At 38.6% G+C, this 242,389-nt stretch overlaps 3 protein-coding genes, 1 long non-coding RNA gene and 1 pseudogene across 8 annotated transcripts; 3 read left to right on the top strand and 2 right to left on the bottom strand.

Moving 5' to 3' along the window:
* Positions 1–12,998: 12,998 nt before the first annotated feature.
* On the bottom strand, positions 12,999–14,042 carry LOC131519986 (uncharacterized). Its single transcript, XR_009265898.1, has 2 exons — positions 13,744–14,042; positions 12,999–13,541 (listed from the first exon to the last, which is right to left on the bottom strand). It is a non-coding gene; the product is annotated as an uncharacterized LOC131519986 (long non-coding RNA).
* Positions 14,043–14,095: 53 nt separating this feature from the next.
* On the top strand, positions 14,096–68,745 carry BCL2L14 (BCL2 like 14). Of its 3 annotated transcripts, XM_058743651.1 has the most exons (7): positions 14,096–14,196; positions 16,096–16,150; positions 36,886–37,322; positions 41,797–41,970; positions 44,025–44,095; positions 46,196–46,462; positions 68,658–68,745. In XM_058743651.1, the coding sequence occupies exons 3-7, from the start codon at positions 36,893–36,895 to the stop codon at positions 68,715–68,717; spliced, it is 1,002 nt and encodes a 333-aa protein (XP_058599634.1). In that variant the 5' UTR covers positions 14,096–14,196; positions 16,096–16,150; positions 36,886–36,892; the 3' UTR covers positions 68,718–68,745. The 3 variants fall into 3 exon arrangements, with proteins under 3 accessions (XP_058599634.1, XP_058599633.1, XP_058599635.1); XM_058743650.1 differs by lacking the exons at positions 14,096–14,196; positions 16,096–16,150; positions 68,658–68,745 and adding exons at positions 17,719–17,827; positions 51,469–51,901; XM_058743652.1 differs by lacking the exons at positions 14,096–14,196; positions 16,096–16,150 and adding an exon at positions 28,450–28,667.
* LRP6 (LDL receptor related protein 6) lies at positions 60,322–242,043 on the bottom strand. Of its 3 annotated transcripts, XR_009265896.1 has the most exons (25): positions 241,732–242,043; positions 217,486–217,879; positions 167,496–167,693; positions 136,531–136,727; positions 134,638–134,769; positions 131,234–131,630; positions 129,911–130,082; positions 111,108–111,324; positions 110,059–110,348; positions 108,544–108,770; positions 106,399–106,583; positions 105,435–105,761; positions 96,296–96,498; positions 94,344–94,555; positions 93,214–93,404; positions 85,660–85,869; positions 82,775–82,900; positions 77,262–77,498; positions 76,667–76,777; positions 71,940–72,170; positions 70,556–70,692; positions 69,787–69,884; positions 67,391–67,725; positions 61,918–62,077; positions 61,158–61,181 (listed from the first exon to the last, which is right to left on the bottom strand). XR_009265896.1 is itself a non-coding variant. In XM_058743646.1 (24 exons), the coding sequence occupies exons 1-23, from the start codon at positions 241,784–241,786 to the stop codon at positions 67,431–67,433; spliced, it is 4,842 nt and encodes a 1,613-aa protein (XP_058599629.1). In that variant the 5' UTR covers positions 241,787–242,043; the 3' UTR covers positions 60,322–62,077; positions 67,391–67,430. The 3 variants fall into 3 exon arrangements, 2 of the variants coding, with proteins under 2 accessions (XP_058599629.1, XP_058599628.1); XM_058743646.1 differs by having other exon boundaries at positions 60,322–62,077; XM_058743645.1 differs by lacking the exons at positions 61,158–61,181; positions 61,918–62,077 and having other exon boundaries at positions 62,290–67,725.
* Positions 185,856–186,108, top strand: LOC131483715 (bublin coiled-coil protein-like; annotated as a pseudogene).
* On the top strand, positions 211,336–212,301 carry LOC131519984 (large ribosomal subunit protein mL42-like). Its single transcript, XM_058743653.1, is given in 3 exon segments — positions 211,336–211,417; positions 211,649–212,035; positions 212,038–212,301. Coding segments are annotated over 2 exon segments (426 nt in total). The 5' UTR covers positions 211,336–211,417; positions 211,649–211,725; the 3' UTR covers positions 212,154–212,301.
* Positions 242,044–242,389: the final 346 nt, after the last annotated feature.

The following is a 242,389-nucleotide window of genomic DNA, read 5'->3' as shown; positions in this document are numbered from 1 at the left end:
TTTTGTTTTGTTTTGTTTTGTTTTGCTTTGTTCTGGAGAATTTTTAACAACACCACAGAATGGAAACATCCTATACATCCTTCAGTAAGGTCCACCAGACCAGTGGATCCAGTGGCCACAGGAAAGATAACCTGAGCTACAAGCATAAACAAAAGACACCAGCAAGGTCATTGGTGCAGCAGGGAGCAAGGACTCATTGGCCTGTGCAGAACCCATTTAGCAGTGACGTTGCAAGCTGCTGATGCTCTCAATGTCTCCAGATCTCTGCCTGGCATTTGGGAGCAAGGTGGGCCTCCTTAAACTGAACAGGTCTCTGGTACAGAACATGGGAGGAGCCTGGACTTCCTTCTCCACCTGGGAGTAAAGAGGAGCCTCTCCTTTCCCTGCCAGGATGGTATCAGAACAGGCCCAGTGGAGAGTCATGATTTTCACCATCACCCAGAGCTGATAAAACCACGTTCACTACAGTGTCAGTGGAGAGTACGTAGGACCTCCAGGATCTGTGGACAACGGCAAAAGATCTAATACCCATGTCATCAGAGTCCCAGAAGGAGAGAAGAAAGAAGACAGAGATAAAACGAGGTATTATCACAGAAATAATGGTTGAAAGCTTCCTAAATTTGCCAAGACACATAAAACAAATTTGCCAAGAGACATTTGAGCAAACCTCCAACCAGAAAAACCCAAAGAAATGCGCCCCAAGACACGTCACAGCCAAACTCCTGAAAGCTGAAAATATGAGGAAAAATCTTGAAACCAGCCAGACAAAAACAAAGGCAAAACAATCAGAAGGGCAGATTTCTCACCAGGAACCATGGGTGCCAAAAGGACTTGGCAAAATATTTTTCCAGTGGTGGAAGAATAGAACTGTCAATCCAGAAATCTATGTACAGAAACGATATCCTTCCAGAATTAAGGAGGAATCAAGATATTCTCAGATGAAGGAAAACTAAGAAAATGTGTTACCGGTAGAACTGTCCTAAAAGAATGTTGGATGTTCTCCAAACAGAAAGGAAATGAGAGAAGGAAACTTGGAACATCAAGAAGCAAAGAGAGTACACAGTAAGCAAAAATATGTACAAATACAGTAAGCTTTCCTTCTTCTTTTGAGTTTTCATAATTATGTTTGATGGCTGAAGCAAAATTTATAACACTGATGTAGTTCTTAATGTACATAGAGGAAATATTTAAGACAATTACAAAAAAGGAAGGTAACTACATGTGAAGGGTTTCTATACTTCACTCAAACTGGTAAAATGATGCCAGTTGACTCTAATAAGTTATGCATATATAGTATAACACCTGCAGCAACCACTAAAAATGCTATACATTCAAAAACACCACTAATAAATCAAAATGGAAAAATGTTTAACTAAGCCAAAAGAAGGCAGAAAAAAGTAAGCAGAGAAACAAAAAGCAGAGAACAAGTGGAAAACAAAAAACAAAATACATTAAGCCATAACATGTCAATAATTACATTAAATACAACTGGTTTAAAGACACCAATTAAAAGACAGAAGTTGCAGATTGGATTTTAAAATATGACCTGCTCGGGGAACCTGCGTGGCTCAGTCAGTTAAGCAGCCGACTTCGGCTCAGGTCATGATCTCGCGGTCCATGAGTTCGAGCCCTGCGTCGGGTTCTATGCTGACAGCTCAGAGCCTGGAGCCTGTTTCAGATTCTGTGTCTCCCTCTCTCTGACCCTCCCCCATTCATGCTCTGTCTCTCTCTGTCTCAAAAATAAATAAACGTTAAAAAAATAAAATAAAATAAAATAAAATATGACCTGCTCAACTGTATTTGCTGTCTACAACAAATCTATTTTGAATAATGATATAGGCAGAGTGAAAGTAAAAGGATGGGGGAAATATATGTCACTGAAGCATTAATAAAAAGAAAGCAAGAGTGGCTATATTAATATCAGATAACGCAGACTTCAGAGAAGAGAAAATTACCAGAGACAGAAAGGTACTTTATACAATGTTAAAAGAGTTCATCCACTAAGAAGTCATAGTAATTCTGTGTATGTATGAAGCAACAGAGATGCAAAATATGTGAAGAAAAAACTGATAGGAGAAATAGACAAATCCACAATTGTGGTTGGAGATGCCAGCATCTCTAAATAATTGATATAACAACTAAAGCAAATATGAACAAGAGTGCTGAAGAACTCTCGCATACCATTAGCCAATAGGTCCTAATTGACATTTCTAGAACACCTGTCCCAACAACAGAATATACATTCTAATACACATTGAACACATACCAAATGCACTATATATTGGACCATAAAACAAACTTCAACAAATTCAAAGGAACTGAAAAAAAAATGGAACAAAGCTAAAAAGTTAATAACAGAAAGATATTAGGAAAATAGCTAAATACTTGGAAACTAAACAACACACTTCCAAATCATTTGTGGATCAAAGACATCTCAAGGGAAATCAAAAAGTACATTTAACTGGGTAAAAATGAAAATGTAACATATTAAAATTTGCGAGACACAGTAAAGCAGTGCTAAAAAAAAAAATGTATAGCACTAAACGCATACATCAGAAAAGAGGAAAAGTCTCAAATCAATAATCTAAGCTCCCACCTCAAGGACCTAGAAAAAAGAAAAAAGAAAACATACTCAAAGCAAGCAGAAGGAAGAAAATATAAAAATAAGGGCAAAAATCGGGAGGAGCCAAGATGGCAGAACAACATGGAAGTTTTTGTGTGTCTCGCATCCATGAAATACAGCCAGACCAACACTAAACCATCCTGCACACCTAGAAAACTGATCGGAGGATTAACACAACAATCTGCACAACCCGAACCACAGAATTCAGCAGGTACGTGGCACAGAGAGGTGAACTTGGGGAGTGAGAAGCCGTGGGAAGGGAGGTGTTTTGTGGGTGGAGAGAGGATGGAGGCAGGGCGGGGGGGGGTGGGTAAGAATACAAGAAAAGCACCCCTCCCCAAAAGCAGCTGGAGAGAAAGTGGAAAATTGGAAACAGCCGCAGGGACTAAACTAAAAGGAGAGAAAGGGGAAAGGAGACGGTTTAAATTCCATTAAGACTGTAAACAAGGGGAGCGCAAAGCCTGCAACTCCACAGCTCCATACCTGGAGGTGCTCTGGTGGGAAGGGCGAATCCCCAGGAACAGAGTGGGGTCCGGGAGGTTCTTGGGCCACACGGGGAAAAGCGGTTCCACTGCTGGAAGGACATTTGGTAGAGACTGTTGAAGCCACCTGGTCCCAGCAGACCCCGGAAGGTGGCCACATTCACTGGTACTGGGGCAAGGTCGTTGAGGGTGAAGCCTGGTGCCAGATGTGTGTTGTGATTTTCCATAATCCCTGAAAAGCTGCTGCTACACTATCTCGAGAACTTTTTCTGGGGCGGGCTGGCACCTGGCCGCAGTCTCGGGGCACCGGCAGCAGCAGGGTCCAGCAAGCGTTCCTGGGTGCAGCCGACATTCGGCCATTGCTCGGTGAGACCCTCCCACAGAGGGGCAGAACAGGTCAAAGCGACAGTCCTTCAGAAGCAAGGGGCCGGGGAAAACAGTCGCATCTGAGACAAAACTCAGGAGAAAGGTATTGCCTGGGGCTTTGTCACGCACAGTGAAGAAGCAGGGAGTGGACAAAAGCTGAAGACAGAGGATGGGTGCGCGACTGCTGATCAGAGAGAACAGAGTTCCCATACTAGAGACTGACGCCATTGTCACCGTTCCTGCGCATGCGCATACGCACCTACGCACTCTGCAACAATCCACCCCAGTAGGCTAGCAGCGCCATCTAGTGGAGAGCGGAGCCGTTACACTAAGCCCCGCCCAACTGGGCCAACCTCGCCCTTCAAAAACACAAGTCTCACCACCTGCTTAGTTTATGGACTATAAAGCACTTCATAGTCTGACTTCTAGGGGAAAATGAAGTAATTCCAGTCATATTTCAATCTGTTAGCAGGTCCATCTATTCAATTTTCTTTCTTTCTTTTTCTCTTTTTCACTTCTTTTCTTTTTCTTGAATACAGAAAGAGAAAAAAATCCATTTTTATTTTCAATTTTTATTAAAAATATTTTTCTTTAGTTTTTTTCTACTATATTCTTTACTTTTGTGTAAATTTTTTCAAATTCTACTTTACTCCCATCATCTCCTTTTAGTCTACTTCAGTGTATTAATTTTTGCAAATTCTCAAACGATTTCCTTTTTCCCACCTCTTTTTCTCTAATCTGTCAGGCCACTTTCAACACCCAGACCAAAACACACCTAGGATCTAGCATTATTTATTTGATGTGTGTGTGTGTGTGTGTGTGTGTGGGTGTGGGTGTTTAATTTTTTAATTTTAATTTTTTTTAATTTTAATTTTTCTACCTCATTAATTCCTTTTCTCCCTTCAAAATGACAAAATGAAGGAATTCACCCCAAAAGAAAGAGCACGAAGAAACGACAGCCAGGGACTTAACCAACACCGATACAAGCAAGATGTCTGAACCAGAATTTAGAATCACGATAATAAGAATACTAGGTGGAGTCGAAAATAGATTAGAATCCCTTTCTGCAGAGATGAAAGAAGTAAAAACTAGTCAAAATGAAATTTAAAATGCTATAACTGAGCTTCAATCACGGATGGATGCGGTGGTGGCAAGGATGGATGAGGCAGAACAGAGAATCAGTGATATAGAGGACAAATTATGGACAATAATGAAGCAGAAAAAAGAGGGAGATCAAGGCAAAAGAGCACGATTTAAGAATTAGAGAAATCAATGACTCATTAAAAAGGAACAACATCAGAAACATAGGGGTCCCAGAAGAGGAAGAGAGAAATAGGGGTAGAAGGGTTATGTGAGCAAATCATAGCAGAAAACTTTCCTAACCTGGGGAAAGACACAGACCTCAAAATCCAGGAAGCACAGAGGACCCCCATTAGATTCAACAAAAACCGACCATCAACAAGGCATATCATAGTCAGATTCACAAAATACTCAGGCAAGGAGAGACTCACGAAAACAGCAAGGGAAAAAAAGTCCCTAACCTACCAGGGAAGACAGATCAGGTATGCAGCAGACCTATCCACAGAAACTTGGCAGGCCAGAAAGGAGTGGCCGGATATATTCAGTGTGCTGAATCAGAAAAATATGCAGCCAAGAATTCTTTATCCAGCAAGGCTGTCACTCAAAATAGAAGGAGAGATAAAAAGTTTCCCAGACAAAAATTAAAGGAGTTTGTGACAACTAAACCAGCCCTGCAAGAAATTTTAAGGGGGGACTCTCTGAGGGGAGAAAAGATTATATATATTTATATACATAGCAACAAAGATTAGAAAGGACCAGAGAACACCACCAGAAACTTCAACTCTACAACCATCATAATGGCAATAAATTCATATCTTTCACTACTCACTCTAAACGTCAATGGACTCAATGTGCCAATCAAAAGACGTAGGGTAACAGAATGGATAAGAAAACAAGATCCATCTATATGCTGTTTACAAGAGACCCACTTTAGACCTAAAGACACCTTCAGATTGAAAATAAGGGGATGGAGAACCATCTATCATGCTAATGGTCAACAAAAAAAGCCAGAGTAGCCATACTTATATCAGACAATCTAGACTTTAAAATAAAGACTGTATCAAGAGAGGCAGAAGGGCATTATATCATAATCCAGGGGTCTACCCACCAAGAAGACCTAACAATTGTAAACATTTATGCGCCAGATGTGAAAGCGCTCAAATATATAAATCAATTAATCACAAACATAAAGAAACTCATCAATAGTAATACCATAATAGTAGGAGACTTCAACACCCCACTTACAACAATGGACAGATCATCTAATCAAAAAATCAATAAGGAAACAATGGCTTTGAATGACACACTGGACCAGATGGACTTAACAGATATATTCAGAACATTTCATCCCAAAGCAGCAGAATATACATTCTTCCCCAATGCACATGGAATGTTCTCCAGAATAGACCATATACTGGGACACAAATCAGCCCAAAGTAAGTACAAAAATATCGAGATCATACCGTGTATATTTTCAGACTACAACGCTATGAAACTCAAAATCAACCACAAGAGAAAATACGGAAAGGTAAATACTTGGAGACTGAAGAACATCCTACTAAAGAATGAATAGGCTAACCAAGAAGTTAAAGAGGAAATTAAAAAGTATCTGGAAGTCAATGAAAATGATAACACCACACCCAAAACCTCTGGGATGCAGCAAAGGCAGTCATAAGAGGAAAGTATATAGCTAGCCAGGCTTTCCTAAAGAAGGAAGATCTCAGATACACAACCTAACCTTACGCCAAAGAACAGCAAATAAAATCCAAAACCAGAAGAAGACAGGAAACAATAAAGATTAGAGTAGAAATTAATGCTATTGAAACAAAAACAAAAACAAAAACAAAAAACAGTAGAACAGACCAATGAAACCAGAAGCTAGTTCTTTGAAAGAATTAACAAAATTGATAAACCACTAGCCAGTTTGATCAAAAAGAAGAAGGAAAGGACCCAAATAAATAAAATCCAGAATGAAAGAGGAGAGATCACAACCAACACAGCAGAAATAAAAACAATAATAAGAGAATATTATGAGCAATTATACGCCAATAAAATGGGCAATCTGGAAGAAATGAACAAATTCCTAGAAACATATACACTACCAAAACTGAAACAGGAAGAAATAGAAAATTTGAACAGACCCATAACCAGTAAGGAAATCGAATTAGTAATCAAAAATCTGCCAAAAAACAAGAGTCCAGGGCCAGATGGCTTTCCAGGGGAATTCTACCAAACATTTAAGGAAGAGTTAACACCTATTCTCTTGAAGGAAAACTTCCAAACTCTAAGAAGCCAGCATTACCTTGATTCCAAAACCAGACAGAGACTCCACTAAAAAGGAGAACTGTAGACCAATTTCCCTGGTGAACATGGATGCAAAAATCCTCAACAAGATATTAGCCAACCAGATCCAACAATACATTAAAAAAATTATTCACCATGACCAAGTGGGATTTATACCTGGGATGCAGGGCTGGTTCAATATCCCCAAAACAATTAATGTGATTCATCACATCAATAAAAGAAAGGACAAGAACCATACGATCGTCTCAATAGATGCAGAGAAAACATTTGACAAAATACAACATCCTTTCTTGATAAAAACCCTCAAGAAAGTAGGGGTAAAAGGAGCATACCTCGAGATCATAAGAGCCATATATGAATGACCCAACACTAATATCCTCCTCAATGGGGAAAAACTGAGAGCTTTCCCCCTAAGGTCAGGAACAAGACAGGGATGTCCACTCTTGCCACTGTTATTCAACATAGTATTGGAAGTCTTAGCCTCTGCAATCAGACAACGCAAAGAAATAAAAGGCATCCAAATTGGCCAGGAGGAGGTCAAACTTTCACTCTTCGCAGATGACATGATACTCTATATGGAAAACCCAAAAGATTCCACCAAAAAACTACTAGAATTGAGTCATGAATTCAGCAAAATTGCAGGATGTAAAATCAATGCACAGAAATCAGTTGCATTCCTATACACCAATAGGAATGAAGCAACAGAAAGAGAAATTAAGGAATCGATCCCATTTACAGTTGCACCAAAAACTATAAAATACCTAGGAATAAATCTGACCAAAGAGGTGAAAAATCTAATCACTGAAAACTGTAGAAAGCTTATGAAAGAAATTGAAGAAGACACAAAAAAATGGAAAAAGATTCCATGCTCCTGGATAGGAAGAACAAATATTGTTAAAATGTCGATACTACCCAAAGCAATCTACATATTCAATGCAATCCCTATCAAAATAACACCAGCATTCTTCACAGAGCTAGAAGAAATAATCCTAAAATGTGTATGGAACCAGAAAAGACCTCGAATAGCCAAAGCAATCTTGAAAAGAAAACCAAAGCAGGAGGCATCACAATCCCAGACTTCAAGCTATACTACAAAGCTGTAATCATCAAGACAGTATGGTACTGGCACAAGAACAGACACTCAGATCAATGGAACAGAATAGAGAACCCAGAAATAGACCCACAAACGTATGGCCAACTAATCTTTGACAAAGCAGGAAAGAATATCCAATGGAATAAATACAGTCTCTTCAGCAAGTGGTGCTGGGAAAACTGGAGAGTGACATGCCAAAGAATGAACCTGGGCCACTTTCTGACACCAGACACAAAAATAAACTCAAAATGCATGAAAGACCTAAATGTAAGACAGGAAGCCATCAAAATCCTCGAGGAGAAAGCAGGAAAAAACCTCTTTGACCTTGGCCACAGCAACTTCTTACTCAACACGTCTCCAGAGGCAACAGAAACAAAAGCAAAAATGAACTACTGGGACCTCATCAAAATAAAAAGCTTCTGCACAGCAAAGGAAACAATCAGTAAAACTAAAAGGCAACCGACAGAATAGGAGAAGATATTTGCAAATGACATATCAGATAAAGGGTTAGTATCCAAAATCTATAAAGAACTTATCAAATCAACACACAAAAAAACAAATAATCCAGTGAAGAAATGGGCAAAAGACACGAATAGACACTTCTCCAAAGAAGCCATCCATATGGCCAACCTACACATGAAAAATGCTCCACATCACTCATCATCAGAGAAATACAAATCAAAACCACGATGAGATACCACCTTACACCCGTCAGAATGGCTAACATTAACGACTCAGGCAACAACAGATGTTGGCGAGGATGTGGAGAAAGAGGATATCTTTTGCATTGTTGGTGGGAATGCAAGCTGGTGGAGCCACTCTGGAAAACAGTGTGGATGGAGGTTCCTCAAAAAACTAAAAATAGAACTACCCTAAGACCCAGCAATTGCACTACTAGGCATATATCCAAGGGATACAGCTGTGCTGTTTCAAAGGGACACATGCACCCCAATATTTATAGCAGCACTATCAACATTAACCAAAGTATGGAAAGAACCCAAATGTCCATTGATGGATGAACGAATAAAGAAGATGTGGTGTATATATATACGATGGAGTATTACTCAGCGATCAAAAAGAATGAAATCTTGCCATTTGCAACTACGTTGATGGAACTGGAAGGTATTATGCTAAGTGAAATTAGTCAGAGAAAGACAAAAATCATATGACTTCACTCATATGAGGACTTTAAGAGACAAAACGGATGAACATAAGGGAAGGGAAACAAAAATAATATAAAAACAGGGAAGGGGACAAAACAGAAGAGACTCATAAATATGGAGAACAAACTGAGGGTTACAGGAGGGGTTGTGGGAGGGGGGACGGGCTAAATGGGTAAGGGGCACTAAGGAATCTACTCCTGAAATCATTGTTGCACTATATGCTAACTAATTTGGATGTAAATTTTAAAAAATAAAAAATTAAATTAAAAATAATAATAAGGACAAAAATCAATGAAATTTAAAACAATAGAGAAAATCAAGAGTTGGTTCTTTGAAAAGAAGAATGAAATTGACTAACTTCTAACAAGACTAACAAAGAAAAAGAGGGAGAAGACACAAATTACCAATATTGGGAATAAAATAGGAGATTCACTATAGCCCCTGTAGACATCAAAAGGATAATAAGATAATTCTAGAAACAATTCTACACTCATAAATTTAACAACTTTGATGAAATAGACCAATTCCTAAGCACACACACATACACACACACACACCACCACAACTCACTCAAAATGAAATAAGCCATGTGAATAACCACATAACTATAAGGAAGTTGAATTCATAATTTTAAAACTCAAAAGAAAGAAATCTCATGGGGGGCCTGGGTGGTTCAGTCGGTTAGCCATCTGACTCTGGGTTTTGGCTCAGGTCGTGATCTCACGGTTCATGGGTTCAAACCCCACATCAGGCTCCATGCTGATGGTGCAGAGCCTGCATGGGGTTCTATCTCTCTCCCTCTCTCTCTTCCCCCTCAGCATTCTCTCTCTCAAAATAAATAAATAAACTTAAAAGAAAGAAAGAAATCTCCAGGCCCAGATGGTTTCACTAGACAATTCTACTAAATGTTTGAAGAATTAATGCCAATTCTAAACAATCTCTTCAGAATATAGAAAAGGAAGAAATATTTCCCAATTTGCTTGATTTATACCAAAAACAGACAAAGGCAGAAAACCAGAAAACTACAGACCAATATCCCCCTTGATTATAGATATAAAATCCTTAAAATATATATATATTATCTAATAGAATTTAGCAACACATAAAAAGAATTATGCACCATGACCAAATGGGGTTTATTCCAGGGATGGAAGGCCATTTCAATATTCAAAAATTAATCAGTATAATATTAACAAGCTATTGAAGAAAAATTACATGATCGTATAAATTGATGCAGAAAAGACATTTGACAAATTTCAACATCTATTCATGGTAGAAATTTTCAGAAAAATATGAATAGAAGGGAAATTCCTCAATTTGGTAAGAACATCCACCAAAAGCTTACAGCAGCATTATACTTAATGGTGAAAGGCTGAATGCTTCCCCCACCCCAAGATCAGCAATAATACAAAGATATCCACTCATCACTCTTATTCAACATGGTGCTGGAAGTGTTAGCCTGTGCAATACGAAAAAAGAAAACAAAGCAAAAAGAAAAAAAAAAATCAAAAACTCCTAGTACTAAGTTCAGCAAAGATGCAAGATATAAGACAAGCATACAAAAACCAATTTTATGTCTGTATACTAGCAGTGGACATGTGGACACCAAAACTAGAAATATAATTTTCATATTTTATAAACATTTTATATTTATAACCATTTGCCAATCACCCCAAAAATAATGAAACACTTAGATGTAAATCTACCAAAACATACCCAGGACTTTTATGCTGAAATGCTGATCAAAGAGATTTTTTAAATCTGAATGGAGAGACATAGTGTGTTCATGGACTAGAAGATTCAATATAGATTAAATATAGATATGTAGATAAAGATAAATGAACATAAGTAGATAGTGATAAGATATAGCTAATATAGATCAAGATAGATAAACATAAACGGAATATAGAATATGGATAAGGATACATGTCAATTTTCCCTAAATCGATTTCAAGATACAATGCATGTCCTATCAAAATCATGGCAAGATTTTTTTATAGATATAGGCAGTTATTCTACAACTTAAATGGAAAGGCAAGGAACTAGAATAGCTAAAAAGAAGAAAAAGAGGTGCCTACGTGGCTCAGTTGGTTGAGCATCCAACTCTTGATTTCGGCTTGGGTCATGATCTCAGTGTCATGGGATCGAGCGGTGCATCGGGCTCCATGTTGAGTATAGAGCCTACTTAAGATTCTCTCTCTCTGCCCGTCTCCTCCACTTGTACTCTCTCTTTCTAAAAGAAAAAAAAAGAAGAAAAAAGTGGAAGGAATTAATCCATAGTAATCAAGATTGTATGGTATTGGTGGAGTGATAGACCCATAGATCAATAGAACACACTGGAGAAACCAAAAATAGATACACACAAATATGCCAAACTGATTTTTGACAATGTGCAAAAGCAACTCAGTGGAGAAAAGATAGCCTTTTCAGCAAATGGTGCTGGAGTAATTGTACAGCCATGATCAGAAAATGAACCTCAACCTAAATCTCACCCCTTATACAAAAATGAACTCAAAATGGATCACAAACTTAAATGTAAAATGTAAAACTGTAAAACATTTAGAAAAAGTAGGAGAAAATATTCAGGATCTAGAACTAGGCAGAGATCTTAGCCCTGGCACCCAAAACATGATCCATAAAAGGTAAAACTAATAAATTGGACTTCATCGAAATTTAAAACATTTGCTCTGTGGAAGACCTTGTGAAGATAACAAGACAAGGTACAGAGTAGGAGAGAAATATGTGAAAACCAGATGAGTATCTAGAATATATTAAGAACTCTCAAAATTCAACAGTAAAAAAAAGCAAACAATCCAGTTAGAACACAGACAAAACACGCAAAGAGACATTTCACCAGAGCAGATATACAGGTGACAAATAAGCACATGAAAAGATGTTCTTCATTATTAGCCACTTATTTTTCAGAAGTCTGCAAGGTTCAGCTAGTATAGACCAGGTGGCTCTGTTGATCTTGGCTGGCCTCCCTATGTGTGGGGTTTAGCTGATCAAGGCTGGGTCCCTCTGTGTCAGCTGGGACTCCATTCCATGTATCTCTCAGCCTCATCCGTGAAATACACACTGAAACCACTATAAGAAGTCATGACCTACCTACCAGAATGGCCAACATAAAAAGTAGCGACAATAAACACCAAATCCTGACAAAGATGCAGAGAAAATGGGTCACCAATACATTGCTGGTGGTAATGTAAAAGGGTAGGATTTGGCAGGGTCTTTTTTTTTTTTTAACTAATCATGCAACTGCCATTATGACCCAGAAATTGAGCACATGAGCATTTATCTGAGACATGAAGACTTACATTTACACAAAAATAGTACACCGATGTTTGTAGCAGCTTTATTCATGACAGCTCCAAACTAGAAACAACCCAGATGTCCTTCAATGGATGAATGGTTAAACAAATGTAGTACATCCATACGTTGGAACACTTTACTCAGCAGTAAAAGGTAATAAACTATTGACAGATGTGATAACATAGGTATATATCTCCAGTGAATTATGCAGTGAAAAAAAAAAGCCAATTCCAAATGGTTACATCCTATATGATTTCATTCATATAACATCCTTGAAATGACAAAATAATAGAAACAGACGATAGATTGGGGGTTTCCAGGGGTTACAGAGAGGGTGGGAGCAAGAGGGAAGGGAATGTAGTCATAAATAGCAACATGAGGGATCCTTATGCTGATGAAAGTATTTTGTATCTTGACTCTACCAATGTCACTATCCTGGTTATGATACTGTACTATAGTTTTGCATGATGTTACCATTGAGGAAAACTGGATAAAGGGTGCATGGGATCTTTTTTTTTTTTTTAATGGGATCTTTATTTCTTACAAGTGCATGTAAATCTACATGGATTTCAAAATTAAAAGTTTTATTTGTTTAATTAAATAAAACCACTTATTTTTCAGAAGTCTGCAAGGTTCAGCTGATATAGACCAAGTGGCTCTGTTGATCTTAGCTGGCCTCGCTCATGTGTGGGGTTTAGCTGATCAAGGCAGGATCCCTCTGGGTCAGCTGGGACTCCATTCCATGTATCTCTCAGCCTCATCAGGCAGGCCTGGACATGTCGTTATGGCTACTATGTAGTGTGTACAAGAAAGCAAGCTCTAATGGACAAAAGTCCCCCAAGCCTGGGCTTCAGTCCTTACTTTCATATTGTAAGGGTTGAAGCAAGGTACACAACTTAGCCCAGAATCGAAGGACAAGGCAGAGCATCCTAGTCTTGAAGGGAGGGCACAAAGTCATAGGCACACGGGCACAGGGGGCAATGAACAGCTGGGGCCATGAAGGGCTCCCCCACATCAGGCTGGATCTCCTCCAGGACTGAAACTAACTATTGCCACTCTTCCTTCTCATAGGCAGACCGTGGCTATTCTCTGTTGTTTCAAGCACCTTCCAACAGGGTCTGCCAAAGACATGTCACAGGGGAAGAGAATGTATATTGTCTATAACCGTCCTACTAGGAACCAATCTGCCTGTCATGTCCACAGCCACTTGCCTCCACCTTCCCCAGCCCTGACTCAAACTTTACTCCCTCTGTCGCCCCATCTGATTCTCTTCTCACCCCTTCCGTCCTCTGGAATCCCTGTGCCTTTCCTAGCACTCACCAGATTTTATTTTACCAGAATCCCTGTCCAAAGTCACTGAGATCAGTTCTTTTGGCCTCCATTCCCTCATCTTCAAAAGGTGGATTAATAGCAGTACCAACACCACTCTCCATCAGTGTTGACATGAGGATGAAACCATTTAAGTCACATAATGAGTTTACCCCGCCTGGTGCAGAGTAACCCCTCCCTAAATTGCAGTGGCTCTGTTTTCTTTTACTAAGGGTGCAAACTGTGGGCAGTTAAAGGAATCCCAGCATTCTTAGTTAGAACTCTGAAAATATTTCCCCATAGAAACACTGTTCTATTCCATGATTGTATTCTGTTCAACTATTATTACTCCTAATCATTCTGTGGTCCTGGCAGTCCAGCCTAATCCTGAAGGTTAGATGGGTTCTCCTGGACTGGCCTGGCAAAACTAACCACCATGAAGAACATTACAGCAAGGAAAAAAATGTGAGTTCTAAACAAGTCCTTTACACATGAACTTTTGAGAGGCGCCTGGGTTGAGCATCTGACTCTTGATTTTGGCTCAGGTCATAATCCCAGAGTCATCAGATGAAGCCCCACATCCGGCTTCACACAGAGCAGGGAGCCTGCTTGGGATTCTCTCTCTCTCTCTCTCTCTTTCTCTCTCTCTCTCTCTCCCTCTGCCCCTCCCCATGTTACATGCTCTCTAAATAAATAAATAAATAAATAAATAAACAAATAAATAATAAATAAAAATTTTAAAATAAAAAAAACAAATGAACTTTTGAAATAGAACCCACTCTTAAGTTTGATATTACCTAGAAATGAACGTTATGAAGGTAGATACTTTGGAGATTGCAAACGTATCAGGCTGATGAATGGTGGATATTCTACTGACCTGAACCATCTGAGCGAGAACCTTACGAACGAGGCTAGATGCCAGAGGAACTCAGGGCCATGGGTAGGAAGCCAAACTGTGTTGTAAAGAAAACTAGGTAGACCTTGGGGGAGAGGGGTCAATGGGAGATCATAATCAATACCTGGGTATGCAGCGGTTGGGGAGAAGTCTTAGACGGGAGTCCCCAAAATGGGGAAAACGGGATCCTGAGAGCAATACCAGAGGGGTGCCTACTTGACGGTGACAGGCCCATGAAAATGGAAAGGTTGTGGCTGGAAGCTTACAAAAGTCTACCTGGGACCCAGCCAGAAAAGTAATAGCTAGACCCATACTTTGAAAATGGAATGGAATGGCCAGAAGAAATAGAAAAACTATAGCTCCAAGGCTAAGAGCCTAGAAAAGATGGATTCGGGGCCTTTATGTGGAAATGCTCGAAAAGGTTTGAATATAACACTACACCCCGAGGCTAAGCTGAGAGGTTTCAGCACACAACTGTGAGACACTCAGGACTTTTCACCGTAGTAAAATTCAGCATGAAGTTGACCTTGCAGGTGCACAGGACAGAAATGAGCAGAACGGGGAAAGGTGAGGGAGGGGATATTACAAGCAACACAGGGAGTGGGGAAAGGGGCTGGCTTTTTGTGGAGGCACCGTCCCTTCTGCACACTGGACTGGTGAGAGCCAAGCTGAGACCCAGCTGTACCTGGACCCAGGTCTGCCGGACTCGGTCTCAAACCTGTTAGTGCACCCCTCATAATACTGTGTCTGTGACTACACGTGGACCCTAACATGGCACCAAGATCCTTATGATGTTGAAACACAGAGAACTAACAGGGAATCTCAGGGATGTATCCTATATTCCTGTCTTCCTCATCCCCGACGGTGGTCATGACGCTTCTGCTTGAACAATTTCACTGATGGAATCTCACTTCTCATGAGACACCCATCTCCTTATTCAAGGATTGTCATGGGGCACATGGGTGGCTCAGTCGGTTAAATGTCCAGCTCTTGGTTTCGGCTCAGCTCATGATCTCCTGTTTCATGAGATCGAGCCCCCTGCCGGGCTCTCTTGGGATTCCTGCTTGGGATTCTCTCTCTCCCTCTCTCTCTCTGCCCCTCCCCAGTGCATGCTCGCTCTCTCTCTCTCTCTCTCTCTCTCTCAAAATGAATAAACTTAAACTTAAAAAAATAAATAAATAAATAAAATCCTGTCCTGTGAAGGATTCTCTCCAACCAAACAGATCAGATCTGCCCCCTGGTGACTTCTACTGCTTGTCCTCGTTCTGTTCTCTGGAATGGAGCAGCTAAATCTAATCCTTCCTCCCCATGAGGCCCAGTTCCATTCTGCTAAATCTTCTCTCTTCTAGGATAAATGGTACACATTACACAACCTTAATAATCAAGTCAATGAGCGTTTCATGATGGCCTTGACGTAAGCAGAGCACAGTGCCCATGCGAAGTGAGTAAATTGTCTCTTTGTTCTTCAGGCAAACCGGGCGAAGACAGAAGCATGGATGGTGAACTCTAATACCAAGAAGACTGGTAAGTATTATAAAAAAATGTTCAGAGCTTGCCATGGTGTAGCTATGGGGAAAGTGTAGACCAGTTCACCTTGGGGAATCTGAAAAAAGACTTCTAAGAAGAGGTGGGAGTTGAGCTAGGGCTTGCAAGACTTTGACAAGCAGATGGAGGGAAGGAGGCAGGTGGGGAGTGAAACAAGCAGAGGACATGGGCTTGAGGACCTCGGCTCTCAACTTCCTACTTGACCTTGAGCATATTTTAAATGAGGGCCCTAAACTAAATGATCTCTAATGTCTGGTGCTAGAGACCCAATAGGGTGTGAGCTTGAGCATTCCAATTTAGGCAACAGTCCAAACCTGTGAAGCCCTGCCTATATCAAGGGAGTGGCATATGTGTTTGGGACAGGAGGTGGGGGGATAAGAGGAGGATAATCCATTCACTATTCTGCCTGTCACACTGATTCTGCACCCCTCACCATTCTGACCGTGTCATGTTGGGATACTGACAATGTCCTTCTTAGACTGGCAGTTACTATGAGCCAGACACCTTTGGAAGCATGACATATTTACTTTTACATCCCATGGACTCCTCACAGCAGCCCTATGAGATAAGTACAAGTTTTATTATTCCCATTTTACAGATGAGAAAACGGAGGCACAGAGAGATCAAATATCTTGCCCGAGTTCATTGAGCAAGGATTTGAACTCAGGTAGTCTAACTTCCTACCTTACTTCTTCAATAAAAAACAGAAGAGCAGGGCACCCGGGTGGCTCAGCCGGATGAGCATCCAACTCTTGATTTGGGCCCAGGTAAAGATCTCCCAGTTCGTGGGATCGAGCCCCGCACTGGGCTCTGCGCTGGCAGCGTGGAGCCTGCTTAGGATTCTCCCTCTCCCTCTCCCTCTCTCTCTCTCTCTCTCTCTCTCTCTCTCTCTCTCTGCCCTGCCCCCATTCGTGCTCTCTCTCTCAATAAATAAATAAACATTTGTTAAAAACACAAGGGCAGAACTGAGCACAGCTCTGTGGGCATGCTCTCCCTTACTAGGGTGAGAATACTGTTAAACTGTAGCTTCTTTTGCCCTCCCATTCACCCAGCCTAAGACATCAGCTTTCTTGGATGCCATGCCACATCAATTCATTCTGAGCTAGCAGTCACCTAAAGCCCCTAAAAGGCTTTTGACAGGAGCTGCTCTTAAACCAGGTCATTCGCATTCTGTTCGCATGCAGTGGATTAGTGAATCCCAGATGCTGGGTTGTTCATAAGCCTTTTAGATTCTCGGTAGTAGCTCCTGGTTTCACCCTACAATAATTCTGAAACATGATATGTTATCCAACGTTCCTGTTCCCAGCTTAGTAATAATATAACATGAACAGCTAATGGTTAGTGGAGGATTCATTAACTAAATGTGTTTCATGTAGTATCTTCTATAGTAGTTTTGTCTTTACACGATTTGTGATTGTTGTTGTTGTTACTATCGTTCTCATTTAAGGGAAAAGAAAATCAAGGCTAGTGAAGTTAAGAGACTTGCTCAACATCCAATCGGGAAGTGACAGACCCAAGGTCCATATCCAAGATTGTTCAATTCTGGGGCCAGAACTCATTCATATGCTTTCCCACCTCTTTGCATCATCTAGAAACTTGCCATTATCTAAGTCAATCACAAAAAATGTCAAACAGAATCAAGGACAGAACTCAGAGGTAAATTATATCCCTCTAGGCATATATGAATCAATTATTCAGGTAGTCATACATAGATTGAGGCATTTTTTTACATAATATTGAAAGGCCAGAGAAGTTTAGCGATCTGCCCAAGCTCAGACACTTAGGGAAGAAAGGAGATGAAAAAGAAAACGATCTTGGGGCACATGGGTGGCCCAGTAGGTTGAGTGTCTGACTCTTGATTTTGGCTGAGATCATGTTCTCGTGGTTCCTGGATTAGAGCCCTACGTGGGGCTCTGTGCTGACAGTGTGGAGCATGCTTGGGATTCTCTCTGTCTCTGTCTCCCTCTCTGTGCCCCTCCTCCACTCACTCTGTATCTCTCTCAAAAAATAAATAAGTAAGCTTTTTTTTATAAAAGGAAAACGACCCAGAGAGGTCAGGCCCTTCATTCCATCAGCACACGCTTCAAGTATAAATGAGTATAAACATATCCAGAAAGTTTTGCAATTACAACGTCATCGAGACTGCAATTCGCCAACTTGTTCACATGCGTCTCACGAGCATCTTTGTCAAAAACCGTGCTGGAGCAAACGTGCACTTCATCAAAGACACCCCCCTGCCCCGAGGGAGATGGGATGAGTCTGCCCTGATGGCCTCTCAGCGAACACGCAGAAGCCCCCATTCTAACAGCTCACAAATCATCCTTTTACTAATGCGGTGTAGGATTTGGCAGGGAATTACCACAGGTGAAGCTTTGGGAGGCATGCCAGCTCCCTGAAAACTACGCAAATCATCTCCAGGCATCAGGCTCCACTCAACACTGGCCCTGCGTCTCCCTGCCCTGTTGAACACACCTCTGTCATCTCCTCTTGACTGAAAACTTCAACTTGCCTCAGACTCTTCCAACTGAGACTGTTTTCCTTGGTAAGAGAAGAGAGAAGTCCAATTGAACCAGAGTGGTCTGCTCTTCTTTCTCCCTTCTGTTGTTGGAAATGAATCTTAAAAAAAAAAAAAATCCTTTCTTCTGTCATTAATATTTTCAAGAACCTCAGCAGAGACTGACCCTCACTCCAGGCCAGTTCCCCTCTTTTGTATTTGCTCTCTGTCCTAGCCACTGACAAAGACTCTCTTCTTGCCTGAACTTCATTCAGCCAGGCTCCTCTGAGCCCCGTTGAGGGCCCCATCCTTGGGTATGCTCTCCCAGAGTCCAGTTGTAGCAAGAATCCTTTCAGGTCAGTTTAGCCAGAATCTCCCACCCTTGATAGAAGATCCCCCTTGATACCTGACCAGATTCTTCCTTCCCCGCCATCCCCCAGGGAATGTCTGGCCGCCCTGACCTGCCTCCAGCAAGAACCCTATCAGGTTGGGTTAGCCAGATTCCCCCTTATTCGAGATTCTTCTTCTTGGCAATTTTCTATCCACTGACCCCTTCCATTAGGAAATCCCACTTTGCCTGTTGTTAAATTAAGAGCTAAGCCCAATGTCCCTGCCCTACTGCAGAACCTCAGTACCTAGTCCTGAATTTTGTCCACCTTATCATTTTAACAAGTGACAGAATAATTTTTTAACACCTCTTTTGGACACATTTTATATGTGTTCATCTTTTTTTTTTTTTTTTACTTTTTTTAAAATTTTTGATAGGCAGAGAGAGACAGAGCACAAGTAGGGGAGGGGCAGAGAGAGAGGGAGACACAGAATCCAAAGCAGGCTCCAGGCTCTGAGCTGTCAGCACAGAGCCCAACGCGGGGCTTGAAATCACGAACCGCAAGATCATGACCTGAGCCGAAGTCGGACGCCCAACTGACTGAGCCACCCAGGCGCCCCATTAATGTTAATTTGTTTCTAGAAAGAGAGAGAGAACAAGGAGGGCAAGAGAGAGCGGGAGACAGAGAATCCCAAGCAGGCTCTGCACTGTCAGCATAGAGCCCAATGTAGGGCTCAAACCTGATCTGTGAGATCATGAACTGAGCTGAAATCAAGAGTCGGTTGGTCGCTTAACTGACTGAGCCTCCCAGAAGCCCCTGTGTGTGTTTTTTTAAAGTGAGAGCTCATGTAAGGACTTCCTTTTGACCTCAAAATCAAATGTCTTCCCTTTGCTTCCTTCTCCAGATCATTCCCTTCTACTTACCCAATAAGAGGCAGAATCAGGATTCAGCTCCAAACTCTTTGCCTACACAGCCTGAGCCCTTATGGTACTATATTATTTGTAAATGAGTTATTAACTAAGCCATTAAAAACAACCAATACCAGAACCTTGAGACCTCTATCCCAATGCCTCTCAATCAATTAGACAATTAAAGAGGAATCTGAAAGGAACATGAAGTGCAGAGAATTAAGTGATTTTAACCAATGTTAGGAGATAATTTTTTCAAAGGTAAAATAAACAAAGCTGGGCCCTAGGTAAAGTGGTAAGGAGATTTTAAATAGTAATGTACTCCGCAATAGGAAAAGAGTCTACCGTGAACTGAACTAAGCTTGGATTTGCACAGGGTGAATGTGTATTTTAAAGGGAGAATGGAGGGGCGCCTGGGTGGCTCAGTCGGTTGAGCGTCCGACTTCAGCTCAGGTCACCATCTCACGGTCCGTGAGTTCGAGCCCCGGGTCGGGCTCTGGGCTGATGGCTCAGAGCCTGGAGCCTGCTTCCGATTCTGTGTCTCCCTCTCTCTCTGCCCCTCCCCCGTTCATGCTCTGTCTCTCTCTGTCTCAGAAATAAATAAATGTTAAAAAAAAAAAAAAAAGAAAAGAAAAAAAAATAAAGGGAGAATGGAGTAGAGACCCAGAGAGCAGAACAGAGTGAAAAATTACAAGAAAGGAGGTCTAGTCCATGTGAAACCATCTGGGTCTGTTAGGCTCCTGCCCTCCCACAGACACTGGCAGACAGGGGCCCGGGGCTCAGGTGCTGTCTCGAACAAACTAAGTTCTTTTGTGATCCTTGAGTTTTCTCGGGCAGGCAGTTTAAGGGGGCCTAGCTAAGGTCATTGTTGGGATGTGGCCATATGCTGTTGGCAATTATGTCAGTGTTTCACTCAAGTCTTTATAGGCCAAGGTTGAGGCCTAGTCAAAAAAAGGGCTCAGAGGAGCCTGGCTAGAATGTGGTCATAGAGAATCTTTCTTCAACTTCCACATAATACAAAAGAATATGTGTCAAATATTTTATTTACCTCATTAATGGATGGTGGGACTGGTATAATACTACAACCAGTTCAAAGGAGAACTTAAACTACCACGCATTTATAGTCAGTTGAGAAATGCCGGAACAGGGGCTCCTAGGTGGCTCAGTCAGTTAAGCGTCTGACTTTGGCTCATGTCCTGATCTCATGGTTCATGGGTTCAAGCCCCGCATCGGGCTCTGTGCTGACAGCTCAAAGCCTGGAACCTGCTTCGGATTCTGTGTCTCCCTTTCTCTGTCCCTCCCCACTCATGTTCTCTCCCTCTCTCTCTCTCAAAAATCAACATAAAAAAAATTTTTTTTTAATGCTGGAATAAATTGACAAATAGAGGCAAACTGGAAAAACAGGTCAATATCCACAGGACAATTAACAACCCCATTCCACAGGAGCCCATCTGCATTTTAATGGAAGGAACACTTTGTATTACTATCAGTCTCCTGTAAGTCAGCTTTTGTCTCTACAGAGTTGTAAAATAACCCCATCAGAAGCAAGCAAAGACGCACACATCTGTAAAATCAAATAATGTCCAAAGGTTCCAGCATTCCATTGAAAGGATATCCAATAATATCTTTTCATCCACTTCAAAACCTTCGTGTTTTCATCTACACCAATCTTCTTGTTCTGTATACCAAGCTCAACAGCAGTAAAAGTGAGTCCAGAAAATCAAAAAGATGATTGAAAAGCATCGATGATCAGGGATAGATCCACACAATAAGTATTAAGAAGACAGTCAATTTCGGTGGTTCGTTTCCTGAACTCTGAAGCCTGGTGGTCTAGGCTCCCTCAAAACCCAACATCGCCGCCACACTGGTCGTGTTATATTAGGCACTTTTTCTCAGTTTCCCTGTGCCCTCAAAATCCTCATCTGTAACATGGGTATAACAACAAGTACCTATTCCATAGCTGAGGGAATCATTGATAAAGTCTGGGTAAATTACAGATGTCATCCTTATGCCTGTGGGAGCCTGTGGCCATGAAAACCTGCCTCTCTTCAGCCTACAAGGCAATGTTTGGCTAGGCCAGATTTCTATCTTCATGATCACAAATTCTACACCAAGGTCAACATTAATTCTTTCTCCCAGGGTTCCCATTGCTTCTAGGAGACTAACCAGTTCCTGTCTGCCAAGTGCAAGAGTCAAGTGTAAGCAAAATTTATCACCATTGCCTCCTTTGACTTGAGCGATGACATCAGCACCAAGTATGAGGTTCTCCTTGTTTATCAGGAGTGTTTAGCAAAAGCCACGGTAGTGTAAACGTGCTGTCACAACTATACTCTGCTTCTGTGCCACTGTGATCCCTGTTCCAAAAGCACCATCCATCTTCCCTCTAGTCATAGCAAGACCCCCAAAACAGCACCTCAATTCTTTTGGTTTGTCTTCGCTCAGACATTCTAACCCCAACTTACAGGATCTCCTTGCAGGTGTACAGGAGGGAAAAAAAAACCCTTTCTTTGGCCTCCTGGGTACTTCCACTGGGAGCCTGTAAATTAGACAAAGGGAGATTCACAACAGAAAAACAAAGCCAAGTTTATTAACACATACAGCTTACATACACATGGGAGAAACTCAGTGATGAGTAACTCAAAAGGGTGGCTAGAACTTGGGGCTTACATAGCATCTTAACAGAACAACAGTACATCTACACAACTATAGCAAACAAAGAAGCAGTTGTTATCAGACCTGCAAGTACTTTCTGTGGCTATGCCCTGGGGCTCAGAGCAGAGGGAACAGGCACAAATTCTCATCTCTGAGTCTCACCCAGGAGAGTGAGTGCACACTTTACTATCTGCTGCCTGAGGGTCTTGCTTCTAATTAGCACACATCTAAGTGCGAACTGCAATCCTTCCTGGAGCCTGAAAGAGCTGGTGGGCAGTTCCCCAGCCTTCTCTCTCCTACCGGCTCCAACAGTAAAACCAAGTTGTTGGTATCTCCTTGGAAGGGTCTTGTCAACACATCTAGGGCCCCAACTTTTAAGGCTGCCGCCTGAGGGCTGGGCTGCCAAATCACCCGGCTCTGATAGCTAACACGGCTTGCCTCTGCCTTCTCCCTTTAGCCCACTCCAAATCACCAGTATCTCTCTCGAAGGAACTTGCACACATGGCTGGCACCCTAGCTTTTGCAGATGTCACCCAAGGACAGGCCCCCAGATCACTTGGTTCTGAAAGCCAACAGGCCTTGCACTCACAGATCCCATAGAACTATAGCCAACAGCCCACCTTCACAGACATATACTTAGGTCCAGTGTAGAGGGAGGCAGGCAAAAAAGCCCATCGCCCAGTTTCTACTGGAAGGGCCCTAATTATATACTTTCTCAGCTGCTGCCAGAGGGTTTGGCGTCCAATATAGATGCAAACTATGATTCTCCCCTTTGAGACACTGACAGGTTTTGGCACACCTTCAAGTTCTGGGAGCCACTAAGAACAGAGCATGGATAATCACAAAGGTTCGGGGGACAACCAATAGCCATTCTTTTTAAAAAAAATTTTTTTTTAATGTTTATTCGTTTTTGAAAGACAGAGAGAAACAGAGTACAGCAGGGGTGGGGCGGAGAGAGAGGGGGAGCACAGAATCAGAAGCAGGCTCCAGGCTCTGAGCTGTCAGCACAGAGCCCGACACGGGGCTCGAACCCACCAACCGTGAGATCATGACCTGAGCCGAAGTCGGACGCTCAACTGACTGAGCCACCCAGGTGCCCCAACCAATAGCCATTCTTAGAGAGATTGAGTCAGTACTCAAAAACCTCCCAGCAAAGATAATGAAGATGGCTTCTTTGGTAAATTGTACTAAACATTTAAAGAAGAATTAATACCAATCCTTCTCAGTCTCCCAAAAAAGAAAAGACAAGGAGACACTTCCAAACTCATTTTATAATACCAACATTACTCTAATACCAAAACCAGACAAGAACACTACAAGAAAAGAAGATTAAAGGCCAATATTCCTGATGAACATAGATGCAAAAACCCTCAAAAAAATATTAGCAAAACAAATTCAGCAATGCATTTAAAGAATCAATACACTATAACCAAGTAGGATTTCTTCCAGGGATGCCAGAATAGTTCAACATCCACAAATCAATGTGACGCACCAGATAACAAAATGAAAGATAAAAAGCATACAATCATCTCAGTAGATGAAGAGAAAACATTGGACAAAATTTGATTTCTTTCATGATGAAAACTCTCAACAGATTGGGTACATAAGGAACATGCCTCAACATTATAAAGGACAAATATGACAAACCCACAGCTAACATCATACTCAATGGTGAAAACTGAAAGCTTTTCCCCTAAGATCAGGAATAAGACAAGGATACCCACTCTAGCCACTTCTATTCAACATAATACTCAAAGTCCTAGCCAGAGCAATTAGGCAAGAAGAAGAAAAAAATCAAAGGTATCCAAATAAGAAAAGAAGAAGTAAAATTGCCCCTGTTTGTAGATGACATATTATAAGCCTAATACACACACACACACACACACACACACACGCACACTCACACACACAGCCCGTTAGAGGGGTACCTGGGTGGCTCAGTCAGTTGGATGTCTGACTCTTAATCTCAGCTCAGGTCTTGATCTCGTGGTTCGTGAGTTCGAGCCCCTTATGAGGCTCTGCTGACAGTGCAAAGCCCGCTTGGCGTTCTCTCTGCCTCTCTCTCTGCCCCTCCCTTTCTCACTTGCTCTCTCTCCCAAAATAAATAAACCTAAGCAAGGAAAAACCTGTTAGACCTAATAAAGGAATTCAATAAAGTTTCAGATACAAAACTCAATATACAAAAATCGGCTGCATTTCTACATACTAACATTAACTATTGAAAAAAGAAAATGAAAAAAAAACAATCCTATTTATAATATCCCATTTACAGTAGCACCAAAAATCATAAAATAGGCATGAATTTAACAAAGGAGACATATTTCATTCAGTTGCATGATTGAGATTGAAATAAGAATGAGAGTCAGAGCCCCAGAGGAGTATGTTATCCACTCTAAAATCTGTACATCTGGACTTTCAACTCTTATTTGATAGTCACTCTATACTCACAAAGATGGGCAAAAACCCCAAAGTTTTCCTGAGGATGAGCTATTTTTTTTCACTTTTATTTATTTAAAAAAATGTTTTAAGTTTATTTATTTTGAGAGACAGAGAGAGGAGGGTCAGAGAGAGAAGGAGAAAGAGAATCCCAGGCAGGCTCCGTGCTGTCAGCGTGGAGACCAATGTGGGGCTCGAACTCATGAGCCATGAGATCACGACCTGAGCCGAAACCAAGGGTTGCACTCTTAACCGACTGAGCCACCCAGGTGCCCATGATGATGAGCTTTTTATTCATACATCCAAACACTTAGGGATTTTTCCCTTAGACATATTTCCCACAATAATTTCAATAAATTCCAGAATCCAAGATTAATGCAAATTGAAAATAAAAATAACAATTTCAAAAATATCCATTGCCAATAATTCAACTCTTAGGACTCATTCCTCAGTAAACAATACAAAATATGGGCAAAGATACAGTTTGCCAAAAAATATGGGCAAACTATACTCTGCAACATTATTTATAACAGTGAACACATGAAAATAGACATCTTAAAAATGCCTGGTTGAATAATCTTAGTGCTTCCATTCACTGGACTTACACAGCCATTAAAAATTCTCTTTACAGGGAGCCTCGGTGGCTCAGTCAGTTAAGTGTCTGACTCTGGATTTGGCTTAGGTCACGATCTCATGGTTCGTGGGCTCGAGCACCACAACAGAGCCAGCTTGGGATTCTCTCTCTCTCCCTCCCTGCCCCTCCCCTGCTCGTGTTTTCTCTCTCTCTCTCACTCTCTCTCTCTCTCAAAATAAATAAATAAAACTTGAATATCCTATTTACAAAATACGTTTGTTGGTAGGGAGATAACTTTATGATAGACGTTAAGTGCAAAAAGCAAGTCATAGGGGTGCCTGGCTGGCTCAGTTGGTAGAGCATGGGGCTCTTGATCTCAGGGTCATGAATGAGGTCAAGCCCCACGGTGGGTGTGGAGCCGACTTAAAAAAAAAAAAAGCAAGCCGCAAAACTATGATAACGTCTTAACTATGTAAAACTATGTACATTGTGTTTGTTCAGGAATCCTTCTGGTTGAAAGAAACACTCAAATCAGCTGAGTTAAAAAAAAAAAAAGGGCGGGGGGAGGAGTCTCCCAGCCTCCAGGTGGCCAGTGGAGAGCTCTCAGTTATTGCTTATTGCTTCTCTCCTTATTTCTCCCCAGTTCTCTCCTGATTGCTTCCTTCCTCACTTTTTCTGCCTGCCAGCTTTTTCTCCTCTGCTGCACAGGACCCAAACACGACCTCCCAAATGAAACACCCAGTGGAGGTAGCTAGACTCTCTGTAACACAATTCCAAATTTCAGGCAGACGGAATTGAATTGGCCCAACTTGGGTCGTAGACCATCCACTTCTTGTCCGGTTGGATATGATTATTTAGGGTAGAGGTCATTTTGTCCAGCCGGCTGCAAGGGTGCCTTCGGAGAAGTGCGTAATTGGAAGCAGTGAGAAAGGGAAGGGCAGAGGGCCGGGCAGACGCTTGGGAGGTAGCTAGAGGTTATTAACATAGAGGGAAGGAAATAAGCCACATTTTTAATAACATTGATCACTGAATGACTGGATCATGATGGTCTTTATTTTATCTATGCTATTTTACACTTTACAAGTGTTCTACAACGCTGTGTTTTTTTAGAATCAGGAAAAATGTGGGTTGGGTTGGGTTTTTTTTTTCATATATAACAAGTTTTGAGTCCCATCCCTTTATGTGCTAGCTTGTTATGGGAGTTGCCAGGTTGAATGATTAATGGACGTTCTCTGTCCTCAATGAGCCTGCCTCCTTGTGCCAGTTGCCCCTTCCTTGTGTTTGTACTTAACCTTGCCAAGACCGTGTGGGATTCTAAGTCGTTTCTGAAGCCAGTGTCATTCAGTTATGTAACTCTGAACGCCAATAACAACTGTAGTCTGTACCATGTGACTTAGTTATTGGTGGTATGCAATTGTTGATTCTTGAACTGTTTCAAATGAATATTCTTAAAAAAAAAAAAGTCTAAGTTTTTTTTGTTTTTTTTTTTTAAAGAAAAACCATTCTAGGGGCTTCTGGGTGGCTCAGTTGTTTGAACGTCCAACTCTTGATTTTGGCTCAAGTCATGATCCCAGGGTCCTGGGATGGACCCCGGCATCACGCTGAGCATAGAGCCTGCTTGGGATTCTTTCTCTCTCTCTCTCTCTCTCTCTCTCTCTCTCTCTCTCCCTCTGTCCCACTTTCTGCGTGTATGTGCTCTCTCTCTCTCTCTCTCTCTCTCAAAAGAAAAAAAAAGAAAAAGAAAAGCCATTCTTAATATTTTAATACTCCTTAAGTTGGCTGACTAGCACACGTTATGTGCAATAAATATTAGTTTTCTGGTTAAAATTCACTTTGTCACCATAGAACTAACTTTCCCATAACCACCGTCCATTTGTTTCTCATGGACCTGTTTGCCTAACATCTAAACGGCCAATTCTTCCTTCACTTTTATGAAATTAGCCTTAATTCCTCTTTCCCCACCTCACACTTCCTTCACCTTCTTGTTTTACTGGCCAGCTCTCAAGGTTTCAAGATCACACATATGGCCATAAATGTCTCTTTCAGTTAAGAATCTGGATAGAATGTGAAATCATATTTAACTGTCTTCTTTCATATACATAGTGAATTCTATTTTTAAAATGTGAAAAAAAGGGGGGTCGGGGAGTGGCGTCTGGGTGGCTCAGTTGGTTAAGCATCAGGCTTTGGCTCAGGTCATGATCTCATGGTTCATGGGTTTGAGCCCTGCATCGGGCTCTGCATGGAGCCTGCTTTGGATCCTCTGCCCCACCCCCCCCTCTCTCTCTCTGTCTCTCTCTCTCTCTCTCTCTCTCTCTGCCCCCCTCTCTCTCTCTCTCTGTACTCATCTCTCAAAATAAATAAACGTTGAAAAACTAGTAATAAAATAAAATTGTGGGGGGAAATGAGTTTTTGTGGCTTCTATGGCTGGGGTTAGAGTCAGTCTTTAAAGCCTTGCCAGTGGTTCCATTTGAAATATAATCTTTGAGTCACAGAGGAGAAGTAACATGATACAGTGTGAGGCTAGGAGAGCCAGGGTACGGATCTCAGCTCAACTGGCAGGGACCATTAGCAAAATACAGCGTGTTTCCCTGAGCCTGTTTCCTCATCTGTAAAATGGGAATCATAACACCTGCTTCTCAGTGTCTTTAAGATTAAATGCGTTACAATAGCTGCCACGTACATATTAGGTGGTCAGTAAACATTTGTTAACCTGATGAAATGTAAAGAACTTGCAGAACTATCAGGAAAACACCCACCTAATTGCCCCAAAGGGCAGTGAGAGTTTTTGATAAAGGAGGTAGAACTACTTTTAGTCAAATTGCATGGGCAAAGGTCAACCCCTCCTTCAGTTAAAAAGCTGGGGGCAGGGCTTAACCAGGAAGTGTAGTCCTTCCGTAAGCCTCCCTTCAGCCTTACTAGTCCCAAACCTGAAGCAGCTACAGTCAGATGGGATCTTGGGTCACATGAGCCTCCCTAAATGAGAAGCCAAGAAGACTGGGTGAACGTTTCCTCTTAAGTTTTGTGGAGAGAGACTCAGGTACAGAAATACCTTGCTGCCTACCTGACCTGAAGCAGGAAAAACCACTGACAGCTGCGTTCCCAGGTAACACCAGGGGGCACCAGTGTTCCCAGGAGGACCCAGTCTGGGTTTTCAGTCCTGGGTTTGCTAAAGGAGGCAAATCCAACCAGGGGAGAGGTTTACTGGGTTTATTAAAAAGTTCTTAACATGTAAACTCGGAAGCCAAATGACAGCGAAGAATCTAGTTTGTTGGGGTTTCCAGAAAAAGGAGAGAGAAAGAAGTATTAGGTTTCTCTTTCATTTCTCCTTTGCTGTAGAAGGTTTGAAATAGCTCAGTTAAGCATATGTAACTGGCTGGATCATGTATAACACTATGCAGTCCTCTCTCATTGTAGGACAAGGTGTATGATGGAGTGACAGCCAGTCAGGGGCCAAGAGCTCACGGAGGTGCTGTCTCCTAGAGCAGGGAGGGGGCTGAGGACGGGAATCCCCGGGTTTGCGCCCAGGGTCCTGGGCACCTTGTGGGAACGCGGTCTAGCTCTGGCAGACCCTCACTGGCAAGGCCCAGGTAAAATGGGAAATCCCTCTCCCTCCCCTCTAGAAAGCTCCCTCCTGTCTGAGCCCACCCCCACCCCCTGCCCTGTTAGAGCCTCAGTCCTTTTGTATAACTGAAGTGCTCTAAGGCTCTGTCTCTCAGGTTCCCTTCTGTTGTGGGAAGTGAAGATATTTTTAGCTCATTTCACCATTAGGATTACAAAACGTGTCCTCCTCGGAGATGGCAAACAGGGGAGAGGCATGGAGGTATAAAGCTGTCTGGAGTTCAGGGAGGAAGGAAAAGACAGCCTCTGAAGGGCACAGGGGCCACAGGGTGCCGAAGGGAAGGCTCGAGGCAACCAGACAAAATTCAGCTGACAGGTCTGGGAACCCCCTGGGGGATGAGTGTCTGTGTACAGGCGCGCGTGGCACCCGGGCCTCATCTGTACATCCAGAGCTGGTGGAAGTGGGCTCGTGGGCTGAGCCCTCCACGGCCTTGGCCTTCGCACCGGGCAGACCCGCACGCGGCAAACTGAGCTCAATTCTGTCGGGCTCGCTTCGGCCACCAGTCACGGCAGCCTCCGTGCCGGAACCACGAGAGGCACGCGTGCTTGTCCGTTACCTGCCACGGGGAGGGAAGTGAAATCCAGCCTCAGCAGTGAATCCACCGCTAGAAATCCCCAGAAGTGTGTCTGTCTGGTGATGAGAGCTGAGGACCTTCCCGAAGTTTCGGACTTCCCAGCTGAACATACAGTGCCGCCCACACAGCCCTCTGGGCAGGGGCTCCCAAAGGGAGAAGGGACACCGGGGGACTTTGGCCATTTAGGAGGGGAGAGGGGAGGGAGGACCCGTAAGAGAGGGAAGAGAGGCCAACGCTCTCGGACCTTGCTTGCGAAAGTAGGTTTGCCGTGGTTTGTTATGGATAAGGAGAGTGGATATAGACCGAGGGTGGAGCAGCAGGGCTGAGGATCCTGAGTCACTGAGTTAGAATAAGCCTCACGGGTCTTACCGTGTAGCGGATCCCCCAGTCCAGGCTCTGAACCAGCCCGGGGTGGGGGGAGGGGGCACCCAGGCCTTCCTTCCGGCCACATGCAGAATATTTATGGTGTGAGTTTCCATAAATTCAAAAGTTGGGCTTTTCATACAGAGAAAGACAGATACCATATATTTTCTCTCTTATGTGGATCCTGAGAAACTTAACAGAAACCCATGGGGGAGGGGAAGGGAAAAAAAAAAAAAAAAAGAGGTTAGAGTGGGAGAGAGCCAAAGCATAAGAGACTCTTAAAAACTGAGAATAAACTGAGGGTTGATGGTGAGTGGGAGGGAGGGGAAAGTGGGTGATGGGTATTGAGGAGGGCACCTTTTGGGATGAGCACTGGGTGTTGTATGGAAACCAATTTGACAATAAATTTCATATATTGAAAACAAAAATAAAATAAATAAAAAGTTGGGCTTTTACTTTCCACAGGAATAGCTGAGAGCAGAAGGGACCCAACAGGTGATACGCTAACGCAATCCTGCTTTAAAACAAGCCTTAGCTATAAAGTTAACGGCTCTCCCTTCGTTTACAATGAGGATCAGTAGAGGGCAAGACCCTACGCTTGTCAAATGCATTTAACGTGTCTGAACTGACACTTTCATGTCTCCACTATTTTATTTTAGCCCAGTGCTTTGCAGGCGCTGGTCACAGCACCTACCCACTCCCCACCTCCCATATCCCCATATCCCCCCCCCCCCCACCGTAGGGCTGCCTCATCTGGGCCAATACCTGAGCTCTGTGATGCTTTCGGCTTCTCTCTCATTTTCAGACTTGCCCTTTGGCTGGGCCAAGGGCTCCATCCCTTTCTAGCTTGTAACACGACAAAAATCTCTTTCACGTGGAAAGACTGTGTGCTCCATCTTGACCTCAGTAATTTTCCCCTTTTCTGCTCTTGCTCCTGAGTCAGCATCTAGCAAACTCTTTTCGTAAAGAGGTCAGACCCCACTTCTCTCAATCAGTGCCACATACACACACACACACACACACACACACACACGCACACACACACATGCGTGCACATGCACACACACAATTTTAAAGTCGTCCCACTACGTTAGAAAGGTTTGGGGTTTTTTAACTTACGTGCAGGTTTCTTCAGAAGCATAGTATGGCTTGAGGAGAGGGCTCACTCTCCCACCCAGGACATAGTTCCCACAGGACCTGAGTGCCTTCCCTGCCCAGAGCCATCCTGAGCGGCCCAATTCAAAAGGAAGCTTCCATTTTAAAACCTGATCACTTCTCTCCGGACACAGTCCAGCTCTGGGCTGTTGCCTGAGCTCGCCTCCTGCCACACCAAGTGGGCTCTCCCAGTTCTGACCACCTATCCTGCTCTTGCCTCACTCTTTCTGGCTTATTCTCCTGCTCCTCTCAGGCTGCTCACTCTCTCCCTTGGTCCATCTCAGTCACTTACTTTTACCTCAGTTCTCAACATCTTACATGCATACGGTTGCCAGATTTGCATAAAAATGCATGACATCCAGGGGCGCCTGGGTGGCTCAGTTGGCCAAGTGTCCGACTTGGTCATGATCTCATGGTTTGTAGGTTCAAGCCCCGCGTCGGGCTCTGTGCTGACAGCCCAGAGCCTGGATCCTGCTTCGGATTCTGTGTTTCCCTCTCTCTCTGTTCCTCCTTCACTCATGCTCTGTCTCTCTCTCTCAAAAATAAATAAACATCAAAAAAAAATTTTTTAATGCGAGACGTCCAATTTAGTTTGCATTTCAGATAAACAACAAATACTTTGTTTTAAGTATAAGCATGTTCCATACAATATTTGGGACATATTTATACTAAAAAATATTTGCTTATCTGAACTTCAAATTTAATAGGATGTCCTGTATTTTATCTGGCAGTTCTATAATCATTTTTTATTCATTCATCAAATATTCATAGAGAACTTACATGTGTCAGGCATGGTGCTTGGTGCTGGGAAAGCCAGCCAGGTTCCAGTCTTCATATCTTACAGAATATATACTTTACACACACACACACATACACACACACACACACACACACACCATATACATATATATGTGTATAAAAGGGTGGCTTTTGTGCTAAGCCAAATATTTGTATGTCACTAGTTTTCTTAATTGCTGCATTTGATGAGGTTGCTTTTATAAACGCTAATATTTATTTACAAAATGGTAACCTATTAAAATAATATAATTGTAATAAAGAATAATGCCAATATTTCTTGCGCATTTATCATCTACCATGCACTATTTTAAGTGATTTACACACACTGATTCTTTGTATCCACATACAAACTTGACAAAGCGGGTTTGTTTGTTTCATTACTTTGGTTTTGTTTTTTGAGAGAGAGACCGTGAGAAGGGGAAGGGGCACAAAGAGAATCTTCTGTAAGCTCCGTGCCCAGTGCAGAGGTCGACTCCACTCCAGGCCTCACCTCATGACCACTGTGACATCATGACCCAAACTGAAATCCAGAGTCAGACACTCAACCAACTGAGCCACCCAGTCAGCCCCTAAGTAGGGTTTTTTTTTTAATCCCCATTTTGCAGATGGGAAAATGGAGGCATAAATAAATTAAGAAATGTGCCCAGTCACACAGCTCATAAGCAGAAGACCCAGCATGTGACCTAGGTTCTCTAAATCAAGAAGCCAGCATGTAAACTACTACTTTCTATGGACCACCACTTGTTTTAAGGATTTTCACTTTGTAATTTAGTCCTCCTACATGGTCAATGAGTTAGATAATATGAGTCATATTTTATAAATAGGAAAACAACACCTCAGAGAGGTTAGTGATTCGCTTCAGACCCTTTACCAATAAGTGAAAAAGCAGTTTTCCAATCTCTCTTCCTCACTGCAAATGCCGCACTCTCCCCATGCCATCTGAAACCCCCTTGGAGCTTAACTAAAGCAGCATTGCCCAAAGTGAGTTTCATAAATATTCTTTAATGAAAGACTTATCCAGGCACTTGTTCAAACACTTAAGTTCTATTCTAAATGCTTTACAAATATTAACTAATTCAATCTCCAAAACGGTATGAAATAGGTACTGTCATCACACCCATTTTAAACATGAGAAACTGAGGCATGGAGGCAAGTCACATGACTGCTAGTGGCAGAGCCAGGATTTGAACCCAGTCTGTCTTCAAATAGGAAAAAACATTCCACAAGCCATTGTCAAAGTGCCTTTTTGCTCCAGGCTTTATTGTAGGCACTGGGCATGGGGCTGAGACAAAAGAGCACACAGACATGCCTGCCCTCATGGGGTTTATATTCTGTTGAGGAGGAAAGAATACATCCAGACAAACTTGGGAAAGGATCCTACTTGGGGGGGTGGCTAACACCGTACCAGGAAGAGGCAAACAGTTGACCTTTGAGACCATGTGGCGGGGGAGGGCGGGAATATGGGGGGCGGGGGGAGGCAAAGGTGGAGAAGCAGCGGGAAGGAGCATGTGCGTTGTGGAGTTGTTGAAGTGACTCCAGACAGCAAAAGTTTCACTGTGGTGCATCACGTGACTGTGAAATTGGGAGATGGTGAGGGAAGAAAGATTGTCAAAGCCTGGAATAGGACAGGGATGTGAGGAAACATAAGGGAGGAGGAAGCATAGTGGTTCTGACCCCTACCTCATGCCACAGCTCTCAAGCTTTACTCATGTTCAGTTACCTGAGGCAGGTGTCTGGAGCTCAGAAGTCGTGGAAATATGCCTGTGTGTGTAGGAGGCAGTTCAGATCTAGCAAGTCTTCCTTGGCCACCCTGGGAAATCCATTTCTGTCCCCTCCATGTGCACCTTGATGTTCTGGCACAGCCCCCTGCAGCCCCTCCCAGCCTCGCTTCTGTCAGAACTCACCCAGACAGGGGCCATTGCTCTCTCAGGCCAAGGGGCCTTTCCTCAGATGAATGGCTTCTGTACCAGCCTCTCACAAATAAAAGAGAGGAAACAAAAGTGGAAAGAGGAAGCACTGGCAGGCAGGCAGGGGAGATATTTCAGCCACGACACCTCCTTCAAACAGTAGAACCTTCGGGAAAAGTTAGAGAATATTGGACAAGGCAACGAAGGACCAAAGAAATTAAGTAACTTGTCCAAGAACATTGCACGTTAGAAGCTGAGCCAGCCCCAACCATCAGCCTCCAGACAATTTATTTGTACCCTGTCTCACTGCCTCAAACCCTGTCTGTGGTTAGGGTCCCATTTCTTTGTGAGTTCGTCTCGCTAGAAGAGGAAATAGTGGAGAGAAAAGGAGGAATAGATAGGCGGGTGGATCCCATGAATATCACCACAGCTTACTTATTATCATCAGCTTCCATGCCTAAGTAGGACCATGGAGGGAAGGGAACATGGTTAAAAGCCACCTCAAGAACAGAGTCAGAGGGCCTGGGGGATAACAGTTGTACTAGACAAAAAAATTATAGCCACCATTTTTTAGTCAGATTCTGGTGGGACTTCTCATACATTATCTTATACCCTCACAATATCCCTGCAAGATGATTTCTTATTTTTTTTTTTTAATTTTTTTTTTCCAACGTTTTTTATTTTTGGGACAGAGAGAGACAGAGCATGAACGGAGGAGGGGCAGAGAGAGAGGGAGACACAGAATCGGAAACAGGCTCCAGGCTCCGAGCTGTCAGCACAGAGCCCAACGCGGGGCTCGAACTCACGGACCGCGAGATTGTGACCTGGCTGAAGTCGGCCGCTTAACCGACTGCGCCACCCAGGCGCCCCGATGATTTCTTATTTTTAATTTACTTACATGAAACTCAGGTTCAGAGAAGTGAAGTAACCTGTCCCAGGTCACACAGCTAGTCAGTTGGAAGGCCAGGAGTTAAGCTTAAATCTGCAGATTGTCAGAGTGAGAAGCCCGTGCTGTTTTCTAGTACAGCAGCTGCCTATGAAATTGTAATCCAGGGGCGCCTGGGTGGCTCAGTCGGTTAAGCGTCCGACTTCAGCTCAGGTCACGATCTCACACTCTGTGAGTTCGAGCCCCGCAACGGGCTCTGGGCTGATGGCTCAGAGCCTGGAGCCTGCTTCCGATTCTGTGTCTCCCTCTCTCTCTGCCCCTCCCCTGTTCATGCTCTGTCTCTCTCTGTCTCAAAAATAAATAAACGTTAAAAAAAAAAAAGAAAGAAAGAAATTGTAATCCAATGAGATGGGAGGACGGCACTTTCCAGCATCAGGAACAAAATGGAAAATGTAGTCCTTAACATCTAACAGAAGAAAACAGAGTATATTATTTGCAAAAAAAGAAATGGTTTCCTAGGGGCGCCTGGGAGGCTCAGTCTGTTAAGTGTCTGACTCTTGATTTCGGCTCACGTCATGATCTCACAGTTCGTGAGTTCGAGCCCCGTGTCAGGCTCCTTGCTCACAGTGCGGAGCCTGCTTGAGAGTCTCTCTTCCCCTCTCTCTCTCTGCCCCGCCCCCTGCTCATGCACAGGAGCACTCTCTCTCTCTCTCTGTCTCGAAAATAAACATTTTTTTAAAAATGAAATTATTTCCTAGCAGGAAACCAAAAAAGGTGATATTTCATGAAAGCTTTAATTGGAGAAAATCATTTTATTATACATGTCCAGTTATTCATTCAGAAATAAAGATGAAATCCTTCCATTCCATCATCTTAGTGCTCGGATTGATCTTCCCAAAACCTGCCAGTGACCATATCACTCTCCCACCAAAACTTTGAAAAGCTCTCTGCTGCCTCCATCAGTGCTCTTCAAAGCTGTAAAAATAGCAGGATTTTTTTCAAATGAGATATTTTTAAGTTTATTTATTGATTTATTTTGAGAGCGAGAGAGAGAGAGAGAGAGCACACGCTCATGCGAGAGTGCATGCTCTAGCGGGGAAGGGGCAGAGAGAGAAGGAGAGAATCCCAAGAAGGCTCCGAGGCAGGGCTCGAACTCACGAACCATGAGATCACGACCTGAGCCGAAACCAAGAGTCAGAAGCTTAACTGACTGAGCCACCCAGGCGCCCCCGGGTCTTACCTGGGATCCCAAGATGGCAGGAGGTAGAAGCAGACCTATGCGAGCCAGTGGAGACGGTAAAGGAAGAAGGAAGAGAGGATGGGAAGGGTCAGAGACCCCAGTTATTTCCCTCCTGAGTTAGCCTCCCCCTTTGCCCAACTACCCTCCCCAGGAAGTCCTTTGACTGCCTTCTGAGGTCTCAGGTCTCAGGCTCCTTTTGGGAAGTACTGACTGATCAGAGTGAGAAAACGCAGAGCATTTAGCCGCAGGTTCAAAGGCCCCCATAGTTGGCCCCACTGCCATTTCACTTACTGTCCCTCTATCCCTCAACCTCAGCTGCTCACAAAGCACCCACGTGTGTCTGTCACCCCTCTCGCCACTCTGCAAATACATCCTAAACTCCACCACGGTCTGCCCTCTGCCCACCCTGTTCTTAGCCCCCATACCCACCCACCCGCGTGAACCCTCTCTATGTGTCCTAGAGGCTTCGCTTGCCCTCTCTGGGCAGGTGTTCCCCACCCCCACGACCCCTCTCCCCGCACTGGCTACCTGCACCTCTGATCTGGCTCCTCGCCCACTCTCTTCGTGTGGAGCTGTCTCTGTGCCTTCTCTCTCCCTTGTCTCTGAGGCTGTGCTTTCAGAAAGAACCCTGCGTTTTCCGCGTCCGATGACTCCCTGCCTCTCTGCGTGGAAAGAACAGGTGCTCGAGGAATGTTTGCGGCACTCCACCCACCTCTCTGGACCTACAGAGAGTAGCGCGCCCACAGGTCAAAGGACACGTGTGGACTTTGTTGTTGTAGGGTCGCCATGTGCGCCACCAGTGCCTGGGACCTGGAGGAGATCCCCCTGGACGATGACGACCCAAACAGCTTAGAATTCAAAATCCTGGCGTTCTACACCAAACACCACGTCTTCAAGAACCCGCCGGCTGCCTCCTCCCCAAGGCCGCCGAGAACAAGAAGTTTGTCCCAGAGAGGACTGGGGAGTTGGCCAGCAAACGACTCGTGGACACAAGTGTCATGGGCTTGGAGAACTTCCCCATCCCCTGAGCAGGCCACAAACCTGGGCAAGAAAAAGTCGTCTTGGAGAGCACTCTTTGGAGTGGTAGAGAAGGAGGAAAATGAACAGAGCCTGCCTACGTTCCGCTTGGAGGGTCAGGCGATACCAGAGCCTCACAGTCCCAGTCATTCAAGGGCTAGGTCCCTTTCTAACATGGGACAGCACAGAGAGCATGAAGGTAGGATTGGGGGATTCTTCTCTCCCACAACAAGATCTTCCCCTTCTTTGTGTGTCTGGTGGTCCATCTCCTCCCAGCTGGTAATGTGGGCTGAGGGAGGGCACGCCATGGTGCCTCAGTTTCCCCACTTATTGATATTCAATAATAATTGCCCTGCTTTTCTCAAGACCGAGCAGGAAGTAAGAGAATGGCAGCAAAGGGTGACAGAACAGGTTTTCTGGCTCCACTGCCTATAAATAAGCTCGCTGCCCAAACTCCCGATCCTCTGTGCCAAGGAGCCCTACACAGGGGTTGAGACTGCCACACTTCTGGAGGTAAGTCGACTCACCTCCCTGGGCCTCTGTTTCCATCTGTACATTGGGGTGTCCCACCCTCCCTACCTCTTAGGGTGGATGGAAAGATCTGGTAGCTGCATGCAAAAATACTTTTCAAAGTATAAGGCCCTCTGGGGGGAGAAAACACACCACGAAGAAGCATTTTGACAAAACCTTCCCCTCAGTGGAACAAAATACATTTTGTCATTTGTCTCAGGACAATGGAACATTTTCACAAAGGGCCTTAGCATACAGTTACCCTCCATCAACAAGCTTCGGCATAAGTATCTTCTTCCCTTTCAGCAGTGCCCAGTGCCCGCTGCCCACATTTTAAAAGAAGCGCCCACTCCTGCTGGGCTTGATGGCTGGGGTAAATTGTCAATAATTAGTCAACAGGTGGCAGTAATGTCTCAATTTTAAAACGGTGTGACCGTCCCGGCTTACTTGGAGAATCAACCCCCGCTGGGTCGTCTTCTATCCCTCACGATAATCAAGGAAACATTTATTTCCCGCTGGACTTTAAAATTTTAGAACCAGAGAAGTTGGGGGTGAGGTTATCTGGGGAACTCCTCCTCTCTGCACCCCACCCCCCTGCCATGGGTACAACAAGCTCCCGCTGGGGATGGTAGCTGAGCTCTGGAGCATACAGAACCCTGTGGACGCACCTACATAGACTTTTCTGCTTGGCTGTCCCCTGGATTGTTCCGAGAGACAGAGGCACTTTTTACAGACCTTAATCCTCTGGTTTCCTGAGACAAATGATATTCTATATTTTGATAACACTGAAGTGTCATTTGACCTTTTTTATTTACTAAAATTCTAAGATCTTTGTATAGACATAGATAGCTCCAAAATAGTAGAAACGGTCACTTCCCAAGGAGGCCTTGCTGTAGACACTTAGACTCGGTGTATATTCCCTTCCAACACTTCTCTTGCCCGCTTTCTTATTTGATCAATTACGTGGGTGGTCTGTTGGTTTTTCATCGGATGTGACTCAAGAGAGTCTCATGTTCTACTTCTACTTTACCACGCATAAATCAGAGCTTAGCAGCTGGTGTCACCTGGGTTCTTTTAACTGAAGTTCACAATTTAGCTCTCGCTGCTGTTTCCAGGACCCGGACCCAGGCTTAAGTCAGAACTGTAAGGTTACGTCCCAAGATCAAAGTCTAGAAGCAAGAGGTCTTAGGAAGTAGAAAAATGGTGTCAGTGCCAATCTTAGAAACTACAAACCCAGGTTCTTTGACCCGTGAACCCTTGTTTGTCCACAGCTAGGATTCGCTAAATGTGGAATGATTCCTAGTCTGCCATCCCTAGGCTAGTAACTTCCAACCTCAAAGTCACCTTATATTCCAAAGTGGCTGCTGAGACTCCAGCCATCATCTCTCCATTTCAGGCAGGAAGAAGAGGAAGCAAGTGGTGGGAGGTGGGGCGGGGAACAAAAGGGTGTCTTTTTCTAGATAATTCAGTTCCGTTTTAGAGAGCTTTCTTGGAACTGCACTCAACTTTTCTTACATCTCACTGGCCACTCTTTAGTGTAAAGAAGGCTGGGAAATGTAGTCTGTGCAGCTAAGGAGGAAGAAAATGGATTCTGGGAAGGAAGTAGCAGTCTCAACCATAGGGAAACACCCTGCCCCTTCTCTTTAAAACAAATGCCTCCAGGGGGCGCCTGGGTGGCTCAGTTGGTTGAGCGGTTGAGCATCTCACTCTTGGTTTACTCATGGTCTCATGGCCTGAGTCGGGCTCCACACTGGCAGCATGGAGGCTGCTTGGGATCCTCTCTCTTTCCCTCTCTCTCTGCCCCTCCCCCACTGGTGCTGTCTCTGTCTCTCTCAAAATAAATAAATAAACTTTAAGATAAATAAATACATGCATCCACAAAACAAATGCCTCAGGCCAAAGGCTGGATGCCAAGTCCTCCGGCTGTGCTCTCTTGCTCTCCTTATAGTGACATCACCTCCCCCAAAAATAGACCCCAAAGGACGGGCAGCCGTTCTGTCCTCTCCCCACCCCCATCCAATTCCGCCTTGCCTATCGGATGAGATCGACTCCGACAAGAAGGGAATCTTTTTTTTTTTTCCTCAGAGTTTAAAATTTAGGTATTTATTTTAATTAATGGGAATCTTATTAAGTAGGACGCTTGTTGGGATGTGCACTGGGTATTGTATGTGAATGATCCATCACTAAATTCTACTCCCGAAACCAATACTACGCTATATGTCAGCTAACTAGAATTTAAATACAAACTTGGAAGAAAATAAAGAAATAAATAAAATGGGCATCTTAGCTAGAGCTGGTTCATCTGAGTCTAAATGTACTCGCTCATACTTTTCCCTGCACGAATGTCACCTGCCTCTCTCCCTCCGTGCCCACCAATTCATAGAAAGCAATGCACTGTAAGCAGGTGAGTCAGATTGGGTATTCCCAGGCCGCCAGCGGTCTCCTGATCGCCCTGCCACATGACGGGGGCTGGCGGATAAGGAGGGACAGCCTTTGGGGCCTCCGTCTGCCTCCTTCAAGTACAAGATGGGCACAGTGTGGCTTTCTGGTAGAAGAGCCATGCGCTGATCACCCCAGACAGGCCGCACGAGGTTACAGAGGGGGAAAAAAAATCCCCATCTTCTGCCGATACAAGGGAAGGCTCCCAGATACAAGAGGCTCTGGGATCCAGCCTCTTGCCATTTCCTTGTCAGGGGCCATGGTGGCCAGCGTTCAAGAGAGGAGGCTGGTTGGGCCACAATAAGGTGGAAAGTATATATTTGGTTTGGCTGTTAAAACGGGAAGGAAAAGCATCCATCCTTCTCTCCTTGACTCTCTAATACTTCTCTCTCAATTCACTCCTTATTATCTCTTTTTGAACCCTGTGAACCAAACATGAAAAATATGGCTTTTTAAGGAAACCATTATGCCTTTTTTTTTTTAAGGAAGGCATTGTGGACAAAGCATTAGTTCCCATGGTCTTCCAGTGATGCCCAGAGGGTGAAGGGGGAGCACTAAACTCCCATACTGTGGAGGAATCCAGGGACAGAGAGTTAGAAGTCACATTGGCAGCTCCGTAGGATGTCAAAGCATGGGACAGGATCCCTCCTGGGACCCAGGCTATGCCTCTCTTAGCCATCTTCATTTACAAAGCCCAGGAATTCCTCTGGGCACCCCAACCTTCTGGCCCAAACCCCACTGTGTTGCTTTCTTCAAGTGTCTGAATGGGATAGCGTTTTCCAAATATTACTTGGGCTCCGTAGGGCATCAAAGACAGAGCTGCACACATTTCTAAAACTTAAGAACTTAGCGACAAATCAACAATGAAAATTTTAGTCCCAAATAACTCAGCAATACCACCTGCTCCCCCCCACCCCCCATCCCTGACGAAAAGCAGAGCTGACTTGTCCCTTCACAGGCTAGGACCTTCAGGGGGCCTTTAATTCAGGGGGCTAGGATATTTAAACCTTCATGCCCCCACATGCTTTATTCTATAGTAATGTGTGCAAATACATACATCTTTTCCTGGATTATAAATTCTTGAAAGCCGTGGACTGCACTTTATGTCCCCCGGTGTACCTATCAGCGTTAATTGGATGTTTCCCATTAGACCGGGTGGAGAGAGAAGACGTGTCACTTTAAGAGCAAGGGGAGTTCAGTGTTGACTTGATAATGGGCTTGAGTAATGAATATGGTCTGAGAGCAGGGATATTTCTCTTTCCTCAGTGACCAACCCCCAAAGGCTTGTCAAACTCTTGAATGCCCTCCTCTGCACGTAGGGGCCAGCTCTCCCAAGATATAAAGAATGTCCCCCCCCCAGAAAAAAGAATAAAAATAAAAGCATAATGAGGATTCCCTCAAGCAAAGAACTAAGCACTTTCTTTTGTGTTTCTTCCCTTGCAAAGGGGAAAGGGGACCCTAATTTTGCAAGACTTCAAAAAGAGGGTGCAGAAGGGCAATTGTTTCAAGGTGGCAATCATTCCTCTGTGCGCTCCTCCCCCATCCCAGCCTCTGCCAGGCAACTGCCAGAGCTTTCTGAAGAATGGCCTCCCCCGCACACACTTCCCCGGGCAGCTTCCTCTCCCTCTAGGCTGGGCTTTTCATTTCGGGCGACCGTGCATACCGATGAGCTAGACCAAGTTCTTCTGGGAAGGGCCGCTCAGCACCATTTGGTCTCGTTTCAGCTGAGGACCCCCAAGTCGTTTCCATTGCCAACCGCGTTGCCGAAATTGTGCATTCCTGGCCCCCAGCCGACGAGGTCCACGGCCAGGCGGCAAGCCGCAAGTCCAAAGGCAGTTTTGTCCATCCGTTCATCCAGCGCCAGGGCTTCCAGCTTCCAGCGCCCAGTGGTAAGAAAGGTAAACCCCCTTCCACGTGCTTGGGTCGTCGGGCCGGGTGTCCGCCAGGCAGAGCTATGCATTCGTGGGTTCGGTCAGCGCAGGGCTCTGCAGTTAGGGGTGTCTGCTGCCCTGGGCCCAGGGCAGGACAGCAGGCTGCTGGAGGCCCCGACCTTTAGCTCTTGAGACCGGTCCAGGCAAGGGCAGTGCGCCAACAGACCGAAGCAACGTGCCAAGCTCAGTGCTAACTGCAAAGCCTCCTGCTGAGGGGGCGGGGGAGCACGAAGCGGCCGCTCAACCTTGTCCACCGAGGGAGATGAGCTATTGGATTTAATCCTGTGGGTGACGGCCGCGGGCCGGTTTGCTCCCGGGAATGCCCAGGTTGCGGAGGGAACACGGGCCCAGGGACTTACAACGTGGCCCTGTGAAACAGCAGGGCGTCGTCAGACACCAGGTCTGGCACACCACGTGTAGCAGAAGCGAGAACTAGTGACCAGAGGGGGGGGTCAGCTGTCACCAAAGCCACAGCCGTAGCGAGGACCAGGAGTTCCCAGCAGATGTGCAGGAATTCTGGAGTTGAACGGGAGCACAACCACGTGCCACAGGAAGAGAAGTTCAGTCCCACTTGCCATCACTGACGACTGTCTCTGCTCGTGGCCCTCTTTCCCCAAACTCCAGCCCAGGGGTGGGACGGAGGGGAGGCGGCCCCGGGATTGCAGTAGCCGAAGTACAAGGCGCAAGTGGCGGCGGCTGCCTGGCCTGCAAGCGGAGCGGTGATGTCGCCTGTCTCGTGCCGCATTGCTGGGACCGCAAACTACCCCTTCCGGGGCTGGAAGAGAAGAGGCCCCTCTGAGTGTGCTAAAAAGTGCCTCCACCTTATTGTGATCCCCTGTGTGTGGAGAGCTGCCCCTGAACCAGCCTCAGGCTGATGCTCGTCTCCTCTGTGCACGTGAGAAATGCCGGCCCTTGTTAGGGTGACTCCCAGAGAGAGGGGCTACAGGGGCAGATAAAAACTACCTACACACGGGCCACGGAGACCCGCGTGCTGGTGCCTCCCAGGTGATTTGAGGCTCAGACCTCCCACTTCCCTTGCCTTTCGCTAGACCTTCCTGGGAGGTGATGGGCTGGATTAATTTCCTGGCCTCTCCTTCCCTCTTATCTGGAACACACATGAGGACTCCATGACTTCAAAGATTGTGCCATCAATGAAAAGCACTCCTGTATTAGTAACTGGCGTTTCTCTGTTTGGATTCCGTTCCGTAGCCATGACCGTTTTCCTCATGTTGGGTGGTTAGCATGTTTTGAGATAAGAAAAATCATACTCCACGTCCCCCATTCCCACGTACATACCAACAGGAGCCGTCTCTCTCTCTACCTGCCATTTTAGCCTTTGGAGTGGGAGCACTCCATAAGTGTATTTACTTATACCTCACTTTGTTGTAAAGACAGCATGCAAAGTATACATGTTAGTAAATAAGATTAATCAAATAAATCAATTTGAAAGATAATGTAAAAAGAATGCACTAGCGGGGAAATAGAGGTGGGTTTAGGAATGAGCTTAATTCCCAAAATGCAAGCCAGGAAGACCGTACCCCCTCTTAGCCGGGGCCCATAAATTCGGCTCTGTACTTTCTAGCAGCACAAAGGGGGAATATGACCAATTGGAATTTATGGTGTCCATATGGGAAAAGCAACATCTGCTCAGGAGAATCCTACCAACGAAAAAGAAGGTTCTCCTAAACATCTTCAGAGACAGGACCATGGGTCGTGGAACCAATATCGTCAACAACATTCTTACAGTAAATAAAGTGATGCATTTCATGGTGAGAAGCGGGGCGCTGAGGGAAAAAAGAAGAAAGGAAAGGAGGGGTCTGTAGGAGAGGGCAGCTGGAGTGGTTTGTGCCCCATCAGTCGAAGGAAGGTAAGAGTTAAGTTGCTGAGAATTACAAAGCACATGTCTCCCTCAGTCCCTAACCAGGCTACAAGTATTGTCCCTGGGGGCAAAAAAAAAAAAAAAAAAAAAGTTAAGATGATTTTTCTTCTTAAAAGAAATAACTGGAATTTTCCCCCGACAGATGGAGAAGAGCAAATAATAGCCCAAATCGTTGAGCTGCTGAAATATTCAGGGGATCAGTTGGAAAGAGAGGTATGGAGCTTCTTGAACTAATGTGATTTCTTTTCTGTGCCCACGCACTGGGACAGAGAATGGAAGCGTACTGCAGATTGTATTCCTTTGCAAGTTCTGGTTTCCACTTAGTCCTAAATTTTATTTCCCTTGGAGTCCAAATTCTTCATGCTGGCAGCATCTCAAAAATGAATCACTTTGGAAAACATAAGTAAACCTTCTGGAGCCTCCCTGGAATTTTTGGAAATGAAAAATGTAACTTTGTTATTGCAAGAAAAGACACCAATAAATTAAAATTTGCTGAATAGAATTATGAATCTGGTTCCCCGTGTAACTGATCCTCGGGGAAGTTTAGACTCTTGCATTTGCCCTGCAGTCTGGATATCGATGTCCCACGCCTGCTCCAAGGCTGGAGTCCTTCCCAAAATCTCCCCCGAGAGTGGCTGGACTGTTCTCTGCTCAAGGTCTCTCTCAGCTATTTGGCCGGGGAGGCGGATTAGTGTTACTTGGAGAACTTTGGACTTACTTCCTGCCATTTAGAAGTCAAGACCCATCATTCCCGTCAGGAAAGTGTGAGAGTGTCTTCAGATACAGAGCTGGTGAGCAGGACCCCAGAATTCTGTGCCGTTACCCACAGACTGCTGAGTAGCCTCTGGGGTCTGTCAGTCAGGGACTGGCCTGTGGACCCCTTGCCTTGTCCTGCCAGTGGATGGAAGTCAGGCCCCATGCGGCTTGTGCAGGAGGGGAAACAACACTAAGTGGCCAGCCACTCTACCCCAGTCCCAACTTCTCAGTGGGTCCTCCCTCAATGCCTTTGTCAGCAGTGTGTGCAGAGGATGGTAACTGGGAGGGCATGTGAGCTTCAAGTCCACAAGTAGAGGATGAACTGGGGTGCAGAGAAAGAAAATAGAATATGGTACATGACTTGAGGGCACTCCTATGTTTCTCCAGAACTAACATCAATGGATAGGAGTTATGGGGCAATTGATTTTCTCCATTTTAGGAATGAACTTTCTAGCACTCAGGGCTGCCTTGTGACGGAATGAGCCTCCTGTCACCAGAAGAATGGCCAGTAGATGCCAATAACCAGCCAACAGTGCAGTCCTTGTACTGGGAGGGACCTATTCGAATCCTCGAGGACTCTTTACAGCTTGAAGACGCTGTGGCTCTCATGGCAACCTCCTTCCCAGCCTCCCTAAGAAGTGACTTGCATTAGGTCAGGGAGGCAAGGGGGACAGGAAGTGGTACGAAGCTGACCTTTGTGGCTCTAAAGAGAGACGCTTTCCTTTTCATCCCATAAATTACCACTTTAAAAGATCTCGCTTTGCTTGATGCACGCTCTTGATGATTTGGGGTGACGCTTTACGTTATTTATGCAGAAAACATGGTTGTTTCCCCAGTAGAGGACTCTGGTAGGAATACACAGAAGGTCTGACTTTGCTGTGTGGGTGTGAGTTCCTACTAGAGAGGGACAGTGACTCTGTCTAACCCTAACCCCTACCCCCCAACCCCATGGCTGCAGAGTGCCTGCAAAGCCCCTCATCTCTGAGACCACATGCAGGCTCATCTTGCACCTTCCTGAGATGCCAGAGGCAGGTGCAACCCAAAGGAGCAAAGAGAGAGGGGCCAGGGTACTCCATGGAAGTGTTTCTTTCTGGCATTTGATTCTTCGACCATTCTGGTAGAGTCCGGGCTTCTGGCTGCCCACTGGGGTTTTGAGTCTAGCTTCTTCAACTGGGTCGCTGATCAAAAGGGGTCCATTCTTGGTGTAGAGGACATTAGTCATTCTTGTTTCAGATTTATAAAACAGACAGGCCCCCGTGTCTCACAGAAGTTGGGGGGTGGGCTGGGCTCACATAAAGGACGCTGCTCCACCGAAATCTTTATATAGCATCTGATGCATCCCCCAGGATATCCCTTGTAGAAACAATGTTTGTTGAGAACCTGCTTAGCTTATCGTTCGTCAAAGATAGAATTTCCAAATAAACATTTAATCCTTGCTCACTAAGAAACTTCTTAGTTGGAGCCAAGGTTTTCCACTGGGTGTTTCAGGGGCCCACTGTGTGAGTCGGCTTCACGGGGCCAGGCTGCTGTACTAAATGCATATCCTCTTGTACACAGTTAAAGAAAGACAAGGCTTTAATGAACAGCTTCCAGGACCAGCTGTGCTACCCTGTTTTCAAGATCATCACAGACCAGTTCCTAAGGGGTGTGGACACCAGGGGAGAATCAGAGGTCAGAGCTCAGGGCTTTAAGGCTGCTCTTGCAATAGACGTCACGGCCAAGCTCACTGCTATCGACAATCACCCTATGAACAGGGTGCTGGGCTTTGGAACCAAGTACCTAAAAGACAACTTCTCGCCCTGGGTCCAGCAGCACGGTGGATGGGTAAGTGCATCCTATTTCAAAATGAACCTTCCCAGAATTCAGAGGAGACGGAATGGAAAGTTGTGGGGTTTTTCATTTTTTCGTTTTTTTTTTTTTTTGTTTGTTTGTTTTTAAGTGAAGGGAACACATCTTTGAGGCAGTTCTCATGGATTTAGAAGTTGAGTGGCAAGAGATATATCCCAGTGATGGGATCCTATTTTTAGTGATTATCTTAATCATCGATAAATATTTACTAGGCTCCCAAAGGGTACATGGGATATGTGTGTTGGACCAGGGGGGACTGGTCAGATATAACAGGAAATGAAGAGATGTCAAGATATAAAATGTTTAGATATAATTTCTGTTTTCACAAATTTTGTAAGCAACCGAAGTCTGGCAGTGAGACAAGGAGAGGCAAACACTTCCTTGTTCTCTTAGCTGCTGACAGGCAGAGAGAGACACAGCGTTCATGATATTTTGTCATTGCTGCTTGGACCCAGCCATTTTGACAGGGACATTTTGATACAAAGCAAAAAGCAAACCATTAAATTTGTATCGTTTTTTTTTTTGTTTTATTTTAAATGAAGTTTATTTTTTAAGCAATCTCTACACCCCACGTGGGGCTTGAACTCAACAATCCCAAGATCAAGAGTCACAAGGTCTCCCCACTGAGCCAGCCAGGTGCCCCAAATTTGTATGTTTTTTTAAATTTTTTTTTATTTTTTAAATTTATTTCCAAATTAGTTAGCATATAGTGCAACAATGATTTCAGGAGTAGACTCCTTAGTGCCCCTTACCCATTTAGCCCATCCGCCCTCCCACAACCCCTCCAGTAACCCTCTGTTTGTTCTCCATATTTAAGAGTCTCTTATGTTTTGTCCCCCTCCCTGTTTTTATATTATTTTTGTTTCCCTTCCCTTATGTTCATCTGTTTTGTCTCTTAAAGTTCTCATATGAGTGAAGTCGTATGATTTTTGTCTTTCTCTGACTAATTTCGCTTAGCATAATACCCTCCAGTTCCATCCATGTAGTTGCAAATGGCAAGATTTCATTCTTTTTGATTGCCGAGTAATACTCCATCGTACATATATACCACATCTTCTTTATCCATTCATCCAATGCCCATGGACATTTGGGCTCTTTCCATAATTTGGCTATTGTTGATATGTATCTGTTTTTAACTACCTGCTATCAGGCGAAACAGACATCTTCACCCCCATGCCTCAGACGCAACATCCCCCCCCTCCCCGCCAACCCCATCCTTTATCCTCATTCCTTGAGATTTCCTTAAAGCTGCCATACTCAGATGGCCTCCCAAGGTTAACCTTTCCAAAATGTGTAGCCCATAGCTTTAAATATCCATAGGCTCAGGGCACTTTATTTTGTCTGTTCAGATCCTTCTTGGGAGCACAGGCCTTTGTCCCACATTATCTTTAGTCCTCTTTCCACTAGAATGGAGCAAGGATAGTGGGTTTGAGTCTGCTCCACCATGGTCAGCATGGCCCTGAGGCCTCCACTCTTGGTCTCTTGGTTTCCAGAAGGAATGCAGAGCTGATCTTGCTAAGGGACTGAAGTGCCCGCTGTGGTCTTTAGTGGCTGCCTGTTAAGCTTACCTAGTCTTCTGTTCCTTTCTATTTTCCACATCTGCACCAGAAATGGTAGCCATAAGGGGCTGATCTGAACAACTGAGGCTCTTAAGTATTCTAAATTCAAGCTGCCTTAACTCATGCAAAGATGCCTCGACATTATTTTGGCTTTAACTGTTCTTTCTTCCAGGACCCCCTCAAGTCCCTCCTCTGTCCCCAAGCCTTTCCTGACCGCTCTAGCTTAAGGGCCTCACTAGCCTCTGACTTCTTACAACACTTCATATCTGCACTATAATTACATACAGGAAAGAATCCTGGTTATGGTTAATATATTTTTCCAAAATATATTTTTCAAAATATAATTTGGTCTTGTTAATATATTTTTCCAAAAAGATTGTAAGTATCAACTGGGTCCATGGGCCAGTTCTATTCAGTCTATAAATAGACTAAAAGTCTATGTAGTTGGTTAATGCAGCTGAAATGCCAACTGTGTTCTGTAAAAAAAAAAAAAAAAAAAAAAAAAGTCTACACCGAAAGCACAAACAACAAAAGAAAAAATAAATTGGATTACATCAAATTAAAATTTTTTCTGCTTCAGGGGCACCTGGCCGGCTCAGTCGGTGGAGCATGTGACTCTTGATCTTGGGGTTGTGAGTTTGAGTCCCACGTTGGGTGTAGAGAGTATTTAGCAAATAAATATCTTAAGAAAGACAAATTTAAAAAATAAGTAATTTTTTTCTGCTTCAAAGGACACTACCAAGAAAATGAAAAGACAACACACAGAATGAAACAAAATATGTCCAAATCATATATCTGAAAAAGAACTTGTATTCAGAATATGTAATCAATTCTTACAACTCAACAATAAAAAGACAAAAGCCAATTTTTTTTTTAATTTTTTTTTTCAACGTTTTTTATTTATTTTTGGGACAGAGAGAGACATAGCATGAACGGGGGAGGGGCAGAGAGAGAGGGAGACACAGAATCGGAAACAGGCTCCAGGCTCTGAGCCATCAGCCCAGAGCCCGACGCGGGGCTCGAACCCACGGACCGCGAGATCGTGACCTGGCTGAAGTCGGACACTTAACCGACTGCGCCACCCAGGCGCCCCGACAAAAGCCAATTTTGAATAGACATTTCTCCATAGAAGATATACAGATGGCCAGTAAGCAATGAAAAGATGCTTGCTTAACATCTTCATTTCAACATTAGGCACATGTGAATCAAAACCACAGTAAGATATCATTTCACATGCACTAGCATGGCTAAAATAAAAAAGACAGATGTTGGTGAGGATGTGGAGAAATGTGAACCCTCATCCACTGCTGGTTGAGTTCTAAATTTTCCCTTTTAGAAACAATTTGGCAATTCCCCCAAAATATTAAACATAGAGTCACCAATTCCACTCAGATATATACCCAAGAAAATTGATAACAAATGTTCACATAAAAACTTGTACATAAATGACCATAGCAGCATTCATTTTATGCATAATAGCCTGAAAGTGGAAACAACCCAAATGTTCATCAGTGATGAATGGTGAATAGCAAAACCAAAGGCAGTATGTCCATACAGTGGAATATTATTTAGGCATAAAAAGGAATGGAACAGATGGATGAACCTTGAAAACATTATGCTAAGTAAAAGTTAGACAAAAGGGTCATATACCATACGTTGTAAGATTCTATTTTCATGAAATGTCCAGAATAGGGGAATTCACAGAGACAGATTAGAGAAGAAGAGAGAGAGAATAGGGAGTGACTGCTAATGGATAAAGAGTTTCTTTTTGTGTGATGGAAATGTTCTAAAATCAGCCAAACGTGATGGTTGCACAATTCTGTGAATTTACTAAAAACCACTGAATTATATATTTTAAAAGGATGAACTCTGTGATATATTTCAACAAATCTGTTAATGAAAAAATGGTGGTTCTAATTCTAGCAAGCAAATTAAAAGACAAAAGAAAAAAGAATACATTTTTATTTACTTATTTTTAATTTGGCTGCTGGTGCTAGAGAGAAAAACAGTTTTAATTACAGAAGATTGATGGATTTTTGGTAGAAATAATAAAGGGAATTTTCAAAGCCTTCAGAATTTGATGGCATTGTTCCTTATCATTTGTAATTTATTAGTTTACTTTTCCAGGTCATCATAAATCCGAATTTTAAGTCTTGGCCACAGTTAGGTTTAATTTGGAGCATGTGGCTGGAAATTGGAAGAGGGAAGAAAAAGAATGAGAGAGAAAGGACTATAATTTTTCCAAGACTGATAGAGGAGTTGCAAAAAATAAAGAAGGAGGATGTTGATAAAAGAATATTTACGAGTTGATATGAGTTATGAAAATGTGAAGGAGATGTGGACACCTGTGCTCAGTCTCCAAGCACAAGAAAGAAAGATGACACTGGGTGGCAAGCTTCTAGGGACTTCCATTGGCTCTTGGTATTTTGGTGGCACTCCAGGGTGTCCTTATAGTGGTAGGGAAGGAGGAAAATGATTCCTATGCACCAGTTTTCCAGGGTTCCTAACTATCCCAGTGTTTCACATTTCCTGCAAGTACATCTATCTTCCCAACGAAATTGTAAACACAAGGGCAGATTTATGTATTTTATGCTTGTCTCTCAACACTCCCATTCTTTCTACATGCATCATAGATGTTCGGCCAATACTCTTAGCATAATCAATCAATCAATCAATCAATCAAATGAAAGAATAACAACTGTATCTAAAAAACATGTTAGGGGCATCTGGGTGGCTCAGTGGGTTAAGTGTCCAACTCTTGGTTTTGGCTCAGGTCATGATCTCACAGTTCATGGGTTCGACCCCAGAGTTGGGCACCATGCTTGGGATTCTATCTCTCTAGTTCTATCTCTATCTCTATCATCTCTATCTCTATCTCTATCTCTACCTCTACCTCTGCTCCTCCCCCACGTGCATACTCTCTCAAAAATAAACAAACTTAAAAAAAATAAAAATAAAAAGCATGCTAAACTAGCTCCCATGAGATTTTAATTCACCCATTGGCCATTTTTCCTCATTTAAAGGACTGTTCAAATAGTCACCCTGTGCTCCTACAACTTCACCCATTTCACAGAGCTTTGCAAAGAGCATAATCTTCAACTTTCCATAATCTTCAACTTTCCAATATCCTTTGAATTTTTTTTTAACTCTTTTGAATTTTAAATACAGCATCAAAGCCTTTCCCCATCTAGCCTATCAGCCCTGGGTGTGTAACCTAAGTCCTTCACATATGTTTTCCTTTCCTGAATATGATGAAAAAAGATGAATTGGTCATCTTTCCAAACCTCCCCCCAACCCTAACATAGTCTCTGAAACCCGGGTCATGCCTGGGACAAGAGAGCAGAGTTAACAGGTTTATGTTTTCAGTTCAACAGTGAATTAAACTTGGAATTTTGTGAATCTATTTCTCTTTTTCCCCTCTAGGAAAAAGTGCTTGGGATATCACATGAAGAAGTAGACTGAAAAATCAGAAGATTTGTAATCTGGAATACTCATTATCCAGCTAGGATCCTGTCTACATTGGTCTCAGCATAGACTATGGGAGAAAATTAACATGTACAAGGCAGAGGGAGCACTGAAGTTTTCAAAGTCATTGTTCCTGTGAATCCAGAGGCCTGAGGAGAGAGGCCTTGTCTGTCTTTAGCTCATAGAATGTAGTAGTGTGGCCAGTGACATCCATGTTTCCCAGGTTCTCCAATGAGTGTGGGAGGAAGTCTAGGAAGACAAGTGGTAATTTTCCTTTCAGATGTTCAGTACAGAGACAGTCACCTTGCCTCTGTTGGCCGCTTTGGGGAAATTTTGTTACAGATATTTGCTGATCTCATAAGGGCGAAATGATAAATTGTGCATGTGTTTACTCTTTGGTTTTCTAGTACCATTTGTTTTTAAACTACACTTGGGACGGCCTAATAATGACGTTGTTTCAAGCCTACTTTTAGGAAGATGTTGCTATTGATGTTGGTAGATGCAGTTCAAAGAGACTTGAGTTCACTGCTATATCCACTAGTTTGGGGATATATTATCATGTCTGCCTTTTGACTCACTTCCCTAGAAAAATGCTTTGGCAGTTTGAAAAACTTCCATTTGGCAGAAAATTATTACTTCTACCTCCCTCAGCAATCTCAGAGACCCCACCTCTATTTCTCAAGGACTCTGAAATTTTATTTTATTTTATTTTTTTGTGGTAGTGTAATGATTAGTAGCTGTTAAACATGTGGAAAGACCACTGTCAAGAGTATCTTACATGGGGCACCAAGGTGGCTCAGTCGGTTAAGCATCTGACTTTGGATGAGGTCATTATCTCACGGTTTGTGAGTTTGAGCCCCGCATGGAGCTCTGTGCTGACAGCTCAAAGCCCGGAGCCTGCTTCGGATGCTGTGTCTCCCTCTCTCTCTGCCTCTCCCCGCACTTGTGCTTTCTCTCTCTCTCTCAAAAATAAACATTAAAAAAAAATTTTAAAAAGAGTATCTTATGGTTAAAACAAGTAAAAAGTAATAGTACTAAGATTTCCACGAAGATCGAATGAGTTAATTTATAAAAAGTGCTTACAACAGTGCTTGGTATTTAGTGCTGAGTGCTCACTTATGTTTAATATGCGCTGCCCTCAGCTAAAACAAAATTTCTTCTCCTCCCAAAGCAGTCACTGATTGTTTTTCTGAAATTAGTGTTCAGAATGAGGTTTTATAGTAAGCGAAATATGTTTCACAATTGTTTAACAAACAATAATTATTGAAACAATAATTTTTAAAATACTATCAAATTATAGTCTTAAAAATGTCTAGATCTGTAGCACCCAGCATGTAGCCTGATGTAAAACAGGTGTTTAATAAACCTGTGATGAGCAAATAAATGAATGCGTTAATCAGACATACTTCCAGCTCCAAGGGAAAATTGGACCCGTCTAATATCACATCAAATATCACTACTCTACCCATCTTAACTAAAATGAGTTATTCTCCCAGATTTGGAAATGGCAAGAGTAAAAGTAAGCCTCCACAGCCAGAAGCACAGGCTAAATCACACTTCCGTGTGGTGTTACCACAGAACACGCATGCCCCAGTCTCCACCACTGAACCAGAAATTGTGTGCCATCACTGGCCCCACTGCTACTGAGAAATGATGCTGCTACCCCCACTCCCATCTCTCTTCCCCACCGGGAAGAATCTTCCCAATCTTGCCTGTCTCCAAGGTAAACTTCCAGGTGGATTACTTGGATTAGCTGACCCCAGATCATATGCCTGTGCTCCAGCTGTCAAGAGCTAGGAGAGTGGGCTTTCTACATTTTCAGTTCATTATGGGAGAAGGCTGTTTACCATATTTAAGTTACATAAGGTAGGGCATTCCCTAAGAGGAAGAGGGGGGCTCAAATAGGGGCCGTCCCCATTTATAGTGGCAAACATCCACTATACAAGTCTTTTTACCCCCACTCCTTCTGCTTACCGTGGCCACAAAAGCCAAAAGCATTTTGAGTGAGTTGCAATCAAATGGGGCCAAATTCTTCAACAACTCTTGTGACGTGGCTTTTGTGTAATTGTTTCATAGTTTTCTAACTTGTTCATTGGAAAGACTGTAAGAACTCTAAGGAGATAATTAATTAAAGGTATTCTTGTACTTTTTAATCCAAGTACAAAAAAAAGATAACTAACGTTAAACAGCGTTCAGAACGCAATTGTTTGGGGCTCCTTGTGGAATTAATCTACAAGAAACACAAATGATAGGGGCTGATGAGGGGAAGTCTATGTTTGATCTGTAAAGTGTGACAATCTGAGAAATCAACAGTGACTTGACAGTGGATGAAAGAGGAAGAATCAATGATTAGTAAACCCTGATACCACTGTTGATAAATGGTGGATGGTGGTTTTAGGTAATGCTGAATCAAACCTGGAGCTGTGGGAAAGGGTAAATAAAGAATGTAAATCAGGTAACTGTGGGAAAAAAAAATATTCCCTTTTGCTTCCTGCCCCCACACAGAAAGTCAGGAAAACATCCGAGATAAAGGAGTTTCTTCTTATGGATAGCGACAATGGGGATCACCTCTTCTCCCACTTTGATTCAACCATTCTACATTATGCATTTGCAACCTTGCACCTCTGGGCCTTTATAATGATATTTTTTCTCCACTTGGTCTGTCCTTGCCTCCTGGTCCCCTTTCCCCTTATTTCCACTAATTCAATGAACTCCAGCCCATCTTTCCAAATTCACTCCTTCATTTCTTCCAGGAAGCATTTGCTAACCCTCCCTTGGCTGCCAGAGGGCTACATTTGGATACCTTTCTTCATAGAGATGCTCCAGAGCACACTATTTATGGACATTATACTTAAGACATTATGCCATAAGAACTAATCTTTTGCATTGGATTATAAATGCTTCTGTTAACAAAAATGCTTTTGTAAACAAGTATTATGTCTAATTTAACTTTGTCTATCTAATGCCTGGCCTACTTTTAATATACAATTGCAAAATCATATACCCTAGCCTCACTGCTGTAACCGGTAAATCAATGAGATTGGAGTATGGCCCAAGATATGTGTAGTTTTAACAAACTCTCCAAATGTTCCAAATCATCTGCAGCTTCCAGCCAAGATGAAGTAATAGTGACTGAGTTTTAAACTCCTGCTTAAAACAACTGGAAAAAAAAAAAAAAAAAGACAAGCTATATGAAAGAATAGCTTTCCGTTTTCAAGACATTGTGCATCAGGCAATGAAGGACTAGTCCCTGAGAGATGAGAAATAAGGTGAGCGTCCAACTCTTGATTTTGGCTCAGGTCATGACCTCATGGTCATGAGATCGAGCTGAGCATCTCTCTCCCTCTCTTTGCCCTTTCCCAGATCACATGTGCACACACACTCTCCCAAAGAACTTAAAATTTTTTTTTAATTATAAAAAAGAAAGGAAATAAAGAGAAAGAAAGCAGAATGGTGTAAAAGTAGAAACCAAAAGATGGTTTGTGGGACAGATCAGTAACACCTCTAGCCTGATTGATCAGGAGAAAAGGCACAACTTACCAATAATAAACAGAGGGAACATCACTATAGGTCCTACAGATATTAAAAGGATAATAAGAGAATATCATATACCAAAAATTCAACAACTTAGATGAAATGGACAAATTTCTTAAAAGACACACTACCAAAGCTCACTCAAGAAAAATAGAATGTAGGTGCACCTGGGTGGCTCAGTCGGTTAAGCCTCTGACTCTTGATTTCAACTCAGGTCATGATCTTGCAGTTCATGAGATGGAGCATGGATAGCAGGGAGCCTGCTTGGGATTCTCTCTCTCTTCTCTCTCTGTCCCTCCTTCCCACTCGCATGTGCACTCACTCTCTCTCTCTCTCTCAAAAGAAATAAGTTAAAACATTTAAAAAACTAGAATGCAAACTTAACATTTCCAAAATGGAAAACATTTTAAGCAGTTCCTTTTTCTTTTCTTTTTTTTTGGGGGGGGGGAGTATAGGATTGCATCTCTTTCTCTTGCTTTTATTTTACTTATTGTCAAGTTAGCTAATATACAGTGTAGTCTTGGCTTCAGGAGTAGATTCCCATGATTCATCACTTACATAGAACATCCAGTGCTCATCCCAACAAGTGCCCTCCTCAATGTCCATCACCCATTTTCCCCGCCCCCCAACCCCCACCCCCATCAGCCCTCAGTTTGTTCTGTGTATTTAAGAGTCTCTTATGGTTTGCTTCCCTGTTTGTATCTTATTTTTCCTTCCCTTCCATAGTTTCTTTAAAAGTTAAACATCTACCAGATGACCCAACCATTTCATTCTTAGGAATTTATTCAAAAGAAATGAATTGGTCTAAAACTTGTACCAAATACAGTAACTATAGGGGCGCCTGGGTGGCTCAGTTAGTTAAGCATCCAACTTCAGCTCAGGTCATGATCTCGTAGTTTGTGAATTCGAGCCCCACGTCAGGCTCTGTGCTGATAGCTTGGAGCCTGGAGCCTACTTGGGATTCTGTGTCTCCCTCTCTCTCTGCCCCTTCCCTGCTTGCACTCTCTCTGTCTCTCAAAAAGAAATAAACGTTAAAAAAAAAAAACTAAAAAAAAAAAAAAAAAAAAAAGGAATTTATTCAAAAGAAATGAATTGGTTTAAAACTTGTACCAAATATAGTAACTATTGGGGTGCCTGGGTGGCTCAGTCAGTTAAGCCTCTGACTTCAGCTCAGGTCATGATCTCACAGTTCGTGAGTTCGAGCTCCACATCGGCTCTGTGCTGACAGCTTAGAGCCTGGAGCCTGCTTTGGATTCTGTGTCTCCCTCTCTCTCTGCTCCTCCCCGGCTCATGCTCTGTCTCTGTCTCTCTTTCAAAAATAAATAAAAACATTAAAAAAAATAAAGTACAAATATAGTAACTATATTTGTGAAAGCCCTAAATGGAAAACAACCCAAATGTTCATCAACAGATGAATGGATAAAGAAATTGTGGTATATCCATACAATGAGATACTATTCATATATATATGAATATATATAATATGTATATTATATATATATAAAGAATAAACTATCAGTATATGCTGTAACATGCATATGAATGAATCTCTAAGAAGCTCAACCAAAACCAAAAAAAAAATCATACACTACATATATACTTATATAAAATTATAGAAAATGCAATTAATTTATTGTGACAGAAAACAGGTCATTGGTTGCCTGGAACGGAGGGATGGAAAGAAGGAATTATAGAGGGGCATGAGCATTTTGGGGTGATAGAACTGTTGTTACCTTGTCTTACTATTTTGTGTGTATATAAAAACACAAAATTACTTACTGCATACTTCAAATACATGCTGCAGTTTATTGTATGTCAATTATACCTCAATAAAGCTGTCATAAATTTTCTTAAGACAACATGGCAACATTTCAGACAATCAAAGGCACAATTTATCATGATTAGATCAACACTGTAAGATATGCTGAAGGAAATTTCTTCAGCCAGAGGGAAAACTGTATTAGAAACCCAGATCTATAAAAAGGAATGAAGAGCACCAAAGAATAATATGAAGGTAAATAAAAATATTTTTCTCATCTTTAAATTTTAAAAAAGAAAATTGATTAAAGCAAAAACAATGTCTCATGACATAACATGCAGAACATGTATGACAACAAAACATAAAAGACTAGAAGGGAAAAATGAAAGAGACTGTTGTAAGGTTTCATATTATATGCAAAGTGGTGTATTACTCCATGTAGACTACAGCAAGTTAAAGATGCATACTGTAAATCGTACAGCGATGACTACGTATGAGCATAGCTAGTAAGCCAATAGTAGAAATAAAATGGAATCCTGAAAGATACTCTCTTCAAAAGATGGCCAGAGAAGAGTAAAAAGAAGGAATAGTTGGGACAAAGAGAAAATATCAAAATGGTAGACAAATCAAATCAGCAATAATTGCATTAAATGGAAATGGCTAAATACTGCCATTAAAATGCAGAAATAGTATTGATAAAAATGAAGACCAAACGACATATTTTATGTCTAAACATGAAAGAAAGAGAGGTTAAAAGTAAAAGAATAGAAAAATGAATGCATAACTAGTCAGAAAGCTGGAATGGGTATATTAATATCAAAGTGGACTTCAAGTCAAGGAATATGGAGGCAAAGAGGGACATTACATAACAATAAAAAGGTGAATTATTACGACAATAATCCTAAACTATGCAGAGCTCAAAGCAAAAATTGACAAAACTAAAAGGGGAAATAGACAAATCCACAATTAAAGTTGATTTCCACACTGTTCTCCCAGGAGAACTGAATAGAAAATCAGCAAAGATATAGAAGACTTGAACGACAGTATAAACCAAACTGACCTAATTGACCTTTACTGAACACTGTATGCAACTACAGCATACTATAGTTAAATAAGAAAAAATTCAACCAAGTAAGTTTTATCTTTTTTTTTTTCAACCAAGTACATTTAAAAAAAAAAATTTTTTTTTTTTTAATTTTTTTTTTTCAACGTTTTTTAATTTATTTTTGGGACAGAGAGAGACAGAGCATGAACGGGGGAGGGGCAGAGAGAGAGGGAGACACAGAATCGGAAACAGGCTCCAGGCTCCGAGCCATCAGCCCAGAGCCTGACGCGGGGCTCGAACTCACGGACCGCGAGATCGTGACCTGGCTGAAGTCGGACGCTTAACCGACTGCGCCACCCAGGCGCCCCAAAAAAAATTTTTTTTTTAACTTTTATTTATTTTTGAGACAGAGAGAGACAGAGCATGAACGGGGGAGGGGCAGAGAGAGAGAGGGAGACACAGAATCGGAAACAGGCTCCAGGCTCTGAGCCGTCAGCACAGAGCCCGACGCGGGGCTCAAACTCACGGACCGCGAGATCACGACCCGAGCTGAAGTCGGCCACTCAACCGACTGAGCCACCCAGGCGCCCCCCAAGTACATTTTAAAGATCTAATTGGCTTTACTGAACAATTCATGAATTGGCAGCATCCTCTGTACCGAGTAGAGGGGAGCTCCAAAGGGCTACAGAAAAGGAAAGGTTCTTAAAGGCAGGACAAGGAAGTCATAAACAGAAAAAAGGATTCTTTCGGGTGAAGTCCTTCCTTTGGGGAATGCAGAAGGCCCATGTGACATATTACCTTACTGGTGCTGACTAGAAAATTCCTGACAGGTTAAAACTACATTTCTGGGGGAGGTTGAAACTGCAATTAGGTTAAGCATTACACCCTGGTTTGTTGATGTGGCCTAGCATAAGTGACTCCATTTTGGACCTGTGATTTTCCTTTTTAATAGTACTCAAGGGGGCGCCTGGGTGGCGCAGTCGGTTGGGCGTCCGACTTCAGCCAGGTCACGATCTCACGGTCCGTGAGTTCGAGCCCGGCGTCAGGCTCTGGGCTGATGGCTCGGAGCCTGGAGCCTGTTTCCGATTCTGTGTCTCCCTCTCTCTCTGCCCCTCCCCCGTTCATGCTCTGTCTTTCTCTGTCCCAAAAATAAATTAAAAACGTTGAAAAAAAAAAAAATTAATAGTACTCAAGTGCCCATAAAACATGCACTGTGATAGACCGTAGTCTGGCTGGTAAAACAAGTCTCAATAAATTTTAAAGAGTTAAACTCATACAGAGGACCTATGATCATTATGGAATTAAATCTAAAAATAACAAAATGGTATCTGGAAAATCCCCAAATATTTAGAAATTAAACATACTTTTATGTAATCTAGGGTTCAAAGAAATTACAAGTGAAATTAGAAAGTGTTTTGAACTGAATGATAATGAAAACACCAAGATTTGTGGGATGCGGCTAAAGCATGCATAGAGAGAAACATACAGCTTTAAATATTTTTATCAGAAAAAAAATGTCTGAAATCAGTGACTTAAGCTTTTATCTTAAGCAACTAGCATATTTAATCCAAATAAGTTAAAGGAAGGAAATAATGAGCAGACAACAATGAAACAGAAAATGAACATACAACAGAGAGGAATTAGAACAAGAGCTGATTTTTTTAAAAATGTTATTATTTTTTAGAGAGAGAGTGCAAGCAGCAGAGGGGCAGAGGGAAAGGGAGGGAGGGAATCTTAAGCAGGCTCCATGCCCAGCACAGTCCAGTGATGCAGGGCTCAGTCTCATGAACCTTGAGTTCATGACCTGAGCCAAAATAAAGAGTGGGACGTTTTACCGACTGAGCCACCCAGGCGCTCCAGGGCTGATTTTTTTTTTTTTTTTTTTTTAAAGATCAAGAATATCAATGCACCTTCAGTTTGACTGACCAAGACACAAATTACCAATATCAGAAATGGAAACAGGCATTGAAAGGATAAGAGACGCTTTTATGCCAATAAGCTGACTACTTAAGAGGAAATGGACAAATTCCTTGAAAGACATAAATGACAAAAATTGACATAATAGAAAATATAAATAGCTCCAGATCTACATTGAGTTCTTAAAAGCCCTGTCATGAGAATCACAGCACTGTATAAAACTTGATTCCCTTAACCCTTCCCAAGTCCTTCCCAAGAACTTGGGAAAACTCTATCAGAGCCTTATGCCAACAAATACTGAGAGATTAAATGAGTTCAGGCATGCCTTGGCAGTTAATTAAAATGGAACAAAGATTAGAATCTCAATCTTAATTTAATGTCCTTTTCCCTCCACCCTCTGCCAACTGCCTCTGATCAAAATTTTGCACTGGAGTTTTTCATACTCAAACTGGATGTTTCCTGTCTAGCTTAGGTGTTAATTGGTTGGTTGATTACATTAAGGGGGAGACAGAGGGGATATTTAGTACTTGGTGCAACAGTAAATGCTGGACAAATCTTAGCAAAATAATCTTTTATTTTTAGTCTCTTAATTGGGAAAGATTGGCTTTATATGGTGATGAAAGCTGAAGTTACAAATGCAAATCTTGGGTGGAGAATTTTCGGGGTGGGGGGGGACAGGTGGTGGTGGGGTCGATGGTGTTATGAAGACGGCATGGTAGTACAAATAAATGGAACCAGAAATCAGAGCACATTGTAAGAAAGGAAAAGTATGTTCTAAGTTCTTGAGTTGGATCCCTGTAACATAAGAGATTAACAAGAGAAAAGCATACAAATGTCTTTTAAGTTTTAAGTGACACAGGAGCCCTCATAAAGAAATGAAAACCCAAAGAAATGGTTAAACCTGTGTTTTATGCTAGGTTTGATGAGAACCGCAAAGTCATGGAAAGATATGATAGAACAAAGAGTATGAGCTATGTGTAATAAATGGGGGCAAACTTAGCAAGGCCTGTTTGTCCCTTTCTCTTCTGAGATAAGGATGCCCCCTTACCTATGTGTACAGGGAGGGCACTTCTCACATTAGGGTTAATGACCGGCTTCAGGGAAAGGTCAGAGGGTTCTTCCTGCACATGCCATTTCTCGATTCCTTGAAATACTCACTATGCTAATGTGTCGCATTTTGGGGTATCATGTCCCGGACCCTGTCAACAGTAATTCATCCTTTAATCGACATTTGCAGAAATACTGCAACTGTACGCCAAGAATTAAAAGTAAGAAAGACTGTACGTGTTAACTTAGCAGAAAACTTACCTGGGTAGAGAAAAGTCCAAAACAACTTGCACTGTCCTTCCCACTCTTGAGCCTGCCTTTAACTCGGTTCTGTCTTTCCTTTCTTGGACTCCACTGGGAACAGCACAACTTTGTTTTCCAAAGAAAAGAATGGGAGGGGTCAGCAAAGAAGTCAAGGTAAGCTCACTTAGAGAAAGAGTCTCAGAGAGAAGACTTTACACTAACATTTGTTCCACTTAACCCCCTGATGTTTGAGCTTAACTAATGCCAAATAATAAAGCTTTCCTCTCTTCCTATCAAACCAGCAAACTTAGACCCAAGCAGGGATCTAGTAGCTGTGAGTTCTCACTGGTTTTTCCATTCACTCTCATGTTAAATGTTGTAGGGGAGAATAATAACTTTGTCTACCCTTCTGCTCTTAGCCGAGACCCTCGTAATAAGAAACAGATGAACAAAACAGACAGAAAATAACATGTATTAACTTACATATACACGGGAGATACCCAGGGAAAAATGAGAAACTCCCCTAGATGGCTTACAATTCAGGCTTAACTACCGTATGAATAGGAAAAGGGGAGGGAAGATGTAGGCCTCTTAGGGAAGAGTAAGTAGGAAGTGATTTTAGGAAAGATGAATGGGTCCTTAGAAGAATAGGTGGGAGGTGTGACAGTCGGGAAGAAGTTTGGCTATTTTTCCTAGTCTTCTCTCAAGGGATAAGAATCATTTTTCCCTGGTTGATCAAGCTCCCAGGGAGGGGATTTATGGTTTATGACAACTGTGTTCCTTTTGGAGGATCAGTCTTTAGACAGACAAGGGGAGCTCAGAGAAAGCCTCTATCTGTATTTGCTGTTTTTAAAGTGCCCACCTGAATCACAGTGGCGTATTTTGAAGGGGTATATTCTGCGGCTCCTTCGGTATCGTCGTATCATATTGGGCTTTGTGTCAGGAAGAGCCATGTTCATTTTTAAAGCTAATTTCGAGAGGGGGAGGTTCAGAGTCTACAGCAGGCTCCTTCCAGGAGTTTACTGAAAACAAGAGCAGGAAACACAAAATATTTCCCTTATTATCTGTTTCCAATCACAGGTATGGGCAGCACTGAACTATGCTCAAACCTCTCTTCCAAAGTTGTATTTTATTTGAAATACAAACAAGAAAAGTGGGTTTTGTTGCCTCTGAAATGCAAGTCACAGCAATGAACAATCGGCTATTTTAATTTCTTGCTGAAAAGAATTGACACTTTTATTTTCCACTGTTTTATTATAAAAATCAACATTTCATTTGTTACAACTCAGCTTATTGTAATAATCAAAAGGGGATTTATACAAGGTATTTTTATACAGTTTACAATTAAAGCACTTATTTTACAAAAAGGGGGAAGTGAATAGTGGACAAGGGCTGACCAAATGTTGGCCATTTAAATATAAATACATCCTTGCAAAGCACCATCGTACCAAAGTCCATGAACAAGAAACACCAGCTGACTTTAAGACAATAACAAAGATTAAAGCTTAAGAAAAAATTTAAAAACACAAAGGATAAACATCTGAAAGCAGCACCAGATCCTTCACTTGCAAATAAGGCTAGTCCAGCTTAAGCTCTTGGTATCCTCTTCTTTTTACATTTTCCTACTAACCCCAGATACTTAATTTCATGTAAAATTAGATTTATTCACTTTCTTTTCCTTTTAATATTTATATTTATGCATTGATAATCATACATATATGATATATATATATATCCCTGGCCTTCTTACATTTGTTTAAAAAAAATGGACAGTTAAGCATAAGCAAAAAGCACATTGTCTCTACATCTTTGGTGTAGACTTTTGGGTAAACCCTAGATAATGGTGGACATGTAAAAGTTTTCGTTAGATCTATACTCTGAGTACAGGAAATCATTGTTTATAGTTCTATCTGTAAAGTCACGAGGATTGTTTACAGCAATAAACTTAGCAGTAGCTTAAGGATGCTTTATGAAAAAGAAAAACCAAGTAAAATTACCTGGACTGAAGGAGGGTGAGGATCGTCAGTAAGACCGAAGAATCTACCTCCCCTTCTACTCAGGTGCAGGCTTATTAGTTTCATGAGATGCAGAATCAAGTCCAACAGAAATATCCTGAGTATATGGATTCACAATGCTCATAATTTAAAAACTATAAATGTAAAATGTTATCTCCTGAAACTGAAAATTTCAAAAGGCAAATTTTGAGACTAGTATAAAATGATGCCATCCCAGAAGTCAGAAACCACACATATGCTACCAGTACTTTCTAAAATCATCTGTTGTTTCTCTGGCTCATTTCAGGCTCGGGATAAAGAAAGGAATACCAAATAAAATTAAGTCTGAGTTTAAGAATTCTGAGAACATGTTTTAAACAACACTTGATTATAAACTTATGACTCAGTCCCTGTCTACACTTAGTGTATAGTCTCATTTGTGGATGCCCTAACATTTGTTAGCCAACTGATGATAGTCACATACTCAAATCCATACCCCAAATATACGATGTATGTCATTATACAGACTTAAAGCTTATTAAAAGCATGGCATATCTGGGGTATGAAAAGCCCAAGATTTTTGCTTCTGAATTTTGTTAGATGTGTAATGGTAACCAATATGAAGCTCTTACGGCGTGCAAATCAATGAAGTGGCAAGTTTTCCCTCAGCAAGAGAAAAAACAATTTTAAAAACTACATTTCTAGGAATCAAATCTAGGCACATGACTGACTAGACTAGCACAACTATCACAGAGGAGCCAACCTGCCTACAGTAAGCCTCTCTGGTACCAGAAGTAGTCTCTACTAGGATTACTGGTATAAGGTTACATAAACACACACAGACGCATTTAACAGGCTAGGTAGGTAAGCCATACCTACTAACTGTACTTGGAGTAGTCTTCATTAGTAGGCCTTTATGGCAAAACAAAAAGATTCTCCCCCAAATTAACTACCTAACACAGATGGTAGAGATTTTTGTGTATTATCAAAGTTGGAGTTGGCCTTCTACAAATTATTGACTTTAGAGTGTTTTAAAATGATGAACAAATATATAATCCTCAGTCAAGCTAAAATTTTACTGCTCAAAAGCTCTGCCCCCAAATTATTGGCCTATTAGATGAAAATGTACTGTAAAGTCTTCATTTCTAAATATATATCATCCCTTTAGAACAGATATTCTCAAGTGTCAGATACTTCTTGATATATCTCAAAGTACTGTTATATTAAAATTAAGATAGTTAAAATAACTAATGTTCTGCTGGACAGACATCTCACGTATGCTGCTATAGAAGAGGGGCAGCAAAGGTCAAAGGCGTAATAATATTTCACAAAAGAAAAATTAATACTGAGAAATTCTATCCCTTAGCTTTTTTTTTTTTTTCTTGTGAATATGCCATTATCTGATTTAAGCAGCAAAACCCCATGGGTCACTGTTCAGAAGACAAGGGTTCTGCAGGAGCCAAGTTCAAAGTTATAAAAGCACAGTTATAAAAGACCACCTCAATGAAGGTGAGCCTACTATAGCACATAAGCACAAAGTATACGATGCCAGAGTTCATTTCTCAGATAACTTTAATCACATCATTAACTAGACATGCTTTAAGACCGGTGTTCAAAATTAAATACTTAAGTATTTAAGGAAAATAATGACATTTTATTCATTTTACCCTCATGGATAGTGAATATAGCAATACATCAAATTCAAAACCTTTATCCACTTTCCCCCTGATTTGTGCTCATGTTTATTTTTTATCTTCAGTTCTTCCAATTAAACCTCTTGTTTAATACTAATCAAGATAGTTTGTTACTTAAGCTTAACTGTCCATGTAGCCCGAGGGCCAATCTTTCCCGATTTTTGACAATTCTCTCATTTAAAGGTACACCCCCCCACCCCAATATTAAGAATCCATCTCAACTACCCAAGAAAGAGGACCCTGAGATTAAGCGGAACTGCCTTCAAATAATTTCAAACAAATTGGCACACAAATCAGTATTTTGCAAGAAGAGGCCATTGCCATCGCAGTACAAGCACTTGAACTGAGATACAACAAGGCAATATTCTTCTTAATTCGTTATAGTGCAAGTTTCCACATGGGAAGCCCACCGGATAAAGATGCACATTAAAAAATGTAAACATATAGAATTCTTAAATTCTAATTGATACCCAGTTATTGCTAACCTTTCCATCTTCATTTAAGTGTCAGAGGCCCCCGTGTCACAGAATGCAACTCCAGTGTCCATTCTGTTAGACTGTGAGCACTTTGTTCCACCGACAGGAAGAGTTAATGCAAGACACTGATGGATCACCATTTATTTATATGCAAACTCAAGGGCACCTGATTCATAGAAGGTGCCCCTGACAATCTAAGCATTATTCTGAAACCACATTTTTTCTCATTAAAAAGTTTCCTCAGGTATTTTTAATTGCTTATAAAGTTACTTCACCCCTGCCAAAAGTCTGAATCTTTTCTTCCATGGTTTTCTCTTGGGCCCTGAAATCCAGAGAGGCCTCAGCAAGACAGAATTAAAAAAAAAAAAAAAAAAGAAATCATTCAAATAACTGACTGACCAACATCTGTTAAGGTAAAAATACATTAGTTTAAAAACACATTCAGTTTTAGCAGAGAAGTGCTGGAAAAATGTAAAAAGCAGGAAACTAACTTCTGGCAAGGTGGCAGAGCAGTGCTAGAATCATTCCACACGTCAGCCCTAAGAGCTGAAGAGGCAGCAGCCCCAGGACCACGCAGGTCAGGCAGGTGGCAGAAGAACCTTCCGTTACTCCCCTCCACCCAAGTTCTGACAGCTGAGAAGTCAACGGTTGGCCTTCTCGTTTAATCCACATTGTTAAATTTGTTAAATCATCTTAATCCATAACAGGATAAGAGAGAACACACAAAAATATATAAGAGGTGATTATAAGAATAATTTGTGGATAATTTGAAAACAATCTAACATTCACATTGGGTAACAGGAAGATATTAAAGTCACGTCACACATTAGAAGAGGTATGTATGTAGACATCACTCAGAAAAATTGGCCTAAAGAACGTGAAAATGTCACAAACAGTTAATAAAGGGAAAACCTAATGATAACAAAAAAATTCTCTTTTTAAATAGATTGTCTCTAACTGGAACATATTTAAATGTTTTACTAGAAAAAAATATATATATATAAATGATTTCATATTGTGGTATTATATGCTGAAAGTACTGCAAGGATATATGATTAATTTACAACAAAACATAATGGTTAAATTTGTAATTCTTAAACATTGCCTATATGTGTTGTGAAAAGATATTTTAATGAGCATTAAAACAATCTTGGAAGAGGAGCACTAATATGTCTAACCTTTGATCATTAAGCAAAAACATCAGTCAAACTGAAGAGCTAAGCCTACAGAGGAACAGAGCTAGTAGAAATATTAAAATGAAACCTTAATTTAGAAAATTCCATTTTATCAATCCTCAGATAAAAAAGCTTTGAATAAATCGTGATATCTTGGCAAAATGGCCTACAAAGCTGCTGGGGGAGGAAGCAAGGTAAAAACACCTAGAGAAAAAACGAATTCTTCTGACAGAGGCTGTGGGTTCTAAGGTAGGGACAGAAGACTTGCACACACAAAGAGCCCCACACCATCTGACTGGACAGCTCATCTCCTCCAATGGCAACACCCAGAAGGGATTTTTATAAAGACCTATTTTCCTCACTAAAATAATGGGATTCCTAGAGAAAATAAAGCCCTTTGTCCAAAGTTAGTTTTAATACCTTTTTTTCTTTTTCCTTTTGTGATTTCTTAAACTTATTGGCCCTCAAATGTTAGCTAACATGAAGGCTATTTGGCTACTTCCAAGTATCTATGGTTTGCTGCTCTGAGATGGACTTGAATTTTTCTTCTTCTTCTCCTTCTTTTCCTCCTCCTTCTTCTTCTTCTTCTTCTTCTTCTTCTTCTTCTTCTTCTTCTTCTTCTTCTTCTTCTTCCTCTTCTTCTCTTTCTCTCTCTCTTTTTTTTTGGTATTAATAAAGCCCAGACATTCCTGGTCAGTGATGCCTTTATTATTCCTGTTTCCTTTGTACTCAGTCACTTCACTGGGTTTAAGGCATGCTTTGTGTATTTAGTTTGCAAAAATAAAACTTTTAGTACAAATTTATTTTTTATACAAATTTTTATGGCACAAGCAGCAAATCTGCTGTTTTAAGAAAATATATAAATATCCTTTTCTTCTGTACAAATATCTCCAGTATTCCCTACCCCATTTATAATTTTTAACTGTACATGGTCTGCCTCATCTTTCTCCAATAGCTCCCTCCCCCCCTCCAGATCTCAACCAAATTTGTATTTACATTTTTGCGTTGGAGGCAGTCAGAGGAGGAGGGCCCCTCCTCAGGAGGAGTCTGTACAGGGGGAGGGTGGCGGTGGGTAGAGGTGATGAGAGTAGCTCCTCTCTGTGTATGGAGAGGGTGGGCAGCTTTCATAGTTCTCTTCTGCTGACAAGTATTGGCTTCGGGGCGTGGGAGGCGGGGGCACAGGCTCTGAGTCATAGTTCAAGTCACTAGTGTAGCCCTTGGCCGTTGCCACTGAGGTCATCCTCCGGCTGGGAGCATAGTCACTGTCACAGACATCTGTGCTGCAGGGTGTGGTAGGGGGTGCAAAGTGCCGGTAGCTATATGGCCTGTAGCTGGTAGGGGGAGAAGATCAAGAAGCAGACACTTAGTTTTATAGAAAAGCAGTTTCTTCTCTATCAGAATACAGAAGTATTAGATGTAAACTTCAGGTTGAAGATCATACACTACTACAATTAAAAAAAATTTTCTTGATGTTTCTTTATTTTTGAGAGACAGAGCACGAGCAACAGAGGGGGAGAGAGAGAGGGAGACACAGAACTCACAGCAGGCTCCAGGCTCTGCGCTGTCAAGCACAACCCGACGCAGGGCTCAAACCCAAGAACTGAGATCATGACCCAAACCGAAGTCGGACGTTTAACCAACTGAGACCTAATTTATTTCTTGTTGTTCTGCCTTTTCAAGTTCAGCAAGTTTGCAGCATGGCTAACTAATAAAAAAGGCATTGAAAAGAGATGAACACACTAGTGAAAGGAAGCGCTCATTTCAAAGTGCTAGCTCTCACTTCTACTTCTATCTGTAACTTCATGTAGCATTTACATTTGAAATATAGTAAAGCTGATCTTATTTCATATTTATCCCAATCAAGGTTTCTTTATATACTCCGTCACCAAAGTGACAAAAGAGGGGCAAGAGTACGTGCAAAGCTGAGGTAACAATCCACTAAACACCCAGTGCTACAGAGTGTGCCACAAGACCCCATCCCAACACAGAAACCATCTGCTAGCACCCAGGGTTGGTCTCAAAACAAACGGCTAAAGGTTACACGACCTGCTGAGCAGGTTCTCAAGCGGTTTTACTACCAATATTGACATGAGGTCATAGCACTTTTTAGGTTTTATCTTTCTGTCCAATCAGGTTTGAGCCTTGATGAACATTCTAGGCTCAACTAAAAGGCCAAACACTTCCATTTTCATGTTAAAAAAAAAAAAAAAAAAAAAGCTAGGAAAAAAGGAAAGAAAATCAACAAAATTCTTTTACATTCCAGTTCAGACAAGAATCTCAACAAATGATGAAAAGTGACTCAGAAGAAAGAAACTGGGCTTAATTTGAGACGTGGGAAATGGTCAAGTAAGAAATGTTTTTGATGCAATTATGTTCATTTTAATGAAACAATGTTTTATTCAATTTAAAGAAAAAACTTTTTAAAAATAAAAATTTGGGGTCTTTCATTTTGTTTTTTTCAGTTTTGAGGTTTCTGCTTTCTCTTTCGGCTTTTTAGAACAAACTAGTGGCAAGGAAAGCAATTTACAATAAAACACAAAAATATCAGCTCAGAATCAGGCCTTAATCTTATGTATATAAACTGAAATGGGAATTCTGAGTAAGATACTATCAACAGTTTCACTTGATTTCTACCTATCTGTACGGTTTTATCAGGGCAATTTGACTGGAAGTCTAGGAAACACTTATCTAGAAGATAATAGGCACTTGAGGGACACTGATAAACACAGCACTAGGTTTACACAGAGAGTATCAAGCCGCTGACTTTCTGCTGGCCTTTGAAACAAGATGGAAAGAGTAAGGTAAACACTAGTCCTTCTCCTGCTTAACATGCTCTACAGACACAAATCAGCACAAGGGGAAAATGTCCCCATTTTGTCTTACAAATAGATTTCATTTATTTTAGTGAGTTGTGATTTATTCCAGGCAACTTTATGAAGAATTTTTCATTCCAGATGGTGTAATACTGAAGCAAGGGCTGAACTTAAGCTTCTCCCAACTTCTCTCAAATTCTGTGCTCTTTGCACCCCTGCAATTTTACAGCTCTCACAACTCTTTGAACTCCAGTCCTATGCCAATATTCCATTCCTAGGCCACCAAACAAAGCTGACCTGAGCAGTAGCCTATTTTGTAATCAGTTATTTTGGTGGGTAACTTTTCCTTACAATACTGCCAAAGCAGTGTGGGGAGCTGACTCTACTTCATTATTATAAAGTCAACACTTGTGACTCTCTCTAAAAAAATGTGTAATGCCTGAAAAGAAAAGGATGTGCGGTAGGGACAACATCAGCATTATCAAGGCAAGATGCCTAATCTCTCTCATCATCTATTTATGTAGGGCTACATCAAACCCACTACTTCTTTCTTCTAATAAATACTTCCACTTATCTTACCTGTAGGACCTATGAGTGGAAGGACTATTTGAAGAATAACCAAATTCCATAGTGTAATGTGATCGCTCTGTGGCTGGGGATGGCGGAGGGTTCAAAATCTAAACGGAACAATAATTAAATTATTACAATAATTATTACAATAATAATAATGCCAGATAAAGACCATTAGACTTTCTTTACACTCTCTTCCTTCATCTGTTTGTATTCCTTTCCCTTACACAGTTAGCACAATCTTTCTTTCAAAGAACTGACCTCAAATAGTGCTTCAGGAGTGGGGCTCTCTACTCCTTAAGATACAATTTCATCATGGCTAAACAGTGCAAGGTAATAAGCAGAAAATCTATAATCTGTAAGTCACTGGTTTAAGTTCAGCACAATAGGGTTCTGATTTTTTTAAATTATAAACGTTTAGAGAAAAATCACTGACTTAGGAGAAATAACAGGCATGCTTCCTTTTTTGGGAGGTTACAGAATGAAGGTCATCCTAAGTCTCTCAGGAGATACTATTTAGTAGTTCTACTTTTACCCAAAATATGAAATTACTGTCTAGTGCCTTCAAATATGCTGGTTAATACACAGTAAACTTAAAGACTTTAAAATTCTTGCATGGTGGTGGCAAATCTTTCCTAGGAGCCTTATATGCCTAAATAGTATACTAAAAAACTTTCTAAGTTACCATCACTAAGCACTCACATTTAAAGAAGTTAAAAGTCTAGGATCCTATTTATCTTAGCATTCAAAGTGAAACAAAGGAAAACAGACTGCTTACTGCAGGGAAGTAAGTGCCTTTGGTGCTTGAAGAACTACTTGATGATGCTCCTGTGACATGAGCTCGGTCATAAGGGGGTCCACTGCTTCCCCCCATGATACTGAGGGAGCTGATCATTGATTTACCTCGAGACATTCCTAAAATGAAGGAGGATAAATACTGAAGATGATTAAGATCTATACAAATTATTTTTATGTATAAAATATTTCTATTTAATACTAGGATTACAAATACCAATAGCCAAATAGTTTGATTTTAAAACAATTTGTGCTCTCGTTTCCTAACAATAATTGAAAATGCTTAATGCAGAAGGGAAACGAATGTTCTCTAGAAGTGAACACTTCCACTGAGAGCTGGCCTAGAACAAGGCCAAGAATAGCTCCCATCCCTTCCCCCCAAGGATAGAAGCAGCACTCTTCAAAACAAGAAGTTTTCAACTTTAGAGGATTTGCAGAAGAAAAGGCCTATGGAGAGTGGAGGCTGTAAAGCAGGGTAGATTAAACAAGAGATTTGCTCAAAAGGAAACTAAATCCACTTTTAAGGGCATGAATACAAAGTATGGGAGATTTTTCATCTTTTTCATCTAATGTATGCAAATGTTGTTGGAATCACAACCACCAATGCCAGAATTCTATTTTTTCCCAAGTGACTTCCCATATTCCACTAACTGAAAATAGGTATAGCAAAATAAGGAATCATTATCATTAACAGTTTCAAAATCCTGTTTACTTAGAGTTACACCCAGAATAAGTTCTTATTTTCTGACAGCTTTTGCCTGGTAACTCCTTCTCCATATTCATTAAAATAATGGGGGGGGGGGTCTTTTCACTATAGGCACCAGAAAGCACTACAAGAAAGCTGTACTTTGCTAGAGCAATATCGTCTACTCAAGTACACAGAATTTCTGGCTACTTGGCTATGCCAAAACAAACCTGCTATCAACCCAGCTATTTCCAAATCTTTGTTTGCTGAAAAGGAATCCTAATCTATTTTTTTGCACCTTCAATTCCTGTCCTCAGTGGTCCTGAGGTCTCCTAATAGTGCACCTAAAGGACTTGTGGTTTATGACGCTTTACCAAATGTCTAGCTTTCACTTTCAGTAGAGTACATCCAGAAATACAGTATATGTAGTGCATGCAGTAAATGCAATCAGTGTATATAAATGTGTATGTATTTGCTTTATATTTTTTGGACAATTTCTACTAAGATCTAAGATCTTCTGTATAAAGAGTGCTAAAAGTAAAATATTTATTCTTATAATTTTTTAAACCCAAAGGAGTCTAGTTTGAAACAGACTCTAGGCAGTATCTTGTTTCTATAAAGGAAATTTGGCAATGTTGCCAGGACCCAAGACTTGATTCCCAATGGATCAGTCTTAGCTCACCTGGAAGAGATCCTGACAAAGAACTTGGGTGTGGCACATAACCAAGGGGCACAGAAGCTGGTCCATGAACTACATAGTCATTAGTCATGGTTTCCCCATCTCCCTTCATACGTGGACACAACATTCTCTGGCAGATGAAGTATATGGTTCCAGATACAAAAATGGTGACAATTACTCCAATAACTGAACCAACTGTATTGGTGGCCTGTGGAGCTGGTTCCTCAGTTGGATCTAAAATGAGAATGCAGTACAGTTATATAATGGAGAAACAACTGCAGACTCAAAATAGTTATTATGAATACATGTACACCATGCCCTATGGGTATATAAATACCATTAGAAATCAAAATGAACTATCCTTAAGCAAAGATAGAAATAAAACAATACACTGAGAAGTATATCTGCAAACTGATAACAAAGATGTAAGTGAATTATAGTTAATCATTAAGCTTTAATACAGAGACAGTTAAAATTTATCCTACTTTATTATTTTTTTTAATGTTTATTTTTGACAGAGAGAGAGAGAGAAAGAGAGAGAGAGACAGACAGACAGAGCATGAGCGGGGGAGGGGCAGAGAGAGAGGGAGACAACGGAATCCGAAGCAGGCTCCAGGTTCTGAGCTGACAGCACAGAGCCCGACATGGGGCTCGAACTCACAGACCACGAGATCATGACCTGAGCCGAAGTCAGACGCTCAACTGACTGAGCCACCCAGGCGCCCCATCCTACCTTATTTTTTAAAATTATTTATTTATTTAAGTAATCTCTACACCCAACATGGGGCTCGAACTCCTGACCCCGAGATCAAGAGTCGCATGCTCCTCCAACTGAGCCAGCCAGGCGCCTCATCCTACTTCATTTTGTATATCATAAAATAACAGGGTTATTTTGAAATTTCAGAGAAAATTTTAGGGCCAAAAGGGATGTACCTAGAAAAGTCGTCAAATGTTTTAACTGGAATAACAAAGAAGCCAACTCTGCACCAGCAAGGCACGAGCTCTGAGCCTGATTTTAGGTTTGAAAAGTGACATATAGGCCTGGTGAAGGGAGATGAGAAGCTAAAGATGAACATTAGCTCTCAGGCCCAATATGCTGGTACCTTCAGGGTAAGTCTAGTGAGGGCAAGAAACATAAGGTATCTGGTACCTGAGTGCGGGAGGACTTAGAAAGGTGAGAGCATGAGAGAACCAGAGGAAGACCCTGCCCGTGGCATTCACCTTCATCAGATCCCTGAGCTATCTAAGGCTTTAGAAGCAGGTGGCATCAATATTACAGGTAGAGGGAAATAGCAAAAGGCCTCATCAGATTTAGAGTATTACTCTTCTATTTAGAAGGAAATTCCTTCCATTCCGAATAGTCAGACTGTATCTCGCAACTGCAGATCTTTTAAAAAACCTTCCTTCTGCTTCATCTTACCTTAAATCTCCCACCCACAGAGTTAAATTCAGCCCCTAATAGATTAAATAAAAGAAAGGAAAGAAAATGATATCATTAAATTACAAAATATGCAGGGGCTGTCAGTTACATATTTTGTCTGTGGACCCTGGGGTACAGATCCTCCCCAGTCCTTGTGAGCAGCCATCTATCGTACTCCCTTCCAGTGCCTTGGCATTGCTTTCTAAGGCCAAGCGTCAAGACAGAATAGTTTATATTCACTATCTCCAATGCTTAGTCTCTGGGTCACATCCTGACTCACTGAAATCAGGCTCCTATCCTCATCGCCACAGTGAAACTAGTCTGGCAAAGGTCAGAGTTCTCCTATTTGCCATTTTCACTAACTCTTCATCTTACTGACCTCTCTAAACATTCAATGCTGCTGGCTCTATGTTTTCTTCTCAAAAATGTCTAAACAGTATCCTTCCAAGATACCACTCTCTTAATTTTACTGTCTCTGATTCTTCTTTTTTCTGTTTCCTTTTGTTGGCTTCCTTCTCTTCTGTTGCCTCTTAGGTGCAGGTGCTTGCCAGACTTCCTTCTATCTTCTACTATTTTCCTCTTCTACGTAACTCTCCCTGAGAGACTTCATCTACTGCTTCAGCTTTAATTATCTTTAACAGTAGAGGCCAAATCTCTCTCCTGAGCTACAGACCCATACAATTGACAACTTCCTGAATAGCTTCAATGGGATAAGCTCATCAGCAACTTTGAAGAGACCTGTCTACACTGCAGTCGTCTTCACCAATATCTGACATGTTTCCTAGATTCCAGGGGTAAAGCAGATCATAAATAAATGATGGCACCTGTGGCAAATCAAAAGCATTTAAATTAAACTTAAAATTTAAAAATTAATAAAAAAACTTGTATCAGGCAAACATTACATCTGAGCCAAGATATGGAATGGTCCTTCAGTTTTCAGTCCCTGCTACATACTCTAGTTAATGACTCCAGCCACTCGGTGAGATACCTATGAGTTAAGCTAAACTTATCAACTACATCCAAGTGGTTACAAAACGCTTTTTACTCTATTTCTGAGATAGCTCTGAACTCTATCCCTTCCTTTCCACCACCACTGCTCCTCTTGATTTAGATAATCATCTTCTGCCTAAACTACAATCGCCTAAGAATTTTTAAATTATAGGCTCCAAGTAATTAGATGGTGAAAAAAATTTAGTGGGTTACAACAAGCATTTTAAAACAGAAAACTTCAGAATACATTCTACATAATATAGGTATATACTATCGCATGACTCGTTTACATGTACACCCCCATCTTTGTACTCCTCTTGAGGTGATCCAAAAAGTGTGAAAGCAACCAATGTGTCATTTAGCTGCCTCTAATCTTATATTGGCAATGCATCTGCTTTTACAGCTTTCACAATTACATAGCCATGCTGGTCCTTCACTTAAGTTTGTCAATGGCTGTTATTCTGGATGCTCTCTGGGCTTTTTAGAAGAAAAGCAGAGTCTTCTATGATCTCACCCTTACTGTATGTTCTTTTGCTGATATCCCTCCTCAAGACATAGCCTACATTTTGGCATCCCATTTACATGTAGTTTCCCAGAGGTGCCTGTTTCACTCTGCTTTTGAATAGCATATTCTCTCTGCTTGGAATGCAATCTCTCCACTTATCTGTACAATTAACTCTATTCACTGATCAATACCCAATTTTAAGCACCATTTTTCTAAGATGTCTTCCTTGATGAACCCTGTTTTTATTCCTGAAGATCTGACCACTCACTCTGTTGTGCTACCACTCGTACAGATCTCTACAACAGCACGTTTAGTATCATTTACCACACTCCTTAATCAACAGTATCTACTATGAACCAAGCTATATATTTTATATACATTAAGTTATTTACTTTTCTCACAACCACCAGGCTAAACATTATCTTCATTTTAAAGATAAAGAAACTAAAGTCTGACAATAAATAATTTGCTGGTAAGAGGTGGAGCCAGAATTCAAATCCATCTCTACTTGGCTTTAAAATCGCTATTTTTATGGTGCCTGGGTGGCTCAGTCAGTTAAGCGTCTATTGGTTTTAGCTCAGGTCATGATCTCACAGTTTCATGAGTTCGAGCCCCGCATTGGGCTCTACGCTGGCAGTGCAGAGTCTGCTCGGGAGTCTCTCTCTCACCATTGTTCTCTGCCTCTCCCCCACTCACGCTATCTCTCTCTCAAAATAAGTAAACTAAAAAATAACAATAAAATAAAATCACTATTCTTACTACAACCTCAACCATAAGAGACTCTGAGAGAGGGAGAGAGAGAATCCCAAGCAGGCTCTGTGTTGCCAGTATAGAGCCTGACGTGGGGCTTGAACTCATGAAACTGTGAGATCATGACCTGAGCCAAGATCAAGAGTTGGATGTTTAACCGACTGAGCCACCCAGGCAACCTATGAGTAAAGAGCTTTTAAATGAATTTTACCTAAATTTCATTAAACCAGTTTGACAGGGTAGATCTGATTTATGCTGAATTCCACTCAGAACTAAGTTTATCAATTTGGGATATATTTTATGTCAGGGCATGGTCAATAGTTATGAACCCTGAAGAAACTATGGGTTATGTACCCTAGAGTCTTTAGGCCTAGGGGTATAAGATGGCCTAAGTATCTTCAGGCTACATTTTAAGGAAGCTATTAAAGTCACTGAGAAACTGGTAGAAATATGTCTAGAAAAAAATGAGAGATGATAAACATCAGAAATGATGTTCAGAAACTCTTAAGCTTATGCCACCAACTGATTTCTACATATCTAAATCATTTGAGAATTTCCTAACTCTAGTTGTGGCAAAATAATACTTATTCTTCTCTGATGCTTTCCTAAATGTTTCTGTGAAGAGCTTTGTGCATAAGAAAACCACTGTCTTTAAGGAATTATTACAAGCAAAACATAAAAGATCTTGGTACAAATAACTAGCTTAACATTAATGCTTATTTCTTAATAAGGAAATTCTAAGTGAAACACATCTTTTTTTTTTTTTTTTTTTTTAATTTTTTAACGTTTATTTATTTTTGAGACAGAGAGAGACAGAGCATGAATGGGGGAAGGACAGAGAGAGAGGGAGACACAGAATCAGAAGCAGGCTCCAGGCTCTGAGCCATCAGCCCAGAGCCCGACGCGGGGCTCGAACTCACGGACCGCGAGATCGTGACCTGAGCTGAAGTCGGACGCTTAACCGACTGAGCCACCCAGGCGCCCCGTGAAACACATCTTTAAAGAAAAAAAGTATTTTAAAAAGTCTCCCAGAAGCGTAATATATAAGATTTTAGTCCTACTTACAACAATCCAGTTCATCTGATTTGTCACTGCAATCCACATTATGATCACATTTCTTATGTTTTCCAATGCACTGACCATTGGAACAGCGGAATTGATCGATTAAACAAAGCACTGGGAAAAAAATGCAAACAATTTTCTTATTTTCACTATCATGTAAAGTGAAACTCTGCCAAGAGACAAAAAGCACTTTCTGGGTACAAATGAAAAACAAATTAGACTTTAAAATATAACTTAAAAATTATTCTCTAGAGATTTCCATTGGTAGAGAGAAAAAAGTGGAAAAAGAAATCCAGCAGGAAATTTCCTATTTTGCTCTACTCTGTAAAGAATTAAAGAATTCTATCTATGTGCATTTCTAGATACTAAAAAAGTTCTAGAGAATTTATTTGCTCATTTTTTACCACGTTAAAGGTTAGTAGTGCAAAGAGGAAAATGTGAAATTATTTTACATTGTAATAAATTAATCCACTACTTCAGAGCTCAATGGAAACAAGGACTACTTACCACTGAGCCAAAGCAATACTCTGAATTTCAAACAACTGAACATTAATGGGAAAAAAAGACTACACAGCCAGGCCCTAGGAAGTCTGGATACCTTCACAGTTCTTCTCATCTGACTTATCCTGGCAGTTTGCATCTCCGTTGCATCGGAGGGCACCATCGATACACTGCCCACTGGCACACTGGAACTGGGACTCCGAGCATACAGGGCAATTGAGCTCATCACTGTGGTCTTCACATTCAGTAAACCCATCACACCGCCAAGCCACAGGGATACAGTCAATTTCTCCGGTGAAACAAGTAAACTGCTGAGGAGAACATGTTGGGGGTTCTTCAAATGACCAAGGGGGAGGGGAGTGACAGAAACACAACAGTCACACAAAGGTACAAACACACCTAGTGAAGCTCATTTAATATTAACATGCGCAAAACACTTTTTAATAAATAAAGTTTGTAAACTATCCCTACTAATCAGAGAAGAAGTACAATTTTTACACTACCACATTTAGATTCACTAACTTGCAAAAACTATAAGGCAGAAGTTTTCTCAAATTTTATAACTCAAGTAGGATTATTTGCAATCCATTATAATCTGACACATAATTTAGGAATAATCACTATAATCACCAACCTTTAAATATTTTAAAGTTAGGGAAAGCACTTTGAGTTGTAAACTCAACCCAAAATGGAACACCATTTTAATTTTAATTTAAAAGAACTGACAAATAAACTACAGTTATTTACACTTGGGTATTTGGCAGGAAGTTTTTAAAAAATGAACCAGTGAGCCTGTTACTTCAAGGAAAATAATGGCAAAATCATAACACTGTACTTTTGAAGCATATTGTAACAATGGAGCTTTCAACCAGAAATTATAATTTTGGACAATCTGTATCTAACATGGTAAGTTTGACAGATTCCCAGTACTTAAAAGTTTTTTCTTTTTTAATGTTTATTTTTGCGAGAGAGAAAAAGAAGAGAGAGGAGAGCGTGGGGGAGGGGCAGAGAGAGAGGGAGACAGAGGATCCAAAGCAGGCTCCACACTGACAGCAGAGTGCCCGAAGCGGGGCTCAAATCCACAAGCTGTGAAATCATGACTGGAGCTGAAGTCAGACACTTAGCTGACTGAGCCACCCAGGTGTCCCTAAAGTTTTTTCTAATGAGACTGGTAGTGAGATAAACATGGGGTTTTTGATACTGAATAATGAAATTCATCAAAATCTGAAGATCTGGGAATTTTTGGTTGGAATTCTAATATTTCCAAATGACCACAGTGTAAGGTTACAAAATCAGGTCTGGGTAAAATATCCAATTAGAGGACAAAATAGATCAGTGGATTTTAATTTAAGAGAGTATGAAAAGTTCACATGGTTTCAAATTCCACATTGCAACTAAATCTACAGTAAACTACCACTGGTCAATACCTGGTGTAGAATTCAAGATATATGTATAATTATTTTAAAAGACTATTATTATAGTTTTCTATTTTCCAACTACATTTCAGGCTAAATTTCCTCATATATTTCAACCCAAACTACATATTACAACAGATTGAATGCAGAAGTAGACATGAGAATCTGGCCTAACATTAAAAGAGATATACAAAAATGTAAAAACAATGCCACATTTCTCACTAAAATTAAATTACTTTGCTTCAGAAAATATTGTTATAAATTTTAAAAAATAATTTTTAAATATTTATGTATTTGAGAGAGAGAGAGAGTGCACGGTCACAAGTGGGGGAGGAGCAGAGAGGAGAGACAGAATCCCAAGCAGGCTCCACACCATCAGCGAAAGCCCGATGCCAGGCTTGAACTCACAAACTGTGAGATGACCTTACCCAAGATCAAGAGTGGGGCAATCAACCAAGTCACCCAAGGGCTCCAATATAGTTATAATTTTCTTAACAGGTTTAACTTTAGAACATGTAAGCGCTTATTATTATTATTTTTAACAAATTTTTTTAAAGTTCTTGGTTTTAAATTCTACTACAGTAAATATAGATAAACATAACCCATGCAAACACAAGCTGTTTGGGGCCCTTTTAATTTTTAAAAATGTAAAAGTTGCTAAGGCCACTTTGAGAATTGCCATTCAAGCCCAATTTCCTTGTTTTGCAAATAAGGAAACAGGCTCAGAGAGACTAAGTGACTGCCCAAGGTCATATAGCTTCCTACACAAAGGGATAATTAAAAATAAAACATAGGACCAAAAGGACAGCCTCTCTAGTTTTAGCTCATTGCCTTTATATCCCAGGCTCCTGGACTTCATTTAAAACCTTCTCTCTTAGTAAATTCTCTAGATAATGTAACTTTGTTAATATCAGAAAACCTCTTATCTTTAAAGTAGAGAATACTGGGGCAGCGCCTGGGTGGCTCAGTCAGTTAAGGGCCTGACTCTTGGTTTTGGCTCAGGTCATGATCTCATGGCTTCATGGGTTTAAGCCCCACACTGGGCTCTGTGCTGGCAGCTGGGAGCCTGCTTGGGATTCCTTCTCTCCTCTCTCTCTGTCCCTCACCCACTCATGCTGTCTCTGTCTCTAAATAAATAGACAAACAGACAAAAAAACTTTAGAGAACACTGCAAATTACAGGTGAACATTTTACATGGGGAATTTGAAGTATTATTTATAGAGGGAATTTGAGCCTATTTTGTATCCAGCACTATACTAGATCATGTGGAGAATAAAAATAGGCAAAATAGGGTCCATGTCCTTAAAGAGCTTATAATTTAATCTGGGGCTAGGAAGAGAAAGAGACTAATGAATATAAAACAACATTACTCTGAACTGTATGTCAGGCAAACTGTGGTAACAAGAGTTACAATTCAGAGAAAGGGGGGCGGGGACAATAATGGCTAGTGAAGGTTTAAAGATCATGAGAAGACACTCCTTGAAAAATAAGACTTAGGACGGCATGCAAGAAGAGAACTACATCTTTGAAGTACCGCAAGTAAAGCCACAGAGGCAAAACAAAACAGAACAAAACAGAACATACAACAGTGGTCATCAAACTCTAAACAGCCAAACGAAAGTAAAGAGAGAAACGAAAGGAGACAGGTAAGATGAGCTCAAATGAAAACACATCTTGAGGGTCAGGAATTAAGATTCAGTGTTTCATTTACCTCCACTGTATAATCAATGTTAAATCACACACACACACACACACACACACACACACACACACACACACTTTCTTAAAGATTTTAAGTAATCCCTACACCCACCATGGGACCTAAATTCACAACCCTGCGATCAAGAGTCACACCAACTGAGCCAGCCAGGCGCCCCCGCAAAAAAAGTTGTATACAAACACTGACTACGGTTTTATTCTTAAGAACAGAAAAAATGAAAACAATTAAAATGTCGGGCGCCTGGGTGGCTTGGTCGGTTAAGCGTCCGACTTCGGCTCAGGTCATGATCTCACGGTCCGTGAGTTCGAGCCCCGCGTCGGGCTCTGTGCTGACGGCTCAGAGCCTGGAGCCTGTTTCAGATTCTGTGTCTCCCTCTCTCTCTGCCCCTCCCCTGTTCATGCTCTGTCTCTCTCTGTCTCAAAAATAAATAAACGTTAAAAAAAAATTAAAAAAAAAAAATGTCACTCAACATGAGAAAAAACTGTGGCATATTATCCATTGAAACACCACTCAGCAATAAGAAGAAAAAAACTACTGATACATTCCACTATATGGTTGAATCTCAAAAATAATCTCAAAAATATTAACCAAGAGAATCAGACACAAAAAGAATACATACATCGTTATTCCTTACATAAAATGCAAGAACAGACAAATCTAAATTATGGGGATAAAAATCAGAATAGTGCTTACTTCTGGAAGAGAACCAGCTGGAAAAGGGCTCCAGGGTACTTTTCTTAATGACACACTGTATATCTTGAGTGTTGGTAACCCATTTGTTAAAATGCTTTATTAATGTAATACATGCATTTAAAAATTTTAATACATACATTGAAAATAATCACAAAATATGACGAAAAAAATCAAAGTTCTTTTAAAAGACATTTTCTCTAAAGAAAAATTTCTTTAATGTTTATTTTTGAGAGAGAGGGAGACAGAGTGTGAGCAGGGGAGGGGCAAAGAGCGAGGGAGACACAGAATCCGAAGCAGGCTCCAGGCTCAGAGCTGTCAGCACAGAGCTTGAGGTGGGGCTTGAACCCATGAACCTTGAGGTCATGACCCGAGCCAAAGTTGGATGCTTAACCAACTGAGCCACCAAGGCGCCCCTAAAAGACATTTATTTTCTAAATCGAAGATGGTATATTTGACTCAATTTTATCTATGTTATCATTACATAAAGGTAAGCATTTCTAAGATTTGCCTTAGTAGAGTAATAATAATCTAGCACCTTGATATGGAAACATATCATTGCTCTTTTTTTTTATTGTGGTAAAATATATGTAACAAAGTTTACTATTTTAACCATTTTAAAGTACGTGGTTCAATGACATTAAGTACATTCACATTATTGTGCAACACTTGTTATTCTGAGGGAAGACACTTCAAGAACCAGAGCTTAACTTTTACTGTGTACATATTTGATCTCCCCAACTAAACTGTATGCTCTATCTCAAAGATATTCAAATCTCCTGTAGTCTGAGCAGAGTGCCTCACAGGTGCTACTAAATACATGGTTATTTACTTATTTTTTAAAGTAAAGTTAGAAGAATAAAATATTTTTATAACATCTTAACAACTTTTCTGAGTGTATAAACCAATCTTTGTTTACAGAAACATGTATTTAAGTAGTTGTTGTCATAGCAGAAAACACCATTAAAACTTTTTTTTCTACTTGAGCCAAATTTTGGCTACATTTTTACATGAGCTTATGGTCATAATGTTTAACAGCTGTATAAACTCAGTTATTTAACCTAATTTTCCTATCATTAGAAATTAGATTGCTTTCAGATTCCTGCCACTGTAGAGAAAGAACAGTCTTTTTCTTTCAGTTGAATTAATTTAGAATTATCCGCAAGAAGATTATTTCTGAATCAAGGGAATGAATATTACTATGGTATTTAATGTTACCACAATATGCTTTAACAAGGGAATGTACCAATTTGTTAATGCTCTCATGAATGACTGAACGAATTTCACTACAACATTATTGTAGTGATATCTTAAAAAAATTTTTTTGCTAGGTAAATAAGTAAAAACAATAGGGAACTACCAATAGATTTGAATAAAAGAATATTCTTTTCACTGGATACATTCCCAGCAATGATACCTAAACTTGGTAGAATCTAGAATTCAGTAGATGGAGATTATAGGAGGTAGAATTAATTCATTTCGTTACTCTCTGGGGTGAAAAAAGCTACTTTATTATTAGGAAATACAGTCATTCACAAGATGAGTTCCCCTCCCCTCAAAAGGGCACTTCCTCCTTAGTCCCAAGATTAGGTTACACTTACTACCTGTCATGATGGATTCACTCTCCGAATAACCCAGAAGGCTAGGATGACGCAGATGAATGGAATACAAGTGACTAATCAAGTTAGGAGAAAGAGCAATTTCACTGACAATTCACAGAATGCTAGACAGTCATGGAACATGTTAAGTGGCACTTGGCCTTGCACAAGAAAGTAATGTATTTACCTCCACATGATAGCTCATCCTGAAGCAGAACCAAGTGCATGGGGCAAGAGCACCTTGTAGTACCATCTCCTTTTACAAGACAAATATGTGAACAGCCACCATTATCCTGAGCACAAGGGTGCTGTCCTGAAAAAAAGAGAAAAGAAAAGAGAAAAAGGGAAAGGGAGGGAGGCAAGGAGGGAGGGAAGAGGAAAAGAGAGAAAGGAAAGTAAGGGAGGGAGGGAGGGAGGGAGGGAGGGAGGGAGGGAAGAAAGGAAGACAGTTCAGTCAAAATCTATTTATGAACTGCCAAGAAAACCAAATGTAAAATTACCTCAGATTTTAATTTCACTAGCAGTATAATTCCTCACCCTAATCCCTACAAAAAATTGCAAGAAAATGAGAGCAATTTTAAAATGCAAAATACGTGTATTTAACCACTGTCTTTAAATATTTGTATCTAAAATAAATTTGATTATTGAAACTAAAAACATTGTTAGGGAGAATGCAGAAACCTGGGTTTTTCTATTTAAAATATAAAAAGTCTTCTAAAGATTTTAACTCAGAAATTCTACCTTTATAAAAGATGATTTTACTTAAAAACTGTATTCTTTTAATGAAATATAGAAATAGTAAAATACAGAAAATTAGAGTTGTTATATTAAAGAAACGTAAGTTCACATGGATTGCAACCACTCAGAGACAATAAAAACTATTTGCTTGATCAACTGCAAAAGGTAACTTGCAATGTTACAAATGTTTAATTTCCTTATTTTTAGGTTAAATTAAACTAATACAAAGTTAAGCAACTTTTCAAAGTCTGTCTCACAAATTGTATTTAATAGAGTTGCTTTCAATTTTCTACTTAGCCTGTGTTAAAAGTAACTTGACATCTGTCATCAAGATACCAGCATCTAAAGTAGCCAACCATTTATCTTCTGCCTTCTCAGTAACACATCACCCCGCTTTCAGTGTGTGTTGATGAGACTGAAAGTCAGCTATCTATAAATGCGAAGATGTGCTATACTATATAGATGTCTCAAGAGAGACATCAGTCATACTGTGTACTAAAATGCACAACCTACATAGCACAAACTTTATTCCATGACACATTTGATAAAAATCTCACTCTCTTTAATGTTATTAGAAATTGGAAAAAAAGGGTTTTGCAATTATAAAACCATATTTAAATGTTGATTATAAAAAAAACATTCCCCCTAAAATTCTGAAAATCTCCATTGAGATTTTCTGCAACAAAATAATCATTTGTCAACTGAATAAACAGCTTAGAAATTATTGCCTTTTTTATTTATTTTAAAAAATTTTTTTTAATGTTTATTTATTTTTGAGAGAGAGACAGAATGCAAGTGGGTTAGGGGCAGAGAGAGAGGGAGACACAGAATCTGGGTTCCAGGCTCTGTCTGAGCTGTCAGCACAGAGCCTGACGCGGGGCTCGAACTCACAAGCTGGAGATCATGACCTGAGCGGAAGTCAGATGCTCAACTGACTGAGCCACCCAGGCGCCCCTATTGCCTTTTTTAAAAATGTTTATTTTTGAGAGAAAGCGTGAGTGGGGAAGGTGCAAAGAGACGGGGACAGAGGATCCAAAGTGGGCTCTGGCTAATAGCAGAGAGCCCGATGCAGGGCTTGAACTCACAAACTGTGAGATCATGACCTGAGCCAAAGTTGGACACTCAGCCGACTGAGCCACCCAGGCACCACGAAATCATTGCCTTATTTCTATTAAGTGTTCAGCATTAAGTCACATGTCATAACTTAGAATGACAACAATTCTAATTCTCAAATACCCTGAACTTCTAAAAGTTCAGGAACAGTGACAACATAATGAAGACCTGAACAAGCAAAGGTGCTCTCCTTCTGCTATTCTCCTCTCATACTCCAGTTTGATTTGAAAGCATTGTGCTGAGAAGTTAAGGAGTTTCAATAACTCTCTCTTTTAATATTTCATTTAACATTAGCATTCCTGGTACAATCACATAAAACCCAGAGTAGTGATTGCTATGAGGGGTCTTTTGATACTAATAAGAAATTAGGGCAAGATGATGAGCCATATTAAAAAGTTTCCAGTAGGATTAAAAAAAAAAAAAAAAAAAATTAGGGGCGCCTGGGTGGCGCAGTCGGTTAAGCATCCGACTTCAGTCAGGTCACGATCCCGCGGTCCGTGAGTTCGAGCCCCGCGTCGGGCTCTGGGCTGATGGCTCGGAGCCTGAAGCCTGTTTCCGATTCTGTGTCTCCCTCTCTCTCTGCCCCTCCCCCGTTCATGCTCTGTCTCTCTCTGTCCCAAAAATAAATAAAAAACGTTGAAAAAAAAAAATTAAAAAAAAAAAATTATGGGTAATTTTCTAAGCTGACAACTGAAAAATTTACGCAGGAGGAAAAAACAAACACTTGTTAATCACAGTCTTCTCTAAGTTTATTTCAAAAACTTCTGAAAATAATTTTTAGTTTGTTTCTGCTTCATAAGGTTATTCCAAGATAACTATATTCATCATTATATAATTTTTGTTTTAATTCAAACTATGGGGGCACAGGGAACAAAAGAAATACATACTTTATACCAGTATTCTTCAAGGGGCTTAAGGTGAGAAAGAAGGCATGCAAAGAAGAGTCTGCTGTATCTGGGGCAATTTTTGAAAATGAACAAAACCATTGCTTTCCCCACTCCTATTTTATTGGGAAATGATGTTTTAATTTGAATAAGTTCCCAGATGAGTTTGATGTAAGGTTTTAAAAACACAGAGTTTAAAAATTGGCAAAATTAAAAGTGCACAAAAATCTGTTAAAAAAAAAAAAAAAGGTAAGACACAGAAGAACATCTTAATTCCATCTTAATCTCTTACAACAAATATGAATCCTGCAATTAGCAGTATGTCATCAGCACTTACTATATTCCTGTAGGTTCAGCTCCTTTACTGCATGAATGTCACTAAGCTGGGCAATTCGAGCCTGGACTTTGGTTCTACCCTCTCGACCTGTCATGTCAATTTTTTCAATCATTTGCTGCTGCTTGTCAATCCAATATAGCCAGTTTTCAAACACAGTCAGTCCCACAGGCTGCAAGATATTGGAGTCTTCTAATACTATCCGGTTGGCACCTTGGAAAGGAGAACATTCAACAGCAATGATTCATGTGGTTCAAGTCATGCATTCAATAATTACTGACTGAATACCAGTTAGATTCTAAAAGTACTGAAAAGGAAAATATGGTAAGTAAGCTCTTTACCACAAGAATTAAAAATCATTCTGAGAAGATATATATATCAGAAAACAGATTAGACACTTAAGTACAAACAAAAGCAAGTAAGTGCCCAACACACAGTAAATACTTTAGTTCATAGAAACATGGACAAAAACTTAAGAGTAGTTTTCAAACATTTTTAAAAACCAAATTCTATTCTTCAAATTAAACTTTATGAAAAGGCTTAACATATAAAACAGATAAAAATGGTACTTCTCTGGATAAAGCAGAAAAAAACAAATCAAGAGCAACAAAACCCTGAAGAGCAGGATGCTTTTGATGGGGGCAAGGCATTCACAGAACAAAAAAGAATCCCTGGAAATTAAATATATGAAAGCTCGAAAAAAATCCAACAGGAGGGTTTGAAGATAAATTGGAAAAACTCTCTCAGATAAAGAGATGGAAAATAAGTGAGAAAAATACTCACAACATCTGAGGAAAAATCAAGATTCAACATCTGAGTAAAAGTTCCAGAATGAGAAAACAAATCATTAAAGAAACATTAAAAAAAAAAAAAAACCTTTCTAGAACTCAAGATGTAAGTTTCCAGGGGTGCCTGGGTGGCTCAGTCGGTTAAACATCCAACTTCAGATCAGGTCATGATCTCACAATTCGAGACCCGTGTCTGGCTCTGTGCTGACAGCTCACAGCCTGGAGCCTGAAGCCTGACTCGGATTCCATATCTCCCTCTCCCTCTGCCCCTCCCCTGCTAATGCTCTGTGTCTGTCTGTCTGTCTGTCTGTCTCTCTTTCAAAAATAAACATTAAAAACAAAAAAAAAGATGTTAAGTTTCCAGATACAAAGAACTCACCTAGTAACGAGTTCAATGAAAAGAAAGAAACAGAAGAGGGAAGACAGGGAGGGATCACACAAAGGCATATTATCATTAGATTCTAGAATATTTAGGAAAAAGAAAAGATGTTAAAAGTTTCTGGAGGGGAAAATAAAGGATCATATACAAATAGTTGGGAATCACAATGACATGAGATGGTTGAAGACAACAGAGTTCTTCTGCCTTCAAAATTGGGAGATAAAAATAGTTATGAAACATGAATTCTATACATATCCAAATTATCAATCAAATGTGAGGGGAAAAAATTCAGACAAATAAATGAAAAATTTTAACCTCCTATGAACCCCTTTCAAGAAATAATAGAGGATGCATTCTACCAAGAAAAAGAAATTAGCCAGAGACATGGAATCCAGTCAGGGTTCAGCACCAAGGAGAAAGGCAGGTGCATTCCCAGGATAACGGTAAAAGGAAGTTGGCCTAAAAAAGCAAGCAAATCCAGATTGGAGCAAGATGATAAAGAAATTCAAGAGGTATGCTTTCAATTAAAAAGAAAAAAGATGGATTGCTTGATCCATCTGTATGTACTGAAATAATATTTACATTAGACAAGATTAACTTCAGGGGGGAAAAAAAGCTACAGAAGGCAACACAGTTAAAGGTAATATTTTCATAGCCATAAATAACAATTAAGTATGAACTTAAAAATTACGATATAACTACCCTGGGAGGATAGGAGGAAAGTTCATATGAGTATTTTGGCCTTATATGGTTTAAGACAGCAAAATCTTTATCTTCTATTAAATAAGTCAACTTGTGATGTCTAAAATTGAAAAATGGAGAAATAGCAGCTTTAAGCAAGTTGTTTTAAAATAGATGCCTCAGAGTGGGAAGTGAGTATGTAGGAGAACAGTAGACTTATTTTCTGTTATAACTGAGTATAAGCATTTGATTTCCACAAATATTTACATGTATTACTTTGATGAGATTAAGTTAAAAATAAGAAGAAGAATGAATAAAAAGGATTAGTTGTGCAAGGATGGTTTCAAGTGGACCACTGAGAAAACAAGAGCTGTCAACAGTGTCACTGTAGAATCCCAGACGTGATAAGGACCTGATCTACTTTGATGGCAGTGATAAAAGGGGAAGTAAAACACTGGAACCAACAATGAAGGTACGCTTATTTATTCAACAAACTACGCATGTACTAAATGCAATCCAGTGTAAAAGGCTCTGTGGCAGGCTCAAAATATGAAGCAAAAAGAGATCCCATGATAAAAGTGTATGATTATCTGTGAATATACAAGCAAGGAAAAAATAAAACTACCAGTTTCACACTAACCTTTTTCAGAAAACAGAAAAAGAGGAAACGTTTTATGCGGTCAACATAACCTTGATGGCAAAATGCCAAGTACACTATAAGAAAGGAAAATTATAGGGTAATCATTCTCATGAACACAGATACAAACCCTTAAACAAAACATTAGCAAATCAAATCCAGCAATATATAAAAAGGAAAATGTTATCATGCCGAGTTTGATTTATTCTAGAAAACTAGGAACAGAAGGAACTTTCTTAATCTGATAAAAATGTTATCTACAGAAAACCTCAGCAAACATAATACCTAATCATGAAGTATTGAATGCGTTCCTCTAAATCAAGAAAAACAAAACAAAACAAACACCCAAGGATTCTATTGTTCTATTCAACATTGTATTGGAGGTACCAGTCGGTGTTATAAGGTAACAAGGAAAAAGTACTGCAAAAGAAGAAATGAAACTTTCATTATTTGTAGACAAATGGTTCTATGACATACAAAATCATAAAGAAACCACAAATAAATGAATTTAACAAGGTCCCTGGGAATAAGCTCAATATAGCAGGAATGGGAGAAAAAGAAACTATGTCTATATTCCAGCCATAATCAGAGATTAAAACATTAAAAATTTAGAATTACCACTAGCTTTACCACTAGCATTCAAAAGCTTCAAATACCAACGAATAACTCTAGTGAAGATGGGAAAGACCTCTACGAAGAAAACTATAAAACACTGAGGGAAATTAAAGTTCTAAAAAAATGGATGGATATACCATGTTCATAGTTTGGAAGACTAATATAAAAATAATTCTCTCTAAATTGACCTAAAAATTCAAAGCAAACCCAGTCAAAATTCCACTAGGTTTCTTTCATTCTTGGTGGAAACTCAGAGGTAGATTCTAGAATGTATATGGAAATGCAAAAAAAAAAAAAAAAAAAAGCAACAGCCATTGTGATGAAATACTAAGGACGAACATTGCCAAATAAATTTGTTTATAACATTATAACGATTAAGACAATAAAATACCACATAAGACAAAGTAACCAAGGGAACATCAGAAACAAACTCACAGAAATACAGTCACTTCATTTACAACAAAGGTGACATTAGAAAATAGTGGAGAAAGTATGGTCTTCTCTAAAACTGGTGTTAAATAGTAACATGAAAAAAAAATTTTTAACCCCTACCTCACCCCATGCCCAAAAATAAATTGCCAATGGATCATAGATCTAACTAAGAAAAGTTAAACAGAAAAATTTTAGGGAGTGCCTGGGTGGCTCAGTTGGTTGAGAGTCCGACTTCGGCTCAGGTCATGATCTCACAGTTCGTGGGTTCGAGCCCCGCGTTGGGCTCTGTGCTGACAGCTCAGAGCCTGGAGCCTGTTTCAGATTCTGTATTTCCCTCTCTCTCTGCCCCTCCCCTGCTCATGTTCTGTCTCTGTCTCTCAACAATAAACAAAAGTTAAAAAAAAAAATTTTTTTTTAATTTTTAGGAACAAAACCCATAAAATCCCTTTGTAATTTTGCAGTAGGCAAAGGTTTCTTAAACAGAACATAAAAAGTACTAATCATAAGGGGGAAAATTAGTAAACTGTACTGCACTAAAATTAAGAACTTTTTCATCTAAGGACACTGTTGGAAGAGTGAAAAGGTAAATCACAAATTGGAAGATTTATGCAACATATACCCTCCTCTATAGAGAAAAGTATAAAGATGTACTAAAAATTATCAAATAAGACCTAAACAAATGGAGGGATCCATCACAGTCATGGATGAAAAGACTGAATTTCTTTAATATGCCAATTCTCCTCCAATATATATGTAACTTGATAATGGATTAATAGTCTGAATAAAGAGTTTTTAAAAATCAGTGATAGGAAAAATATCAATAAATAGCAATTCACAGAAGAAAAAAAATGAATGACCAATAAATTAATATCAAACAGGGAAATGCGAATTTTGTTACTGAGATATACTTTTAAACTACTGCAATACTAAAAATTTAGAAGTCTAACAATACCAAATACTAGAGGGACAACTCACACACTTCTGGTGGGTATCTTAAATTGATATAATCATGTTGAAGAGCAATCTGGATATATCTATTCAAGGTGAATATATACATAGCACATTAAATAGCAATTCTACTACTAGGTTCAGGCCATTAGAGAAATGTTCAAATATGTGCACAAGAATATTCACTACAACATTGCTTTTAATGCTAAGAAACTGGAAATAGCAGTTGAGACAGCAAAATAGAGAAATTATAGAATGATTCATGTAATGAAATACTATTTAGCTTGAAAACAAATGACAGAGTTTTGGATCAACAGGGATCATCTCAAAACCACGATATGTCTGGAAAAAAGCAAGTTACAAAAGAATACACGATACTATTTATATTAAACTTAAAAAGTGAAACAAAAGTTCAAATATATGTGTAATGTGTATGTATGGCAAAAGACACACACACACACACACACACACACAGCAAAATATGCATGATGAAGAAAAACATCAAAAGTTACCTTAAGGAAAAGAGGGAGGAGAATAGAATTGGGGATGGATATGTAAGGGCTTCAAAATTCTCTCTGAAGTATTGTCTCAAGGACAAGAAATAGTTCAAAAGCAAAAATGGCCCAAAAAACTAAGATTTAACAAAGTTGGATGATAGGAACTCATACTTTCTGTATGCTAGAACCATTTCATAATTAAGGGTAGGGAAAAAAAAGGCATTAAAAAAATGGAAGTTAAATTAATAATGATAGTGTTTTTGGATTTTTTCTTTTCTAAACTGTCTTTAATGGACATGTGTTAATTTCATAACAAAAAAACCATGATAAATGTAGAGAAAAGGAAAGAAGGCTAATAAGACTAATAAGAGTTAAAACACTGACATAAATAACTATTATTCAAATTAGAGGTGGCATAAAAGATACAGGTGAATAGATGAGGGAAAGAATATTCCATGTGAGGTATGTGTATACATATGGATAAATGTGTGCATGACTGGAATCAGAAAAGGCATAATGGAAGGAGGCATTTGAACCTGAAAAGAGAATATTTTCTAGTTTAAGAAAGTTATAAATGTATTCAAACATATAAAATTCAAGTGATACAGAAATACTCTCAACATATTAGTATGCTAGCCTTCCAGACCTTCCTCAAGGTATATCTGCTTGCCTATTCCTTGAAGAAAATACAAACATACCCATGTGTTTCTTAATAGTATACCTACCTATTTGTATGTGTGTATAGGTACATGTGGGTATACACAGTTTAAATATTTTTAAAGAGCAATCTGCCAATTTAAATATTTTTAAAGAGCAATCTGCCATCAAATATAGTGTGGGCATGTACATACATATATAAAATTAATTTAACCTTAAACAAAAACATTGTCATGCAACTTAATTTCTAAAAATTATCCTTTGGGGCAGCTGGGTGGCTCAGTCAGTTAAGCGTCTGATTCTTGATTACAGCTCAGGTCATGATGTCATGGTTATGGGACTGAGTCCCACATCAGGTTCTATGCTGGGCATGGAACCTGCTTAGAATCCTCATTCTCCCTCTCCCTTTGTTCCTCCCCCGGTTCTCCCATGTACACGCATATATTCTCTCAAAAAAGAAAAAAGAAAATAAAAAATTATCCTTCTATGTCAGTGCACACAGATCTACCTCATTTCTTTTGGAATGACTGTTATATTGCATACACTTGATATATCAGAATGTATTTCTCTGTGACACATTATTATAAATAATGCTGAGCAAGTACCCTTGTACAAATGGGTCATTATTTCTGTAAAGAAAAAAACTATCTAAAAGGGAAATTCAGTGGTACCTGGGTGGCTCAGTTGGTTGAGCATCTGACTTCAGTTCAAGTCATGATCTCATGGGTTTGTGGGTTCAAGCCCCACATCAGGCTCTGGGCTGACAGCTCAGAGCCAGGAGCCTGCTTCAGATTGTGTCTCCCTCTCTCTTTGTCCCTCCCCTGCTCACGTGCACTCTCTCTCTCTCTCTCTCTCTAAAATGAATAATCAATAAAAAAAAGAAAAAAGAAATGCATTGGCAAACAGCCCTCCAGAAAGGTCTTACCAATTCCACTTATACCAAAGTGCACGAGAGCATGCCATTCTCTACCATTCTGGCCAACGTTGGGTATAATAAACCTTAACGTATTTTTGCCACTCTGATAGATATAAATAGTTTATTATTTTAATTTCATTTACTTGATCAGTAGTGAGGGCACACAGAATATTTGGACATCAGAAACTGGGGGGGGCGGGTAGGTGAAGTAACTATGATTGCAGACAGAGGTTTGAAGACAAATGAACACCAGCAAGTGATTTAATTTGGTTAAAATACCATGAATTAAGATCATTTGAGGTTGATGATGGCTTTGTGAAAGGCAAATACCAACTTAAGTATACAACTAGTGTTCTTTCTTCAGGTTATGAGATTATCCTGAAGATTTTTTTTAGTAGCAGTGACATGATCAGATACCATGCTTCAGAAAAGTAGTTTGGGAAAAATGCATAAACTTTCTGGGGGGTGGGAAGGAATCAGCAGGGAGGAGATTTCACTGGCTACAACTCAGGCCAGAGTTCAGATAAGAACATAAACTAGAGCACAAGAATTAGGAATGGAGAAGTGATACATCAGAAATGTATTATTTATAGAGTCCAAATCAAGAAAACGGGGAAAGTATTATATAATAGAGGGATCAATCACATACGTGGTTGAAGAAAAAGTGCTTCCCAACCAACCTGATACTAACCCTTTAGAAAGAAGAGGCGCCTGGGTGGCTCAGTCAGTTAAGCGTCTGACTTTGGTCAGTTCAAGCCCCGCGTTGGGCTCTGTGCCGACAGTTCAGAGCCTGGAGCCTGCTTCAGATTCTGTGTCTCCCTCTCTCTCTACCCCTCCCCAACTCATGCTCACTCGTGCTCTCTCAAAAAATGAATATTAAAAAAAAAATTAGAAAGAACTGTAAACAAATGTCCACAAAAATAATAAAATGGAAGAAAAATATAAATTCTATTAATGAATCGTCTCAATAACTGAAATTAAAATAAGGAATTACATTTCTTGGGTACCTGAGAGATCACTGCTTTCGATTCGACGGAGATCAGAATCTGCCCAAAAGAGCTTGCCCAATCTGCTATCAAGGGCTAATGCAATTGGTTTACTTAGGCCACTGAAAAAGAGGACCTCCCGTTCTGTTCCATCCAAAGCAGCCCGTTCAATTTTGGGAGACCTTTCCTGAAGATTGGTAAAATACATATACCTGAAGAGAAAGGAGGAAACAGTAAGTTTATCAAAGTAAGAAACCATACAAAATGAGACTATTCTTAAAGATATAAGGAGTAGAATATTTTAAAATCTTATTTTTAAATGTTGTAGAATGTGTTATTTTTAAGGCCATGGGATACTTTTATTACTTTTGATAACAGTAACACAGAGTATACAGAACTTCTTGGGGAGCTAATTTTCATGAATTAATAAAATGAAATGATAGACACAGGCACACCTATGCTTTTGGAATATTACAATACAGAAATAAAAGAACAGTGATCAGAGAGACCTGGACTCAAAATTATAAATTCCTTCTCCAATTAGTCTATTTCATAACTAAAAATAAGTCATATGAGTTATTTCTTATATTTAAATTCTGAAGTTCATCTCTTTCCAGTAACTCTTTTGAAGTAAGCTACTTCCCCTGCTGAATTCCTTATCATTCATTCAGATGCAAAAAAGTACTATTTTACCAAATGTAAAGCTCTGTATTGAATGACAGAAAACATTAGTTCTTGTCATAAAGGAACCTAAAGTCTAGGAGAAAATATAACACCAAAAACACAATTAAGTCTGAGGTAGAGTTCTAAGCATAACTAGAGAGACAGAGATACAGAGTGCTGGGTATTTGGGAAAGGGGAAAACCACGCCAGGCTGGGGTGGGCTAGCTCAAGGAAAACTTCACTGCAGTTCAGTCTTGGAGGTATGGGCAGAAATTAGAACTAAAGCAATAGTGACAAAGGAAAGAAATTCTAGGCAGGAAAGTCCGGGAAAGCAAAAATGCAAGAAAACGCAGGGGCAGGTAGATAGAGCATATCGAGTTTTTTCACTGAAGCACAGTACATTAAAGGTAAATAACTAATGAGCTGAAAAGGAAGGCTGATGAGGATCTCACATGCCAAGATATCTGAAAGCAACTTGAGTAGCATACCCTTTCTCTGGGTTTACCACAATGGCTCGAGGTCGGTCTTGCTCGCCTTTTAATACCACTCCAATTGATCTCCCATCTAATCTTGTTACGTTAATGACATTGGTGGCCTCACAAGTCCAGTAAATGTAGCGGCTATAAATATCAATGCTGAGGTCATAGGGTTGTATTTCCAGGTTCTGATTTGGAACTGAGCTCACAACCACAGTAAAACCCTAGGGAAAGAAAAAGACGCACACATAGAAAATTAGGCTCCAAGCCAGAGAGCCCTGAAGTGATCGCTCACAAAGCTTACACTTACATGGTACAAACTTGAGAAGGAACTCTCAAGTCTCACCAGACATTTCTTACTAACAGATTTTTTTTATGGGTAATGTGCTTCTTTTTCATCAGGCATTTTAAATGTTCCCTTTGGCTATTATGACATGTAGCAGAGGAGTGAGCTGAGGCCATATTAGTTGCTCTAGGAACCCGACAGTGCATTGATTCGAGTGGGAAGGTGGCAAGAGTCTCCTGTAAAGTGACTACAGCTGCAGCTAGAAACATCCCTACAAGTCCTCCAAAGCAGCGGTTCTCAACCAGGGGCATTTGGCACTGTGGGGAGACATTTCTGATTGCCACATCTATACGAGTACAACTAGCATCTAGTGGGTGGGGATGCTGTTAAACAGCTTACAATATACAGGTCATACCTCCACAACAAAGAATTATATACCCTAAAAATGTCAATAGTGCTGAAGGTGTGAACCGCTTACAGAGACAACAGCAATGAGGGCTAGAAACCACATCGACCAGTCATGTCCTTCTCCAATCCTCAAACCACCAAAAAAAAAAAAAAAAGTTTTTAACAAAGCAAAGCAATAGGGAGGTTCTGTTCTAATGTTCTATATGAATAAATTATATTTCATTTGCTTGGCAATGCTGAGATAATATATTCCTTAATGAGGCTATCTCATTTATCTGCTGTGTCCTTGACTGTATAATAACAGCTATAATTTCTATTATTTATCAGTCTGTTAGTCCTGGTCTATATAGTGTAAGGTGCATCTGTAATATACCACTATTGCTAGACCTCTCAATGATCCCTCAAAAGCCCCTAAATACATGATCACCTCACCCTTAGTGACATACCAAAACTTAATCCAATCTCCCTAAATTCTAATATATTCAAAATTCAACATCACTGCTATAAGGAAGACAAATAATTATTCATAGTAATTCCCAGTCTAAAACTGCTTGGCCACAGAAAGAAAGTAAAGTAGTATGGATAACTGTGATATAAACCATGACTGGTATGTAAGCATAGATAAGATATTGATAATATTTTTATTCCCTCCCCTCCCTAGTCACCAAATAATAGCCCCCCCCATCATTAAGTTAGTGATAACATATCCTTAGGTGTTTTTAATTTTACCAAGACTGTGTTATATGTTTCTTATCCTCTAAATGTTTTAAAAATAATTAATAATAATAGAACTGTTATTTACTGAGTCTATACATACTATGGAACAGATAATGGGCTATGTGCTTTACATTGTTTTCAGCTAAAAAGTTCCTAAGAATCTTAGTGAGTGACACAGATAGATCAAAACCAAGGTCTATTTAATTTCAAAGCTTCCAACACTCCATGTAAATGAAACCATAATGGAAAAAACTAAACAAACAGACATGAGTGGCAGTAACAAAGTCATTACCAACATACGAACTAAGTTTTCCTTATACAATTTTTATTCCAACAGCATTATCAAACAATTAGGATCTTTGATAATGATCAAAGATCATTAGGAGGAAAAAAAGCTGCTAGGTCCAGAATTTCACATTCTTCTCTCTCTCTGCACGTGCGCACACGCACACACACATACACGCACGCACACACTCAAGAATTAAGTAAAAGAGGATGGTTAGTCCAACTACATAGTAAAAAAAAACAGAATTTGAACCGAGCCCTGAATTACCTGGCTGCCATCTTCTTGTGCTTTTCGGATCATGTTTTGTCGTGAGTCAATCCAATAGAGTTGCTTGTCCAGTGGGTCATAGTCAATGGCCCGGACATTCCGAAGGCTGTGGATGGGAAGGATGATGTCAGGGCTCTGCTGTTCATCAATCACCATGCGGTTGATGGCACTCTTCTGACTGAAGAGTAGGAAAGTAGTTGGAGCTTAAAGAAAGAAAAGAGCAAATTTTAAACACAATTACTCTAAATCTTGTATCACTCAAAGATCTGATCAACCTGTTGTCTACATTTCATGCAAAACAGACACAGATGTTGAAGAGGTAAGACTGAGGACAAAACCGTCTGGAATGTCCCTAGAAACTCTCCTCAAGGTGACACTAATGAGCACTATGCTATCAAACCAGTTATGAATTTACCCAATGACATAGGGTATTATGTCATAACCCTAGCCTATTTTGTTCCATTTTGTCCACAGTGTCATAAAAGGAGACCTGATTTCAATAAAGCATTTGATAAAGATATTAAAATTCTCCTTGTGTGCCAAGTGAATAATCCTACTCTTCCATAAGCTATACTGCGGGTGGCAGGAAACCTGGGTTTCCATAGGTCAAAGCAGAAATTCCAAGAAAGGTTTTAGTATCAGCTCTCTCATTATCTACTCACTTGATCATAACTAAGTCACTGAACCTCTCTGGGTCAAAGTTTGCTCAACTCTAAAATAAGGTTACAGCTATTTTGTCCTGTTCATTGAGTTCCTGTAAGAATTTTACAACATATATGAAGATACTTCAAGAATTAAGGGTGCTGGGTGACTCAGTTGGTTAAGCCTCCTATTCTTGATTTTGGCTCAGGTCATGATTTCACAATTCGTGAGTTTGAGTCCCGCATCGAGCTCTGCACTGTGAGTGTGGAGCCCACTTGGGATTCTCTCAGGGCGCCTGGGTGGCTCAGTTGGTTGAGCGTCTGGCTTAGGCTCGGGTCATGATCTCAGTTCCCAGGTTCAAGCCCTACATCAGGCTCTGTGCTGACAGCTCAGGGCCTGGAGCCTGGCTTTGGATTCTGTGTGTCTCCCTCTCTCTCTGACCTTCCCCCACATTCGCTCTGGCTCTCTCAAAAATAAACAAACATTAAAAGAAATGTAAGGGGGGGCGCCTGCGTGGCTCAGTCAGTTGGGCTTCCGACTTCAGTTCAGGTCATGATCTCGCGGTTCATGAGTTTGAGTCCCACAGGGGGCTCTGTGCTGACAGCTCAGAGCCTGGAGCCTGCTCCAGATTCTGTGTCTCCCTCTCTGTCTGCCCCTTTCCTGCTCACATTCTGTCTGTTTCTCTCTCAAAAATAAATAAACATTGGGGAGCCTGGGTGGCTCAATCAGTTGAGTGCTTGATTTCAGCTCAGGTCATGATCTCACAGTTCGTGGGTTCGAGCCCCACATCGGGTTCTGTGCTGACAGCTCGGAGCCTGAAGGCTGCTTCAGATTCTGTGTCTGCCTCTCTCCTTGCCTTTTCCCTGTTCATGCTCTCTCTCTCTCTCAAAAATAAACATTAAAACAAAATAATAAAAATAAATTTTAAAAATAAACATTAAAAAATGTAATAATGCATTATTGTCAATTATACCTCAATAAAAAAGTGTAAAGTATTATATAAATGTAAAGTAAAAATAACTACTGTTCATTATATCAGTAGTAGCAGTAATAAAGTTAGTATTAATAGAAATTAAATCCTCATGGATTGCAGTTACAGGTTTTATTTTGCATTGTGTGGATGATAATTGCAAGGAAAGCCAGTAAAAATGTCTCTCTCTCTCTTGCTCTCTTACACACACATGCACACACAAAACTAGTAATAACAAATGCTTTATACTCATTATCTCTATCTTCACAAAAAATCTTGTATTTATATTTTTACCAAAAAAATATATTAATCTGATATTAAGTTGATGTCCTAAATTTATGAAATGGGGAAATGCAACAGAGACTAACCCTCGGGACTAAGACACTGATTACTATGCAGGAAAACATCTAGAAAACAACAGCATTTGGGGCGCCTGGGTGGCTCAGTTGGTTAAGTGTCCAACTCTTGATAACAGCATAATGGCTCAGGTCATGATCTCATGGTTGAGATCAAGCTCCACTTGGGATTCTCTCTCTCCCGCTCTCTCTGCCCCTCCCCTGCATATTCTCTCACAAAAAAAAAAAAAAAAGAAAGAAAAAGAAAAGTAAAGAAACAGCATTTCACAGTGCTACCAACAACTTCAAAGTCTACTAAGTATTTTGAAAATCTTCATTAAACCATATATAAAGGGGCGCCTGGGTGGCTCAGTCGGTTAAGCGGCCGATTGGGCTCAGGTCATGATTTCGCGGTCCGTGAGTTCGAGCCCCGCGTCGGGCTCTGTGCTGACAGCTCAGAGCTTGGAGCCTGTTTCAGATTCTGTGTCTCCCTCTCTCTGACCCTCCCCCGTTCATGCTCTGTCTTTCTCTGTCTCAAAAATAAATAAACGTTAAAAAAATTAAAAAAAAACAAACGTATATAAAAATTCCACAATTATACTCCAGTCTCTTGGTATTCAGTCATCACCTAAATCCAGTAGAATTTTGTGCTTTTCATGGACATAAACATAAATGGCCAATCTAGAAGTCCTTGCTTAGGAGGACCCAAGCCCCATTCTTCACGATTCCATCAAGTGTGGTTCCCTGGTTTACTTTACATTTATACCCAAAAGTACATTGGCTTAATTTGAGTTTCCCAAAGAAACTCATTGGTACTCATAAAGAAACCTGGTATTTACAACACTGAAATTCTTTTTTTTTTTTTTTTTTTTTAATGAAACATAGTTGACACACAATGCTACATTCACAACACTGAAATTCAGCTTTGTGTAAATTCTTCACCACCTAGAAGCCCATACCTGGCTTGGAAGATTTAGAAAGTCTCCCACTGGAACCCTCCATTATCTGGAGTCAACTCCATCACATACTGACTTAACAACTTTTAGCAATTTTAGTAGAACACATACACTAGGTAGTAAAAATATATGTCACAACAAGGTAGCTTTTTTTTTTTTAAGAATTATTTTTTGGCAGTACTGCTTTCTTGTAACTGAAGAAAAAAGGGGTGGGAGGGGGGCTCTAAACTCTTAAGTTTCTGACAGAATAATCACCACTTATACTAAGACATACAATGAAGCTTAGACTCCAGAGTTTTAGTTGCCAACTTTTCCTGCCTGGGAAACAATCAAGTATATATTTGGCCCCTACCATGTTTTACTGGGCACTTGCTTTTTTTTTGAGTCAAGTTTTAACCTTCAATTAGATTCTACAATTAGGTGTTTTAGAAACGTAGATTAAGACAAAGTCAAATATGGCTTCAAATAAATGCTTGTTTTGAAAAGTCTACATATGACATTAATGGAAGCTGATGTTGTCACTTATTTCAAGGAAGACTTGATTCTGTCATTCAGTGCTTAAAGTGATAAAGAATATGCAATTTTGTAAGCCCAAATCCAACCTAATTTATGTAACCTCTAACTCCCTCATCTCCTGCAGAATGGTACTTTGAGAAATTGTCATACAGACTGTCTGAGCTTTACATTGTCACAATGAAGACAGATGAGATGTTAAGTAGGAGGGAGGTTTTCAGCTCCTTTTGAAGGCACAATTGTTCACCTGCAGCTTAAAGGAAGGTCATGCTCTTGTGGAAGAACTTCATAAACTACAAGGCCAACAAGCCCATCACCTCTGACTGTGCCACTTGTGCCCTGTGCCAAGGGCATGAGTAGGGACCAAAGTCCAGTCCACACTTCATTAGCCAAGCCATGTACCTGTGTGGCTGCAAATGCTGAAAGGAAACCATTTTTTCCTGATTTGCACAAAGGTGCCATAGAGACCAACCACCTCAGTACTGAACAAGGGATTACACAATTTGGCTTCTTGTTTCCTCCCTGACTTGATCTCTTTATTCACTCTAATCCAGTGACACTGGCCCCCTCGGTGTTCCTCTAATATGCCAGACATGCTTCTTCCTAAGACCTCTGCATTTGCTGTCTCTTTTGCTTAATAGGTCTTCTCCCAGATATCCACATAACTCATTTCCTCACCTCCTTCCGTTCTTGACATAATGTCACCTTATCAGTAAGGAGTTCTCTGATCAGTGTATTTAACATTGCAATTCTCCTCCTCACCCTTTCTTGCTCTTAATATTTCTCCAAAACATTTATCTCCATCTAACCCATGATATAGTTTACTTATTTGGTTCACTATCTGTCCCACTGGAATATAATCTCCATGGGGGCAGAGACTGATGTCTATTTCATTCACTGCTACATTTTCCACTGGCTCAAATAATGCCCAGTATGTAGCAGACATTCAATATATATTCATTGGAAGAAGAAATGAATAAACACATGAAGAAACAAGCATTAGATCACAATAACTAAGGGGCAGCCCTGTAGCCACAATTTTGAAAGAAAATAAAATTATTTCAGATAATTGGGAAGGAAAACAAACAAACGTTTATTTAGGACCTCCAACATGTCACTCATCATTCTAGATATTAATCCCCAAAATTATCATCTCCATTTTTAGGTAAGCAAACTCAGAAAGGTTAAGTATTTTCCCAAGGTCACAAAGCTGATAAGTGGAAGAGTATATGTATCTTTCTAAGTCCTCCCCTGCTTCTTCATTCTTTTATTTTACAATGATTTCTTGAATCATTACTACTCACCAAGCATTGTTCTAGGCACCTAAGATCCATGAAAAAAACAAAACAAAACAAAAACACTGCTTCAGGGAGCTTATGTTCCAATAAACAGACAATAAAAGCAATTAACATAATTAAGAAGTTATAGTATATAAATATTAGAGTACATAAATTACATACGGTAACAAAGAATGATAAATGTTACAGGAAAAAGAAAAAGTACAGGTAAGGAGCACTGGCAATGCTAAATAGGGTGGAAGGATGATTTGCCATTTTAAAAGGGTAGATCAAGTCTCACTGTGTAGGTCACAATTAAGCAAAGACTCAGAGACGAAGTATATCCATGTAAATATTTGCAGGAAAAACATTCCAAAAGGTGATAAGCAGCACAATAATCCTGAGGTGGGAGTAACTGGCATATTTGAAAACAACGAGGCTAGGGTAGCTGTGTCATGAAGAGAGCAAGGGGAGAACAGTGAAAGCCACGGTGAAAACAGTGAAAGCCAGGAGAAGCAAAGGGGGAGGGATGCAAAGTGAGGGGTACGGATCATGTAGGAACTTGTAGCCCATTATAACAACTAGGTTTTTACTCTGTGTGAAATGGGGAGCCATTGTAAGGTTTTGAGAAGAGAAACAGCATGATCTGATTTAGCTTTTGAAACACAGGTCAAACATGAAAAGATGCTCAACATCATTCACCATCAGGGAAATACAAATCAAAACCACAAATGAGATACCACCTCACACCTGTCAGAATGGCTAAAATTAACAACACAAGAAACAACAGGTGTTGGCAAGGATGCAGAGAAAGGGGAACCCTCCCACACTGTTGGCAGGAATGCAAACTGGCACAGCCACTCTGGAAAACAGTATGGAGGTTCCTCAAAAGTTAAAAATAGAACTACTTTACGATCTAGCAATTGCACTATTAGCTATTTACCCAAAGGATACAAAAGTACAGATTCAAAGGGGCACACATGTCTCAATGGTTATAGCATTATATCAGCAACAGCCAAACTGTGGAAAGAGCCCAAATGTCCACTGACTGATGAATGGATAAAGAAGATGTAGTATATATACAATGGAATATTACTCAGCCATCAAAGAGAATGAAATCTTGCCATTTGCAACAATGTGGGTGGAGCTACAGTGTATTATGCTAAGCAAAATAAGTCAGTTAGAGAAAGACAAACATCATATGATTTCATCCATATGTGGAATTTAAGAAAGAAAACAGATGAACATATGGGAGTGGGGAATAAAAAGAAAAAAGAGAGGTAAACAAACCATATCTTCAAGATAAAGAACTGAGAATTGATAGAGGGATGTGGGTGGGGATTGGGCTAGATGGGTGATGGGTATTAGATAGGGCACTTGTTATGATGAACATTGGGTGTTATATGTAAGTGATGAATCACTGAATTCTACTCCTGAAACCACTATTGCACTGTGTGTTAACTAACTAGAATTTAAATAAAAATCTGAAAAATAAATAAATAAATAAATACATACATACATACATACATACATACATACATGAAACACAGGTCAAGGAGTAAATTGCCCACAATGTTGGAAAAGTATCTAAAGGCAAGCACTTTGTGATAAATTTCTCTCATAATCTGCCTTGGATTCTAATATATCTCTACACAAATATTAAATGGTACTAATTATAAAAAGAGGACACAACAGGGGCACCTGGGTGGCTCAGCTGGTTAAACACCTGATTCTTGAATGTGGCTCAAGTCATGATCTCAGTTTGTGGGTTTGAGCCCCACATCAGGCTCTCCTCTAGCAGCACAGAGCTGCTTTAGATTATCTCTCTGCCTCTCCTCCACTTGTACTCTCTCTCTCTCTCTCAAAAATAAGTAAACTTAAAAAAAAAAAAAAAGTACACAATAGAAAGCCACTTGAAGCACTGTTGATCTATCTCCAAAAGGCAGCCAAAGACAGATATGGGGACTCTCGGCACTGATTCCTCAGGCCTTCACTCAGCAACTAATATGCACAAATATAAGCAGTAAAAACAATAATGATCTCAAAGGGTCTTTCCATATTCCCCTTGGTTCCATTCTCCATTGGTCATTACTCCTATTTTTTTCCTTCCATTCAACGTCAAACTTCTTGAAAAAGACAACTACCCCTCTCTCCCTTTCTCCATTCACATTCTGACCAACTCTAATCTTTAACCATTATTTCCCTGCAACTAATCTCTTTAGGGTTACTAATCACCACCTTCTTCAAAAATCCAGTGGACATTATTTTAGGGTTCACCTAACTCAGCCCGTCAGCAGCATACAGCACAGTTCTCTGTTTTGGAATAATCTTGTTTCTGGTGCCACCATTCTCTCCTGTTTTTCCTTTTCCCTCTCTGGATGCTACTCTTCAGTGTCCACTGCAAGCTCTCCCTCCTCAGACAGAATTCCTTAGGTTACCAGACCCCTTCCTTTCTCTTTAACAGGAGCTGGCAAACTGCAGCCCACAGCTAGATCTTGCCCTGCTGTCTGTTTTAGAATAGTTTATTGGAATTCAGACACATTTTAAAAATGTCTTGTCCATGGCTTTCATGCTACAGTAGACAGAGTTGAACAGGTATGAGAAACTGTATGACTCACAAAGCCTAAATGTTTACTCCCTGGCCCTGTACAGAAAGTTTGCCAACTCTAGCTCCATACCCTCTCCCTAAGTAATCTTACCCATTTTAATACATGCTGGCAATTCCAAAATCTATTTATCTTCAACCTCATGTCTCCCCTCTTCTATCTATCTATTAAATGTATCTATGTCAATGTCCCATGGGGAAATCGATATAAACATGCCTAAAATTAAACTTCTCACTCTAGTCTTCTCATCTCCTACCTACTTAACTACTCAAACCAAAAATCTAAAAGTCACCCTTGCCTCCTCTCTCTTCTTCTTCCTCACGTACAACCTACTGTTCTGTTCATTCTAGCTTCAAAATATACCTTCAATCCATCAGCTTCTGTCACCACTGCCACGTCTCTTACCACATCAGTCTGCCTGACCTCCCTGCTACCACAACTCTCTTCAAATCCATTCTACACAATAATCAAATCATGTTATACCTTAATTTTCACAGCAACCTTACATGGTAGTTAATATTATTATTCCCATTTTACAAATGAGAAGTTTAAAGCTTAAAAAATTTATGGAACTTTAGTAAAACTCAAAACTATTCTGTGGCAAAGACTCCATGAAATCATTAAACTATAAACTTATATTCTTTCTTTTTCACAACTGAAGCCTTGTGTCACAACACACTGAATCCTTTCCTATGTGACTTCTTATACTTTCAGTCACAGAATAAAGTAATTTCAATAGTGAACTGAATAGTTAATAGCTATTATTATTATACACATCATTTAATATTTTATATTATTATGTTAAATTTAAACATTACGTTTATATATCATGTAGAATAATATATATTTTATACTTTTTATGTTTTATATATTTTTGTATATTACATTATGTCATATATGTGACTAACTGAATAATTAATAGCTAATCCAATATCCTATAGCAGTTTTGTTACCATCCACCCTAGTGAACCATATCCTACACTTCTCTGACATGAATTTACCCTTTCCAGTCGAATTCTCTATTTGTTTATCATATCTAGCAATTTGCTCTTGTCTATCCATCAAGACATGGGCCGTCACATATACTTGAGTCCTAAACCAGGTTTCCCCAAGCCAACAATGTTTGTTACATATTATGTTTTGATGTCATTAGCACAGTGTATGTGTGGTTAATGTGTATTTAATATGTAATATGTACTGCTAATATTTAAATATCAGCAGATATTACAGCCAAGAAAAATCTGGATGAATGGAGAAGATCTGGTAATCCACTGGAATTAAGTAGTGACCACCCACAATGCTCAGAGCATGTGCTCTTTAGTTCCCCAGATATTTACAATTATTTTATACCCGGATAAGTTTACATGAAAAATATGCATTTTCCACCTGGCCTCTTATTTGCTTAAATTTTTTATCTTTAGTCTATACTATGAACTTCAAAGGACAAGGAGGTTGTAGTTTGAAAATTTTCTTTGTTTTACTGCCTGTACTTTATAATAAATATAACACGAATAAGAAAAATATAAATTCTTAATAGCACGCATGTATGACAGTCTGTCTCACTGAAGCTATGCAATTGTGCACTAAATATTTAAATGCTCAAAAGTAAAAGACTTAATTTTTTCTGCAATACCAATTTTTCCATAACAGCAACTGGCTATCATCAAACAGTTAAGTTACAAAAACGTGCATTTTTCCATCTTTAGTCCTTCTCTTTTGTTAAATGATCAACTCTGAACTTCTACAACTTGTTAGCTCTAGAAAGAACATGAACTACAGTGTTTTCAAAATCCTGCTTTCTCCTCGAATTCTAGTTTGCACTGGGGGAGACACAGCTTACCACTACAAGTCCTGTTGTCGGCGTTAAGAGAGTAGTGGGCAGGGCATCCACAAACAAAACCCCCAACTGGCACAGCCAAGCAGAGGTGGGAGCAGTGCCCATTGCTGGAAGCACACTCATTCCACCCTGCCTGCCGAGAGGAGTGAAAGACGAGGATGTCCATCACATAATCCAAATGGCCCTGGATGATGGTGCGGTTTTGGCCACTGGTTTTGTTGGCACGTTCAATGCTGCGCCGGCTCCAGTCTGTCCAGTAGATGTAATCTTGGTACTGAGTTAAGCCAAAAGGATGAGGCAAGTCATCTGCTATAACTTCCCGGTTGAGTCCTGTTTTCAGAAAGGCAGTAGACGGGAAAAGCAGAGGCATGAAACATGTGAGAGTAGAAGAGCCTTATTGGCCAAAAGAAAGAACGTTGTAACATATAAAATATTACAGTTGTAAGCAATTTAAGATAGAACAATTTATTTAACAGCAATTTTAAAACCAGACCAGTCCTCTGAAATCAATCCATCTGCAGTCTGACCCCATGCCTCAAACTTATATTCTTGCTATAAATCACTGAGTTTGTTTAAACTCCAAGTGGTCTGTTTTGACTGCAGTTTTATTTTCTCTCCATAAGGGTCTGTAAGTTGAACTTTTAGTCTTCCTTCCATAAAAAGATGGAAATGCATATACTGTACTTTACTACTACAAAAAGTCACTTCAGGAACATCTAGGGAGTTACAAATTCCACTACAAGCCCAACAATAATGAAATTTCCACAAAATAAAGAGATGTGAATCCAAGAACCTGGCCCACTATTAATAATAATAAACAGGATACAATGTCAGAGCACCTAGACATTCATAGGAAGTTCTGTCAATAGTATCTAACCAATGGTAAACAGCAGTCACGGATTTTTGTATAGAAAGAATAACATACTATCTGTCTGGATTAAAAAAAAAAAAAAGAAGTACACCTTACCAAGCATATTTGAAGATTCTATTAAGTTGGTGTCCAGGTCTGTCCAATAAAGCCTCCTTTTAGCATAATCAATAGTTAGGCCATTTGCCCGTCCCACATTTGGAACTAACGTAGTACGTTCACTTCCATCCATGGCAGCTCTGTCTATCTTAGGTTTTCCACCCCATTCAGTCCAATACATAAATCTAAATTCAAAACAATAGATATGTAACAGGTCACTTTTGATTATTTGGGAAAAAGGATCATATTCATGCATGGTAACTAAATAAATTTAAAGAAAATATACATTAAATCAAGGAAATCGGTAAAGCAAAATCAAGGCTATCATTTTTTCAATTATTTTGGCACCCTCACCTAAATATTTTTTCTCATATCCTAAAAAGGAAGTGAGTCAGCTTTCTTTAGTCTTTCCAATGAATTTGTTCCATCCAAAACCCAGAAACTGGAAACAAACTAATGATATCCATACTGCAGCACTTGCATTTATGCAACTAATATTCAAGAAGATACCAAAAAATTAAAGTTCTGGGCTCAGAATCTGATTCACGTCTGCATAAAATAGTTTTGTATCTTTACATATTTCTGAACACAAGCAATTTGAGGTTTAAATTTTTAGACTTATTTTTCAACTTGTATAATCAACTCTCCCCAAAGACAAGTTGCAGGAGTATATCAAAGGTAAAAATTAATAGTCTTTAAATGGAACTAAAAAGCAAAGTTTGAAATGTTTTTGGTCGTGCAGTCCAAGGGAACATACTATGTGTGTATGAGCAGTGACTCACCCCTTACTGTGTCGGCTGGGCACTGAACACTACTGCTATAATCCCTGTAAAATTTTAGAATACTTTCTTGCTTTTATATTATTTTTCCAAGTTTTTCACATTAACCTCAGAGCAGCCCCACAGTATAGGCTGTTTATAGATGTAAAGAGGCCAAAGCAATAAAAGAAATGTGAATGATCTAATTTCTTCAACTCCATCACATGGCAGGGCTAGAACTAGAACCTAATCCCTAGCTAAGTACTTTTTCAACTAAACTAGTAAGGTGCTAGTTTTGAGACATTCTGAATACTGGAACTAGAAAAGCACTCCACATGCCAACTCTCATCAAATACCTGAGGACAGACATTTACTCATCAGTCTGTCAGCTGATGGTTGACTTGGTAGCAATGCATGAACGTGCTTTTCTGAAAATTAAAGTTAGTCTTGGGCTTTGTTTGCATTTGTACTTGTCAGCTGACAGGCACGTGCACACAAGAAGCAAAAACAACTGTGAGACAAATGTCACAGTTGCTAGCAGCCAAATAAACTGTGGAGTCCTTAGTCCCAATTATTAAATTTATCTGTGTGGTAACTAATGCTTAGAGTTAAGATCACTGTAATGCAACCACAACATGTCAGCACAGAGAAGCTATCTTTGCTCTGGCCTTCTAACGAGATGGAGACTAGGTAATAATGGAATTAATGTGATTTCAAGGATCTATTTTTAATTACAGGTATGGTAAATATGTTTGTATGTTCACACTGTTAACTTCTGCTTTTAAAAGTAGAATTATTCTTCAAATTTCAGATTTCTTAGCTGTTGGCTTTTTAAAACTTGCTACATCATGTAAGAGGATCACCTACCTTTGAAAAACGTCATGTTGTAAAGAAATGTTTTTTTAATCGAAAACAGTTTACCATCTCATATCAAAGTTTCTCTAAGCTTTTAACAATGATCAAACTAATTCCACTTTGAACTGATGAATATTCTAAAATGGAACTTTTTAAAATGCAGCTATTTCTTAGTACACGGCATTATTTCAGTGGGTTTTAGATCTGATTTAACTTCAGAGAGGGTAAAGCAAAATGCAAACGATACCTTTAAAAAGGCTGTTTATTAGCATACAATGGGATCGGTAATATTTAATTACTAGTCCATCTCACCAATCTTCCTTTACCTAATGTTAATAATGGCAAAAGTAAAATATAGCTAATAATTAGTTCTAAATCAGTGAAATCTCAACTAATGGGTTTTAAAATAAAGCCTACCTATGGTTTAGTTACCAGATTCCTAGTAAGCATTATTTAAGACATCAAAAATACAATCCATAATGAGGCTATGGGCAACACAGTTGCAAAGAATGCATACATAAAAGCTGTTTACCCTTCAGCAGGGTCCAGTGCAAGAGCTCTGGGACTATCTAGGTCTTTCCAAACCAAAACTTGTCGGTGCTGCCCATCCAACTTTGACACCTCAATTCGATTCGTTCCTGTGTCTGCCCAGTACAAGTTCTTCCCAAGCCAGTCTACTGCCATGCCTTCTGGATAATCTAAGCCAAATTCCACCACATGTTCCAGTGCACTGCCATTCATGAAGGCTCTGCTGATGGTCTGCAAGAATGAGATTAACAACAAAATCACATGGCTTAAGTATAAAACACTATCAAGAAAGAAGAGTTCTGGTTTTCGTTGGGTGCGAGGATCCAGAAGCATAGTTTCTTAATACAATTCATGTATTTTACAAGCACAGAAAAAGCCTGATGTCAATCTCTAATAAATGCAACTGTGACCTCAAGTTTTAGTATCAAGCCGAGGAGAAATTTTTGTAATTATTAAGGATCAAAAATTTACTCAAGTAAGACAGTGGAATGACTTTGCTTTTAAAATCTATTAGTAATCAAGTGAAAAAAATATGGCTAGAATGCTGTAGACTTGTAATTGGTAGTCAACTTCCTGAAGGCTCCTGAGAGTATGCCATGTCATTGTGTCAATCTGCAAAGATCTCAACAACCTTATACATCATAAAATGTACATAACCATTATCAGATTATTACCACTGAAGCTCTGAGTTCCCAAAATTTCAAGCCATTATTCAAGCCATTAATAATGGCTGCTACTTCTTGGCAAGTACTACCTTAAGTGTACACATGTTTACACATATTTTCTCATTTAATCCTCAAAATAGCCCTGCAAGATAGGCATTATCTCTGTTTTCAAGATGAGGAAAACTTAGAAGGCCATACAATACAAGCCAAAATATACTTATTTTACTTCATTTATTCATTCATTCAAGTTAAAGATTTTATTGAACACAATTAGAATCCAATTCTGGCTCCAATACCCCGTGATTTTTGCATATTAAACAAATTTTACACAAATTATATGAAATAGGCCCAAAACAATCTAGAAGAAGGAAAGATTATTCTCCAGATTTTCTGTTCAGGAGCTCCTCCCTCTTATTGACTTAGTAGTGCTTTTCAATATTTATTTTAGGAAAAAGAAAATAAAGGTATATTCTAACTCATAATTGGCATTTTCTACCTCAGCCAGACTACAGAATTGTGTTTAAAATAAGTCAAGTCTCTATAACTCATTTAGATGGGACTTCAACTGCTTACTCTTTAATTGCAGAAAATGTCACTCATTATCCTCAAATGGAATAAAGCAGAGGTAGATTATGTCTTGCAGATTTAGAACACTCAAGCAAAGTATCCTGTATTTTAAAAAAGCACTTAATTAAATACGGAATGGACCTTCTCCTTCCTTTAAAAAGTTAAGGGCTTTTGTTGAATTCTGCCTATTAAACAATAAGGGAGAGTGATCACAGCATGAAGACTCAAATTTTAGAACCTCTCCCTTTTAGTCTTTGGTTTTAACATTTCAATTCTTTTAAGCTAACCTTGAGTGATATATCGGTCCAGTAAATTCGGTTGTCTGTCACATCAAAATCCAAAGCAGAAGCTTCTTTGACACCAGTGAGAGGAATGGCCACGTTATTATTGTTAGTTTCCAGAGAAATTCGCCTGATATCTGCTCTCCGTGAAAACAAAAGGAAAGCCTCTGGGACAATGCAAGTCTTCATGTCACTGATGAGTTCAAAGCCAATGGGGCAGGCACAACGAAGGCCCTGAGGCCTATATAGGCAAAGATGGCTACATCCCCCATTTTCCTCTGCACAAGGGTTGGAACCTAAAAAATATGTTAATTATAAAAGGATACAGAAAGACACACACATTGACACAATCAACATATTTTCACTTTAAAATGACTAGGCATGTGGTTCACAAAGACCTATGATTCTATCTGCTCCAAAATATAGTTTCAATCCTAATGTCATAAATACCATGAAGATTAATAGGGAATAAAAAGCCAGGGGCAGTGATGCAGGCCTGTATTCCCACCTACTCAGGAGGCTGAGGCAGGGGGGAATGCTTGAGCCCAGGAGTTCTGCATTGTAGTGCATGCACTTTGCTAGGCCAGCACTCCACACTAAGTTAGCTTTAACGTGGTGCCCTCCCGGGCACGGGATACCACCAGACTACCTAAGGACTGTGCACTGGCCCAAGTCGGAAACGGGACAGGTCAAAACCCCCTGCTAATCAACTGGAAATAAAGGTATGCAAATACTTTCCTTTGTACCCACACAGTAAGCTTTAAAATAAGTTACATTATTCATACAATAGGACAGAATTCTTTTAATGAAGCAGGTGTGTGTGCATGTGTGTGTGTATATATTTAGCCCTTCAAGTAAAACTATGTAGCCAGAGTACTAAGCCAACATTCAAAAGGCCCATTTCTTGTTAAACAAAAAAAAAAAAAAAAGAATTAACAGATAATTTCTATATTCCCTCAAAACACCAAAAATTTACACTGCTGCTTGATAAACCACTATCTCTAACTTGTCTCATCCTTGGCGTCCATCTTTGAAGGAATTTTTTAATTACTTACCAATGATTCGATGAACATTTGTGGCCTTTAGGCCCATGAGATCAGGAAGTTGATCTATGATGATCTCCCTCTCTGCACTTCGTTTGTGTACTCTTTCGATGCTACGCCTCTGCCAGTCAGTCCAGTAAACATAGTCACCCAACAGAGTAAACCCAAATATGTGAGGAATTTTGTCTTCCACCAGTACTCGTCTCCCAGTGCCATCAATATTCATAACCTTCAAGTTTAAGTTTAAAGACAAGAGGAAAAGATGTGTACTTATTCTTCGAATGTATATAAAATGACAAATCCAACTGCCTGTTGTATTAAAACTGAAGAGTCATCTTAGTTATTTTTATTACAATGTTTTCACAAAATAACATGCTAATTTAACAAGAATGATTTAAAATACTCAATATAAGCTCATATTTTCCCTCTATTTCTCTATCTCTTATTACTCTTCCTTCTAAAAATTCTGGCAATATTAGCCTTAGTATGTATCTCTTTTATTAAGTGCCTTTTAAAAATTAAAAATACAGTATCATTACCTTAAATTTGCTTTTACATTTGTTTTTACATTATAATGTACCTTCATACACATTATTTTATTATATATTTTGTTTTATAACATACTTTATTTTTCCTGAGAGTTTTGTCTGTTTTACATTTATAAGGAAACAGAGATTCACAGAAGATCACATAGCTGAAAACAAAATGTCTTGTTTAGGACTCCTTCCGCTTATTATACTTTTTTATTTTATGGTTTTGTTTGAAGATTTTTTTGAAAGCCCAAGATAAGGGCTCTCAGAACATCTCTCAGTCTCTTAAGATTATAATTATAAATGTATCTGGAGTTTACAACACTCTCTGCAACTAAGTTTCCAGGAACTGGGATGTACCTACTGTCTCCAACTACCCCATTTAGCAACATTATTAAATTCATTCTGAAACTCTCATAAACTCAACAATTTCTGTACAAGTGGCAAAGGCATCTTTTCTGTCCCTGACATTCCAGCAACATGTACTCATCTTCTGTTCTGAAAGATGGAGTCAGTCTTCTAAAGCAAAAACTTGGAAGTCCCCAGCTGAAACCATTTCTACCATTAAGTGGCCTGTGTGCCAGGCAAACTGGACTTCAGAAATGTTATTCTGGTACTAAAATCATGTACATACATGCAAACAGTATCTTCCCTACCCTCCTACAAACAGTATTATGATTTATGCAAGAATTAATTTTTTTATCCATAAAATTAGTAGGAAATAGTACATATAAGTCAATACTGTGGTTGCCTAAATGGAATGACAACCAGATGTTATCTTTATATCTCCTCTCTAAAATTTAAAAACTCTTGCTGACCTTCCAAGAACAGCCAAACCTTGAAAACAAAGTACTTAAAAAATTGAGTGAGCAAAACTGTGCTATATCCTTGCATTTTCATGGGTAAATATCAATAAATATTTCATTTATATCTGACAGAAGAGATGATAACTAAATGTTTGTGTGTTCATATCAGATACAATAGGACTTCCATTAAGCCAACTGTTTAAATCTTTATTTAATCTTTGTTTAAAAAGAGTATTTTTAAAAACATAGTTTATTTCTTTTATATTTATTTTTGAGAGAGAGAGAGAGAGAGAGAGAGAGAGAGAGAGGCACAGAGTGCAAGCGGGGGAGGAGGACAGAGAGAGGGAGACACAGAATCTGAAGCAGGCTCCAGGCTCCGAGCTGCCGGCACAGAGCCTGATGCGGGGCTCGAATTCACGAACCATGAGATCATGACCTGAGCCGGAGTCGGATGCTCAACCAACTGATCCACCCAGGCGCCCCAAAAAACATAGTTTAAAAGAATACTATCCTAATTCCTACATTAAATATTGCTTAAAGTTAATAATTTCTCCTTAATTTGAGACATCACTCTTGACATTTTACATTCATATTTTCTTGCAACAGATCATTCCTGGATATGCTTTATGATGTTTGTATCTTAAGATTACTTTGGTGTTTAAGAGCAAAAGGACTAAGTAGAGAAAAAGGGTCCATAATTTGTTTACGTATCTAACTAGAATGTGACCTCTAGAAGAGCAGGAACCTAATTCATCCATTTACGTGCCTGCCACATCTACTGTTAAAGAGTCTGACAAAGAACTCAATAAATATTTGTTAAATAATTTTTAAAAAGAGATAGGTTTCCTAAGACAATCACTCAAGAAACCTTCCTAAAAATGGAAATGAAAATTTAACCATTATTATCCTCAGATTCTACAGTTTAGCCATTTGAATGAAATGTATTCTTGCCCAAATTTTAAATCCATGTAAAAAATTTAAATCCACGTAAGAAAAAAATGCACACTACTCCCTACTTTTGGAGAATGGATACATTCCTGAACCCTCCCTAAAAGCAGAGCTCCAAGAAAGAATTTCTGGCCCCCCTGTATTATTGGAAACTGTGATCGGAGAGAAAAATCTTTCCTTTATAAGATGTGTAACAGAAACATCTTTATTCTAGGTAGGGAAAGTTTATTTTTTAAAACTCTGTACTTTTATTTTACCTCCATCCAGAGGTACTCTCCTCCAGAGATTATCTCTTGACTCTAGCATCATCTTCTACCCTTTCATGAGAACTTCCTTTTAGTACTATTTCCTTCCTTCCCAAGGATCTTCGATATCTCCCTCTTCATAGGGTCCTTTTTTCTGCCTTTATCACAACACAATTTCTTCCAACTTAGAAAGACACTGTTTAACAGTTGAATGATTCTGTTTTTACTGCCATTCTTTGAATATGATCTGTAACAGCTGCCTCCATCTCTTAAGATTCATTCCCTTACTCTGCTGACTTCCAATCTCTGACTCAGATGAAATAAGTCTACTGAAAATGGTCAGTGACTACCTCCTTGCTTTCCTCAGTTCTTGTGATCTTTTGCCTTATTTATTTATTTATTTTTTAATTTGATACTCTTAACCACCCACTGAAACTATGCACTGGATTTTCATGGCACAGTATGACCTTTTCCCTTTTTCTATAGCCAGAAAGGCTTTTTATCTCTTCATTTTTACTGGTTCTCCCTTCCTTTTTCAGACCTGGTTGGATATTTTCCAAGGTTTCCTGAGTTCTCCTCTGCAAATCACCTTTTAAAGACCATCAAATCTTGCAGCTTCTGTTATCTTATGTAAAAATAAATACACAAAAAATAAATATGTAAAGTTCTAGTCTAAGGTCTCATCAGTTTCTACTGCAGTATTTCCAACTGCATCTCCTGGAAAATGTACCACTACGTCATCTAAAATGTCATATACTTAACAGTGAACTTATGTTCTCTTGTTAGGGGGAGTTCACCATCCAATCGAAGAGTTTCCAACACACAATGCCAAACAGTATGCACTGTACCACCCTAAAATACTACTTCCTCACAAGCTTATGGTATATTAAAATGTCTGACTTGATTTTCTTCCTAGTTTCAGTATGATCTTAAATCAATTACTCTGCATTATCTTACATTTAATAAACTAACACTAATTTTGCTGTACTATGCCCAAATACTGACCTTCCTGTTAAGATTTGTTTCCTCATCTAAAGGCACATACTAAATGCCTAGTATCGAACTTCTTCATAAAAATAAAATTTACGGGCACCTGGCTGGCTCAGTTGGTTAGCATCCAACTTCAGCTCAGGTCATGATTTCACGATGGTTCAGGGGTTTGTGAGTTCAACCAGTGTCAGGCTCGCTGCTGACAGCTCAGAGCCTGGAGCCCGTTTCAGATTCTGTGTCTCCCTCTCTCTCTGCCCCTCCACGGCTCATGCTTTCTCTCCCTCTCTCTCAAAAATAAATAAACATTAAAAAATGAAATGAAATGAAATAAAATTTAAATTTCTCCTCCAAAAACATTACAGGATCAACCAACTCTTTCTTTCAGTTGTGTTAGCCTACAACATTTCTGTTCATTCTAATAAGTGAACAACTTAAAAGATGGCTGCATAAGTATGAATTTGGATAACAGGCAAAAAATGGAACTGAAAATCACAGTGGGAAAAATAACAAAATCACAACTCCAAAAGATGCTTTTAGTTTACACAATTAAGCGTCTTCTATTTAGCGGTGACTCTTCATTCTGCTCTCTAAAAATCTCTCATGATTGGCAAACAATGTTCTGGCACAACTAGACAGACTTAGATTTCGAATATAAGTTCTATCACTCACTGGGTACCCTTAGGCAATTTCTCACCGTAAAACAGGAAGAGAACTTGTAACACTGAATTATTTAAGAATGAAATAAAATAATGTTAAATACGTAGCACAGTATCAGATGTGTAGATGCCCTGCAGATGTTGGTTCTTGCCTTTTAAAATTATTTCAATAAATACCTTAGTACCTCTTAGTAAATAGTTACATTTAAATGGCTGTAACTAATTGATTAAAATGTAGTGCTTCAAAATAAAAACTGATACATTAATATAAAAGAATATGTGGAAATTGAAGACCAAAACAACCACACTGTCTAGCAGAATAAAACAACAGAATAAAACAGAAGAATAAAAACAACAGAAATAAAACAGAAGAATAAAAACAATACAGACCTTTCTATATCCTAGCAACTAGTGGAAAACTACAGGGCTGCAGCCTTATTCCCATTTCCAACCCCCAATTTGTATTGTTTGCTTATGCCACTTAGATGTACATAACTAAAACAGCAGATAAAAAGGAGCGAACAGTTTGACAATTCGATCACAAATATTTTTGCTGCTGTACCGGACCCTTGCTCCACTCCCCCAGCCCCAAATCAAACATTAACAAACACATCTAATGAAGGCAAATCGCCATGAAAGACCTCATGAGGAATGCTAAGAAGTTTATTACAGGGCCTCTTGTAGCTAAGGGATTACAATTTAGTTGAGGAGGTAAACTGTATTTACATTAAAACCATACACATATACTCCTCTCTGGCCTATATCTTATCAAGAAGTATAGGAAATAGAGGAGCTCAAATCCATCTTGAAGAATTAGAAGAATTTTGACAAACAGAAAAAGTGTTTTTCAGAATAAAAGTAACACATGTTAAGACACAGTCAAGGGGCGCCTGGGTGGCGCAGTCGGTTAAGCGTCCGACTTCAGCCAGGTCACCATCTCGCGGTCCGTGAGTTCGAGCCCTGCGTCAGGCTCTGGGCCGATGGCTCAGAGCCTGGAGCCTGCTTCCGATTCTGTGTCTCCCTCTCTCTCTGCCCCTCCCCCGTTCATGCTCTGTCTCTCTCTGTCCCAAAAATAAATAAAAAACGTTGAAAAAAAAAAATTAAAAAAAAAAAAAAGACACAGTCAAGGATGCCTTGTGTGAGTGACTTTGAAACAAATGCTTTGAGGCAGAGAGAACACAAAAGGGACTCAAAGGAGACAACATTAGGCAGATAGATACCATCCTATGGCAGGGATGAGACTTCAGGATGAGACCTATAGAAAACAAGATACTTCTGAGGGCACTTTAAAGGAGAGTGATAGGACAAAATTCAGTTTGGGGAGGACCTCATTTACCTCTGTTACTGTGTTCAGATTGTGCTGAAAATAATCATCTTAAATACAGAATTAGGGTTAATAAAATATTTTCAATTACTGTGGGATGGTAATAGAGGTCCAAATCCCTTATCTGAGGCTTAGGGCCAGCCATATTTCAGACTTCAGATTTACTGTGAAATTGAGAAAGGTGAACACGACGCACATGGCATATCGCCTCTGCCTGGCTTCAGGGAGCACTTGGTTGCCAAACACATTAATATTTTTGCAGCAAAATACATATATATTCCCACAAAAAAGGATAAATAAAGACTACAGATAGTCTTACATTGCTTCAAGTCAGGTGTTCCACCAAATGAATTAACGGAAATAAGTTGGTTTTGAGAGCTTTTTCGATTTCAGAATTACACATAAGGGATTATAGATTAGAAATGCTTTGGTCTAGGCCCTTGTCCAAACTGGTGTTTGGATCAGTGTTAATGCTGCTTTAAGTGCAAGCCAGGGTCTCAGGAAGAAGAAAAAAGGAGCAAAGAACATATGTAAAATAAAAGGTTTTTAGCAACATCTGTCAGAACAACAACAACAAATGGTAATGAAGGTCTTGCAAAGATCTTTAGCACAGTGGCCAGGGACTCAAATACAGTTTTCCTAAAAGCCACAACTAAGGATTTTGTAGCTTTACCCACTAGAGCATTAGTCCCTTTTAGCTAATCCTTTTTCTTTCACTTTAAAAGCAAAAACCAGAAGTTCCCCGCCCCCAGGGGTAGAGGGGAAGGAGGTAAATAAAGTGCACATTAAAGCTAGATACATCACATCTATTTCCACCTAAACCATGTAATTAAGATGTGCTAAAGATTTTTAAACGAAATTTTAGAAGCACATTGTTTCCCTTAATTCCCTATGTTTCTTGTAGTTTTTATAAGAGGACTGGGTCTAGAATAATACTGCCCAAGAGAAACATTTAAGCCCCACAGGTGAATCATGCATTGTAATTTTAAATTTTCTAGTAGCCAGATTCTAAGAAGTAAAAAGAAACAGGTAAATTAACTTTAATACTGTATTTTATCTAATCCAATATATCCAAAATATTTTTATTTCAACACATAATCAAAACTTAAAAATTTATTACTGAGGGGCACCTGGGTGGCTCAGTTGGTTAAGCGTCTGACTTTGGCTCAGGTCATGATTTCATGGTTCCAACCTGTGTCAGGCAGGCTCTGTGCTGACAGTTCGAAGCCTGGAGCCTACTTCGAATTCGGGGTCTCCCTCTCTCTCTCCTTCTGCCCCTCCCCCACTCACATTCTGTCTCTCTCAGTAAAGGCTCAGTAAAGCCACAACAGTGAAATGTCTTCCATTTGGTCTTTAGTAAAGACTCAGTAAAGCCAGTAGGCTCAGTAAAGCCACAACAATGAAATGTCTTCCATTTGGTCTTTACTTCCTCTTCAGCTATACTATACTTAAATCCTAACATAGGTTAAAATTATTTCAAAAAATGATTTCTGATGAAAAAATTTAATAGAATTCTACTTTTTTTCCCCAGCTTTTATCACATTTCCAAGTCCACATTTCAAAGAACTAGCTGAGACTTGTGAGAGCAAGGACAAAGGCCTGATTCTTTGATTTCTTTTAGGTTATCCCAATATTTAAGTTTAATAAGATAATCCATATCTGCCATCTCCTTGGCTCTCCCACTAAGAGTATTCTAGATTGACCATGTACTAATAATAATGGTTAAAGATGGTGGTTCATGAGACTCTCTGCTTTATGTCTGATATTTTTCATAATTAAAAAATAAAGAAGGGAGGAAAGATAAGGTGCAAGTCCAAGCGTACTTGAATAATAATAATAATAATAATAACAATAGCTGTCATTAACAAATGCTGTTATCACTTTTGTTGCTGATATGATGTGGAAACCAATTATAAGAATCCCCTGAAGAGATTAAGGGATCAACAGCTTAAACAAAATCTGATTGTGAGACTTTACATCTAAAGAACCATATATTTCTCTTTATACAGAGTCCAATGATTACTTTCTGAAATCTGTTTCTTTGCATTACTTTTGCAGAGATGACACTTCCATTAGAAAATGACATCTCCCATGAGGCGCCTGGGTGGCTCAGTTGGTTAGGCAACCAACTTCGGCTCAGGTCATGATCTCACAGTTCATGAGTTCGAGCCCCGCATCGGGCTCTGTGCTGACGGCTCGGAGCCTGGAGCCTTCTTCAGATTCTGTGTCTTCCCCCCTCTCTCTACCCCTTCCCTTCTCACGCTCTGTATCTCTCTGTCTCGCAATAATAAATAAATGTTAAAAAAAAAAAAAAAGAAAGAAAATGACATCTCCCCTAAATACTGTGCTTTTTACCAGCTACACAATCTCTACTGGACAGAAGCAACACAGTGAAACAAGAACATACTGCTTCATCTCAAAGAAAATCACTATTATATTTCTCATACCCAACAAGTTACAGTTTGGGGCAGGTTACTAGGTTTGTAAATATGGTTTTAAGCTTCTTATGTTTAAAATAACAACACAAATCCTGGTTAAAGCTTGCTTGTACATTCTGAACCCAGAACAAATGAACCATTTTAAGTGATTCCAAAAGATTACCCTTATGCTTTCAAGGTGGAGCCAACACTAATTAAATCTGGCAACTCTTGACGGTGTGCTTCACTGTATTACCTCAGAGTGGTTTAATTCGTTACACTGAAATTGGGCTTCTGTCACTTCTAAAATCTACCTCCAAATCTGAACCAGAGTCTCTAGTGGTTTCAACTGCTTCAACCACATTGTGGTAGGGATTTAACTATTCTGAGGCATTCCCAAATATTACAAACCGCAATGAGAATATAGACTACAACAGGAAACAGATGTGGGTTAACCAGAATAGCTCCACAGAAAGGAGGTAATAGCAAACCTTCTGTAGGTATCACATCTGTTTTCTTGAGCAGTTTCAACAGCTTATTAAATGTCAAGACCGGATTACCCATAAATTGGGAACACAGCCAGTCTATTACCAAAGTTGTTGCTATGCAACTCCACTTGACTAGACACGTTCAAGAGATAGATGACAACAGGACAACCAGGTACCCATCATAAAATGAGCTAGAGTGGGAACATTATGACATCCTAAAAGAGAAATTTAAATTATGTTCACAATGAACCATTCCTCTTCTAATGTTCCAGCCAATGTCCAAAACAAGTAGTGAATTAAAATTTATATATAAAGAGACAATATACCTCATTGGAGGTTCACTGATAATAGGGTATAAAACAGAATTTCACAGAAGTGGTATTTAAAAAAAAAAAGGAATACATATCTGTGGAAGTAACAGTTCAATCATGCAGATGCTCACTGGGAGAAATGCTTTGAATCTAGTAGGGGAAGTAAAGAGATGTCATGTACCTGTGTAAGAGAGCGTAAGGGCAATTACAGTGTTGCATTAAAGCCTTTTAACCTAGTTTAAGATTTATGTCTCGGTAAATACAAGTGATTTAAAAAAAATTTTTTTTAACGTTTATTCATTTTTGAGAGACAGAGAACGAGTGGGGAAGGGGAAGAGAGAGGGAGACACAAAATCTGAAGCAGGCTCCAGGCTCCGAGCTGTCAGCACAGAGACTGACGCGGGGCTCGAACTCACGAACTGTGAGATCATGACCTGAGCCGAAGTCGGATGCTCAGGTGCCCCAATACAAGTGATTTTTAATGTGAAAAGAGAAAATATCATAGTTTCATTACATAATTTTATTTTTTCAAGGAGTCATGTTTAGAATATTAAACATTTGCAGTTAGTATGCTCTTACAGAGAGCTAAGAATTGCTACTGTGGCCAAAGCTTTTAAAGCCAAAATTACTCAGGAAAACTAAAAAATTGAAAACAGATTTTCAGTTGAAGGCATTATTATGATCAACACAATACCACCTTGGTCAATTCTATCAATTGCTTCATGAGACACTTTTAAGAGTCCCACTGTCCTAGGGCCTTCCAAAAACCCTAGCGCAGAAAACATTAGCATGTTAACAAGGGAAAACTGTTCTCTTTCCTCTCATTCTTTTCAAATACAACTAAAATAAATTCTATTTGGAGTCTGAGTAGAAATAATAATCAACACCTTATTATTGAAAGGCAAATTACTCCAGTATCAATGAGCATGCCTTATGTCCAGATATTGTTTTTTCATTTTATCTTAATTTTTTAAAGTTTCTTTTTTTAAGTAATCTTTACACCCAACATGGAGCTCGAACTCATGACCCCAAGATCAAGAGTTGCATGTTCTTCCAACTGAACCAGCCGGGCGCCCCCCAGATACTGGTTTTTAAATACTACCCTTCATTAAAAAGAACCATGGTTCTTTGGAATAACAGTTGATTCCAGGGCTGAGGCAAGAGAAATATAAGATAAAGCTGAATATCTGTTCTTCCAAAAAAGGCTTTAAAATTATAGGGGTTGCTTGAAAAATTAAAAATAGAATCACTATATGATCCAGCAATCCCACTTCTGGGTATATATCTAAAAGAACTAAAACAGGATCTCAGAGATGTTTGCAATCCATGTTCACTGCAGCGTTATTCATAATAGCCAAAAGGTTGAACCAACCTAAATATCCACTGATGGATGAATGGGTAAAGAAAATGTGGTGCATACATAAAATACTATTCAGCCTTTAAAAATAAGGGAGTCTTGTTATATGCTACAAAACAGATGAACTGTGAGGACATGATGCTAAGGGAAATAAGCCAGTAACAACAAGGCAATACTGTATTATTCCACTTATTCCACTAGATGATTCCACTTTGGGTATCAAAAGAAGTCAAACTCTTAGAGAAAGGCAAGTTAAAATGGTGGTTGCCAGGCCAGGGGGAGGGGGGAAAAGGAAGCTATTTGGAAGAATTTCAGTTCTGCAAAATGAAAAAGTTCTAGAGATCTTGTTGTACAACAGCGTGCATAAATAATTAACACTACTATACTCTCTGCTTAAAAATGGTTAAAATGGCAGATTTTATATTAAGCATTTTTGTTTTGTTTTGTTTTGTTTTTTACCACAATTTAAAAAGAAGAGAAGGACGCTCATGAAAAGGACACAGGAATCAGCTTGAAGGTGCTCCTAATGCCAATTCTGGGATTTTTGCAACAATTTAATGATAATAATGAAATATTACCTTATAATATTCCATAATTTTATAGAATAAAATACATATCCATGATTCCATACCAACATATATATATATATATATATATATATATATATATATATATATGAAAAATTGAATAAAGGGGAGAGAACAGCTCTTCCTTAGGGGAGAATTCCAATTAATAAATATAATAGGAATAATGGATATTGTATCAATGTTAATTTCCTGGTGTTGATAACTGTTCTAGGAGTAGGTAGAATCAAACTGGGTGAAAGATATATTATTCTTCTATATTTTCTGTAAGTTCTCAAATTATTTCAAAACGAACAGTCTCAAAGAGAAGCAACACAGCACAACACAAAAAGTACTGCATTAGGAAATCAGGAAATTGGAATTGCATTTCTTTCCTAAATAGAAAATTATATGACCTTGGGCAAATACAAGAAGCTAACTAAGCAAAAAGCACCAAAGAATGCTGAATTTTAGGAAGAGAAACCTGGGACAGAAAGAACAAATGTTTGTGTGAGCATTGTATCTAGAAAACATAGCTAATTTTATGAAAACTATAAACAGTTTCTTTATGCAAAAACAACTTTGCAAACCCATGAAACATTGTTTACTTACTACCTTTAGCCTAATGAAATCTACTGTGGCATAGAAGGGTTTTTTTCACATTTTAAGAATAACACAATAGCTAAAATATAAAAGCAACGTTATAAATCTCAACTGAATATAAAAGCCAAATCACTGTCAATCCAAAATAAAAAATAAATGAACAAAACAAAAAACTCTGGATAGGGGTGATATTAATTGCATAAAGCCTCTAATTTCATTCTTACTTACAAACTGTAGAAGACTGAAAGATTTCAGAAGCTCACAATTATAAACGAAATACTAAATAAATACCAGTCTACCGAAAATTTCACTACAACCAAAGAAATTCCTCTTCCTATTCTTTTTAAAGTTACTTATTTTGAGAGAAAGAGAGAGAGCATAGTGGGGGGAGGGGCAGAGAGAGACGGAGGGAAAGAATTCCAAGTCTGCACTGTTAGCATGGAGCCCAACGTTGGGCTTGATCTCACTAACTGTGAGATCATGACCTGAGTGAAATCAAGAGTCAGACGCTTAACTGATTGAGCCACCCAGGCACCCTGCCAAAGGAATTCTAATCCTTCTCTGAGATTTAGTTATTTCAGATCAAATCTAACAAAAAAAAATATATATATATATAGTGCAATGAATTAACAGTGTGGGAAATCTAGGAGTTCAACAAAAATAATTACAGGGCCTGCATTATAATATTCTTAGAAGGTCTAAAATTTTTTTTTAATTTATTTATTTTGAGAGAGTGTGAGCAAGCATATGCATGTGTGGGGGAGGGGAGGGGTAGACTCTCAAGCAGGTTCCTTGCTGTCAGCACAGAGCCAGACATGGGGCTTGATCTAATGACCCTAGGATAGTGACCTGAGCAAAAATCAAGAGTTGGATGCTCAACAGAGCCACCGAGGCGCACTGAAATTTTTAAATTGTAAACTACACTTAAAGTGCAAAAAATAACTGAAGGAGAAGCCTTTGTTCATTAGGGATAACTTTAGGAATAACTATTACACAGAATCATTAAATAGCTGGTAATAATTTTAAATTTAAATAAGAAGTTAAAATACTGGCCACTTTTAACTGCTCAAGGATTCATAAATTCCCTCCCAAGAAGTCCCAAAATTGTGCTCTTTGCCATTATCTGACTACCTACCCTTTCCAAACCTACTAAAAACAGTAAAAATAAGATCTCTGTGACCCTTGTAAAAGCATAATAGCTTCCACCTACAGAGAAATCTCTTCCTGAAAAATGTTTTACATGGACTCTGTTACATTTACATGTTTGGCAGTTTTCAAAAAATGGCTTTAAACATTCATTTAAACCTACCAAACATGTTAATAACGAGGTAGCTTATATATGGGTCAATACAAAATATAAACGGATATTGCAAGATATGGCTTTCAGTAAAGCTGAGTTACTAAAGGGGCGCTTGGGTGGCTCAGTCAGTTAAGCATCTGACTTTGGCTCAGGTCATGATCTTGTGGTTTGTGAGTTTGAGCCCCACGTCAGGTTCTGTGCTGACAGCTCACAGCCTGAAGCCTGCTTCATATTCTCTCTCTCTCTCTCTGTACCCGCCTCTCAAAAATATAAACATTAAAAAAATTAAAAAGAAAAGTGAGTTACTAAAGATTTAAACCCCCCAAATGCAAGTCTTCTTCAGTTAAGAGGGATTAAATGTATAGTAACTGAAGAAAAATTTAAAGAAAAAAGAAAATATTCTAGTCATCTGAATACAAACTTCCTTTAAGCAACTCTCCCAAGGCAAAATGTATTATCTGTCCTTAATCTAAAATAACATAGTTATCTTGTACAGTTAGTACAAAAAAACACCAGAAAATGTTGTAACAGGAAGAAACGTAAAGATCATCTGGTTCAAACAATCTTACTGGTCAAAATGCAAAGACCAGATTATTATCTGAATTATCTAAAGTCATCCAGTTAAATGGAAAATCAAACAAGAATTAAGGTCAGTACCCGATATTATAAAATGTTTCAATAAAGATCGAGAGATTACAACTTTTAACAATTAAACAGCATTCCAAATTGTAAAGAAGCTGATTTCTAAAGAAAATAGCATATTTAAAATCAGAACTCTTTCACTTCAGGAGTATAAAAACCAAAGGAACAAAAAAGGTAGACTGAAACTAAAAATATCTCCACACATATTAAATGGTTTTATACTAAAACATGAGAAGAAGAAGGGTAACAGAACATTTTAAAAATTATCCAAGAGCAAGTTCAAATGTGCTCACTAAAATAACAACATGCATCAGATTCTTCTAATTCACATAGATAAAACCATACTAACTCTTAAGTAAGGCAAAGCATCTTATTTGGTAAGGGTCTAGGGTTTGTGGTGGCATTTCAGGAAAGCATGTTTACACTCATCATCACGCAAGTTTCTCTCATTATATATGTGCAATAATTTTTTCAGAGCCAGATAAAGTAGAGTGCATAATGAGACAACAGAGCATATAATTAGATGATGTACTACTTTGGCTGCTGTAGATTATAACAAGTTAAATAATGTTGCTTGAATTGTACATCAAAAGGTAACTTTCAAATAGGAATTCAAAAATGTGTTATCGTAAGATACATCCCAAACAGATGGCAAGTGATATAAAAGGACAGCGCCATGTTTACAACTCAATGAATATAAGCCCCTAATCCAGGTATTCTGTTGAGCTAAGGGATCTAATGATGGTGTTTATCAATATCATTCTTCAGTTATTATATGTCAGCAACATGTGGAGAAAAAATATATATTAACATACATACAGTGGTGTAAAGTAGTAGAAAGGGGCAAACATTCAGGTGTTTAAGCTCATTATCTTGAATATTTCTCTGAAACTGAACAAAATCAATTTTAAGGAGCACTGAATGTTATAAACTGGCAAAGATTCAAAAGGTACTTGTAATCAAAAGAGCTTTATCTCAATGGCAGATGATCATATTATTATTTCTTAAGGAAGAAATTAATCTTTAAAACAAACAAGAAAAATCATCATAAATGGGCCCTTTTGTGTTATAACAGAGTGTCACAATACACAGGCTAAAGATGCCAAGGAAATTACTTTACAAAGAAATCTGAAAACTTGGAAAACAAATTCCCTTATTAGGATATTGACAAAATAGAGGAAGGTGTCATGAAGGGAAAATGTAGCCCTGCAATTTCAGGCTTAGAATATAAAATAGATCATTCACCAATTGCCAACTTTTCAGCACACATCCTATACAATAATACACTCTTTATTCAAAACTTCTTAATACTCCAAGTTCTAACAATCTCTGTTTCCCAAAGTTGTGCCAGGTATAATTAGATTTGGACAAAACTAACTACGGACATTCTCTAAAGCAAGGAAATTTATAATAAGAGACTGAAAACAAATCGAGATGACCTCCAAGTAGGTAAGAAATCTCTCTTTACCTATAACTAGTATGTATTGCTGCATCTGTCAGCAAAAGCTGAGAACTGAAAGAAGAAAAAATGAAGTAAAACACATATACTAAAAAAAAAAAATTATGAGAAAAATTGAACCAACGATGTCATTTTCAAAACAACCAGTGATTCAAAACACAGCGATTTACTCTGTCAATCAGTTAAGTTGTATGCAATGAGAAAAGCATCCTCAAAAAAAAAAAAAAAGCTAATGATAACATTCCTTTTTTATAATTTTTTTCCTCTATGCTTATTTTTGAGTGACAGACTGAACAAGTGGGGGAGGGGCAGAGAGAAGGAGACACAGAATCTGAAGCAGGCTCCAGGTTCAGGGTTGTCAGCATACAGCCTGACACAGGACTCCAACCCAAGAACCGCAAGATCATGACCTGAGCTAAGTCGGATGCTTAACCAACTGAGCCACCCAGGTGCCCCTAACTTTCTTAACTTTTGTATAATGGCAAAAAAATGCTTTAAACTTATAAATTATCAATGATAGGTCTTTGCTACTGAAAAGCAGTTTTCCAGGCCCTCAGTGCAACAGGTGTTTTTGGCAGTGAAACCTGACCAATCAAAATAAGAATGTTAAGACACAATGTGCTTCTGCCTACTGCAGGGTCTTATGAAATAGATACGAAGGCTTGTTTGATGACTGTCCTATCAGAATAATAGAAATTATCCCTTCTGATAATGCTTTCGTATATATTATAAGGAAGCCGCAGAACACTGTAATACTTGGGTGGGCACAGAGGTGGAGGGCGAGGGGGAGCTCAGTGCAGACAAGTAAACTAGAAGCTTGTTTCTAAAGGGTGATGAAATGATTTCAGCATAATGAATAAGAAGTATAAACAAGCACCAGCATTGTACCTTTCAAATAACACCTACAGGTAAGTGGTCAGTATCAGCTGACAAGTAGGGAAATCAGATATATCCTTACAGACACAGCCTTATCTTAAAGCATCAGCCAAAATTATGACTGTCTTTTAAAAAAATGTGACACCATTAGCAATTCCCCTTGTCCTATCCTTCTTTGCAGAAGCTGGTTATAAACCTTAGATAAACCTATTTGTTCTTTCTGCCAACTCTGCACAATAAAAATCAAATCTGAAACCTACAGCTTTCCAATATATCCAACACCTGGTTAATTCACCACTTACAAAAAAAAGGGAGAACCTGATCTAAGGAACCTCCACTGAAGGTGCAGATAGAGTAAGCAGATAAACATTCTGAACTCTTCCCATAAGACCCAATCAAAACACAAAAGTTTACTGTGTCTTACAATTGCTACATATAAATTTCCCAAGTATCAATCTTTTCTTTTCAAATGTACTATAAACACATATAGGGTAGTTTGATCCCAAGTAAATGCAATCTTCCAGAAGGCAACAGGGCTATACAACTGTTATTTAATATTTCCTTACACTTCCTGGAAAAAGCAGCTTTCATTCTTGGGCATGACAAAAAGCTGGGAAGCTTTCTTCCATTCTTTTTTTTTTTTTTTTTTAATGTTTATTTATTTTTGAGAGAGCAAGTACAAGTGGGGGACGGGCACAGGGAGAGGGGGAGAGGGGGGGAGGGAGAGAGAGAGAGGGAGAATCCCAAGCAGGCTCCGTGCTGTTGACGCAGAACCTGAAGTGGGGCTCAAACTCTAAAACCGTAAGATTATGACCTGAGCTGAAATGAAGAGTCGGATGCCCCACTGACTGAGCCACCAAGGCACCCCTCTTCCATGATTTCTTTTTAAACTGCAGTTGATACACAATGCTACGTTAGTTTCAGGTGACTGGAGGAGTCCTACTGGGAAGATTTCTTAATAGGATGGACTGGGAGGGAGCACTGCCACCTAGCCCAGAGCAGGATCGGTAGTTAGCATCACCAGCTACATAACAAAAGCAAACAACCTCCTTAGAAAAAGAAATACTTAAAAAATTATGTATTTTTCCAAAAGTTTTCAAGTTCACTATATTTAACCTACTATCAAGTAAAGTGAGATGAAAAGCTGGTTGTGGCAGTTGCCTAGTCTCAGAAAGAGAAACTAACAGTTTTTCTCCCCCAATTATGCAAGATTAATTTAGATGGAGAGCTGTGCTCTTTTCTTAGTATGCCATATACCAGAAATTTTACACATCATCATAAATTAAGAAGAGAATAACAAAACCTGCTCTCTTTATCTCCCAAATGTGTCTATGAAAAAAAAGTGACAAAAGCACCGATGCTCAATTAGAGAAACTTCATCAGAATCTCCAGGCAAAGAAAAAGGGGAGGTCTTTTTGTGTATAATCTAGTGGAGGTAGATGTACCATTAACCCCAAATAATCTGTCAAAAAGAGGACAGACAGCAAACCTGGAGGAAGAGAAAGGCAGGTTTTTAAGGACGCTACCACTCAAAGAAGAAGGGGAGAAAGAAAGAAGAAAGTGAGGAACAAATGACACCACTGTATACATATATACAGCTCAAGAAGACAGAACAGGCCAGAATGAATACTAATTTTACAATCTACTGTACTTACTGGAAGCCAAGAAAATAAATCCTATTTAATCAATATTACATACTGTTATATAATGTGATTCATTTGTATTCTCCAACCCTGTCACTCAGAACCTCCAAAAATTCTCACTTTTCTACCTAAATCCCTCCTAAACTATTAGTGATTTTGAATACATATCTGTATCTAAAGTACTTAAAGTGACCTGAAGTGTGGAAAATTCCCAGTAAGAAACAAATGTTTTATTTACAATCTAATCAGTCATAGTAACCTTAAAAAGATAATACCAAGTATAGAATTTTTAAATCCCTACAAAATAATAAATCAAGTGTTCTTCCCTACAAACATTCTTGTAGGACATAGGACCTTTTAACTATTTTTCTAAGAGTAGCAATACCTATACCCTCATGTACAGTCCATAGCTGATCAACAATATACATGTGTGAACTGCTTGGGAACGAGTATGCAGTTTGTACTCGAGCTGACCCAAGTGAAGCTAATAGCCTGTCTTAAAAAAAAAAAAAAAAATGAAATCATAACTTTGGTCTCATTAGCACTGCCTTCTAAGCTGTTAAAGATTCAAACCCTAACTTGGATTTAAGGAGGGGGGAGGCAGTGAACCACTAACAACAGGAAGAAAATTTATATAGTCAAGTCTATGCAAAATCTCCTATTAATGCAAACCAGCTGCAAGAATAAGAGATGCAGTTTGCAGTATTTGAGCCTTGTGGAACACTAATGGGTTCTTCTATTCCAAGTTTCCATTCTGAAAGGAAAGCCCTTTAATTCATTATTCCCTCAGAGTCCCTGGCCCTCCTAAGAATTACCTTTCTAAAATTCTACAGCCCAAATGATCTATCTGTTAGGAGATGATGTGCTGTGGCTCTGATGAGCCATTCCAAGCCATTCCTTATATGAGAAGTCACACATCCCCCCACAAAGAAATATCGTGAAAGAAACTGTTTTAAGAATGTGATCCATAAGACCTCTAGCACAGCCTAACTCAAAGTTGTGAAATTTAGAGTTCACATTCAACGTCAATGTACGTGCCATTTACAAAACACTGTGGTAAAATATTCACCACTGGTTATTTCGACCATAATTCTATTGTGACTGCTACAACTTAATTCTACCATTTAGTAAATATTTCCCCAAGCTTTGGTTAATTAATCTTTCTCCTACACAGCTCATAAATCAATTTAAAAACTATTTGCATGTAACCATCTTAACACTTAATATATGACACTACCTGCCCCCAACACCAGTAACAACAAAAAGAGGTTATATATACACAAATGGGCTGTTTTCCTGACAGGACTACCAGCTCTTCCAGTATACGTCTTATATAATATTTGATTCGTGCAGAAACTGTCCCTAGGAAATTCGAGCAGTGGCTTCATCCATAATGAGGGAAATCAGTCACGTAAGCTTTTAGGACTAGAAATAGAGGAATATCCACTTCTCATACCAGTATAGCTCATAGCTCAGATATCTATCAGAGTTCAGTGGAAGAAAATACATAATGCCTAGAATCCTGAAGGCTGAATAAAATTTCCATAAAAGATACCTCTGGCACCCCAGACAAGAGGCAAGAATATCTGCATCAAATTAACATCAACTCAAAAACCATTAGAAAACTGGTTTTAAAATGAAAAAGCGAGAAACAAACCTCAATTTTGTCTGTTTTGGCATCTCCCCAGTATATTTTGCCTTCATCATAATCCAAGGCTAAACCATTTGGCCAACCAAGAGAAGTGTTAACCAACACTACTCGGTCAGAACCATCCAGAGCTGCTCGCTCAATTTTCGGGATTTCTCCCCAGTCCGTCCAATACATGTACCTACAGAAGTACACAGAAAATGAGCTAAACACAGATAATAAACTGTAACTTTCAGATATCCTAAAGGTGAGGTCCACCCCTCATATTCCACTGGTATCAGTTAACACCACAGAAGGGAAAAAAATAGGACTTAAACACGCTCAAAAGTTATGTTTAAGACATAATAGCAGTGCATATGCTTGTAGGAAATTTTCAGATCAAACAGTGTTTTCTAGAACTGATAATGTCTTCCGATAATAAGATTTCATTTTTAGTTATGTTTTTCCAAAATATTTTGTGCTCCTTCCCATTAATAGTCATCTCTTTTTTCCAAACTTTTTATTTATTTAAGTAATCTCCACCCCACCAATGGGCTTGAATTCATGACCCGGAGGATCAAGAGTCACATGCTCTTCCAACGGAGCCAGCCACGCGCCCCAGTCATCTCTTCTTCTTGCTGGCTTGTCACCTCTGACACAAAAAGGCTATCCCAGTAGTAATATTCAGATGACAAACTGAATTCCTAAAATAACTAATTCTTTTTGTAGTGCTAAGTAACTGCTGTGGCTCCTGGGAGTTTAAGTAGCTCTAAGGCATTGATATACACTGAAGTGTAATACTTTGTCACCATGTTCACCCTCAGAGTGAGTTGCATAGTAACAAATAACATGGGTGAGTATACAGAAAGCTATGTTTCCCTGGGTTGTGGTCAGGGTGTTCTGTCTGACAAAAAAAAAAATTTTTTTTCAAGTCATTCATATATCTTGAGATATATAAAGTTAGATATATCCTTTACCATATCATTCTAGAAGTACTAAAAATGGGATGGAATTACATCTTCTAGAGGAAGAGAAAGAGTTCTGAAAACAATTTCTTTCCACATTTTTCATGGTCATGATGCAACCTCGGCAAAATCTGTAGCCAACACCCAAAGTCAGCAAGTACTGACTTAATTTATAAAGAAAAACTATTCAAATCATTCAAGGAAAAAAAACCTAAGAATTCTTTAATTTGAGATTTTATTCCAATCAGTATGTTCTAAAAATGAACAGCCACTAAAGAGCTGTTTATTGAAAACCAATATATATTTCATATTGTTTTTGTCAATGTTTTTAGAAACCTGTAGAAAACAGAAACACCAGGCAAAATTTTCTATCGGCAGAGCTTCTTACCCAACCATGGGATCTAACACAATAGCCCGGGGTTCCTCTAAGTCCTCTGAAATCAAGATCTTCCTCATGGTCCCATTGAGCCTTGTTACTTCTATCCGATCAGTGCCAGTGTCTGTCCAATAAAGATTTCGGGCAACCCAGTCAACAGCAATACCATCAGGATGCGCAATTTGAGCGGTGACCACAAACTGACTGCCAGATCCATCTATGAATGAGCGGCGTATGGCCCTCACTTCATCATCAGTCCAGTAGATATAGCCTTCCACAGGATCATAATCTATGGCAATGGCATGACGGATGTCTTCTAACTGTAAAACAATGTCTGTGAAATCTGGTGTATCCAAAGAAATGCGTCTCAAGTCTGTCCTTCGGGCTAAAAGCAGTAATTCGGTGGCACCTAGAACGACAAAGTGAAATAAACGAAGAAAAAAATTGAAACCCACAGGTAAAATTTAGTCATTCTAAATAAAGAATGCAGAACCTCTTCAAGAATTGAAAAGTAAAGGGGTACAAAAGGATACTCAGGGTCTATTTAGGGTGGAAATGGAAAGTAAACATAATGAACTAGGAATAGCTTGACTACAAGGCCAAGCTCTATAATGGCTCAGCTCTCCAAATCAAGTTTTGATTCCTTCTCTATTTTCATTCGTTATATAGGTCCTGAAATTAATAACAGTTACTTAAAAGGTATAATGAATAATGACTAAGAAGTTAAGTAGTTGAATATTAAAGGAGGAAGGAGACATAGGATATAGGTCCTTTGTTCAAGAAGTATGTTTAAAAAGGTAAATAAATCCAAGACAAAGGTCTTTTGTATCTGATGAGAATATTCTAAAAGTAGACTGTGATGGTTGTACAACTGTAAATTAGTTAAAAAGCCCAGTGAATTGCATACTTGAAGTGACTGAAGTTTATAGCATGCAAATTATATTTCAGTAAAGCTGTTTTAACAAAGAGAACTATAAGGCAATGCCTGACATAATTAAGAACAAAGAAGGCTATGGTGAAGGAAAGCAGCAGCAAAGAGAGGGAATCAGTTAACAAAACAGTGGTTAAGAGTAAGAGCTGTAGATCTGATAGAAACAGATTCAAGTTCCTATACAAACTTAGGCAAAACTTGATCTCCCTAAACCTAGTTTTCTTCATCTATCTCTCACAGGGTTGCTGTGAGGATTAAACAAGATCAATGAATGGGAGCCTGGATGGCTCAATCGGTTAAGTGGCCAACTTCAGTTCAGATCATAATCTCATCACAGTTTGTGATTTCAAGCCCCGCATTGGGCTCACTGCTGTCAGCACAGAGCCCGCTTCCTATCCTCTGTCCCCATCTCTCTCTACCTCTCCCCCCTGCTTGCACTCTCTCTTCTCAAAAATAAACAAACATTTTTTAAAAATAACGTCAATGTAAAATTCAGGAATGTACTGAACATGCACTGGATAAATATTAGCTAATATATTATCAGTAAAAAAGAACACTCATATTTTTATTTCACTGAGTTTTAAGTCAGATTTGCTTATGAAATGTTTTAAACACAAAATAATATTCAATAAAAACATAGCTGAGAATGAGAACATTAAATTCAATCTTTTTTTTGTTTTGATTTTTAATGTCCAAGTAAGGCACCAGCAAAAAGTCATCTAACTATAAAAGATAGTAAGCAAGTTGATATCTGAAAGACTGAAAAAAGATTCCCAAAGAAGTGAGTCTAAAAGAAAATACCGGTGGGGCGCCTAGAGGGCTCAGTCGGTTAAGCATCCAACTTCAGCTCAAGTCCTGATCTCACAGTTCATGAGTTTGAGTCCCATGTTGGGCTCTGTGCTGACAGCTCCGAGCCAGGAGCCTGCTTCGGATTCTGTGTCTCTCTCACTCTCTCTCTGCCCCTCACCGAGCTCATGCTCTGTCTCTTTCTCTCAAGAATATTAGGAAAAAAAAATTTTTTAAATAAAACACTGGTATTAAGTTTCACAGCAATCTGGAATTATAGTTGCAAAAAAAAATATATGAAGAGGAGTCAAGCTCTCAAGATCAACTTTTTGACTTGATAACTAATTATAAACTTCATCTTAGAGAAAACACAGCCCTCAATACCACAGCAGGCACCAAGCAGGCATAACTGTACCATTCACTGCCTCTGCTAACTACCAAAAAGAGCCAGCCCAAACTTTGCAAACAAAGAAGTCATAGAAAGTGAAGCTGTTAATTTGAGCAAGGTGATCAAAACAGAATAGTTAACTTAAAGCTACTACACGCCAAATGTACATCTAAAATTTTAAATACTAGTTAAACATGTACATTTACACTGCTGTGAGGGAGTAGACAGACCACTATTACTAAAATAAATCCTCTGTTTTAAAGTCAGGCTACATGTTTTAAACAAAAAAGCAACATTACAAAAACCTTTTGTTTTAAATTGAAACCAAATTATTGTTTGCCATGGAAACCGCCTGACAAGAGTCAGCCAGCTTCACCTTTGACTAGGAGGATAATTTATCAATGCCAAGTCATGACAAATATCCTGTACACCAACTCAATTCCATCTCTCTGACTCCCTGACCCCCTTGCCAGGAACACTCTAACCCAACTGAAATAAAGACTTCTGCTTTTCAGAGTTAGATAAAGAAGTCACTGCTAAATATAACAATTTTCTTACTAGGTCTTGCTGGTGGCTAGAAAACCAGATAGCTAGCCCTAGGGGTAAGAAAGAAGAATAACATTCTCATTAAGAAGAAAAAGAGAAAAACTGGTGTTCTCCCAAACCACAAGTCTCTTGAAATGTCCTAATTAAACATACTTCTCCAATGTGCCCTCTCTCTATAGGGGAAGTAAAGAGAGTAAGCAGAAGTAGCAGTGGTTAAGTACAGAAAGAGGTTGCTTGCTTTAAATAGTAGAAACTGGAATGTTTTTCTTCTTCTTCTGAAAGCACTTCTGTTGTTAAAAGGCAATTAAAAATAGCATCCAATAAACTTTTAGAAAATTTATCTACCCCATGACAGTCTTTATAGTTGGAAGTTTAGTAAATATTGTTTCTTTCACTGAGGTTCTTTATTTTCAAGTGCAACCTACTGTTAAAAACACACTTTTTAAGAAAAGTAATATTCATTTTCACAAAAATCGATTGTGATATCAATGGCTGACATCTCGTGAAAAATGAAATAGCACCTAATTTTTTTCAAAAATAGCACATTAAAAATTTAGTTGAAATACTAATTTATAAAATAGTATTAAAGAGATGCCCTCAAATACAAAACACCCTTGTTATATAACCAACTGTGAAGGCAGAGATTAAGTGACTACTCTCCCAAAACACTGTAATCTACAGAGCTTATTATAGAGAAATAAAATAAATCATACAGAATTCCAACTGCTATCTAAAATTTTTCCTTCTGGGAGACCACCTTCTTACCATCTTTGCAGGTTTTTCCGTTCTCCAGGAGTTTGACCCCGGTTGGGCAAGCACACTGATAGAAAGGCTTGACTGGAGACATCAAACACAAGTGGGAACAACCACCATTATCAATTCCACATGGATTTGTAGCTGTCAAATATAAATCACACTGATTAATACCAATGATTATGGATGCCCTCCCTCACACTAGGTACACAAAGGTTAACAACCATAACAAGAGCAACTGTGATAAACCAAATTATTACCAAATGTCATCCAGGTGGCTTGACTACCAAAACATCTGCAAGGAAGGAAATTAATCAATGAGAACTGACTTATCATTTTGTACCTTGAGAGGAATACACAAGAAATAAACAGGAGACCCCTGCCCTAAAAGAGCTTACAATCTAGTCTGTATGCCAAAATTAACAAACTAGGAAACAATATAAAACAATGAAATTATGTGCTATCTTATACATTATAGACTTTAAATATTACTGAACCAAATGGAAAATAAATCACTAAGGATTAAAGAAGAAAACTTTCATTGAAGATGTAGGACGCGACACGATCCTTGAAGAATAGGAAGGATAGACAGAAGAACATTTCAAATGTGGTAAAACTGTATGAATAAAAGCTTAGAGACTGTACACTGGGTGAGACATTAAGGCAAATAGTCTAACTGGATATTAAGGTTTCTGTTGACTAGTAAGAGCTAAACCTAAGTGAGCACAGAGAATGGGAACAAATTGTGGTGGAGGGTACTGAAAGCCAAGAAAAATAACTAGAATGTTGAAAAATCATACTGTGGAAATATTAACATGGAAAAGATAAACATAATAGACTAAAAGAGGGAAAACTGAGAAGCGGGGATTAATTAGCACACTTGTAGAAACTATGGAAAGGGATGGATTTAAATAATATTCATAGAAAAAAATCAACATAAAATGGAGACCAACAAAATATGAAAGATGAAAGCAGTAATAACCGCAAATTCTCAAACTAGTAAAACAAAAATCAAAAACAACCATTAAACAAAATCAAAAAACAAACAAAAAGGAAATTCTCTAAAATATGCTAAGCATGGGAAGAAAAATTCATACATTTTTACAAAAGGCCAACCCCTACATTTAAAAACATTCTTATGGACTCATGATCACCAGATTGCAATGTAACACATTCAATATTTGACTATCTCCCCCTAAACAGACAGAACTAATACAAAGCAATGCATAATCCAAAAAACCCTTCATTTTTGGCTTTGGAATACAATCTGAAATACACTCAGACAAATGCCAGACATTTATTTATATACAAGTGCCAAACACTTAACATTCTCATATTCCTTTTAAACCTAATTCTATCCCTCTCTTACAATAAATTGTTGCCAGCAGCCAAAGCTCAAGTCACTGCAAAGGTTGACCAAAAATAGAAGCAAAACTAAGAAAAAAGGAGGGGAGGTGGAGAGAGAGTGTGCATAGAAAAGCTTAAGCAGGTATTTTATTAGGCAACCTGAGGTAGTTAGATTCATTCACAGAGGTTTCTTTTTAAGAAAAGTTTGTTTTCAAACACACCCATCTGAACAAAATCAAACACACATTAGAGAGAAATAATATAAACAAGACACGCATTTGTGTATAAGCTTAGCTATCTCAGTTTCTTATTTTCTCTCTTCTCTACCACCATAATCCCAGACCCAAACAAAGGGCTGAGTTGGCCAACAGTGATAGATAACAAGCTACAAATGGTTTAGGCTGCTGCTTAACCTGAACTATATTTTGACATTTTTCCTATGTTTCATTCCTTTCCACTACCTTTGGATACGTCCTCTCTCCTCCTGCCCTCACTAAAGCCAGACATCTGAGTGCTAAAGCTATTCCAACTTGCAATTTAAAAATCAAGATCACTTACCATTTGGCTGCCTCTGTTGGCTGAAGGCATGTATATCCATGGGAGAGAAGATGTTAGAATGGATTTCACGCAGACCCTCGCCAGAATACTTGTTGCAAGCCAAAATGGAGTGTGTATTCCAGTCAGTCCAGTACAATGTGTCCTCAAATAATGTCAAGGCAAAAGGATGTGGAAGGGAACCTTTAACCACTGCCTGCCTATTAACAAGAACAGAAAAACTCAAACATTTCTAAAATTTCTTTTATCAAAATTTGATCTTGCCCATTAAAACAGTCTTACAGTCTGCAATAACACATACAAATCCCAAGTAACACATCTCTTAAGGTCAAATACACCTATGAAAAATAAGTCACACAGTAAATTTGAACGTATTTTCATGATGTCCAAAACCCCCAAGTACTTGGCAACAGGCCCCATGTTCACTACAAGCTAGCAGAGAGAAGCTCCCAGTATTAGCACTACTGTCAATTTCCACCTCTGGACTCACATCTTCCAGCCTTCCACAAAATTCATTAGGAGACAGGTGGCCAAAATTGTTGCAGCAAAAAGAAAAATCCCAGGGCTTACTCACAGTTGGCACTGTGAAATAGTTTTAAATCTGCAATAGGTTTTCCCCTTCTTGAGGTGTAAAAACAAAGAACCTGAGCCTGTTTCTTCTCCCATCATTTATGGTTTCGATAAACGAAAGTAAAAACATATACTTGAAAGGGCTTAAAAAGGTGTTCTGGTGGAGCTGTTTCTGCAAAACCCAGTCTAGCTCCAGCAAATGATCATTTCTGCTTGCTTTCTGCTATCTGGTTACTTGACCTCCACAAGTCAGGTAGCAAAAAGAACAAGTGCTGCCACAGGCATTGTGTTCATGAGACAAAGCAGACCCAAAAATCTCACAAGCCATCCATACTATACCAAAGTTAAAACAGACAGCTTGGTTAGTGCGCAACCACAGAACTTTGCAGTGTCATGGAGAATTATTAGTATACACTCCTGATTAGTAAATCACGTTCTGAGCCAAAATAATAATCAGAAAAAAAATTATTTGATGTTTACCTAATATCAAATATAATATTTTCATAAATAGTATGGGAGAGAGGAATGGAAAATATAAGCAACTGAAGAGAAATAAAGAGCATCACATATTTCTGGGAAGATAATCCAATTTTCAGGTCCTGGACATTACATGATGATCTCAAATACTGAGGAAGACTACCAGCATACTAAATTAAATTCAAGGGCAGTAAGATAATTTTTATCTAAGCAGAGTTAGTATCTGTTATTGCACATGGAATGGTCCTAGACTAAGGTGTTTTAAATTCAGGCTAGATTTTTAAAAAACTGAACACAAGATTAGCATGACTAGTTTACCAAACAAATTTCTATTTTAGAAACTCATCCCAATTCTGCCAGCCCACATCACCACAATTTTATCCTCCCATTTTTCTTTATTCCCTAGCAGATTACTTTTCCTTCTCATTTCCCCAAAAGAACTATCACAATGTCAACTTATGAGGTTGTTTCTTCCACTTTCTAAATGAATGGCTTTATTGAATTTACTAAAGTGATTATGTCATTTGTAAGAGTGATATCATAGTTTAAGTCCAAATTTAAATAGGTCTACATTATTTCACACTAAAATCAACCAAAAATTCAGTATGGTAAGACATTAAAAGAGCCCTGAGAAGCTGCCAAGAAAGACAAGCAACCCAACTGAAAAATGAGGAATAGTAAAAAAAAAAAAAAAAAAAAAAGAAAAAAAAGAAAAGAAAAAAAACAAACCCTAAATTACTTATCATTTCATTAACCATCTTAAAGAACTGCAAATTCCATAATCAGATCTTTGAAAAACTTTGGAAGGAAAAAAAGCCTTCTAAGTCGTGTATATCATTAAATAAAAAGTTAAAATTCACTCTTTGAAGTAAACATAGGAAAACAGACAGGAAAAATAAAAACCTTCCCTAAAAGATACACTAATTTTATATATTGGCTGAAAAGATTTATGTATCGGTCAGAAATAAGATAGACCTGAGTTCAATGTCCCTCTAACACTTAACTACTTACACCATTTCTGCAAGCTTTATTTTATCTGCAAATGAAAGATAATCTACCCTCACTGAGTTAAAGGTTAAATGATAATATGTGCAAAAGCATTTAGCATTATTCTTGGCCCTTTATAAACATTTCATAAATAATTCCTCAGTTGCAGGATATATTTTTCAACATTTTAACATTTCTGAGATGGGGTAACATTTTACAACTGAAGTTGCACATTTCCTGTATTAGTTTGTAAATAAAAAAGTTCTTAAAATCAATATCATATCAGAGTCAAGTAAATACTAGACTGCTTATTTATATTCCCAGGATCTCACTGTGCCCAAATTAGGTGGAATGATTAGACACTCAGTAAATACTTGATAAAATTAGATACCTTAAGTGATATATGTAATTAATAGAGCTGAACAGAAAGCAGAGTTAAGAAGGCTGGGGAAGAGCAGAGAGAGAGGAAGACACGGAATCCAAAACAGGCTCCAGGCTCTGAGCTGTTGGCACAGAGCCTGATACAGCACTTGAACTCACACCGTGAGATCATGAGCTGAGCCAAAGTCAGACCCTTAACAGACTGAGCCACCCAGGGGCTCCTCACTTATTCTTAACATATTTTTTGGTCATTCATTGATTCATCCAACCAACAGTGACTTGTTACTCAAAGTGGAGATAATACATAGTCTTCACCTTTAATCTCTCTGGTTGGGATTACTAAATAGGCCTACTTGGTTTCTCCCTGGAAATGTAAGTTTCTCCAAGGAGAAATTAATCATGGGTACCAAAAACAAACATGGCAGGCAAGATCAAAGCCCCATTCTTCAGCAGTAGGCCACAACAACAAGAGTTAAAAAATGGATCTCTACTATGAAGACCAAAGGAAAGAAACTGAGACCCCTGTTGATGTTTTGATTTAGTGCTGACAACCTCTGAGTGTCATCCCTTCCCTGTATCTGTCATTATCAGCAGTGTACTGATAGGACTCAACCCCACCAATACCCCCAAGTACATGAGCCCCTTGCTATCTCTTTCATATTCCATGTTTGGTGGGTTCCTCTTTTAAATTCTGCACCAACTGGACTTATCCTTTACAGAACACCTGCGCACTTGCATTCACTTTCTCTCTTTCTGGACCTCTTCCCAGAAAGTTGTCCTCTGCCCCTGTCTCAGAATTTCCCCCACCTGTGTGGGTAATAAATCTTTGTTTAGTCATACCAAAGTACTACTGTCATAAATTTTGACATGTGAACCTAACCTTGGAAGGGAGCTCCCATAGGGAAGTTGTTTTAACACTAAGAAGATGACAGCAGTAGGGGCACCTGGATGGTTAAGACATGAAAAGTATTAAGGGTTGAGCGTCCAACTCTTGATTCCAGCTCAGGTTATGATCTCATGGTTGTAGGATAGAGCCCCGTGTCAGGCTCCATGCTGAGTGTGGAGCCTGCTTAAGATTCTCTACCTCTCCCCGCTCCCCTGCTTGCATTTTCTCTCTTCTCTCTCTCAAATAATAACAATAAAAAAAGAATGTGACAGTACTGGTAGCAGCACAGGTTTTAAAAAATCTCCACAAGTCCTCCACATAAAAACAGAGAGAGCAACTCTAGGTAGCAAAACCGAAAATCCATTCACAAACAGAGCTAGGCAAAAAAAAAAAAAAAAAAAAAAAAAAAAAAAAATATATATATATATATATACACACACATATAATATATATAATATGATATGATATAATATAATATAATATAATATAATATAATATAATATAATATAATATAATATAATATAATATAATATATCACCAAAAACCTCAAAATACAAAAAGATGGAAAACTACCAAGAGCCATAAGATCTGATTGGCATCAGCACTTCTGCAGGAGGAATCATAAAGAAACAATAGGGCATTTGGGAGACCTAAAAACAAGTTAGGTAACAATGGAAAGCAGTGCAAACAAATCTGAGAAAGTCAGCTGACTAGGAAGGGTTCTGGCCACTCCAAGAATGAGGAAATACAATGAATCCACGGTTGGCACTAAAGGGGCTAGTGCACTTTAACCCACTATGAACTCTTAAAGCTGACCTTTCAGACAATGCTCCATACTGAAGATAAATTACTGGTAGTAGAATGAAAAATGGATGGAAAAATAAGACACAGAAAAAAGTGGGAGGAGGAAACAGAGCCAGGAAATCTCAGAAAGCAAGCTGCCATATTTTGAAACACACACAAGAGTTCTGTCAAGTTATAGAAGTTATGACGAACACTGCCTTCTTTGACAAGTTTAAGAAAAATAATTATACATGAAAATAAAATAATAAAGGTATTAAGGGCAAATCCCATTTTAAAAGCTAATATTCAAGGGGTGTCTGGGTGGCTCAGTCAGTTAAGCATCCAACTTCGGCTCAGGTCATGATCTCATGGTCCATGAGTTCAAGCCCCGCATCGGGCTCTGTGCTGACAGCTCAGAACCTGAAGCCTGCCTTGGATTCTGTGTCTCCCTCTCTTTCTGCCCCTCCCCTGCTCACAGTCTGTCTGTCTGTCTCTCTCTCTTTCAAAAATAAAAGAAACATTAAATATTTTTTTAAAAAGTTAATATTCAAAACAAAAAATAACATTCCTACAATTAAAATATGACAGAAATATATGGCTCTAGAATAAAATGTATCACCTATTGCAAAATAATACTTTCATACTAGCCATAAAAAAATAAAACAAAATTAAAAACTTCAAAACTGAGGTTACAGGATGAAAGAATTAGAAGTATAAGAATAAATCACTTCAGAAATGAAGTCTAAAGTAGAAATAACACAAGAATCAATAAAAAAAAATAAGGAAACAGAAACAGAAGGTGAAAAGGAGGAATTTTTTGTGATTTTTTTTTTCAGTTTTGAGAAATAATTGACATACATCACTATAAAGTTTAAAGCATACAACATGATGATCTGGTATGCATATATTGTGAAATGATTATAATAGATTCAACTAATATTCATCATGTAGAAACTTTTAAAAAGAAAAGAAAAAGTCTTTTCTCTATGTGATGAGAATTCATGGAATTTATTCTCAACAACTTTCCTGTATCATATAGCAGTGTTACGTATAGTCATTATGCTGTATATTACATCCCTAAGGGGGGATTTTTAAAAATCAAAAAGAAATAGCACAAAAAAAGTTTAAAAAGTAAAAGATATGGAACACAAAGGACATGGGAGAGAATAAAATTATATTGGAGCAGGACACCAAATGGGAACTTAAATCCTTAGGAAGCATGAAGGAGTACCAGAAACCGCAAATATGTGCGTTAATACAAAAGACTACAAATAATGCTTTCTCCTTTTTTCTTTTTAACCCTTTAAAACACGTAAGATCTCATTAAGCAAAAATTAGTATAACTTCATATTGGTTACAACAGAAATGTAACATAAATGACAATAGCAAAAAAGAGGGAGGAAATGGAGTTATACTAGAGTAAAACTTCTATACTTTACAGAAATTGACCCAGTATTATCATAAAGTATTTTTTGACAAAATGCAAAAAATGCACTAGAATAACACTAAAATTATTTTATTGTCCAAAATATAGTTTTAAAAAATCAGCAAAGGGATTAAAATGGCACTCCAGAAAATATCTACTTAAGGAGGCAAAAAAGAGCCAAAACTAAACAAAAAAGAAAGATATAAAAAAAAACATCAAAATGTCAGCTGTAAGCCCAACCATATCATTAATAACACTAAATGTGAATATATTAAACACTTCAATCAAAAGGCAAAAGGCTGCACCCTTTAAATAGATACAGTTTTTCCTTTTCAAAAAAATACCTCTATCTATATAGACAAAGATTGTTTGACTAGGTAAAACAAAACAAGATTCAACTATATGCTGTCTACAAAAGACGTACTTTGTATTGAGTTGAAAGTAAAACGTTACAGCAAACAGTAAATCCATTAAGAGAGATGGAGAGGCTCTATCAGATAATATATACTTTAAGACAAAAAGTATATAAGAGGTAAAGAAGAAGCACATTTTATAATGACAAAGGATCAAATTATCAGGAAGATACAACTATAAACATATACACATATAAAAACAGAGCCTCAAACAAATGAAGAAAAAACTGACAGCAATGGATAAATAGTTCAACATTAACAGTCCAAGATCTCAACATCCTACTCTTACGTTAATAAAGTTTAGAACCGCTAGGCAGAAATGGGGTACCTGGTAGGCTCAGTTGGAAGAGCATGCAACTTTGATCACAAGGTTGTAAGTTTGAGCCCAACGTTGAGAGTAGAGATTACTTAAAAATAAAATCTTAAAAAAAAAAAAAAAAGAAGAAGAAGAAGAAGAACTAGACAGGAAAACATTAAGGATATGGAAATCTGAACATTATTAACCAATTTAAACTAGCCTCTACAGAAAAGTCCCATCCAATAACAAGAGAATATACATTCTTCAAACTATGCAAGGAAGTTACTCTAGGAGAGACCACATACTAGGTCACAGAACAAGTCTCAATTCACTTTAAAAGACTGAATTATATGAAGTATATTCTCTGAGAACTACGGAATTCATTAATAAATCTACAACAATAATATATGAGAAGTCCACAAATGAGAATTTTCTAAATTCTTAATGTCTTCTCTATAAGCAATGGGCCCAAGAAGAAATCACAAGAAGTTCTTTTAAATGTTTTGAGATAAAAGGAAATGAAAATACAACATACAGAAACTTTGCAAAAAGAACTAGGGTTCTAAGTTACCCTAGAACTTCCTAGGGTAAATTCTATACATTTACCCCTTAGGTGCCTATATTAGAAAAGAAGCTAATTACAAATCAATAAACTAAGCTTCAAGCTTAAGAAACGAGAAAAAAAAGAGTAAACTAAATCCAAAGCTAGCATAAGAAAACAAAAAATATTAGGGTAGTGATCAATGGCATGTTAAAACACAAAAACAGTAGAGGAAGTCAAATTCAGTAAAACTAAATGTGAGTTCTATGAAAAGATTCACAAAATTGACTATCCTTTAGCTAGACTCAGACTGGCCTTCCAAAAAAGAGAAAAGACATAAATTGGGTAATTTGTGAATAAAATCATGTATACAAGAAGAACATCACAACTGACCTAACAGAAATTAAAAGGATTATAAGGAGATACAATGAATAACTTTATGCCAATGTAGACAACTCGGATAAAATGGAAATATTCCTGGAAAGAAACAAACAAAAGTGAATCAAGAAGAAATAAAAAAAAAAAAAAAAATCGGGGGCGCCTGGGTGGCGCAGTCGGTTAAGCGTCCGACTTCAGCCAGGTCACGATCTCGCGGTCCGTGAGTTCGAGCCCCGCATCAGGCTCTGGGCTGATGGCTCGGAGCCTGGAGCCTGTTTCCGATTCTGTGTCTCCCTCTCTCTCTGCCCCTCCCCCGTTCATGCTCTGTCTCTCTCTGTCCCAAAAAAAAATAAATAAATAAATAAATAAAAAAAAAAAAAAAAAAATCTAAAGACCCAATACAATTAAAGAAATTGACTTAACAACTGAAAATCTTCCCATAAAGAAATCCCCAGGCCCAGATGGCTTCACTGATGGCTTCTACAAAATAGGTACTGGAGAAATAATATCAATCTATCCCACACTCTTCCAGGAAACAGTGGAAGAGGGGACACTTCCTACCTCATTCCATGAGGTTAGTATTACACCAAGGCCAGACAAAGGCAGGATAAGAAAAATCAACTACAGACCAATACCTCTTATGAATAAAGACATAAAAATCCTTGGGGCGCCTGGGTGGCGCAGTCGGTTAAGCGTCCGACTTCAGCCAGGTCACGATCTCGCGGTCTGTGAGTTCGAGCCCCGCGTCGGGCTCTGGGCTGATGGCTCAGAGCCTGGAGCCTGCTTCCCATTCTGTGTCTCCCTCTCTCTCTGCCCCTCCCCCGTTCATGCTATGTCTCTCTCTGTCCCAAAAATAAATTAAAAACGTTGAAAAAAAAAAAAAAATTAAAAATCCTCAACAGATTGTCAGCAAACTGAATCTCTCAACATCTAAACAGGATTCTAAACCATAACCAAATGGGATTTACCCCAAGAACGCAAGACTGGTTTAACAACTAAAAACAATTAATGCAATTCATCATGTTCACAAATTAAAAAATAAAATCATATAATCATCTCCATAGACTGAATCTACTGCTAAAAGCACTGGTAGTATCTATTGCTAATACTAAACAGGATTGGACAAAATATAATACTCTGTCATGGTATAAATTGTGAAGAGACCAGGAATAAAAGGAAACTTCCACAAAAGGCGTCTACAAAAAAAACCTACTGCTATCATGCTCAATGGCAAAAAAAAAAAAAAAAAAGATAATAATAATAAATTATTTTCCCCCAAAGATCAGGAACAAACAAGGATGTCTTCTATTCAACACTGTAACAGAGGACCTAGTCAGTACAATCAAACAGGAATAGAGGACATCTAGATTGGAAAGGAAGAAGTAAAACTGTCATTGTTCACAGTACATGATTCTAAGGGTGGAAAATACTAAAGAATATTTTTTTAAAGACTCCCAGGCCTAATTAATTCAGTAAAGTTACAGTATATAAGGTCAATATATGGAAATAAACTGCATTTCTATATACTAGCAATGAAAAATACAGAAATCGATATGATTAGTATTTGACAAGAAAGCCGAGAATAGTCAGTAGAGAAAAAAACAGCCTCTTCAATAAATGATGCAGGGAAAATTAGACATTCACATGTAAAAGAATGAAACTAGACCCCTATCTTAATACCATTTACAAAAATTAACTCAAAATGGATTAAACCTAAGACCTGAAAAACATAAAACTCCTAGAAGAAAACAAACACAGGGAAAAAGCTCCTTGACATGCTTCTTGACAACAATTTTTTGGATAGGACACCCGAAGCACAAGCAACAAGATAAAAAATAAGCAAGTGGGACTTCATTAAACTAGAAAGCGCTACACAACAAAAGAAGTGCTTAACAAAATGATAAGGTAACCTACTGAGTGGAAGAAAATATTTGCAAATTGGCTACCATCAAAAAGACAAGAGATAACACATAGGGAATACAGTCAATGATACTGTGAAAGAATTGTATGGTGACAGATGGTAGCTACACTTGTGGCAAGCATAACATAAGGTATAAACTTGTCAAATCACTACGCTGTACACCTGAAACTGATGTGACATTGTGTGTCAACTGTACTTCAATTAAAAAAAAAAAGGAAGGAAGGAAGATTCATCCATTTCGAAAGGAAGCCAGGATGATGTCATATCAACTGCACTGTGGACACTACCTGCTTGTAACGTCTAGTGTGACTGTCTGACTCCCAACTAGACGGGAACCCTGGAGGGCAGTAATGTTGTCTGCTCTGTGCATTGGATTATGGTCATGGTTAATGCCTAAAAAGTTGCCTGAACCTAGTGGGGCTTCCTATGTATTTGATAAATGTCCCACGTGCTCACCCTCAAGGATCTCTGCTTTGGATTCACCCAGACAGGGACCCCCTAGACAGAATCTCAAATCTCATTTTCAGAAGGAAAAACAGCTTAGCCCCAGGCTAAGGGACTGTGAGGAATGTGGCAGAAGCTTCCTCATAAGGAGGAGGAAAATGATAAATCAGCTCAACCACAGGCCCTCCAGCAGACCTTTCCACAGGGCAAGGCACCCATTAAAAAGAGAAAAAAACACAAGACAGCAAATGCTGACAAGAATGTGCAGAAAAGGGAACCTGTGTGCACTGATAGTGGGAATGTAAATTGGTACGGCCACTACAGAAAACAGTAAGGAAGTTGCTCTAAAATTAAAAAGAGAACCATACAATCCAGCAATCCCACTTCTGAAGGAAATGAAATCACTATGTCCAAGAGATACTTGTATCTTCATGTTCACTAAAGCATCATTTAAAATAGCCAAGACACGGAAACAACCTAAGTGTCCATGGATAAATGAATGGATAAAGAAAATGTGGTGTGTGTATATATACAATGGAATACTATTCAGCCATAAAAAAGGGAAATCCAGTCACCTGCAACAACAGTAATATTATACTAAGTGCAATAAGTCAGAGAAAGACAGATATGGTCTCAGATGTGGCATCTTAAAAGAATACATAAATTGAAATTTATTAAATAATTCATTCAGAACACCACAAAAAATAACTGAATATTTCAGAATAAATTTGACATAAGAGTATAAGATGCCATACAGAAAATGTAGCACAAATTTAAATGTAAGTTAAAACAATAAAACTCATAGAAGAAAACACAGCCGTAAATCTTTGTGACTTTGGATTAGGCAATAATTTCTAAAGATATCAAGTACACTTGTAGCAAAAGAAAAACTAACACATTAAACTTTACAAAATTAAACACTTCTTTGCTTCATAACACACTGACAAGAAAATGAAAACAAAAACTACAGATGGACAGGAAATATTACTAAATCACATACCCAATGCAAAACGTGTTTCCAGAAAACTCTTACAATTCAGTGAGATAAATAATTTAAAAATGGGTAAACAACTTGAATAGTGTCTTAGACATAACTGGGCCTCACATGAAGAGAGCTGAACCACACTGTGTTCAAGAAGACTGTAGTCTAGTAGGCCAGACAGGAAGTACAGTTAATACTGTATCTGGAGTAGAAATGAGAGACACATTAAAGGGATCTAACTCAATTTATCAAAATCTAGTATTTAGTTCTATGCAAATTACTTGTTTTCTCCTGATTATAGAAGAAATACATGAATGTTCCCCATAAAAATTTGGAAAAGAAATATAAAGAGCATCTTTCTAGTCCTTTATTTTATGCATATGAACAATATGTACATCTCTATATACACATACAAGCAATTCCCAATCATCAAGGAATGGAACAACTGGTTTCTGTTTTTAAAATAGTTAAGGCCCAACTAACCAACAAGATTTAGAATTTACAATTTAGTAAAAATCCACTCACTCTAAATCATAGAGCCCCAAAGCACAGAAGGAAAAGAGCAGAGCCAAACCAAGAGATGATGGAGCCACCTGCACTAAGCCAAGAATAAAGAGTATTTATATTTAGCACCCTAGTTACTGAGCTTCTTCACTGGGCATATATACAGCAGGCCCCAAAGTCCTCGTTTCCCTGTAACAGTGGTGAACTTGCCTTGAGAAAATGGTTAATTTATTTTGAAATACTCCAACTCACCCTCTCCTCTGGATTTGTTTCCCCACAAAAGTGAGCTGTTGTAAATTTGAGGCATTTGCTGCATCATAATGACCTGTTTTCATTTAACAACATAAAGATTTTTATCATGTTATTAAACATTTCTTTCACATTATTTTTTTTTTAATTTTTTTTTTAATGTTTATTTATTTTTGAGACAGAGAGAGACAGAGCATGAACAGGGGAAGGTCAGAGAGAGAGAAAGACACAGAATCCGAAATAGGCTCCAGGCTCCGAGCTGTCAGCACAGAGCCCGACACGGGGCTCGAACTCACGGACCGCGAGATCATGACCTGAGCCGAAGTCGGACGCTTAACCGACTGAGCCACCCAGGCGCCCCTCACATTATTTTTGATGGCTATGTAACACTGCATTGAATGATGGTGCTATAATTTAAACACCCATATTGTTCAACATTCAACATTATATATTAAATAAGGGTTTTTTTACATTTGTTTATTTTGAGATAGAGGGAGGGAGGGAGAGCATGAGCAGGGCAGGGGCAGAAGAGAGGGAGGGAGAGAATCCCAAGCAGGCTCCAGGCTGTCACTGCAGAGCCCTACACGGGGCTCGATCCCACACACTGAGAGATTGCGACCTGAACCAAAATCAAGTCAGATGATGCTTAACCGACTGAGGCACCCACGAGCCTCTAAATAAGGTATTTTTAAACAGAAACATGCATTAAAAATAAAGATTATGAATCAGTTGATAAAATGTTTTGACCACAACCTGGCAGAAATCTAATTCTGTATTTCCCAAGAGCACTGGTTCTGTATTCACTATTTCAGTATTTGCAACAACTCTGTAGAATTAAGTACCATGAACAACAAGAATCCACTATAATTAACACTATGGAAAATACCTGCTCTCACTAGTAAAGAAAAAATACACTTAATACAAGTAAAATATATTTTAAAATTTCAAAGTGAATAACATTTTTTCTTAAACTTAATGTAAAAAATGATATGCGGACATACACTTTGTGACAGTGAAAATCAATAAAATCATTCCATTAAAAAAAAGATGGCCTTAAAATCTCTATGTACCTTGATATATAAATCCCATTTCTAATAATTAATTCTAAGATGTAATCAAAGATGCAAATTCATATAGGCTCTTCCTTATTGTAACAATTATTTGTAAAAGTAAAAAATTACAACTTGAGTGGTTCACAATAGGGCAGTATGCTTAAAAGATATTATTCAGGCACCTGGGTGGCTCAGTCAGTTAAGCTTCGGTTCAGGTCGTGATCTCACGGTCTGTGGGTTCAAGCCCTTCTTTGGGCTCTGTGCTGACAGCTCAGAGCCTGGAGCCTGCCTCAGATTCTGTGGTCTCCCTCTGTCTCTGCCCCTCCCCCACTCATACTGTTGCTTTCTCTCAAAAATAAACAAACATTAAAAAATACATTATTCAACATTCAGATTGTTTTACTTATATCTTCAATTTATATTTAATAGCATAACTGTTTGATCATGCTCTTTTCTTATATTCTACTTTTATTCTTTCCTTACACTCCTCTCTCCTTTCTCATGGACTTTGCCCACTAGATTGAATTTATATGCTTTTATGTCTCTAGGCTCTAGGGTTTGGGAATATATACAAACTGTTTTATTCAATTTTAATTACCTTTATGTTTTTTAAATCATATTTGATCTTATTTTAGATGATAACCAACTTCAAGAATAAGACAGTATCTACTGACACTGCCATATATTAAGGTAAGATGTTAATAGGGTTTTATTCCTGTGTGTCTTTCTTCTTCATCTGACCATCCCACTACCATGTCTCATTTTTTATCGATAACACCTGATATTTAGATGTTTATTATGTACTTTTTTATCTTCTATTTCAAAATATCTCATGGTTTCATTAAGTTTTAAAAGCACATTAACAGCAATTACTAGATTTAACTCCATGTTTAACTTCTTCACAAATATTTACTTATCTGACTTCCTCACTCAAGCTCTACATTTTAATTCTGAGGTATATCAAGTAACTTTTTCAGAAAGAGCAATATAGTGTATTTTGATTCCTTGCATATCTTGCATATTCCCTTGCATATTCTCTTGTATATCTTTCTGTTGCAGTAACACATAACAACTCCTGCATCAACCTCCAGATCCCAAATCTTTTCTTCCACTGTTTTCATCTCTGCTTCTCCAAATTGTGGGATAATTTCTCAAGGTTAAATTCCATTTCACTGATTTGATTTCTTTTTAGTCATCTGTCTAGATCCCCCATTGCTTAAACTGTTTTAAACAATCATGCTCTTTATCATCATTCTGTTTTTACTGATCTTAAATGTATTCTTTCACACTACCTACTCTATTTTCATGTATACTGACTGCGTCCTTTTGAACTCTGATAGTTTTTTCCTCCTCTATCTTAAAGGAAATTACAGGAAGACATTTGCTCTGATTCCTTAATATGGGTCATTCATTTGAACTGTAGTATCTTATGCGCCCTGTTATTTTTTTTTTTTTTTTTCCTATTTGCTTGTATTTCAGAGGGAGGTCTGTACTTAATTGGAAGTTGATGTCAATTCTGTTGCAGTCTACAAATTCCTAGTCCGGGCTTTCAGATCCAGAAGGGAGAAGATCCAGAAGGGAGAAGGCAATAAATTTTCAATTTGCAGCTTTAATTTGGAAATCAATTCACACTAGGTCGGGGGCAGGGGATTTGACACTAGCAATAATAGCATATTCATGTATTGTTTTTTTCAAATTTCTGGTAGCACCAAGAAGTCTGTTAATATAGTGAGACTGCTTATTCTCTGACACCACTGTGCTCATTCACAAGCCAGCTGTAACTACACCTCTGACCTTTGCCTAACATGCTCAATCATGTCAAGTATGGTTGCCATAACATATGGATCCTTCCATACCTGGTATATATTTCCCAAAAGTGCTAAAAGAATCCAGATGAGGCCTACCTTTTATCTCACCCCACACTTCCTCCTTCTCATCAACCTCACTCCAGCCACCATCTCTGGAGAGCCATGGTTATTATTACTTATTTGCATAAATCTCTGCAACTTGCTTCCTTGGGAAGCAGATTCTTCACAAGCTGAGTAAGTGATGAACTATGTCCATCTGCCTGGGTCTGAGGGGTTTCCTGAAACCCGGGCAAAAAACGATGGTTAATCACACAACAGCTCAGTCAGACTGAGACATCTTTCAATCTTGAACCCTGCAGAAACTCTTCAAGGTTTCTGTTATGTTATTATCTTTGCCTAAGTCTCTGACACTGATGCAAAATTCCCCTATGTTTATAGTTCATGGCTTTAATAATCATTAACTTGATAATGACTATAAATCTCTATCTTCCTCTGAGACTGCTCTGCTCAGCTGCAGGCTCATATATTCAGAGCTCTCCAGACTTCATAACCATGGTTTTCTCTAAGCAACCCAAACATGTCCAAAGCTGAACTCAGCTCTCTTCCCACATCTAAAAAAAGGAAAGAAACAAGTAAAGAAAGGAAAAACAATCTATTCTACATTTCTGAATCCATCTCAAATGAGCGGCACTTTCATCTAACTAGCCATTCAAAGCAGAAACAGGAGTCATCATAGACATCTTCAGAGAGCAACAGGTAGTTTATCAGGACTGGGCACAGTGTACAAGAGAGGAAATGGTGAGAACATTTGTCTAAAATGAGAGAAAGGAATTATATGGTTTAAGTCACAATGAAAAGAGTTTGTGCTTCACCTGAGAATAATGATGATTTACTGGGAGATTTAAGGAAGAGGACTAATTATAACTAATCTTCAAACCATTTTCTATACAACCATCAAATTGGGACTTCTAAAAGATAAATCCAGCTAGGTCAATCTGCTATTTGAAAATCTCCAAAGACTCCTACTACTTTTCAGGATAAAATCCAAATGCCTTATCTTAGAATGAATACTAGGCCCTACATGATCTGGCTCCTATCCATCCTCCTAGACTTGCCTCCAACCATTCCCCCACATTTCCTACTGCTGCTGAATAACACTGACAAAACAAAGTGTTCTTTAAAAACCTTAATTTAAAAACCTGACTCTAGGGGCGCCTGGGTCGGTTAGGTGTCTTGACTCTTGATTTCTGGTCAGGTCATGATCTCACATCTCCTGAGATCCAGCCCTATGTTGGGCTCTGCACTCACAGCATGGAGCCTGCTTAGGATATTCTCTCTCTCTCCCTCCCTCTCTCTCTCTCTCTCTCCCTCTCCCTCTCCCTCCCGCTCTTCCTCTCTCTCTCCCCCTCCCTCCACCCCTTCCCCACTTGAGCTCTCTCTCAAAATAAAGGAATAACCTTTAAAAAACAAAACAAACAACAACAAAAACCCTGATTCTGGTCATTAGGAATTATTTTCCACAGAGAGGGCTTTTATTATTTCCCCAAGATTTTAAAGTTTATTATTTTTCTTCAGTGTCTGTCAAGGCAGGTTAAAATAACATATTTACACCCTTGATACATGCTTTAAAGTCAGTTAAATGCACCTGCTTCTGAACTGTATTCTGTTCCACTGATCTCTATCCTTAGATTTAATACATTATTTTAATTACTCTAGCTTTATGGTAAATCTTGAAATCAACTTGAAAAATGTCATACATTTTTTTAAATCTTAAAAAAATCTGTTGAACTATTTTTTTTTTTTTTTTTTTTTTTTTTTTTTTTTTTTTTTTTTTTGGGACAGAGAGAGACAGAGCATGAACGGGGGAGGGGCAGAGAGAGAGGGAGACACAGAATCGGAAACAGGCTCCAGGCTCCGAGCCATCAGCCCAGAGCCCGACGCGGGGCTCGAGCTCACGGACCGTGAGATCGTGACCTGGCTGAAGTCGGACGCTTAACCGACTGCGCCACCCAGGCGCCCCATCTGTTGAACTATTTTAATGGGTCCTGGGCATAACCATACAAATCTTAGATTCAATTTGTCATTTATTTAAAAAGTGTACGTGCACATGTACACGCATGCACATACACACACACACACACACACACACACACACACACACTGTCTCAAAAACTCTTAGAATTTTTGTTGAGACTGTACTGAATCTATAGACTAGTTAAGGGAGAAATGCCACCTTAACAATACAGGTGACCCTTGAAAAAGGCAGGGGGTTAGGGGCACTGACCCCTAACACAGTGGAAAATCAACAAATAACTTCTGTCTCCTCAAAAACTTAACTACCAATAGCCTACCGTTTGTTGATCAAAAGCATTACTGATAACATAAGCAGCCCACTGACACATGTTTTGTATATGTTTTATACACTATATTCTTACAATAAAGCTAGAGAATGCTACTCAGAAAATATACATTTATTGTACTGTATTTATAAAAAATCTGCATACAAGTGGACCTGTGTAGCTCAAACTGATGTTGTTCAAGAGTCAACTGGATATTGATAATTTTTTTCTTAAAAACTAAATATTGCAATCTTCCCAAAGATAAATATTGCAGTCTTCTCACTGTTGCAACTGGAAATGAAAGAACTATGCGTTTTATATTTCACAACACATGTAACAGTAGGTAGTAAGAGCGCCTGGGTAGCTCAGTCAGTTAAGCATCTAACTTCAGTTCAGGTCATGATCTCACCATTGGCGAGTTCGAGCCCCATGTCAGGCTCTGTGCCGACAGCTCAGAGCCTGAAGCCTGCTTCGGATTCTGTGTCTCCCTCTCTCTCTGTCCCACCCCCGCTTGCCCTCTGTCTCTCAAAAATGAATAAACATAAAAAAATAAAATAAAAACAGTCTTACAGGTAATGTACTTTCTGCAGAGATAGTGCTTAGGAGGCATTATTAATGTATTTTAGGAAATGCATATGAGAGCTTTTGAGTTATCTATGTCCAAAAATAACTGATATACTTAAAACTATATTCCACAGCTTATATGAAGACTGCTTGAAATGAGATATACAAATATAGAATAACTAAGTGTATGCTATAAATCCCTGTTGTTTATTTTCTGTTAAGGAAGAGAAGCAATTAAGAATCTTTGAAGCTCATCATGGAAACTGCACTGCTCGTGTGGGTTTCCAGATCTGGAATCAACAATTATGTAGCTTTTCCCAGAACTGAATGGTAAGACTGTTTTTTACTTTTGTGTGAGATTTCTTTGTAGAATGTAATAGATCTAAGGTTATTATTCTCAACTGATAATCAATTAGCTTACTCCTTCTAAGACCAAAGTGCAATCCTTCAAGTGTTTGGATGGCTTTCTGACAAATGCACTGATGTTCGTCTCAAAAGGAACTCAGTGTGGAAGTTTAAGGAAAGATCCATTATCAGTAGAAGGGTGGCTAAAAAGTTCACGCCTTGCTAATGACTAATTCAAAGAAACATTTTCATAAAGAATACCACACAATTATTATTCTATAATAAATAATATCCACTGATACACTTTTACTGAACACCTAGTAAGTACTGGCTACTGTGGTCTGCTACATACTCTTATCAAAAGCAAATGATGATTAAAGGACGACCATTTAAGGGATGTAGAGTTTACGCCTTTCCTGGGTACTCCAAGGCCTATCTTTAGTTTAACTTCCAGAAGATTTCTATCTTGAATAACATTAGCTTACTCATTTGTAGAATTACCTCTACTGAATTATGTCCCCAATTTTAAACAGAGACCACCATGGGAAAGTAATATAAAATTAACATACACAAAAAATTGCAACTTTTTAATACACCACATCTCTTAGTGACTCCATGTGAAAATTTTCCTCTCAAATTTAATCTGATGAAAACATTCTCTTGCAAAGAACTCATAGGCTTCCCCCTTTCCAATATTGTGTACTGGTAATGAACTTTATCTGATGAGAAGCTTAAAGATAACTTGTTTTTAACCTTTTTATTATATTATAACACTGATACAGAAAAAACTACAGAAAATAAATGAATAATTTAATGTGTTATTATATGGTAAACACCCCATAACCTTCACCCAAATCAGGAAAGAAATTTGTCAACCACCTCAGAAGGTTCTTCATGGACCCTGTACCAACCCTTCCTTCTCCTCAAAAGTAACCATTAATCTGAGTTTACAGTAATCACCTCCTTACTTTTCTTTATAGTTTTATTAGCTAAGTGTGCATCCACAAAAAAAGTCTAGCCTTTACCACCTTTTTTTTTTTTTTTTCATTTACTAAGTCTGTTAAGTCATATTTTTTTAGAGCAGCTTTCGGTTCACAGCAAAATTGAGGGGAAGATACAGAAAATTTTCCATATACCTCCTACCTCCACACATGCACAGTCTTCGTCATCATCATCATCCCCCACCAGACTGGTACTTTTGTTATATTTGATGAATCTACACTAATGTATCATAATCACCCGAAGTCCATAGCTTACATTAGGGTTCACTCTTGGATGCTGTCCATTCTACAGGCTTGGACAAATCCATGAAATGTATCCATCATTATAGTATCATACAGAATTATTTTCACTACCTAAAAATCCTGTGCGCAGCCTATTCATCCCTCAACCCCCTTTTTAGTCTCTTTTAATCTACAAGTTCCATCATCATTCTTCACAGTTTATCTGTTGACGGACCTGAGTTATATTTGACCTTTATGTCCAGATCCACTGATGCATACTCATAGAGCAGTTCAGTTATGTTTCTCTGTCCCTGTTTTTCCTGCATATTTCCTGCAAATTCAAAGTTTGGTCAGATGCATGTCAAACTGACACCTTTGGCAAAATGAAAGATGGTGTACTTTTCTTCCATCGGCAAATAACGTCTGTTTTTTTCTTGGTTATGATGTCAGCAGCCATTGACCTTCACTGCCTACATCCAATTTCACTGGAAATTATAAAATGCTGATATGCTGATTTTATCATTTATTTTTCATATATTAGTGGGAATAGCTTTCTCGTATCTACTATTCTGTCAACTACTGGTAGCTTCAGTTAGGAAAGGGAAAATAAATTGCTTGATTCTTTCCCTTTATCACCGTTAGAAGTAATGAATTGGTTCCCTGTCATCCTCTCAAACTGACCACTTCCCTTCTACAATGTCATCATGAACTCAAGGATTTAAACATACTTGATGAGTTTCTTTCCATCTTTGACCTGAGAGGCACTTCTTAAGTTACTTCTCCAGGCTTACTAAAATGACCCCAGTAGTCTGTAATAGACTCTTTGCTATCTGGTACGTCATATGTTCCAGCTTATCTTGTACATTTCTTGCCATAGACATAAAATCAACCATTTCACCTGAAATGTGTGAATTCTTTTAAGGTGGAACAGTTTTCTAAGGTTATAACATAGTTATTTTATGTTTTTTCTCCCTATTCCTCTTTAGCAGTCATAGTTAGGAAACATACGTACTTCTGTGTATGTATCTGTGTAACATAAAATACCTACTGAGCTCGTGCCAATACTTCCAATTAAAATGCAGAATTATCAGTTTTCCTTCCTTAACCTCTAAAATATTACATTTATTTCACTTCTTCCACACTGAAAATCCTGCTTATCCAAGGGCAAAAGAATTAATATATCCAATGATTACTCAATCCAAAATTAAACAATCTCAAAAAAAAAAAAAACCCTCAGAATTGAGCATTAATGCCAATACACCAATGTAGTTACTATGAAGAGTTCAACAGAATTTCTGCATATAGTACCCTCTATTCTTGCTTCATTTTTTATAGTGGCACTTTAGCTATCTTATCTAAAATGTAATTGCTACATACTATAACCCTCTCAATTTCAATCCTCCTTTAGTTTTCATACTACAAATAATTATATAATTAATGCTCTTCACCAAACCTTTTTTAAAAATATCTCACTCATCATTTTGGTTGTCTAAAGCTGAGGCACTGGCACATTTTCAGGAATGACTCAGGGAAACAGTATTTCTTGACTTCCTGCATGTTGGTAATAGTGTATCTATAGCTTTATAAGAGAAAGCCAGTTATGATTAAAAAAAAAAAACAACTGCCTCACATTTTCTTACTCGAGTATCTTGAAATTATTATTCTATTTAATCCTGACATGAAGTGAAACTGTGAGAGAAAGTCTGATGCTAATTCAATTCTCTTTTCCTTTTAAATTATGTTAGAGATTGAGAGAGTTGTTTTTTTTTTTTTTCTCTATAGAGTAATTTTACCAGAATGTCTTGGTGGTGTTTGCTTTGACTATTATTCTCAGGTACATAAGTGTTCTCTTTCGATCTGTAGTTTCAAATCTTGTTTTAACTTTGCCTGAATTATAGTTTTTCTTATGTGGTCTATTCCCTCGCTTTGGTTATCTTCCTAAAAGGGTCTTTTGTCTCTGTTGTTTCTTCTTTGACTACCTTCAATATTTGTCACTCTCTCACACCTTTTTAAAATTTTTACATTTCACTTTGGTCTTTAAATGTTTCTTCTTTTTCAACTCCTACTTAAAGATCTTTTCTGTTTATTCAGTCTTATGTCCCTTCTACTTTAGCTATCTTTCGTCAAATATCTTTCTTCACTTATAATTTTTAGTTCTGTCATCTCATTTCTGAATTTTCTCATTTTAATTTATTTTGATCTTTGACATGTGACATTGGTGTCTCAATCTGTGCATTTCTAAATGGAGGTTTGATCAGTACTATTGACATATCTTTCTGGGGGAGTTTTCTATGTAAGGACATTATTCTTTTTCTCATCCTTTTTCTTCAGCTTTATTGAGGTATAACTGACATAAAATTGAAAAACATTTAAAGTGTACATAGTGATACGACATACACATAAAGTGTAAAATGATTTTCCACACCTAGTTAATTATCACATCTCATGCATTTTTGGTTTTGTTTGTCTTTCTTTTTGTTGGAGAGGGGGAAACATTTAGCAAATTTCAATTATATAGTACAATGTTATCAACTAAAAAGACAATGTTACATATTAAATACTCAGAACTTACTCATCTTCAATCTGAAAGTTTATATACCTTTTTACAAAACCTCTTCCTATTTACCTCACTCCTCATTCCCTGGTAACCACTTTTCTTCTCTTTGTTTCTATGAAATTAACTTAAAAAAAAAAAAAAAAAGATTCCACGTACATCTGATACCATGCAGTATTTGTCATTCTCTACCTGGCTCATTTCACTAAGCCTAATGGCCTCAAGGTCCACCCATGTCATCACAAACAGCAGGATGTCCTTCCTTCTCGTGGCTGAATGATACTGTATTGAATGTATATATACCACCACCTTCTTTATTCATTCACTGACAGACATAAACATTTCCAATGTACTGGGTATTATGAATAATGCTACTATGAACATGGGAATGCAGATATCTCAAGACCCTATTTTGATTTCCTTTGGACACACACCCCAAAGTGAGAATCCTGGATCACATGGTAATAATATTTTTAATTTTCTGAGGGGCCTCCATGCTGGCTGCACCAATATACAATCCCATCAACAGCGCAAAAGGGTTCCCTTTTCTTGACATTCCTGCCAACACTTATCTCAACTTTTTGATGGTAGAAATTCTAGTAAGCATGAGGTGATAACTAACTGTAGTTTTAATTTGCATTTCCCTGATTAGTTATGTTGAGCACCTTTTCACATGCCTGATGGCCATCTGCAAGTCCTCCTTGGAAAAATTAAGTTCCTTTGCCCTTTTTTTTTTTTTTAAGGTAGGCTTCATGTGACTCAGGGAGCCAATGCAGGGTGTGAACTCAGGACCCTGAGATCAAGATGTGAGCTGAGACCAAAAGTCAGATGCTTAACCGACTGAGCCACCCAAGTGCCCCATCTGTCCATTTCTTAATGAGATTTTTTACGATTCGGTTATGTATGTTTTTTATACATTCTGGATGTTAGCAACCTATCAAACATAAAATTTACAAATACTTTATCCCATTCTGCATGCTGCCTTTCATTTTGTTGATGGTTTCCTTTATTGTGCAGCTTTTTAGTTTGATGCAGTGCTACTTATTTTTGCTTTCATTATCTTGCTTCTGTTGACAAAACCAAAAAATCACTATCAATATTCATGTCAAGGAGCTTACCCCATGTTTTCTTCTAGGCATTTTATGGTTTCAGGTTTTAAATGTATGTCTTTAACCCATTTTGAGTTGATTTTTGTGCATAGTATAAAATACGGTCCAGTTTTATTGTTTTTTTTTTTTTTAGTTTATTTATTTTTTCGAGAAAGAACATGAGCACAAGTGGAGGAGGAGAGAGAGAAAGTGAGGGAAAGAGAGAGAATCCCAAGCAAGCTCTGCAATGATAGCACGGCTCGAACTCATGAACCGTGAGATCATGATCTGAGCTTAACCAACTGAACGACCCAGGCACCCCATCCAGTTTTATTCTTTTGTGCATCTGCTCAATTTTGCCAACATCATTATATGGACAAGACTATCCTTTCACTACGGTACATTCTTAGCTCTTTTGTCATAAATTAATTGATCATATATGCACTGGTTTATTTCTGGGCTCTCTAATCTGTTCCACTGATCTAGGTGCCTGTTTTTTTGCCACCACTATACTGTTTTCATTACTGTAGCTTTGGAATATAGTCTGAAATAAGGGAGCATGATGCCTCTAAGCTTTGTTCTTCATTCCCAAAACTGCATTGGTTATTAGGGGGCTTTTGTGGTGTCATCAAATGTTTATTCCATTTCTGTGAAAAATTTCACTGGAATTTTGATAGGAATTACACTGATTCTGGAGGTGGCTTTGGGTACTATGGCCATTTTAACAAACGAATTCTTCCAACCCATAAGAAAGGATCATCTTTACATTTATTTTTGTCTTTTTCAATTTCTTTCATCAGCATCTTATAGTATTCAAGGTACAGATCTTTCACTTCCTTGTTTAAATCTCTTACTGTGTGTTATATACATATATTTTTCATGCTATAGTAAATACAATTGTCTTCTTAGTTTCTCTTTCTGATAGGACTAGCATATAGAAATGCAACTGATTTTTGTATATTGATCTTGTATATTGCACCTTTACCGAATTTATTCATTCTAATAGTTTTTTGGTGGTTTTTAGGATTATCTATATATAACATCAGGTCTTATGCAAATAGAGACAATTTTACTTAATCCTTTCTTTTAAGGATGCTCTTTATTTCTTTTTCTTGCCTAACTGCACTGGCTAGGACCACCAGTACTAGGTTGAATAACAGCAACAGTGAGCACCCTTATCCTGTTTTCAGCTTCTCACTTTTTGAGTATAGTATTAGCTATGGGTTTATCATATATAGCCTTTATCATGTTAAGGTATGTTCCCTATATCCTCATTTTGTTGAGATTTAATCATGAATATTTAATTTTGCCACTGGAATATATACCACTTGATTACGATCTTTTTAATGTACTGTTGAATTTGGTTTGCTAGTATTTTGTTAAGAATTTATGCATTTAAAAAAAGGATTTATGCATCTATATTCATTTGGAATATTGGATGGTAATTTTTCTTTCTTGTAGGTCCCTTGTCTGATTTTAATATCAAGGTAATATAATAGCTATAAAATGGGAACGTACTCCCCCCCCCCCCTTCTATTCTGTAGAAGATTTTAAGAAGGGTTGGTATTAATTCTTCCTCAAGGGTGTGGTAGAGTTTACCAGTGAAGCAGTCTGGTCCTAGACTTTTGTTTTTTGAGAGGCTTTTGATTGCTAATTCAATCTCCTTGTAAGTATCGGATCCATTCAGATTTTCTATTTCTTCATGATTCAGGGTTTATTATTACTATTTTTTAAATGTTTATTCATTTCTGAGAGCTGTGACAACAGAGCCTGACACGGGGCTTGAACTCACGAACCCTGAGATCATGACCTGAGCCGACTGAGCCACCCAGGCACCCCTTAGCCACCCAGGCACCCCTTTCATGATTCAGTCTTGACAGACTGTATGTTTCTAGGAATTTTCCATTTCTTCTAGGTTGCTCAATTTGTTTGGTGTATACTTGTTCATAGTAGTCTCCTCTGATCCTTTGTATTTGTGTGGTATCAGTTGTAATGTCTACTCTCTCACTTCTGATTTTACTTCAGTCTTCTTTTTTCTTGTTAAGCCTAGCTAAAGGTTTGTCTATTTTGTTCCTCTCTTCAAAAAGAGCTCTTAATTTAATTAGATAGATCTTTTCTATTGCCTTTATTGTCTCTATTTCATGAATTTCCACTCTAATTCTTTGGTATTTCCTTCATTCCAGAAACTCTGGGCTTAGTTTGTTCTCTTTATCTAGTTCTTTGAAGAATAAATTTAGATTGAGCTTTCGTTCCTTCCTATAGGCAATTATCCCTATGAACTTCCCTCTTAAAACTGCTTTTGTTGTATCTCTTAAGTTTTGAGAGATGTTGCATTTGGATTTTTATTGGTCTCAGATACTTTTGATTTCTCCTTTGATTTCTTCCTTAACCCAGAGATTTTTCAGGAATATCTTGTTTCACCACAACATATCAGTAAATTTTCTAATTTTCTTTTTTTTTAATTGAGGAATAATTGACACACTTTATATTAGTTTCAGGTATGATATAAGCATTCAATATCTGTATATATTTCAAAATGATCACCACAATAAGTCTAGTTAATATCCATCACCATACATAGTTACAAAACATTCTTCTTGTAATAAGAACATTTAAGATTTTTTTTTTTAATATGAAATTTATTGTCAAATTGGTTTCCATACAAGAACATTTAAGATTTACTCTTGGGCACCTGGGTGGCTCAGCTGGTTAAGAATCCAACTCCTGATTTCAGCTCAGGTCATGATCTTACAATTTGTGAGATCGAGCCCCACGCTGGGGCAGAGCCCGCTTGGGATTCTCTCTCTCCCTCTCTCTGCCCTTCCCCTGCTCTCTCTCTCAAAATAAGTAAATAAACATTAAAAAAAAAAGATTTACTCTTAATAACTTTAAAGTATGCAATACAGTACCATTAACTATAGTCACCATGATGTACATTACATCCCCCTGACTTACTTACTTTATAACTAAAGTCTGTACCTTTTTCTTTTGACTCCCTTCATCCATTTTGCCCATGCCCCATCCCCTGTCTCTGGCAACCACCAATCTGTTCTCTGTATCTATGAGCTTGGTTTTGTTTTTTAGATTCTATACATAAGTGAGTTCATATAGTATTTGTCTTTCTCTAACTTCTTTCACATAGCATAATGAATGCCCTTAAGTTCCATCCATGTTCACTCTAATGGTAAGATTTCACTCTCCTTAAAACTGAGTAATATTCTTTTTTGGAATTTACCTCATTTTCTTCATCCATCAAAGGCCACTGAGGTTATTTCCATATCTTGGCTATTATAAATAACGCTTTAATGAACATGGGGTTGTATAAATATTTTTAAGCTAGTATTTCTATTTTCTTCAGATAAATACTCAGAAGTATAATTGCTGGATCACATGGTAGTTCTATTTTTAATTTCTTGACGAACTTTAATACTGTTTTCCACAGTGGCTGTCCCAGTTTACATTCCCACCAACGGGGCACAAGAGTTTCCTTTTCTCCACATCCTCGCCAACACTTGTATTTCTTGTCTTTTTCATAACAGCCATTCTAATAGGTATGAGATGATAATTCTCCAGTTTTCTTCTTGTAACTGATTTCTAGTTTCATACCACTGTAGTCAGCAAAATGCCTGATATGATTTTAACCTTCTTAAATTTATTAACACTTGTCTGTGGACTAACATAAGATCTATTTTGGAGAATGTTCCATATGCACTTGAGAAAAATGTGTGTTCTGGTGCTACTGGATGGAATGTTTCTAAATGTCTCTTAAGTCCACCTGGTCTCACAGGTAATTTTAGTCCTGTTGATTTTCTGCCTCAATGACCTTTAAAGCTAAAGTGAGTCTCTTGTAGGCAGAATATAGTGAGTCTTGTGTTTTTATCCATTCAGCCACTCTATGAGTTTTCATTAAAGAATTTAGTCCATTTCTATATAAAGTAATAACTGATAGGCATGGACTTAATATTGCCATTTAGTTCATTGTTTTCTGGCTGTTTGGTATTTCATTTGTTCTTTTCTTGCTCTCTTTGTGATTTGATATTCTATAGTGGTATGCTTAGATTCCTACTAATCTTTTCTGTGTATACAATAGATTTTTGCTGTTGGCTACCAGGAAACTTATGTAGGACATCTATCCCAGCAGGGCTCAGCACAGAGGAAATAGTCAGAATCCCCCATGTCCCAATCTCTCCCTATAGGAAGTCTATTTCCCCGAAAGAAACCTGAAGTAAGGTTTCTAATTTAGCAGATATCCAGGGGCTGACAACAATCATCCCAGGAGACCAGGGAGTTCTACAGACACCACCTCCACCTTTTCTCTCTAGCCCAATCCAAATCTCCAGTATCTCCACACAATCAGCTTACAGACACATCTGAAGCCCCAGCTTTTACAGATGCCACCCAAGAGATGGGACTCTGGATCACCTGTCTCTGAAAACTAATGGGGTTTACATTTATAAGTTGCACAGGGCTGTAGCAATGTAGTAGTTCTTAATGGGTATATATACCTGTGTACCCAGGCTGTATATCTGGGTCCAATGCTGTGGAAACAGGCAAAAATGTCCATCTCTAAGTCTCTCCCTGTAAGGCCCCTAACTATATACTTTCCCAGTTATTTCCTGGGTGATCTAGCTTCCAATCAGCCTGCAGGTGCTGATTGTGATCCTTCCCTTTGGAACACCTGATAAATCTGGGCACACTCTCAACTACTGGGAGCCACTAAGATTAAAGAAGTCAGTTTGGGGGGTGTCTGGGTGGCTCAGTTGGTTAAACATCCAACTCTTAATCTGGGCTCAGGTCATGATCTTGCAGTTCGTGAATTCAAGCCCCACATCAGGGTCTGTGCTGATGGTGTGGACCCTGCTTGGGATTCTGTCTCTCCTTCTCTCTGTCCCTCCACCACTTGTGTTCTCATTCTCTCTCTCTGTCTGTCTCTCTCTCTCAAAATAAATAAATAAACAACAAAATTAAAAAAAAAAAAAAGAAGAAGAAGAAGAAGAAGGCACTTTGGGCAATCACCCAAGTATGAGAGACAACCAAGAATTCACATCAGGCTGGTTGATAAGGTTGATGTCCTACAGAATACCAGTCCATCAAGACTAGGAGGGGTGGTGTTTTGGGTTTTTTTTAAAAATTTTTTTAACGTTTATTTATTTTTGAGAGACAGAGAACAAACAGGGGAGGAACAGAGAGAGACACACAGAATCTGAAGCAGGCTCCAGGCTCTGAGCTGTCAGCACAGAGCCTGACGCGGGGCTCGAACCCACGAACTGTGAGATCATGACCCTAGCTGAAGTCAGTTGCTCAACCGACTGAGCCACCCAGGCACCCCGTTTTTTTTTTTTTTTTTAATCTAACGTGTAGAAACCAACACAGAGTTGGGGCGCCTGGGTGGCTCAGTCGGTTAAGCGTCTGACTTCAGCTCAGGTCACGATCTCACAGTCCGTGAGTTCGAGCCCCATGTCGGGCTCTGGGCTGATGGCTCAGAGCCTGGAGCCTGCTTCCGATTCTGTGTCTCCCTCTCTCTCTGCCCCTGCCCCGTTCATGCTCTGTCTCAAAAATAAATAAAACATTAAAAAAAATTAAAAAAAAAAAAAAGAAAGAAACCAACACAGAGTAAAGAAAAATGAACAAACAGAAGAATATGTTCCAAACAAAAGAGCAAGAAAAAACTCCAGAAACAGACCTTAGTGAAACAAAGGTAAGTGATTTACTTGATAAAGAGTTCAAAATAACAGTCATAAACATGTTCACCAAGGTCAGAACAATGCATGAATAAAGTGAGAATTTTAACAAAGAGAGAAAATGTAGGAAAGCACCAATAAAAATTACAGAGCAAAGAATACAATAACTGAACTGAAAAATTTGAGAGAAGAGTTCAACAGCAGACTAGATCAAGCAGAAGAAAATATCAGCAAATTCAAAGACAGGGCAGTAGAATTCATCCAAAGAAACAGAAAGAAAAAACAATAAAAGTGAAGACAGTTTAAGGGACTTCTTTAAATTTACTTTTTTTTATTTTGAGAGAGAGAGCACACACAGGGGAGAGGAAGAGAGACTCCCAAGCAGGTTCCATGCTGTCAACACAGAGCCCAACACAGGGCTCAATCCCACAAACCATGAGATCACGACCTGAGCCGACATCAAGTGTCAGACGTTTAGTCGACTAAGTCACCCAAGTGTCCCAGATAGTTTATGGGAATTTTAGGAGATCAGCAAGTAGACCACTACTCACATGATAATGGCCCCAGAAGGAGAGGATGAAGACAAAGGGTCAGGAAGTTTACTGAGAGAAAATGCCTGAAAACTGCCCTAACCTGGGGAAAGAAACAGACATCCAGATACAAGAAGCCCAGAAAGTTTCAAAAAAGATGAATCCAAAAAAACCTACTCCAAGATATATTTTAATTAAATTGTCAAATGTTAAAGACACAAAGAGTATCTTAAAAACAACAGGAGAAAAAGAACTTGTTTCACACAAGGGAATCCTTGTAAGACCATCAGCATATTTTTCAGCAGAAACTTTGGAAGCCAGGAGAGGATGGCAAAATATATTAAAAGTGCTGAGAAGCGGGGGAACTGCCAACCAAGAATACTCTACCTGGCAAAGCTGTCTGAATGGAAGGAGAAATAAAGAATTTTCTAGAAAAGGAAAAGCAGAAGGAGTTTATCACCACTAGATCAGCCTTACAAGAAATGTTAAGAGGACTTCCTCCAAGCTGAAACAAAAAGAGCGCTAATTAGTAACAAGAAAACATGCAAGTATAAATCTCATTGGTAAAAAGGTAAGTATATGGTTTAATTCAGAATTCTCTAATTTTGTAATATTGGTGGGTAAATCACTTATAAATCTAGTATGAAGGTTAAAAAATAAAAGTAGTACAAGTAACTATAATGTGTTAATGGATACATAAGGTAAAAAGATGCAAATTGTTACAGAAACATTAAATGTGGGAGGGAGAGTAAAACCTATAAAGCTAAGATGCATTCAAAGCTGTTATTAGCTTAAAATACTGTTATAAATGTCAGATATTCTTTATAATAATTTTAAATGGGATTTTATCTTGATATTATTGTGTTTCTCATGTTAATGGAAAATTAGTTTTCCTGAATTTTTAGAAGATGGCGTTCATGGGGCGCCTGGGTGGCGCAGTCGGTTAAGCGTCCGACTTCAGCCAGGTCACGATCTCGCGGTCCGTGAGTTCGAGCCCCGCGTCAGGCTCTGGGCTGATGGCTCGGAGCCTGGAGCCTGCTTCCGATTCTGTGTCTCCCTCTCTCTCTGCCCCTCCCCCGTTCATGCTCTGTCTCTCTCTGTCCCAAAAATAAGTAAAAAACGTTGAAAAAAAAAAATTAAAAAAAAAAAAAAAAAAAAGAAGATGGCGTTCAAGGTAGTTTTTCCAGTTTTATAGAACTGACTCTTCTATTGTTTTCCTGTAATGTTAAACAATATGGCAGCTTCCTTTCTGAGACCTCCCAGCTGTTCCTCTGCCAATTCTTATCTGAACTTTCTCTTTTCTTCCTCTTCTGACCCTCTAACTTTCCCTAATCTGCTCATTTGATGCTACTATTGTATTTTGTTTCCACTCAGTGCGCTACATCCTGTACTGGTAGAGAACTCTAGAAGTTCTGTTTCAAGAATTCTCAGGAGCCAGACTGCTCTATCCTCTTCTGTCTTTACCATGAACACACTGTATTTGGCTGATACTGGAGTGGGCAACTCCCGCCACTGTCTCATTTCAGCTGCTGCTCTTAATATAGTCCAGCAAATTGTCTACTAAATAGTTGAAGCTATTTTGGAGGTCTTCTGTTTTCAAGTTCTATGCAATACCCCATTCAACTTTCTCTTGTGGCTGCTAGTGGTCTGCTCTTACCTGCTTTGATTTCTGGATGCCTGAGGTTAGTTTTATGGTACGCTTCTGAGTTTGCTATCTAGTTTCATTAGTTTTTGTACGAATATTCTGAGAAAGTCAAAAAAACTATGACATGACCAGATTTACTTCCTAGCATCTCTCTCAAAGAGAAATTTGAAGTACAAACAAAGCAATTATGTTTTTATATTCATCACATACTTCTTACTTTCCTTCATTTATTTCCAATTGTTTTTAAACCATCTTGTTATAAGTCGTTTCATTCTTTTTTAAAACAAGGCAAGAAAATACTCCAACTCCATAGTTACAAAAACTTTACTTTAATAAATTATTTAAATCTTTCATGATTTTCAATACTTCTAAATGCTTCCTGATTCATGGTTCAGATAACTTACAAATGTTTACACTTGGAAAAATTCCTTCAACTATCTAAGGTTCTCTGTTTCTGTTGAGAATGAGACCACTAGAAAACAAAATAATCATTCAAACACAAGAACATAAATAGAAAGTGTCAGTAAAATTCTGAACATGATCTGACAAGAAATTCCATGTTTGTGTATTATAACTAAATTAGCTCAGAGTGAAAGAAAGAAAGAAAGAAAGAAAGAAAGAAAGAAAGAAAGAAAGAAAGAAAGAAAGAAAGAAAGAAAGAAAAAAGAAAAGAAAAAAAATACAGTCTATAAGTTCTAAGTCCTATCAAGATAGATGAAATGTAGTTACCTTTTGTCAAGAGCAAACTAAAAGAGCAAAGAAGACTTCCTCTTTGACACTTGGCCAAAAATACATAAATTTATTCATAATAAAATTAGGCCTTTATAATTCACTTATGATATCAAAACACCATGATGTTTACTTAAAGCTTAAAAATAAACTTAATAAGGCAATCTTACCGATTTGTTCCATCCAGATTTGATTTGTGGATGAAATTGAGTTTTGCATCTGCCCAATAAAGCTTCTGTTCCTCATAATCCAAAGTCAGTCCATTTGGCCAGTAAATTTCAGTGTTTATTATAATGAAGCGACTTGAACCATCCATTCCAGCACGTTCTATCTTTGGTACTTCTCCCCAGTCTGTCCAGTACATGAACCTAAAAACCATATACACAAACCCATGACATAAGCAAGGTAATACCCAAATAATTTTTAACTATCACTATTAGATAAAGAAAGCTCCCTCAAGAACACTAAAACTAAAACCCCTGGGTATTATCAAAATTTTAACAATTTACCTTTTTGTCACCACCATGGTAATAACTGATTCAGATAAGCACCATCAAGCATCCAAAAACTGTGATCAAAGTTTACTAAGAAAAAGGGTATTCACACTCTCAATGTATCTCCCCACAGGTTACTTATTGATGACAAAGGGGAAAATAGTAACTTTAGAGAAAATAAACTTGGTGGATACTACCTTAACCACATCACCTAAGTTAACATCATCAATGAGAGAGAACAAACTGGTGTCACATATGTGATGCACTGGAAAGGATATGCTATCTTTCATGCAGATTCTCTTGAATAGTATCTGCCAAAAAATGCATAACCTGAACACAATTATGAAAAAGTGGAGAAAATTGAGAAACTTCTAGAAAACAAATGGCCTTTGAAAATATCAATGTCATGAAAGTCAAAGAAAGGCTGAGAAACTAATCTAGATTAGATTAGAGCAGAATAAATCTAATCTACATTAGAACAGAATAAAGAGACATGGTAACTACATAAAGGGCATGGTTCTAGACCGAGCAGCTGGGGAAAATGCTATGAAAACATTATTAGGAAACCTGGGAAAATCTAAGGGACTATCAAATTACCTAACAGAAATGTACTGATGTTAATTTCCTAAATACGATCCTTGTACTGTGGTTAGAGTATATAGGAGTTCATTGTACCATTTTTGCTTCTATTCTACAAGTTTGAAGCTTTTTCCAAAATTAAAAAAAAAAAAAACAGAAATCTATTATTAATAGTCTCATTTCGGGGGGGGGAGAAAATTTTCCTTGTTAAAGGTAAAATTCTTGGGGCGCCTGGGTGGCGCAGTCGGTTAAGCGTCCGACTTCAGCCAGGTCACGATCTCGCGGTCCGTGAGTTCGAGCCCCGCGTCAGGCTCTGGGCTGATGGCTCGGAGCCTGGAGCCTGTTTCCGATTCTGTGTCTCCCTCTCTCTCTGCCCCTCCCCCGTTCATGCTCTGTCTCTCTCTGTCCCAAAAATAAATAAAAAATGTTGAAAAAAAAATTAAAAAAAAAAAAAAAAAAAGGTAAAATTCTTAATGTGTTATATTTCAATTAAAAGCATATTTTTTTAAGTTAATGAAGGTGCTCTGAATTAGATATGAGATACCCAAATAAACATGTTCAAACACAATAGAAATTCAGGCATAAATTTTACTCAAAAATAATGTTGGAATGGTAATACTAAAATTATTCCACTTGTACAAATAGGTATTTCATATAAACTGTTTACTCAGGGGAATTAGGGGAAGAGAATATCAGGTAGCTAGATACAAGATATTGTGCTGATGGTTTTACATACATTATCTCACTTAGGCCTTATAGTAGTGTTATGAAATATATTTGTCCATCACTGTATTTCAGACAACTCAGAAGAGTTAGCATATTACTTAAAGTCACACAGCTAATAAATGCAGAACAGAAATTGAAACCTACATCCCCCAGATTGCAAAGCCAACACTTATGCCTTTGATTTGTAAGGAATAGAGAAGGCAGTGTCCCCTAAAATGAGGATAATGATTGGATATTGTCCAGAATGAGGAGAATGATCAGATTCATACAAGATAAAACTACACAAAAAAAGCAAGCCAGACAATTTTAGACCATCTTAAAATTTTCTGGGTTTTATTCTAAGAGCAAATAACAACACCTGAAGACTTAAGATTGAAAGTGATATGACTGGCTTTGTGAGGTTTGGAGGAGTGGAGCAGCCAAGAAGGAGGAGAGTGGCTGCAGTATAGAAAAAGACTGCAGGAAAACAAGAAAAAAAACGAATACAAAGAGGCCAGAGCTCCCAAAATGGCTCTGTGAGAAACTCAGCAAATCCTCTCCTCTAAAACCAAAAAAGAAAAGAAAAAAAAGGACAGTCAAAAGTAATTAGAGTCTGTGAAAACTGACCAAAGGATAAACAACAAAATGAGAAGCATTTATTCAGGAATATCTACTAAATCTCAGGAGGAAGTGTGACATTTCAGCCAGAAGTTATGTGCACCCCATTCACCCTGCTAAGTGTGTGGCACACCTTAGAAGACACGGCAGACCTTAAAACTTGGCAGCTACCTGGCCCTGCAAGAGAATGCTGACTTTATTTGAAGCAAGTAATGGAAAAACCTATGCCCAGGAATGTTGTTAAAAACAAGAGTGCTCTCCATGGCAAACAATCAGAGAGGGCTATTATCCCAAGCAATACTGGTCCAAAAATATAAATGTAATGTAGGTAAATTTTACTTTAATTTTTTTAATGGATGCAAGACTTTACTAGATACAGGAATGCTCAATATCATCAATCATCAGGGAAATGCAAATTAAACCATAGTAAGATATCACTCCACGCCCACTAAAATGGCTAACACTTAAAAGACTAACAATACTAGGGCACCTGGATGGCTCAACTGGTTGAGTGTCCGACTCTTGATTTTGGCTCAGGTCATGATCTGAGAGTTGTGGGATCAGGTTACTCAGTGTGGAGCCCACCTGAGATTCTCTCTCTCTCTCTGCCCCTCTCCCTCATTTGCGCTCTCTCTATATATAAAATAACATAAATAATTAAAAAAATTAAAGACTAACAATACTAAGTGTTGGTAACAATGGAGCAAGTGGAACTCTCATACACCACTAGTATAATCACTTTGGAAAACACTTTGTCAGTTTCTTATAAAGTTAAATATACATCTAACTCTATGAACCAGCAACTCTACCTTTAGGTATTTATCCAAGAGAAATAAAAACATATCCACAAATAACCCAGTTAAGAAATGGACAGACAACATGAATAGAGACACTCTTCCAAAGAAGACATCCAGATAGCTACCAGACACATGAAAAAATGCTCAAGGATATACACTCAAGGATATACAAATCAAAACCACAATGAGATACCACCTCACATCTGTCAGAATGGCTAAAATTAACAACACAAGAAACAACAGGTGTTGGGGAGAATGCAGAGAAAGGGGAACCCTCTGACACTATTGGTGGGAATGCAAACTGATGGAGCCACTCTGGAGAATAGTATAGAGGTTTCTCGAGAAACTAAAAATAGAACTACCCAACAATCCAGCAACTGCACTATTAGGTGTTTACCCAAAGGATACAAAAATACTGATTCAAAGGGATACATGCAACCCCAAGTTTATAGCAGCATTATCAACAATAGCCAAACTATAGAGAGCGCCCAATTTCCATCAACTGATGAACAGATAAAGATGTGGCGTGCGCGCGCGCGCGCGCACACACACACACACACACACACACACACTGGAATATTACTCAGCCATCAAAAAGAATGAAATCTTGCCAATTGCAATGATGTGGATGGAGCTAGAAAATATTATGCTAAGTGAAATAAGTCATTCAGAGAAAGACAAATACTATATGATTTCACTGATATGTAGAATTTAAGAAACAAAACAGACGAACATATGGGAAGGCGGGAGGAGAAAAGAGAGGGAAACAAACCACAAAAGACTCTTAACGACAGAGGCCAAACTGAGGGTTACTGGAGGGGAGGTGAATGGGGGATGGGCTAAATGGGTGATGGACATTAAGAAGGGCACATGTTGGGATGAGCACTGGGTGTTGTATGTAAGTGATGAGTCACTGAATTCTACTCCTGAAACCAATGTGCACTGTATGTTAACTAACTAAAATATAAATTTAAAGAAAAAAAAGGGAAAAAAACCACATCTACACAACAATTGTACATGCTAGTTCACAGAAACGTTACTCATAATAGCTAAAATCTAGAAACAACACAAATATCCATTACTAGGATGATATAAAATTCTGGTATATTCATGCAATGAAATACTACTTAGCAATACAAAAAAAACCACATTCATTCAAAAAAAGGATGAATTTTTAAATTTAGGATGAACAAAAGAAGCCAGACACAAAAGAGTACCTACTTCATGACTCTATTCTATGAAGTTCCAGATTCGCAAAACCAATCTACAGTGATAGAAATCAGTAATTACTAGGTAGAAGCAGAGATTGACTTGAAAGGGGCTCAGGCAGCTTTCTGGAGTGATGTGATGAAAAACTTAGGGGGAGGAAAGGTAAGCATATACATTTATCAAAACATCAAGCTACAAATGTAAAAATATGTGTATTTCTGCATATAAATTATATCTCAATAAAGCTGCTTAAAGTACAAATACGATGGGGCCTCTGGGTGGCGCAGTCAGTTGAGCCAGGTCATGATCTCACAGTTGGTGAGTTCCAGCCCCACAGAAGGAGACTCTGTGTCCCCTTCTCTCTCTACCCCTCCCCAACTTGTGCTCTGTCTCTGTGTGTGTCTCTCTCTCAAAGATAAACATTAAAAAAAAGAAAAAAATGTTAAAACTAATTCAAAAGTACCTTTTCTATAGAAGCCTTTCCTAGTTTGCCCAGAGTTACTCCCTCCTAGGTGCTCCCTCAGTATATTTCACTGTGCTGTAGCACTTATCCTAGTTTGTATATAAACTATGAAGAATTTATATGGACTGATCATAAGTGATTTTGCACACTATCAAGATGTATATAGCAGTAAGTGGTGTTGTCTATTTTGTACAATAAAATTTAGACAGCTCTACAAATTGTTATTAACCTAAATAAGCATTAAACTTATTTGATAAATAAGAATTCAGTGTCTACTTTATGGTGAAATAAAAACCTGTTAATACGAGGGGAATCCAACATGGTGGAGAAGTAGGGGGACCTGAAGTTCCCTTGTCCCTCAAACACAGCAGTGTTGAGGCCAAAGGGCTTTGAATTCTAACAGTCCAGGCTGCAGTGACAGACGGCTGCAGGGGCCCACGGGGACAACCTGGTGGGCCATAGGTGCGTAACTGAGAACTGGGGAGATAAAACAAGCAGCATAGGCATAGAGGGGAGGGATCCCCTTCTGCAGAGAGACAAAGGGAAGAGAAAGAAAGGATGTGGAAGTGTAGGACTATATTTGGACAAGAGAAAAACCACTGACTGGGATCGGAAAAAAACAGAAAAAGATCCAATTTCTAACTGCAGGGCTTTCTCCACACGGGCCGGCTGCCCTGTTCACGCACCTGGGGAGGAAGGAAGCCAGCCCCAGGATCGGTAACTAGTTCAGAGGCATAGAGGGAGAAAGCAATCCCCTCCTTCGAGTGCTATGGGAAGAAGATATATAACCGTTCAAAAAACAAAGACTGCCTGCACCCAAGCCAGAGGCCATTTATGGGCAGGGCAGAAGGCACTTCCCTGAAACCTGGCACGTGGACTGGGACCCTTTAAGAGGTTTGAATCCCAATCCGGAGGCAAGGGAGGCAAGGGAGGCAAGGGAGGCAAGGGAGGCAAAGGAAGCAAAGGAGTCAGGGGAGCAGGACAAACCGCCTCGCTAGCACCCGCACAGCGCTGTGAGGAGGTCATCCATTGGTGGGGCAGAGTGGTTCTCTGCCGGCATTGGGAGCGTGGAGCGGGACCCCTGAAGACATCTGGGTTTGAACCCCACACAAGCCCCAGGGAGGCATAGGAGACTGTGGAGGGAAGGGAAAAAGAAAAAACAAAAAACAGCCCACTAATGGCCTGAACAGAGTGGTTTAGGGTACCTGGTCTGGGATGCCGCCATTTTTCTCCACATCACCAACAAGGTGGGGCTTCAGGGAATGGACAGCGGCCCACAGTGGAGGGGGGACCCACCTATACCAAACCACGCCCCTCCACACCTGGTAACTGCACATCTACCTGCGACTGACACTAACCAACCAGAGAGCCTCTCCTCCAGACCAGCGCTGCCAGTGGATCCAAGGCACCCAGAGGTTTTGCATCTTCTGATTTAATTCTTGGTCAATTCTTATTTTATGTGTACACACACACACACACACACGTGTGTGTGTATATTTTTTTTTTCCTTCCCTTTCTCTTTCTTTTTTCCCTCTTCTAGTCTGGTTAGTCTGATTGTTGGTTTGTTTAAGAAGACATATTTAATATATTCTCTTTACACCTGTTCTGTATCTCCTTCTTTATTTTCCTCTCCCTCTCTCTGGATTAAACTGCATAGTTTCTCTGCCCAATCAATTTTCTTTTATTTTTCCCCAGTCCTGTCATTTCTCTCTTTGTATGGGTTAAGGATTCTTCTACCACTACCACCACCACCGCCACCCCCCGCTTTTCTTTTTTTTTTTTTTTAATTTTTTCTTCCAAGGTTACTTCAATGAACAAATCAAAGCACACCTGGTGGAGGGTCCAAAACAATCACTATGAGTAGGGAGATACAGCAACCAGAATCACAACAACAGAGAGCACACAACACACTCCAAAAAACACTTCCTGAAGGGCCAGGCCCCAGACAGTGTATGACCCCTTTTTGATACAGTACTGCTCACAGGTGCAGGACACATAACAAGTTTTTAAAACACATAAAGGACAGAAAACTAGTCAAAATGATGAAATGGAAGAATTCTCCTCAAAAGAAATTCCAGGAAGAAATGACAGCTAAAGAATTGATGAAAATAGATATAAACAATATAAGTGAACAAGAATTTAGAATAATAGTCATAAGATTAATCTCTGGGCTTGGGAAAAAGCATAGAAGACAGCAGAGAATCTATTGCTGCAGAGATCAAGGAACTAAAAAGTAGTCATGATGAATTAAAAAATACTGTAAATGAGGTGCAAAATAAACTGGAGGCAGTAGCAGCGAGGACTGAAGAGGCAGAGAAGAGAATAAGTGAAATAGAAGATAAAATTATGGAAAAAGATGAAGCTGAGAAAAAGAGAGATAAAATTCTAGACCACGAGGGGAGAATTAGAGAACTAAGTGATTCAATGAAATGAAATAATACCCATATAACAGGAGTTCCAGAAGAAGACAGAGAGAAAGGGGCGGAAAGTGTACTTGAACTGGCAAATTCTGAAAGCAGCTAGGGACACATGGGCCTTAACCTACAAGGGTAGATGCATCAAGGGTAGTAGCAGACCTATCTACTAAAATTTGGCAGGTCAGGAGGGAGTGGCAGGAAATATTCAATGTGCTGAATAGGAAAAATATGCAGCCAAGAATCCTTTATCCAGCAAGGCTGTCATTCAGAATAGGAGAGATAAAGGTTTTCCCAAACAAAAACTGAAGGAGTTCATCACCACTAAACCAGCCGTATAAGAGATCCTAAAGGGGACTCCGTGAGTGGAATGTTGCAAAGACTACAAAGGACCAGGGACATTACCACAAGCATGAAACCTACAGATAACACAATGACACTAAATCCCTATCTTTCAATAAAAATGCTAAATGTAAATGGACTAAATGCTCCAATCTAAAGACACAGGGTATCAGAATGGATTAAAAAAACAACAACAAAAACCATCCATCTACTTGCTGTCTTACAAGAGACCCATTTTAGACTTGAGGACACCTTCAGATTGAAGTGAGGGGATGGAGAACCACCTATCATGCAAGTCAAAAGAAAGCTGGAGTAGCCATACTTTTTTCAGACAAACTAGATTTTTTTTTTTTTTTTTTTTTTTATTTTTGGGACAGAGAGAGACAGAGCATGAACGGGGGAGGGGCAGAGAGAGAGGGAGACACAGAATCGGAAACAGGCTCCAGGCTCCGAGCCATCAGCCCAGAGCCTGACGCGGGGCTCGAACTCACGGACCGCGAGATCGTGACCTGGCTGAAGTCGGACGCTTAACCGACTGCGCCACCCAGGCGCCCCCAGACAAACTAGATTTTAAACTAAAGGCTGTAACAAGAGATGAAGAAGGGCATTATATCATAATTACAGGGTCTATCCATCAAGAAGAGCTAACAATTATCCATCAAGAAGAGCTATGCACCGAATTCAGAAGCATCCAAATATATATAACAATAACATAAGCAATCTTATTGGTAAGAATGTGGTAATTGCAGGGACTTTAATACTCCACTTACAACAATGGACAGATCATCTAGACAGAATATCAATAAAGAAACAGTGGCCCTGAATGATACACTGGACCAGATGGACTTGACAGATATATTCAGAACTTTTCATCCAAAAGCAGAATACACATTTTCTCTACTGCACATGGAACATTCTCCAAGATAGAGCACATACTGGGTCACAAAACAGCCCTCAATAAATATAAAAGAAATGAGATCATACCATGCACATTTTCAAATCACAATGCTATGAAACCTGAAATCAACCACAGGAAAAAGTTTGGAAAACCTCCAAATGAATAGAGGTTAAAGAACATCCTACTAAAGAATGGAAGGGTCAACCAGGCAATTAAAGAGAAAATTTAAAAATATATGGAAACGAATGAAAACACAAAAGTCCAAACCCTTTGGGATGCAGCAAAGGCAGTCCTAAGAGGAAAATACATTGCAATCCAGGCCTATCTCAAGAAACAAGAAAAATCCCAAATACAAAATCTAATAGCACACCTAAAGGAACAAGAAGCAGAACAGCTCAGAAACCTTAAGGCCAAGAGAAGAAGAGAAATAATAAAGACCAGAGCAGAAATCAACAATAAAGACTCAAAAAAAAAAAAAAAACAAAAACAAAAACAAAAACAAAAAACACCAGACCAGATCAATGAATCTAAGAGCTGGTTTTTTGAAATCATAAAATTGATAAATCCCTAGTCAGACTTCTCAAAAAGAAAAGAGAAAGGACCCAAATAGATAAAATCACAAATGAAATTGGACTTATCACAGCAAACCCCTCAGAAATACAATTATCAGAGAATACTATGAAAAATTATATGTCAGAAAAATGGACAAATTCCTAGACACCCACACACTACCAAAACTCAAACAGGAAGAAATAGAAAATTTGAATAGACCCATGACTAACTAGTGAAGAAATTGAATCAGTAATCAAAAATCTCCCAACAAGTAAGAGTTCTGGGCCAGATGGCTTACCAGGGGAATTCTACCAGACATTAATACCTTTCCTTCTCAAGCTGTTCCAAAAAAACAGAAACGGAAGGAAAACTTCCGGACTCATTCTCTGAAGGCAGCATTACCTTGATTCCCAAATCAGACAGAGACCCCACTAAAAAGGAGAATTACAGGCCAATATCCCTGATGAACATGGATGTAAAAATTCTCAACAAGATACTAGCAAATCGAATGCAACGGTATATAAAAAGAATTATTCACCATGATCAAGTGGGATTCATTCCTGGGCTGCAGGGCTGTTTCAATATTTGCAAATCAATCAATGTGATACATCACATTAATAAAATAAAGAATAAGGACCATTTCATCCTGTCAATAGATGCAGAAAAAGCATTTGACAAAATATAGTACCCTCTCTCAATAAAAACCCTCAAGAAAGTAGGGATAAAAAGAACATACCTAACATCATAAAAGCCATATATGAAAGTCCGACAGCTAGTATCATCCTCAAAGGGGAAAAACTGAGAGCTTTCACCCTGAGATCAGGAACACGACAGGGATGTCCACTCTCACTACTGTTGTTTAACATAGTGTTGGAAGTCCTAGCCTCAGTAATCAGACAACAAAATGAAATAAAAGGCATCCAAATTGGCAAAGAAGTAGTCAAACTTTCACTTTTCGCAGATGACATGATACCCTACATGGAAAACCCAAAAGACTCCACCAAAATCTGCTAGAACTGATACAAGAATTCAGCAAAGTCACAGGATACAAAATCAATATACAGAAATCAGTTGCATTTCTATACATCAATAATGAAGCACCAGAAAGAGAAATCAAGACATTGGTCCCATTTACAACTGGGCCAAGAACCAGAAAATATCTAAGAATAAACCTAGCCAAAGATGTATGCTGAAAACTACAGAAAACTTATGAACGAAATTGAAGAAGACACAAAGAAATGGAAAAACGTTCCATGCTCATGGACTGGAAGAATATTGTTAAAATGTCAATACTACCCAAAGCAATCTACACATTCAGTGTAATCCCAATCAAAATAGCACCAGCATTCTTCTCAAAGCTAGAATAAACAATCCTAAAATTTGTATGGAACCAGAAAAGACCCCGAATAGTCAAAGTAATATTGAAAAAGAAAACCAAAGCAGGAGGCATCATGATCCCGGACTTTAGCCTCTACTACAAAGCTGTAATCATGAAGACGATATGGTACTGGCACAAAAACACATACATAGACCAATGGAATAGAACAGAGAACCCAGAATCGTACCTACAAATGCATGGCCAACTAATCTTTGACAAAGCAGGAAAGAGTATTCAATGGAAAAAAGTCTCTTTAGCAAACGGTGCTGGGAGAACTGGACAGCAACATGTAGAAAAATGAAATTAGACCACTTTCTTACACTATACACAAAAATAAACTCAAAATGGATGAAAGACCTAAATATGACACAGGAAACCATCAAAACCCTAGAGGAGAAAACAGGCAACAACCTCTTTGACCTCACCCTCAGTGATTTCTTGCTCAACATATCTCCAGAGGCAATGGAATTAAAAGCAAAAATGAATTTCGGAACCTCATCAAGTAAAAAGTTTCTGCACTGCAAAGGAAACATTCAACAAAACTAAAAGGCAACTGACAGAATGGGAGAAGATATTTGCAAATGAAATATCGGATAAGAGTTAGTATCCAAAATCTAATAAAGAACTTACCAAACTCAACACCCAAAAAACAAATAATCCAGTGAAGAAATGGGCAGAAGACATGAATAGACGCTTCTCCAAAGAAGACATCCAGATGGCCAACAGACACATGAAAAGCTGCTCAACATCATTTACCATCAGGGAAATACAAATCCAAACCACACTGAGATACCACCTCACACCAATCAGAGTGGCTACAATTAACAATTCAGGAAACAACAGATGCTGGCAAGGATGTGTAGAAACAGGAACCCTCCTGCACTGTTGATGGGAATTCAAACTGGTATAGCCACTCTGGAAAACAGTGTGGAGGTTCCTCAAAAAAATTAAAAAGAGACCTACCCTATGACCCAGGAATAGCACTGCTAGGAATTTATCCAAAGGATTCAGGAGTGCTGATGCATAAGGGCACAGGTACCCCAATGTTTTTAGCAGCACTTTGAACAATAGCCAAATTATGGAAAGAGCCTAAATGTCCATCAACTGATGAACGGATAAAGAAGATGTGGTTTATATATACAATAGAATACTACTTAGCAATGAGAAAGAATGAAATCCTGCCATTTGTAGCAACGTGGATGGAACTGGAGGGTATTATGCCAAGTGAAATAAGTCAGTCACAGAAAGACAGATATCGTATGTTCTCACTCATATGTGGAACTTGAGAAACCTACCAGAAGACCATGGGGGAAAGGAAGGGGAAAAAAATTGTTACAAACAGAGAGGGAGGGAGGCAAACCGTAAGAGACTCTTAAATACACAGAACGAACTGAGGGTTGGTGGGGCGGCGGGGGGAGGGGTGTGGAGAGGGGAAAATGGGTGATGGGCATTGAGGAGGGCACTTGTTGGGATGAGCACTGGGTGTTGTATGGAAGCTCCCAAAACTAAGAGCACACTGTACACACTGTATGCTAGCCAACTTGATAACAAATTATATTTTTTAAAAAGTTGTTAATAAATTAGCTCAATTAGGATTTTAGTAATAAAATTATTTGTATGCCACTGCTTATCAAAGCTAATAGATAATTCTCACACTATTTAATAGTAAAAAATACTATTTTTTTACTTCAATAGTCATGTTACTTCAAGGTTAAAAGCTTCAAATACAAGTGAAAATGAGACATTTGTCAAGATGAAAATTTGATAAAAATTTAGAAGTAAATCTTGCCAATACCTTCATTTGTTCAAATATTTAAAATGTAAAGTAATAAATTTCATCTATAAATACTAAAATTTCCCTATGTTACCTGATTAACATTTAAGTTAAAAACTCACTACAAGTTTAATATAGAAAGAGAAAGAGCCACAGGAAGTAGAAAAACACAGAAGTATTTTAAAAATTACCAAGATATTATTCAATTTTTAAAAATGTACTAAGCACCTATTAGGAGCTAAGCATCATCCTTGACATAAATACAAAAATAAGCAAGGCAAAACAACTGTTCCTATGAAACCTGCATCTAGGCAAGGAGTGATAAACGTAGCAGGAGATGTATGAACAGGGTCCTAAGAGAGTACAAGGAAGTGATACTTAATCAAGCTAGTAAATGTTAACAGTTGTCAATAAAAGCTTACCAGAGGAACAGTACTTTTATTTAGGCAGTTCTCAAAATGAGAAACAGCATTCCAGGAAGACACAGCATATGCAAAAGACATCAGAAGTCATGACACATTCAATAAAGAGCAAGATCAGTAGAGCTGCAGAATGTAGTGGATTGAGGGGAACACCTGCCAACAAAAGAAATCCCACAGAAAGGACCTATTCTGATGTGCAAAGAAGCTTGAACTGCATGACCTATAGGTGATGCAAAGGTATTTTAGACTCTAAACAGAAAATTAAAGCAGTAAGATTATCGTTTTAATCACTGGTGATAAGGTGAAGAAATTCAAGAAAGAAAAGCAAAGCACAAAACTTCTGAAATATTCCAAATGAGAACTGATGAAAACAAAAAGTGGAAAGATGGAACAATGTGGGAGAAGAAAGATAAATGATAGAGCAGGATGGCTCTCAAGAGCTGGCAAATGTGAATGAGTCCACATTGGTGTCATTCAACAAAACGGAATAGAGACAGAGTTTAGGGGGCAGCATGATGACTTCAGAGAAGGATGAAATGAGCATCTTTATCTCATTGTTTTTCCTTCTACAACCATGGAACCACTCAACAGAGTAAAAGAAAAATTAGTGCAAAAATTAGGAGAGTTGGGCAGAAAAGGTAAATAAAATAAAAAGGGTCTTACTTAGTAAAATAAAAAGTTGGGCTATAGGAACAGGGCAAAAGAAGCTGCAATAAAAAGCTGCATATGAAACCAAACCAGCCCCAAAGTGTAGGAGTCATGCCACATTCTAAGAACATAATGTGACATATAGAAGGTGAAATTTTACAACCAGTGAAAAAAATTTTGACTACTCTAATGAAAGTGAAAAAAAAAAGTATCATGCGAAATTCATACACTCTTCCTCTTCCTGACCCCTGCACCAGTTCCATCTTACTTTGGTTAGTAAATTAGGCTTTTAAGTGAAGTGGAGGTTGGAGAATTCAAGGATACGTTTCCTGATAGAACTACAAAGAAAAAAAAGAACTGTGAAGAAGTCGGCTATAATTCCATGCTTCCCCTCTACTTGACTGTGTTTGTATCACATTTTAACAATAAGTGGTGATTGACAAAAGACAGTGAAAGCATTCATTTTAGAGTTTTTTTTTTTTAAAGAGAATGTACAGTAACCATATGAAAAAGATTCTACTATTGAGGGACAAGAAGGAACATGGGGATGGCTCTATTAAATAGACTCTTTGCTGTGATAATATTCATCATAATGGAATTCTACATATATAAACTGGTTATCCTGGAGAAAATTAGGTTGCTAAGAATGATCCTTAAACAGTCTAGTTGACTAATTTCAAAAAGTTGGACATAATATAAAGAATTAATTTAATTCAGAAATAATACTAATATACCACTCTAAGAAGATAAAGTTTATAAACCTGGAAATAAATAACATACTAAATCCATTTAATTCCCTATTATCAAACAAAATGCTAACTATAGTACAGGCATACCTTGTTAAATTGCGTTTCACAGATACTATGTTTTTTTGTTTTGTTTTGTTTTTACAAATTGAAGGTTTGTGACAACACTTTACCAAGAAAGTCCATCAGAACCATTTTCCAACAGCACTTTCTCACGTCATGTCTCCGTCACACTTTAGTAATTCTCCCAATATTCCAACTTTTCATCACTATTATATTTGTTACGGTGATCTGTGATCATCACTCACTTTGTAAGCTCAAATAATGGTATGCATTTTTAGCAGTATTTTTTAATTAAGGTATATACATTGTTTAGACATAATGCTATTGCACACTTAACAGACTACAGTATACAATAATAGACTACAGTATAGTGTAAATATAACTTTTATATGTACTGGCAAACCTAAAAGTTCACTTGACTCACTTCACTGTGATATTCACTTTATGGCCGTAGTATGGAACCAAACCCCCAATATCTCCAAGTTATGCATTTTCCCAAATTGCTATTGTCTACAATCCTTTCTGAAGAAATCATAGGTGATGCATTTTGAGGTCCTTTAAATATAATAGAGGATAGGGGCGCCTGGGTGGCGCAGTCGGTTAAGCGTCCGACTTCGGCCAGGTCACGATCTCACGGTCCGTGAGTTCGAGCCCCGCGTCGGGCTCTGGGCTGATGGCTCGGAGCCTGGAGCCTGTTTCCGATTCTGTGTCTCCCTCTCTCTCTGCCCCTCCCCCGTTCATGCTCTGTCTCTCTCTGTCCCAAAAATAAAATAAAAAACGTTGAAAAAAAAATTTTTTTTAAATTAAAAAATAATAATAATAAATATAATAGAGGATATACTGTCTAGAATGTCTCTCTCCTCCTTCTATACTGTCATAAATATCCTGATTCTTCAGAAGAGTTCAAATGTCACCATTAGTGATATTTGGTGAAGAATTTCATGACTCCCTCAAGCACACTCTCCCTGTACATTTCAATATCCCCTGTACATCAAATACATAAAATATTAGGGCTCTTCACACATTTCCCACCCCTCTATATTCCAGGTCCTTGCCTTACTTATTACTGTAACCCCTATCACAAAACAATCTAATATAATGGCAAGAGTATGTACAGTCAGCACTCAAATGCTTAATAATGGTTTGCATTCACCTGCTCTTGGGACATTGTGTATGTGTGTATTACAGAAACCATAACCTTAAAAAATAAAGGCAGAATTTTATTTTAACAAATATAATTATTCTTCTACTATGTTCCAGTTACAAGCTGTTTGCTATTCCTTGAATGTGCACCAGCATGAAAGAGTCTGGCACACAGTGTTCCTACTGACTAAAAACTATTACCCATTTCCATACCTTGTCCCTCTGGAAAACAACTGCTCAGCTAGAAAAGGTCAATCTGAAGTAGCCCCCAAAATAAAACTGAATACTCTCTCCTTTGTTCCCCTACTGTACAGATTGATATAGAAATACGTGTAACACTTTACTGCAACAATATCTCCACTAAATTTAAAACTGGTTTATACCTAATAAACCCATATAATTAGTCTACTCAAGACACATTTTGCTACAAGGTCACATTAGAGGGTATACTAGAATATCCCATCGCTCAAAACCAGAAGTTATACAGAGATAGTTTCGTGGACTTTTTTTTTAATGGCTTGGTGGAGAGAATTTATGTTTTCAAGGTAAAATTACTTCAGTCACGCCTTTAATTACTATCGATTACAGGAATCCCAAAATTAGTTTTTGAGGAGAATCTTGCCTTTACCCTTGAATATTTCCTCAGTTCACCTCTCCAGCTTACCTTACCTGCTTTTACAAAATTGCACTTTGCCCTGATGCAACAGGGATAAATGCCAAAGAAATCTATGACCTGTGGGTATTATAATGGTATTGTTCATTACATTATATAGCAGCTTTCTTATGAGGACTAATGGGGGTAAAAATCGGTTTCATTATTAGGAGTCAAGATGACTTCTCAGAGAACGACATCTACCTAAAGAACATTAACTCTTATAATTGGTATTTTCTTTTTTAGATTGGCTTAGATTTTTCCTGGGGCCCATTCCAGTTACAAAACTTATAGTTCTATTAACTCTCTTCTTCCTTTATGTCCACCATCATACCTCATTCACTCTTTCAACATTAAAAAGGGGGGAAAGTAGAACCAATACTCAAATCATGGCAAAGATAGCCACAAATCCTATGATCATTCACTTACAAAATGTCTGCCATGGATACCTGGCATCTGAGGGGGCCATCTAGTATCTACCTTCCTATGCTTAAAGAATCTTCCACTTTATGAGACAGAATCACTTGAAACTAAAGAAACTGAAAGCAGCAGCTATTTGCTTTCCGAACCTCCCTTGCAAGTGGGACAGGTGCATAAGATTTGGGTTTTGCCAGTCAGACAAACCAAGAAAAGGAGGAAGAGGAGACAGAGAAGAAGGAAGCAACAGCAGAGCAGCACAGCAAGGACCACGAGCAATCCATGCTGGTGAGGTTGGGGGCAATAGCAAAAGAAAATTAAATCCAGTTTGAATTAATTCAGCCTTCTTTAATCCACTTTTGCAAAAAGAACTAGCAGCAATTTTAGGAATATCTGTTGCCTCATGTCAGTGAGAGTACAAATAGTGACAAATATGCTACCTAACATCCAGTGCTATCACTGGATCACATCTGTGGTATGATTTGTAGCATTGTTCCTGGCTACAGATTCGAAGGCTGGTTCTCCTACCATTTAGGAAATAACTCAATATTATTAGGAGTAACCCAATAACCTCTTTAAAAATACTTTTTCTGTTTAAATCACAGGGACTTCTGTTACTTAAAATGATGGGGATGCCTGGGTGGCTCAGTCGGTTGAGTGTCCAACTCTTGCTTTTGGCTCAGGTGATGATCCCAGGGTCGTGGGATTGAGCCCTGCGTCCAGTTTCACACTGGGCATGGAGCCTGCTTTAGATTCTCTCTCCCGTTGCCCCTCTCCACCACTCGCTTGCTCTCTAAAAATAAAAATAAACTGTGAACATGAACATCAATTTTTAGATCCAAATACCACCCAAAAGCATCACTTTAAAGTTTAGACGGTCACTTCAACTCTTCTCCCAACAAGGCCTCATATAACTACCCCCATTCCCAACATGTTACAAATGGCGTGTTTTCAAAAGTCTCACAGCTCTTCCTTCAATCTACCGGGACTCCTCTCATAAGGGCCAATGTCAACATCCATGAGAATGACTGGCAGAGAACCACCAGGGAAATCACATCCTGAACCTTCCATCTGTGGTCTTACCTAAAACAGTATCTTGATGAAAACTGATAGAAAGAGAACAATCTGTGACAGAAAAGCCAACTTAACATTAAAACTTGTGGGGCGCCTGGGTGGCTCAGTTGGTTGGGCGTCCGACTTCAGCTCAGGTCATGATCTCGAGGTCTGTGAGTTCGAGCCCCGCATCAGGCTCCGTGCTGACAGCTCAGAGCCTGGAGCCTGTTTCAGATTCTGTGTCTCCCTCTCTCTCTCTCTGACCCTCCCCTGTTCATGCTCTGTCTCTGTCTCAAAAATAAATAAACGTTAAAAAAAATTTTTTTTAATATATAAATAAAACTTGATATTTATGTCACCATAAACAATGAAACAATGAACTGTTAAAGGAAGAAAACTCAGCTAAACTGTCTGATTTATTCACACTTTCGTAACTTCAAAACCCAATCATCAGTCCTAGAATTGTAAATATAGCAATTATGCTATGGTCTGAAAGTCTGTCCCCCTTAAAACTCGTATGTTGCAATCTCAACTCTCAATGTGATGGTATTAGGAGGTAGGGCTTCTGGGGGTAAATAGTCACTAGGGTAGAGCCCTCATAAATAGGATTACTGCCCTTACTAATACGGCCCAAGAAAGCTCCCCTGTCTCTTCTACTTTGTGAGGTTTCAGTGAAAAACAGCCATCTAGAAAGCAGGCCCTCAGCAGACACCAAATCTGCCAGCACCTTGATCTTGGATCTTCCAACCTCCAGAACTGAGGGAAATAAATTTCTGCTATTTTTAAGTCACCAGTAATGGTATTTTGTTATAGAAGCCTGAACAGGCTAATACAAGTTTTCTTTAACATAGTGTTTCTTAGACTGTGCTCCCTCCTCCACACATATACACACACACTAATGATGATGACGATGCCACCATCACCACCACCAGGATGAAATACCAAAAGCATAAATTTTCAATCCCAGCAGCATTTGGGAATGACTTACTTCAGAAACTCTTAAAAATATCAGGAAAAGAAAAAAAGAAACTCTTAAAAATATCAGTAACTTCAGCTCTTCCATCAGAGATTCTGATTAAATTGGTCTGGGTTGGGACCCAAGCATCAATATTGTCTAAAAGCACCTTGACCTTTCACCCAACACAGCATTCCATCATAGCACAATGTCAGGCCCCAACAGGGACCTGGGCATGCCGATGGAGGCAGGCACAAAAGGCAAGGATGATGGCTTCTGGGAAGCAGAACATGCTGCCATCAACTCCATGATGGACCAGATCAACTCCTGTCTGGACCACTTAGGAGGAGAAAAATGACCCCCTCCATGCCTGCCTCCAGAAGCTGCTTGAGTCCACCCAGCAGATATGCCTTGCATTCCAGCAGCAGCTCAGGAAGGTCCCTAACAATGCCAGTTCCTAGGCTCTGGGAGCCACCAACCAGCTACAACCCTGCCTCCCTGGGTTATGTTCTGGCCTGGGCACTCACCACCTGGGTTAGATACCTTCTCATGGGCTGGCCTGCGAGTCCCCTGGTGAGTCTGCCTGCCTGGGCCATCCTTCTGGTACTCCCCTTGGCATGCCTGGGCCAGCCCCCACCACCCAGCATCCTCTCCTGGGGTCAGGTGTGGACTTGCAAACCACCCACCTTGCCTGTCTGCCTAATTCCAGAGCACTCCCCACTCTGCCCAGGCCTTGAGCATCCACATTAAATACTCTCCAGCAAAAAATAAATAAAAATAAAAGATCCTCAAGGAATTCTAATTCACTTAGGGCTCAAAACTAGTGAAGAAGAATCCGACTTTCTGAAGCATCTGTTTGTCCTTAGCACTCTGTTCTTTTACAGTGGTATTAATGTATTTAACTCACTAACCAGTTGGCCCTAAATATTAGTTAATAATTACCTCTTAAAGCTATGGAAGATCATATTAGGAAGCAAAGCACCAAATAAATTACTTCCCACACAACAGTCTTCCATATTTTCCTCAAAAATTTTATAACTTGAGAAGTAGAATTTTTAGATTTCACAATTACTGCTTAAATTTTACTGAGTATAAATATCCAAAGATCTGTGAAGATAAAAATAGACTGTCAACAGAGTGGCCAAAATGAAGAAATCAGGAGACTATAGATGCTGGAGAGGATGTGGAGAAACAGGAACCCTCTTGCACTGTTGGTGGGAATGCAAATTGGTGCAGCCGCTCTGGAAAGCAGTGTGGAGGTTCCTCAGAAAATTAAAAATAGACCTACCCTATGACCCAGCAATAGCACTGCTGGGAATTTATCCAAGGGATACAGGAGTACTGATGCATAGGGGTACTTGTACCCCAATGTTTATAGCAGCACTCTCAACAATAGCCAAATTATGGAAAGAGCCTAAATGTCCATCAACTGATGAATGGATAAAGAAATTGTGGTTTATATACACAATGGAATACTACGTGGCAATGAGAAAAAATGAAATATGGCCTTTTGTAGCAACGTGGATGGAACTGGAGAGTGTGATGCTAAGTGAAATAAGCCATACAGAGAAAGACAGATACCATATGGTTTCACTCTTATGTGGATCCTGAGAAACGTAACAGAAACCCATGGGGGAGGGGAAGGGAAAAAAAAAAAAAAAAAAGAGGTTAGAGTGGGAGAGAGCCAAAGCATAAGAGACTGTTAAAAACTGAGAACAAACTGAGGGTTGATGGGGGGTGGGAGGGAGGGCAGGGTGGGTGATGGGTATTGAGGAGGGCACCTTTTGGGATGAGCACTGGGTGTTGTATGGAAACCAATTTGACAGTAAATTTCATATATTAAAAAATAAAAAATAAAAAAAATAGACTGTCAAACTTCTATTACAAATTTTCAAGCTTTTAGTATCCAATTCTTTACATATATAAATATTTAGTGGTAACCCTCAGTGATGTTTTAGTTTGCTTCTTCACTCATTATACACACCAGAGTCTCATTTTACTTATAAGATATGAACAAATGAATATAATTAAATATCCTTTAAACGCTTGTATTCTCAGTTTAGAAAATTCTGCAAAAGTGGTAAAAGAGGCATTATGTTAACTTACCTACAAATTTTCATAAAAATATACACAATATAAATAGTGCAGTCACTTTGACACTGTATTACTTTGACACTGGATGACTTACATCAACCATTAGCTATTCTTAATAAAGTGTGAAAAGATCACAAAACTAATGCTTTCTTGTTGTTGTTTTTATTTTAGAGAGAGACAAACAGCGAGCACACGCGCGAGAGAGGGGCAAAGGGAGAGAGGTACACAGTCCTAACTAGGCTCCATGCTCAGCTCAGAGCCCAACACATGGCTCAATCCCATAACACAACCTGGGACACAACCTGAACCAAAATCAGGAATCAGACACTTAACTGACTGAACCACTCCGGTGCCCCACAAAACTAATGTTTTTTAAAATAATCATAAATTTTTTGTTTTGTCCTTCAAGTAGGTCCAGTCAAATAGGAGAAGTCATCGTGGCTTTAAGAAAACTGCATTACTCGAAACCAATTAATAATGCTGAGATTTCACCTGGGAAAACTGGTATACTTCCAAATGTTTAAACACTCCTGAAAATAAAAAGCCATCACTTTTTACTCTTTTTCAAATCCACATAAATCAACAGAGAAAAGTCTGCAATCTTAATCAGACACCCACAGTAGACCTACTGTTTGTGGGGGGGAAAGGGGGGAGCATTAAGATTCTTCGACAAAACTATAGACTCCATTTTTTTCTGAGACTCCAAAACTCAGAATGAAATAGTAGCTAGAAAATCTCCAGTCTTCTGATAATGGTGCTAATTTTAGAGCTACCTGGATACTAACTAGGACCAAAAAGCAAGAATCAGTTACTTCCAACTTCACCCTGGAATCAAACAAGTCAAAGAAAAAACTTCAAGGTAATCACAGAAAAAAACAAAAGAGAAACAGTCATTTAATACTCACTTTTTAAAACATCAGAAACACGTATTTTAAATAGGATGACTTCACAACGATTTAGTTACCAGAAGAATATAAAGCAACAGGTAAGATATTAATTTGCTATTAAGTTCTATATAAATACTACTTAAAAAAACCGAAGAGTACATTTCAGTAGGCATTTAAAAAAAATTTTTTTTAATGTTTTATTTATTTTTGAGACAGAGAGAGACAGAGCATGAACGGGGGAGGGTCAGAGAGAGAGGGAGACACAGAATCTGAAGCAGGCTCCAGGCTCTGAGCTGTCAGCACAGAGCCCGATGCGGGGCTTGAACTCATGGACCATGAGATCATGACCTGAGCCGAAGTAGGACGCTTAACCGACTGAGCCACCCAGGCGCCCCTCAGTAGGCATTTCAATAGGCATTCATTAATCTACCAGAGATGGAAAGCAGGTAGAAAAGAAGAAGGACAAAATCATTTGAAAGCTACAGAATAAACTTTTTCCTTAAATTGAAATAACGGACAAAAAGAAAATGGGACCAGACTAGGAATTAATTTCTAATCTAACTCTCAAAATTTATCAAATTGAAAATCTAGTGTATATTTTTAAAACTCATGGTGGAGAGGGGGGTTCTCTTTAGAGTCTCACACTACTTCACAACCCCAAAAACAATTAAAGAATTAAGTATGATGTATGGTGCAAGCAAGGAGGCAACCAGTATGGACAGCAATCTGTACTGGTAATAGTCTATTGATTAGCTTGTATATATAGTAGGCATACCATAATTATTATGTTATTCTTTTTACCTCAATTTTAAAAATAATGTCTTGTGGGCTGGAAACAATGCAGGAGAACTTAAACTCATGATAATGACATATATAAGACAAAGGGATAATAAGCAGAGATAAAGTATACTAAGGATTTCATAAGTATACATGTCAAAAAAAATCCTAGAATTTTAAGAATTCTCAAAAAAATAAAATTTTTAAAATTCTCAAAAGACTGCAAATTTGCAGATGGAAAAAACTGAATGACAAAATATAATCGATATGAAAGACAAGAAAGAAGAGAAAAGAAATGGGCAGAACAAATAGAAAACTCAAAATAAAATGTCAGCTATGAATCCAAATACATGAGCAACCACAATAAGCACAAGTTGTAAAAGGACTTTAAAAAGCTTCAGTAGATGGTGCCTGGGTGGCTCAGTCAGACTTCAGCTCAGGCCATGGTCTCACGGCTCATGAATTCGAGTCCCACATCAAGCTCTGTGCTGACAGCCCAGAGCCTGGAGCCTGCTTTGGATTCTGTGGTCTCCCTCTCTCTCTGTCCCTGACCCCACACTTGTGTTCTGTCTCTCTCAAAAATAAATAAAAGCAGGGGCGCCTGGGTGGCGCAGTCGGTTAAGCGTCCGACTTCAGCCAGGTCACGATCTCGCAGTCCGTGAGTTCGAGCCCCGCGTCAGGCTCTGGGCTGATGGCTCGGAGCCTGGAGCCTGTTTCCGATTCTGTGTCTCCCTCTCTCTCTGCCCCTCCCCCGTTCATGCTATGTCTCTCTCTGTCCCAAAAATAAATAAAAAACGTTGAAAAAAAAAATTTTTTTTAAATAAATAAATAAATAAATAAATAAATAAATAAATAAAAGCATTTTTAAAAAAATTTTTTAAAAAAGCTTCAGTAGAAGACAAACTTTAACAATGGATTTAAAATCAACCCAAAAACTGCAACTATATGCTACTTAAAAAAGAAACACCTAGAAAATATAAACACACAAAAAGTAAAAAGATGGAACACTATATAAATGAGGCAAAAACTTACCAGAGAAAAGTGGATATGGCAAGCAATACCTACCAAAACTCTGGGGCAAAATGCATTAGCAGCAACTAAGTCAATAAATAATGGTATAAGTACATTAGGAAGAAAAGTCTTTATCTTACCTCTATTTCAAAACACTGCTTCAATGCACATAAAGCAAAATAGGCATATCTATAGAAAGAAACTGTCAAATTAATCACCAAGCGAAATATTTTTAACACACTTCTCTCAGCAATAAATCAGAGACTTAAAAATCAGGAATCAGAAGATTTCAACAGAACAAATTTGATTGAATGAACACATCTAGAACACTGTACTCAAAAAACACAGAATATACAATCTTCTTAAGCACACATAGAATATTTTTATTTTTTTTAAAGATTTAAAAAAAATTTTTTAGTAAGCTCTACACCCAACATAGAGCTCAAACTCACAAACTCAAGACCAAGAGTCATGCCCCACATGGAATTTTTTTAAAGTTTACTTATTTGAGAGAGAAGGAGAGACAGAGAATGGGAGCACGTGTGCTTAGGGGAGGGGCATAGAGAGAAGGATAGAGAAATCTGAACTGGCTCACCACTGTCAGTGCAGAATCCTACACAGGCTCGATCCCAAGAACTGTGAGATCATGACCTGAGCCAATGCTCAGATGCTCAAATGACGGAGCGACCCAGGCGCCCCAATATTTTCTAGATATAACCACACACTGGACCATAATGCAAACCTTAAGTACAGGACTACCATACATGCCACACAGTAATTGTAATTAATTAACCTAGAAAGATTAACTAGGAAAAATCCATATCTGTTTCGAAATTAAGAATCACATTTCTAAAAAAACACAGTTCAAAGAAACCTCAATGGAAATTGTAAATTTCCGTTATTAGATTATTCCATTATTACTAAATATTAGATGCAAATAATGAAACTTTGAGGTACAGGTAAAAATAGTACTAAGGATGTTTAAATTATAAAAGCTAAAAGGACGAGAAGAGCTAATCCAAAGAAAGTATAAGAAAAATAAAGGGAGAAGAAATCCCTAAAGTAAAAAAATAAAATAAAAAAAGTACCACAGATTTTCCAAAAGTATAGGAACAACATGAGCTTACAAAACTACATCAAGTCAAGTTTTTAGAAACCTGAATAAGCTACAACTATTAATAAAATCAAGAGAGTAAATTCATGTTTCCCAGGTGGGAGAAAAAAGCCCATACATCTACTGGTAAATTCTCTAAAATTTTCAAAGACCAAATAATTCTAATCTTAAGACAAAAATTATTGCAATGTACTGGAAAAGAAAACATTCCAGAATAGCAGAATAAACAGTTTTCTCAAGTACATACAGAATATTCACAAGAATATGGGCTATGCAACAAAGAATTGAAATCATACATGGTATGTTCTCTGGCCACAAGAAAATTAGAGTAGAATATATAAGGAAAGATATCTACAAAATCCTAAAAATTTGGAAATTAACCAATACACTTCTAAACACATAACTGCAGTCGATGATTAACCTTTTCCTTACAGAGGGCTGGCCTTTGCCCTCAGCCAGTGTAAGGTAATCTCTAAACCCTTGAATTGTCTTTACTAAGAGTGCCTTTTTGTTGATCTGAGGCCATAAGCCACCTCAGATAATCTAGGCTAACAATGTGTAGGGGCTTTGGGCCACTCAGTGTAAGCCCAACCTCTGGGGGGGCTAGAGACTATAGTCAGCAAAGCAGGAAGTCATCATGTCTACATGACCAAACCCTAATAAAACACACACCAAGTCTCATCTGACTTCCCTATTTGGCATCACTCTACATGTTGGCACACATTGCTGGGAGAAGTAAGCGCTGTCCACACACCTAACACTACTGGGAGAAGACAACTGAAGGTCTGCACTTGGAACTCTCCTGGACCCTGTCCTATGCACCTCTTTCCCTGGCTGATTTTTACTTGTACTAAAATAAACCATCACCAGCATATAATAACTTTCAGTGAATTCTGGAAGTCCTAGTGAATTACTGAACCTACAGGTAGTCATGACAACCCTCAATCTGCAACTGGGTCAAAAGTGCGAGTGGTTTTAGGGAAGGGGGGATAAGCAAAATAGGTGACACGGATTAAGAGTTATAAACTTACGGTTATGAATAAGTCACAGGCATGAAAAGTCCAGCATAAGGAATATAAACAATAATACTGTAATAACTTTTTATGTTGACAGATGGTAACTACACTTATCACAGTGAGCATTTCATAATGTATATGTAATTGTTGAATCACTATGCTGTACATTTGAAACTAATATAATGTTTTATGTCAACCATACTTTAATTAAAAAAAATAAAATCTATCAGCTAAATTTAAAGGCTTTAGAAGGGTGCCTGGGTGGCTCAGTCAGTTTCAGCTTGGGTCATGATCTCACAGTTCACGGGATTAAGTCCCTCATCAGTCTCTGTGCTTGTCAGAAACTTAAGATTCTCTCTCCTATCTCTCTGCCCTTCCCCCACTCACACACATACACACCCAGGCTCTCTCTTAGGCTCTCAAAACAAATAAATACATAAATAAATAAACAAACATTAAAAATAAATAAAAGCTTTGGAAAGAACTGTACTTTTAAATAAATGGAATGTTATTTTTTTTAATTCTGTCTAAAAAGCCTAGTAGTTTATGTTTTACTAGCCATACCCTGACTTATATGCCAACCCAGGTAGAGCCTAGGTTGGTGACTTTACCCAGGGATTAACCAGCCCTGAGAATGGGGGCCATGTGCTCCCTAGACTGGGAAACACCACCCTCCAATAGAAGCAGCATATGGCAAAGCTCAGAATCCACTGTATTTATACTTAAAACCTTCCTTCCATATCTCTAGAATGATGCTTGCAAACAACCTATGAAAGTGCCATATTCTCTGAATTCCGCAAAGCGGCTCTGAATAATAAAGCTGATTTGACAGTGTTTAAAACACACACACACAAATACACATACAAGATACCACTGCATACATGTAAGAATGGCTTAAAGGAAACTGACAATATCAAGTACTAGTGAGGATGCAAAGCAACTGGAACTCTCATACACGGCTAGTGGAAATGAAAAATGGCACAGCCACTTTGGCAAATTTTCAGTTTCTTATAACGTTAATTATAGTTACCACAGAACACAGCAATCTGACTCCTAGGTATTTACCCAAGAGAAATAAAAACTTAGGCTCATACATAATACGAATAGTTAAAGCAGCTTTATTTGTGACTGCCAAAACTAGAAACAACCCAAATATTCTTGAACTAATTAGTGGATAAACAAACTGTAAAGCATCCATACAATCTTACTCAGCCACAACAACAAAAACTACTGATACACACAGCAACACAGATAAATCTCAAATGCATTATTCAGCCTCAAAGAAGCCAATCTCAAAGGCTACATACTGCATGATTCCATTTATATGACATTCTGGAATAGACAAAACTATAGGAACAGAAAACAAGTCAGTAACTGCAAGGAGCTGAGAGTGGGGGGCAAGAAGTACAAAAACACACAAGGAAATTTTGGGGGGGTAGAACACTTCCATATCTCAATTGTGGTGCTGGTATCGACAAAGATTCTCTGACTAACCTCTATCTAGGTTCCATTGAGTCCTTTCTCAGCTAGGCTTCAACCTTGGTCTACAAAGACTTGAACAGAATACTAACATAGCTTCTAATAGCTCAAGGCTGCATCCCTAAGATGACCCTAGTCCCTCATAAAGTGCCTGCCTGAGAAAACTCACTGCTGCCAAAAGAATTTACTGTTTGTTCCAGCCAACACCTGAACATAGGGCCCCTGTCTGCCAGTCTCTGTGGGAGGGCAGGAGCCTTGGATAAGTGCCAGTTAACCAACCCAGATGGTTTCACACAGACCAATTTCCCCTTCCAGTTTTTTTGTAATTTATCACTCCCCTGACTCTACTGAACCCTTGCTCACCCCCTCCCTACTCCTTCATTCTCCCTTTAAAACACTGAGTTACCCATGTTCAAATCAAAGTAGAATTCCATTTACACTGCACTCTATTCCACACTGCAATAATATATTACTGATTAAAATCTGAACTTACCCTTTTAACTAGGGTCCAGCTTTGTTCATCTTTGACAACACAGAATTGTATGCATTTGTCAAAATTTGCAATATCATATACTAAAAAAAAGGTACATTTTACTTTATGTAAAATTATACCTCAATTACAATAAGCAAAAAAATGAAAGCAACAAGTTTCTGAACCATCAGCTTCTGAACCATAATTCACTTCATTAATTATGTCAGAGAAAAATCATATGATCTGAAATGCAGAAAAGCTACAAACAAACACCAATTCTAGAATTTTTGCTTGTATCAACAACTGAATGCATACATCCTTTTTCTCTAAAGCAAAAATGGCAAACTAGACGAGGGTTTCAAATCTAGCCCATGCTTTGTTTTTGTATGGCCCTATAAGCTAAGAATGGTTTTTACATTTTTAAAGGTTGTTAAAAAAAAAAAAAAAGAAAGAAAGAAAAAAAGAAAAAGAAAAAAGAACATGCAACAGAGACTATATGTGGCCCACAAAGACTAAAATGTTTACACTCTGAATGTTTCTAGAAAACTTGGACCACCCTTTGCTCTAAAGCCTTACAACTCAAAATATAGACCATGTAGCAACAGCCTCAGAAAATCTGAAGCTCCATCCGAAAGTACTAAATCAGAACATGCATTGTAACAGAGTAAAACCAAAGTATTACCTTTCCATAGAGATGGGTCTTTGGAATATCAGAATATACACAGTAAATATATAATAACGTAAGTAGTATATACAACTCTAGAAAACACTAAGCAATATTTCTAGTATAAAACTACATCAAACCAGATAAAGCATCAATTAAATCTCAGTGATATTGTGACTGTATGTATTTTCCCAACTCAAAATTATAGTTGATACAATGCAACACTAAGATAAAATATTTTAAATCATTCTCCCAGAAAATGTGGTAATAAGCATGCATAATAAAAAATTACAAAGATGCTCCAAGGTTTCTAAGAAATATCTCCCTAATTATTTCACTCAAGCCCTTCATTTCATCAAAAGAAAAAATAGGACTTGAATTTTCCCAAGACTTCATATGGCATACTACAGTCATTTATCTCAGCCTCAGAATGACTTGAAAATGGTCATTCTACAAGTCTTGCCACAAACTGTTTAACTGAAAATTAGGTACAAGTATTAGCGACACTGAAACTCTGTTGCTGTGTTTCCTCCTGGGAATGAATGAAAGAGAGAGAGAAGAAAGAAGCATACCACATATATTTAACAGTACTTTAAATAAAATTACAAATAGTGCAAAATGCAATCATTACTCTACAATTATGGGTTATGTATTTGTTTGTATCAATACAAAGCTCCCTCATATCCAAAGTCATTCAACAATATGATTGCTAATACACAGGTTTGGATTTAGGACTCTCCCACATTCTTTCTGTGAGGTCTAACAAATCCTACAATGCTTTTGAAAGCCAATGTTGAAAATATTAACTATAATATACTTTTCTACTAGTTCTACCTTAAATATAAAAAACTGTGCATTAATTCCAGGGCTGAGATTTTTTACGTTTGATTGCTTTGAGGTTAATGAACTAAACCGACTTAAAATGTACACTGTGTATTAAGTTAAACATGAGCTCATACTGAGGTCTTCAATTCTAATTCACTACCGCAAGGATCATCCTTCCCCTTGTTTATTTGTACCTTCCCATCCCAAGTAAGAAACTTGGTTCCTACCTCGTATGATCTATTTTACTTAACTGCTTAATTCTAGCATGCAATCACAGCTATGGGAAGCAACACTGACAACTGGAGTGCACTGCTTATGTGCAGTTCCTTTCGCCTTTAGTCTTTCAGGTTCCATGCATTTCCAAAGTTAATTAAGTCAGCACCTTTCCTCCCCAACTCTGTCAGTGAGATTCTTTCATAATTTCTAACAGAATTAGAATCTTCTGTCTCAATCTGCAATCTACCTAAGGTCTTCCAACCTTCTAAATGATTTTTTTTAATTTGCATACATTAAGGTTCACTTTCTGAGTTAAAGTTCTATGGGTTTTGACAAATGCACAGTGTGCTTTTTTATGATGCTTCTCATCTTTTATAAACATAAAACATCTTACAATTTTACCACTCATTCTACAGGCAAACACACACATTTCCAAAGTCATCTTCAATTCTACTAAACAGGATACAGAGTTTTCATGTTTGTAGTCTTATCTCCATGCACATACCACTCTTTCCACAATCTCTGAGGAGACTCATTTCAGAAAACTTTGCTTTCAGATTACTAACAGTTGTCTGCTCATGATTAGGCTTAAAAGAAAAATTGTTACAGTATATAAGAAAACAGATTTCATCTTATTTTACAACCAAGTTTTAAGAGTTTTACTCACACCTCTATCATTAATAAATTAATGAAAGCATATAAAGACAGTTATGAACTCATTTTGCTGATTTCACTTCCACTTTGGTCCTCCCATATACAAACTGATATGAGGCAGATTTGCTTATCTCAGTCTCACTGTAAAGATTTTTACACAAAGTCAGTCTAGTCTAAACAGTATCTGCTTACTATAGATTAAGTTTATTTTAATAAATAACAATATTATTAAATCCAATACCAATGATTCCGGGAATTTGACTGAGAATATAAATAAGATTCAACAGCACATAGGTTCTAGCCCCTAAAGCCTGCCCCAAACCAGATAAAGACCTCTGAATATTCCTAGAACTCATCTACCAAAACTAAAATTCCAGACTATACTGTGTAAGATCCTCTTGGTTAATAAATATCATATTATTATTTTCCCATGAGTCATGTATTCATATTTTCAATGCAAAAAAAAAAGCAAAGCTCTAGGTTCCAACTTAAGTCCAGTGTGAAAGTAGCTCAGAAGTCATCACTCCATTCTAATGACCAGCAAAAACCTGAACAAACTGAAAAATCAACAATTCTTAGATCCATCAGAGAGGCAGGGTCACATAGCAAATTGGTGCCCTCAAAACTGGAGAAAAGCAAATCCAGAATATCACAACTTACAAGAGCAGAAACCCATAAACAGAAACCTCCAGGAGAATCAGTAGTAGGGTAGGAAACCTAAACTGTATTTGACTTGTAAGAGCCTTAGCTTAGACAAATCTGAAAGTTAAAATTTCTAAAGGGAGTCAGTCATGAGGGGGCCCTCACACTTCGGAAAGTTTTACCTCCAGGAACTCTACCAGGGCCTCACAGTGAAGATCAAAGAAATATCACCTCATGCTCCCAGGGAGGAAGGATAAACTAACCAACACATTGTATTCTTCTTAGCAAGGCTTGCCCTAGAGGGACACAAATTTACCAGAGCCTAAACTATTGGGGTTTTATCAGAGCCTAACCCACCTAAGGGAAGGGAATTACCGAACTCCAGCATCCTGTAGCCACCTTGACCCACCTAATGAGGAAAAAAACTAAGAAGCATTTGTCACGCTCACAGCTCAGGAGCACAGGCTCACTAAAAAACTGGGCCCTCGCCTGGGTGGCTCAGTCAGTTGAGTGTCCAACTTTGGTTCAGGACATGATCTCATGGTTTGTGGGTTTGAGGCCTGCGTCAGGCTCTGTGCTGATAGCTCAGAGCCTGGAGCCTGCTAAGGATTCTTTGTCTCCCTCTCTTGCTGCTCCTCCCCTGCTCATGCTCTCTCTTGGTCTCAAAAATAAATACAACATTCAAAAAAAAAAAAAAAAAAAAAAAAAAAACAGGACCCTAATCGCAATCCCTATCAAACTAACACCAACATTCTTCACAGAGCTAGAACAAATAATCCTAAAACTTATATGGAACCAGACCCCGAATAGCCAAAGCAATCTTGAAAAAGAAAACCAAAGTTGGAGGCATCACAATCCCAGACTTCAAGCTGTATTACAAAGCTGTAATCATCAAGACAGTATGGTACTGGCATAAAAACAGACACTCAGATCAATGGAACAGAAGAGAGAACCCAGAATTGTACCCACAAATGTATGGCCAACTAATCTTTGACAAAGCAGGTAAGAATATCCAATGGAATAAAGACAGTCTCTTCAGCAAGTGGTGCTGGGAAAACTGGACAGTGACATGCAGAAGAATGAACCTGGACCACTCTCTTAAACCATACAGAAAAATAAACTCAAAATGGATGAAAAGATCTAAACAAAAGACAAAAAGCCATCAATATCCTCGAGGAGAAAGCAGGCAAAAACCTCTTTGATCTTGGCCACAGCAACTTCTTACTCAACACGTCTCCAGAGGCAACGGAAACAAAAGCAAAAATGAACTACTGGGACCTCATCAAAATAAAACGTTTCTGCACAGTGAAAGAAACAATCAGCAAAACTAAAAGGCAACCAATGGAATGGGAGAAGATATTTGCAAATGACATATCAGATAAAGGGTTAGTATCCAAAATCTATAAAGAACTTATCAAACTCAACACCCAGAAAACAAAGAATCCAATGAAGAAATGGGCAAAAGACACGAACAGACACTTCTCCAAAGAAGACATCCAGATGGCCAACTGACACAAGAAAAAATGCTCAACATCACTCATCATCAGGGAAATACAAATCAAAACCACAATGAGATACCACCTCACTCCTGTCAGAATGGCTAACATTAACAACTCAAACAACAACAGATGTTGGCGAGGATGAGGAGAAAGAGGATCTCTTTTGCACTGCTGGTGGGAATGCAAACTGGGGCAGCCACTCTGGAAAACAGTATGGAGGTTCCTCAAAAAATTAAAAAGAGAACTACTCTATGACCCAGCAATTGCACTACTAGGTATTTATCCAAGGGATAATACACGTGTACGATTTTAAAGGGGCACATGTACCCCCAATTTATAGTAGCACTATCAACAATAGCCAAAGTATGGTAAGAGCCCAAATGTCCATCGATGGATGAATGGATAAAGAAGATGTGGTATATATACACAACAGAGTATTACTTGGCAATCAAAAAGAATGAAATCTTGCCATTTGCAATTACATGGATGGAACTAGAGGGTATTATGCTAGGCAAAATTAGTCAGAGAAAGACAAATATCATGACTTCACTCATATGAGGAATTTAAGATACAAAACAGATGAACATAAGGGAAGGGAAGCAAAAATAATATAAAAACAGGGAGGGGACAAAACATCTCTCTTAAATATAGAGAACAGAGGGTTGCTGGAGGGACTGTGGGAGGGAGGATGGGCTAAATGGGTAAGGGGCATTAAGGAATTTACTCCTGAAATCATTGTTGCACTATATGCCAACTAACCTGGATGTAAACTTAAAAAAAAAACAAAACAACAAAACTTGGCCCCAGTGAAAGAATTATAGAATGCTTCTCCTCTCCCAAAACACATTACTCAACACATTACTGAAGGCCAATTTACTGCAATTCCTTTTACCTAGTATATTATAGCTGGCTTTCAACGAAAAATTATAAGGCATATTAAAAAGAAAATTATTTTGAAAAGACAAGGCAAGCAAGCATCAGAAACAGACTCAGATATGGCAGGCATGTTGGAATTATCAGACTACAAATTTAAACAATCATAATTAATATCCCAAGGACTCTAATGGAAAAGATAGGCAACATGTAAGAACAGATCGGTAATATGACCCAAGAGATGGAGGAAATTCTAAGAATCAAAAAAAAAAAAAAAAACAAAAAGATGGAGATCAAAAACACTGTAACAGAAATGAATGCCTTTAATGGAATCAATAGTAGACAGGACACAGCTAAGGAAAGAATCTGAGCTTACAGATATGTCCACAGAAACAGCCAAAGAGAAAAACGACTGGGGGGGGGGGGGGGCGGGTGTCAAAACAGAACAGAATATCCAAGGACCGGGGGACAACTACAAAAGATATAACATAAAGATACACATATGCATGATGAGAATACCAGAAGGAAAAGAAAAAGGAATATGTGAGGCAATAATGACTCAGAATTTCTCCAAATTAATGTCAGACACCAAACCACAGATCCAAGAAGCTCACAGAACAGCAAAGCAGCATAAATACATTAAAAAAAAACCTACACCTAAGCAAATCATATTTAAACCCCAGAAATTCAAAGACATAGAAAAAATCTTGGGAAAACAAAATCCAGAAGAAAAAAACACACCTCAGATACAGAGGAGCAAAGATAAGAATGACATCTAACTTTTCCTCAGAAACCATGCAAGCAAGAAAAGACTGGATTGAAATATTTGAAGTATTTAGAGAGGTGAAAGGTCCAGGGAAACCTACCAACCTAGAATTCTGTACCCTGCAAAATTATTATTCAAAAGTGAAAAAAGACTTTCTCAAACAAAACTTGAGGGAATTTTTGCCTGTAGACCTGCCTTGCAAGAAGTTCTGAAAAGAGAAGAAAATGATATAAATAAGAAACTCAGATCTACATTAAAGAAAGGAAGAGCATTAGAGAAGGAATAAATGAATAGAAAATAAAAGCTTTTATTACAGAAGGGAGGAATTAGAAATATTTTGTCCCAGCGGAGAGGGCAGGGGGTGGTGCTGGTGGCTCAGTCGGTTAGGCATCCAACTTTGGCCTAGGTTATGATCTTGCGGTTCTGGGTTTGAGCCCCACATCAGGCTCTGTGCTGGCAGCTCAGAGCCTGAAGCCTGCTTCAGTCTCTCTCTGTCCCTCCTCCGTTCACGCTCTCAGTGTCTCTCTCAAAATAAGTAAATAAGCATTTTTTAAAAAAGAACGAAAGAAAGATTTTGTCACACTCAATTTTGCTGTGAACCTAAAACTTCTCTTTAAAAAAGTCTACAAAATGGGGCACCTGGGTGGCTCAGTCAGTTAAACGCCTGACTTCAGCTCTGGTCATGATCTCATGTTTCGTGAGTTTGAGCCCCATGTCAGGCTCTGTGCTGACAGCTCAGAGCCTGGAGCCTGCTTCGGATTCTGGGTCTCCCTCTCTCTCTCTCTCTCTCTCAAAAACAAATAAACATTAAAAAAATTTTATAAGGGGCGCCTGGGTGGCTCAGTCGGTTGAACGTTCGGCTTCAGCTCAGGTCATTCGTGATCTCGTGGTTTGCGAGTTTGAGCCCCGCGTCAGGCTCTGTGCTGACAGCTCGGAGCCTGGAGCCTGCTTTGGATTCTGTGTCTCCCTCTCTCTCTGCCCCTCCCTTGCTTGCACTCAGTCTCTATCTCTCTCAAAAATAAACATTAAAAAAATTTTTAATTTATTAAAAAAATAATAAGTCTACAAAAAAACAGGTGGGATGTATTATGCTAAGTGAAATAAGTCAGTGAGAGAAAGACAAATATGATTTCACTCCTACGTGGAATTTAAGAAACACAACAGATGAACACAGGGGAAGGGAAGAAAAAATAAGATAAAAACAGAGAGGAAGGCAAACCATAAGAGACTCTTAAATACAGAGAACTGAGGGCTGCTGGGTTGGGAGGATGGGCTAAATGGGTGATGGGCATTAAAGAGGGCACTTACTTGTTCGGATGAGCACTGGGTGTTATATTTAAGTGATGAATCACTAAATTCTACTCCTGAAACATACAGTTAACTATATGTTAACTCACTTGATTTTAAATAAAAATTTAAAAATAAAAATAAATTTTAAAAAATGTGGAACACCTGGGTGGCTCAGTCAGTTCAGCATCTGACTCCTGGTTTTGACTCAGGTCATGATCTCACAGTTCATGAGTTCGAGCCCCGCAGCAGGCTCTGCACTGGCGGTGTGGAGACTGCTTGGGATTCTTTCACTCTCCCTCTCTACCCCTCCCCTGCTCATGTGTACACACTCTCTTTCTCTCTCTCACTCTCTCAAAATAAGTAAACTTAAAAAAAAAAAAAAAAAGACAAAGCCCTTTTGCTTCAGTTTGCTGTTCTATAAAGCTTAGTACTCATTTGTATTGGTAAGATTGGTACCAAACCTTCAATTGGTACCTTTTCCCAAAGGCAGCTAAATTATGTATCCACAGGAAAGAATAAGAAACAGAGCCTGAGGGGCGCCTGGGTGGCTCAGTCGGTTAAGCGTCTGACTTCGGCTCAGGTCACGATCTCGCGGTCCGTGAGTTCGAGCCCCACGTCGGGCTCTGGGCTGATGGCTCAGAGCCTGAGCCTGCTTCTGATTCTGTGTTCCCCTCTCTCTCTGCCCCTCCCCCGTTCATGCTGTGTCTCTCTCTGTCTCAAAAATAAATAAACGTTAAAAAAAAAAAAAAAAAAAAAAGAAACAGAGCCTGAAAGAAATTAATGTTATTCTTAAAATGCAACAAGTGGGTGTCTCTAGTAATGGAATGACCTGACAGCAGAATGAGGCTCTGTGCTTGGGTCCTCTCCACAGCAGTCACATTGTATTTTTCCCTAGGCTTCAGGCTCAGAATGTGCTTTATGCAACTTTGTCCCTCTCCAAGGAGCACAGTAAAACGGCAACAGGTCCTAGAGAGTCAGGAGAGAAGCATTTATGGCACTCAGGGATGCGTCAATGAAGCTGATCCAAAAGGAGTGGAAGCTATTGAGCCCTGCTCAGAGGACACTATAAAGGGATGTGATGTTGGAGAACTATGGCAGCTGATCACACAGATAGTTCCATTTTGTAAACCCAAACTCATCCATCATTCAGCATGAGGGGAAAAGAACAACCCTAACAGAGGAAAGAAAACATCTCATGGGATTTGTCCTCCAAAATCAGATAAAGTATCTCCTGTATCCAAAGTAGATACAGAAGACTTACTCTGTTAAACTGGGTTATGATTATCTGAGGACTTTATTTGAGCCAGGTGAGGAGACAAAGCTGAGTTACAGTAATGAATACCAATTTACATCCCTTAGTACAAGTGTAGTACAAGATAAGAGTACCATGCTCTGTTCTCAAATATGTATAATCCAGACATGGTACAAAGATACAATATCTCTATAAACTTAACAGACACCTAGGTATTAAAAGAAATTAAAGGTCCATTCTATGTATCAGAAAGACTATGTAAACTAGAAAAATCCCAAGTTTATAAAAGAGCTTTAAAAATTCTCAGTAAACTTTACCTTTAGAGTTTTTCACATTAATTTATTAAATACAGATAATTTAAAAACAAAATTGGATCCTTTAGGGACTTTTGTTTGTCATATTTCAAAATAATTCTGACTTCAAAATTTCCAGAAACAGCTAGGGTAGAGTTGCCAATAGAAAGCATCATGGGGGCAATGAATGTCAAATAAGTCATCAAGAGTTACATCTGCATTGGAAAGGTAAGTGAAGGCCATTTCCAGAACTAAATATACAGCATATGGGCACCTGGGTGGCTCAGTCAGTTGAGAGACCAACTGTTGATTTTGGATCAGGTCATGATCCCAAGGCTGTAGGATCAAGTCCTGTGTCAGGCTCCACGCTGAGTGTGGAGCACCTGCTAAAAGCCTGAGTGTCAGTCACACTAAGGTGTCAGACTTCATAAAGAGCAATCTTTGGGTGCTGGTACTTTTATGACAAAGTTAACCTTTAAAGGGGGTTGGGCACCAGCCAATAAGAGAAAGGTGTAAACTTTTTAAAGATCTATCAGTTAGGGGCGCCTGGGTGGCGCAGTCGGTTAAGCGTCCGACTTCAGCCAGGTCACGATCTCGCGGTCCGTGAGTTCGAGCCCCGCGTCAGGCTCTGGGCTGATGGCTCGGAGCCTGGAGCCTGTTTCCGATTCTGTGTCTCCCTCTCTCTCTGCCCCTCCCCCGTTCATGCTCTGTCTCTCTCTGTCTCAAAAATAAATAAAAAATGTTGAAAAAAAAAAAAAAAAGATTAAAAAAAAAAAGATCTATCAGTTAAATAAAAACAGACTGCAGCCGAATAGAGATTTTAGGATGCAGGGAAAAAAAGATTTCTGAGGAAAAAAATATTCTCTATATTCTCTGTTAGAATATGATTTAAATATTTTGTTATTAGAATGAGGAATATCTGACACTGAGGCTTGACACCTCCCTCTTAAACCACCTGCTTAAAAATAAGACTACAAGGTAAACTCCTTGACTACATCACTGTATCTTTCCAAAAATAATTGGGGTACACATATTAAAAAGTAGGTTTGGTTTAGCTTAGTTTTTTTGTTTGGGGAGTTAACCTAGCTTAGAAACTCTATGATTACCTGAATGTACTCAACAATAAAGTGTCTAAATTCAACTAGCTGTGTAATATATTCTGCAAAAGTTTTTTATCCGCATCATATTGAAAAGCCAATTTTAGTATCCTTAGGATGCAAGACTGTTTGATAAATGTTGCCTGTGGCTTCTCACAGGCCAGGCTACAGGCTCATATAGAAAAAATCTTCAGCAACAATTATTACTAACTCTCAATTATGTGGTCTATTTGGCCCCTAATTTATTTTGGCTTCAATGGGTTCTGTTTTGGCTTTGACTTAAGAGAAGATAAACATTCTTACTTGATACTGAAGAATTAAACATATACGGTTACAGCGCCAGTTTGCAATAGTATTCACATCTGCTATTCATCAAAAATCATGAACCAGTACCAGGTTGTTAAATGCTATTCACTAGTTTCCATACAAATGTAATTTTATTGTTGTATCTGGCCTGATATCCACTGCAATACTTTCTGGAAAATAAATTTTAAATGAAGTGAAGGGTTGAAGACAGGCTTTATTTTAATTAGGAAGTAATTACAGTAAGTAAAGAAACTGTTAAGTTTTTAAAACATCAAAATTTCTTATGCCAGGAAGTAAAAATACCTCAATTGACAATCAGACTAGGTATCAACCATTTTATACAAATTTACTACAATCCAAAGCATAATAATGTCTACAATTTAGGTAAGGATAAAATAATAAATTTTCCAAAATGTTCACAAACCCTAGTCTAGTATGTTCTCCATTCTGAATCCAGTTTCCCCTAACAAAAATATCCAGAAGCGCTCAGTTTCAATAAACCTAAACTGGTTTAGGTTTTGTACCCTTTACAAGATGTAATTACACACAAAGGTGGCTAATAAAGAGAACATTTAGAATTGAGTCATAAAAACTAAATGAACCAAATCTATACTTGATCATAAATCATTTTGTGATTCTTGAAGTTACCTATTTAATCCTACCTATAATTAAAAGTCATTAATACACATATTAGTAAGTATGAATAATGCTTATCTTGCATATATATCCACAATAAGAAAAGGCAATATTAAAAACATGAAAGTTAGAATTTCTATTTCTGATAATTTAATAATAAAATAAGCAGAAAACCCTCCTTTTACAAAACCTCTAGAACCACTTTTATTTGATTTATACATTGCCATGGTCTGAATGCTTGTGTCCCCTCAAAATTCGTATGTTGAAATTCTAACCCTCAAAGGTGATAAGATGTGGAGCCTTTGAGAGGTGCTTAGTAATGAGGACACAGCTACAAAGAAACCCCTACGTTGTTCCACCGTGTAAGGACACAGCAAGAAGGCACCAGCTATGAACCAAAAAGAGGGCCCTCACCAGAAGGGGACCATGCTGGCACCCTAATCTTAGACTTCCCAGCCTCCAAACTGTAAGCAATAAATTTGTCATTATAAGCCATTCACTATTTTGTTACAGCAGCCCAAACAGACTAAGACATACATATACACAAAATAAAAATACATAAACAAGCTTTTAAATATAGAGCTAAGTATCATGAAAGTAGGGGAAGAAATCTCTAGACAGCCAAAAATGAACAGGGAGGTAAAAAGCAGTACATGCTTGATGTTACAACAACCCTTTAGGATGTTCTCATCTCAGAAACTGAGGGACTTCTGTTTCAGCAGCAAAACAGGGAAGATAAGGCCCTGACACATAAGAAACACACTGTGAGAAGATTCTTGCACATTTCACAGACTCCCTGGGAACAATGAAATACAAAAATCTGCCACTGGCAGAGGAAGGCAGAGGAGCTTTTCAGTCTTGGCCTAGGTTCTGAAAAGGTAGGAAAAATCAGCAAAGACTTTGTAACCACACACTGCCCTCACATCGGTTTAGAGGTTGAATTAATTCTCTGTACATGGTACAGGAACTTCGAACTCCAAAAATTAAATGTAAAAAATGATCTCTGCTTGAACAAGGTGATAACATAGGTGTACACATCTGCTAAAACCGCATAAATAAGGTCTGTGCATTTTACTGTATAGAAATTATATTTCAATTTAAAAATAGAAAATAAAGTTGTCCCTGGAAACCCTGTAGGGTGGTTAGCAGAAGCAAACTAAAACCTCTCTAGAGGGATATGCACCACCAACCCCCCACCCCAAGGCCAGTAACTCCTCTGAAGATCAGCTCACAATCCGAAACTATACAGTACCTATGGAAACAACAGTTCACCTTAAGCAAGAAACAGCAAATATAACAAAGCACAGAAGTGAATTTCTAAAAACTTTAGACAACCGAGCAATCTAATAGAGATCATAAATATTTAAAAAGATTAAAACACATAAAATATGGAATAAAATACATGAGATAAAACATCATAAAACAGTAACAGATATTCCTAATAAAATAATACAAAAAAATAATGTTCAGTGGGTGTTAAAACAATCAATAGATGAGGAACTGGATATTGGCATGGTACAAAAGGATCATCCCACAAATTATGTGAAGGATATAAGAGGAAAAACTCAGCTTTATAATAAAGATGTTAACTTTCACCATCTGAACCTAATGAACTATCTTAGTATCACTACAAGGAGGACAAGATATTATGTGCTTTCTGATGTGATGAATACAAAGTACTTAGTACTACCTATGAAGCATTCGTGCAAAATGTTGAGTTTGTCACTAAGTCTTCTATTTTAAATTTCATTTTATAAGAAATGTAAAGACATAAAAATAAGTCAAACATTACAAGGATCACTTAGAAAATCCAAAATCTAAAACATTCTACTGGATAACTGTACAATCTTTCCAGTAAGGCAACAGGATGAGAGGGGAAAAAAGGCAGGGGGAGGTGGATAAGACCAGGCTTCCACTATCACAGAATGGACCAAAAGAGGAAAGGGACAAGACTAGTATGTAATTTTGCGGTGGTGGACTGGAACTGGAGTTATCAACATGAACTCATGTTCTTTTCATATGTAGACAAAGATGGAAACACACAGAACTATAAAAGAACACTCGTGCATTAGCTCATTTGTGCAAAAAGGAATTCAAGAAGATAAAACCAAAAATTAATGAAAGTAAAATACCTATAAATAAGAGGGAACAGACTGGACAGGAAGGGGGAATAGGACCAGGGTAAAAGAGATGGGGAAGAAGGACACTACTCAGAGTATAACTTTTTGTGTTATTTCTAACTCTTAAAAAATGGCAATTGTTTGACAAACTCCAATATAAATCAATACTTAAAATCAGCTAGGATACAGGGGAACATTCGAAATGGAATACAAACAGTAATAATTGTTTTATAAATGAAGAACACAGCCACACTGCAACAGATAAGAAATTACCTAAATAAATTTCAAAGACAGTATTTTGACTCTATGGACAGTAGTTTCATAGCATTGTATTCTAGACAGTAAATTTGTTACTCATAGAATAGGTTAGCAATTCTGAAACCCTTGCACACTAGGTTTGCACCCAAATATACAAAAATATACTGTGGATAAGACCAGGTTTCTCAATATCAAAGAACAGACCAAAAGAAGAAAAGGACAAGACTATAATATAATTTTGCAGCAGTGGGTTGGAACTGGATATAATGAACTCATGTTTTTTTGAATATATAGACAAAGATGAAAATACACAGAACTATGTGCACGTGTACACATCCATGTATTTCTTAACTCTGTGTACTAAGAGGTCTTAAAAGCAATGAAAACCTAGTAGCAATGAACACACTTAGCTTCCAGATCTTAGTTTCTAAATACCATTTTCCAGGGGTGCCTGGGTGGTTCAGTCAGTTAAGTGTCCGACTTTGGCTCAGATCATGATCTCATAGTTTGTGGGTTCGAGCCCCACGTCAGGCTCTGTGCTGACACCTCAGAACCTAGAGCCTGCTTTGGATTCTGTGTCTCCCTCTCTTTCTGCCCCTCCCCAGCTCTCTCACTCGCTCTCTCTCTCTCATAGATAAATAGATAAACAGATAAATAAATAAATAAATACCATTTTCCAATAAAAGGAGACAGAGCTCCTTGGAGGAATGGTTGATTCTAAGCACGAAGTAGAAAAAGGACAAAATAAGTCTGAAACATCTTCCACGGTCAGACCATTATAAGTACTCAAAAAATGATGAGGACTTATCAAAAGGACACAGAAACAAATTTGAAGGAGCTCCCAATGGCCAAATCTGGGACAGTTTAAGCAAAAAATGATGACATTATACTGGACTATAATCTATAGAATTAAAGAAATGCACATGAGTCCATACTAATATAAACAATACATAAATAAATAAGTGGGAAGAACAAGATAACTCTTCATTAAAGTAGAATTTAATACATGTGGAAGAAACAATGGAACTAGAAAAATCACCATGTGGCAAAACCACAGCAATCATCGTCGCAGGCAAAAACCATCAAAGAATGCCTAAATTAGTGGATAAAAGAATGATGAGAAACAAGGTAACTACACAGCTTCCAATATTTATTGCAAGGAAAATAACAGTAAATCCAGTTTAAAAAAAAAAAAAACACTCTGGCAGACAACATCATAAGTAATCAAATATAACATCGCCAGGATTCATATCATGCACTATTGATATGATGGATGCCCTGAGAAGAGCACACATCACTTCTGTGGTATTCTTGCCAAAAAAGTATAACCTTAATCAATCATAAGAAAACATCAGACAAACCCAAATTGAGAGACATTCTAAAAAATGACTGTCCAGTAATGTTCAAAAGGTCAAGGTTATAAAGACAAAGACTGCTAAAATGTCCCAGATTAGAAAAGACTATGTAGATACCAACTAAATGCAATATGGGATCCTAGACCAGAAGGACACTAGTAGGAAAACTGGACAAATTTAAATATGGTACACAGAGATACAGTACTATATCAACATTAATTTCTTGGTCTATATAACTGTTCTATGGTTAAATAAAATGTTAATCTTAAGGGATGCGGGGTGTACTATTTTTGTAACTTTTTTATAAGTCTAAAATTATTGGTATGCTATTCTCTCTACTTTCATGTAGGCTGACATTTTCTCATAAGTCTTTTAAATGAGGAGCACAAAGAGCTTCTAGAAAAGCATAGTCACTGACATTAAAAGCTCAATTGATTCATTAAACTGCAAAATTAGGCACACCTGAGAAAAGAATTAGTTATCTGGAAGACAAGTAAAAAAATAAACTACACACTAGCCCAGAGAAATAAAGAGATGATATGAAAACAAGATTAAGAGTCATGGAGCAGAAAGGAGTTCCAAAGGATTCTAAGGATGATGAGGGAAAAGTAAAAAATAATGGATGATAAGTTTCTAGAACTACCAAACAATAATAATAGATTTTACAAACATGAGTTCTAAGCAGGACTAAAAAAAAAAAAAAAAAAAAAAAAATAGAGCTACATCTAGACACAGTGTAGGAAAAGCTGCAAAATATCAAAACTTAAGAGATGCTTATGGGCTGCTTCTAAAGAACCAGGAAAAAAAAAAACAACAACAGATAAAGTACTTACAAAGCCACAATGTTAATTAGAAAATAACAGACCTCTCATAGCAACAATTAAAATCATAAGACCCTCCTACAACTGAATGAAAATAACTATTGCCCAGATTCTATAATCAACTAATTTTCACTCACAAATGAGGGCAAACTAAATACATTTTCAGATGAAGACCAAGAGTTTATAATTAATCAACTTTTGCTAAAAAAAGCTGAAGTACATACTTCAATATAAGGAAGCTGAACCCAAGTGGATTAAGTGCATGCAAAAAGCAATGGTAAAATAAAAAATGATAGCGTATAAATCTAAAAAACAAAGAATTTACAAAAATCCTTCTTTAAATAAAGCTACCATGTTGCATTTTTAAAGTAATTCAATTTGCAAAACAAAACAAGAAACACAGCTTTATCAAGATGCTTTTCATGAAGAAAAAAGCACTTAATGTGAGACTGAAAAATCTCAGCTAAGAATCTGGCTGTCTTGGCGTGCCTGGATGGCTCAGTTGGTTAAGCGTCCAAGGCTTGATTTCGGCTTAGGTCAGTCATGACCCCATGGTCGTGAGACTGAGCCCTCCATCAAGTTCTGCACCAAGCATGAAGCCTGCTTAAGATTCTCTCTCCCCCTCTCCCTCTCCTGCATCCTCCCCCCACACCTCCACCCCTCTCCCCTGCTCACTCTCTCTCTCTCAAATTACAAAAAAAAAAAAAAAATTGTAAATTAGAATCTAGCTGTCTCTTATTTTGGCCAAGGCCTTGGTTTCTTTAGCCAAAAAGTGAAGGCCTTTAGCTATAAGATCCTCAAGATTTCCTACCAGTTCTAGGATTTAATGGGTAGAAAATAGGCTCCCCCAGTTTGCAGGACATCTTTCAAAACTGTACGTTGCTGAGATATGGAGCAAGGTCCTTCATACACAGAACCAATGTTTTAAAGCAAAGACTAGTATGAAGCTTTCTATTTTAGCATAATTGGCTATCTGCTTCTATGCAAAAGCTATGGAAATGGATATAATCTCAGGGAAAGAATAAAGAAAATGATGCACTTTTACTATTCCGTATCTCAAGAGCTAGTGAAAGAAGGAAAAGAGTGGTCCAAGTGATAGGAAAACCAAAGAGTATAAAAATCAGGAAGTCTTAAGAGAAAAACTTCTAAAAGGAATACAGTATCAATATTAAATAATGCGAAAAATACTAAAGACAATCATTTTCTTCCTACCTCACAAATCAGCTCTCTGGCAAACTCCTTCCAAAATCTTAAAGGCTCAATGGCACAAATATTTGGTGCCAGTTAAAAATAATTTACTGTAGGAGGTAAGACGGCGGGCTCGCGGTGAGCGTCGGTCAGGGATGAAAATAGGTATGCCTGGAAGCAGATTTTTTTTTTTTTTTCAACGTTTTTTATTTATTTTTGGGACAGAGAGAGACAGAGCATGAACGGGGGAGGGGCAGAGAGAGAGGGAGACACAGAATCGGAAGCAGGCTCCAGGCTCCGAGCCATCAGCCCAGAGCCTGACGCGGGGCTCAAACTCACGGACCGCGAGATCGTGACCTGGCTGAAGTCGGACGCTTAACCGACTGCGCCACCCAGGCGCCCCTGGAAGCAGATTTTAAAAGCAGTTTCTCCAGGTCATCTTTCACACCACCGGATAAGCATCTTGAGTCACCATGGTATTAGCAGCAGTAAAACGGGTGATATCAAACAGAACTATCTGGAAACATTTATTTCCGATTCAAAACGGAGCTTTATATTGTGTTTGTCATAAATCTACGTATTCGCCTCTTCCAGATGACTATAATTGCAAAGTAGAGCTTGCTTTGACATCTGATGGCAGGACAATAGTATGCTACCACCCTTCTGTGGACATTCCATATGAACATACAAAACCTATCCCACGGCCAGATCCTGTGTGTAATAATGAAGAAACACATGATCAAGTGCTGAAAACCAGATTAGAAGAAAAAAATGAACCCTTGGAGCAGGACCTATGATAGAACAACTTAGCAAAATGTTCTTTACTACTAAGCACCGTTGGTATCCTCATGGACAGTATCATAGACGTCGTAGGAAACTGGATCCACCAAAAGACAGATGATATTGAGGTTTTCAGGAATCAAAGAGATGTTATCTTGTGTCTTATTTGCCATTTGAGAAAATGCAATTGAGTGTATTCACTGTTATGTAGCAAAACAATAATAAAATGTCTTTTTATGTCTTAAAAAAAATAAAAAATAAAAATAAAAATAATTTACTGTAGCTTCTAAAGAGCCAATCACAGTGGAATACAGCAAGGGTACGTAAGATCACCAAAATACAGACAGTTAAAGGTATCCTGTTGTTTACTCTCACAAAATTTTATTCTTCTTTCTGCTTAGGCTGAATTAAAAGGTCAGTGCTGCAAGCAAGGAAAGCGTTTACTGAAAAACCAAAACTATTAAGAGACTGGACTAGGTAAAGTCATTTAGTTATACTGCAAATATTCCTTTTTAATATTCCTTCAATAAAAGTGGGCCTGGAGATAGAGGACATAAAAAAATTTTGACTACATAATTAAAACTCAATCTAAGGGTAATGGATAGTAGACATAAAGAATAGTAGACATAAAGAACTAAAAATTGGATGGGATTAAGATTTCTTGTAAAAATTGGATATGAGTTAAGATTTTTCTTTTTTTTAAGTAAAGAGCCCTACACTAACATTTGAAAATATACATATACACACACACTTACTTATTCTTAAAAAGTTTTCTTTTCATTTTCAAGGACCTTGCATCATACCCCAGAGGCGGGTAAAGCCAAACCAATAATCCAGATTTCCTGGATTAGTGGCTTTTCTAATACGTTTCTCTTAAATTTGGGGTAGTAATCTCAAAACCTCACCTCCCAAACATATGTTTAACCTATATAATCTGCCTGAAAGTAATTTGCTATCTTTTTCATTCTTCAAACAAAAAGAACCTTTGACAGTTTACAGTATTTTCCAATTTACATCACGTAGAATTGGCAAACTGGTTTTATGAGTCGAATAGCCCTAAAAAAGGGCGGGGGGGGGGGGGGGGGTGTTGAGTGTGATGACCTATGCAATAAGGGCAGTAGAAACAAATTTTAAGAATCTGTTCTGCAAAGGGGCACCTGGGTGGTTCAGTCAGTTAAGCATCTGACTTTGGCTCAGGTCATGATCTCAAGGTTCATGAGTTCCAGCCCCACACCGAGCTCTCTGCTATCAGCACAGAGCCCACTTCAGATCCTCCATCCCCTTCTCTCTTTGCCTTTCCCCCACTTGTGCACTCTCTCCCTCTCTCTCAAAAATAAACAAACATTAAAAAAAAACTTTAGAAAAAAAATTTTTAAAAGAATCTGTTCTGCAGAAATAATTCTAAGTGTAACATACACTAAATTATGGACTTGAATGTATAATTGTAAAGTAAAAAATTTTAAATTGATATAGAGTACTTATTTAAATATCTTCACTTTTTAAGTTTAAACAATGTCAAAACTGAAAGAAACCCATCATATTAGAGATGAGAAAACTGAAGTCCAAAAAGATAAAATGACTTATATTTATAAGTGACTTTATAAGTGACTTTTATATTTCCATAAAATATAATCTTGATGAACTGAATTGAAAAAACTAAAAACCTTATTATGTTTTAAATAAGAAATTATAATCAAAACCATACTGAGGTAGAATTCATGAGATGATGCTAAAATTTACATTTGCTTAGAAAACATTTTCTCCTCTAACAAGGAAAACTAAAAGGATTATGAAAGAAAATAAAAAATCCAGTCACTCAAAAGATATTTATTGGGGTGCCTAGGTGGCTCAGTTGGTTAAGCGGCCAACTTGGACTCAGGTCATCTCACAGTTCATGGGTTCAAGCCCCGCAGTGGGCTCAGTGTTGACAGCTCAGAGCCTGGAACCTGCTTCAAATTCTGTGTCTCCTTCTCTCTCTGCCCCTCCCCCACTCCTGCTCTGTCTGTCTCTCTCAAAATTAAATAGACATTAAAAGATTTTTTAAATATTTTTGAACACCTTCTATGTGGCAGGAATGATTTTTGTCACCTGGAACATAACAGTGTAGAAAATACTTTTAAACATACTCAAGATATGACAATTAAATGTATATAATTGTTGAGGAAAGTATACATTATTCTTTTTCCACTGAGTTCTGCAAGCATTTTTAAAGCAGAGCTCTTAGTACTATAAATATTATTCTTCATGATAAGAATATATTTTAAAAATATGTATCATTCAAAGTGGTTCAGTATGAATTCACTTCAGACTGAATCACTAAAGTTTAACTTTTTCAAAAATATCCAAAAGGATTTGAAATATGAACAGATCCTTAACAAACAAAAAACTCTTAAAACTGCTTTATGTGTACCTGAAACACCTGGCCCTCAACATCACTAAGATTAGTACAGTCATTGTGAAACAGACTAAGGAACTTACACTTAGAGCAGCCACACAGTCAGGAATACCTTTCCCTATAAAGTAAGGATACTGCTTTCTCTAACTATGGTTGTTCATTTCTGGAACAATTTGTATACACACATTTTCCTGCCCCTTATTCTGAATTCTACACTGCCATCACTCAAAAGAAAGAAAAAAAAATCTCAGACTAACAGAGGCCAAATTTAGGGAGGGAAATAAAAATCTTCCTTCAGTCTAGGCTAAATGGACTGATCACACAAAGAACTCCATACATCCGAAAGCACACAGATGTCTGCACTAGTTCCCAGGGCTCAAACAATACCAGTCATTCAATAGCTTTCCTTTTACATAAGCTGATGTGAGAGAGCTCAGTCAGCTCTTCTGAACCCCATAACCCAGGATACTGGAACTCTGATAAGGCCTACATTTTTCTTCAGCACTGTTTTCATGTACTTTCTCTGGAAAGTAAACTTCATTTCTCCCCCCAAAAATAAATCTGGAAATCATCTCTTCTGTTTGATAAGTGATGTACTCAATCTAAAATTACTTTTCCAGTAAAACCACAATCCTTAACATAAATTTAAGATCAACACTGAAGACTGATAGAATATATTTTTAAATGCATGAGTTTAAAATATAATTTTACACTCCATCATGCTAACTACCAAATGTATACCATTTGGCTGCATTCTATTTATTTCCAGTTGTGTGATTTTAAAAATAGCCATATGACACATAACTTTCCAAAAATTAAAAAGATTTTAAGAATGGGAGGGGGAGAAAATTTACATACACACTCCTACACATAAGCAACACTAACCACAACCTTCAAAAATAATGAAAAAATATTTGAGTGTCTGAGTAAACTTTACGCCTTCACTGAACATCCCTTAGAAGCTTTAATAACATTACTGTCTACCTTCAAAGCACAGTTTTATTGATTCTTCCAGTAATATTCTTGATCAGCTGAGTCTTTGGTGGTTTCTCATCTTCAATACTGGGAAGTTAGCCACAGAAAAACTCTAATGTATTTTTTAATCATACGGTAAACTTACTTCCTAGATACTTATCAGATGAGACACCCAGAAGTAAAGCTGATCAGCTTTAGGGCACAAAATGAGAATGACTCATTTAATCATTATATTATCAAATCCTGAGTGAAGAGTTACCTATAAATTCAGCTCCCTTGAATATGTACCATCACATTATCCCTTATATGATGTACTATTGTATTATTCCTTATAGAAATGATCTACATGCTGCTCCAGAACTGTGGTAATCAAGCTCTTTTATCTACCCATCCTCCACAAGAGGTCTGTGGCCCTTCCAATTTTTTTTTAACACTCTTCCCCTCTCCACTTACACACTACATAATGCAAATAAACAGGCTTTTGAAGAAGGGAAAGTTCTCTCTCCCAAGTTTTCTGTCTTTAAATACACTGCAAATCCTTAAAGATATTCTTTCTCCCCAACAAGAACACAAAAAGCAGAACTCTAAACATACTATTTAATGGATATTTGGCTAAATTGCCATCATCACCCTTACAGTTATAAAATTAAGTCTGTCAAAAAAAAAAATTTTAAGAACTATTTGTCTTTTCACCAAAGTTCCCTAATGACCACTGAAAGCACCAAAAACCCTGTATGCTCTATAAAGCAGTAACCTCACAAACATTTCAACACGGAGACTCTCAAACTTTGTTGGAAAAACAGATTCCATTTGTCAAAAATATCTTTCAAGTTCTCAACAACCAAATTCTTCAATCTGTACAGTTTATTGCATATCCAACATCTGTGACCTCCTCCTTGGGCCACTCAATACTTTTTCCTCCCACTAGAACCACTGTATTTTATCATGCTTTATGAAAAGACCATCCTGACTTTAGCAGATACCTCTTAATGCCCCTCTGAAAATTATACAATTTTAATACACACACACACACACACACACACATATATATATATATATATATAAATACACACACATAAAAATTACATGTGTGTTCCAGACTTCTCATCCTAAAGTTTCACTATACTGAGTCAGAGTATAAGCACAGGAGGAGCAGAAGAGAGGGGGAAACAGAATCTGAAGCAGGCTCCAGGCTCTGACCTTCAGTACAGAGCCCAACAAGGGGCCTGAACTTACGAACCATGAGATCATGACCTGAGCTGAAGTTGGACGCTTAACCGACTGAGCCACCCAGGCACTCCTATAAATGAATTTTAAAACATTCCAACATACTTGAAAGTCAAAGAAAACGAAGTGTTAAAATGGTTATTTGCAGGTTACTTATCTTTAGATTTTAAATTACTAGTAACTCATTTCAGGTTCATGTTTAGATGTTTATCTACCCCTACCATGACAGGTGGCATGACAACATATTCAATAAACAAGTATCAAGGAATGGTATATGGTAGAAGTGAAGCATAGTAACAGAAGCATATAATGACACAGTTCACATTTTCTAACAGGATTTACCCTTGGCTTTACGTTTCCCTTCTCATTAGAAAATAAATCTTTACAGCAAATCTCTTGAATTAGAAATGAGTTAACAACTTAATTTTTATTGTTCATTCAATACTGGCATATTACATTATTAAATAATAGTTCAGAGTTTAATTAAAAAAACACTAGTACTACAAAATGATTGCATATACAATGAAAGTTTTAAGATCCATAAATCAATACTACTCTTTTAGGTCTTCATTCCTTCTTCTTCTAATTATCCTCTTGTACTTATTAAATGTAGAAAACAAACCAAGAACTCTATATATTGCTGTCCTGTAAGTGATATTAGAAACAAAACTGTTTACAGAAACATCTTAAAGAACACAACACAATCTTCCACATTCAAGTCTACTTGAAAAGAAGCTCAAAGAATCTAAAATTGGGTTTTTGACCTCTTTTCTCTTGGGGATGGGGGAGTCTATGCTAGCAGAAAGAAACCAGGAAACAGAGATGCAACAGCCTTTGTACATTGCACAAAACTTACCCACTTGAAGGATCTAAGGCAATAGCTCTGGGTTGATCCAACTCTTGCCAAAATAAAACTTTTCGTAAAGATCCATCTAAATTAGAAACTTCAATCCGATTTGTTTCAGAATCTGTCCAGTATAATTTTTCTCCAAGCCAATCGCATGCCAGTCCATCAGGGGACAATAATCCAGAGACAACAACATTCTGTACACTCTCAGTTTTGTTAAACTCTGTTCGTTTAATGGCTTCTTCGCTGACATCACTCCAGTATATCAAGCCATGACCAAACACAAAGTCCACCGCAGCTGCATCCTCCAAGCCTCCAACTACAATCGTAGCATTCTCTTTGCCATTTGTAGCATCAACCAATCGCAAGTCCCGTCTGTTTGCATAAAGCAACAAAGGGGCCGCTAGAACAAAAAAAGAGAAATAAGTAAGAAAGGAAATGTAATGGCTCTCATAAATTGAGTTTCAAATCAGCATTAATGAACAAATACTATCAAAAATAAGAGTAAATAAATCTGTAGAAGACTGTCTTAAAATCTTTTCACAAAATACTATTTTTGTAGCACTTAAATACAAAAAGTTGCAAGAACCAGGAATTAATTCTCCTAGGACAGTCTTTTCTGGTTAAAATAGTCTGTCACATTAAAAAGCTTGGCCATTCCAAGAATTTGCAACGATGGAACCAGTGGAACATTCACACCCTACTGGAGAGAATGTAAAATGGTGCAGCCAATTTGGAAAATAGTTCTTAAAAGGTTAAACATACAACCTACCATATTATCCAGCCATTCCATGCCTAGGTATTTACTCAAGAGAAATAAAAGCATATGTCAATACAAAGACCTGTATATAAATGTTCATAGCAGCTTATCAACAGCAGCAGTCATCAACAGATAGATGAACAAACTGTGATACATCCATACAATAAAAAGTAATGAATTATGTGTACATGTAATCTCATACAATATGTGAATCTCAAAATAATTATGGAGAGTGAAAGAAGTCAGACCAAAAAAAAGAGAGTATAGATTGCATGACTCCACTTATACAAAATTTTAGAAAATTCAAATTACTCTATTGTGACAGAAAGCAAATCAGCAATTGTCTAGAGGTGAACAGAGAGGGTAAAAAAAGAACAGGGCTTATACAGGGAGGGATTATAAAGAGGCATGAGGAAACCTGTAGGTAATAGATATATTAGGTTGGCTATGATGATGGTTCCAGAGATATATACATATCAAAACTTTATTAAATGTTATACTTTCCATATGCACAATTTATTGTATCATCAATTATACCTTAATTAAGCTGTTAAATAAACAGTCTGGCAGAGACAGCTCTTAGCACAACTATTTTATTCTGTCTTACATTATTATCAGAATGACCTCTGAGTAAGGCCTAAGACCAAAATTAAATACAAAGGCTATCCTAAAGAAATAATATTTAACTTTTAGAAGGCTGACTTTGTTAGGATTGAAGCTGTATAAATTCCATGGTTTGGGGTGTTTTAAGTATCTATTCCAAGTTCCTGATATTTACTTTCCAGGCATTATTAGTAACTAAAGATCTAGACTACAACTATCCACACAACTTTCTATGATAATAGAAATAGACTCTCCACTGGGCAATACAGTACCCACTGACCACATGTGGCTAGGAAGCACCTAAAACATGGCTAGTATGACTAAGAAATTAAATCTTTTATTTTATTTTATCTTAATTCATTTACATTTAAATAGACAAGTGGTCGTATTGGATAGCACAGATCTAAAGGCTGAGATAAGACAAATGAGGAAGGAAAAATACTACCAGAATTATATAATAATCTACATAATCTTCTCCCACAATTACTTACCGAAGGTCTAAAACTGTGTCATCCAAAGCCAATACCACATACCATTTAAAAGTAATTGCTACCCCGTTTTTAAGAAATTAATTTCAAAAAATTAAGGTGCTCAAAAAAGCATAAAGAAAAAAATGATGTTTAAGCCAGTTTATGGATTATGGCTGCCAAATGGAGTTATAAAGTCCACTATTTTCATCTATAACATGAATTTCCCTTCTAACAAAGCTTAAATTCAACTTTCTTAGTCAAAAACAAATGGGTGGATAGATTTTTTAAAAAGTGACTAAGAGCTCTTTCTGCTTATTCTGTACATCTGATACTGTTATTGACAAATTTATAAATCTCCCTCACAGATTGATTCACTTTTAACTAATTTCATGCCTTCATTCATCACACTGATTTATCAGTACTCACCGTGTCCAGTGCACTCTCTTATATCGAGCCCCTCATACTAGGAGCCAATTCAAAAAATCAGGAAAAGGGTCTCTATTAATGAAGGGTACAATGCCAAGTGCTGCACAAGGCTAAGTCTGAGCACTTATAATTTAAAGTCCAAAACTGATAATAATCTAATATTTATTGAGCACCTTTCTTTGGCACTATCCTTGGAAAACTGTGGACCAGATCTGCATATGGCATTAAGTATCAGCTAAATCTAGTAATAGTAAGTCTGTTTATGACTTTCAAGTCAAACATTTCTACTGAACATGTGGTCTACAAAATCCAAAGAACCCATCTGACCATTTAAGGCTTCAGAAGCCTAAGTACAAGAGGAATAAAAGAAGGTTGGGGTGGGGAACAAGTTAACTTCTTTTAACTTAGCAGTACTGTTTATAATTAAGATTTCTAAAGGACTATACTTAGGGACCCCTGCTGGCTCAGTCACTACAGCTCAGTGACTACAGTCACTATGCAACTCCTGATCTCAGCATTGTTGAGTTCAAGTCCCATGTTGGGTGTGGATATTACTTAAAAATAAGATCTTTAGGGGCACCTGGGTGGCTCAGTTGGTTAGGCAGCCGACTTCGGCTCAGGTCATGATCTCACGGTCCGTGAGTTCGAGCCCCGCGTCAGGCTCTGTGCTGACAGCTCAGAGCCTGGAGCCTGTTTCAGATTCTGTGTCTCCCTCTCTCTGACCCTCCCCCGTTCATGCTCGGTCTCTCTCTGTCTCAAAAATAAATAAACGTTTAAAAAATAAATAAATAAAATAAAAATTAAAATAAAAATAAGATCTTTAAAAAAAAAATACAGAAAGAAATAAAGGACTATACTTAAACCTACGAACTGTTAAAAGGAAATCCTAGAGTTCACTCTAACAAGGTAAATGTCATATATCCCCAACAACTTAATTTAAACTTCTCAAAAATCTCCACATGTCCCACCCATCCTCCTTTATCTTGTCCACAGTCTCAAATGACAAGTTACACTTTCTCCTTTTTAAGGTTAAAGCAAAACTTTTGATTCAGCCTCCCTACTTCCTCTCTGCAACTTTGCTCTATGGATGATTCCCTATTTCTTAGATCTTCAATGACTCCTGCCAGGTCCCTGCTATCAAAAACTTTAATATCCCTAACCTTGCTACCACCAAGAGAATTGTATTTCTCCTCACCACAAAATCTTACAATGCTGAATATTACTTCATACCACCACCTCTTATTCTAATTTACAGTAACTCTCCACCCGTCACTCAACTAATCCTACTCTCTCCAAGTCTTCCTAACCAAATCCAATGGCCTTTTCTCAGTCCTTATTCTTGACCTCTCTAGCATTCAACAGTGTTGACGATAGCTCTACCTATACAGAATGTTCTCCTTATACTATACTACGCTATTATTCTTATTTTTCTGGTCATGCTTCATTTGCCTTTTAGTTTCAAATCTCGCCCCCCCCCCACTTCTCAATTATAGATATCCCCAAGATTCTCTCTTTCTTGTTCCTGAAATGCAAAAGTATAGTAGAGAAAGCCAAGTTCACCTGATCAATAAAGCAACTCTATTCAGGTAATTTTTTCATCTCCAGCCTAATCTTCACTACTGGACCTATAACCTCTTGTTGGCTATCTCCTCTAGCCATTAAATTCATCACCTGCCCCCCAACCCACCAAAAACAAAAACAAAAACAAAAAAAAAAAAAACACTTCAAGAGTCAACAGTACCATTTTCTAATCTCACTGGTACACTGACAGTACCATTTTCTAATCTCACTGGTACCCTCTTTGACACCTCCCTTTTCCCCCAGTCTGCCAATTACTGTCTTGCTGATCCTTCTTTAGCATGTCCTTAAATCTGTTTCTTTTCCATTTTTAGAACCACTATCCTACTCTAGACCTTCATGACCTTACACCTAAACTAATAGTAAGTGATCTCAATATTCTCCCAATCCTTTTCCACCTCAAATACTTCTGCTTTATCTCACTCAAAAAGCTTTCTGATTTCCTTTGCCTAAAATAAAAAAGGCTCAATACTTCAGGCCACCACCAGGTGACTTCTACCTATGACTCTAACTTACTTTCATAGCCTCTGGATCATACAAACTGGTTTTTAACATACTGACTGTGAGCAGTACATCACCACAGTGTATTCATTTTCCATACTCCGTATTTCTCTCTCATTATCCCAGCAAGCAAGTTCTTCAAGGCCAGATTTAAACCTTACCTATTCCATCAATCTTTCCTACTGCCTCAGCTTTCCTTCTTTGAGACCTTACAGTCTTTACCATGTAGTTGATATTAGCATTTTTAAAAATACATTTACTATTTCAACCAAGACCTCTGTCCCTTGGGAACAGCAGCAATATCTTATAACTAAGCTTATCCCCAAACCCTGGCAGAGTTTACTGCCTGACAATAATACGGTAAACATATTTACTAATATCGAATAGGTATTTTCTAGAACCTGCACTAATATCTAAAAGGTATTTTCCAGAAGCAATATATCTGCCATTAACCCAAAAGGATTTTACATTAAGTACTGGCCAAGGGCTCACAAATGCCCATTTCTTACCTATTGACTTGTCCAAAGTTTAGTCAAGTTTACCTCCTCACCATGCACTGCTAAACTTTGGCTAGCTCTCAGCTTAAGCAAGACAATGCAGAACATCCTCTTTTAAGGACTCGTTCTGAGCATAAGGTGACCACAGAAAAAACATCTGTTAAATTACCATGGTCATGTCATCTGCTAACCCCCAGTTAGCAGTTAAACCCCCAGTTTATCCCACTCTCCCACAAAGATTCTGCTGGCACTATTCACTTGTATCTATAAGACAAAAGCCTTTTGGGGGCGCCTGGGTGGCTCGGTCGGTTAAGCGTCCGACTTCGGCTCAGGTCATGATCTCACAGTCCGTGAGTTCGAGCCGCGTCAGGCTCTGTGCTGACAGCTCAGAGCCTGGAGCCTGTTTCAGATTCTGTGTCTCCCTCTCTCTCTGCTCCTCCCCTGTTCATGCTCTGTCTCTCTCTGTCTCAAAAATAAATAAACATTAAAAAAAAAATTAAAAAAAAAAAAAAAGAGAAAAGCCTTTTGGTATTTGATGTTCAGATACCTACGTACCTCATGGTCAGAGCATCACAACAGTCTTTCCAAATCAAGTGTCTTCCTAAGTAGGGATTTATTTTTGACGCTTGTATGGTGACATAACTTGGATGAGGACTGGGCTTCAACTACGGACACACACCATCCCTACCTTGATAATGCTATTTAAACTTCTCTCCTGTCCAGAAATTCATGTATCTTTCCTCAATTTCAACTCCTGAATCAGTGCTCCATACATCTAGTCTGTTGCAACATGGTACTTTGATATTTTCCAGCCAAGAAATTTTTTTCTCTGGCTCTTTGGGTAGAGAATCACACCCTAACTCTTGAGCAGGAATATTCCCAGCTATTCTGTGAGGGCTTTTCTATTCTCCCTTGACTCCTCCAGGAGATTACAGAGGCAATTTCCTTGGCTCATCACAAGGGAACACACCTCACCGCACTGCACTTTGCACTTTACTGCACTTTGCAGATACTGCCTTTTTTACAAATTAAAGGTTTGTGGCAATTCTGCATCAAGTCTACTGGTGCCATTTTTCCTATAGCATTTGCTCACTTCATGTATGTACTTCACCTTATGGTTAATTCTCCTAATATTTCTAATATTTTCATTACTGTTGTATTTGTTATGGTAATCTTTGATCAGTGACCTGTTATACTACTACTGTAATTGTTTTGGGGCACCACAAACTGTACCCACAAAGACAACAAAATCAATAAGTGTTTTATGTGTTCTGACTGTGCCACCAACCAGACATTCCCCTGTGTCTCTCCCTCTCCTCAGGTCCCGAGACACAACAATGTTGAAATCAGGCCAATGAATAACCCTATAATGGCCTCTAAGTGTTCAAGTGAAAGTAAGAGGCCCACATCTCTCACTTTAAATCAAAAGCTAGAAGTGATTAAGCTTAGTGAGAAAGGCATGTCAAAAGCAGAAACAGGCCAAAAGCTAGGCCTCTTGTGCCAATTAGCCAAGTTGTGAATGCAAAGGGAAAGCTTTTGAAGGAAATTAAAAGTACTACTAGAGTGAACACACAAATGATAAGAAAGCACAACAGCCTTATTGATGATAATGGAAAAAGTTTTAGCAGTCTAGATAGATCAAACCAACCACAACATTCCCTTAAGCCAAAGGTTAACCCAGAGCAAGGCCCAAACTCTCTTCAGTTCTACGAAGGCTGAGAGAGGTGAGGAACCTGCAGAAAAGTCTGAAGCTAACACAGGATGGTTCTCGAGGTTTAAAGAAAGAAGCCTCTCCATAACATAAAAGTGCAAGGTAAAGCACCAAGTATCAATATAGAAGCAGAAGAAAGTTATTCAGAAAATCTAGATAAGATAATTAAGGAAGGTGGCTACACTAAATCACACATTTTCAATGTAGACAAAACAACCTTATATTAGAAAAACACAACATCTAGAACCTCCACAGCTAGAGAAAAGTCAATGCCTGGCTTCAAATCATCAAAGAACCAACTGACTCTCTCCTTAGGGGATAATGCAGCTGGTCGCTTTAAATTGAAACCAATGCTCATTCACCATTCTGAAAATCCTAGGGTGCTCAAAAATTATGCTAAATCTACTCTGCCTGTTCTATAAATGGAACAGCAAAGCCTGGATGACAACACATCTGTTTACAACATGGTTTACTGGTTTTTAAGCCCACTGTTGAGACCCACTGCTCAGAAAAAAAAAAGATTACTTTCAAAATATTACTGCTCGTTGACAATGCATCTGGTCACTCAAAAGCGCTGATGGAGATGTTCAACAAGATCACTGCTGGGGCGCCTGGCTGGCTCCGTTGGTTAAACGTCCAACTTCAGCTCAGGTCACGATTTCATGGTTCATGAGCTAGAGCCCCACATTGGGGGAGCTCGAGACCCACTTTGGATGAGCCCCACTTCTCTGTCTCCTCTCTGCCCCTCACTCACACCCTCTCTTGGAAAGAAAAGAAAAGAAAAGAAAAGAAAAGAAAAAAGAAAAGAAAAGAAAAGAAAAGAAAAGAAAAGAAAAGAAAAGAAAAGAAAGAGAAAGAGAAAGAGAAAGAAAGTAAGTTAGTTCTAATAATGATATGGCCAAGTTAATAACCAATATTAATAAAAATGTGAGCAGCAGCATTAAAGTAGCCTGTTAATAGAGCCCCACTGGGGAGACACACTCAGCAAAACTTCTGATGCTTAACCTTCATAACAAAAATAACAGAGCCATCACTTTTGCATACAATATTTTGTATTTTAAAGAACAGTTTAACACGTATGATTCCACTTGATTTCCATGTCCTCCCTGTGAGGGTTTTGAGTCAGGTGTCCCTACCTCACTGGTAATTAAGAGAATTAAGACACAAAGAAGTGACCTATCCATGGTCACAGAGCCAGTCAGTAAGGAATCTAGAGTTCTTCTAGGTTCCATATTTTCTTACAAAAATCTGCTCATTCTGACACCTACCCACAGTGCTTTCCCATTAACGAGAATTCTACTTTTCCATCATAATGCCAAAAATGCCAGTAGAATACAGTTATACACATAACGAGGACGACATCAGCTACAACTTAGCAGCATGCTTAGTGCTTTACATATAGTCTCATTTAATTTTTACAACACTGTAAAGTAGGTGGTATCATTATGCCAATTTTACAGATGAAGAAATCAAGAATCAATGATGTTAACTACCTAAATCAAGACCATCCAATTAATAAGTTTATGATGTGGAGAACAAATTCAATCCCAGGTCTGATTCCAAAGCTGGACTCCAAACACCAACCCAAATTTCCCTGTGTCTCAGTGCCTAAGGCTCTCACCTCCCTCTCCTGTAGTCAGTACCGTGTCAAACCTGAAATAAGCTTAGTGGGCACTAGTTGTTTCCATGAATCCTTCATAATCTTTTTTAAAAGAACTTTTATTCATGCAGAGCAAATAAACTTAAAGTATAGATAATACACAATGTTACGTTACTCTCAGGTGTACAACATGATGATTTCAAAAGTCTATGCCATGCTCACCACAAGTGTAGTTACCAACTGTCACTACGGAATGCTATTACAGTATTTTAATACATGTTTTTTTTTTTTTTTTTTTTAATTTTTTTTCAACGTTTTTTATTTATTTTTGGACAGAGAGAGACAGAGCATGAACGGGGGAGGGGCAGAGAGAGAGGGAGACACAGAATCGGAAACAGGCTCCAGGCTCCGAGCCATCAGCCCAGAGCCTGACGCGGGGCTCGAACTCACGGACCGCGAGATCGTGACCTGGCTGAAGTCGGACGCTTAACCGACTGCGCCACCCAGGCGCCCCTAATACATGTTTTTTTAATGTAACATGTGTTATACATACATAAAATATTTTCCTATCTCTAGATGGTATTACCAATTATAATTTTAGATTATAAAATCCCTTAAAAGAGTTCTATTCTAATTGGTTTGAAAGTAAATACTTGTTCATATAAATTGAATATTCCTAAGATTTCCAAAAATCAAGGAACTTAAACTTCTTCTACTTTCAAAAGTATTTCTCATAGAAACTAACCCACGTATTTTAAGAATCCAAAGTAACACATATTTAAGTAAATCTTTGGAAAATGAGACTAGTTCAATATTGTTGGTATAATAAAAATAGCTATGTCTTCTGAGTTATCGACATAAAATTAAGACAAGCATACATTTTTATTCTATCTGGATATGTTCTTCCTAAACTTTTACAGGTTTACTAACAGAATAAACTAGCTTTACATCTACATTTGTATTTAGCCAAGTTGTTCTGACAATCATTATTTCAGTTAGTAACTATGTTTTGTATTGTAATAAACCAACTTGAAGATAGTTTCCAAAATATTTTCTTAACACGTTAAGAACTATGCTGGGGCACCTAGATGGCTCAGTGGATTAAGCATCCGACTTCTGCTCAGGTCATGATCTCACGGTTTGTGGGTTTGAGCCCTGCATCAGTCTCTGTGCTGACAGCTCAGAGCCTGGAGCCTGCTTCAGATTCTGTGTCTCCCTCTCTCTCTGTCCCTACCCTGCTCGCCCGCGTGTTCTCTCTCTCTCTCTCTCTCAAAAATAAACATTAAAAAAAAATGTTTAAAAAAACTGCAAGAACTATGCTAATTCACCAATATTTATTAAATAACAAGATCATTTCTATAAGACAGAATACAGCATAAGCATTTCAAGTTTATATATATTTTTTTACCCCTTACTTTGAGGGTTACCAAGCAGCTATGTATGTATATATGTGTATATATATATATATATATATATATATATATATATATATATATTTGAGTTTATTTATAAGCATATTCATTTTTGCCACACTGAGAAGTGTATGGCTATAAAAAGTTGTAAGATATATATTCATAAGCTCTGCCAGTCTACTGAAAAATGATGGTGCATGACAGGTAGTTCAGGTCTCCAACTCCGCAAGATAGCAGCAATTATTAAGTCATAATCTTACATTTATTTTAACGTTTATTTATTTTTGAGAGAGTGAGCGTGCATGCACAGGGGACAGACAGAGACAGAGAATCTCAAGCAGGCCGCAAGCTGTCAGCTCAGAGCCCAACACAGGGCTTGATCTCACGAACCATGAGATCACGACCTGAGCCAAAATTAAGACCCAGACACTTAACCAACTGAGTCAGTCACCCAGGTGCCCCCATAATTTCATAAATGAAACTGTACTAGGAGAAAAAGTGACAGAAAAGAACAACTTTGTATACAGGTGTGCAGGATGTGTTTTTATTAAGAAAAAGAAAATAGTCCCAAAGTAAAATGACTAATTATTCCAGAATAGAAAGAAGAAGATGCAAGACAAAAGCTGAATGGTTACAGAAAGTTACAAAAAGTTTATGAAAAAGAAATTTTTTTGTTGTGGTCAAAGCTGGCTAGGATCTGATGGGTTTATTTGTAAGATTTTCAAAAAGTGCTTTAGTATCAAATATTGTTACTTGCACAAAAGTAAAATTCAGTCTATTAAAATGACAAAATTTTCTCGGGTTACTGGTCTGCTCTTAATAAAGAGGTTATAAAAGATTTTTCTTTGCCTTCTAAATAATCTCCCTAGAAAGTGAAAATCCCGTATCTTATCAGAATTTCCTGTGCTTGAGGGGCACCTGGGTGGCTCAGTTGGTTGGGGGTCCAGCTTTGGCTCAGGTCACGATCTCGCGATTCATGAGTTTGAGCCCCACATGAGGCTCTGTGCTGACAGCTCAGAGCCTGAAGCCTGCTTCAGATTCTGTGTCTTCCTCTCTCTGCCCTCCCCCATTCATGTTCTGTCTCTGTCTCTTAAAAATGAATAAACATTAAAAAAAAAAAAATTAGAATTTCCTGTGCTTGATGTTGACTTTATCATATCTTGATTATTTACAAAAACAAAACAAAACAAAAATCCTTCTCACTTTTCAGAGAGCTATGCTTCATCATGTTCCTTCCTATGTTTACTTTAAATAAAATTTTTTACACTTTGGTTAAATGGGTAGCCAACTATTTCTTCTCAATGACCCATCATCCTATCTAATCAAACGTTCAAATCTCCAAATCTCCTACAACTCTGACACTCTGCTTTTACTAAATCAAGTCCTAAATGATGTATTTTGCCCCATGACTATCTTCGAAATTTCCCAAAGGGTCCCTGGGAGTTCACAAAGAATTTCTTCTTTCATCTTCTAAAAAGAGGTGTTAAAAATAACTAGGTTAATTTGATCAATGTTATGATTTGTGGGGCGCCTTGCTGGCTCAGTTGGTACAGCATGCAACTCTTGATCTTGGGGTTATGGGTTTGAGCCCCGCATTGGGTACAGAGATTACTTAAAAAAATTAAATCTTTAAAAAAAAATGTTATTACATGGCAAATCAGAAGTGATGCTTACATTCCCTAGATTAAATCATATGAGTAAAATATTATTTAACAAATTACATGAAGTTCCTAGGAATTTATCAATATTCTGTTAATGATATGTTTCTATTTATCAGGAGTCCTGGTGCTGCTTTTCCTAATATTAGACAACAATACTGTGTCATCAGTGATCATTTCAGTTACACATTTTTATGTTAACTTCGTCATATACAATAGGCTCGTGTTTCTCAGTCAGAATTCACATCACTTACTTAAGGAATTTTATTATATAGATGTTTAGGACTTATTCCAGACTTATTAAAATTTTTACTTAATAATCTCGATATATTCTCTTTGTTGTTGTTTTTGGCCTCCTTCCCACCCCATTCCCTCTTAATTTTGATATATTCTTTTTTTTTTTTTTAATTTTTTTTTCAACGTTTTTTATTTATTTTTGGGACAGAGAGAGACAGAGCATGAACGGGGGAGGGGCAGAGAGAGAGGGAGACACAGAATCGGAAACAGGCTCCAGGCTCCGAGCCATCAGCCCAGAGCCCGACGCAGGGCTCGAACTCACAGACCGCGAGATCGTGACCTGGCTGAAGTCAGACGCTTAACCAACTGCGCCACCCAGGCGCCCCAATTTTGATATATTCTTGATGTGCCCTAACTACATGTTTGATGGGACATGTGGCTCAGGATTATGATATATTTTACAGTTTTATTCTCTGCAAAGATCATATACATTCATCATATAGATGATATAATATCCACTCTTCTTTAAAATAAGGTTAATCATTATGATTATATTTTGTCTAAAACTTTTTTGGATTGACCTGACTTTCGTTTGCATGTCACAAAAGCAAATTTCCTAATCAATTGCATTATGTTTTATAACAAACTCTCATCAGATCTTTCGTTTTTAAAATTACCGGGGGGAGGGGGGGGGGGGTCGTGGCAGCACCTGGGTGGCTCAGTCAGTTAAGCATCAGACTTCAGTTCAGGTCATGATCTCATGGTTCATGAATTCGAGCCCCAAATCGAGCTCCTCACCGACAGTGTGGAGCCTGCTTAGAATTCTCTCTTTCTCTCCCTCTCCCTCTTTCTCTCCCTCTCCCCTTTTGTCTCCCTCTCCCCCACTCTCTCTCTCTCAAAATAAATAAACTTTAAAAATAAAATAATCCATAGTGGGACACCTGGCTGGCTTAGTCAGAAGAGCATGCAACTCTTGATCTTGGGATCATGAGTTTAAGCCCCACATTGACCACAGAAATTACTTAATAATAAATTGGTTAATTAATTAAATTAAATAATCAGGAGTAAGTTAATCACCACCATTTTAAGTCTTTTGTCATCTACAGGTTTTTGTTTTTTTTTTTTTTATTCTGATGCTTTCCTGAAAGTGCTTGCAAATCAGGTATAAGCTAGCTAGAGTGCTCATCTTCAAAGGACTGTTGAAAAAGGACTATACCAGGTACTCTTGGCTTCTGATCACTTAAATAACTTTGAGACTGTACCAGTGGACTAAATCAGGATTTCTAAGAAGCTAGTGGAGAAGCAGATAGGTTCATAAGACTACTAACCAAAGATCTAGAAGAACAAGAATTAACAGGACTGAATAAACTGATGAAGAATGATCACAAGTTTTATTTAAGATACTGCTGATGCTTTAATGTCCCATTTTCTGGATATAAAGAATTCTTTTCTTTTTTCTTTTAAGTTATCTATAACTCATTAATGATTTAAGCAGACTATGCTTCTGTAAACAGAAATAAAACATTTTTCCTCCTTGTCTGACTCCTCCATAATTCAAAAACTTTCATTGTGTATTCTTATTTTCCCAGCAATACAGTTATTTGCATAAGTTCAATAAGAGTCTGTCCCACTAGTTGGAAACATTGGTTATGCAACCAAGGCTTTGACTGGCATGCCATTTTTGAAAGTGGTGCTCATTTAATCAAATATGACTAGACAGATTTAAGGAGCTGTGGCTGACTTCATGAAGCCAGTGCTCACAGTCCTCTTAGGAAAAAAGGACTGGTACTTGGCTTGGAGTTCCCAGCTTTGCAGGAGAAGTAAGCAAGATCACTCCCAGTCAGGCCCAAGAACCCTAGGACACATTTGAGAATGTCAAGAATTCACCGGCATCTATAGGTACTACAAGTGAAACCTGATAGTGAATTCTTGAGTTGGCTTCCTGGCTTCAAGAAGCTTTTAAAAATGAAATCCAAAATAAAAAGTTCTGCACAGCAAAGGTAACCATTAACAAAACAAAAAGGCCACCTACTGAGTAGGAGAAGATACTTGCAAATTTGTACAAATTTGATACTTGTAAGGACTTAATATCTAAAATACATAATGAACTTATACAATTTAACACGCACAAAAAGCAATCTGATTAAAAGATGAGCAGACAAAGGCACCTGTGTGGTTCAGTTGGTTAAGCGTCCAACTTCAGCTCAGGTCATGATCTCACGTTCCTGAATTCAAGCCCCACATCAGATTCCACCCTTGCAATGCAGAGCCTGCTTGGGATTCTCTCTGTCTCTCTCCCTCTCTCTACCCCTTCCCCCACGTGCTTACTCTGTTTCTCTCAAAAGTAAAGAAATAAACTTAAAAAAAAAAAAAAAAAAAAAAAAGATGAGCAGAGGACCTGCAGAGACATTTTCCCAAAGGCATACACATTACAAGAGACACATGAAATGATGCTCAACATCACTAATCAGAGAAATGCAAATCAAAACCACAATGAAATTATCACTTCACACCTGTCAGAATGGCTAAAATCAAAACCACAAGAAACAACAAGCATTGGCAAGAATGTGGAGAAGAGGGAACATCAGGCACTGTTTGTGGGAATGTGAACTGGTGCAACCACTGTGGAAAACATGGAGCCTCCTCAAAAATTAGAAATAGAATGCCATATACTCCAGTAATTCCACTACTGGCTATTAATCCACAGAAAATGAAAAACATTAATTTGAAAAGATATACACACCCCTATGTTTACAATAATTTACAACAGCTAAAATATGGAAGCAATCCAGTGTCCATCACTAGATGAATGAATGAAAGTGTGGTGATGTGGTATATGTGTACACACACACACACACACACACACACAGGACTATCACTCTGCCATAGAAAAGAATGAGATCTTGCTATCTGTGACAACATAGATGGATCTAGAGGGTATTATGCTAAGTGAAATAAGTCAGACAAAGACAAATAGCATATGATTTCATTTATATATGGAATCTAAAAAACAAAGCAAACTATTAAATACAAAAAACAAGAGCGCTTGGCTGGCTCAGTCAGTCGAGTGTATGATTCTTGATCTCAGGGTCAAGAATTCAAGCCCCACACTGGGCATGGAACCTAATTTAAATAAATACATTTTATAAATAAATTCGTACATACATACCGAGAACAAGCTGGTGGTTACCAGAGGGAAGATGGGTGGGGGAATGGGCAAAAAATGAAGAGGATTAAGAGGTACAAACTTCTACTTATAAAATAAGTCACAGAGATGACAAGTACAGCATAGGGAATATAGCCAATAATACTGTAGTAACACTAAATGGTGACAGAGGTGACTACACTTATGATAAGCACTGAGTAATGTACACAATTGTCAAATCACTGTACTGTATACATGAAGCTAATATAACACTGCATGGCAATTATACTTCAATACTAAATTTTTTCCTCCAAGTCCAATCCAAAATTCCTTATAAAAATGTTCAGCAAAGCAAACTTATAAGGCCTATACCTACATAAATAATCAGGTCAAATCTCATGATATCAACTTCACAATTACTCTTACTCTACCCTGTTATGGACTGAATGTTTGTGTTCCCTAAAACTCTTATGTTGAAACCTTACCCCCACAATGTGAAGGTATTAGGAGATGAGGTCTTTGGGGACTAATTAGGATTACATAAGGTCATGAGGATGGAGTCCTCATGAATGGGATTAGTACCCTTTCAAGAGTCGAGAGCTTGTTTCCTCTCTCTGCTATCCACCATGTGAGGATAGCGAGGTAAGTAGTCTGCAATCCACAGAATTCCTCAACCAAAAACTGATCATGCTGGAACCTTGATCTTGGACTTTAAGCCTCCAGAACCATGAGAAATAAATTTCTGTTATTTATAAGCTACCCAAGCTACACTATTTTTGTTTTTTTTTTATTAAAAAAAAATTTTTTTAACGTTTATTTACTTTTTGAGACAGAGAGAGACAGAGCATGAATGGGGGAGGGTCAGAGACAGAGAGGGAGACACAGAATCTGAAACAGGCTCCAGGCTCTGAGCTGTCAGCACAGAGCCCAACACGGGGCTCGAACTCACAAACCATGAGATCGTGACCTGAGCTGAAGTCGGACGCTTAACCGACTGAGCCACCCAGGCACCCCTACACTATTTTTGTTATAGCAAAAAGCCTGTAAGCCTTAGCAGACTAAAACATATCCCTAATAGTGAAAAATTCTGTTTTGAACAGGGGGACTAACCAAGTGTTCACAACTGTCCATTACTTAATCCACTGAGTTGGCTTGACCAAACTTTAGTCAGGCTTTTCCCCTTTCCCACAAGCCCCTAAACTTTGGCTTGCCCTAAGTTTAAGGAAGTAGATGCAGGACTTCCTCTCTCTCTTTTTTTTTTTTAATTTTTTTTTTAACATTTATTTATTTTTGAGACAGAGAGAGACAGAGCATGAACGGGGGAGGGGCAGAGAGAGAGGGAGACACAGAATCGGAAGCAGGCTCCAGGCTCTGAGCCATCAGCCCAGAGCCTGACGCAGGGCTCGAACTCACAGACCGCAAGACCTGAGCTGAAGTGACCTGAGCTGAAGTCGGAAGCTCAACCGACTGAGCCACCCAGGCGCCCCAGGACTTCCTCTCTTAACAGCTCATTCCATGCATCTGCTGACCATAGGGGGGAAACAAATCCAGTTAAACTATCCTGATCATGCAATCTGCTCACCCCCACCCACTTTACTCACCTCCATTGAAAGCTCCTGCTGGCCCTGCTTACCCTACTCTGTAAAAGTTTTTTGTGTTTAATTTGAGACACTCGCAGATCTTTCAGTCAGAGCATTCTCCCTATTATAATAATCTTTTCAAATAGTCTCTCCTTACCTAAATCCGGACTAGTTTTCATTTAACAGTATTATGACAAACCACCTATTGCAAAGTCTAAAATAACACTGATATTTATTTTCCTCTATTAAAAATGACTGGTATAGGGGAGCTTAGGTGTCTCAGTTGGTTAAGCACCCGACTTCATCTCAGGTCATGATCTCACGGCTCATGAGTTCAAGCCCCACGTAAGGCTCTGTGCTGACAGCTCAGAGCCTAGGGCCTGCTTCGGATTCTGTCTCCCCCTCCTCCACCCCCATCGCTTGCTCTCTCTCTCTCTCTCTCTCTCTCAGATATAAACATTAAAAAAAATGTTTTAAATGACTGGTATCATCTTCAAAACTGTAATAAGGCCCAGGTAAAATTAAGTACATACAGAAAGCAATGCATGTGAAATTACCGTCCAGAGTACCAGCAATCTAGACTTAAGTTAGTCATTCACCTTTCTCCTTCATGAAATGAAGAATTTGAGCCAGGTAATTTCTAATATCCCTTCTATCCTGTTAATCTAATATGAATTTGGCAAAAAAGGGTTAACTGAGACAGGGCTCTGTGTAAGTTAGTACACAGAAACGAGACGCTGGTGAACTACTGAGTGCTTCTCCAGCAGAAAAAAGAGGAACTTAGGACTTTTTTTTTAATGTCCATAACTTCAGAAAGAGATTTCAGAAATTTTTCCAAATAAAGATCCTAATGATCAAAACCACACTCATTCGAAAGTACCTCATGTATCCATACAATGATTATTCAGCCATAAAAAGGAAATACTGATACATGCTATAAATGTGAATGAACCTTTAAAACATTATGCTAAGTGAAACCAAGACACAAAAGGCTACATGTTGTATGATTCCTTTTATAAGAAATGTTCAGAATAAGCAAATCTGTAGACACAGAAAAGTAGATTACTCATTACCAGAGGCTGGGGGAAAGGGGAAATGGAAAGTGACTACTAAGGAGTATGGAGTTTCTTTTTGGGGGTGATGAAATGTTCTGGGATTAGACAGTGGTGATGGCTGTACAATCCTGTGAATATACTAGAAACCACTGAACTGGACACTTTAAAATGGAGAACTTTATGGTATGTGAAGTATATCTTTAACAAAAAAAAAACAGGGTTAAAAAAGTACTTGAGATTGCTAATTATATTACCAATGCAAGAGTTATATCCTAAAACCAGACAACATATTACATAATCCACATTGCAAATTCAGTCTCATATATAAACATGCTGATTTATTTCTGATTAGTTTCTCAGGTAGAAACATGCTGATTTATTTCTGATTAGTTTCTCACATAGAAACACGCTGATTTATTTCTGATTCAGTTTTCTCTATCTAATCTGTGCTAAAAGAAATTACAGTACCTACAAATTTATACCATATCTAATAAATGACTTGAGACAAAACACAAAATGAAGCCCCAAAACAAACTGTATAAATGCCATAAAAATTCACATCTTTTTATACCGCTTTAAATGTAAAATTTAGAATACCTAATACAGGCAAAGCTCTGGTACATGGTAGCACTGAAGGAAAAATACCTATTCTTGAAACAGCTTATATCTAACAAAGAGCTGTTGTCTTCACTGGCATAAATCAAGAAACGTACAAATAAAGACCATATAAATTGCAGCTAAGAGTTCGCATTAATCAAGTTCAGATGTTAGCTTTCTCAGACTTGCAAAATACAGAATCTTTAAATTGGATATATGGATACACTTAAATTCCATCTTTCAATGAAAGTTGGCCAATAATGAGAAAGACTCCTATCCCTATATCCAGTGATTTTGGTCTAGGAATGATAACGTCTAGGATGATAAATGGTCTAGGATGACTAACCAAGGCCATCAGAGAAAATGGCTTCCTGGCCAAACATATAGAATTTGATAAAGGTATCATTTTCCAATAAGTGAGTGACTATTTTCTTGAAAAACATGACTACTGCTTGGGATTCTCTCTCTCCCTCTCTTCTGCCTCTCCCCTGCCTGTGCTCTACCTCTCTTTCTCTCAAAAGAAATAAACATTTTTAAAATTTTTTCTCAATTAGACAATGTTTTGATAAAATCATTCTGCCCATACTAAACTCTTTTTTTTTTTTTTTTTTTTTCAACGTTTTTTTAATTTTATTTTTTTGGGACAGAGAGAGACAAAGCATGAACGGGGGAAGGGCAGAGAGAGAGGGAGACACAGAATCCGAAACAGGCTCCAGGCTCTGAGCTGTCAGCACAGAGCCCGACGCGGGGCTCGAACTCACGGACCGCGAGATCGTGACCTGGCTGAAGTCGGCCGCTTAACCGACTGCGCCACCCAGGCGCCCCTAAACTCTTAAGTAAATAAGTATCACAATCAACTGCACTATTTATCCTCTGGTTTATCTATAATACTCACCTAAAATAGTGTTAAATAAAGCTTCAATCCTTTAGAAGGTAAAGTAAACTTAATAGCAACCATCTTAGTTATATAAAATAAAACATTATCAGAAGTGGGGAACCTGGCTGGCTCAGACAGAGGAGCATGCAACTCTTGATGTCAAGGTCAAGAGTTTGAGTCCCACGTTTGGGGTACAGAATACTTAAAAAATAAATAAAAACTTAAAAAAGAAAATATCAGGGGCACCTGGGTGGCTCAGTCGGTTAAGCGTCCGACTTCGGCTCAGGTCATGATCTCACAGTTTATGGGTTCAAGCCCCGCGTCAGGCTCTGTGCTGACAGCTCAGAGCCTGGAGCCTGTTTCAGATTCTGTGTCTCCCTCTCTCTCTGCCCCTCCCCTGTTCACGCTGTCTCTGTCTCAAGAATAAACATAAAAAAAAATTTTTTTTAATAAAAAAAAGACAATATCGGAAATAAAGGTATTTCGTGGAGTTTTTGTTTCAGTTGTAGAAGAGTCAAAAAGTTCAAAAACCACTGGCCTAAAATTATTGGCTCCCTAAAACAGTACCTGGCACTTAAATGTTTTACTAGTCTTTCCTGAGCATTAATGTTTCTTTTAATTTAGCCATCTTAATATTAGTAGCCATTTATTCAAAGTCTACTACTGACTGTGCACCATACTCTCCCTTTGCAAATATTATCCCATCAGTTCTCATAGAAATCTTGTAAGATATTACCTCTACTTAACAGGAGAGGAAACTAAAGCTAAGTAACTTGTCCAAGACTACATAAAGTAGTAGAATATCTGAACTTAATTTATCCACAAAGCCTATATCTTCCTGCCCCTCTTTATAATCTTCTCTAAATATAACTTGCAATGAAGTTTCCATGATGAAATTAAAATTTCAAGAGTATCTACAATGACCTAAACAGGTTATTGTGCTACTTGTTTTTCCAACATGTTCAAATTATAAACTCACATAAAATATTTTCATTTATATACCCTCCAGAGTCTTATTTGATATTCAAAAAAGAGTCCTTTCTGATAGCCAAAGCATGTATAACTATACGGAAAGAATATTTCAGTTCAGCAAATGAAAAAACCTCCAATTAAAGCAAAACAGGGGCGCCTGGGTGGCTCAGTTGGTTAAGTGTCCAACTCTGGACTTCGGCTCAGGTCATGATCTCATGGTTCATGAGTTCAAGCCCCACAGTGGGCTCTGCACTAACAGCACAGAGCCTACTTGGGATTGTCTCTCTCTCTCTCTCTCTGTCTCTCTCTCTGCCCCTCCCTTGCTCATGCATGCACACTCTCTCTCTCTCCAAATAAATTAATGAATAAACTTAAAAAAAAAAAAGGCAAAACAAAGAAGTCGCTGAAAAACCAAACCAATGGGAAAAGTCTGTTAGGCCTCATAATAACAAAGAGCTGAAATCTTACTCGTACCCAATCAAATTACTCCTTAGCCAGATAAGCAAACCTAAAGCCAGGTAACTAGGAATGAAAGTATCAGATTTAACTATATGAAATTACCATCAAATATCAATCACATCAGGGGTGGTCGGGTGGCTCAGTTGGTTAAGCATCAGCTCTTGACTTCAGCTCAGGTCATGATCTCACCGTTTGTGGGTTCAAGCCCCACACTGGGCTCTGCACTAGCAGTGCAAAGCCTGCTTGGGATTCTCTCTCTCCCTCTCTCTCTGCTCCTCCCCTGCTCATGTGCACGTGCAATCTCTCTCTCTCAAAATAAATTTTTAAAAAGTATCAATCATGTTAATCAACCTAATGCTCAAAGGATCATCCAGTCCATCCCTCTCCAGGTGTGTTGCTTAGATCAAAGATTCACCAGAATGATAAAAAAAATTATGGAAAAAATATTCCCAAGTTTGGGAAATAATGAGTTAAACAAAATTAAAATTGGTCTCTTCACATTCTCTCAGAGATCTTAACATTTTAATATGAATTACGCATCTCTGTATACCTAATGAAAATAAGTTATACAGAGATTAAGTGACTTACCCAAGGTCACGACACAGCTAGCTAATGGCAAACTTAGAATGAAAACTTAATTCTCCTGATTCCCACTCCAAAATTCACTCTACCTCCTCAAGATTTTGTTCCACTTGATATTAAAGCAAATGCTTTTCCAAGGACCACTTCTACAAAATATAAGATAGAAAACACTAGTGGCTTGTTTGTACAGTATTTACCACCATCCCACAAAAACTAATAATATTTTCTAAAAAACTAAGTAGCAAAAACTTTTTATGAAACAACAAAGCCTCCTCAACATAAGTTGGGACATAGTATTTACAGATTATACACACAATGGTATTCCAAAATTTATAAAAAATCTTATAAAAATATTTGCTCTAAGGGCACCTGGGTGGCTCAGTCGGTTAAGTGTCCGACTTCAGCTCAGGTCATGATCTCACGGTTTGTGAGTTCAAGCCCCACATTGGGCTCTGTGCTGACAGCTCGGAGCCTGGAGCCTGTTTCAGATTCTGTGTCTCCCTCTCTCTCTGCCCCTCCCCTGCTCATGCTCTCGCTCTCCCTCTGTCTCAAAAATAAATAAATATTTAAAAATATATATATATATTTGCTCTAGAAAATTGGAGATATAATCTTTTTTAATCAGTACCTGGATGGAACCAAGAGAACAGTAAGGATGGCAACCGAGATTGTGAGGTCCATTAGAACAGGGACATGGCTATTTTGCTCACCACTATACCATCAGAGCCTGATATACAGTAGGCAGGTATTCCCATACATATTTGCTAAAAGAATGAACAATAAATCCCTACTATTAATAAATCCCTACCAATAAATCCCTACCATCCTTCCACTGTTAATTAGCTATAGGAGCTTAATCAGATCATAATCAGTTTGATTCTGAGTATCCTCACTTGCAAATTAAGCAGTTAGACCAGAATGATCAAAATCTCTTCTGGCCACAAGAATTTGTAAATCTTACACAAATTAAATCTCAAATTCCTGGCATTTGAGAATATGTCCACAATAAAAAATTATAACAAAAATTAACATTAGCAAATCACTTGATATTCATCATTTCACTTAATATGCCTGTTAAACATGCAAATTAGGTCAGGATTACTATTTACATTTTACAGGTAAAGAAACTGAGACCCAGAGAAATTGACTGACTAGACCAGAATCACAAGGTTATTAAATAGAGAAGCACAGACTTTGAACCCAAGATTTTAGTGCTGAAATCCCCAAATCTTTCCATTACACTTTGTCCTCAGATGATAGGGGTTAGGGATGCAGCCCAGACGATGACCGCATTATTCCCTGGCTTTCAGCTATTGACTTAACAGCGCTACAGGACAAAAGGTCTCCCGAACTCTCTCATCAACCCATCATCCCAATATTAACTCCTCATAACAACTCCTCTACAGAAAAAATTATCTTAACACAACAAGTTAATCACATTTTTCTCCTCAGAGCCCAAGGTCAACTAATGCCACTATTATAACACAGAATGACATTATCGAGGAATGAAAAAAACCTAAATTATGAATGAAAATCTTTCACATCAAAAGGCTATTTTTTAGTTCAAATAATATGTACTCACAGTTAAGCACTGATAAATTCAAAGACCACCTTATACTATCATTATGCTACACTGAAAATGAGAGGTCCACTTTTGGAAATTTGCTGGTAGAAATGAGGCAGTTTAAACTATTAACTCTTTTAGGTCTTGTTACATAACACCGTACTTCAAATTAATACTTCAAATACAATTTCTCTGAAGTCCAGTAACGAACAAACCCAACTCTAGACTCAAACTTGGTGTTAAACAAATGGCATTTATGTCACACCCTTACCCTCCAAGAAATACAACCAGGCAACCAGAAGCATCCCCAGGTTATGGACTTAGATTTCCCGAGGACTTTAACCAACCAGCTGACTCTCATATTTAACTACTAACTTTCTGTCTTAAAATATATGCATATTCTTAGGTCAAATATGTTTCTCACAACTAGAGCAAGATCCCCTTTCAGCAAAGAGTATACGGTGATGAAATAAACATATACTTATTAAGCCTTTCAAGTACATAACACTGTATTAAATTCTCTGCCAAGACAATTAAGCGAGCACTGTCTTTCTGGGGGTGACATGCGAAAATAGTTTGAAATATGCTGACAGTGAGTCATAATTATTAAGTATAAGTAGATATAACATGCAAACGTAATAATCCTGCAAGAGTAACTACAGAAAAAAAAAAAAATTCCTCCCACTCAAAAAAAAAAAAAAAAAAAAAGTCAATCGCATTCATCCAACACAAATATACACACACAGAAGGCATCTTGGGTTCATTTGCACAAGATCATGAGTTACTATCGTGCCCTGTAAACTTTAGCAAGTTATGGAGGCTTAACAAAAGTTTAGCTTGTTAAATGAAGAGCTAAAAATCTCCATGGACTCAAGAGGTCTTATACCTGAAAATAATTTGCCATGAACACGTGAGAATTTTAACAAAACCAAAACCACAGCCTTTGCATCGATCCACACGTAAATTCCTCTGCTGGTAAATGCTCAATAGCAAGACTCATCAGCACTTCCACACGGATAAGTTTGAGAAGAGCTGTTGAAATCTTGCGGGCCAATCAAAAACCTTAGTGAACTGTCACAAAATAAAAGTCACGGCGTATGTGACAGCTTTACAGGGCAATTCAAAAAACCACAGGGCCGTCGAATTTATGCGATTCTCGGAGCAAAATACCCAGAATAGCCCACGTTTTTTACCAAAGTGCCAAGCAGTCCCCCAGGGGAGCGCAGCAAACGATAACTTAGGTCCCAGGACAGGCTCCTCTTCACACAAGGATGACTTTCCTATTCAGTGCCAACTGTACACTTGCAGGCTCCGAAAATAGGGGCAAGTCCTGAATACCAGGGGTTACAAGGGCAACGTTTCTATTTTATTATGGGCTGAAGCTCAGAAGATTCCCAGTGCTGAAACGCTCGACCTATAACCTCGGAGTCACTTTCCAACTGTGCTCTCACCCAGGATCATTAGATCCCCAACGGAAGCCAATTATTAGTAGTAACAAGGCCTGGAAAAATAGTAAGAAGGCTCTAAAAGTTCACGTAAGAGACACAGAAAAGGTGGGGGCTTCCAGAGAGAAGACCAACGTTAAAGCATCTTCGGCTCCAACATTTTAAAAGCCAAAATCCATGCAAAGACCCTTCTCCCGGATGACTCCCGGCAGAAAGGGACACGCAGACCCTCAGTCACTGCGATAGAATGGAGCTCCAGGGGTTCACCTACACAAGCAGCCCGGATGAGGCTCCTCTGTGTCCAGGGAAGGTCCGGAACCCCAGGAAGGGGTCTGCATTGTGGCCAGGCGGAGCGCACAGCCCCTTCTCCCGGGCCCCTTTCTCTCTCCTTCCCCACGACCAGGCCTCTCCTGGCTCCTCTTCCCCTTCTCCTCCCTCCCTCCCCCTCCCCCCAGACACACACAAAACAAGGCCACCTCCCCCCCAAATCCCACCAACTTTCCCGCTCCCCCCCCCCCTTTCCCACCTCTCAGGAGCGCACAGAAACTGCAGGCCAGGAGGCTCCTCAGGACGGCCCCCATCTTCCCTTCTCGCGTTCTCTTCTCTCACCGGCGAGGGGCGGCCAGAAAAGGGGGAGGCGAGGAGCCGGGGCGGCCGCCGCAGCAGCAGGTCTGCACGCTCATGCTTCCCAGCTTTCCAGAGAGAGAAGAAAGAAAGGGGCACGTCAAGGCTCCGCGCGCGCCGCCGCCGCCGCCCTCTCTACCGCGCCGCTCTGCCGGGGGCTCGCGCGACGCCAGCGTCTGCTTCCATCCCGCCGCCTCCTCCCCCGGCGCCCCGCTTCCCCCGCGCAGTTCCTCATTCAGCCTCTTCCTCTCACGCAGCGGCGCAGGGATACCGCGGTCCCGCCGCCGCCACGGGTCGCCGCGAAGGTCTCCCTGCGCGCGGGCGAGCCCCTCCCTCGGCGCCGCCTCCCGAGCAGCTGCGAAAGAAGGTGGGGGACCGCGCGCACGGCTTCTGCTTGGAGACCCCGGGAGATCTGCCAGGCGAGCAGTGGCGAGCTGGAGGGAAAAGGCCTCCCGCCGGCGCATTCCTATGGGATTCTTTCCTGGGTCGGCCGCTGCGGCCCTCCCCGCGGAGGGCGTGAAGCGACGTCGAACAACATCGGCCCGGCGTGGTCGGGACTA

The sequence above is a fragment of the Neofelis nebulosa genome, chromosome 8 (assembly GCF_028018385.1).
Source record: "Neofelis nebulosa isolate mNeoNeb1 chromosome 8, mNeoNeb1.pri, whole genome shotgun sequence".
In the NCBI taxonomy this organism is placed as follows: Eukaryota; Metazoa; Chordata; class Mammalia; order Carnivora; family Felidae; genus Neofelis; species Neofelis nebulosa.
This window is presented reverse-complemented; position numbering and strand designations above follow the sequence as displayed.

Coding starts and splice junctions, on each gene's coding strand:
- BCL2L14 (XM_058743650.1), top strand. CDS start 17,796: ATGTCAAACAGAATCAAGGACAGAACTCAGAG. Junction 17,828..36,885: donor ATCAAGGACAGAACTCAGAG/GTAAATTATATC, acceptor TTGTTGTTGTAG/GGTCGCCATGTGCGCCACCA. Junction 46,463..51,468: donor TCCAGCAGCACGGTGGATGG/GTAAGTGCATCC, acceptor TTTCCCCTCTAG/GAAAAAGTGCTTGGGATATC.
- LRP6 (XM_058743646.1), bottom strand. CDS start 241,786: ATGGGGGCCGTCCTGAGGAGCCTCCTGGCCTGCAGTTTCTGTGCGCTC. Junction 108,771..110,058: donor GGACCGATATATCACTCAAG/GTTAGCTTAAAA, acceptor TCATTCTTGCAG/ACCATCAGCAGAGCCTTCAT. Junction 76,778..77,261: donor AGATGAGAAGAACTGTGAAG/GTATCCAGACTT, acceptor TTTTTTTCCCAG/TGCTTTGTTTAATCGATCAA.